This window comes from Cebidichthys violaceus, unplaced genomic scaffold (assembly GCF_023349555.1).
Source record: "Cebidichthys violaceus isolate CVI_PGR_0920_01 unplaced genomic scaffold, fCebVio1.0.p SCAF_22, whole genome shotgun sequence".
NCBI classification, from domain to species: domain Eukaryota; kingdom Metazoa; phylum Chordata; class Actinopteri; order Perciformes; family Stichaeidae; genus Cebidichthys; species Cebidichthys violaceus.
Genome location: NW_027176395.1, coordinates 582,614 through 868,804, shown reverse-complemented (window position 1 = coordinate 868,804; position 286,191 = coordinate 582,614). Strand labels below are relative to the sequence as shown.

At 43.7% G+C, this 286,191-nt stretch overlaps 11 protein-coding genes and 1 long non-coding RNA gene across 17 annotated transcripts in view; 9 read left to right on the top strand and 3 right to left on the bottom strand.

Annotated features, from left to right (window-relative positions):
* The window catches only part of klc1a (kinesin light chain 1a), a 35,464-nt gene extending 10,745 nt beyond the window's left edge, over positions 1 to 24,719 (top strand). The window contains exons 6-16 of one of the 3 annotated variants that reach the window (XM_068717556.1): positions 298 to 385; positions 2,828 to 2,929; positions 5,755 to 5,928; positions 7,046 to 7,145; positions 7,485 to 7,537; positions 8,139 to 8,206; positions 8,748 to 8,856; positions 9,716 to 9,877; positions 16,606 to 16,739; positions 19,137 to 19,197; positions 20,208 to 24,719. In XM_068717556.1, the coding sequence (XP_068573657.1) occupies positions 298 to 385; positions 2,828 to 2,929; positions 5,755 to 5,928; positions 7,046 to 7,145; positions 7,485 to 7,537; positions 8,139 to 8,206; positions 8,748 to 8,856; positions 9,716 to 9,877; positions 16,606 to 16,739; positions 19,137 to 19,197; positions 20,208 to 20,273 (1,117 nt within the window). In that variant the 3' untranslated portion in view covers positions 20,274 to 24,719. Of the gene's footprint in view, positions 1 to 297; positions 386 to 2,827; positions 2,930 to 5,754; positions 5,929 to 7,045; positions 7,146 to 7,484; positions 7,538 to 8,138; positions 8,207 to 8,747; positions 8,857 to 9,715; positions 9,878 to 13,270; positions 15,006 to 16,605; positions 16,740 to 19,136; positions 19,198 to 20,207 lie in introns of those variants that run through there. The other 2 variants (XM_068717557.1, XM_068717558.1) reach the window with 2 other exon arrangements.
* Positions 24,720 to 25,325: 606 nt separating this feature from the next.
* On the top strand, positions 25,326 to 36,965 carry zfyve21 (zinc finger, FYVE domain containing 21). Of its 2 annotated transcripts, XM_068717699.1 has the most exons (8): positions 25,326 to 25,499; positions 27,276 to 27,326; positions 28,239 to 28,407; positions 30,808 to 30,883; positions 31,410 to 31,501; positions 31,754 to 31,807; positions 32,836 to 32,966; positions 33,419 to 36,965. In XM_068717699.1, exons 1-8 carry the CDS (start codon positions 25,374 to 25,376, stop codon positions 33,452 to 33,454), a joined length of 735 nt encoding a protein of 244 aa, XP_068573800.1. In that variant the 5' UTR covers positions 25,326 to 25,373; the 3' UTR covers positions 33,455 to 36,965. The 2 variants fall into 2 exon arrangements, with proteins under 2 accessions (XP_068573800.1, XP_068573801.1); XM_068717700.1 differs by lacking the exon at positions 31,754 to 31,807.
* Positions 36,966 to 44,115: 7,150 nt separating this feature from the next.
* On the bottom strand, positions 44,116 to 57,183 carry LOC137877576 (zinc finger protein ZFP2-like). Of its 2 annotated transcripts, none has more exons than XR_011103558.1 (3): positions 56,856 to 57,183; positions 51,708 to 53,191; positions 44,116 to 47,284 (listed from the first exon to the last, which is right to left on the bottom strand). XR_011103558.1 is itself a non-coding variant. In XM_068717554.1 (3 exons), exons 1-3 carry the CDS (start codon positions 56,947 to 56,949, stop codon positions 47,282 to 47,284), a joined length of 1,368 nt encoding a protein of 455 aa, XP_068573655.1. In that variant the 5' UTR covers positions 56,950 to 57,183; the 3' UTR covers positions 44,116 to 47,281. The 2 variants fall into 2 exon arrangements, 1 of the variants encoding a protein (XP_068573655.1); XM_068717554.1 differs by having other exon boundaries at positions 51,921 to 53,191.
* Positions 57,184 to 57,464: 281 nt separating this feature from the next.
* On the bottom strand, positions 57,465 to 70,283 carry LOC137877575 (gastrula zinc finger protein XlCGF57.1-like). 2 transcript variants are annotated; one of them, XM_068717552.1, is made up of 2 exons: positions 69,765 to 70,283; positions 57,465 to 59,843 (listed from the first exon to the last, which is right to left on the bottom strand). In XM_068717552.1, exons 1-2 carry the CDS (start codon positions 69,955 to 69,957, stop codon positions 58,300 to 58,302), a joined length of 1,737 nt encoding a protein of 578 aa, XP_068573653.1. In that variant the 5' UTR covers positions 69,958 to 70,283; the 3' UTR covers positions 57,465 to 58,299. The 2 variants fall into 2 exon arrangements, with proteins under 2 accessions (XP_068573653.1, XP_068573654.1); XM_068717553.1 differs by lacking the exon at positions 69,765 to 70,283 and adding an exon at positions 60,780 to 61,107.
* Positions 70,284 to 74,041: 3,758 nt separating this feature from the next.
* LOC137877936 (zinc finger protein 853-like) lies at positions 74,042 to 79,674 on the top strand. The gene is made up of 4 exons (XM_068718125.1): positions 74,042 to 74,131; positions 78,323 to 78,425; positions 78,645 to 78,746; positions 79,236 to 79,674. Exons 2-4 carry the CDS (start codon positions 78,346 to 78,348, stop codon positions 79,672 to 79,674), a joined length of 621 nt encoding a protein of 206 aa, XP_068574226.1. The 5' UTR covers positions 74,042 to 74,131; positions 78,323 to 78,345.
* A 4,693-nt stretch (positions 79,675 to 84,367) lies between these two features.
* LOC137877683 (uncharacterized) lies at positions 84,368 to 87,042 on the top strand. Its single transcript, XR_011103566.1, has 4 exons — positions 84,368 to 84,476; positions 85,242 to 85,311; positions 85,676 to 85,773; positions 86,106 to 87,042. It is a non-coding gene; the product is annotated as an uncharacterized lncRNA (long non-coding RNA).
* A 912-nt stretch (positions 87,043 to 87,954) lies between these two features.
* On the top strand, positions 87,955 to 94,423 carry LOC137877577 (clumping factor A-like). The gene is made up of 7 exons (XM_068717555.1): positions 87,955 to 88,052; positions 89,487 to 89,585; positions 91,079 to 91,195; positions 91,415 to 91,513; positions 91,771 to 91,845; positions 91,990 to 92,091; positions 92,581 to 94,423. Exons 2-7 carry the CDS (start codon positions 89,500 to 89,502, stop codon positions 92,756 to 92,758), a joined length of 657 nt encoding a protein of 218 aa, XP_068573656.1. The 5' UTR covers positions 87,955 to 88,052; positions 89,487 to 89,499; the 3' UTR covers positions 92,759 to 94,423.
* A 326-nt stretch (positions 94,424 to 94,749) lies between these two features.
* Positions 94,750 to 171,631, top strand: LOC137877584 (transcription factor IIIB 90 kDa subunit-like). Its single transcript, XM_068717564.1, has 19 exons — positions 94,750 to 94,966; positions 96,221 to 96,454; positions 98,321 to 98,401; positions 100,636 to 100,809; positions 103,748 to 103,779; positions 108,862 to 108,934; positions 117,263 to 117,412; positions 119,300 to 119,393; positions 119,605 to 119,731; positions 120,636 to 120,675; positions 120,790 to 120,882; positions 121,776 to 122,099; positions 137,647 to 137,708; positions 137,982 to 138,063; positions 138,175 to 138,230; positions 139,657 to 139,922; positions 159,768 to 159,819; positions 166,479 to 166,648; positions 168,054 to 171,631. The coding sequence occupies exons 2-18, from the start codon at positions 96,271 to 96,273 to the stop codon at positions 166,569 to 166,571; spliced, it is 1,983 nt and encodes a 660-aa protein (XP_068573665.1). The 5' UTR covers positions 94,750 to 94,966; positions 96,221 to 96,270; the 3' UTR covers positions 166,572 to 166,648; positions 168,054 to 171,631.
* LOC137877585 (BTB/POZ domain-containing protein 6-B-like) lies at positions 109,076 to 114,074 on the bottom strand. The gene is made up of 4 exons (XM_068717565.1): positions 113,079 to 114,074; positions 112,335 to 112,425; positions 111,995 to 112,113; positions 109,076 to 111,421 (listed from the first exon to the last, which is right to left on the bottom strand). Exons 1-4 carry the CDS (start codon positions 113,492 to 113,494, stop codon positions 110,389 to 110,391), a joined length of 1,659 nt encoding a protein of 552 aa, XP_068573666.1. The 5' UTR covers positions 113,495 to 114,074; the 3' UTR covers positions 109,076 to 110,388.
* A 78,625-nt stretch (positions 171,632 to 250,256) lies between the features above and the next one.
* LOC137877734 (E3 ubiquitin-protein ligase TRIM21-like) lies at positions 250,257 to 253,148 on the top strand. Its single transcript, XM_068717798.1, has 2 exons — positions 250,257 to 250,385; positions 250,660 to 253,148. The coding sequence occupies exon 2, from the start codon at positions 250,662 to 250,664 to the stop codon at positions 252,300 to 252,302; it is 1,641 nt and encodes a 546-aa protein (XP_068573899.1). The 5' UTR covers positions 250,257 to 250,385; positions 250,660 to 250,661; the 3' UTR covers positions 252,303 to 253,148.
* Positions 253,149 to 254,386: 1,238 nt separating this feature from the next.
* LOC137877770 (E3 ubiquitin-protein ligase TRIM21-like) lies at positions 254,387 to 257,277 on the top strand. Its single transcript, XM_068717868.1, has 2 exons — positions 254,387 to 254,477; positions 254,749 to 257,277. The coding sequence occupies exon 2, from the start codon at positions 254,751 to 254,753 to the stop codon at positions 256,398 to 256,400; it is 1,650 nt and encodes a 549-aa protein (XP_068573969.1). The 5' UTR covers positions 254,387 to 254,477; positions 254,749 to 254,750; the 3' UTR covers positions 256,401 to 257,277.
* Positions 257,278 to 280,715: 23,438 nt separating this feature from the next.
* LOC137877935 (protein jagged-2-like) overlaps positions 280,716 to 286,191 on the top strand; it is a 16,136-nt gene continuing 10,660 nt past the window's right edge. The window contains exons 1-2 of the mRNA XM_068718124.1: positions 280,716 to 281,048; positions 281,837 to 282,160. Coding sequence (XP_068574225.1) covers positions 280,980 to 281,048; positions 281,837 to 282,160 — 393 coding nt within the window. The 5' untranslated portion in view covers positions 280,716 to 280,979. The remainder of the gene's footprint in view (positions 281,049 to 281,836; positions 282,161 to 286,191) is intronic.

The following is a 286,191-nucleotide window of genomic DNA, read 5'->3' as shown; positions in this document are numbered from 1 at the left end:
GCGTGACACACAAGGCTGTCGGACCCGTGTTTCTTACTCCCACAAATCTTACCCGGTGAATAGTCGGTGCAGTGAAGAGTCAGGAATGAGAGACTGGGTCGACTCGTTGTCTGCAGACCGTTGCATTGACTGTGGGAACTGCTGCAAAGCTGTTTGGACCACGTCGCCTGGAAAATAATGGACTGTTGGTTGAAAGTGTTAGCTTAGTTTTATGTTTCTTTTCTTTTGTGTGCTTGTCCGTCCGTCTGTGTCTGCCGTGTTTCTGCCTGACTCTGTTTCTGCTTCTGTCCGTTTCAGGGATCAGAACAAATACAAGGAGGCAGCCAACCTGCTGAACGACGCCCTGGCCATCAGGGAGAAGACTCTCGGCAGGGACCATCCAGCTGTGAGTACATCTGGCTCTGCGTAGCGCCAACGTTATTCAGCTGTGCCCTGTGTTTTCTGCACAGGACCTTTTGTGACATTGCTTTAATCAGATTTATCTGAATATTAGAGATTCATCATGTATCTCGCTTTAACATAATGGGCTGTAAGGCAGATAGTCTTTGCAGTCAGGTGCAGAAAAACTGTAATATTTTAGCAACTTCTCCCCTCTGAACAACATTAAACAGATTCTTTAACGTTTATTCTTTAACGTTTGTTCTTTTGCTGGGAGTTAGGTGAGAAGATGTTTACCTCTCTGTATGGTAAATATGAAGCTACAGCAATTAGATGGTTAGCGTAGCTTAGCATTAAGACTAGGAACAGCTAGCTTTACTCAATCAAAGGTCACAAAACCCGGCGCTTCTAAAGATCACTAATTAACATGTTATTCCTCATTTATTTAATTGAAACAAACCAAACATTAAAAATGACAAATTGTGGTGTCATGAGAATTCATGTGCAGCTGAATACGTTTTTACTAAAGCCAGGCTAGCCGTTTCCCCCCATGTTTTTATGCTAAGCTAAGCTAACCGGTTGTTGGCGGTAGCTTCATATTTACAGTACAGACTCAAGGGTGGTATTGATCCTCTCAGCAAGAAAGCCAATAAGTGTATTTCACTAAAAGTCAAATGTTTCCTTTAATATAAAGAGCTCTACCAATGGATTCCCGGCTGTAGTACAATAAACACTTTGCCCTGCAGTTCATTCATTTAAAGGAAAAGGAGTTCTTTATCTTGTTAGACTCCCTCTACTCTTTGATCTACACCTATTTTTGGCTGCTGCAGTGTCCCGGTTTCCCCCTCAGGCGATCAATAATAGGTGACCCTGCTCCCCTGCAGGTAACGCATATAACAACACTGACAGCCGTAAGAACAGCGCAGCCAAAGTCGTGCTTGAGTCACAGTTTTGAGGCGTTTATCATTATTAAAGAGCCTGGGAAGCTTCCAGGGAGTTTCAGAGCTGCTAAGTGCTGCTCGTAGATGCAATGAACTCCTAAAGAAAAAGTGTTATCTCTTCTAAATAACAGGAGCTTCAACTGGTTTATAGTCAGGTAAAACTGTTGTGCTCGGTATTTGTTGACATTAAAACACCAGCTTTCTGCATTTCCTCTTTATAAGAACATGAATTTGACTTCTTAGATACAAAAAGAAGAAGAATTTCTCCATTTTAGGATATTGTTTGTCAAGGAACAAAACAACAAGTTCTGAATTACTGATACAGGAGTACGAGTTGCCCTGAAGCCTCTTGGGAAGTGTTAGCTGTGTTCAGGCCACATTTCTAACTACACCTCTCCTAATTAACATTTCTCCAAACCCATCTGTGACTGCAGTCCAGAGCGATCACAGTGAACACGGTAGAGTTCATAAATAATTGACCCACTCCTGCTCTCAGACCGTAAACATACTGTGTTAACCCCGGCAGGCCTGTGTCTCCACTGTCTGGATCTCCATCACTCTCCAGTTTGTGAAGCTGAGGTTAGCCCTCCATCATCTCATCCTGCCACCAGGCCCTGATGGTTCTTTATATAAAGAAGTGATTTCAGTGATTTATAATCAAAAAAAATCATAGTTTTGTCAACAATATAGATCGTTATCTCACCCGGATTCCTCTCACCGTGTGGTTTCTTCCTTCTACAGTATTTCCGATCTTCGTAATCTCTCGATCTTTTCTTTTTGCTTTTCTTTTCGCCCTTTTTTGAATGTTGGCCATCGTGTTTACATGGGAGCTGGTTGGGTGGTCTGTAGCTTTGCCAGTTAGACTGCAGGTAACCCCCCTCCTGCTATAGAGTCAAGGACCTCTGGTTAAGAAACCGTGAAGGAGTTCATAGGAACACTTTGATTTGCAGTCGTTTGTCTTCTCTGATATCTGAGTCTGTGAGGAATGATCTTCATCTTCTAGAGTTCGTTCTTAAGACTGTGAAGGAAAAATAAAAAGTTAAGGAATAAATTTACTGATAAAGTGAGAAAATGAGTTTTGTAAGTGTAGCTTTTTCTGTTTGCGCTGTCGTTTTTTATTTATCTCCCTCCTCTCTTCCTGTTACACTCCCTTCCCCTCCTCCAGTCCCCTCTGCCCTCCCTCCTTCCTTCCCTCCTTCCTTCCTTTCCTCCCACTCTGCCCACATGGCCACCAGAGCCTGTCTGAATCAGAGATCAGAGGTGACCTCCCGGCACCTCGGTAGTCTCTCTCCTCCCCAGTGCACAAGATTCATTGTACATCTGATTGGGATCAAATTACAGCCCACCATAATCACTTCCTGTTTCCGCTTCCTCCTCGATGATTACTCCCTCACCAGATCAATGGCACTTTGCTGCTGCGGCGTGGAGTCTTGGGGTTTGAAAAGGATTTAGGCTCACCACCAAGAGTGAATGAAATTAAGTAATGGATGTGTTTGTGTTCCTGTCAGGTCGCCGCCACCCTCAACAACCTGGCCGTCCTGTATGGGAAGAGAGGGAAGTACAAGGAGGCGGAGCCTCTGTGCAAGAGAGCGCTGGAGATCAGAGAAAAGGTAGGTATTCAAACACCACGACTAAACAGATTCAGTTACACAAACGATAGGAAAGCGTCACTAAGCAGCTGTTTTATGCTTCTTCTCTTCTTCGCCAGACTTAAAGCTTTCACTTTCAAACTAAAGTTAACTTTCACTTCACTTTCAGACAAACTCTGTGTCCTAGAACAGTCAAACACTGAATATTTCGCTCTCCATGAGTCACCAGCAAAAGACAAACGCTTAAGTCCCTTTTTAAACTTGCAGTCTATCCATGAAATGCTCCGGAACATTTCCTGCGTGGGGAGATGTGTGGATGGGAGCAGGGATCAATGTTCAGGCAAATGTGTTCCCGCCAATTCTCCCGCCTCAAGACCTCGAAACATTTCCGGGAAAGTGCCGATACGGCCGTGTTGTGAATGAACGCTGTAAAATTGCCGGGACGCGCACGTCTCAGGGTTACGTCTGTCTGACGAAAGACGCTTTAAGGCACAAAAAAAAAGAAGAAATTAAACTTCATAGAAATGAAAAACAAAAAGCCTTAAATATTTGTGCTCTGTTTTAAATGTGTCTCTCAGGGGAGATCGTCATTATTTTGTCTGACCTCTAGTTTGGTGCTTACCGCTCAGCAATCCTGAAGAACATCTGATCCACTTCTCTGTATCTGTCCTCTGAGAATGAGACGTCCGCTTTGGTTAAGCCTGAGCATTTTCTTTTTGTTTTGTTGTGCTACTTAAACTCAGAAGATTACGCTCTCGCTTGAGCTGAAAGATTTGAGTTTTTCCTGCACAGGCGAGGTGGCTGCTGCAGAGCTGCTGAATAATAAGGATTCCTTTTTTTCCTGCATTTCTTCTTTTATTTATAGAAGCTCGGGAAAAGCTCAGCTCCTAAGTGAGTTTGGTTGTCGGGGAGAAAAGAGGGATGAAGCTTATGAACTGGTTTGGAAGCTTTTTTGAGAGGAAATGAAAACATTGTGATGCTGAATCCAGTTTGATTCTGTTGCTTTATTGTTGAACAGGAACGTCCAGATCTGATGCTGATCTCAGTGATCACATTCAGTACTTGTCAATATGAATAGTGACTTTATGTTTTTGTAATTAAACAATTATCTGCGTTGAATATATTTGCCATATTGTCCTTCATGCAATCCATGAACGCTGCAGCAGTGAATGAAAGACAAAGTGTTTCATTTAACCACTAAAGCCTCTAAAGTTTTCTTTTCTGCTCGAATGTCCTCGAATAAGAAACTGAAGCCCTACCTGCTGCTAGCTGTGTCTTTGCACAGACGTCTTTATTGAAATATGTCTCAGAGGGACAGAAACGGATCTCAGAATTTCTCCAAAGAAAAAAAAAAATCCCTTTATTCAGTAAATATTTGGATAAAACATGGATTCAGTCTGTGCCCTGTAAGTAGAGGCCCTTCAGCCTAAATTTAGAGGAAGCTAGTGTTTCTCAGAGCTTCCCAGAAACCGCCTCAGACTGCTGCACTTCTGGCATTTGAAGACGCGGCATCATCGATAAACACGATCAATTGCTCAGTGACCCAGACCTCGTAGTCGCACGCGGCTTATGGCAATCCTCCTCCAGCTAATGATGTTTACAGGAAAGCTGTCAGATGTGCTATGTGGAGGAGGAGGAGGAGGAGGAGGAGGAGGAGGAGGAGGAGATAGATGGTCCTGTGAGGGATTGATCTCAGACCTCCTACAGATTTATACTTTAATAATCTGAACAACAAGCTGCTTGATTTCCGTCTTATCTCTGATACTCTTTCATTTTTCACACCAGGTGCTTTTTCCTCTGATCATGTCTCCCATTCCTCAGTGTTGTTACTGCAGCGTTTCTCTAACCAGCAGAGAGTTCTAGCTTTCTCTTGCTTCATGTCCTTTTTTCTCTTTTGCATTCTGTCCTCCTTCATCCTCTTTTTGAAAAAGAAGTGCCAGGAAGGAAAAAGAGATTGAAAGTCCCCCTCTCTGTTCTGCTCAGTCAGACTCAGATGAAACCCTGACTGCAGTGTTTCCTCGTTCTGGTCACCTTTAGTCTCTCCTGGTCCTTTCGCGTCTCTTTCACGCTCGCTTCACTCGCCTTTCATGACGTTAAGCCGCCTCGGCACGCAGGAGAAGCTGATAGCGCTCTCACATCCACATTAATGCAAAGCTTTATTTTTCATGCCGGTTCTGATTCTATTGGCTGCGTTTCGACGGCAGGGTATCGTTTTCTGTGTTAAAGGCTGTTTGTTGCTGTGTTTGTACTCCTGCTTTTATTTAATCAAGCAGGTCGATAGTCCACAGGTCGAAGTCTTTTAAGAGATGCCTCCGTAGGGTTAGACACCAGTTACAGATTTATTTTCCATTATGGCGTCCTGATTTTGAAATAGCTCATGATATGCAGGCGATGCTGCTGTCGAGGGAAACGTTGCCGGCGAGTAATGTTAGACTCAAACTTCGAGATCAGCGACGTTACAAATGAGCAGCGAAAAGGTCAACGCAACCTGGCAAGAGATGTAACAAATGTTGCCGACGGACAACATATTGGCAGACGGCTTTGTGTTCCAGGAAATCCAAAATGACAAAACCAGACAAGAGGATTCAAACTGAGGGAAATTCAGAGATGGAAGCGAAATGTATTGCTGACCAGTTACTAGTGAATTCCAAAGTTGTATAGCCACTTAAAGAGAGCAACCGATTTGAGTAGCAGCTACGGCACCTGGCCCCAGCCTGGTGGTAGTTTAAAAGAGCTGTTGACCAAATGGCCCCATGTGAGACACAGTTTGTCCTCTAAAACTCATTTAGTTTGACGTAACGACTGTTGTTTTAACCCCTTTTACTCGCTTCTTGCTTCCGTCCCAGGTGCTGGGGAAGGACCACCCAGATGTGGCCAAGCAGCTGAACAACCTGGCCCTGCTGTGTCAGAACCAGGGCAAGTACGAGGAGGTGGAGTACTACTACATGAGAGCCCTGGAGATCTACCAGACCAAACTGGGCCCCGACGACCCCAACGTGGCCAAGACCAAGAACAACCTGGTGAGAGGAAGCCGCTCGTCAGCCAGTGACGCGTGTGTTGTCATTCCTTTGGTCTAATCAAGCGCCACAGAGGCTAGATTTTAGTTTGAGGGTTAACTCACTAAATAAGAAAAACACTACAGGACTGAAGCCTCCACTTATCGCAGCTGTTCCATCAGAAATGAATCCCTTTAGCAATGAATGCCAATGCATTTAGAGAAGAATAATTTATTTTGTATTTGGCCGGAATATTAATTAATTTCGGCCCAAATTTTCTGACGTCAGATACTGTACTTTGCTACAGAGGTATCTACTGAAATGAGCACGCTAACCAGCTAGCCCCGGCCCTTCCTGCCCTGTAATACCAACTCGAGAGGCGACAGTGAGACACTGCAACGTCCGGTCTGTCCTCAGACAAACATGAGAGGACGAAGTAGTGGAGCTAAAGCAGAGCACTAATTGATCAAAGTGGCAGAAACGGAAAAAAAAGCTAGTCGGACCCTCGCCTCATCGTCCCCGTTGTTGGGAGAGTGCTTTGCCAGGAGGAGGGCCGGTTAGCGGTTAGCTGTGTCAACTGGCATTCTGGGTTCTAACCCGTGTAACAGGGAGTCAGGGCTAGTCTCTTCAGTCTCTTGCTTGATGGAGTCGCTACAGCTAACTGTTAACTGAAGATCCGTCCCCGAGCAATGCTGCAAACTCTCCTCCCAGCAACTTAGTCTCCTGGTGGCGGGAGGGACGAAAAAGAAAATACGAGTTGTTCTCTGGTTTAATCCATTTAACAAACTATCAAAATGTCGAAGAAGCGTACAGCCCGGGTTACTGTCACAGATGGCTCACGTAAACGACGGGCCGACGCCACACGAGAAGATGATAATGAGAATTTTGCGTATTCTTTCCCTGTTGTTAGTAGGTCGTTCTTCATGACTGTAAATTCTGTTTTCATGGAGCCAGTATTAGAGGTGAAATGCTGGCTCCTATATTTTTGGAGCGTGTGGACATATATCTTACACATTGCACCTTTTTTTAAATTGTACTTGTGGAAAATAAACCTAAAATATTTCATATTTATAAAAACATGTAATATGTAGGACGGCCTCTCATGCTGACTCTTAACGTTTGCTTCTCTCGTGTCCTTCAGGCGTCCTGCTACCTGAAACAGGGCAAGTTCAAGCAGGCTGAAACGCTGTACAAAGAAATCCTCACCCGCGCTCACGAGAGGGAGTTCGGCTCCGTTGACGGTACGACATGTGACCGGTCGATGAACACACACACGCGCACACACACACACACACACACACACACACACACACACACACTTCTCATTCAGTATCCTCTAAACCAACACACACAAACAGATCTGTGCTTCTTCTTCATCTCCCGCTGTTCTCTTCTTCTAGTATAAAGGTTAAGATTTTCAGACATTTTGGTTGCTGTAAACAAAAATGACCTTTGAGCTGAAAAGCTAACGCACTTCTTCAGAACCAGAGTGACTTGTTAGAGCTCGTCCTCCCTGCTGCTGTTTATCTGAGTGAATGTTTCATCAGCACTGATTCACTTCACTGCGTGTTCCTCTGCAGATGAGAACAAACCGATATGGATGCATGCTGAGGAGAGAGAGGAGCAAAGCAAGGTGAGCAAAGTCTGTCCATCTTTTGGTCAACCTGTGAAGTATAATTCTAGTTATTTGTTTGTCATATATATATATATATATATATATATATATATATATATATATATATATACACACACTCATATTTTGTGGGTCTAGTGTTTGTCCCCAAGCTCTTATGATTACTTTAAAAAGTCACTTGTGACGGTAGAAAAATCAAACACGAGTCGAGACAAACAAGAACAAACTGAGTCACACTGACGGCCGCATTAAACTCCTGTTATTATCGTATTTAAGATGAAATAGGAAGGATTGGCTTCACAAAGAGTTGGATTAGCAGATTAAGCCGCTGTAATAACCATCCAGAGCTGACGGTGCGAGTCCCCGACTGGAGGAGTTTATTTTGGTCATGGTTTTAAAAGGAAACCTGACTCCACTGTAATCCCACCACTAAATATCCTCTTCATGTTATCGCTGACGGGATTTAAAAAAAAAAAAGAAGAAGCCTCTAGTTTTAAAATGGTTTAACTTTCATCCGTTTAATGCACGAGTCACTTCAGGCTTTAGTCCGTGGGTCCGCAGATGAAGACGTTTCGTGGTGAACTGAGTTTTTGTCTCGTAGGGGAAGCAGAAGGACGGCTCACCGTTTGGAGAGTATGGAGGCTGGTACAAAGCCTGCAAAGTGGACAGGTCAGTTTGTTTGATGGGTTCAGTGTTTGAGTGAAGAGGGCCGACGTTAAAAATGTTGTTATCGTTAAGTTAATGTTTCCTTTCAACAAGGTTCTTCAGTGATCCTGTGACCCTTTAGAACTAAGTGAACAACACGCAGGCTATATAGATTCATTTATATTTCTTTTTCCCCCTTTTTCCTATTAAATATTATAATTTGTAATTTAAGTTATTGTGGTTTGCGTCGCACCAACAAAATATTATTCACAAAAACATTTGAACCACATATCCTGCAGATTCATTTATTATGGATTTGTTTTTTTTTACAAAACAAGACATATTTGAGTTAATTAAGAGAAAACACTCAGCCTCTATGTTATTAGTTTGGTACGATATCAAAAGACATTTGAAGAACAAAAGAGCTTAATTGAAATGTAGTTATTAATCAGTGTATTCTCAGAGTAAATGAGTAATATTGATATCTCTAAATCAGTGGATTTACTCCTCCTTCACCAGACTGATTCTCCGTGATGAAATATTCCTCCTCCTTGTTTTTCTGCAGCCCCACAGTGACCACCACCCTGAAGAACCTCGGCGCCCTCTACAGGCGGCAGGGCAAGTTCGAGGCGGCCGAGACTCTGGAGGAAGCGGCCATGCGCTCCAGAAAGCAGGTGTGGGCTCCGGATCACGCGACTAATGACGCAAGATTCCTCTCCGCGGTTCAGACGCCGCGGTCGGTGTTTAAACTGCAGAGACGGAGGCGGATGAGATGGGTCGGCTCGACGTTTACCGCTGATTAAAAAAGGGGCAAAACGGGATCAATCTGGTGTAAAATTAGGACTGAGATGGTGAAGCGTGGAGTGCAGCTTTTCTACGCTCTTATGAGATCTAACGGGGTTTCCTGTGGAGATGAGAAGCGGTGAAGCCCCGCAGCTTTTATCATGAATTAGGATTTCCTTTTAGGATTTAATGTTCTTCGTGTCTCTCGGTTGGGAAGTTACACAAGATGCTCAAATTAAACTGGATTCCTGCTGCAGAGACTATCATTTAGGCAAATTATAAATACTTAGAATTAGAATTTAATTATATGAAATTATATACTTACTTACTAACTGATTATTATAATAAATCAAGTCAATATTTAGGGCTTCATTATAGTTCTGAGGAGCTGAGAAAATATATAGATTTTACAAACAAAATTGCACATTTTTTTTGTAAAATGTTTTACAGTGTACAGTGGACAAATTTAATTCATATGGTCATGGTTTAAGGAAAGCGAGTCGCTTTTACAGACATGTGTGCTCTTTGTAAATGGAAGAGTTTAAAACAATCCATGTCCGAAGTTAGATTTTAATTTGAAATATTCAGTTCAGTTTCAAACTGTTAAATGTTAAAAGGGAGGAGCATGGTGGCACTGAAGAATCAGTAGAAGTCTGTAGCTTTAACATGAATTGATTGGATTAGTGGAATTGGCATTTATTGCTGCCTTGTGTGTGTGTGTGTGTGTGTGTGTGTGTGTGTGTGTATCAGGGTCTGGACACTGTGCACAAGCAGCGCGTGGCGGAGGTCCTGAGCGAGCCGGAGGCCCGCGAGAAGCAGCGGAGCCGCGAGAGCTTGACCTCCGACACGGTGAAGTACGAGAGCGGGCCGGACGGTGGCGAGGAAGTGAGTATGAGCGTGGAGTGGAACGGGGTAAGTACAGTACACAGCCCTCGACACGCTACTGAGAGTCTCCAGACATGTTCGTATAACGAGCGCCGCGCTTCTTTCAGGACAGAAGCCACACAGAACAAGATCAAGTCTGAGAAATATGAGCCGTATCTACATGTATGTATACTGTTAATACAGAGAGATTAACAGCAGCACAGTACCCACCATGCAGATTATTTGACCTCTGGAGCATCAAACTGCTCTACTTATCTTTTGAGGTTGATGCTATTAAAATAATATAAACAGAATTATAGAATATATGCGGCAAGTCTCGGGAGAATCCTTGACGAGTAAGAATGCAATTTGAAACATCAGGAAACAGCTGCAATGTGACAAACCACAAATGTCTCCATAACCGTTGTGGTCCATGTAAAGAGCTCTGTGGTTTGGAGTCGGCGTGTTCCTCTTTTCATGCATGCCGACGTCAGCTACGGTACATCTAATGTGCACATCACTGGATTTGATAGACTGTCGTTACAGTACAGTTCTTCATGTGTTTCTGATTTCTGTCTCAAGATGACAGAACATATCAAAACTCTGCTCAGTAAAAACGTCCGCATGAAGAATAAACCCTCCGTGTTTTATCTGCTGGGTACTAAAACGTCGACTTTAAAGGATGTAGCTGTTTGAGGGTTCCAGTGGTTTCTGTCCAGAAAGACACCGCGACGTTGTTACTTTACTCCGTTAATCATTAGAAAGACCTCGCACCTCTTTAAAACGACGGTGAAAAGACGGTCTGCTCTCCACTGATCATGCTGATTGACTGTCACAACTACCCTCCTGTAGCAGCTTTTGCTTGTACTTCACTGTTACACTTTGATTAATAAGTGAAAAGCTGCCTAAATCTCTGACCTATTTACATACTGTAGCACTTTGTTCACAATAAACCACTAAACTCTCTTTCTGTAGAGCTTTTTCCCCCACTAACTGCGACTCTTAAAAAGCTGCCTTCACATCTCACATTAACACATGCAGACGACACCCAGCTGAGCGGGTACATTTCTTTTTTTTTTCTTCAGCCTCTAGCGACTGAGAGACATCAGCGTGTAGATGGTAGAGTCTCTGTAGGCCGCTGCTCCTCATCCTATTCTCTGCCGCCTGCTCACACAGCAACAGTAGTCATAGCGCCCCGGACAACCAATCAGCATCTCCTCCTGCACCTCTGGTTGTGGCTGTGGGGGGAAGGTTCGGTTTTGAGACGCACTGTTATTAGGCTCACGTCACCAGCTGATGTCTGCACATATTCACATCGTCTTATCTGGAAAGAGCTTCAGCTGGAAGTACGTTTTAATATTGCTGTTCCTGTTTGGAACCTCTTTCACCTGACGGTAAACAAAGATATGACTGAAATGTCTCCATAACGTCCACAAGTATAACGAACTTAAAAACACGACACGATTTGATTTAAGATTAAAAATGTAACTTTATTGATTCAGCATCACAGCAGCGACCGGAGAGGTAGAAATGTAAAAACAAAAAGTGATTATGTTACCCTAACTAGTGTGCATTCATGTATACATTAACATAGATCAGTATGTATGTATAATGAATATAATTCAAACATCTATTAGGGCTGGACCCAGTGTATTTTATTTTTTACATTCAAAGCTTCTATTGAGGTTTTCTAATGAAGCCTCATATATTATGACATCATCAGCCCCCCCCCCCCCAAAAAAAGGGGGAAAAAAAGGTTGATTTTGCGTTGTTGTGGTTCTATAAATGTCATCATGGTGCTGTTAGATTGCTGCTTAATACAGGCGTGCCTCTCTTTGTCTGCAGCCAACGGAGTTTAAAAAGCAGATATGAACTGTAGCTGAATATTTTGTCAAGTAAACACACGTATTAAATAATATTAGTGCAGCCTGACACTGTGCTGAAACACACGCTTTAAACAATGTGCAAAAAAAAATAAATACAGATGCGCAGCATTCAAATGTTTGAATGTGAACGTTATGAATGAAGCTTCGGTCTGTTCGCTACAGCTCGACTGTACGTCGCCGTTTTCTAATATTACAGACTCTAACTTATGTTGGGTAAGAACATGGTGTTCATGGTATTTTTCACCCTCCACTACTTCCCTGCAGCTGTCAAAAAACCAAGTCTTTGCCTTCCAACAAGTCCTCGCTTCCTCTCCAGCTCTCTCCTCCAGGTGTTAAAACGGTCACTTGACTTTTAGACCAGTCCTCTGAGGATCAGTGTGACTCGTCGGTGTGTTCGTCTGACTCAACACGGGCTCTGTACTGTACTCTTTGTGTGACGGTTGTGTTTACATGTACCCCTCCTTTTTGCATCTGTGTGACGCGCTGCTGCCGGAGAATGTAAAGTGTGTTTTTTTTATTTTATTTTCCTTTGCTTGCTTTGTCGCCATGTTGGCAGCCAGAGAGGAGGAGAATGTTGTTGAATGGATGTCTAGGAAGCTGAAAACACAGAACGTGTGGATTATCTTTAGGTTGGCTTGTGTTAAACATCCTGTAACCAGGCTCCAAAGCTCTGTACGCTCTCATAAGGTTATTCTTATCATCACTAATGTGCTGTTTTTATTACAGCCACATTTTAGTTTGTTTTATCCATTCAAAAGCAGAGCGAAAATGTAGTTGTTTTTGCAAAAATTGCCCAAAATACAGTTTCTAGCTCCTCAAATGAGGATATTTTCCAGTTGTCTTAATTTCTCTGTGATAATATATTGAATATATTTGCATTTTGCACCGTTGGTGAGGCAAAAACACCCAATTTTAATAAGTGAGTTTGGGAATTTTCTTTTTCACTGTCTTCTGAAATCTGAAATCATAACAGCACAGAATAATAAGTTCCCTTTTTAGCCAAAATATACAAGCAACCTACAGACAGGAATGGACTCGTATGTCGTCATGACGTCGTCATCAGAGTATCTAACTGGCTGCTCTCATGCGTTGCTCCTGCCTGCTTCCCCTCTTTTCGTCTCTTATCCTGTGGCGCTCTAACAAAGTTTAACCTCGTTCCACTTGATCTTAAGTGTGCTAACAAATGCTCCAGATATACAGACGCAGCATCTCTCCATCACATTGAGCTGTGCAAAGGCTCCACCTGGTGGCAAACCCTGTAAACTACGTCACGGAGGAACGAAGTGATTCTGCGTAGACGGTTAAAGAAATGAAGTGAAATGGTCGCTGCATTTTGACATTTTCGAGGTTCAGAGGCTCAGATGTGTCTGAAGCTGAAGCTACACGCCGGTGGAGAAGTGCTGTGTCTGTATCTGGGAACTGGATAACCGTGTCCGCCTCTTTAATCCACTGTTTCTCTTCTTCCTCTCTTCTTTTTCAATCTGTCTCATCTCTCATCTCTCTTTCACTTGTTCGTATTTCCTTCTTTCTTCTCTCTGCTCCGTCTGTCCGGCAGGCGTAACTCCAGATGCCTTGTAACGGTTCTAAAAAAAAAAAACTTGTCTTCTGCATGACGGACGCCTCGCCTGGCTTCACTTCGCCTCAACCCCTCCAGCTTTGCAGTTTTCTTCAGCTCTGACTCCCCCCTTCTCTCTCTCTCTCTCCTCCACCCTCCACCTCCGGGTGTTCTGGTGGGGATTCTTCACGCCGGGTCGAACCACAGCGTTAATGTTGCTTTTAAAAGCTCCTCTCTGTTGGGTTTGTCTTTTGAAGCGTTGTACTCGACTGTGTGCACCAGAGAGATGTTTCTTCTGCTGTCCTCTAGCACTCTGCTTCTCTACCTCCTCTCTCTCTGTCTTTGAACTGTACCTCCATGTTGGCTGTAGATTTAATAGGTTGGTTTTGGGGGGATATTGTGTGGGGAGATTGACGGTTATACTTTGTCCTTTTAAAGCAGAACTCTCTCCATTTTAACCTGGACTCTCGACTTTTCAAATCTCACACAAACGTCATCATTTTAACCAGAACAACAGCTTAAAGAACTGATTAGAAGTCAGGCCGTTTTTTAAAAGCACGCTAGAATAACGTACCAAACAAACGCTGACGTGACGCATGTAGAAATGAAAAGATGAGTCGATCAACTCATAATCATATCAAGCAAAAATCCACTTACTTCTAGTTTCTCACATGTGAGGATTTAATGCTTTGGATGACGGTAAACTGAATATTCAAGATAAAATCAACAATTTGAATATGTCATCTTGGATTTCGGTAAATCATAATTTGTAATATTTGTCACTGTATTCGGGCATTGTCAGACAAAACAATACATCTGTTAATCAAGAAGAAAGAACAGCAGATGAGTAATTAATTGCAGCCCTAATATGGATTAAAGTTCGTAACATCATAACAATAAGTTCAACGTTAGCAATCATTTTATGTGTGGTTTGATACATTTAAGGAACAAACAAACGTGATGAAAACGAGCGACATTTTTTAAGATCTGTCTGATTAGAACAGCAAATAGAAATATCAATTTTACAGCCTGTTGTAAAATGACTATATATATTATATTATAATATACATAAACAGAGGTTGTGTGCACATTCAGTCCTTTATTTATCCACACGCTCACAACCTTCTCAAAACCTCACCTTCCAGCTATGAAATGGTCCGAGTTGAGGCTTCTGAACACTCTATCCTCCCACCTCTCCGTCTTTCTCTCTGTTCTCCTGGACTCCATTAGTGGTGACTCAAAAGCTCATCGTCATTCTTATCGCGCTGTAAATAACGTCAGCGTAAACTCGGCAGCATGATCGAGAAGCACCGTTCGGCTGCGGCTCTGCTAGAGTTTAGTCATTCGTTGTTCTGTCGCTCCGTGTCATCTGTCATCTGTGACGTCAGACTGAGCCGATGTGGGACGCGGTAACGGTAACGGTAACGGTAACGGGATTCACGCACGCCGTCTTTAAAACGTCGACAGGATAGAGTTCATCTGGTAAAGTGACGAGGGAATGAATCGTTAGGCCTGAACACGTGACCTTCTGTATGTCTCTGTATGTAGATGTCACCACGGGTGAAGGGAGTGTTTGTTGTTCAATGGAAGTTTGGGAATTTGAAACCGTCTCCTCGTCGCTGCGCTCGGCTCCTTGCTAATAACCTCTCTGCGTGTCCTTCCTGTCCTGTTTGTGCATCTGACAGTTTGTCTTTCTTAACTTCTAATAAAACCTAAACTCTTTGCTCACCTGAAACCTGTGGCTGTCGCCTCTTTGTGTGTCCCCTCTCTTTTCTCTGTGTGTGTGTGTGTGTGTGTGTGTGTGTGTGTGTGTGTGTGTGTGAGAGAGAGCTCTTAACATCAGTAACACCTCTCAGCAGCAGCACTCTCGGTCCAAAGCAGTTGTTTAAAAATACTTTTAAGCTAACTTAACGATGTCTCATTGAAGGGAGATCTCTGCATCGCCAGGTCCTTGTGAGCTTCAACATAACACATATTAATAACTATCCATCAGTCGAATATTAGACATGATCCGGCACAAGTTCAGCACTAGATGATCGTGACATGCGGGGAGGATTTTATTGCTCCGTTAACCATCAACACTGACTGGACGTCCACACAAAACGTTCCCTTTAATTGATCACAGAGGGGAAATTGGTTAATTGACTTTAAATTTAAAGGATTTTATTAGGATTGAAAGTTAATCCTTAGATTTAGTTTACTTACTAGAAATGTACTGACGTGTATTATTTCTGTGTTCATCATCATGAAGACTGAACCAAAGTAATCACCGTGTTTAATGATGCTTATAATCCTTCAATGTAATATTCTGATATCCATTCATAAAGAGCACTTCTTCTTTTGGTACTTGAAGTGTTATGACGCTAACACCTTTATACCTTTTTTTTTTTACACTGTGGTATTACTAGTTTTACTGAAGTAAAAGTACTTCTTCCACCACTGTTTTTTGGGATGAAATCAGATTCTAGAAGTATGGCTGAATACTATTTCTCAGTACCCAGCATGCTCTGCTTCATTATCAGCATCTTCCTCTTCCGTTCTTTGACCGTCTCACCAGACTAACATTAGACACACTGGTTCTTTGACTCTAGTCATGGAGGTTCAGATGAATAACTAAAAACTCCACTGTGTCTGTGTTGAGGCTCTGAATCTCTCCGGTCCAACACGGGTCCAGGTTCAGTAGACGGGCTGGAACAGGACACATTCAATTAAAGCTTTTGCACAACCACACAGCTGTTTTTAGTTATTTAGTCTTCTGGGTCACGTAGGACTCCATGTAGCGATAGATGAAGGTGCAACTCCATAAGTGGACTCACCTGTGTGCAGCATGGGAGTACAACGCAACTCTACAGAACCTCACAAACCTGCATCGTTTTCAAGGTTTTGCATGGACGATCATGCACTTCTGTGTGTGTGTGTGTGTGTGTGTGTGTGTGTGTGTGTGTGTGTGTTCATGTTCACGTTTAAAGACTGCTCCACTTAAACTGTTTGATTTAATCCAGAATGACAAGAATGTTTTTGACGTATGGTCCCAAAAAAAAAAATCCAAATTCATAAGACTAAATTGTATAAAAATGTCGTTTCAGCCTCTGAACGCCGTGTTTTAAATAATGTGCTCGATACTCAACGTCTTCAGGTTTCATTGCAGGTTTTACAGACGAGAAAAAGTCTGAATTCTGTTGATTAAATTGAAAAGAAACACCCCAGTCTTACGCTAATGTTCACACATATTATGCACTCCTTGTTTGTGTGTGTGTGTGCAGCTGTTAGTGTGTGAGTGTGTGTGTGTGTGAGTGTGTTGTGAAAGAGTGTAACGCTGTGACGTCTCCCATCAGGACGGCTCCGGCTCTCTGAAGAGGAGCGGCTCCTTCAGTAAACTGAGGGCGTCGATCCGTCGCAGCAGCGAGAAACTCGTCCGCAAGCTGAAAGGCGGCGGCTCGTCCCGAGACAGCGAGCCCAAAAACCCCGGGTAACTATCCCATCAGACACCTGGCCCACCCAGGTGCCTGTGACTGTGACTTTATGCACCGGAGGCCCGGAGGACTAACCAAAAAGTAAAGGGATTGGCTCTGCTTTGCTGGCGGTGAAGTAACTCTAAAGCTGTTTGCACATGAAATGATGGAGCGCTTACCGGCACACTTTGGTCCTTTTTCCATCGCATTGGTTTCCTCTGTCCTCACTGCGTCTGTACAGCTCTTCTTCTTCATGCTTCGGTTTGGTTGTCAGTAAGTAGAAGAGCCGACGTTTGGAGAAAAAACTACTTTACGTAATGTCTTGTGAGGAAAAATGTAAAAAAAAAACGGGACATTATGTCAAGAAAAAAAGTTGCATTATTTTAAGAAAAATGGTTAATATTTGAACTTTAAAGAAATACAATATTTTAATAAATAAAGTGCAGTATTTTGAAGGGAAAAAAATGCAATTTTTGAGGAAAAGCTGTAATGTAACAATCTAAAAGTAGTTATACTTTTTAGGAAAAAAGAGGTAATATTCCCCAAAGAAAGTTTTAATAACGGCGCTTCCTTCTTTATTCTCAAAACTCTACAACTTGATTCCTGAAATATTACAACCTTTTTCACGTAAACCGTATTTGTATTACTTTCTACTCTAAATATTACAACTTGAAATCTCTCAGCTTCAAACCAAACCTGAACATGACGAATAGAAAAGCGTACAACAAGCAGCTGGTGAACAGAACTGAACCGATGACGTGTGAGAATGATGCGACTCTTTGGACTTGACGGCATGCTGTGGCGGGCGACCTGTAGAATCTGATGTCTGCTTCTTCTGACATGCTTTTATTCTTGTGATGCCTGTGGAACTCTTTTACCTTTTTTTATTATTATTTTAACAACTAATAGTGAAACCTATTTATTGCATTTTGTGGCTTTTGGGCTTATTATTTCAATTTGTTTTGAAATATAGTTCACTTTTACTTTCTTTGGATTTTATTATTTTCTTTTTTTCTTTGTGGATTTTACTCTGAAAAACAAACTTGTCTGCATGACTGTTTCTTTTTGTTGTTGTTGTTGAATTTTTTTATTTATGAATAAATTTGTTCATTTGAATGTTGGAACTTGCATGCCTCATCTGTGTGCTCACTGGTTTCCATTTCCCTCTCTGTGCTCTTCCTCTCTGATGGACATGATGATGTCACTGCCTTCATCATCATCATCATCATCATCATCAGGACCAATCAGTGACGTCAAATCACTGCAGAAATGTCCGTTTTAACAAGTCTGTAAGAATCCACCATCTGCTATACCTAGACATTATTCTTCTTTAATTAAAGTTTCCTCTAGAATGGAAGTTGAATCTTCTGTCTGTTTTAGACGCTATTATTGATATCTGATGAATAAAATACCTTTTTCCAGATCAACATTAAGATATGAATCAGGTGAGTCACCAAAATATCCTCCGAAAGGTTTCCAGGTCGCTTCTCTTCACGTGTAGAACTTAAAGATCACTCTGAACCCACTCCTGTCTGACCAAAGACAGACGATGTTAATGCCTCTTTATCTGATCCTGATATTGATAGGAAACAAGGGAATAGGAAACAAGGGAATAGAGTCATAATAAAGTCATATTATTAGTTATGTAACATTGTTATTATGATTATTATATAATGAGCTGGATCTGGACGGTGTTTCTGCAGTTTGACTTTACTGAACTGACGTTTTTGTTGCATGAATGTCGGTGTGTGCACGGACTTTACTGATGTGTGTGTGTATATGTATATATGTATATGTTTGTGTATATGTATATATGTATATGTTTGTGTATATATATATATATATATATATATATATATATATATATATATTAGTTCACAGCTGATCAATAAAAAGATTGTTTCAGATTAACTAGAATGTTGGTACCACTTTCTAAGAAGGAACCTTTTATTTAGATGTAACTAACGGCTTTATTAATAATTAATAAGTAATTTATTGACGCTTTAAAGATCAGTTTAGTTAATAATTGTCACGTTTTCCTCTTGTATAATAATCAAAAGTTAGTAAATCATCTGATTATAAATGTGACAAAGTGTTTTTACAACAAACTGCAGAAGTGAAAGCAGCACTTTTCCACTCGATGGTGGTTTGAATTAAAGCAGCAAAAAGTTAAAAAGCCTAAATTATTATTATGATATTAGAAACTGGTGCCAAAAGTTTTATAAATCTCATAAACAGGAAGTGTTTTTTTTAAACTAACCTTTGTGTGAAAAATAATCATGGATGTTATTAACGAACATAACCATCTCCATTGAGCTAAAATCCTCACAGCTGACTCTCCACCCCCCCACCACCTTTGACCCCTCCCCCCCACCTCTGATCTCCCCCCCCCCCTGCATGTGGTGCTGGTGCAGCATGAAGCGGGCCAGCTCTCTGGGGGTTCTTAACGTGGTGGACAAGGCTGCGACCGACCAAGTAAGACGTCCAGCAGTAGAACTGATTCTATTGAGGGACAAAGTCTCTCATGAACGCTGTTATTGGGCTTTATTTAAAATGATCAAATCTGTTAATTAAACGGATTAATGTCTTCCGTAACACTGAAGAACTTTGTTAATTAAAACAAAGATTTACATTATTTTTTAAATGTAACAATCTACAGGATGTTGATAACCACATTTATATTTAGTTCATTGTAATTCATCTGGAAAAAATGCAAAATAACTTCTCATTCCAGCTTCTCAATTATGATCAATTATTGTAAAATAATCTTAAATATCTTTTTTAAGTTTTTATGCCATTGGTCAAAGAAAAATCAACTTGAAGACGACAGCTTTAAATCTGAGAGACTGTGAGCTTTAAGTATTTTAAAAAGTCAACATAACGTAACTAAAAAGTGAAACTTAAAAGTTGAATTATCACATCAACAGATGTCTGAGTGTTCAGAACATTAGAAACCACAGACACAGCAGATCAGAAACAACAAAACTATAACGTTCATCTACAAATACATCCCAAATGCTCTTGATAGGACTCAAAAATACACATTTAAATAAGAATACTACCGAGACTGTTGAAACAAACCACTGAAGAACTTTTACTCTCCTCAGTCTCGCTGGTGTCTTCGGTCTTAAAGGTACTTCTGTGGTCAGATCGCAGTATTTGTCCTCTTCGTCACTGATAACACGACGTGACTGAGACTCTCACTCTAACTTCTCACATCGTTATGTTTGACTAATCAACACAAAGTCTTAACACGGAGAATGTTTCTATTTGACACTTTAATCACAGAGATAACCGAGCAATACGTGTCTTCATGTGTCGTATCCAGTGGTGGGAAGTACATTTTAACAAATTCTTAAAGTCATGTTTGTTGAGCTGAAACTAAATCTCTTAAAAAGTTCACGTCATACTCTAATATCTGTCTTCTTCTTCTTCTTCTTCTTCTTCTTCTTCTTCTTCTTCTTCTTCTTTTTCTTTTCCTCCAGGAACGAAATAATCGTCTGAGAAAAAGTCGCGACCTGAGTGCCAGCCACACCGACCTGGCGCGTTGAAGGTTGATTGGACACTGGAGGAGTTCAGGGGCGGAGCCTGCGAGGTCACTTCCTGTCCAGACCCTCCTAATTCAGCATCACGTGCTCACTGTACAGGTTCCTATGTGTCTCTGCACCTTTTGGGAAGCTTTGTGGTGTTTTGTCTCTTAACTCGAGACGCAACAAGAGGAGCATACAGAGAGCTGCTGTGTGTGTGTGTGTGTGTGTGTGTGTGTGTACTGTATGTACTGTTACATGTGTGCTGGTCCTTCTTATATATTTAATGCTAGCGCTTGAATGCAGAGTGGAGCTTTAGTTTATTTTTTGTACAAACGTTTCTCTCTCGGCTCGTTGGTCCAGTTAACCAGTCGGTGAAGACGAAGATGAGCTCAGCTGTAGAGTAAACTCTTCATCTCGATAATCTAGTGCTCCGTTTTAATCACATTACGGTAATTAATGGAAAACAAACTGTACTTCTTGTACAGATTTTCTAGACGTTCGGTTAAAATCCACGTGACATTTGGACGTAAACACGACTGATTGTTCGTCGATGACAGACTCCTGTTCTTCGTCTTTAGAATCGAAGAGCTCTCTGTCTTCTTGTTGGTTAAAAGACCGTAAACGATGTTAAATATTCATCACTACGTAGTTCACGTGTATTTATTTCAATGTTGGCCCCGGAGACATCCATCAAGTAAAATGTTCTTCAAATTCTAAATCAAATTCATTCTGTTACAAACCCACACTTCGGCTTCACCCTCTGAACTTTGACTGAAGCAGCGAGAGACTGAAGCTGCAGAGAAGTCGTCCAGCGATGACGTCTCTTCAGGAGGCCGACCCGGACGTTAGCTTAGCTCTTAGCGCTCACCCTTTTTACATGAATTAAGAAAACAAAGATCTGTAGCGAAGAAATGGAAGCCACATCTCTTCCCTAAAACCTTCCGTCCTGTGTTCATTTTGCTTTTTCTGGATGAAGCTCTATGTTTACATTTGTGGGTTGTTTTTTGTTGTAAATTATGTTTTATTAGTTTCTGTCCTCGCGCTGCTCTGAAGAGTTTATCTTCATATCTTCCTGAAGATCAGCGCCGTCTTCTTAGACGTTGAAGTGCGGAGGCGGGACTCTCTCAGGGTGGATCGCTGTACGGTCACTAAAGCCACGTTAACGGAGGAACGTTACAGCGCCGTGAACTCACGACAACGCTTTACCTGCCTGAGTAAAGTCGAAACAAATCCAACCAAAAAGTGCAAATTATGAAATATTTAAAAACACTTATCATCGTGCAAGAATTATTCCAGAGATTTAAGTTGCAAATGTAAAAAATATATATTTGCTTTAACCAAAATAAGAGGGTCTGTTCCTCCTGTAGCTCGTTATATTAGATGTAATATAACAAATATATTTATCACTGCGTATCAGCGGTTCACTTTGTAATCCAAAGTGTTATTTAACACTAGAATGAATCTACTCACGAGTAAGAAGGATGGAAACATCTGTTTGAGCAGCAGCTGGATCCAAAACACAAATATCAAAGACTGCAAAACAGAAACGATGTGCAAAACTCCAAAAATATTCAATTTACTGGCGTGGAAGAGAAAGAAAAGCTGCGAAGCGTCACAGCAGAAACGCTGAAACTGGGAGGAGTTTCATGTGTGTGAACGTGTTCCTCATAAAGGAGACATCTGCACTGCAGACGTTCATCTTTGTATTGATTATTGTACTGACAGATCAGGTCATGTGATCATTTTAAATGATGCGTTTGTGTGAGAGAGTACATGAACTCTTTAGTCGTGTTGCAGGGAAGTGCAATAAGCGTTTGTTTGACTTTACCCTCCTGTGTTTGAAACAAACTCTTCTGATTCTGATTTGATGAAGATGAATTAATATCCGGAGCGAAGTAGAGAACTTAAATGAAGACTTTCAGTCCAAAACATCATTTTATATAAATCCCCTTTTTCCCTCCATTAAAAGAACAAAGATGAAATGTAAATATCTCAGCTGAATAGATTTGACTTGAATAATATTCATGGTTATTTCTCCTTCTGTGCCGGCAATAATGTAGTCAAAGAGATTTTTAAAATGAGCTTCTTATTGATTTCCTGGTGATTTTATTGGCGTTACAGAGTCGAGTGTGTTGAAGCTTCTTGTTGACTGTTGATCGGTCTTTTTTTAAATCCTTGTTGTCTTATTGTTCCACAAAGTAACCAGGCACATAACTTCTGATGAACCGGGCAACATTTAGGGCAACGTGTCAGACGGGCAACACCTTCAGCAACTGGCAACAAAGAGATGAAGTGTTGTAAAGATGTAATTTAATGTTCTGAATGTAGTTTACGCAAGAATAAAACGAGTTTCATATGAAAGACCGAAATAATTCAAATGTGAAAAATAAAAGTCTGAATTTATGTGGTTTGAAGGAAACTTATAAATATATATGTAAAAATAAATAAATAAAAATAAAACATCTTTAAATGCTATAATTTCAGTTATATTAAAATTCCCACAATAAATATTCTACATTAAGTTGCTTTTAAGATTTAAATTCTTTTGACTTTCTTTTGCTTCCGTACTTATTGGATGAAATTCATATTCAGAGTCAAAAATAGGCACATTTTCTACATTTTAAAGATTTTACAATTTGCTCTCAAAAGGAAACAAAATGATCAAATCCATCATCAAGTTTTTCTTCTTTAATATTTCTTGTGTTTGTGTGTATATACTGTACTGTACTATAAGAACTTAAAATTACTTTTAGTCATTTTTCACTAAACAAACAAGTCTTTTTCGGAGTGATTTTGATGACGTGAATGTAAATTGAACGGTTTTGTTAGAAGAAGAAGCCACAGTGAAGAGTTGATGAGACTTCATGTGTGAAGCAGTGAAGCTGAAATCCTCTCAGTCCGTCCTTTTGTTGACCTTTTTATTTCTTCTTGTTGATTCTCATGATGCGTTTCTTGTCTGTGGAGCGTGTTGTTGTGTGGAGCGTTTCGTGGACGAGGGTTTAAATTAAAGGGCAACGCATCACCCTAATAATCACCTTCTAGCAGTCTGGGGAAAATGCAGCAATATCATATTTCATGTTATGATATATTTAGTTATAGAAGACAAAATGAGCCGGCGGTTGAGTATGTTACTATTTTCTGCTCTTGAATAAATACATTTTACAGACGTTTTTCTACAGGAAATCCTCACGTTGGTTGGAGAAACTAAAACAAGTAAACTATATAAATTAATATTAGTATTTTTGCTAAAGAAAAAAACTAGTTTTCAACTAATTGTCAGCAGCGCTAAAAGTATAATCATATTTTACTATATAACACTACAAATGTAATATTGTTCTGACGTCCTGCCACAGAGCGCTCTCAGTTATTAGCAGTATAGCTAAGATATAAGAGATTAAAGTAACGAATACAAACGTGACACCAGCTCCCACTGCTCTGTGTTGAGTTGTTTTATTAAAGTCACTCAGAGGAAGTCTGGAGAAATGTAAAACTGTGTCTCAACATCGTTTATGTCTGATCCGCAGCAGCTTCCTTCAAGTGAGATGAGCTCACGTTATTTAATCTCACCGCTTCAGACATCAACTTCAATTCATGAACCAAAACAACACGACTGCAACGTGTTTGATTTAAGTCCAGGAAATAGTCCTCACCCCAATGATGTAAAAAAACAAACAAAACACTTCATGCCTTTATCTTTGGTGCTTTTTGTTTCTTAACTGATGAAACCATCTGCAACATGTTTGAGGTTTTGTGAATCAAAAGCGATTTGTTTGTTTGTTTGTTTTTTTACCATTTCTTTTCCTGAAGCTCTTCTGGGGAAACAACTTAACTCAACCTTAAACTTGAATGAAGTTATTCGATGACATTCAAACAAACAGACCCTCAGGACGCTTTTATTTTTAAAGGAAACTTTACGAAAACATTTCCTTCAGGCGTCCAAACTTTGAGCTGAGGTCGTGGTTGAATGACATCAGAGAGGTCACGTGACACATCCTCTGAGGTGTCTCGACAGAGTGGATGCTGCTCCGTCCTCATGCACCGCTCCACACGGCGACGCTCACACAAGATTGAATGTCAAGTTGTCCTGTGTTATTTTGTTTTGTTTTTGTTTTGTGTGAATCATGAACTCATTTTAAGGATGTGTTGCTTCCTGTAGAGCAGCATTGTAGCCGTCCGTGTTAAACATCTCGTACGTAGAGAATGTTCCTGGATGAAAACTGGCGTTCATGACTCGTCCATGCGGGCTGACTGCACAGTCCTCTTGTTGTGGCGTCGTAAGACGGTAATAACAAGAGTAATAACAGTGTAATAGAGCATCAGCGTGACAGCAGGTCTCACCAGAAATATGTAAACCTGTTCAGAACTGTGTTCTTTACTCTCTGACTTCACTGGAGTTGTGAGGACGTTTGTCTGCAAACTGATGTTCTTTTAGGTTTCCTCTGTGTTTAAATAAAACGCTCAAATCTGTGACCTGTCTGCTGTGATGTTTAATATCTGATGTGACGTGAAACATATTCTGAGTTAATTCTATTTTAGCAATTTGTTCTTCTTATTTATTTCAGAAGCAGATATTGTAATTGTTCTGACAGCTACATATGGAATAGAGTATCAGATATAACAGTATATATAATAGTATTAATACGTGTGTATATATATATATATATACTTCTTAATTATTATTTTTCTTATTCTATTCATCTGTACAACAGCTGTCTTTGTGCTGCTGTAATAATCAATTGTCTCTTTCTTTGTGCATCAATAAAGGTTTATCGTATTTTATATGATATTTCCATTGCAGACAGGGACGTTTAACACATTCATCAAATAAAACAAACACGTGAGCAGCAGCAGTTTAATACAAAGTCTAAAATTAGCATGAATAATAATAAATAACTCGTAATGCTCTCCTCTCGCGTCAGTGTGTTTATTTTGGGTGGAGTTATAAAAAAAAACCATAACACTCCACTTAACCCGAAGGAACCACGTGACATCAACTCTGTGCTCTGATTCGTCCAGCCCCCTGTCAATCATTCGTCAGAGGGCGTGTCCAGACGTGAGTTCGTGGCTGACGGAGAGTCGCTACTGTAACCGAGAAGAGAGACAGCTGCTAACGGGGGGAAAATGTCCGCGGTGCCCGATGGGAAGAAGCTCGTCCGGAGCCCCAGCGGTCTCCGCATGGTGCCGGAGAACGGAGCCTTCAACAGCCCGTTCTCCTTGGACGAGCCGCAGTGGGTCCCGGATAAAGAGGTGAGGCAACGGGGGAGGGAGATTTGTGTTGACAGTGAGAAGCTATCGAAGCTGCGGACACTTGAGACAAGCTAGCGAGGACGTTAAACAGAGCTTATTCCGGTTGAGATTTTCAAAATAAACGCGCTGTTTGTGAACTTTAATGTTTTTTCTTGTATAAAATGACACTTCTCACACTTATTCTACAATTTCCTAGTTTTAGCCATATCATGTTTAATACTACTACTACTACTACTACTACTAATAATAATAATAATAATTATAATAATAATAATAATACAAGTATTTTGCATATGTTAGTAACAGTAGAACTTTTTAAACCTGATCCTTAAATTAATTAAACTGAATGAAATGGTGAAAAGTTACTAAATTAATTTACTGAGGTACTGTACTTAAGGAAAAGATGTGAAAACCAGTGGTGGAAGAATTACTCAGGTCTATTATTTATATAAGTAAAAGTACAAATATCACAGTGTAAAAATACTCAGTCATGCATTTTAAACTATTCATACGAGTACAAGTACAAACGTATCAGCATCAAAATATACTTAAAGCACCAAAAGTAAAAGTGCTCATTTTGCAGAATAATTTATATATTTGATTTTCAAAAGTATTGATGCATTTCTGTGTTTATCGCTTTAATATTGCATCTGGTGAATATGCCTCTTATTTAAGTTATATACTGCTGGGGAGTATTATATTTATAAATATAATATTATATTTTTGTATCGATAACTTTAATCTTCAAAATAACCCAAACAAAAATCTGTGTTGTCCAGTAAAAAGTATAATATCTATCAGAGCAGAAAATGGAAGTACTCAAGTAAAGTGTAAGCACCTCAATCGTTCAGTACTTGAGTAAATGTACTTTACATCACAATGTGACTACTCATGCGTATGTTGTGGACGAAGCGCTTTTATTTTTGAGGGAAAGCCTCCTAACATCCGGTTCCCTCCGTGCTAACTGTGGCTAACTTGACGCGCCGCTGGACATCGCAGGCCCCAGGACTGGGCGTTGCACAGCTAGCTGCGTTGCTAGTAGCTGCTATGCTAGTAGCTTTCTGTGTGTTTGTGTCAGTAAAGCTACAGGAGGAGGCTCAGAGAGACCGTGGCTGCTCTCAGAGGCACTTTGACCACACAGACGCTGAACTACAGCCAACAAAAGTTAATAATCTCTCTGCTGCTGGTTCCTCTGCTCAATATTAACATGTAAACGGTGTATAAAAGCAACAGGCACGATTGTGACAGGTTGTAAAGTGGTAGAATAAATACTCACAGGCTTTAATGAAGTAAAAGTAGCAAAACCAGAATGGAAAACGACACCATGCAAGTGAAAGTCCTGCATTCAGAATTATAGTTTAGTGAAAAAGGCTGAAACACAACTAGAAAAGGCTGTAAACGCTTTTCCTACACTTTATGTTTCTGATCTAGAAGTGAGGTGTTGTGTATATTATTTGTGTATTTTTAAGGACATGTGTCTTGCAGCATTTTAAACAGACTATGTTTTACTTCTCGAATGTGAATATTTGTTCTTTTAGTATATTGAAAGTCTTTAAGGTTGTGGGCCATTTTAAGATAAGACATCAATAATCTGACAGCAACAATACCAACATGTCAGTAAGAGACTGTTTTGTTTTATAGATGACTTAATGGTAGAAAGCTAAATCTGAAGTATCTCTCTGACCATTCTTTGTTTCTGAGCTGCTGTTGAACTTGAATTCGCCCTGACTCAGCATGTTGTGTGACTTCCTGTTTGTCCTCTTTCCTGTCTTCCAGTGCCCGAGGTGTATGCAGTGTGACACCAAGTTCGACTTCATCAGAAGAAAGGTCTGTTTCCTTTTTTGGCAACGCGACACGGCGACGACAAATCACAACTTTATCCGACTAAGAGAAAACAAACAAACAAACAGACGAGGGACACAAGGTCACCTGAAGAGTTTGAGGCTTTTATTTAGTCAATTTGCAACGTGAGGTGATTTATTTCCCCTCTCGGCGTCTGTTCATTTGTTTTGGCCTGAAGTGACGCTGAGGACTCTGTGGTGACACTTCTGACATAATGACACTGTTCATCAGTTCCTCTGCTCACTCTCAATGTCTTTAAACTTCCTGTTTAAATCAGCACAGGAAATGGTGTTCTGGAATCTGTTTAAAACTCACCTTGCGCCTTTTATTACTGTGTATTTTAAACTAAACTTAAAATAATACGTCTAAATGACAGATTTTTGCATTCAATGTAGTTTTGTTAATCCACTAAATGTCAATGTTTTTCTCATGATTCACATTGTTCTGGACAAATGATCAAATGTTTTATTTCCTGGCTTCTTTTAAAAAGTGCTGAACTCAACGTGTTCTCCTTCACCAAATGACGTCAGTAGAACTGATGAGCGTCAGTGATTCAGATTCTCTGAATTTATTTTGGTCAAATCAACACTTTCTGCCCAAACTGGAACAAAAGTTAGACACTCTGAAGTCTGTATGAACAGGATGTATTATTGTTTTATGTGTTATTGTTAACGTTATGCTTAAAATGAGTCTGACTGAAACTCAAACGCTCTCCTGAGGACTTGTTCAAGAAATGATTAACCTTTTTATTCATAAGTGATGAGGCAGCACAAGAGCTTCTTTTCACGCTTCTTATGAAACAGATGTATTCCTTTAATAATATGCTTTGTGTTGTATTTAACGTGACAACATTGTATTATTATTACAGTAAATGTGACTAGCTGTTGTTTCCTGCAGCATCACTGCCGGCGGTGCGGCCGGTGTTTCTGTGATAAGTGCTGCAGTAAGAAGGTGGCGCTGCCCCGCATGTGTTTCGTGGATCCGGTGCGTCAGTGTGCCGAGTGCAGCCTGGCCTCCCAGAAAGAGACGGAGTTCTACGACAAGCAGATCAAAATGCTCCTGGGAGGTGAGCAGCTCCAGTCTCAGCTTGTAGTAGTAGTAGTAGTAGGAATAGTAGTAGTAGTAGAAGTGGTAGTTGTACTATATATATTAGTAGTAGTAAAAGTATTAGTAGCATTAGAAGAAGTAGTAGTAGTAGTAGTAATACTAGTAGTAGCAGAATGGGTAGTAGAAGTGGTAGTTGCAGTAGTAGTAATAGCAGTTGTAGTAGTAGTAGTATAGTATAAGTGGTAGTTGTAGTATAAATATTATTAGTAGTAAAAGTATTAGTAGCATTAGAAGAAGAAGTAGTAGTAATAGTAGTAGTAGCAGAATGGGTAGTAGTAGTAGAAGTGGTAGTTGCAGTAGTAGTAATAGCAGTTGTAGTAGTAGTATAGTATAAGTGGTAGTTGTAGTATAAATATTATTAGTAGTAAAAGTATTAGAAGAAATAGTAGTAGTAGTAATACTAGTAGTAGCAGAATGGGTAGTAGTAGAAGAAGTGGTAGTTACAGTAGTAGTAATAGCAGTTGTAGTAGTAGTACAACAGTATAAGTGGTAGTTGTAGTATAAATATTATTAGTAAATGTATTAGTAGCATTCAGAAGAAGTAGAAGTAGTAGTAATACTAGTAGTAGCAGTAGAGGTAGTTGTAGTTGTAGTAGTAGTAGAAGTGGTAGTTGTAGAAGTATTATTAGTAGTATAAGTATAAGTAGCATTAGAAGAAGAAGTAGTAGTATTAGTAGTCATAGTAATAGCTGTAGCAGTGTTCGTAGTAGTTGAAATAACAGTAGTAGAAGAAGTAGTCTTAGTAATAGTACTATTTGAAGCAGCAGCAGTAGTAGTAGTACTAGTAGTAGTCGTACTAATAGCTTTAGTAGTATTAGTAGTAGTATTGGTAGTAGCATGAATAGCAGTAGTAGTAATGTGTAATAACTTAATATGCGTTGCGTCTCGTCATCTCAGTGCTAAAAGAAAAAGAGTTCTTTTGATCTGAAGGTTATTTTCTCAATTAGTCGCTTAAATGTTTTGGCTAAAAATGTTCAGAAGATACATTTTAAATTGCTTCTTTTAGGCATAACTGTGCAACACTTAAAAAGATCCTGTTAACTGTCTTATAAGACAAAGAAAAGCAAAAACTAAAAGCTGTAAATGAAGTGACTGAAACACTGAATCCTTAATCATAATATTTGTTGATTCATTTTAAATCGTCTGATTAATCCACTAATCACATCAGATGTAATGTGCAGACTCTTTGACAGTAACTTTACAGCCAGCACTCTGAGTCAGTATGTAAAATGTCTTGTTTTTACAGCCGACCTGCTGGTTTCTATTTCAGTATATGACTTTATGACTTTTATGACCCGACACACATCACGTGACGCGCTGCTCCCCGTCTGTCTGGAAGCAGGAAGCAGAAATACAATCAAATCATCTGTGAAATGATCCGGCAGAGCCCCGATAATCCGCTGCGTCGTCGTTGAGTGTGGGTCATTGTGCAGCTATAAATACGCAGCAGCAGGAAGCTCTTCATAATAAATCCATCAGCAGCAGGAAGCTGCAGCACGATGACGGCCTCCTGCTTCATCGATGAGGGAGTTATCGATAGATCAGCAGGAAACAAGACGGACAAATGAAGCAATAAATCTGTCCAAGACATTTCTTTATCAGTATCTGTCTGTTGATATCCAGGAAACTCTTATTTTATGGTTCAAAAAGCTTCGGCTGAATCCTAAACTAAAGACAGATCATATTTTTGTTGCTCTATATCTTAACTTTAAGAGACATAAATTAATATTTGATCATTCAAAAGCTGAATCAACTATTGGTTTCTCTAATAAATCATATTTAACAGCCTGGAAGAAGTTTTTTTTTTTTTTAATTAAAAATTTGTAGAAATCACTTTTTTATTTATAAAAAGAAGACAAACTTCTCAAATGTTGAATGTAGTCGACACACAAGCAGCTGTAGAATACTTTTGACTAAATAAAATATGGATTGAAACGTGAAGAATGTGTGTTTTTATATCAGGAAGTGTTGGATCAAAGAACGTGAAGAATACAGGAGCAACAACTAGTAACGAATAATCTGTTCACCTCAGAAAATCACCTAATTGCGATTATTTTGACTGATATTGAAGTTGCAATATGATTTATTTTACATGATTATTCTCATTCTGTACCAAACAAATATGTTTTCTTAAGTCTGTAGAATTTGACGTGTGGTCCAGGACATCATCTACAGCTTCACAATAACTAATCTAAAATGGTGTTTCAACAACATTTTGCCGTTTATTGCGCCTCCTGCGATTTTTGAATATTGCAGCAAAAAGAAATTCTCTGTGCAGCCGTACTCCAGATGTGAACACGGTTGGATGTTCCCGTCTCCTCTCTTCACCACATGTGGACTCGTGTTCTTGTGTTTCCAGGAGGAACCTTCGTCGTCACTTTGGGAACGTCGGAGAAGTCTGAAACCATGACGTGTCGCCTCTCCAACAACCACAGGTGAGCTTTGAGAAGACAAACGGAGGCTCTGTTGCTCCTGATGGACAGTGGTCCTACACACTGAGCATCACGTAACAAGTTGTCCAGAGTCATTTTGTGTGCAATTTATTTTGAAAAGGCTCTGAGCTTCCTGAGTCTATTCATGGAACAGACAGCATTTATATCTTTAGTTTTTAAAGTCACTGTGATCTATTGTGTATCTATTGAGTTCATTTGTTTAGTTTAGAATGACTAAATGTTACCTTTTGCTTTTGTGTGTTTTATATTATTGCAATCAGTCGACAGAACTCAATAGATTAAAAACTCTGTGATCTAATAAGGACAACATTTGCCACACATCCTCTATTAGCGCTCTGGACTGGAGCAGATCCTGAGATTAGCACCTTCATGTTCAAAACCGAGAATCAGTCCGTGAATCGAGTCACGAGAACCCAAAAGACTCACAGCATTGTTGTTCGTCAACCTGCTTTGATTTGTTTTTAATCGTATTCATCTTCTTTTTTGACTTTAATAATCCACTCATCAGGTATCTGTTCCTGGACGGTGAAAGTCACTTCGAGGTGGAGTTGTCTCGGATCTCCAGCATGCAGATTTTGACGGACGGTTCGAGTCCAGGAGGTGAGAAACATCAGAATTTAATTTACGTTTGTGACTCTTTTGTTAAACTAACAAAAATAAAGCATTTTGCTTCTTTTTCTATTGTTTAAATTGCTGGAAGTTGTCGTGTCTCCATGTTTAGTTTCCTTTGAGATGGATCCACTAACCGGCTGAGAGATGTCCTGATTTAACGTTTTCCACTAACAAACTCTTTGTCCTCTGCTGCTCTGTCTCTGGTGGCTCTTCCTCTTCCTCGTCTTCCTCTGGGCTCAGAGAATGACATTCACACTTACACCAGTCTGCTGGACACTCAGTATATCTCTGAAGGTTAGCTTTGGTTCACTCCGGTGTTTCCTCGCTCATCACCATCATCAGCATCGTTGTCACTTCCTCTTTGTTTCCAGATGTTTTCTTCATCTTTGTGTGCATGCCTGAAATTTAAACCAAATGTTTTTACGCTTCATTCAGTCCCAAAAGCATCTCGGTGGACAATAGAACGACACAAATGTCAATACGTTTTCCCCGTAGTGCATGGTTTGACCAGTAACTCTTCCTCTCTGTGTTTTCTCACAACACGGTGGCAAATCATCCGATTTCTTTCGAGTCTCATCTACGCTTTGTAATTTACTCTCATCGTTCTTTTGGTGCGGCGTTTTATTTTGGAAAAACGTCACGTTTTCTCTCATCCTTCATTTCATTTTTATTTACCCGACGTCTCTTTGTTGTTGCACGTGTTGTGTTTGTGCATTAATCATTTCTTAAGGCAACGCAAGTTTGTTCATGCAACACATTTCAGCAACAAGCGCTTAAATCAACAAAACATAAAAACACATTCATTTAAATACAATTTAAAAACAAGCTCAAATAGAATAAGACATGTTTTAGGGTCAGCGTTCTCTATTAATATTGTTGAGGGAACAATAAAGTTTTGATTCTTTTTGTTCACTAGACATGAAACTGTAACACACTCATCTCTTTTTCTTTCGTTTATTATTCATTAAATAACCTGAATAATGTTTCTATTGAGCCAGAAGAGAGACACGTTGTTGTCAAACCTTTGTTTGTGGAGAATTAACAAATTTAAAATGTCGACATAACTTTCTACAAAACTTCATCCAGTCTGAGCTGAAGACTTAAATCTTCTTCTTTGCTGCCTGAAAGACAAAAGACACAAAATAAATGTTCTTTGACAAATAGGCTCATTTAGTTAAATCCATCGGTCTTTTTTATATGTGTGTGTCCATGTCTAACTGAAGGTGTGTGTGTGTGTGTGTGTGTGTGTGTGTGTGTGTGTGTGTGTGTGTGTGTGTGTGTGTGTGTGTGTGTGTGTGTGTGTGTGTGTTGTGTGCGCGCAGGAGGGACGTCGCGCGCTAACGGCATGCTGCTCCACTTCAAGCCCGTGGGCTCTCAGGACGCCCAGCAGCTCCGCATGGAGGCCACGGACGACAAGAAGGCGGCCTCGTTCTGGTTGGCCGCGATGCACAAGGTACGCTGCCGCTGCACCGCGTGCACGTCTTTTTTATTATTGTTCGTTAAAGTCATCGCTGACGTTGTGTAAACGCAGCATCACATAATTCATAACCTGAAGTTAGAATCTCCAAGATGTCTGTTTCGTTTTCTTTGGCGACACCTGTGGCGATCCGTGGTAACTGCAGGTTTTTGGGTCTAACTTCTCTCACAGATTTTGTGATTTTATTTGTAAAAAAATTCTGGAATTATTGCCACAGACACCCAGTTCCTAATACTGAAGAGCTTTCATTAGCTCTGCCCCCCCCCCCCCCCCCCCTCTTCTTAGATAATGATCTAAGAAGTTGTTGTAGCATTTTATTCAATGTTTTCTTGTCATTTTTCATCCAAACATTCATTTTTCTGACCCGTAGTGAGCTGATGTTCATGTCTAACATGTTGTTTCTTTATCATCGCTGTGTCTCCTCACAGGCGGCTAAACTGCTGTATGAAGCTCGGGACCAGTGACGCGCAGGCGGCCTGCAAGACTGAACCTCCGGGCAGCACACACCCAAGTGTTTTTGTACCCGGTCCCACCGGGGGTTTGGTATCGTTTGGATTTTTATTAACGCCAGTTCTGATTCTGCTTATCCGTCTGATTCCTCATCGGTTCCTTGATACCAGTTCTTATCATGGTGATTTATATACAGAAGGAAACACTTTATTACCTCTATAACCAGTACTTTGTACGTCTTGTTTACCACAAATAGGCTGATACTTCTTCTTATTTTCAGAGTTCTTTAAATCCTTTTTGATTTAACACATAAATCAGGGCATGCAGCATTAATGTTTCTACATAAATATGGAACAAACTTTTGTTAGCCACACGATCCTTTGATACCGTTGAACGTTTCACTGGATAACAAATGTTAAATGTGTTGTTACACCTTTTCATAACTTCAGAGAGATGCAGTAAAACTTCAGATAGAGGCACAGTTGTTTTATTCATTTTATATGCTGCAGTTCTTTTGTGTCATCTGGGATTTTATTTCCTAGAAGAGGTGATGAGACACTTAACGGATCCCTGTCGGGATATTTATTTTTATTTCACCGACGCTCCACAGAGGGTCAGCTGAGCACCAAGTAGAGGCTGATGGATACGTGACGCTTGAACCAGTTTGAAAACAGATCTTCCAGATGAAGAATTGTCTCACGCAGGTTAAAGAACATAGAGTTTACCAGGAGTTCTGAGCAGGAGTGAAAGGCATTCTGGGAAATGTAGGATTCTCTAACAGCAGAAAGTTCAGGTGACACGTTTCTGTAAATTGTTTTATTATTAACTCTCCTCTCTGCAACAATTACTCACAGATTTAAATCTTTAGGCCTCGGCGTCTGAGGAAACGAGTGAAGCTTAAACACATAAGTAAATGCTTTAAATGTAGTTTCATGTATTGAAGTTTTGTATGAGCTATTTTGTCAACTATTCCTACTTTTAACACGAGGTACGACGTACTCACATCGTTTTTACCGCTGACGCATAGTTTTTGTAACATTTGTAAACAGTAATCATGTCCCAAACAGAGTTTTCCCTCTTTTTGTCAGTTTGGGAGCTACGTTGTGCTTCAGAGAAACTTTGGTTCTGACTGAGACGGTGAAAATGTTGAGAGAACTTTAGAAAAAAGTCATCTCTACCCCGATAGACGAATACGATTTCTAAAAGTCGACCCTGGTTTGTTCCTCTTGTGTATTATTATAACATTTGACTCATTCATCCACACATCGCTTTATTTCTTAACTATAAGTACGCCCTCAAAAAAATCTTTTGAAGTTTTGACATTTAATGTAGTAACAGTCTGTAATTACCTCTCTGTCTTATAAATAGACTTTATAGAGAGGCCAAGTCCCGCCCATTCCGGTGGACCACCATGGGACCTTTTTTTGGGGGGGGAAATATTTACGGTAGTCCAACGATGAGAGACAAATAATTATTTCATCATGTTTGAATTGTGCCATAAATTACACAGATGATATTTGTCAATTTAAAAGATAATTTTGCAAGTCAAGGAAGTGGCATTCTGTCGTAAAACTGTTGAAGTATAAGACGTATAAAGAAGGAAATACGTAATTAAAAAGACTAGACGCTGGATGAAAACGCTTCCGGTAACACAACGTTACATTTGTGCGTGGAACACCGCTAAGCTAGCTAGCTAACTAGCTAGCAAGCCAAGCTAACGGCCACGTTGGTGTTGCACAGTGAGCGAGACGGGAGATGTAGTTCAGTGAGCGGTTTCACACAAAACTAAAAACAAATGCATCTTTCTTTTCTTGCATAATTATCTTTTAAATTGACAAACATCAGTTGTGTATTTCATGGAAAAATTCAAACAGGATAAAGAAACTTAATATCTGTACATCTCCATTAATAAGGTGGGGCGCCGGATGGAGAGGGACTTCCTCTCTCTATAGGAGATCTCATCAGCTCGTTCGTTTGTGGCGGAGTCCGCCGTTAGCTGTTACTTGTAACGTTAAAATTTTTCTGACTGCTGCTGCTTCACGTTAAAAGCATTCAGCTGGTGAAACATGGCGTAACTCTGTGATGCGAATGTAACGGTGCTACATGAGAGGCACAAACGAAAAGTCAGAGTTCAACTTCTCACAAAATGGAAAATGCCGAATGGACCTTTAAGTCGACATTCAAACATTTCTTAACCCAAACTATCCCTTCATGCAAGGTTGCTCTTTAAGTTTGTAAACTGACAACTTTTTGGAATTTTGGACCACACTCAAGATTTAGTTTTTTAACACGTTTATAATGTTGAAAATATGCTTAAGCATGAAGTGTGTTTGTATTGAGATCAATATTGTAAGAACTAAGTGTCGTAACACAAAACATCTTAACTCTGCATCCTCTTACTAGATTTTTTTCGGGCCGAGGAAGACCGTGAGATGTGGATGAAAGCCCCTGAAAAAAGCTAATAAGTGGACCTTGATAAAACTTTTTGTTGTCAAAAACAGTTAACACTTCAATTTTAAATGCACGGTTGCATTTCAGTTGCTAACACTATGCGATGTATTTAGCAGATTACCAAGTATCATCGGCTTCACCATAATTAGCTTTTTTTTATTTAAATCTTGCTGCCGTTCGTGTGTCTTCCCTGTTTTTCTCTATAAGCTTGAAGAAACAACTTAAAAGTAGTTTAATGAAGAACAGAATTGGATTTGTTGGCATTTTACCTTTTTGTGTCATTGACACCCAATTAAACAACATTCAGCACCTCCACTTTGTAACATAAAGTTTATTTTTATACGCTGCTCACCTAAGAAATAAAATCACTAGTTGTCCTTTAGTTTGAGGCTCCGTGAGGTTTTTCTTGATGGTTATCCAGTTGAGTTCTTCCATTACAGAGCTGTTTGTTATGAAGACGCATGTGATGGCTGCACAGTTGGGAACACTAATGATCATATTGTCCTCTGTAACTGAAGTCTAAAGTAATCCCCTTCTTTAATTCCTCCATTTGTCTTCTGGCTGCCTGCTGCACAGTTTTTCTGGCACTAATGAGATGCATCATCGTTCAGGTTTTAACATCTAAATCCGGTGATATTGGCAGTTATGTTCATTTAAAAGAAATTCAAATTTGCCCCTTTTCAATCACAATCAAAATCATCAAAAACACACAAGCTTACATGGATTTCTACAGTTTAATTCAATATAATTAAATGTTTTATTTCCATTTAAAGCACATTTGTGCGATGCAGCTTTAAACATCTCAAGATCACTGTTATGCCAACATGTGTAGTTATTTATTAGTAATAGTTCATGAACTGAATGAATCTGACGTGTATGATCATACTGTGATGTTCTCTGTGCAGCTCTCATTTATTAGTGGATGAAGAGTTTTGGACTCAGCCAGTGTTTGTACCTGCACTTTAAAGCCCAACCTGATTACTGTCCTTTTAATCCCAGCGCTTCGTTAATTACAACGCTTCTGCTCACTTTGTTGGATTATTCTCTTGGGAATAAAAATCAAGTCTTTGTACATTTGTTGTGTCGACTGTGTCTTTTGTAAAAGTGGATTTCAACAGATAAACAGAAGAGAAACATCGACCGATATAAAAGTCTATGATTCCTGAGAAACCTTTGACTTTTTTCATCAAACATTAATATGTCTTTTTAATGACTTTCTTTCGACATGTGATACTATGACTACAATCCAGAACGTGTACTTAAAGTATTACAATAATTCAGTGGAGGAAACTGTCCCTGTGGCTGTTATGTGCTACATAATAAGATTGTTATTATTACTACTGATGCATCAGTGTGAAAGAAGCATATTAATATCGTAGAAACAGATGCATTATCCAAAATAAAACTCACAAGCACACAGAAAACAAGAAATATGCCTCAACATCACATTTTAGAAGCTGACAACATAAAACGTTTGCGATTTGTTTTCCTCGATTATCAAAATATTTGCCATTTCTATTTTATGGAAGGAACTTTTAACTGGTTATGAAACGGTCTCAGTAGCACTGATCTTCTATCTGACCTGCATCAGTAAACAGACCATTTGTTGTTTGTTTCCTGGACCACTGGCCGAGTGCCGTAAAGGCTAAAAAAGCTGCGCTGGTTAAAATATAGGCGCTCCGTCAAAATGTAATAATTCTCAATTATCTATCGGTTTTAGGTCCAGGGTCCGGATACAATGGCGTCTGGGTCCGGATCCGGACTGCGGTCCGCTTATTAGTGACCCCTGGTATAGCATGTTGAAAAAAGTCATAGTATAGCATGTCGAAAAAAGTCATAGTATAGCATGTCGAAAAAAGTCATGGTATAGCATGTTGAAAAGTCATAGTATAGCATGTCGAAAAAAGTCATAGTATAGCATGTCGAAAAAAGTCATGGTATAGCATGTTGAAAAGTCATAGTATAGCATGTCGAAAAAAGTCATAGTATAGCATGTCGAAAAGTCATAGTATAGCATGTCGAAAAAAGTCATAGTATAGTATGTTGAAAAAAGTCATAGTATAGCATGTCGAAAAAAAATCATAGTGTAGTATGTTGAAAAAAGTCATAGTATAGCATGTCGAAAAAAGTCATAGTATAGCATGTCGAAAAAAGTCATAGTATAGCATGTCGAAAAAAGTCATAGTATAGCATGTCGAAAAAAGTCATAGTATAGCATGTCGAAAAAAGTCATAGTATAGCATGTCGAAAAATGTCATAATATAGCATGTCAAAAAAAGTCATAGTATAGCATGTCAAAAAAAGTCATAGTATAGCATGTCGAAAAAAGTCATAGTATAGCATGTCGAAAAAAGTCATGGTATAGCATGTTGAAAAGTCATAGTATAGCATGTTGAAAAAAGTCATAGTATAGCATGTCGAAAAAAGTCATGGTATAGCATGTTGAAAAGTCATAGTATAGCATGTCGAAAAAAGTCATGGTATAGCATGTCGAAAAAAGTCGTGGTATAGCATGTTGAAAAGTCATAGTATAGCATGTCGAAAAAAGTCATAGTATAGCATGTCGAAAAGTCATAGTATAGCATGTCGAAAAATGTCATAGTATAGCATGTCGAAAAATGTCATAGTATAGCATGTCGAAAAAAGTCGTGGTATAGCATGTTGAAAAGTCATAGTATAGCATGTCGAAAAAAGTCATAGTATAGCATGTCGAAAAGTCATAGTATAGCATGTCGAAAAATGTCATAGTATAGCATGTCGAAAAATGTCATAGTATAGCATGTCGAAAAATGTCATAGTATAGCATGTCGAAAAAAGTCATAGTATAGCATGTCGAAAAGTCATAGTATAGCATGTCGAAAAAAGTCATAGTATAGCATGTCGAAAAAAGTCATAGTATAGCATGTCGAAAAAAGTCATGGTATAGCATGTTGAAAAGTCATAGTATAGCATGTCGAAAAAAGTCATAGTATAGCATGTCGAAAAGTCATAGTATAGGATGTCGAAAAAAGTCATAGTATAGCATGTCGAAAAAAGTCATAGTATAGCATGTCGAAAAAAGTCATAGTATAGCATGTCGAAAAGTCATAGTATAGCATGTCGAAAAAAGTCATAGTATAGCATTTCGAAAAATGTCATAGTATAGCATGTCGAAAAATGTCATAGTATAGCATGTCGAAAAAAGTCATAGTATAGCATGTCGAAAAAAGTCATAGTATAGCATGTCGAAAAAAGTCATGGTATAGCATGTCGAAAAAAGTCATAGTATAGCATGTCGAAAAAAGTCATAGTATAGTATGTTGAAAAAAGTCATAGTATAGCATGTCGAAAAAAGTCATAGTGTAGTATATTGAAAAAAGTCATAGTATCGTATGTCAAAAATTGTCATAGTATAGCATGTCAAAAATTGTCATAGTATAGCATGTTGAAAAGTCATAGTATAGTATGTCAAAAATTGTCATAGTATAGCATGTTGAAAGAAGTCATAGTATAGTATGTCGAAAAGTCATAGTATAGCATGTCGAAAAAAGTCATAGTATAGCATGTCGAAAAAAGTCATAGTATAGCATGTTGAAAAATTTCATAGTATAGCATGTCGAAAAAAGTCATAGTATAGCATGTCGAAAAATTTCATAGTTTAGCATGTCGAAAAAAGTCATAGTATAGCATGTCGAAAAAAGTCATAGTATAGCATGTCGAAAAGTCATAGTATAGCATGTCGAAAAAAGTCATAGTATAGCATTTCGAAAAATGTCATAGTATAGCATGTCGAAAAGTCATAGTATAGCGTGTCGAAAAAAGTCATAGTATAGCATGTCGAAAAAAGTCATGGTATAGCATGTTGAAAAGTCATAGTATAGCATGTCGAAAAAAGTCATAGTATAGCATGTCGAAAAGTCATAGTATAGCATGTCGAAAAGTCATAGTATAGCATGTCGAAAAAAGTCATAGTATAGCATGTCGAAAAAAGTCATAGTATAGTATGTTGAAAAAAGTCATAGTATAGCATGTCGAAAAAAGTCATAGTGTAGTATGTTGAAAAAAGTCATAGTATCGTATGTCAAAAATTGTCATAGTAAAGCATGTCAAAAATTGTCATAGTATAGCATGTTGAAAAAAGTCATAGTATAGTATGTTGAAAAAAGTCATAGTATAGCATGTCGAAAAAAGTCATAGTATAGCATGTCGAAAAAAGTCATAGTATAGCATGTCGAAAAAAGTCATAGTATAGCATGTCGAAAAATTTCATAGTATAGCATGTCGAAAAAAGTCATAGTATAGCATGTCGAAAAATTTCATAGTTTAGCATGTCGAAAAAAGTCATAGTATAGCATGTCGAAAAAAGTCATGGTATAGCATGTTGAAAAGTCATAGTATAGCATGTCGAAAAAAGTCATAGTATAGCATGTCGAAAAAAGTCATGGTATAGCATGTTGAAAAGTCATAGTATAGCATGTCGAAAAGTCATAGTATAGCATGTCGAAAAAAGTCGTGGTATAGCATGTTGAAAAGTCATAGTATAGCATGTTGAAAAAAGTCATAGTATAGCATGTCGAAAAAAGTCATGGTATAGCATGTTGAAAAGTCATAGTATAGCATGTTGAAAAAAGTCATAGTATAGCATGTCGAAAAGTCATAGTATAGCATGTCGAAAAATGTCATAGTATAGCATGTCGAAAAAAGTCATAGTATAGCATGTCGAAAAAAGTCATAGTATAGCATGTCGAAATGTCATAGTATAGCATGTCGAAAAAAGTCATACTATAGCATTTCGAAAAATGTCATGGTATAGCATGTTGAAAAGTCATAGTATAGCATGTCGAAAAAAGTCATAGTATAGCATGTCGAAAAAAGTCATGGTATAGCATGTTGAAAAGTCATAGTATAGCATGTCGAAAAAAGTCATAGTATAGCATGTCGAAAAGTCATAGTATAGCATGTCGAAAAAAGTCATAGTATAGCATGTCGAAAAAAGTCATAGTATAGCATGTCGAAAAAAGTCATAGTATAGTATGTTGAAAAAAGTCATAGTATAGCATGTCGAAAAAAGTCATAGTGTAGTATGTTGAAAAAAGTCATAGTATCGTATGTCAAAAATTGTCATAGTATAGCATGTCAAAAATTGTCATAGTATAGCATGTTGAAAAAAGTCATAGTATAGTATGTCAAAAATTGTCATAGTATAGTATGTCGAAAAAAGTCATAGTATAGCATGTCGAAAAATGTCATAGTATAGCATGTCGAAAAAAGTCACAGTATAGCATGTCGAAAAAAGTCATAGTATAGCATGTCGAAAAAAGTCATAGTATAGCATGTCGAAAAATTTCATAGTATAGCATGTCGAAAAAAGTCATGGTATAGCATGTTGAAAAGTCATAGTATAGCATGTCGAAAAAAGTCATAGTATAGCATGTCGAAAAAAGTCATGGTATAGCATGTTGAAAAGTCATAGTATAGCATGTCGAAAAAAGTCATAGTATAGCATGTTGAAAAATGTCATAGTATAGCATGTCGAAAAAAGTCATAGTATAGCATGTCGAAAAATTTCATAGTATAGCATGTCGAAAAAAGTCATAGTATAGCATGTCGAAAAAAGTCATGGTATAGCATGTTGAAAAGTCATAGTATAGCATGTCGAAAAAAGTCATAGTATAGCATGTCGAAAAAAGTCATGGTATAACATGTTGAAAAGTCATAGTATAGCATGTCGAAAAAAGTCATAGTATAGCATGTTGAAAAAAGTCATTGTATAGCATGTCGAAAAAAGTCATAGTATAGCATGTCGAAAAGTCATAGTATAGCATGTCGAAAAAAGTCATGGTATAGCATGTCGAAAAAAGTCGTGGTATAGCATGTTGAAAAGTCATAGTATAGCATGTCGAAAAAGTCATAGTATAGCATGTCGAAAAAAGTCATAGTATAGCATGTCGAAAAATGTCATAGTATAGCATGTCGAAAAATGTCATAGTATAGCATGTCGAAAAAAGTCATAGTATAGCATGTCGAAAAGTCATAGTATAGCATGTCGAAAAAAGTCATAGTATAGCATGTCGAAAAAAGTCATAGTATAGCATGTCGAAAAGTCATAGTATAGCATGTCGAAAAAAGTCATAGTATAGCATGTTGAAAAGTCATAGTATAGCATGTCGAAAAAAGTCATAGTATAGCATGTTGAAAAAAGTCATAGTATAGCATGTTGAAAAAAGTTATGGTATAGCATGTTGAAAAGTCATAGTATAGCATGTCGAAAAATGTCATAGTATAGCATGTCGAAAAAAGTCATAGTATAGTATGTCGAAAAGTCATAGTATAGCATGTCGAAAAAAGTCATAGTATAGCTTGTCGAAAAAAGTCATAGTATAGCATGTCGAAAAGTCATAGTATAGCATGTCGAAAAAAGTCATAGTATAGTATGTTGAAAAGTCATAGTATAGCATGTCGAAAAAAGTCATAGTGTAGTATGTTGAAAAAAGTCATAGTATCGCATGTCGAAAAAAGTCATGGTATAGCATGTCGAAAAGTCATAGTATAGCATGTCGAAAAAAGTCATAGTATAGCATGTCGAAAAAGTCATAGTATAGCATGTCGTAAAAAGTCATAGTATAGCATTTCGAAAAATGTCATAGTATAGCATGTCGAAAAAAGTCATGGTATAGCATGTTGAAAAGTCATAGTATAGCATGTCGAAAAAAGTCATAATATAGCATGTCGAAAAGTCATAGTATAGCATGTCGAAAAAAGTCATAGTATAGCATGTCGAAAAAAGTCATAGTGTAGTATGTTGAAAAAAGTCATAGTATAGTATGTCAAAAATTGTCATAGTATAGCATGTCAAAAATTGTCATAGTATAGCATGTTGAAAAAAGTCATAGTATAGTATGTTGAAAAAAGTCATAGTATAGCATGTCGAAAAATGTCATAGTATAGCATGTCGAAAAAAGTCATAGTATAGCATGTTGGAATTATTCATTTCAAGATCTTATGCCTCAAACACACATACATATACTCATCTGTATGCCAATACACTTGTCTCCATATTTACCTTTCAATCAATCATTTGTACAATGAAAGAAAAACCAACATTTTGCTGCTGGTGAGGGTCTGGTTTCTGGGACATGAGACATATGCTTCGACCAGGAACAACCCGAAAAATCTACCTTGAGCTGCCGCCCTATGGGCCCACCGCTCGAAGGGATATGTGGAGGGGTGATTGGGTAAAAGGACTAAAGGGGATTCTTTCCTGTGAGTTTTGATGTGTACCTTTAGATCTGTGTTGAACCTAAATCTTTTATCACAAACTGAGCAGCTGTAAGGTTTCTCCCCTGTGTGGATTCTCATGTGTGTCTTCAGAGTTCCTCTGGTGCTAAATGTTTTCTCACACTCAGAACATCTCAGTAGTTTCTCTCCAGCACTACATCTTGAATCACTGACAAGGACTTCATCAGGTTTCACAGAGTTTAAACCTGACTGAGGTTCTCTGGTCTCCTTCCAATCAACACTGTCATCAGTGTCAGAAGAGTCTCCAGTCTTGTCATCAGTATCTTGTCCTTGATGTCTATCTGGATCTGAGTTCCTGTCTGGTTCTGGTCCTCCACAGTCTTCTCCATCAGCTTCTGTTTCCAACTGTTCAGTTTGTCTTTGATGAAGCTGTGAGGACTGAGCTTCCTCTTCATCATCTTCACTCTTCACAGGAGTGAATGAGAACTTGACATCAGCCTCCTCCAGACCTTGAAGCTGCTCTCCCTCCTGACAGGTCCAGAGGTGCTCTGGACTATTATATATGGATAATGTAATATCCATATATTATAGTAAGACACTGTCAGGGATCATGTTTCTGCAAAATGAGTACTTTTATTACTATTGTTTGTAGTCCAATTACCTAATTTTCTGTTCAGTGAACGATGAACTGAAGTCAGGTTGAATGTGTGAGGTGAGATGTGAAGGACAGCTGACAAGTGATCGTCGGTGAGAGAGGATCTGGATCTGGATTTATTAAACTTCATCACAGAGAATGTTTGTTCACATATGGAGGTCGATCCAAAGAGAACCAACCTCTTCTGAGCGATAGATAAATAAACACAATAAAAACAATGCAGCTGTATTCTGGCATGATGTACACTTATTTTCGTGTTATTCCTAATTTCCCATTGACGTCCCGTGGGCCGTACAATGCCCAGGTCTGCGATACACAAATATTGGTATCGGTGCATCCCTGCATTAGAACACAAGTAAATCTGAGCTATCAATGTGGTCTGATGTGATGAAATGTTTAAACACAATATATGGAACAAAAGACATTACTATGTATTATATTATCTGGTTCCAGTGTATCAATGGAACCAGATAATATAACAATTTAATCAACTCTTATGTGACCATGAACATATGAACCATTTTAGAATTCAACAAGCTGCAAAATCCAACTGTGTTCAGCAGTAAGTCAGGTAATATTCATTTTAATATATTTCCATCAACCCTCAAATCAAAGAATAAAGACACTTCATGGAGAATTCAGGTGTATTTTCCCTTTAACTCACGAGATGCAGGTAACATGTTTTGTACTTGTATGAATATAATTCATTTAATCTTATTTGCAATTTGTATATACACTGTGTTGGCATCTTATTTTGAAAACCGGATGTTCATATGAAACCGGATGTTCTCTCACGTTAATCTTTCCGCTAACTTTGCAAAATCCTTCGCTCGCTCCCGATCTGTGCGTGGGGAGCCTGCAGGATCGCTGAACGGACTTTGTCGTCCCACGCAGGAGGAGATGAAGGTTCCGGCCGGACCTCCGCTCCAAAAACCCCCTAAAGGATTTATTACTTCTTCAATCCAGCTCCACCGAGCCCCGGCACCGGAAAAAATGAGTATATAAAGACCCATATAACCTAAAAAGAAATTGTAACTAATCAAATCAAGAATAGTTTTATTTTGTGTGAGCTGTTGCTGTGTCCCTGCTAAACTATCCTGCAATAAATATCAAATCTGCATTTAAAGTAAATTTCTCAGAAAATTCATTACCTGGTAGTAAATGTTCCTCATTACATTTACTTTAGTCATTTAGCAGACGCTTTTATCCAAAGCGACTTATCTTTTTACACACCGTAGACGCAGCTACAGGAGCAATTAGGGGGTTAAGTGTCTTGCTCAAGGAATAGAAGGTGAGTAGGTAGGAGCGGGGGATCAAACCGCAGACCCTCTGATTGAAAGGCGGCCATGCTCTCCACTTAGCCACGGTCACTCACGGATCTAATGTGTGGCTTGATTTGTCCAGAGGTGATTTATTATAAAGTCTTATTGCAGTGGGCAGGAATGTTCTCCTGTATCTGTATCTGTATTTTACTCGCCTGTGGTGGAAAAAAGGGAGGGGGAAGTCCTTCGGTGCGCACACACATACACCTATACACACATACATACACACACACACACACACACACACACACACACATACTAATGCACACAATTAACTACAGACAGGAAATTGGTCACTTAACTGTGACTTCAAATCTAACACAGCCACTTCAATGCATGTGATTTTGAAGGGCTTTCATTTTGAAATGCTATATCAGAATGTCCTGGTTCTCTCTGAGTGACACCTTGAGATGGTCTGCTATTAACCTGAAGTGAAATGATTTTGTAACTATGCACCATTTCCTTTAAAATCCCATGCTATACTATGACTTTTTTTGACATGCTATACCATGACTTTTTTTCCACATGCTATACCATGACTTCTTTTTTTCCACATGCTATACCATGACTTTTTTTCCACATGCTATACCGTGACCTTTTTTCCACATGCTATACCGTGACCTTTTTTCCACATTCTATACCGTGACCTTTTTTCGACATGCTATACCGTGACTTTTTTTCGACATGCTATACCGTGACTTTTTTTCCACATGCTATACCGTGACTTTTTTTCCACATGCTATACCGTGACTTTTTTTCCACATGCTATACCAGGGGTCACTAATAGGCGGACCGCGGTCCGGATCCGGACCCAGACACCGTTGTATCCGGACCCTGGACCTAAAACCGAATTGAGAATTATTAAATTTTGATGGAGCGCCTATATTTTAACCGGCGCAGATTTTCTAGCCTTTACGACACTCTGTCTGTGGTCCAGGAAACAAACCGACCAATTACATGTGTTGTAAATCACATCACGTGATGCAGCTCAGTCAATCAAATATGGGTATTCCGACACGTTTCCTGACTCGAGTGAGTAATTTACAGACACGGGGCTGAGACGAGGAAAGAGAACGAAGAGCAGGAGCATTATTACGTGAGTCAGAGAAGTTGTTTCACATGACGTTCTCCAAAAAGAGAAAAGTGGTCAGAGAGACCAGAGAGACTAGAGTCTTTAACCAAGAATGAACAGACTCTTATAGGTTAATTCTTCCCACGGACAGTTTAAAAACAGTGTGTCTCATTATGTTCATTACATTACAGTCATTTAGCAGACACTTTTATCCAAAGCAACTTACAATAAATGCATTCAACATTGGTAATCAAAAGAACTACTAGTCACCAGAAGTCAGAAGTACATCTCCTTTTCCAAACAAGCATCTAAGAGCATAACTCAGAGCCAAAGTACAGTGCAGAAACAAACAAAAACAGTAAGTGCAAAACAAAGTAATACGAATACAATAAGTGCAACAAGCTAGTATGAATACAATAAGTGCTAAGTGGAAGGCTCAGGGTAGCACTTCCTGAAGAGGTGGGTCTTCAGCCTGATGAAAGATGGGCAGCGACTCCGCTGTCCTGACGTCAGTGGGAAGTTCATTCCACCACTGTGGGGCCAGGACAGAAAACAGCCGTGACCGGGTCCATCGGCCGCAGGGACCTCTGAGCGACGGGGGGACCGATCGCCCCGAGGCAGCAGAGCGAAGTGGTCGGGCGGGGGTGTAAGGCTTGACCGTGGCCTGGAGATAGGAAGGAGCTGTTCCTTTCACTGCCCTGTAGGCTAGCACCAGAGTCTTAAACTGGATGCGAGCTCTCAGAGGTCTGATGGCCGACGCCGGGGCTCCGGCGAGTAGAGAGTTGCAGTAGTCCAGGCGGGAGATGACAAGAGCCTGGATGAGAACCTGCGCCGTCTCGTCAGTGAGGAAGGGACGAATCCTCCTGATGTTGTAGAGCAGGAATCTGCAGGAGCGTGTAACGGATGAAATGTTTGCTGAGAATGACAGTTGGTCATCCAGGGTCACACCCAGGTTCCTCGCAGTCCGAGTCGGCGTCACCACGGTATCATTTATGGTGATGGACAGGTCCCGGTGCGGGCAACCCTTCCCCGGGAGGAACAGTAGCTCGGTTTTGTCTAGGTTGAGGTGGTGTGTCGTCATCCACTTCGAGATGTCAGCCTCGAGTGTCTCTCCACTTGGGTGTCACTGGGGGGAAATGACAAGACAAGCTGGGTGTCATCGGCATAAATGTTCAGAGACCGTGACGATTATTAGGAGGAAATGGTGCATAGTTACAAAATCATTTCACCTCAGCTTGATAGCAGACCACCTCAAGGTGTCACTCAGCGAGAACCAGGACATTCTGATGTAGCATTTCAAAACTAAAGTCCTTCGAAATCGCATGCATGAGCTAACGTCAAATCACAAATTGTCTCATGCATGAGATTTTGAAAGGCTTTAATTTTGAAATGCTACATCAGAATGTCCTGGTTCTCACTGAGTGACACCTTGAGGTGGTGTGCTTTCAACCTGAGGTGAAATTGGTTTGTGACTATGCACAGTTTCCTTTAAAATCCCATACTATACTATGACTTTTTTCGACACGCTATACTATGACTTTTTTCGACATGCTATACTATGACTTTTTTCAACATGCTATACTATGTTTTATTTCGACATGCTATACTATGTTTTATTTCGACATGCTATACTATGACTTTTTTCGACATGCTATACTATGTTTTATTTCGACATGCTATACTATGACTTTTTTCGACATACTATACTATGACTTTTCGACATGCTATACTATGACTTTTTTCGACATGCTATACTATGACTTTTCAACATGCTATACCATGACTTTTTTCGACATGCTATACCATGACTTTTTTCGACATGCTATACTATGTTTTATTTCGACATGCTATACTATGACTTTTTTCGACATGCTATACTATGTTTTATTTCGACATGCTATACTATGACTTTTTTCAACATACTATACTATGACTTTTTTCGACATGCTATACTATGACTTTTCAACATGCTATACTATGTTTTATTTCGACATGCTATACTATGACTTTTTTCGACATGCTATACTATGTTTTATTTCGACATGCTATACTATGACTTTTTTCAACATGCTATACTATGACTTTTCGACATGCTATACTATGACTTTTTTCGACATGCTATACTATGACTTTTCAACATACTATACTATGACTTTTTTCGACATGCTATACTATGACTTTTTTCGACATGCTATACTATGACTTTTCGACATGCTATACTATGACATTTTTCGACATGCTATACTATGACTTTTCAACATGCTATACTATGACTTTTTTCGACATGCAATACTATGACATTTTTCGACATGCTATACTATGACATTTTTCGACATGCTATACTATGACTTTTCAACATGCTATACTATGACTTTTTTCGACATGCTATACTATGACTTTTTTCGACATGCTATACTATGACATTTTTCGACATGCTATACTATGACTTTTTTCGACATGCTATACTATGACTTTTTTCGACATGCTATACTATGACTTTTCAACATGCTATACCACGACTTTTCAACATGCTATACCACGACTTTTTTCGACATGCTATACTATGACTTTTTTTCGACATGCTATACTATGACTTTTCAACATGCTATACCATGACTTTTTTCAACATGCTATACTATGACTTTTTTCGACATGCTATACTATGACTTTTCAACATGCTATACCATGACTTTTCAACATGCTATACCATGACTTTTTTCGACATGCTATACCATGACTTTTTTCGACATGCTATACTATGTTTTATTTCGACATGCTATACTATGACTTTTTTCAACATACTATACTATGACTTTTTTCAACATGCTATACTATGACAATTTTTGACATACTATACTAGGACTTTTTTCAACATGCTATACTATGACAATTTTTGACATGCTATACTATGACAATTTTTGACATACGATACTATGACTTTTTTCAACATACTACACTATGACTTTTTTCGACATGCTATACTATGACTTTTTTCAACATACTATACTATGACTTTTTTCAACATGCTATACTATGACTTTTTTCGACATGCTATACTATGACTTTTTTCGACATGCTATACTATGACTTTTCGACATGCTATACTATGACTTTTCGACATGCTATACTATGACTTTTTTCGACATGCTATACTATGACTTTTTCGACATGCTATACTATGACTTTTCGACATGCTATACTATGACTTTTTTCGACATGCTATACTATGACATTTTTCGACATGCTATACTATGACATTTTTCGACATGCTATACTATGACTTTTCAACATGCTATACTATGACTTTTTTCGACATGCTATACTATGACTTTTTTCGACATGCTATACTATGACTTTTTTCGACATGCTATACTATGACTTTTTTCGACATGCTATACTATGACTTTTCAACATGCTATACCACGACTTTTTTCGACATGCTATACTATGACTTTTTTCGACATGCTATACTATGACTTTTCGACATGCTATACTATGACTTTTTTCGACATGCTATACTATGACTTTTTTCGACATGCTATACTATGACTTTTCAACATGCTATACTATGACTTTTTTCGACATGCTATACTATGACTTTTCAACATGCTATACTATGACATTTTTCGACATGCTATACTATGACTTTTTTCAACATACTATACCATGACTTTTTTCGACATGCTATACCATGACTTTTTTCGACATGCTATACTATGTTTTATTTCGACATGCTATACTATGACTTTTTTCGACATGCTATACTATGACTTTTTTCGACATGCTATACTATGACATTTTTCGACATGCTATACTATGACTTTTTTCAACATGCTATACTATGACAATTTTTGACATACTATACTAGGACTTTTTTCAACATGCTATACTATGACAATTTTTGACATGCTATACTATGACAATTTTTGACATACGATACTATGACTTTTTTCAACATACTACACTATGACTTTTTTCGACATGCTATACTATGACTTTTTTCAACATACTATACTATGACTTTTTTCGACATGCTATACTATGACTTTTTTCGACATGCTATACTATGACTTTTTTCGACATGCTATACTATGACTTTTCGACATGCTATACTATGACTTTTTTCGACATGCTATACTATGACTTTTCGACATGCTATACTATGACATTTTTCGAAATGCTATACTATGACTTTTTTCAACATGCTATACTATGACTTTTCGACATGCTATACTATGACTTTTTTCAACATGCTATACTATGACTTTTTTCGACATGCTATACTATGACTTTTCGACATGCTATACTATGACTTTTTTCGATATGCTATACTATGACTTTTTTCGACATGCTATACTATGACTTTTTTCGACATGCTATACTATGAGACTTTTCGACATGCTATACTATGACTTTTTTCGACATGCTGTACTATGACTTTTCAACATGCTATACCACGAATTTTTTCGACATGCTATACCACGACTTTTTTCAACATGCTATACTATGACTTTTTTCAACATGCTATACTATGACAATTTTTGACATATTATACTATGACTTTTTTCAACATGCTATACTATGACAATTTTCGACATACTATACTATGACTTTTTTCGACATGCTATACTATGACTTTTCAACATGCTATACCATGACTTTTTTCAACATGCTATACCATGACTTTTTTCAACATGCTATACTATGACTTTTTTCAACATGCTATACTATGTTTTATTTCGACATGCTATACCATGACTTTTTTCAACATGCTATACTATGACTTTTCGACATGCTATACTATGACTTTTCGACATGCTATACTATGACTTTTCGACATGCTATACTATGACTTTTTTCGTCATGCTCTACTATGACATTTTTCGACATGCTATACTATGATATTTTTTGACATGCTATACTATGACTTTTTTCGACATGCTATACTATGACAATTTTCGACGTGCTATATTATGACTTTTTTCGACATGCTCTACTATGACATTTTTCGACATGCTATACTATATTTTTCAACATACTATGACTTTTTTCGACATACTATACTATGACTTTTTTCGACATACTATACTATGACTTTTTTCGACATGCTATACTACGACTTTTTTTAGACCTTTGCACCTTTATAATAATCTAATAATAATAATTAAAGTGAGGAGGACAGGGAAACTACTTTAAAGAATTAACTCCAATCTTATCATTTAGATTAAATGAAAAAAAGAAGAAGCAGCATATTGCTATTGGTGAGGGTCTGGTTTCCGGGACATGAGACATATGGTTCGACCAAGAACAACCTGAAAAATCTACATTGAGCCGCCGCCCTATGGGCCCACCGCTCCAAGGGATATGTGATGGGGTGATTGGGTAAAAGGGCTAAAGGGGATTCTTTCCTGTGTGAGTTTCCATGTGTACCTTTAGAGATGCATTGCGCTTAAATCTTTTATTACAAACTGAGGAGCTGAAAGGTTTCTCTCCTGTGTGGATTCTCATGTGTCTCTGTAAATGTGCAGATTAGTAAAAAGATTTCTTACAAATTGAGCAGCTGAAAGGTTTCTCTCCTGTGTGGCTTCTCATGTGTCTCTTCAGATTTCCACTGGTGCCAAATGTTTTCTCACACTCAGAGCATCTAAAAAGTCTATAATGATCCACCGCCCTATGGGCCCAACGCTAGAAGGGATGTGCGGAGGGGTGATTGGGTAAAAGGGCTAAAGGGGATTCTTTCCTGTGTGAGTTTTCATGTGTACCTTTAAAGCTCCGTTGCGCTTAAATCTTTTAGCACAAACTGAGCAGCAGTAAGGTTTCTCTCCTGTGTGGATTCTCATGTGTCTGTTCAGATCTCCACTTCCAATGAAACCTTGATCACAAACTGAGCAGCTGTAAGGTTTCTCTCCCGTGTGGGTTCTCATGTGTTGCTTCAGATCTCCACTTCTAGTGAAATTTTTCTCACAAACTGAGCAGCTGAAAGGTTTCTCTCCTGTGTGGATTCTCATGTGTCTCTGTAAAACCTGTTTCTGTGCAAAAGATTTCTCACAAACTGAGCAGCTGAATGGTTTCTCTCCTGTGTGGATTCTCATGTGTTTCTGTAAATGTGAACAATCGTTAAAAGATTTCTGACAAACTGAGCAGCTGTAAGGTTTCTCTCCCGTATGGATTATCATGTGTTTCTGTAAATTTGCACGCTGGTTAAAAGATTTCGTGCAAACTGAACAGCTGTAAGGTTTCTCTCCTGTGTGGATTCTCATGTGTTTCTTCAGATTTCCACTGGTGCCAAAAGTTTTCTCACACTCAGAACATCTAAATAGTTTCTCTCCAGCACTACATCTTGAATCACTGACAAGGACTTCATCAGGTTTCACAGAGTTTAAACCTGACTGAGGTTCTCTGGTCTCCTTCCAATCATTACTGTCATCAGTGTCAGAAGAGTCTCCGGTCTTGTCATCAGTATCTGGTTCTGGATGTCTGTCTGGATCTGGTCCTCCACAGTCCTCTCCATCAGCTTCTGTTTCCATCTGTTCAGTTCGTCTTTGATGGAGCTCTGAGGACTGAGCTTCCTCTTCATCATCTTCACTCTTCACAAGAGTGAATGAGAACTTGACATCAGCCTCCTCCAGCCCTTGAAGCTGCTCTCCCTCCTGACTGGTCCAGAGTTCCTCCTGTTCCTCTTTAATGTGTGGGGGCTCTGGGTCCTCCTGTTCCTCTTTAATGTGTGGGGGCTCTGGGTCCTCCTGTTCCTCTTTAATGTGTGGGGGCTCTGGGTCCTCCTGCTCCTCTTTAATGTGTGGGGGCTCTGGGTCCTCCTGTTCCTCTTTAATGTGTGGGGGCTCTGGGTCCTCCTGTTCCTCTTTAATGTGTGAGGGCTCTGGGTCCTCCTGTTCCTCTTTAATGTGTGGGGACTCTGGGTCCTCCGGTTCCTCTTTAATGTGTGGGGGCTCTGGGTCCTCCTGTTCCAGACTGGAGCTCCACTCCTGCTGCTCAGGAGGAACCTCTTCTTTAACCACCAACAGCTGCTGGACGTCTGCAGGAAAACAGTAAACACACACAGAGACGTTACAAAGAAATATTAGTATTGAGCAAACAGTCTCCTGTAGATACACTTGTTTTCCTGCCATCATTCCCTCTTACACTCCCTGTGCACAGCTACCAAACAGACATGCCGACACAAATTGTAAAGACACAACGCACCAGCAGCAATGAGGTCATCAATAGTTTACGTGGTAAGAAAGTGTGGTACTACCAAACATTGTTAAGTATTCAAAGAACCTGCATCCTGCATACAGTCCGGCTGAGATGTGATCATGTGGGCAGTTATAGTTGACTAATGTACGTAAACCTGCCACCGTAGAAACAGTGGACAGAACCTTCAGAAGCAGCCACAACGTAACCGTGGACGTGCATCATAGCTGCGCTCCGTTTCTGAACCAATAGCGCTCCACCTTGGTAGTCAGCCGTAGAGAACATCCATGTGAAGATGATGAAACTGAAATGTGACAATAACAACAACGACACAATCTGAACTAATAAACTTCATCTAGAGACTGCTCTCAGGAAGCTATAGGCCAACCCCCTCCTACACAAACACAAAGTTATTGAATATTTTTTCAAATAAAACAAAAAATCTACATTACACAAAAGCACATTTTTCTATAACTGTTGTAGTATAACCAGGAGGAAGCCTTTGATGTATGAAATAATTTTGATCATGCTACACTTTGTAACACTGAAGTTATTGAATATTTATCTCAATAAAAAATTGCCAAAATTATGCAGAAGTATTTATTTATTTACTAAAATAATCATGGTAGTATAACCAAGAAGAGCCTATTGATGTATGAAGTGTATTTGGTTACAGTTCAGGTGAAATGTCGACTAAACGTGAACGTTTAATAAACTTCAAATAGTCGTTGAAAAAAAACTTTCACTTTAAAACGTATTTTCAACCTCACCGTGTTTTAACGTTGAAATGCTCACAGTAAAAATGTGTAGCAACTAAATAGTCATAATAACACATCAGTTTCCACTTACAGGACGAAGAAGACCAAGTGACACAGGAAACAATAATTTGTATTTATTAAACAATATAAATATAACAAACAATGTTCTTTAATTACAACCATAATCTCCCTTTCCTTCTTTAAATGTCGCTGTCAAAGCCACACAGGAGCTGGATTCAGATGGTCTGCTATATTAACTAGGTGGACAAATGTAAATATAACAAGATTTATTCAAAAAGTTTTCCCTTTTGAACCAGTTTTAAACGTCTTTTCATCGGAAATATTCTCACTTGGATATTAAACGGTATAATACTTTATATTGTTTGTATATTGCTGTAAGCCAAACAATGTATTTACCGTCTTCTTGTTAGTACATCACTTTGTTTTACTCACTTCCTCCACATTTAAACTGTGTACAGCCCCACTCTCTGTCTGTCGTGTCTGTTAAATGTCCTAAAAATTATATTTTTGATTACGTTTTAGGTGCTGAAGCATCACCGCGGTTCTCCCGTGCCATGCTGCTTTTGCATATCTTGCAATTAACACACCCTTTCGATTTATTTAGTGTGAAATGCTCCCACACCTTGGATGACTCAGGTCGTACTGATTTCTCTGCCTCCGCCGTGTGTTTCAGAACAACGTTAAAGGTTTCTCCGATGGTCTTTCCTCTACCTCCGCTCTGCGCTCAACCAACTTTTTTTTTTATACTCAAACATCTCCGCGACTTATTGAGTGGCGTAAGAATCGCGCGACACAACGAATTGATAATGAAATTCGTTGCCAACGCTTTTAATAATAGACGTCATTCAAAACGGTACAATGCATCTTATCCATATTTACAATTACATTACAGTCATTTAGCAGACGCTTTTATCCAAAGCGTCTTACAATAAGTGTATTCATCATAGGTATTCAAGAGAACTACTAGTCACCAGAAGTCATAAGTGAGAGACAGCGGCACCTCAGCGGCAAGCGTCAGTCAGGCGTCAGTCAGGCGCCACAACTGTGGCAAGCGAGCGGCACTCGTTCGGCACCCGTCAAGAAGCTGCAGAGCCGAGCGGGTGGAGCCACATTTCCTAAGAACACGTTGTTGTCACGATAGGATTTTGATTAAACCCCATTACGAACTGTATTGCATCAAACAATCCACAGATTAATCGAAAAGTTGATTATTGCCGTGTACATGGATAAATTAATATTAAATCGCATGTAGTCAACTATTGTTGCTAACATACTCCCATCGGCCCACGTTTATTTATTTTTCTTCTAATGTTACCCTGGTATGTGCTCGCACCATAGACTAACAGCTGACTTGCATACGGTCATTCTATTGCCTTGATTTATATTTTGACATTTGTTTACTTCCGGACTACCTGTCTTACTTTGCGTCGCTCTTCAAAAGAAAAAAAACAAATAATCCATAAAACAGACTATCAAAACGTACACGGACCAGGGGGGCACACCCCTCTGACTACTGTTGGCACTGGCAGCTTGTGGCATCTACTGACACCTTCATATAAGCAGAGGAAGAGTGAAGATATTACATATTTAAAAAAAAATGTATTCGAACATCTAGGCATAAGCACTTGTCAGGGTCATTTGGCACTCTGTAGATGCTTGGATGTCACGAAAAAGTGAAAAACGTATTAGTTATTGATTATTGCAGCTGATAATCTTTGACTATTAAGGCCTAATAATCAGTAAAGATTGTATTTTTGTTTCAAAACGGCCTAAATCATGACGTTGATGGCGGAAGTATTTCAATAAGTAAAAGTCGAACCTGGTTGCTCACAGGCACACCGTTTTAAACCAGCTACATAGATTGACTTATTCGGACCGTTACTGAGTTACATTTCCCATCCGATTTCAATGGGTTTATATTCAGGGGTTTACGATCTACGCGTTAGAAAACAAGTTAATCAGAATCTACTATGATGATAAAACTGATTTATGGCAGCTGACCTCTCGTAACAACAATGGGTGTTCTCAGGAAATGTGGCTCCGCCCGCTCAGCTCGGCAGCTTCTTGACGGGTTTCGAACGAGTGTCGCTCGCTTGACTGACGCCTGACTGCCGCTTGCCGCTGAAGTGCCACTGCGGTTCCAGTGCCACAAGGAAGATCTCGGCCTTGCACTCATAAGTGCATCTCCTTGTTTACACAAACATCTAAGAGCATGAAACCAGCGCAAAAGTACAGCGCAGAAACAAACGAATACAATGAGTGCAACAAACTAGTATGAATACAATGAGTGCTGAGTGGAAGGCTCAGGGTAGCACTTCCTGAATTTGCATCAATTCATTCAGTCCGCTGCGTGGAACTGACGTTAGCCTATATTAGCTTAGTTTAATGAAAAAAAGAGTAGCCATACTATTACAAATCTGCATGTTTTTACTAAACCAATTACAACTACCAACATTCAAACCTTCAAGGACCTTAATGTATTGTCACATATTGTAAAATTACGAATAATAAAAGGCTAAACTGTCGCGGCACCTCTCTCCAAACTGTGGCAGCTGAGCTTGCTGTAGCTATAAGTTAACGCTACAAGCTAACATGCTAACGCTACAAGCTAACATGCTAACGCTACAAGCTAGCAGCCTCGCTCGCACAGTGAGCATACAATGATACTAATGGTCTTAATGTAACGTTAGGTTTGCAGTATTGTAATCCAGTAGTTCAAGTACTTACAACGTGTGTCGTTATCGTGAAGCCTCACGTTTATTCCGTCAGCTCGTTCACTTCGCTCCTCAAGTCTCGTGCCGAGTTTCCAGAAACGGTTCATGTTTCAACGTTTTAGAAGATCTCTGAGCCTAAGTTCCTGTAACCGAGTCTCACTCCAAACTACATCAAAGTTATCAGCCGGAGCATGAACACTGTTTAAAGACTGAGGGAAGAAATGAAGAGAACACACGAGCTCTTAGGCTCCGGACTTCAGGGTTGAAAACAGCGTCCAGTAGTTTCCGTTTTTCTTCTTCTTCTTCTGGTTATACGGCGGTTGGTCTCCATCTTATTGGTGCATTACCGCCACCTACTGCTCCGGAGTGTGGATCAGTATTTACCCCAAAACAATAAAAACAACCAAACCAAATAATAATAAAATAATAAAATAATTTAAAAAAAAGAATGTTAACAGTACCGTAGATAGATAGATAGATAGATAGATAGAATGCCTATTAAAAGTATTCACCACCTTGGATGTTTTCCCCTTTTGTTGCTTTCATACATGAAATCACAAGGACCTGAGAAGAGTAATGATTGTTCTTCAGTGAATTTTATTTTAGTATTCGTCCAAACACAGCAACACCATACACACATACAAAAACGAGGTCTGTCAGACAGCAAAATATAAAATACAGCAGAACAAATTCAAAATAAATAATAAATAAAAATAATACATTAATCACTGAACTGAGCTGAGTCAGTACAATCTACGTCCTTTTCTGGAAGATCAAAACAACTATTAAATGTTTGGACCTTTGCACCTTTATAATAATCTAATAATAATAATTAAAGTGAGGAGGACGGGGACACTACTTTAAAGTAGTAACTTTTCCTGAACTTCTCTGATATGTCTGCTTGGTAGTTTGTGTATCCAACGGTTGCTGTGAGTGGATATCTTTTGTTTTATTATTCTCTTTTCATTGAGATGGAAAAGCAAAACATTTTATCGTCTCCAATGGATTGATTTTTTAGAAGATAACAATCAAACAATTATCAATATTAAGTAAAATACAAGGATTTGTTTCAAGATACCAAGCCTCAAACACATACTGTACATACACTCATCTGTATGCCAATACACTTGTCTACATATTTACCCTTCATTCAATCATTTAGATCAGGGGTCTTCAATGTTTTTCAGGCCAAAGACCCCAAAACTGATAGAGAGATGGAGCAGGGATCCCCTACTATATATATTGTATAAAATTGTGTTTTGGTCTAATCAACCAAAAATTCCGCGGACCCCCTGTTGAAGACCTCTGATTTAGATTAAACAATGAAAGAAAAAAAAGCATATTGCTGCTGGTGAGGGTCTGGTTTCCGGGACATGAGACATACGGTTCGACCAGGAACAACCCGAAAAATCTCCACCGACCGAAGGGATGTGTGGAGGGGTGATTGGGTAAAAGGACTAAAGGGGATTCTTTCCTGTGTGAGTTTTTATGTGTACCTTTAGATCTCTGTTGCGCATAAACCTTTTATCACAAACTGAACAGCTGAAAGGTTTCTCTCCAGTGTGGGTTCTCATGTGTGTCTGTAAAACCTGTTTGTGTGCAAAAGACTTATTGCAGACTGAGCAGCTGAAAGGTTTCTCTCCTGTGTGGGTTCTCATGTGTTTCTTTAAATCTCCACTCTGTGCAAAAGACTTATTGCAGACTGAGCAGCAGAAAGGTGTTTCTCCTGTGTGGATTCTCATGTGTGTCTGTAAAACCTGTTTGTGTGTAAAAGACTTATTACAAACTGAGCAGCAGAAAGGCGTTTCTCCTGTGTGGGTTCTCATGTGTACCTTTAAAACCTGTTTGTGCCCAAAAGATTTCTTACAAACTGAGCAGCTGAAAGGTGTTTCTCCTGTGTGGGTTCTCATGTGTTTCTTTAAATCTCCACTCTGTGCAAAAGACTTATTACAGACTGAGCAGCTGAAAGGTGTTTCTCCCGTGTGGATTCTCATGTGTACCTGTAAAACCTGTTTCTGTGCAAAAGACTTATTACAAACTGAGCAGCTGAAAGGTTTCTCTCCTGTGTGGATTTTCATGTGCGTGTGTAAATGTGAAGACGTGTAAAAAGATTTATTACAGACTGAGCAGCTGAAAGGTGTTTCTCCCGTGTGGATTCTCATGTGTTTCTTTAAATCTCCACGCTGTGCAAAAGACTTATTACAAAATGAGCAGCTGTAAGGTTTCTCTCCTGTGTGGATTCTCATGTGTGTCTTCAGATTTCCTCTCTTGCCAAATGTTTTCTCACACTCGGAGCATCTAAATAGTTTCTCACTAGCACTATATCTTGAATCACTGACAAGGACTTCATCAGGTTTCACATAGTTTAAACCTGACTGAGGTTCTCTGGTCTCCTTCCAATCAACACTGTCATCAGTGTCAGAAGAGTCTCCAAACTTGATATCAATATCTAGTTGTAGATATCTATCTGGATCTGAGTTCCTGTCTGCCTCTGGTCCTCCACAGTCCTCTCCATCAGCTTCTGTTTCCATCTGTTCAGTTTGTCTTTGATGAAGCTGTGAGGACTGAGCTTCCTCTTCATCATCTTCACTCTTCACAGGAGTGAATGAGAACTTGACATCAGCCTCCTCCAGCCCTTGAAGCTGCTCTCCCTCCTGACTGGTCCAGAGTTCCTCCTGCTCCTCTTTAATGTGTGGGGGCTCTGGGTCCTCCTGGTCCTCTTTAATGTGTGGGGGCTCTGGGTCCTCCTGTTCCTCTTTAATGTGTGGGGGCTCTGGGTCCTCCTGTTCCTCTTTAATGTGTGGGGGCTCTGGGTCCTCCTGCTCCTCTTTAATGTGTGGGGGCTCTGGGTCCTCCTGTTCCTCTTTAATGTGTGGGGGCTCTGGGTCCTCCTGTTCCTCTTTAATGTGTGGGGGCTCTGGGTCCTCCTGGTCCAGACTGGCGCTCCACTCCTGCTGCTCAGGAGGAACCTCTTCTTTAACCACCAACAGCTGCTGGATGTCTGCAGGAAAACAGTAAACACACACAGATACGTTACAAAGAAATATTAGTATTGAGCAAACAGTCTCCTGTAGATACACTTGTTTTCCTGCCATCATTCTGAGAGCTGGCTGATGTGGCCCGGGAAAGGGAAGTTTGGGGTCCCCTGCTGGAGCTGTTGCCCCCGAGACCCGATCCCGGATAAGAGGTTGAAGATGAGATGAGATTCCCTCTTACACTCCCTGTGCACAGTTACCAAACAGACATGCCGACACACATTGTAAAGACACAACGCACCAGCAGCAATGAGGTCATCAATAGTTTACGTGGTAAGAAAGTGTGGTACTACCAAACATTGTTAAGTATTCAAAGAACCTGCATCCTGCATAAAGTCTGGCTGAGATGTGATCATGTGGGCCGTTATAGTTGACTAATGTACGTAAACCTGCCACCGTAGAAACAGTGGACAGAACCTTCAGAAGCAGCCACAACGTAACCGTGGACGTGCATCATAGCTGCGCTCCGTTTCTGAACCAATAGCGCTCCACCTTGGTAGTCAGCCGTAGAGAACATCCATGTGAAGATGATGAAACTGAAATGTGACAATAACAACAACGACACAATCTGAACTAATAAACTTCATCTAGAGACTGCTCTCAGGAACCTAGAGGGCACCCCCCTCCTACACACACACACACACACACACACACACACACACACACACACACACACACACACACACACACACACACACACACGTTATGTTCACTGTTGGCCCATGCTGCTGTAGCTACAAGCTAACATGCTAACGCTACAAGCTAACATGCTAACGCTACAAGCTAACATGCTAACGCTACAAGCTAGCAGCCTCGCTCGCACAGTGAGCATACAATGATACTAATGGTCTTAATGTAACGTTAGGTTTGCAGTATTGTAATCCAGTAGTTCAAGTACTTACAACGTGTGTCGTTATCGTGAAGCCTCACGTTTATTCCGTCAGCTCGTTCACTTCGCTCCTCAAGTCTCGTGCCGAGTTTCCAGAAACGGTTCATGTTTCAACGTTTTAGAAGATCTCTGAGCCTAAGTTCCTGTAACCGAGTCTCACTCCAAACTACATCAAAGTTATCAGCCGGAGCATGAACACTGTTTAAAGACTGAGGGAAGAAATGAAGAGAACACACGAGCTCTTAGGCTCCGGACTTCAGGGTTGAAAACAGCGTCCAGTAGTTTCCGTTTTTCTTCTTCTTCTTCTGGTTATACGGCGGTTGGTCTCCATCTTATTGGTGCATTACCGCCACCTACTGCTCCGGAGTGTGGATCAGTATTTACCCCAAAACAATAAAAACAACCAAACCAAATAATAATAAAATAATAAAATAATTTAAAAAAAGAATGTTAACAGTACCGTAGATAGATAGATAGATAGATAGATAGATAGATAGATAGATAGATAGATAGATAGATAGATAGATAGATAGATAGATAGATAAATAGATAGAATGCCTATTGAATTGAAGTATTCACCCCTTGGATGTTTTCCCCTTTTGTTGCTTTCATACATGAAATCATGGTCAATATAATTTGGCTTTTTTTAAAGAATTAAAAAAATCTTTCATGTCAAGGTGAAAACAGACTTTTGCAAACTAATGTCAATTAATTAAAAATATGTTGTTTAAAATAAGTGTTTGCATAAATATTCAACCCCTTTAAAGTGACTAACATAATTCAACAGAGGTCCAGCTAGTTGATGCCAGCAGTGTCACAAACACTGTTTTCACTTTGATATTAAAGAGGTTTTTTTTTTTCAAATTATATTAACCAAGATATCATATATAAAAGCAACAGAAGGGTGAAACATCCAAGGGGGTGAATACTTTCTATAGGCATTGTAGATGGATAGCTAGATATTGTAAATTCATCAGTTATACTCTACTTGTATCGCAACACAAAGAAGCATCAAAACACATCAACACATCGTCACCTCACATACTTTATTTGACAATCAATCACCTGAAAAAAAGTTGTCTGGCCCTTTTTCAATATAGTTCATCTTAAATATGGAATATGCATTTCCATCAACATATAAATTATTTAAAACACAATGGAGCAGAAAATCAATCAGAAAATATAACATTTAATACATTGTTTATAACACACCATAATGTAGCTTTTTGCAGACAAAAGGACGTTTTAAGCATTTTGTAATGTCCAGTATTTGTTATTCAATTTTAACATCTCCTATGAAGACATATTTTATACTATCATATCTTTATTTTACTTCATTGTATTTCTTTATGTTCATATTTATGGGTGCCTGCAGCAGGAGTTACATTAATACACACTTCTATCTGCTTACAGCTGCATTATGGTGTGTTATAAACATTTATTAAATGTTTAAATATTGCTTATAAATGCTAGATTGGTGGACTTTCTTATCAATCGATTGGGATTTGAAAATATCAGTCACTAAAAATGACTTCAAGATCAAAGAAGAGGCTATTGATGGTATTACACCCGTTCTTGAGTCTTTATTGAAGTATAAATATTATGATTCACCGGTGTGCACACCAATTTTTCCGGTATAAAGAAAATTTGAGACCTGGGGAGAACCGACTGAGTGACGATTTGTTTAAGATTTACAAGCAGTTAATGCTTCGGTGCATCCGTGAGCACTTAACATTTCTAATCCACACACCATTGTGTCACTCATCCCTCCAGACGCAACACATTTTTTTCATCGTCGACTTGGCCAATGCATTATTTTTTTCTGTACCTGTGCACAAAGACAGTCAATTCTGATTTGCTTTTTCATTTAAAGGAAGAAGCTCTACCTGGACTCGATGTCCCCAGGGACATTCAGAAAGCCCTGGTGTTTTTAACAGTGCCTTGAGAGACAATCTGGCTAATTTACAATTACCAAATGGTTCTGCCTTGTTACAATATGTTGATGACATCATGATTTGCAGCCCCACTGAAGAAGCATGCAAATTAGAGTAATTTACAATTACAGTTATCCTACTTAAATTTTGGCTGCAAATGGTCACAAGGCTATCCGTCCAATGAACATTTTTCTTCCTCCAAAGAGGGGCGTGACAGAAAAAGTTTGAGAACCACTGGATTAGATTAATACATTACATTTGCCTAACAATACTGTGAAACTCACACTTTCAGGTTATTTTGATGTATGATGTTCAAGAATTGCAGACATTGGCTATCCCTAAAGAGCAAAAGTGTTTGGCCTCATCTAATCCAGTTTACACAATGATGTGTGGATGGACCCAGACAATTGCCACGTGATCTCTTACTTTGTTACGCTAAAGCTCACAGCAGAGATAACTTGGCAAAAGGGACTGTCATTTTATTATTAATATTTATTTAGATTAAATCTACATACTTTCACTTTGGAAACTGTCCCATGCAGGGTGTAATCCTTTTCTTCAACTGTCTCATCAAAGCGAATAAGAACACCACTTAGATACAGCTAGTATAAATGTTTAAGAACATTTTACCTCTTTTATACTAAATCAAATTCTATTTCTTGTTCTGTTGGAGACCAAGATGGCGTTACTGTTTCAACAGCCAATCAAAGTGTGCATTGCAATGAGACATGTGTTTGAGCTCACACTCGGAGAAAATAATCACTATGGAAATCAAGTAATCTACTTTTTTTAACTCTGTCATCACAGATCTCACATAACTTCCCACAATCCTCAGCTCAGGAAATGAATGCACTTGAAATGCTATCTCTGCCCTTTTCTACACACTTTGTGCACAAGTTAAATAAATATAGGATATATATGATAAATGATATCTGCATCTCATCTGATTCAGTCAGGAGACAAACAGAGACTGAAAGTGTCTCTCTGCAAACCAAAAATCAGATATAACTATCGTCTATTAACATGAAAGCTATCTGAAGAGTGAAATGAAGTGATTTTCCTGCTTCTATTACAGCTTTGGGAGGAACATGAACCAATTCAGAAAGGGAAGTTGTTAGTGTATTGGATTATTTCAGCAAGAAAACTGCACATTAATCAGATGATTTATAGATTATTAACAATATTGTGTTTCAGTTTTATTTTACATGAGTAGCTGAGACATGAAGGTGTAGTTTGCCGTCTTATTTTGAAGGAGTTTATTTCCTGTAGAGTCCAACAGTGTTCAATGTGTCAAGTGCCTCAGGTAAGACGTTTGTAGACACACACACACCAAATGTCACTTCAATAAAAGTAGCTACAGTGGCTTGCAAAAGTATTCCTACCCCTTGAACTTTTCCACATTTTGTCACATTACACGCCACAAACATAAATATATTTTATTGGAATTTTATGTGAAAGACCAACACAAAGTGTCATACAATTGTGAAGTACAGAGAAAATTATACATGATTTTAAATTTTTTTCACAAATAAAAAACTGAAAAGTGCAGTGTGCAAAATTATCCAGCCCCCTTTTCTTTGAGTGCAACCAATTGCCTTCAGAAGTTGCCTGATGACTGCTGAATGATTGAATGTTAACCTAATGACTAAATAGAGTCCACCTGTGTGTAATCTAATCTCAGCACAAATACAGCTGTTCTGTGACGGCCTCAGAGGTTTGTTAAGAGAACATTGGGGAGCAAACAGGACCATGAAGTCCAAGGAACACACCAGACAGGTCAGAGATAAAGTTGTGGAGAAGTTTAAAGCAGGGTTAGGCTATAAAAAGTTTTCCCAAGCTTTGAACATCTCACGGAGCGCTGTTCAATCCATTATCCGGAAATGGAAAGAGTATGGCACAACTGCAAACCTACCAAGACACGGCCGTCCACCTAAACTTACAGGTCGAACAAGGAGAGCACTGACGAGAGGTGCAGCCAAGAGGCCCATGGTGACTCTGGACGAACTGCAGAGATCCACAGCTCAGGTGGGGGAATCTGTCCACAGGACAACTATTGGGCGTGCACTCCACAAATCTGGCCTTTATGGAAGAGTGGCAAGAAGAAAGCCATTGTTAGAAGAAAACCATAAGAAGTCCCGTTTGCAGTTTGCTAGAAACCATGTGGAAGAAGGTGCTCTGGTCAGATGAGACCAAAATTGAACTTTTTGGCCTAAATGCAAAACGTTATGTGTGGCGGAAACCTAACACTGCACATCACCCTGAACACACCATCCCCACTGTCAAACATGGTGGTGGTAGCATTATGCTCTGGGGGTGCTTCTCTTCAGCAGGGACAGGGAAGTTGGTCAGAGTTGATGGGAAGATGGATGGAGCCAAATACAGGGCAATCTTGGAAGAAAACCTGTTGGAGTCTGCAAAAGACTTGAGACTGGGGTGGAGGTTCACCTTCCAGCAGGACAACGACCCTAAACATAAAGCCAGGGCTACAATGGAATGGTTTAAAACAAAACATATTCATGTGTTAGAATGGCCCAGTCAAAGTCCAGACCTAAATCCCATCGAGAATCTGTGGCAAGATCTGAAAACCGCCGTTCACAAACGCTCTCCATCTAATCTGACTGAGTTTGAGCTGTTTTGAAAAGAAGAATGGGCAAAAATCTCAGTCTCTAGATGTGCAAAGCTGGTAGAGACATACCCCAAAAGACTTGCAGCTGTAATTGCAGCAAAAGGTGGTTCCACAAAGTATTGACTCAGGGGGGCTGAATACTTTTGCACACTGCACTTTTCAGTTTTTTATTTGTGAAAAAAATTTAAAATCATGTATAATTTTCTTTGTACTTCACAATTGCGTGACACTTTGTGTTGGTCTTTCACATACAATTCCAATAAAATATATTTATGTTTGTGGCGTGTAATGTGACAAAATGTGGAGAAGTTCAAGGGGTATGAATACTTTTGCAAGCCACTGTAGCTACTATTATTAAAAAAAGTTCTTGAAGTCACAAAAGTAACGTTACTCACAATTAAAAAACAACCAGTGAGTGCTAGCCAAGTGTCAACGTCAATGTTTTTAATGTATAATCTTAATCTGTGAGCGTGACAATTAGCTGTCATTTAAACAGTCAAACAAACAGAGAGCTAGTTTCTCTTTTCACAGGCAGCATAGCGGCCCACTGTGACCCTACAGAGTCCAAAGCAGCAGCATCTGGTCTGAGAGCCTGGACGTTCACAAGGACCTGAGAAGAGTAATGATTGTTCCTCAGTGAATTTTGTATTCGTACAAACACAGCAACACCATACACAGATACAAAAACGAGGCCCGTCAGACAGCAAAAATACAAATAAAAAAAATAAGTAAATAAAAAAAACAGAACATTCATTCATTCATTCATCTTCGTCCGCTTATCCGGGATCGGGTCGCGGGGGCAACAGCTCGAGCAGGGGACCCCAAACTTCCCTTTCCCGGGCCACATCAGCCAGCTCTGACTGGGGGATCCCGAGGCGCTCCCAGGCCAGTTTGGAGATATAGTCCCTCCACCTGGTCCTGGGCCTCCCTCGGGGTCTCCTCCCAGCTGGTCGTGGTTATAAATAAAAATAATTTAAGAAAATACAATAATCACTGAATTGAGCTGAGTCAGTAAAATCAACGTCCTTTTCTGGAAGATCAAAACAACTATTAAATGTTTGGACCTTTGCACCTTTATAATAATCTAATAATAATTAAAATGAGGACGGGGAAACTACTTTAAAGAATTAACTTCAATCTTATCATTTAGATTAAATGAATAAAAGGAAGAAGAAGCATATTGCTATTTGTGAGGGTCTGGTTTCCGGAACATGAGACATATGGTTCGACCAAGAACAACCTGAAAAATCTACAATGATCCACCGCCCTATGGGCCCACCGCTCGAGGGGATATGTGGAGGGGTGATTGAGTAAAAGGGCTAAAGGGGATTCTTTCCTGTGTGAGTTTCCATGTGTACCTTTAGAGCTGCGTTGCACTTAAATCTTTTATTACAAACTAAACAGCTGAAAGGTTTCTCTCCTGTGTGGATTCTCATGTGTTCCTGTAAAACATGTTTATGTGCAAAATATTTCTCACATACTGAGCAGCTGAAAGGTTTCTCTCCTGTGTGGATTCTCATGTGTCTCTGTAAAACATGTTTACTTGCAAAAGATTTCTTACAAACTGAGCAGCTGAAAGGTTTCTCTCCTGTGTGGATTCTCATGTGTTCCTGTAAAACATGTCTATGTGTAAAAGATTTCGTGCAAACTGAGCAGCTGAAAGGTTTCTCTCCTGTGTGGCTTCTCATGTGTCTCTGTAAAACATGTCTATGTGCAAAAGATTTCGTGCAAACTGAGCAGCTGAAAGGTTTCTCTCCTGTGTGGACTCTCATGTGTCTCTGTAAATGGGAAGACGTGTAAAAAGATTTATCACAAACTGAGCAGCTGAAAGGTTTCTCTCCTGTGTGGCTTTTCATGTGTTCCTGTAAAACATGTTTACGTGCAAAAGATTTCTTACAAACTGAGCAATTGTAAGACTTTTCTCCTGTGTGGGTTTTCATGTGTCTCTTCAGATCTCCACTTCCAATGAAACCTCGGTCACAAACTGAGCAGCAGTACGGTTTCTCTCCTGTGTGGATATTCATGTGTCTCTTCAGATCTCCCCTTCCAATGAAACCTCGATCACAAATTGAGCAGCTGAAAGGTTTCTCTCCTGTGTGACTTTTCATGTGTACCTGTAAAACCTGTTTCTTTGCAAAAGATTTCTTGCAAACTGAGCAGCTGTAAGGTTTCTCTCCTGTGTGGATTATCATGTGTGTCTTCAGATTTCCTCTGGTGCCAAATGTTTTCTCACACTCAGAGCATCTAAATAGTTTCTCACCAGCACTACGTCTTGAATCACTGACAAGGACTTCATCAGGTTTCACAGAGTTTAAACCTGACTGAGATTCTCTGGTCTCCTTCCAATCATCAGTGTCAGAAGAGTCTCCAGTCTTGTCGTCAATATCTGGTTCTGGATGGATATCTGGATCTGAGTTCCTGTCTGCCTCTGGTCCTCCACAGTCCTCTCCATCAGCTTCTGTTTCCATCTGTTCAGTTTGTCTTTGATGAAGCTCTGACGACTGAGCTTCCTCTTCATCATCTTCACTCTTCACAGGAGTGAATGAGAACTTGACATCAGCCTCCTCCAGCCCTTGAAGCTGCTCTCCCTCCTGACTGGTCCAGAGTTCCTCCTGTTCCTCTTTAATGTGTGGGGGCTCTGGGTCCTCCTGTTCCTCTTTAATGTGTGGGGGCTCTGGGTCCTCCTGGTCCAGACTGGAGCTCCACTCCTGCTGCTCAGGGGGAACCTCTTCTTTAACCACCAACAGCTGCTGGACGTCTGCAGGAAAACAGTAAACACACACAGAGACGTTACAAAGAAATATTAGTATTGAGCAAATAGTCTCCTGTTTGAATCCTACTTGAAGGACAGAGAATACTTTGTGTCTGTAGCTAATTACACATCAGAGCTGACTGAAATGACATGTGGTGTTCCCCAAGGTTCAATACTGGGGCCTCTTCTGTTTAACATCTACATGCTTCCACTAGCTCAGATTATGGAAAACAACAAAGTGTGTTATCATAATTATGCAGACGATACACACACATCTACATAACTATATCAACAGGGGACTATAATCCCATACAAGGGCTGGCTAAATGCATTGAACAAATCAACAACTGGATGTGCCAGAATTTTCTTCAATTAAACAAAAGATAAAACAGAAGTAATTGTTTTTGGTACCGAGGACGAACGATTGAAAGTCAGCGCTCAGCTTCAATCACTGACGTTAAAAACCACAAACCAAGCCAGAAATCTAGGTGTAGTTATGGATTCAGACCTCAACCTGAACAGCCATATCAAGACAATCACAAAATCAGCCTACTATCACCTGAAGAATATATCAAGGATTAGAGGACTTATGTCTCAACAGGATTTGGAAAAACTTGTCCATCATTTATGTTCAGTAGACTGGACTACTGTAACGGTGTGTTCACAGGTCTCTGTAAAAAGTCAATCAGAAAGCTGCAGCCGATTCAGAACGCTGCAGCTCGAGTCCTCACTAAGACCAGGAAAGTGGATCACATCACTCCAGTTCTGAGGTCTTCACTGGCTTCCTGTCCAACAAAGAACTGACTTTAAAATCCTGCTGTTGGTTTATAAAGCACTGAATGGTTTAGAGCCAAAATACATCTCTGATCTGCTGCTACCTCATGAACCATCCCGACCCCTCAGGTGGTCTGGGACCGGTCTACTTTCTGTTCCCAGAGTCAGAACTAAACATGGAGGAGCAGCGTTCGGTTCTTCTGCTCCACATATCTGGAACAAAGTCCCAGAAAGCTGCAGGTCTGCAGAGACCCTCAGCTCCTTTAAATCCAGACTGAAGACTTCTCTGTTTGCTGCTGCCTTTAATTGAACCAGATTCAAGGATATTAATCAATTTCTGCATTTTACTACTGTATTTTAATTCTTACACTGCTTTTTAGTGTTTTAATGACTGTTTTTAATGTTTCAATTAATGTTCTTAAATCTCCTTTTCTTTTGCATGATGTTTTGATGCTTTAAATGGTTTTATGTGAAGCACTTTGAATTACCTTGTTGTTGAAATGTGCTATACAAATAAACTTGCCTATCTATGTTGTATGATTGTTTAATTAATTCTATCATTGATCAGGTTGTATTCATGGATTTATATCCAACCGTTTGGTACCGTTCTGCAGCTGAGATAGTCGAGATTTAAAATATGGAAGAATTAAATAGACTATGTAAGTAACTAGTATTCATTCTGTAAATTGGTTAAATGTTTTAATCAACTCTTATGTGACCATGAACATATCATAGAGAACAAACTTGTACTTTACGTTTAAATATTTTCTGTCATATAGAAGCTGAGAGAACAGATCAGAAGAAGAAACAGATTCATTGAATCAACCGAGTCTCACTCCAAACTACATTAAAGTTATCAACCGGAGCATGAACAGAGTTTGAGAACTGAGAGAAGAAATAAAGAGAACCCACGTGCTCTTTGTATCCGGACTTCAGGGTTGAAAACAGCGTCCAGTAGTTTCTGTTGTCGCTCGTTCTGCTCTTTAGAACGAGAGAGTTCCTCCTCGTGCTCTGCTATCGTTCTTTCAAACAGACCAAATATCTCTTCAGCAGCCGCAGTTAGTCGCTGGTTGACTAAACATCTCAGCATTTGGACTTTAGACATTTTCACTAAACCACAGAAACGTTTCCTCCAGACAAACTAACCGTTAAAAACGTTTTTCTCACTCTAACCTGCGCTGTGTTACTGGGTTACGTTCGGGTCCGTCTACTTCCTGCTAGCATGCTAACTTCATTAGCTCCGTAGGACACCAGGAAACAATCCACCAGCGACAGAAACGTTTCCTCCAGACAAACTCCGTTAAAAACACCGTTTACTCTCATTAAACTCTGACTAGCGCTGTGTTGATAACTTCCGTCCCCGTCCGTCTGTTTCCAGCTAGCATGCTAAGCTAACTTCAATAGCTTTGAAGTCTACCGGGAGATGATGAGTCTTCTTCTTCTTCTTCTTCTTCTTCTTCTTCTTCTTCTTCTTCTTTCAGTATAATGGCGGAATACAAACCAATGTTTAAGGTGCATGCCGCCACCTACTGGACCGGAGTGTGTAACAACATGACATTATGACAGTTATTTAAACACAATAATAATGTTATTTATAAATTAAATAAAATAAGAAAAAAATTAAAATTATAATAATCTTCATATATAAGTTATATTGTGGATATTAAAGTCGTTCCATTCATAAATTAAATGAAGCCCTTTTAAGATGAACTTGTTTGTCCCCTATCTCTAACAGTCCTTTGATGCTCCACTCCCTTCCTAAATCTATCACTCTGCCCTTCAGTCTTTCTCTTTCCACACTGAACTTCCTCCACTCTATCAGCACATGTTCAACACTTTCTTTACAGTTTCATATCTCACATTTATCCCACTCTGTCTCTTTCATGATGTATAAGGTGTCATTGAGTCCTGTATGTCCGAACCTTAATCTACTGAAAGTAACGTCTTCTTTTCTACTTTTACTTCTATCACTTCTCACTCTGACTGACGTCTGAATTTTGTTATAGTTATAATATAACTTATTGTCATTATTCCAAATTTCCTGCCAAGATGTAATAATTCTTCGCTGTATAACTGATTTTGCTTCTGACCTCCCAAAACAAATCTCTAAAATACCATTTTTGTTAAATGCTCTTTTAGCAACTTTATCTACAACCTCATTACCGAACACAATATGTGATAAACTATGCTGCATTATGTGATTTTAATCCTGAACACAATACGTTATGAGTAAACATGTTATATTTGCAATAATTACGCATAATTCTACTGCCAAAATATTGAATGAGACCACTATGAACTGTGGTGCCTGCCTAAATGTTATATTTGTCAAATATGGGGAAATTATGAAAATTAAAACATAGTATACATCATATACTATATTACATTTATATGATGTGTCATTATGTAATCACATATATTATTCTGGTGTACATTGTATATCTAGACTTGTCTAGTCTTTATTATTAAGTTGTTATTTGACTTGTTGTATAAACCTCTTTTTTATTTTAACATTTTCATACAAAAACAACAGCATAACTTTTGAAGAAACAACCTTGGTTTGACTAACTCACTCTGCTGAAGCCTCGTAATAACTTCACATCAATAAATAAATATGTATTTTTTTAATTTAAAAGTATAAAGTAGCACAAAATGGACAAAACATGAAGTACACTTCCTTCCTGAAGGGTGAGTTTAGGGGGTTTGTAAAGGACTCTTAAAAGGTTCTGTTCGTGTAAGGTGAATATTTCCAACAAACCCTTTTCTTTGTTACCTAAGTTAATCACTTCCTGCTAGCTTTTATTTTGTACGTGCCCTTTCTATTTTTTGGGTCCTTTTATTTTGAAGTTCTTCTGGCGAAACCGGAAGCAGATCCCACTCGTCAGAGTATAGTAGTTTGACTTTGGATTTGGATAAAAGATTGACGGTGCAGACGAAAGGTGTTATAAATATTCCTCTGCAATATTAGTTTATTAATTAACGATCAAGCACCTAGCTGGAACGGGAACAAGGTATTGTGTGTTTATTGTGTTTTATTCTAGTTCTGTTTCAACTAGATGCTAATGTTAGCTTAAGAGGGTTAGCTAAATGACTAAGCTGTAATTTTAAGCTAATGCTATAGTTCGGTTTTTACATGTGCTTTTGAAATGTATATATTAGAGAAAATGTTTAATTAAAGGCTCCCATGTATATTGAAATGTGTAAGTAATGTTTAAACTCGTAAGAGCTCATTTATGTTGTATCTGTTCCGTAGCTCTTACGGTGTTTTCTGGAGATTGGTTTAAATGAGAAACATAAATAAAGGCTTCTGGAAACATCAGTACGCTTCACCATTGTCCGGCTGGGGTCCGCTACAGGGTTGGTTCTCATTAGTAAGCATACTTCATGAGGTTCCCCCTCTTTCAATATTCCTTAACTCTTTATGTTTGTTTGTTTATTAAGATATTTTGTTGTTTTTCTGAGTGAAGGAGCCCTCTGACTTTCTGTGTCTGGGGCTTTTATTGTGAAGGCTAGAACGGAAAAAGTAAAACACGGAAATACGCTACTTTTGACTATATCGGTGGAATAAAGTTGTTTTCGTTGTCAGTGTCCGATACGTTCCAGCTGCCTGGTTCGTTTCTACGGGAACAAAAACGTGAGCAGCCGTGACTGAGTCGCTCCTCCCGGGTCCGTCTAGTTCGAAGCGCCGGTTAGCATCATAGCTAGGCTAATGTTAGCGCTTAACAGGCTGTAGCCAATCAGAGGCAGAGGAGCGGGTCTTCCCTCGAGGCGCACATGCGCAGAACATATTGGACGTTCGTCTTGGTGCAGACTACGGGGCCTCCGCATGATTATTTTAATATATCCATAAGGTATATGTGCATCATAAGTCTCGGCTACTTTAATTCATCTTCTCATTAGTTTGTTTCTCTGATATGTAGACGTTGTTTCTTATTTGTCTCGTTTATCTCTACATGTTTTTCTGTTTTTTGGTTAAAGTAGTTTAGTTTCACTTTTGATTCTCTTGTGACGCAGTTATTTTTCACCCTCTAAAGCTGTTGTAACTGGTTATTTTACATGTTTTTATTAATATCACAACAACAAAACTAAACAGAATAAAACTGATCAGAATTTAGTTTTTTGAAGGCGTTAACAATGTTTTGTTTTTATTATTTTTTTCACTCGACAGTGGACAAAAGCTGAAACTCGACCTGTATTTGTCTTTCTCTATTTTCTGAGTTCATGAAGCTTCACAATGGAACAAGTAGACCGTTACTCAAATGCACATAGAACAGATCTAGAGTATGGGACTCCTGCAGATGTTGCATTGACTTGATCAAACTACAGTCAGATCCATGAGCGCAGCTCGGGTTAAAGGCTGTTATTCTAGCGCTGATTGTGGAGTTAATGTGATTAAATGATGGAAATGAACTCAGTTGTGGACATTTAGAAAGCAGAGAGTCACATCACCCGCTTCTTATTGGAAGATAACGGTCCAGTTCTACTGCTCATGTTGTGCTTTATAGCTCCATTCTGACTGGATTCACTTCTGTAGAGAAGGTCCTGTTAACTCCAAGTCATACTGTGTGTGTGTGTGTGTGTGTGTGTGTGTGTGTGTGTGTGTGTGTGTGTGTGTTACAGCTCAGAGCTGCAGCAGAGACCAGACTGTCCAGAACACAGAGGGATCATGGAGAAAGACTTAAAGCGGTTGTAAGTCATTTCATATTGTGTTCCTTCATAGAGTCAGTGTCTCTGTCAGTCATGTGCTGCTCCAGTATTACTACCTGTAACTTAACTTCATCTGGATCCACGCTGACGGACACTGAAGTCAGGAAATATCAACGGTCACTTCTGATTCCTACTTGGTAGTTTCTGTGCATCCAGCAGTTGTTGTGGCTGAATGTCTGATAATCTTAATCATCTCATTCACCACCTGGTGGTCGTTCTCTCTCTATGAACATTAAAGTGTCTCTGCATTGATTAACAGGGTCAGAGACACTACTTGGTTCAGGTTTGGTGAACATCTTGCTCATGCTTAATAGAAGCGTGTTGATGTTTGTATGAAACAGGAAACAAACAGCGACCTCCTTCCTACTTTTAAACCTCCTCAACAAAGTCACACTACTCAGGAGTGATGCTTCCTGAACACTTGAAGAGACAAACATGAGATGTTGACGTGTGTGGGATTCTCTTTCTTCTAGAGACCCTCTGAAGAAAGCACTTGCACTGTTCAAGAGGAATGATTCGTCACAAGGTCGCACTGAGGATTTCAAAGAAACACTCTCTGAACCTTTCAAGAAGTAAGTTTTTAGTGACGTCATTAAGAACATCAGTCACACTTCACATGTTTAACCTCTGAGGTCTTGTTCCACTCACTGTTATCATATCTGAAGTCATGTTGCTTTGAATGTATATTTAATACTAATGAAGTAGCATCATCACATCATCACTGTGCTTGTTATTTGCTGCAGGCTGAACGTCAAACGTTCCTCAGATGAGGAAGATGAAGATGAAGATGTGGATCTTTGTTCAGACTCTGGTGTGTCCATGAAGAGTGACAGCTCAAAGGGTCGCCTCAATAATATCCTCATGTAAGCTTGATGAACATTCAAGTGTATCTGCATTGATTAACAGGGTCAGAGACACTACTTGGTTCAGGTTTGGTGAACATCTTGCTCATGTTTAACCAGCGACCTCCTGTGAGATCTGTGAGTCAGAAACATTCTTTCACACGCTTTAATATGTATCCATGAAGCTGTGAACATCAATGATTATTGCTCTCTTTTTGCAACATATCGGTGACGATGTGACCATTATTTAAACTCTCATGTTTTATCATACTTCCATGAGTTTTTTCTGCTGCTTGTGTTCGTACTGACGGACACTAAAGTCGGTCAAATCAACTTGAAAATCCAAACGCCTGTAAATGTTCCTATTGTTGTAGAATGATCCCTCATGATGGAGCAGAGTTCATGTTACAGTGAGAAGTAATACCCAGAATCAGCTTTGGATTCAACAGTTGTGAATAATCTTATCTTTATTGATTGATTATAAGTTATTGATAACATTTTATCCAAAAGGAGGAGGAGAGAGGAGAAGCTCTGTTCCTCCTTTCTACTCCTGGAGGAGGAGAAGAAGCTCTGCTGCTGGAAGCTGAGCTCTTCTCCTCCCTCCGGAGCCTGCAGGTGAAGCTGGATCTGGTCTGTCCACAGTGGACCGGTCTCTGCTGGAGTCTGAGCTGAAGGAGGTTCTGGTGAACCTGCATGAGTTCATCTGGTTTCACCAGAATCCGACCCGGTGGCTCCGATGACATCATGAAGAATAACTCTATAGAAACAGACCATCTTCTCTCTGATGGTCTCTGTACTGATGGAGGTCTGATAGAGGACCAGGACTACACTGAGACTGGTTCATATAGAGGACCAGGACTGGTTCATAAAAGTTAAAAGTCTTTCTTTTGTTTCCTCTTGTGTGTGTGTGTGTGTGTGTGTGTGTGTGTGTGTGTGTGTGTTACAGCTCAGAGCTGCAGCAGAGACCAGACTGTCCAGAACACAGAGGGATCATGGAGAAAGACTTAAAGCGGTTGTAAGTCATTTCATATTGTGTTCCTTCATAGAGTCAGTGTCTCTGTCAGTCATGTGCTGCTCCAGTATTACTACCTGTAACTTAACTTCATCTGGATCCACGCTGACGGACACTGAAGTCAGGAAATATCAACGGTCACTTCTGATTCCTACTTGGTAGTTTCTGTGCATCCAGCAGTTGTTGTGGCTGAATGTCTGATAATCTTAATCATCTCATTCACCACCTGGTGGTCGTTCTCTCTCTATGAACATTAAAGTGTATCTGCATTGATTAACAGGGTCAGAGACACTACTTGGTTCAGGTTTGGTGAACATCTTGCTCATGCTTAATAGAAGCGTGTTGATGTTTGTATGAAACAGGAAACAAACAGCGACCTCCTTCCTACTTTTAAACCTCCTCAACAAAGTCACACTACTCAGGAGTGATGCTTCCTGAACACTTGAAGAGACAAACATGAGATGTTGACATGTGTGGGATTCTCTTTCTTCTAGAGACCCTCTGGAGAGACACCGTGCACTACTCAACAGGATTGATGCGTTACGATTAGACTCTGTGAATTTCAAAGAAACACTCTCTGATCCTTTAAAGAAGTAAGTTTTTAGTGACGTCATTAAGAACATCTGTCACACTTCACATGTTTAACCTCTGAGGTTTTGTTCCACTCACTGTTATCATATCTGAAGTCATGTTGCTTTGAATGTATATTTAATACTAATGAAGTAGCATCATCACATCATCACTGTGGTGTCACAGATCAGTAAATCCTCTCTGGTGAGACTCTCAAGTCTTTCTAGTGTTTAACAATCAAAGGTCGTGTTTGATACTTAAGATCTTCTCTAAAATCTTCCTCTATGAACTCAAACAGACACATTTCATGGAAAGTTTTATTTTTCAGACTTAGTTACAGCGCTGCGGGTTTCTCTCTCTCTCTCACCTCATATTTACTTTAATATTAACACTCACACATAAAGGTTTACTAGGTTATGATCCATAAATGTGGTCAACACTCGTCTCTCATCGGTCCCTCGGTGTCGTTGTTTCTCTTCTCACTCGTAGCTCTGCTGGAGGCTGAAGTCTCTGTCTACTGGAGAACAATCCATGTTTTGTTCCTTTATAGTTTGTGTGTGTTAACTTGTTGTACAGAACAAAATGAGCATTAATAAGAAAAGGAAAGGGAAGTCCTCCGATTTGTGTCCGTCCTCCGTAAAGCCGCTAACGTGACTTCAGACGTCTCCGTAGGTCTGATACCTCCGCTCACTGATCGCTCCATTAACATAATAATTAACATATTTTATTTTTCAAAATAAATGTAATATTATTCAAAGGTATTGTTCGGTTCGTAATGCGTACCGAACCGTGAGCCCCGAACCGAACGGTTCAACATGAATACGTGTCTCTTTACACCTCTAATGATAACTGCTTGTTATTTGCAGAAAGCTGAACGTCAATCCTTCCTCAGATGAAGATCTTCGTTCAGACTCTGGTGTGTCCATGAAGAGTGACAGCTCAAAGGATCACATCAATAATAGCCTCAGGTAAGCTTGATGAACATTAAAGTGTATCTGCATTGATGAACAGGGTCAGAGACACTACTTGGTTCAGGTTTGGTGAACATCTTGCTCATGCTTAATAGAAGCGTGTTGATGTTTGTATGAAACAGGAAACAAACAGCGACCTCCTTCCTACTTTTAAACCTCCTCAACAAAGTCACACTACTCAGGAGTGATGCTTCCTGAACACTTGAAGAGACAAACATGAGATGTTGACATGTGTGGGATTCTCTTTCTTCTAGAGACCCTCTGGAGAGACACCGTAAATCTGAACACGATGATTGTTTCAGAGGGCAAACTGACTCTTCAAAAGATGAGTAAGTTTTTAGTGACGTCATTAAGAACATCAGTCACACTTCACATGTTTAACCTCTGAGGTCTTGTTCCACTCACTGTTATCATATCTGAAGTCATGTTGCTTTTAATTAAGCAATAAGGTACGAGAGGCAGTACTGTATCGTCAATGATGTACAGTTCAAGGGTGTTGTTAGGCCAGACGCGTAGCAGAGGGCCGGCAAACCCTTGAACTATACATTATTGTATGTGTGTCTGTTGCTATGCAACATACAAACAGCATTGGGAACATCACGTTTGTTGGCCTAGCTAGATCTCGCACCATCTCATTCATTCACATTGCTCATTTTATCAAAGTTGCCATTAAAATAAATAAAAAAAGACAATGGGACACTTTCAATAAAATAATATTTCATTTAAACATTAGGCCTAAACATTCTAAATCAATCATAAATGCTTCGTAGGCACTGGGTGTATATATAACGTTATGCTGTTTAAACTTAATAAAGTAGAGTTACGAGTGACTTGGGACTCGATGGACTAACATTAGGCTGTTGTTAACGTTTGCTTATGTTGATTTGGAGATCTCCATTAATTGTGCGTCCGTGGAAAACGTGTCTCACGTCCCCTTCGTCTCTGACGATATCGCTTCAGACCACTCCTGCTCTCTTTGCCGGTGGCTCGGTGTTGGGAGTTTCTTCTCCAGCGAGGATATTACTCCAACGCTGTCTTTCATTGAGATTTGGTGCCCAGTAGCTTTGAAGGGAGCTTTTCGGATGTATGTCCACTCTCTGACATGACACGAGACATGTTTGGTAACTGTCAAGCTTGAAATGACAACAGGTAGACACAATCTACCCGTTGTTTTGAGTGTGCACTGATATGGAACACTCTGGTAAATGTAAACAGGTTGTACAGTACTTTATGGCTCAATAAAGTACATCCTGTGACTCACTCTCAACCAATCAGAATGCTTGATTTCATCTACCCGTATTATAATGTATATTTAATACTAATGAAGTAGCATCATCACATCATCACTGTGCTTGTTATTTGCTGCAGGCTGAACCTCAATCCTTCCTCAGATGAAGATCTTTGTTCAAACTCTGGTTGTGTCCATCAAGAGTGACAGCTCAAACAGTCACATCATTGATTTCTCCATCAGGTAAGCTTTATGAACATTAAAGTGTATCTGCATTGATTAACAGGGTCAGAGACACTACTTGGTTAAGAACATTCTGCACAGTCACACTTCACATGTATAACCTCTGTGGTCTTGTTCCACTCACTGTTATCATATCTGAAGTCATGTTGCTTTGAATGTATATTTAATACTAATGAAGTAGCATCATCACATCATCACTGTGCTTGTTATTTGCTGCAGGCTGAACCTCAATCCTTCATCAGATGTGGATCTTTGTTCAGACTCTGGTGTGTCAGAGATGAGTGACAGCTCAAACGGTCGCCTCATTAATTTCCCCCTCAGGTGAGCTTGATGAACATTAAAGTGTATCTGCATTGATTAACAGGGTCAGAGACACTACTTGGTTCAGGTTTGGTGAACATCTTGCTCATGTTTAACCAGCGACCTCCTGTGAGATCTGTGAGTCAGAAACATTCTTTCACACGCTTTAATATGTATCCATGAAGCTGTGAACATCAGTGATTATTGCTCTCTTTTTGCAACATATCGGTGACGATGTGACCATTATTTAAACTCTCATGTTTTATCATACTTCCATGAGTTTTTTCTGCTGCTTGTGTTCGTACTGACGGACACTAAAGTCGGTCAAATCAACTTGAAAATCCAAACGCCTGTAAATGTTCCTATTGTTGTAGAATGATCCCTCATGATGGAGCAGAGTTCATGTTACAGTGAGAAGTAATACCCAGAATCAGCTTTGGATTCAACAGTTGTGAATAATCTTACTTTTATTGATTGATTATAAGTTATTGATAACATTTTATCCAATAGGAGGAGGAGACACTGCTGCTACCAGGAGCTGAGCTCTCCTCCCTCTGGAGCCCAACAGATGGCCCAGCTGCAGACCCAGCAGGCCCAGCTGCAGACCCAGCTGCAGACCCAGCAGGCCCAGCTGCAGACCCAGCTACAGACTCAACAGGCCCAACTGCAGGCCCAGCTGCAGACCCAGCAGCAGGCCCAGCTGCAGACCCAGCAGCAGGCCCAGCTGCAGGCCCAGCTGCAGACCCAGCAGCAGGCCCAGCTGCAGACCCAGCTGCAGACTCAACAGGCCCAACTGCAGGCCCAGCTGCAGACCCAGCAGCAGGCCCAGCTGCAGGCCCAGCAGGCCCAGTTGCAGGCCCAGCAGGCCCAGCTGCAGGCCCAGCAGGCCCAGCTGCAGGCCCTGCAGGCCCAGCTGCAGGCCCTGCAGGCCCAGCAGGACCAGCTATAGGCCCAGCTGCAACAGACCCAGCAGCTGGGCCTATAGCTGGTCCCACAGCTGGGCCAGTTAAAGAGGTGAGACGAGTCTCCTTACCATTGGTTTTAGTGTCTGAAGTGGGATGGAAACAACGTTGAGGCTGTGGTGGAAAAACGATATAATAGTACAGAGTGAGTCCTATAATACTAACATAATGAACATTGCCTTTGGATCATTTATTCTCTGTGCAGAGAAGGTTCAATCATCACACTGAGTGTGCATTCTGAGGGATGAAGAGCCCCGTGTGCAGGGTTTGTTCATCTTATAAAGATGGGATGAGTCCACACTAAGGGTACATCCCAAGTCTCTTAATTACATCCTTGTTTGCCTCACTTGCATCCTTTCCTTGCGTCTTAGTCCCTCCCACCAGGGATGCACGGAGAGATGCAAGGAAACCATGCGAGGAGAGAGGAAACGAGGAAATGTGTTTTACGATAAATGAGACGTCCTTTCCTTCGTATCGTCACGTGAAGCGACGTCTGTTTCTGATCACAGCTGTCAGTCGGCTTTAACAGCTGGAGAGACTTTTGTGTCTGTTCACATGATCACTGTACTGAATAATAGTAACTAATCACTAATAAATACGTTTCATCCCTGTCAGAGTCGAGGCGTTTCCTCTCTAAATGATCAAACTCATCAAAGCCGACAGGAGTGATCAGCGTCACGTGACTGAATGAAAGGATGATCAATAATCTAAAAGGGGTTTCGTCTCTCAGCGCTCTCTGGCTGTAATTGTGTCCATAATAAAAGTTATTGAGGGACATTTTCTGCATTAATGTAGATTCAACAGTTCGGGTGTATTTAGCTTTTGAACAGATTAATAATCTATGTTTTGGAAAAATTTCTAATGATAAATCGGGAGAAGAGTTTTGTTCACAAATCCAAAGAAAATAATAAAGTCTTCAAATGATTCAAAGTTGTCTTGTTCTGTTTATTTTCCTGCAAGCGGAAGAGTGTTCACCGTCACGTATCACAGTGATCTGTGGAAGAAGCTTCTACGAGACGCAATATTCAAGATCCTTTATTCAGATGTTACCTTTGAAGGGACTCAAACCCCCACCAGGACTTGTCCTTTGTCTTCTGCTGAGTTCCCACAGTTCTGATGCCTTTCAGGAAAAAGGAGGACAAGCTCCTCATTATTGCATAGTTTCAACTTCCTTGACTCCAGATAAGGTCAAAAATAATAAGGTACAGTTATTATTCCCAGTTTCGGGTTCACAGCAAGGACACACAATTATTAATGTACATTTTTCCCATTACATCTATCATAGGCTGAGCTTGTTTTTGTTATTTTTACTGATGCTTCTTGTTATTGAGAACAAAAGTTTGTTCATTGACAGTTTGCTATATTTACATGTTTGAAGTAGATAAATACATATAAAATGAAATGTATGGTCACTGTCTGTTCATATTCATCATCATGAGTCCCATTACTTTATGACTATGAGTAGAACTGTTCAACCTGTGTGAGACGAGGATATCGTCTGTTTTCATGGCTGAATGCTGCGTCACTTTAAATCATCTTTCCTTTCTCAAAGGAAGGTCCAGTGTTTCCTATGCTTAAGGAGCTAATAAAGGAAGCATTGAAGCACCTTTCCTTAGCATTTAGAGAATTCAAACGGCTCTTATCATGGCGGAAGCTTCCTGAACAAAAAGGACTGTTTGACCACAGTCCCTCTCTTTGTGGACTTCCCTCCTTTTTGTCTGTGCAGCACCTGAGATTGACAGAATGTCCTCAGTTATTAGTGGATGAAGAGTTTTGGACTCAGCCAGTGTTTGTACCTGCACTTTAAAGCCCAGCCTGATTACTGTCCTTTTAATCCCAGCGCTTCATTTACTACAACGCTTCTGCTCACTTTGTTGGATTATTCTCTTGGGAATAAAAATCAAGTGTTTGTACATTTGTTGTGTCGACTGTGTCTTTTGTAAAAGTGGATTTCAAGAGATAAACAGAAGAGAAACATCGACCGATATAAAAGTCTATGATTCCTGAGAAACCTTTGACTTTTTTCATCAAACTTTAATATGACTTTTTCATGACGTTCTTTCGACATGTGATACTATGACTACAATCCACAACGTGTACTTAAAGTATTACAATAATTCAGTGGAGGAAACTGTCTCCGTGGCTGTTATGTGCTCCATAATAAGATTATTATTATTATTACTGATGCATCAGTGTGAAAGAAGCATATTAATGGTGTCGAAACAGATGCATTATCCAAAATAAAACTCACAAGCACACAGAAAACAAGAAATATGCCTCAACATCACATTTTAGAAGCTGACAACATAAAACATTTGCGTTCGATTTTCTATTTCCTGGAAGGAACTTTTAACTGATTATGAAACGGTCTCAATACCACTGATCCTCTATCTGACCTGCATCAGTAAACAGACCATCACAGAGAAGATGGTCTGTTTCTATTTACTCAGTGAGCATTTTTTTCCAGTTGTAAAATGATCATCAGAGGAAAAAAAACGTTGAAAAGTGAACGTTTTTTCATCGGCTGATTGAAGACGTTGGTTGACATTTACAGTTTATTTCACAGATGTTTTGTAATAGTGAGACAGACTGCTGCAGTAAAATGAGGTTTTCTTCTGAAGGGACTCTGGTGCTCTGAAACACTTCCACCTTTGTCCACAAGGGGCGCCAGAATCAACACAAGATAAAAGCTCCTTGGAGTAACTTTACTGAAAACAACAAACATTGTGAGTCACGATAATGAGAAACTGTCAAAGATAATGAGTTGTGTCATTACTTTGAGGTACTAAGTCATAATATGAGGTGGAAAGATCGAAGATAGTTTTAAAATAAGAAAGTTATGAATTAATTACCATATAAATGTGTTTACTTGAGCATACTTCTTGTGTTCATATTACATTTAAAACTACATATATTTTGAACTTCCTCTGGTCATGTCTACTAAGTCAAAATATTGAGACACTTTCTCATTAATATTACTGACAGGATCTTTATTTTTCATCACAGTCGGGGAAATTGGATTCCATATTCAGCACTCCATCTGCATTAAAACCTGTGTGTGTGTGTGTGTGTGTGTGTGTGTGTGTGTGTGTGTGTGTGTGTGTGTGTGTGTGTTACAGCTCTGGACTTGGTAACAAGGAGTAAGTCTTAATTACGTGACTTTATAACTTTAGTATCAGTGTTAGCTGACGTGCTGCTATGATGTGTGACCTGTAGACTTTAGAAGAGTAATTATTGTTCCTCAGTGCATTTCTGGGTTTAAAATCATGTTTTCTTAGCTGAGTCAGAAAAATCAACGTCCTTTTCTGGAATTATTCATTTCAAGATCTGATTCCTCAAACACACATACATATACTCATCTGTATGCCAACACACTTGTCTCCATATTTACCCTTCAATCAATCATTTAGATTAAACAATGAAAGAAACAAAAGGGATAAAAAGCACATTGAAAGAGTCTTTATGTTGTTTTATAATCAAATGTCTCTCTCTCTCGTCTACCAGACAGAGGATGGACGGTGAACATTCCTCTCCATCCGGTTTGTTGCCTGAGAAGAAGTCAAGCGATCTCATCTTGACTTCAGGAAGTCTTCGTCACAAAAGTAAGCTATAAGATGTAACTTCATCCATCAGCATTTCTACACACACACACACACACACACACACACACACACACACACACACACACACACACACACACACACACACACACACACACACACACACACACACACACACATTGTTTTGAACTATTGAACACTTGAGCTGAGGACACAGCCTCTTCCTGATGAGGTGAAGCATCAGCTTCCAGATTTGAGACTAAACCTTCAGAAATAAGACAGAAAGAAACCGTCTAACCCGCAAAGGGTGGAATGTACTCAAATATAATATTAATACGTTTTCTTTAGTGTAGAATCACTAAGAATCATCGTGTTTCTGTTACCTTAGAATAACATATTTATATCTACATAGGGAAGAACTCCATGGATTTGGATTGGCTACATTTGTAGCGGCCCAGAATGGATGAACCCCCCCCGGCTCCAGAGAGGTCTCCGGTCTCCTCAAGATGTCTGAATTAGGACGGAGACATCTTTTATTTATTTATTCCCTTTGTGTTCCCTGAATATTGACTGTTTAGTTTGAGGGGTTGGGTTTCAGCAGTTTGTTAGTTTTTGCTCCTCGTTCATAAAGAAGCATTAAAATAAAACACTCAAGAAAAGAACAGTACAAGTACCTCAAACTAGTACTTAATTACATACTTCAGCTGAAGTACACTTCCTTCCTGTAAGGTGAGTTTAGGGGGTTGGTTCTCATTAGTAAGCATACTTCATGAGGTTCCCCCTCTTTCAATATTCCTTAACTTTTTATGTTTGTTTATTAAGATATTTGATGATTTTCTTAGTAAAGGAGCCCTCTGACTTTCTGTGTCCGGGGCTTTTATTGTGAAGGCTAGAACGGAAAAAGTAAAAAACGGAAATGCGCTACTTTTGACTATATCGGTGGAATAAAGTTGTTTTCGTTGTCAGTGTCAGATACGTTCCAGCTGTCTGGTTCGTTTCTACGGGAACAAAAACGTGAGCAGCCGTGACTGAGTCGCTCCTCCCGGGTCCGTCTAGTTCGAAGCGCCGGTTAGCATCATAGCTAGGCTAACGTTAGCGCTTGGGGCTGTAGCCAATCAGAGGCAGAGGGGCGGGTTTTCCCTTGAGGCGCACATGCGCAGAACATATTGGACGTTCGTCTTGGTGCAGACTACGGAGCCTCCGCATGATTATTTTAATACATTCATAAGGTATATGTGCATCATAAGTCTCGGCTACTTTAATTCATCTTCTCATTAGTTTCTTTCTCTGATATGTAGACGTTGTTTCTTATTTGTCTCGTTTATCTCTACATGTTTTTCTGTTTTTTGGTTAAAGTAGTTTAGTTTCACTTTTGATTCTCTTGTGACGCAGTTATTTTTCACCCTCTAAAGCTGTTGTAACTGGGTCTTTTAAATGTTTTTATTAATATCACAACAACAAAACTAAACAGAATAAAACTGATCAGAATTTAGTTTTTTGAAGGCGTTAACAATGTTTTGTTTTTATTATTTTTTTCACTCGACAGTGGACAAAAGCTGAAACTCGACCTGTATTTGTCTTTCTCTATTTTCTGAGTTCATGAAGCTTCACAATGGAACAAGTAGACCGTTACTCAAATGCACATAGAACAGATCTAGAGTATGGGACTCCTGCAGATGTTGCATTGACTTGATCAAACTACAGTCAGATCCATGAGCGCAGCTCGGGTTAAAGGCTGTTATTCTAGCGCTGATTGTGGAGTTAATGTGATTAAATGATGGAAATGAACTCAGTTGTGGACATTTTGAAAGCAGAGAGTCACATCACCCGCTTCTTATTGGAAGATAACGGTCCAGTTCTACTGCTCGTGTTGTGCTTTATAGCTCCATTCTGACTGGATTCACTTCTGTAGAGAAGGACCTGTTAACTCCAAGTCATACTGTGTGTGTGTGTGTGTGTGTGTGTGTGTGTGTGTGTGTGTGTGTGTGTTACAGATTGACCAGTACTCACTATGTCTGAGAAGAACAACTCCTCTACAGACAACTCTGGACTTGTTAACAAGGAGTAAGTCTTAATTACGTGACTTTATAACTTTAGTATCAGTGTTAGCTGACGTGCTGCTATGATGTGTGACCTGTAGACTTTAGAAGAGTAATTATTGTTCCTCAGTGCATTTCTGGGTTTAAAATCATGTTTTCTTAGCTGAGTCAGAAAAATCAACGTCCTTTTCTGGAATTATTCATTTCAAGATCTGATTCCTCAAACACACATACATATACTCATCTGTATGCCAACACACTTGTCTCCATATTTACCCTTCAATCAATCATTTAGATTAAACAATGAAAGAAACAAAAGGGATAAAAAGCACATTGAAAGAGTCTTTATGTTGTTTTATAATCAAATGTCTCTCTCTCTCGTCTACCAGACAGAGGATGGACGGTGAACATTCCTCTCCATCCGGTTTGTTGCCTGAGAAGAAGTCAAGCGATCTCATCTTGACTTCAGGAAGTCTTCGTCACAAAAGTAAGCTATAAGATGTAACTTCATCCATCAGCATTTCTACACACACACACACACACACACACACACACACACACACACACACACACACACACACACACATTGTTTTGAACTATTGAACACTTGAGCTGAGGACACAGCCTCTTCCTGATGAGGTGAAGCATCAGCTTCCAGATTTGAGACTAAACCTTCAGAAATAAGACAGAAAGAAACCGTCTAACCCGCAAAGGGTGGAATGTACTCAAATATAATATTAATACGTTTTCTTTAGTGTAGAATCACTAAGAATCATCGTGTTTCTGTTACCTTAGAATAACATATTTATATCTACATAGGGAAGAACTCCATGGATTTGGATTGGCTACATTTGTAGCGGCCCAGAGCGGATGAACCCCCCCCGGCTCCAGAGAGGTCTCCGGTCTCCTCAAGATGTCTGAATTAGGACGGAGACGTCTCCGAGGCCTCCGTCAGCAGCTGACTCTACTGGTCTCTTTGCCGCATGGTGTCTGCTGCTGCTTCCGCTCATCCTAATCCTGCACCGCCGCCTGTTGAGAAATAATCTCTTTCAACAAATATAATCAAGTTAAACACCAATAATGATTTCTATTGTTATGAAACCTGCTTCAAGTTTAGCAGACGATACAGTTTGGTCTACACACGTGTACATAAAATAGTACATATTCTATTCCTTTCATAAACAATTAATAGAATAAAGAAAAAATACAAAGCTCTACATGAGAATATGGAGACGGAAATTACAACATTTTAAATCATAAACTATATTACCTTGATATTATGTATCATTACGTAACCACATATGTTGTTCTGGTGTTCACTGTTATCTAGACTACACTTGTTGGCTCACGTTGTTTCATAACTTTGTCTTTAATTGCTATTGTTACGTTTTTATCTGACTTGTAGTATAAACCTCTTTTATGTATATATATATATATATATATATATATATATATATATATTTTCATTTTCAACTTTTTTTACCAACTTGGGTTGACTGACTCGCTCTGCTGAAGCCTCATATTTACTTCAAATAAACCTTTAATTATTTTAATTTGAATTTAGAAATATAAAGTAGCACAAAATGGAAAAAAGTAAAGTACAAATACTTCAAATTTGTTATGAGTAAATGTGGGTCCTACTTAGAGTCCACCTCTGGTTTGATACACAATGTATAAATCAACATGTACTGAAACATGAAATATGACGTAAACATGGTGAATGTAAAATGGTAATAAAGAAACAAACTTTATCTTATTTTCTATCTTCTACTTTGTTGTGTTTTCTTCCTCATGAAACATAACGGTCTATTTCACAGCAGGGACATAAGAAGTTCATTTACATAAGTAGGCGTTAGCTCTTTATATGCTAACTGTTTTGCTAATTTTACAATCACTTAATCTAATTTAACTTTTGTTTATTGCATTTCAATCTGATATGATGCACTGTAGATCATATCAGTACTTTAAAAAAGCAACTAAATCTTTATTCCTCTTTGATTAATCCTTAAACTTTTAATATTTTGAATGCATCTTTTATTTATTTATTCCCTTTGTGTTCCCTGAATATTGACTGTTTAGTTTGAGGGGTTGGGTTTCAGCAGTTTGTTAGTTTTTGCTCCTCGTTCATAAAGAAGCATTAAAATAAAACACTCAAGAAAAGAACAGTACAAGTACCTCAAACTAGTACTTAATTACATACTTCAGCTGAAGTACACTTCCTTCCTGTAAGGTGAGTTTAGGGGTTTTGTTCTCATTAGTAAGCATACTTCATGAGGTTCCCCCTCTTTCAATATTCCTTAACTCTTTATGTTTGTTTATTCAGATATTTTGTTGTTTTTCTGAGTGAAGGAGCCCTCTGACTTTCTGTGTCCGGGGCTTTTATTGTGAAGGCTAGAACGGAAAAAGTAAAAAACGGAAATGCACTATTGTTGACTATATCAGTAGAATAAAGTTGTTTTCGTTGTCAGTGTCTGATACGTTCCAGCTGCCTGGTTCGTTTCTACGGGAACAAAAACGTGAGCAGCCGTGACTGAGTCGCTCCTCCCGGGTCCGTCAAGTTCGAAGCGCCGGTTAGCATCTAAGCTAGGCTAACGTTAGCGTTTAGCAGGCTGTAGCCAATCAGAGGCAGAGGGGCGGTTCTTCCCTCGAGGCGCTCCCACACATGCGCAGAACGGATTCGGCGTCTGGAACAGTTCGAGACAAGACTGCCCCAAGACGATGCAGACCACGGAGACTCTGTGTTTATTATTATAATACTATCATAAGGTATATGTACATCATAAGTATCATATTTTTATTAATATTTTCATACGTTTTTTTCTTTACCCATTGTTTCTTGTCTTGTTTATCTTTAAATGTGTTTTGGTTAAAGTACTTAAATAGTTTCACTTTTTGATGGTGTTCATCTGTGACGCAGGTAACAGGTGAACACCATCACAAAGTATTATAACTACGTCTTTCAAATGCTTTATATAATTTCATTGTATCATCTGTTTATTCTTTATTTCATTTAATCTGCACAACAACAACAACAACAACAAACTAAAACTAAAAGACAACAGAAAATGGTAGTGGACTAAAATAACATTATTTCCTTCATAATTATATAAGAAGTATAAAGTAGCATGAAAAGAAAACACTCAAGAAAAGTAAATTACAAGTACCTCAAACTTCTGCTGAAGTACATTTCCTCCTTGTTTAAGTTTAGAGGGTTGGTTCTCATGATAAGACCACTTCACTAGGATGCTCCCTCTTTGAATATTCTTTAACTTTTTATGTTTGTTTATCTTCTTATTAGTTTCTTTCTCTGATATGTAGACGTTGTTTATTATTTGTCTCGTTTATCTCTACATGTTTTTCTGTTTTTGGTTAAAGTAGTTTAGTTTCACTTTTGATTCTCTTGTGACGCAGTTATTTTTCACCCTCTAAAGCTGTTGTAACTGGGTCTTTTAAATGTTTTTATTAATATCACAACAACAAAACTAAACAGAATAAAACTGATCAGAATTTAGTTTTTTGAAGGCGTTAACAATGTTTTGTTTTTATTATTTTTTTCACTCGACAGTGGACAAAAGCTGAAACTCGACCTGTATTTGTCTTTCTCTATTTTCTGAGTTCATGAAGCTTCACAATGGAACAAGTAGACCGTTACTCAAATGCACATAGAACAGATCTAGAGTATGGGACTCCTGCAGATGTTGCATTGACTTGATCAAACTACAGTCAGATCCATGAGCTCAGCTCGGGTTAAAGGCTGTTATTCTAGCGCTGATTGTGGAGTTAATGTGATTAAATGATGGAAATGAACTCAGTTGTGGACATTTTGAAAGCAGAGAGTCACATCACCCGCTTCTTATTGGAAGATAACGGTCCAGTTCTACTGCTCATGTTGTGCTTTATAGCTCCATTCTGACTGGATTCACTTCTGTAGAGAAGGTCGGGTGATAATCACAGCCATAAAACCTCTTCCTCTTTTTCTGTGCGCTCGCTGATCCTCCCAACACTTCCAGAGAGTCCTCTTGCATTTAAAAGTGCATCAAGCTGTTTCTTTTCCTGTTATTGACTTTCATCAACTTGATGCACAGTTTGACTTCTCTGTGACAACTGAAGGAGTAGAAAAGGATTTTGCTAACCTGAAAAGTACCAACGTCATTATCACCAGCTGTCTACTCATGAATGGGGCTTCTGTTTGCTGTGCAGGTGCCCGCTTGCAATGGGTCAGCGTGCGGGGACACAGAGGGTCCCCTCTTCTGATACCCCTCCAGTTGGACAACATGACATTCAGATCAAAGATCAGAGGTGAGATCAGGATCTCTTCCTGACAGTTGACAATGTCTTTTGTCCGTGAGATTTTTACCTGTTAACTCCAGAGTCATACTTGTGTCTAATAATCTTAATCATCTAATTCACCACCTGGTGGTCGTTCTCTCTCTATGAACATTAAAGTGTATCTGCATTGATTAACAGGGTCAGAGACACTACTTGGTTCAGGTTTGGTGAACATCTTGCTCATGCTTAATAGAAGCGTGTTGATGTTTGTATGAAACAGGAAACAAACAGCGACCTCCTTCCTACTTTTAAACCTCCTCAACAAAGTCACACTACTCAGGAGTGATGCTTCCTGAACACTTGAAGAGACAAACATGAGATGTTGACGTGTGTGGGATTCTCTTTCTTCTGGAGAACGTCTGGTGAAACAACATAAATCTGAACACGATGATTGTTTCAGAGGGCAAACTGACTCTTCAAAAGATGAGTAAGTTTTTAGTGACGTCATTAAGAACATCAGTCACACTTCACATGTTTAACCTCTGAGGTCTTGTTCCACTCACTGTTATCATATCTGAAGTCATGTTGCTTTTAATTAAGCAATAAGGTACGAGAGGCAGTACTGTATCGTCAATGATGTACAGTTCAAGGGTGTTGTTAGGCCAGACGCGTAGCAGAGGGCCGGCAAACCCTTGAACTGTACATTATTGTATGTGTGTCTGTTGCTATGCAACATACAGACAGCATTGGGAACATCACGTTTGTTGGCCTAGCTAGATCTCGCACCATCTCATTCATTCACATTGCTCATTTTATCAAAGTTGCCATTAAAATAAATAAAAAAAGACAATGGGACACTTTCAATAAAATAATATTTCATTTAAACATTAGGCCTAAACATTCTAAATCAATCATAAATGCTTCGTAGGCACTGGGTGTATATATAACGTTATGCTGTTTAAACTTAATAAAGTAGAGTTACGAGTGACTTGGGACTCGATGGACTAACATTAGGCTGTTGTTAACGTTTGCTTATGTTGATTTGGAGATCTCCATTAATTGTGCGTCCGTGGAAAACGTGTCTCACGTCCCCTTCGTCTCTGACGATATCGCTTCAGACCACTCCTGCTCTCTTTGCCGGTGGCTCGGTGTTGGGAGTTTCTTCTCCAGCGAGGATATTACTCCAACGCTGTCTTTCATTGAGATTTGGTGCCCAGTAGCTTTGAAGGGAGCTTTTCGGATGTATGTCCACTCTCTGACATGACACGAGACATGTTTGGTAACTGTCAAGCTTGAAATGACAACAGGTAGACACAATCTACCCGTTGTTTTGAGTGTGCACTGATATGGAACACTCTGGTAAATGTAAACAGGTTGTACAGTACTTTATGGCTCAATAAAGTACATCCTGTGACTCACTCTCAACCAATCAGAATGCTTGATTTCATCTACCCGTATTATAATGTATATTTAATACTAATGAAGTAGCATCATCACATCATCACTGTGCTTGTTATTTGCAGAAAGCTGAACCTCAATCCTTCCTCAGATGAGAAGGAAGATGTGGATCTTTGTTCAGACTCTGATGTGTCAGAGAAGAGTGACAGCTCAACCAATCGCCTCATTGATTTCCCCCTCAGGTAAGCTTGATGAACATTAAAGTGTATCTGCATTGATTAACAGGGTCAGAGACACTACTTGGTTATGAACATTCTGCACAGTCACACTTCACATGTTTAACCTCTGAGGTCTTGTTCCACTCACTGTTATCATATCTGAAGTCATGTTGCTTTGAATGTATATTTAATACTAATGAAGTAGCATCATCACATCATCACTGTGCTTGTTATTTACTGCAGGCTGAACCTCAATCCTTCCTCAGATGAAGATCTTTGTTCAGACTCTGGTGTGTCCATGAAGAGTGACAGCTCAAACGATTGCCTCAATAATATCATCAGGTAAGCTTGATGAACATTAAAGTGTATCTGCATTGATTAACAGGGTCAGAGACACTACTTGGTTCAGGTTTGGTGAACATCTTGCTCATGCTTAATAGAAGCGTGTTGATGTTTGTATGAAACAGGAAACAAACAGCGACCTCCTTCCTACTTTTAAACCTCCTCAACAAAGTCACACTACTCAGGAGTGATGCTTCCTGAACACTTGAAGAGACAAACATGAGATGTTGACATGTGTGGGATTCTCTTTCTTCTAGAGAACGTCTGGTGAGACAACATCCATCTGAACACGATGATTGTTTCAGAGGGCAAACTGACTCTTCAAAAGATGAGTACGTTTTTAGTGACGTCATTAAGAACATGAGGTCTTGTTCCACTCACTGTTATCATATTTGAAGTCATGTTGCTTTGAATGTATATTTAATACTAATGAAGTAGCATCATCACATCATAACTGTGCTTGTTATTTGCTGCAGGCTGAACCTCAATCCTTCCTCAGATGAAGATCTTTTTTCAGACTCTGGTGTGTCAGAGATGAGTGACATGTCAAACGATCGCTTCATTAATTTCCCCCTCAGGTGAGCTTGATGAACATTAAAGTGTATCTGCATTGATTAACAGGGTCAGAGACACTACTTGGTTCAGGTTTGGTGAACATCTTGCTCATGTTTAACCAGCGACCTCCTGTGAGATCTGTGAGTCAGAAACATTCTTTCACACGCTTTAATATGTATCCATGAAGCTGTGAACATCAGTGATTATTGCTCTCTTTTTGCAACATATCGGTGACGATGTGACCATTATTTAAACTCTCATGTTTTATCATACTTCCATGAGTTTTTTCTGCTGCTTGTGTTCGTACTGACGGACACTAAAGTCGATCAAATCAACTTGAAAATCCAAACGCCTGTAAATGTTCCTATTGTTGTAGAATGATCCCTCATGATGGAGCAGAGTTCATGTTACAGTGAGAAGTAATACCCAGAATCAGCTTTGGATTCAACAGCTGTGAATAATCTTATTTGTATTGATTGATTATAAGTTATTGATAACATTTTATCCAATAGGAGGAGGAGACACCCGGAGCTGAGCTCTCAGGACAGGTCTCAGTCCCTGGTGGGGGCCCTGGTGGGGGTTGTGATGGGGGGCCTGATGGGGAGCCTGATGGGGGGCCAATTGGGGACCCTGGTGGGGGCCCTGGTGGGGGCCCTGGTGGGGGGCCTGGTGGGGCGCCCGGTGAAGTAGATCTCTGACCTGAAAAATGAGTTTCATGATTTCATCTGATTTCACCAGAACCCGACCCGGTGGCACCGATGACGAGCTACTCTATAGAAATGACGTAATCACGTATATTATTCTGGTTTACACTGTTATCTAGACCAGTGGGTCTCAACTAGTCTGGCTGCGGGACCCACCTTCACCCCTTGATGTCAAGCCGCGACCCGAATCGAGGACAATTTTCAACTATTTAGTGAAAAGATGGAGCAGTCTGAACCTGATCTGAAGATGTCCTCTGCAGTCGTAGTAGTAGGAGCTCTCTTGTTCCTGTCAGTCCCCGTCCCACACGTTTCACTTAGACGAGTAAATCTGATTTGTTTGTTACGTCAGTAGATTTGTCCATATGTAATGCAAAATGACCGCTTGCCTACATTGGAGCTGTGGTCTGTTGTTTGATGTCATCCGACACGTCTTCATTCACTACTTATAGTGTCATTTGACAGAGGAATAGTTTTCAGTTTATCCGCTGCTGATCTTAGCATTACAGGGCATTAATGCTAAATATTCTTAAGGAGTGTGAATAGACTGCACTCCGCTGCATAAAAAATCCCCTTCAAAATAAAAGGCCTGAAGGACTGGAAGGCCCACCAGTTGAGAATCACTGATCTAGACTACACTTGTTGGCTCACGTTGTCTCATAACTTTGTCTTTAATTGCTATTGTTAAGTTTTTATCAGACTTGTAGTATAAACCTCTTTTATATATTTTTATATATATAAATATATAACTATATATATATATAAATATGAGGTCAGTGGAGGCTCATCATGAAAAGTAAAAAAACAATAATGCTTAAATAAATATTAATATTTCTCTACTGATCTGTGCTATAAATGTATTTTCTGTATGATTCCAATCATTTTTATAATCAGAACCTCTGAATGATGTCATGTCCTGTTCAAACAGAGGAGACAGTGAGGTGAGACAGAGACCAGCTGTTCCTCACCTCACTGTGAACCCTCACTAACTGTTGAGTCTTTTTCTGTCTCATTGTTTGTCACCACTGTGATATCTGTAGACTCTTTTATTATATGTCCTTTCTTTACATAGAATAATGTATTTCACATGTGTGTAGAACATGTTTAGTGTTGCTGATCTGACATTAAACCGCAGTGAAAAAGCACAGAGAGGCAAACAGTACCTCTGACTCACTGAAGGGGACGAGCGAGAGCCCACGGGTCGGTTCATGCTTGTTCTGTCGAGCGCTCCGCTTCTGAAACGCTCCCGGTGGAATCAAATATGTACCTTAATGTGTGTGTAAAGAATGCTGATATGAAATATGAAAAACAACAGTAGTCAATATGCAAGCTGCCAGTTGAATGGTGATTTAAGCTTCTCTATTGGGTTCATATATTTGTAAATCTGATTTATGTAGTGTCAGTGCCTCACCAGACACCAACCTCACCGCACGTCACTATATATATATTTATTTATATATTTTTTTATTTATATATATATATTGATTTTCAACTTTTGTTACGAACTTGGGTTGACTAACTCACTCTGTGAAGCCTCATATTTACTTCTAATAAAGCTTTGATTAATTAACACAATGTATAAATCAACAAGCAAAGAATAAATGTGACGTAAACATGGTGAATGTAAAATGTGAATAAAGAAATAGACATGTGATTTATTTTATCTTCTATTTTATTTTGTTGTGTTTTCTTCCTCATTAAACATAACGGTATATTTCACAGCAGGGACATAAGAAGTGCATTTACATAAGTAGGGGATTCCGTTGCCGGTGTTAACTCTTAATATGCTATCTGTGTTGCTAATTTTACATTTCAATAACTTTAAACATAAAGCCTATTATACGATTCTGCTTCACGTTTCTAAAAATGTCTCCACTTTTGCTATTATTGTTTAAATGAAACATGTAGTCACCGCGCCACCCCCTCCCGGCCCGAGTTGGTCTCGTCCGTGACTCGACAGCATTAAACGCACATGTTGGGTGTGTTGTGTTGAGGATTGCAGCGATATTACAGCATTTAGCGAACCTCCGCGCGCTGTCACGTCACCGGTCACACTTTAATCACAACAGCGACAAAAAGGGACAAGTGTCTCAGTCAATGAGAAACACTGTCACGAGCAGAGTAACGGCGGAAAACACTCGAGGTGTGGAGGGGTGACACGCGTGGTAGCAGACGGTTACCGTTCACCGGACTGAAGGTACGTTAACACCGACACACGTTATGTGTGTTTGTAACTTCCCCGCGAGGCTGCTGTGATTATTTAAACACTCATTACATCATCTGCCTGTCTGTCAAAGTGTCTGCTCGAGTCCGTTTCGCGGGCTAGCCCCGTTAGCTTCCAGTCGTCAGCTGTCAACGTGTGTTCACGGCTCGTTTTTAACCGTTACCGGTTAAATGACAATTAATATAAATCACGACCGATGCAAGGTGTTCACACGTGACACACTTCGCGGCTGTGGTTGGTAACTTTAGCCCGCAGAGGACTCGCAGTTCAGCTAAAAGAGAAAAACGCTGAGCTAGCCGTACCGGTGTGCAGTGCCACGTAGCTAAAGCCGGCTAATGAGAGCAGACGAGCCGGTGAAGTTCTGCAGAATCACTGCGAACGATTCGTGAGATGAACCGGAGCAACGACTGTGGTACTTTAAAGAAGTAGCAATACCACACTCTAGAAGTACTCGGTCACAAGTAAAAGACATGCATTTTATATTCTACTTTAGTTTAAATGTACTAGCATCACAATATACTGAAAGTACCAGTAAAAGTAGCGATAATACACTGTAGAAGTACTATGATGCAAGTAAAAGTCATGCATTATGAATTCTACTTCAGTATAAAAGTACTAGCGTCACAATATACTTAAAAGTACCAGTAAAATTAGCAACAATACACTGTATAAATACTATGTTGCAAGTACAAGACATGTATTTTGAAGTTTACTTTCACAATATACTTCATGTAGTAAAAGTAGCAATAATACACTGTAGAAGTACTTTTTACTCCAATATATTTGTCTGCCGGCTTTAGTTACTTTCTGTCCAGATAAAACCTGGATTCATATCATCATATCCAGATGTGTTGTTTCCTTCTTCTTCTTCTTCTTCTTCTTCTTCTTCTTCTTCAGATAAATAAAGTCTTTTAGATCATCTTTAGTACTTTAATACTTCTACTTCAGTAAGGTTTACTTTGTAGAGAAGTATTTTCACAGCGTTGTATTAGTACTTAACTTGCATAAAACTTTATGTAAGTAACTACAGCTGTCAGATCAATGAAACTATGAAGTACAATATTTGAAGTTTAAAGCCTCATGAAATGGAAATACTCAAATAAAGTACGGATACTTCACTTTTAATACATATTCTGAGGTACATTCAACCTCTGGAACAGATAGAAATCCATAAAATATCTACAAAATAAATAAATCTGAGGATTTAAAGTTCTCTTTTCCCATCAGGCTTTGAGGCTTTGAGGCTTTGAGTCTTTGAGGCTCGCCCGAGTGACACCATGAGCTCCAAGGTGTGCAAGAACTGCGGCAGCTCGGACATCGACGTGGACCAGGCCCGCGGAGATGCCGTCTGCATGACCTGCGGCTCCGTGCTGGAGGACAACATCATCGTGTCCGAGGTGGAGTTCGTGGAAACGGGAGGCGGAGGGTCGTCGGCCGTCGGACAGTTCGTCTCCGCTGACGGTGAGAGACACACGAACAAATGTCTCGTACTGTTTCCTATCAGTTACTCAGGAACTGAACTCAAGTACACTCTGTACTTCACTTCTGTCCGACAGCTTTACTTACTTTAAAAAGGAACATTTCACATAAAAAAACACAAAGAACTTTTAAAATACGCTGCTAATCTATAAGTCAATTAATCAATTAGTTAATTAGTGAATCGTCACTCCAGACTTGGTGGTTTCAGCTTCTCAGAAGTGACGATTTGTTGCTTTTTCCTCGTCTTAAATGACGTTAAACTGATGAACGTTGAGGTTTGAACTGTTGGTCAGAAGGAACAGAGTTTAACAACAAGCTGAAGATGACCTGATCAGCTGAACCCTTCTACCTTTATTGAGTTATGGATTATCTGTTATAGATATATGTTACTGGTGTTTGTTCCTCTGCGGGGGTTGATTGCGTTCGACGGACTTTCTTCCTAAAGGAATACTTCAGTAACGTCAGTTATTAATTCTAAATAAATGATGTAACTGTTTATCTTGATGGCCGTCATCAAACCCCTGAATGTAACTTCAGCGATGGTTTGATGTGAAGCGTCCTGAGAGGAAACACACGAGGTAAAGATGAGACGCACGCTTTATTCAAGCTTCATGAATCCTTTGTTTTGTTTTTGGGGAAGAAGTACTACCAGTACGACAATGTGAAAGTACTCCCATTACAAGTACAAACCACAGAAATATTATCAGCTAAATGTACTTAAAGCGACAATCTCAACTCGAGGTCCACTTACTAATTTGTTTGGCGAGCTTTCAACCTGATCACATGGTTTTCGTCGTGTGGAGTTTTTCTCCGTTGTGACTTTTTAGGACTTTTTGTTCTTGTTTTGTAAAAGTTTAAACATCCAATGACAACAGAGCGAAGCCCAATTAGCTGATGAAGACCATGTGACTGATGTGAATCATTCTGATATTTGAGTTAATGCAACGTAGAATCATTGTGAATGATAAATATAACTTCCTGTCTGTTCTAAACTCGTCCTGTTGAATTGGACTTTCAGTTAAGTGTTTTTATATTCTCAGAAAAAGATAAAACTGCAAAAACAAATAATATCACTGCTTTCCTTAATTGAGTCCGCCTCAAAGCGATGAAGTCCTGCAGCTCTGAACTGATTCTAACCCTAAAAAACAAGTTTCTACTTGTGTTTGATGTTGAGGCTTTTATCTTAACGTGTGTGTGTGTGTGTGTGTGTGTGTGTGTGTGTGTGTGTGTGTGTGTGTGTGTGTGTGTGTGTGTGTGTGTGTGTGTGGCTGCTTATCAGTGTGTAACATTTACCTCCAGATTATCGTTCACCTTCAGCCTGCAGGACGTCTCTCTCCTGCTGAGTCTGTGTTGTAGTTCTCTCTGTCGTCCACTAGAGGGTGCTGTCTGACAACACCACAATGCTGAGGTCTTTAATGGCAGTCGATAGAATATTATTTGGGTATTATTGTGGACTCAAACAACTGTTTGTTTTAGTTTTAATACATTTTATAGACGAATGATGATTCATGGAAGAAAAGAAAACAGATTATTAACTTTTGTTTGAATGTGTTCCAGTAAGAAGCACTTTATTGTCCGGATCTGCTTTTAAATATTGTCGTCATTAGTTATTGTCATTATCAATTTGACCTGCATCTGTAAAACAAAAAAATATGAAAAAGAGTCCGAGGTTACGTCTGCAAAATGCAAATTTTATTTTTAATACAGAATTTCTGCTGAATGGATAGAAATGTTTAGATATCTAGACTGGCCCAAACCAAGTTATTCCGGTCCAGTCCAGAAGAATCAGATCAGAGTTTTTGAAGTTCTGATGAGAGTCTGTCCGTCTCTTTGTCTCTTTGTCTCCAGCTGGAGGGATCAACCCGTCTTTTGGGGACAACCACTTCTCAGGTGTGGGGAGGGAGTCCAGAGCTCAGACGCTGCAGAGAGGTGAGTGACCAGCAGAGGGCGCAGCACGTCTTCATATCACATATATTCATACTGCTATAATGATACAATTTTTATATATATATATGTATTATCCACTTTAAAACGGGTCGTCACAGTCTGAATATTACATTTTGTTTTCCCCACGTTTGAGCTAAGTTGAGCCTCGTACAGATCTCTCTTTTAAGACGTTGACAGCTGGACAATGAGACGACGCTCTTAACGAGACATTTAAGTGAATAAATGAGGAGACTTACTACTTTACTTACTCCTCTCTTTATCTCTTTATTTTGTATTTTTCTGTGTCTGCGTTAATAAGCCAGTGTGAGCTGCTGACATCGTCCATAAATGTTCCTCGTTCTTCTTGGGGTGGGTGTGTGTGTGTGTGTGTGTGTGTGTGTGTGTGTGTGTGTGTGTGTGTGTGTGGACTTTATATCTCAGCAGCTGTTGTTGTTTGTGTAGAAACACAAACAACAACAACTCTGTAGAAAGAGAGAAAGACGCTCGTCCTGAGTTTCTGAAGACGCCGAGTCACAGAGCTGTCAGACTGCAGCAGACGCTGAGTAATGAGAGAGAGTGTGTGTGTGTGTGTGTGTGTGTGTGTGTGTGTGTGTGTGTGTGTGTGTGTGTGTGTGTGTGTGTGTGTGTGTGTGTGTGTGTGTGTGTGTGTGTGTGTGTGTGTGTGTGTGTGTGTGTGTGTGTGTGTGTGTGTGTGTGTGAGAGTGAGTGAGTGAGGATAGGGGATTGGTTGACTCACTGTGTGTGAAAGATAGGGAGATGGGGATTGGGAAATACTTTGTCATATAGTGTGTGTGTCTTTGTGTGTCTTTCATGCTGTTTGCAGAATGTGACGGTGATTTTATTCAAACATACAATCAGATAAATGTTCACTACTGCAGCCTTCTTGCTGAGAATTGAGATGAGAATTCTTCTCATGTACGTCTGTATGGTGATATGGGAGGCTGGAGACACTGTGTGTGTGTGTGTGTGTGTGTGTGTGTGTGTGTGTGTGTGTGTGTGTGTGTGTGTGTGTGTGTGTGTGTGTGTGTGCCAGTGGGAATAGCCTTGTCATGCTGTTTCTCTGTGTGGGTAGATTTATTACGGTGTGTGTGAGTCTGCAGGCGTCTCAAAGGGAGGAACAGCTCTTCTTCTTCTTTCTTTCTTTCTTTCTGTCCTCCATAAACTTTCCCCAGCGGCCGTCTGCACCTCCTCCTCCTCCTCCGTCTCACCGCCGACTGATTCATATCAGGGAGCACCGACCCCACCTCTTCCTGTGTTTGTGTTGGACAATAACGTATCACCAGTCCCTCATGTATCGGTGCACACAGTGTTTTGGACGCCATGACTGGAATTTTAAGTGTAGCTTAAGATTTACACTTTGTCTGCATCACAAAGTGGAGCTGCAGTAACAGCAGAGTGTCAGATTCCCATAAATCTAGACGTAGAGCTGGAAGGTGTTTTTGAATATACTGCTAGATGAAGGAAAGATGGCCTCTGTGACTCTCGTCATTTTAATGTTAGCAGTGACTCTGTGACGTCAGAAGAGTTGCTCTTAATGCACCTGTTGTCTAATCCAGGTGTGCGGTGAATGAATATCTACCTGTGTGGACGCTTCCTACTGATCAGCTGTGACCCAAACATAGAAGTCAGGGGAGCGGTGAACCTGTTCATGGAGCCAGTTATCGCTTGCTGTCGGCTCAGCTGTCGCCATGTTGAGAGCCGCGCGGAAACAATCCCTCGCTCCTAGATTTAGCACCTTTTTTTTTTTTTTTTAAATTGGAAATGGAATTGTAGTTTTGTGAACATCTGCATTTCTGTGGCAACTGGGCACTTTTCATCGTGTGTGTGTGTGTGTGTGTGTGTGTGTGTGTGTGTGTGTGTGTGTGTGTGTGTGTGTGTGTGTGTGTGTGTGTGTGTGTGTGTGTGTGTGATGAACCCCTCGTGTCTTGACATGTTCAGAGCCTCGTTGGCGTCCGCTGATGTTCACATACTCGTGTGATGACGTCTGTGTGTTCTGGTCTCTGCATCAAGAACAGGTTCATGTTGGCATTGGACCACATTTCTGTCACATTAGATGTTTTCGTGAAACTTACTGAGTGTTTTCATGCACCCAGAGGATGAACCTCAAACCCTTTTTGAACGTCTCTCTGCTCGTTCTTCCTCTCTTCTACAGTGTGAATGCATTTGTCTATGGCGTTTCTGTGAACCGACCCGCTCTCTGTCATGTGTCTCTGCAGCGAGACTGAACATCAACACTCTGGGTCACCAGCTGCAGATGAACAAGCACTGTCTGGACACGGCCTTGAACTTCTACAAGATGGCGCTCATGAAGCACCTGACCAGCGGACGCAAGAACTCCCACGTGGTCGCCGCCTGCCTCTACCTGGTCTGCCGCACCGAGGGAACGCCGCGTATCCTTCCTGATCGTAGACTCGATGACCTAGAAAGCACATTCAACCTTATTGTGTGTGTGTGTGTGTGTGTGTGTGTGTGTGTGTGTGTGTGTGTGTGTGTGTGTGTGTGTGTGTGTGTGTGAGAACGTGCGTCATAATAATCAGCAGCGGGACGAGTATCTATTTAGCGCTGCACTCTTATTTTTCTGGTTGATAAGAGTTGAAAAAAGCTGCACTCGTCACTTTTTACCCAGCCGTCCAATCACAAGGCCCGAGGGGCGGGACAATCACACGTGTACAAAGCGCTGAACAACAACATCGGAGGAGAAATGGATACTCGTAGATCAGCGGGTCCGTCCTCTGTCGTTACGCGTGTCGTCATTTTTCACTCCTGCGGACATTTCGTATCCTGTCAATCATGTATCCATGTGCAATAAAGACGAAAAATCCCCTCAAACAAACAAACGATGGAGTCCTCGGTCTAATTAGATACCGTATTTAAAAACTCACCTCTGAAAGCTCATCAAGGAGAAGTGTTTCCTGCATGCACCAGGAGACGCTTTTAACAGCTGAGGACACGTTTCACATCCTGAAGTTTGTTGAAGCGATGGAGGGCGGCACATCAGAGAGGGCAGGTTACTCTGGATGTGAGCCAGAGGAGGCCTCCTTTTCTCTCTCCATGTTTCACAATCTGCTAACGGCAGCTTGGTGAAGTCGAGAGCGTTGCTTCATCCTTTATGTCATAAGCAGGGCGGCTCTTTTGTGTCGGTTTACTCCTGACTCACTTCGCCTCAGAGGAGGAGGAGGAGGAGGAGGAGGAGGAGGAGGAGGAGGAGGAGGAGGAGGAGGAGGAGGAGGAGGAGGGTTGTTGTGTAACGGCAGCGCGGGGCGACCGGGATGGGTTTACCTAATGAAAGCAGGGCGCAGAGGGTGTAATGCCTTCCTGCTGCATTGGTGTGTGTGTGTGTGTGTGTGTGTGTGTGTGTGTGTGTGTGTGTGTGTGTGTGTGTGTGTGTGTGTGTGTGTGTGTGTGTGTGTGTGTGTGTGTGTGTGTGTGTGTGTGTGTGTGTGTGTGTGTGTGTTGCCGGGATAAAAATAGCTCTGCTCACTTCCTTTTCCACGGCTGAGTGAGTCTGTAATGTTTTCGCAGAGTGTAAAAGGAAACATCCGTTTAAATGTGGAGTTTAATTTAAGGAGGACCGGCCGGACTGTCAGGGTGTCATCTCCCCGATCAGGCTGCATCCTAACGTCTTTGCTTCCTTCTTCCCTTCTTCCCTTTCCTTCCTGCTTTTTCATCTCTTTATTTGCCCATTCGTCTTTTCTTCTGAGGAGGAAATTATCTCTTCTTCTTCTTCTTCTTCTTCTTCTTCTTCTTCTTCTTCTTCGTTGTCGTTCTTCTTCTTCATGGTGTTATATTTACCTTTGGGTCTTTTTATAATTGGACAGACGGCGTTTAATTCAGGACTGTTTTTATATTGTGATTCTGGACGGTGGTGAAAAAAGTTTCAACAAAACAAACGCAGTTAATGTTGAATAGAAGCACGCTTTGTCACACAAACTCAAACAAAGATTGTGTGGTTCAGCATGAGTAAGAAAGTCCAGTTTATCCATGTAGTCCAGGAGACGCTGGGGTCAACATTTAGACGTTCGTCAGAGACGCAGATCCAAGCGCAGCATGAGAGCTGCTTCGGTTGTGACATCCGTCTCTCTGGGTATTTAAATAAGTGAGCAGCAAATGAAGGTGTAGACGTTGGTCCCCCCCCTCAGTGGACCCAGATGTGTTGAAGGACCCGCCGTCGTTAGTTTTCCTGATTAAGGGAGTCGGCCTGTAATCTCCAGACGGCGTGCGCCGGGATTATCTTTTCCATTTCATCAGCACCATCGCCGCCGCCGCCGCTAATTCCATTGTGAGGCCCTTTTCATTTTATTTCAGAGGAGCCCCGCTAATCCGCGCTCGCAGCCCGGAGACAGGTGCACCCGTCCGAGCGTGGGGGGGGTTGGTCATTGTGAGGGGGGGGGGGCAGGCGTGTGAATGTGAGAGCCGTCTGGTCAGAGGTGAAGCTCCAGCGTCTCGTTAGCTTTTCTCTCACAGCTGCTTTTATTTCAGCGTCGACGTCAAACCGCTATATCATTAATAGTCTGAGCCTGTGTGAGGGTGGGGGGGGGGGGAAATGCATGCACACACACACACACACACACACACACACACACACACACACACACACACACACACACACACACACACACACTGTAGATGAATGTGTGGAAAAACAAATCTGACGCATTCAAATTTGTGAATGTGTCATGACGTTTTGCAGCTGTAGAGATATCGTGTGTGTGTGTGTGTGTGTGTGTGTGTGTGTGTGTGTGTGTGTGTGTGTGTGTGTGTGTGTGTGTGTGTGTGTGGAGAACGTGTTTGTCACAGATGTAGTTTGCTCGTGTGAGTTTTATTTTTAATCGGTTGAATTTCTGACTCAAATGTTTGTCAGACGCGATGTGTTCAAGGACCGTCGGATAATGTTTGGCGAGCGTTTAAAGAAAACGGACAGAACAATTAACGATGGTTATTTGTTCTTCTTTGCATGAAGTTTTCAGTTTATTTGGAAGCATGTGAGAATTCCCACAGGCCTTGAAAGCAGCTGCTCTCATTCATCCATCAGGTTTATTGATCCGATGGAGTGAAACTGGATTAATGTCTCTTTATCTATTCGTACAGAAGCGATTTGAATCCTTCTAATCCTAAAATCAGTCTTTTAATACAAAGGCTCTGGTTCAGTTCTCACAGGTGAGTAAAGTGCTCTGCAGACTCATTTAAATATACTTAAAGTTTAGTCTTATCTTAGACTGGAGTCTGAAAACTAAATGGACTTCATATGTTCTCTCTCTCTCTCTTCTGTCCCAAATGTGCAAAAAAGCTGATTCTTGTGGTTTAGTTTCCTGAACCGGTTTCTGTCAGACATGCTGCTGGACCTCAGTGATATCCTGCAGGTAAGTCTTAGAAACCACAGCGACTCATAAAGCACAGCTAGTGTCTTGATTTATCAGGAAACAGTGAAGAAATGTGATCTTGGTGGTGAACGAATGTCTCGTTTGGTCCGACCCACGGTTCAAAAAACCCCCAAAATATTCCATTTAGTGTCGTGACAGACGAGGAGGAGTCATCACACTTTAGAAATGTTAGTTTAAAAAGTGACTTAAGTGATGAATCGATGATCAAAGAAGCTTCAGAGTCATTTCTGTGTTCAGATCCATCAACACAGCTGTTTTTTTTTAATTGGCTGAGCATTTATTTTGTGTAAACAATGAAAGCTTTGCATTTTAAATAATGAATCTGTTATAAAAACAGTTGCAGACTGATTCATTTTTTGGGAATAATCGACTGTAATTTAAACGCTGCTGAGTTTTACTCATGATTTATTCAACAAAGGTTGTAAAAAGCTAAACTTAAAATAACTTTTCCAGACTTTGAACTCTTTAATTAACTTCTTTTTTTAGTGTGTGGTGAAGCCCACCCTGTTACAGCAGCCGCTTATAAGTACACACTCCCGCCCCACAAGTCCCACAATGCACCTCTGCCGCCTAACCGCTCGGCCCCTGCAGCCGTCTTGCGTCCAGACTTTTGCTCCGTGTGATTTAAACCGAGTCGTGTGTTTGTCTTTAAATTTAGAAAGCCGTCTCCGTCCTCCTCCGGCATATTTAATGGCAGCCGATTCACGGTGAGTCAGGGGTGTGGCGGCACATTTCTCACTCACAGCTGGTCGGGGGGGGGGGTATTTTTATACACCCAGCTGTCTGCCCCCCCGTATTCGTCCACACCCCGGCATGAGGAGGCTGGGAGTGGATTTGGAGTGGATTTGGGGTGGGTGGGGCTGCCGTGGATCCACCACCAATCACTTGTTGTTATGGATCCACACCCCGGGGCTGCTTTGCATTGTTTGGATGAATGGAGAGCTTTCTGCAACGCTGATGACGTAGATGATGAGCATATTGGTCAGGGGGGGGAATCAATGCTGGAGGAGGATATCAGCTGTTTGTCATGCTGCTAATGTGATGAGCTTTTATTCACATGCTCTGAATGCGCACACACACACACACACACACACACACACACACACACACACACACACACACACACACACACACACACACACACACACACACACACACACACGATGCATATCTCTGCACACATGCAGGTTTATTTTGAGCAACAGGTGCATGCAGATGATGAACTGCACATTCAGACTCTGTTTCAGTCCGGGGGGGGGGGGGGGGGGGGGGGGGGTGTGGTGTCTCCTCAGGCCACTGAGAGCCTTTGATGTGAATAAGATGTAGAATTTAAACTCTCCTCCAAAATAAAAGCCCTCGCTTCTTCATTTTAACATTCGATAACCGTCCTAATGTTGTCACATTGTGTTGAGATGATCTCATTTTGGATCCGGTTCCAGGCGGGTAGAACCCTGTGATTTTGTGAAGTTTAGACTTTAATCTCAAAGCACATTGTTTTTGTTCATTTGAGGGAAAAGATGCTCATTGATTTTTACAGAGGAGAATCTGTAGGCGAGGCCATTTTAAAGATGGCTGCATATAAAGCTCCACATGAAAGACGTGAAACTGAAAGTTTATTGTTTTTCCCCATGAAGTGCTTCATCGAGGATGTCTTCCTTGTCGTGTGCTGGACAGATTGTAAAAACCCTCTGAGGCAAATATTTGTGATTTTTATATTGGGCTATAAAAACTGAAAAGTTCCACTTAAAAGAAAACCAGAAACGGACTCCAAACAAACTGCTAATTCACCAGTTGATGCAATTTTTGCTGCGTTCAGTAACAGAACATGTCTCTAATGATCCTTAATCCTGTTTTCAGAACGTTCCACGCTGAGAGAAATAATCAAGTTTTAAGATGAGCGAGCAGAAACTTAACTAACTGAAGGTCCCTCTCTTCCACCTGTTGAGACTCGGCCGTGAAGTGTCGAGTGTTTTTTGACCCCTTCGACCCGGAAAGTTTCACTTAAGAGACGGAGGATCGCGCTCCAACTCTGGCTCTCGATTCCACCTGCAGGCAGCTCAAAGTGATTCAATTAAACGTAGACTTTAAAGCTCAGCGTCCCTCACGTCACACCGGTCCTCACGTCACACCGGTCCTCACGTCACACCGGTCCTCACGTCACACCGGTCCTCACGTCACACCGGTCCTCACGTCACACCGGTCCTCACGTCACACCGGTCCTCACGTCACACCGGTCCAGTCACACCGGTCCTCACGTCACACCGGTCCTCACGTCACACCGGTCCTCACGTCACACCGGTCCAGTCACACCGGTCCTCACGTCACACCGGTCCTCACGTCACACCGGTCCTCACGTCACACCGGTCCAGTCACACCGGTCCTCACGTCACACCGGTCCTCACGTCACACCGGTCCAGTCACACCAGTCCAGTCACACCGGTCCTCACGTCACACCGGTCCTCACGTCACACCGGTCCTCACGTCACACCGGTCCTCACGTCACACCGGTCCAGTCACACCGGTCCTCACGTCACACCGGTCCTCACGTCACACCGGTCCAGTCACACCAGTCCAGTCACACCGGTCCTCACGTCACACCGGTCCAGTCACACCGGTCCTCACGTCACACCGGTCCTCACGTCACACCGGTCCAGTCACACCGGTCCTCACGTCACACCGGTCCTCACGTCACACCGGTCCAGTCACACCGGTCCTCACGTTACACCGGTCCTCACGTCACACCGGTCCAGTCACACCGGTCCTCACGTCACACCGGTCCTCACGTCACACCGGTCCAGTCACACCGGTCCTCACGTCACACCGGTCCTCACGTCACACCGGTCCTCACGTCACACCGGTCCTCACGTCACACCGGTCCAGTCACACCGGTCCTCACGTCACACCGGTCCTCACGTCACACCGGTCCTCACGTCACACCGGTCCTCATGTCACCGAAGGAAACGGTGTCAAATTCAGCACTTTGTGCACATTTAACCGAACTGAGCCGCGCTGCGAGACATCAGAGCTGTGAATTCGATACTTTACAATGTAAAGTGAGACGTTTTTAGTGATAAATGCATAAATAACCATGCGCAAGATTGTATTAAATCACTCGTGGCGGCTCCTGGGAGAGGTTAGCTTAGCTGCAATAGCATTAGGACGGGAGAGAACCTCTTCATTGAAAGAAGAGCAAAGAACGACACTGACTCGCTTCGGCAAGAGTTTGATTGACAGATGGTTCCTCCAATCACCGGCACACGTATTTTCTTTCCCTTTTTATGATAACGTTGTCGTCTCCAAAGGAAACGCTGAGATCTGGGAACACGATAACATCCTCTTTAACAAGCGTTTTTGCAATAACTTACACCATAAATAGTATTTTTGTAAACTCTGGATGTCCGTCTCTAGCTGCTCAATGCTCCGCTGTGTTCACCAGCTAGTCTCTAGTCGCTGCACAACGGAGTGAATGCAGCTTTTTATTGCTGAGGACAGCTGCTGTGTCTGAACAAGCGGCGTCCAGTTACATCTGTAACGCATAGTGTGTGCGTGTGCGTGTGCGTGTGTGTGTGTGTGTGTGCGTGTGTGTGTGTGCGTACATTTTGTTCAGCATCACTTTGATTCAATTAGATTTTGCGTCTTTCAGACATCCTGCAGTTGGCCTTACAGAGTACACACTGTTTCATGCTGTATGCTTTCAATTTGGACACAGTACTTCCTTATAACGTTTGAACTTTGACTCTTGCTGATATCTATATCTGCTACGCAGAGGATTGTGGGTCAGAAGAGGATGCAGTAGAACATCCTGGTACTACTAGGTCTTTCTCATGCATACTAGGTAGTCTGGTAGTGTGGGTACTGGGATGTTCTGGGCTTGTACACAAAGAACCGTGGTGCTGAATGGCGCCGTAGTGCAGCTTTAAGACTCTGTAAAGGTGCTCATTTGGTTCCTGGTTATCGTCTTTTTATTTTTAGCAGTAATTTTCACCGTTCTGCTTGAAAGCGTCGGCTCTTTATCCACTACTTCCTCCTCCTCCTCCGCCTCCGTTTCTGCCTTTGTGTATGAATTCCTTGCTGGAATCCACTTCCCAGAATAGCAGAGGAGGCATCTGGCCGACTCCAGAGGGGTCCGAGAGCGAGAGTCCATCCGTCTGCTCCGGACCCCCCCCATCCCTAAACCCTCGGAGGTCTGGAGAGTCGGTCTGAAGGAATGGCAGACATCTGACCCGAGTTCACGACCTGATCCTGAACCAGCTTTCACTGCCCTTCTGCTTTTCTGCACCCAAACCTTGATTGCGGGCTGTAATGCTGATCATTAGTGCTGAACTGATGGATGTGAGCCGTGTGGTCTTTGTTATTCATCAGGAGATCCTTTCAGATAGAGGATTTACTGCCAGGCCTTCTGGAGGTGTTGAGGGCAAAACACAATGAAACATCTGTGAGGGGAGGTACCAGTCTGATAACCCCCCCCACCCCCGCCCCCCCGGATGACACACTCTGCCTCCAACATCCTGCAACACACCAGGTCTCCAGGTCCTGAACCAGGACGTTTGAAGTGGAAACGTTCCTCTTCTTCTATCTGCCTCGGAGGGTTTTCTTTAATTTAATTCACAAGTCTGTAATATTTAAATCTGTGCTGCAGAAGTCATCGGTCACATCTGTAGTCTAGATACAAGAAAAGTTTCTGCAGGAGGAGACGGAGTGCAGATATTTAGATCAGATTAATATAAAGAGCTATTTGAGTTTGAGGGGGGGGGGGACATCCCTTCAGATGTCCCACAGCTCGGCTTTAATCAGGCATATTGAGCAGAACATCCTTCACCCTGCAGGTCGGTGATGTAACCAGAACACTTGACCTCGTTTCATATCCTAACACCTTGTGAGGTCCTGACGGCGGCCTGGTGCTCCAGCTGTAGCTCTATAAGTGGCTCTGAATGAGTCTAATGGCTCCTGGAGTCACTTGGGATGTTACGGGATCATGTGAACACCCAAATCCAGTTAGAGGAAAACCTTGTGCTGCCAGTTACATCTGATTTTAAAAACAACCCCTGCTGTCCTCCACAGGTGAACGTCTACATGCTGGGAAGAACCTTCCTGGTGCTGTCCAGAGAGCTGTGCATCAACGCCCCGGCTATAGGTACGCACCCACACTCCTGCTGGATTCACTGGCCTTAAACGTCTGGAAGTCTTTCATGTGGATAAGTTAGAGTTCATAGATACGGCTGCAACTGCAGAACATCGGCGACTAATCTCTCAATCATTTGACTAATTATCGAGGAATCGTTTAGTCTGTTTATTGGCAGAAAATTGAGAAACTCATTTTTCACTGAGTTCAAAGCGACGTCTTAAAATTACATAACTCTTTTAAAGAAGCTGTGAATCCAGAGAACACACGACTCAGCATATTTCTGTAATAAATGGCTTAAAGGTACTCCTATACCTTGATTGACACTACAGACCTCCTGAAAGCCTGGATGGCAAAATGTTGGGTCTTTAAAATCATAAGACGATTATTTGTCACCACAGTGTCTTGTATAAGCTTACTAATGCACCACACTGTAGAGCACGTATTCACATGAATGAATAGGGAGTGTGAGAGGTGGTCTTCCTCTTAAAGGACCTGATTGGACCCCCTTTGGACAAATTTAGGGTGGCTGGTTTGAGGTTTCATCGCGTCATGGAGACGAGAAGAGGCCGTTTGAATCATATTCAGACTCCTCCCTCCAGGCATCGTACTAAAAATAATCACATACTAAATATTACAGCAGCCTGTAAAGCAGGCTCCTCTCCTGTCGGGCACATTTAAGTCCCTCTCACTTCTTTGAGTGCAGCTTTTTAGATCAGAATCAGAACGATGCTCGATATGAACGTCTCGGTGAGAAGCCGTCCACAGAAGCTCAGGTGTAGTTCCCGCTGCAGTGACCAGAGGGCGCTGCAGTCCCTCAAATCAAGACATGTGTACCCGCGATCACATTAGAACCTTTTTTATGTTTCATCATCAGGTGTATACGCATTCTTGTACAGAACACATCTGGTCATCTTTGACAGCATCGAGCTGCTGACGGGTTTCTTTTACAAAAGACACAACGCTTGTGAGGCCGTCCTCTGAAGTGCAAAACAACTCTGCTCTCTGACAACATCTCTACTGTGTCTTTTCTCTTTTTTTTTGCATTTAGAATCATAACACTACAGAAAAGGTTGCTCCTGGTGTAATGTTGCTGCTTAGACTATAGTAACAACATTGCATATAGACTTGCAATTACACAATTGTGAAGCGGTCCCTACTAGTTCCAGTGGCGGAGCTCAGCGAGATTACATAACCACAAATCACCGTATTAATGTTGTTCCTACAGCAGCCGCAGCCCTGCACACAGGCGTCAGAGCAAATAACGTTAACCCGGTATTTAAATAAAAAGAATAACATTAAATTAAATAAGATCAAACCACAGCTCCTTGGCTTTTAAAATAGTCTCTCACTGGACTAACCAGGCCGTTTAGTGTGAGTCAAGAGTCTTTAATGCTACATTACTCTGAAGGCTGGGAGGCCAGAGGACGAGCCTCGCTCTGTTCCCGTCAGCAGCGCGGAGCGGCTCACGCGTAGAACACCAGCTCTGGGATCTGTCCTCCCTGTACTCCGGTCCCGTTGGTGCTGTCGGAGGAGCACTGGAATTGAAACGTCACCTTCCCGCACTGCACCTCTGTCATGCCCTCCTGGCCGAAATAGCTGAGTTCATTCCCGTCCAGCACGACGCTCACCGTGTAGAAGGCGTCCTGCTCCACCTGGACCGGGTGCTCGAACCCCACCGGGAAGGTGCCGCTCGACCCGTCCGACACGAACTTTGTCATGTTCTGCGCCAGCGTCACCCCTTGTCTCTTCAGTTCGATCTTGGCGCTGTACTCGGCCTTGCCGCCGCTCGACCCGTACAGCCCCAGACCGGCGATAAAGATCCTCTTGTCCACCGCGAACTGAATGCTGTCGCAGCGGCCGCGGTAGCGCCACTGGTTGCTCCGGTAGGCCGAGGACTGGAAGCGGTGGCACCTCTGCGGCACCAAACCCTGCCTGGCAGCCAGAGGGAAGTCCAGGTGGGGCTTTTTAGCCGCGGTGTACCACAGGAACACGTTGTGCGTCTCCTCCAGCGTCAGGATGTCGCATTGCGCCGCCCCGTCGGCGAACTCCTCCAGGCTCATGGAGGGGATGCGCACCAAGAACAGCGCCTTGCCGAGCACCTCTCTTCTGTTGCGGGTCGTCGGCCCCAAACACTGCCGCTTGCACTCCGCGGCGGCCCAGTTCATGACGGCCTCGAACACCACCACCTCCTTGGTGTTGAGCGTCTCCCGCCGCAGGATGATCTCCAGCGTCTGCAGGTCGATTTCGCAGAAGCCCTCGGAGCACAGCGCCAGCTCGGCCTGGGCGTCGATCACCTCCCAGCAGCGCTGCGTCAGCTCGGGCTCCTCGAACAGGCGGCTCTGGGAGAGCAGCACGCAGGCGTTCTTGGCCTCCAGGCTCGTCTCCAGGAAGGTGACGCAGGCCTTGGCCAGCGCGGGGACGATGTACTTCTTGGCAGCGTACAGGGTGGCCAGCACCGTGTCCGCCTCCAGGTCGATCTCATCGCTGTACATGTACCTGCGAGGCGGAAAACAACCCTTTAAACCGCTGCACATGTACGGAAATCAACTATTACTGATGATAAGACATGTTATGGGGAACGTTAACAACCACATTTAGTCACTTTGGATCTTTTAAAAACTCATTTCCTCTTTTCTCATCTTTAATTTCCAAAAATAAATCTCTGATATGTTTTTTTTTTTTTTTTTCTTTTCTTCCCAAAGAGGATCGTGTTGACTTCACAAAAGGCCCAACATGCAGCAGTCCGTGGTGCTGGCTCAGCCAATGCTACTGCATGAGCAACAAAAGGCAGGATATTTATAACTACTAGTCTGCATACATTCCCCCCTCAAAGAAAATTGTCAGGCTGTGGACGACGGGGGAAAGAAATGTTTGCAGTTGGACAAAGAGCGCTGAGAAAACCGGCAATTAGAGCGCCGCTGCCCTGCTCTCCAGCGCTCCCAGCATTTTGGCACGGGCCTCTGCTGCTTAGCTCTGGATGAGTAATAACGCGCTCTGAAGTGACACTGACTGCGCTTGTCATCTCTCCCCTTCTGGTTTTGGCCGCGTGAGCGACGGCGAGTGGCTTACTTCAGCAGAATTAGAAAAGCAGCAGGTTCCACATCTGGGATATGGATCGCCGACTCCTCCTCCGCCAGATCGCCGTAAAACATGGCACAGAAGACCGAGCTTCCCACGGCAAGCACATACTGGGAGGGGAAGGAAGGGAGGGAGGGAGGAGAGGAGGGGAGGAGACATATGCGTCAGAGACACAGAATCACTCTCAAGTTCAATAAAGGAGCAGGAGGAGCTCTTTTCCTTCTTTTCAGCAGCGCCATGCTGCAGACACACAACTTCTCCACTCGCCTCACAGATTAATGATCAATGGTACGGATCTGCCTTTTAGTCGTAACATGTAACGCGTCCTTACCTTGTGTGCTGGGACCTTCTGAGACCCCCCCGAGGGGCCCACAATGAAGTGGACGTCGGCCATCAGCTCGTTGTTAAACATCAAGGCATTCCTAAAAGCAGGAGCAGGATTCACCAATAAGCCTCCATCAAGTATTGTATAACATCGAGTCCTCCCACACTGCTTTACCCAGAGACACTGGTTAGAGGAGGATTTACTGTAGTAGCGCTGCAACTAATCATTACTGACACTATCAATCTACTGACTTATTGGTCTTTAGATGAATGCTGCACTGAAACCCCACAGATACTCTATCTACAGTCACAATTAAGCGGTGAATTTGGCCATTTTTGTTTAAAACCTCCCTTTTTAAACGATGAATCAATTCACCCAAAACCATATTAATCTGTGTTATTACAGCTCTGTGGAGTAAAGTGTTTTCCTCGCATGCACATTTTTTTAAAACATTAAAAAGTAGACGCTGCAGGAAAAGTTTCAAAAATAAAACCCCCACAATAGAGTGAGACTGCTGAGCGTACAGCGCTCTTTTAATCTTTGATTTTTATCACCGTCATATTAACACAGTGGCCTGTCGTTACTTCATAATGACGGTTAATGCACTTTTATGGTCTTTTATAGCTCCTCTATCAATCCTTGCAGCGACTTGTAAAGCCACTGCGCACGCACACATAGCTAGATAGCTGTATAGCTGTGATATTTACGACAGTTGGAGACATTTCATTTCTTTACATTCTCTCCACTTACCTCTCTCTCAGTGTCGGGTGGCTGCACTGCCAGCTCGGCGGGTCTACGTTGTTGTTGTTGATGTTCTGCTGGGTGGTCGGTGTGGTCGCCACGCTGCTCCCGCCACCACCGCCGACCACCTGGCTCACCTGCACCTCCTTGGTCTTCTCGGTGTCCGCCACCGTGGTGCCGTTGGACAGGTTGGTGTTGTTGGGGCTAGCGGCGGGGTACAACTCCGCAGCCATCTTCTCCTCCACCTCCTCCTCCTCTTGCTGCTTCTTCTTCTTGCTCGTCAGGGACAGAGTCAGGATCTCATAACATACCGGCAGCTTGGCCACCTTCTTGGACTTTTTCAGTGTTTCTGGAAGTAGGAGCAGATAAGTCAAACACCTCATGATCCGGCCATGATGGAGCAACCTGCAGTCTGCCGTTGGCATCGGCACAAGCGTTAATATCCGGTGGAATCGCTCGGTTCGCTGTAAATGAACCAACTGTACGGAGAGAGAGAGAGAGAGGGAGAGGGAGAGAGGGGTTTTTTCCGGGCTCCTACAGCGCCGCTTTAAATCGGCATCGACGGCGAAGTTTACACGACAACATGTAAAATATCCGTTAGTCCCGTTTTCTTCCTCCGCTTCCAACTTCCGTCCGCGAGCACTTTCCCCCCTCGTTTCCTGACGGTCACTTAACGGTCACCTAACGGTCACCACATCCCCTCGTAACCGGAGAAATGTCCACGAAGCGTCGCTTGTTTTCCCTTTTTTCTCTCCAGTGAGTGGGTAATCCGGATAGTCGCAGCTGGTATTCAAGTCCTTCCTATTTTTTTTTCCCACACCCGCCTCTCCGTTAATCCTCACCGATGTGTCTCCGTCTTTACACCGAAACCGACGGTCGACCGTCACGGAGCAGCTACGGTGTCGCGTTCCGTTCTCGCCCGAAGTAAACACTGATTTGTCGGAGAGTTTTTAATGTCCGCTTCATTTTCTTCTGCTTTTTTTTTTCTCTCGTCGTGATCCTCTCGGACGCCCAGGGCGAGCAGAGGACCAATCAGAGAGGAGTCAAGCGGTGACGTCAGGAGAGCCGAAGCACCTCCCCCCCCATCGGCAGCTCCGCAGAGTGCGTCACCGGGCTCAACCGCTCCGCCTCTGTGCCCGCTGATTAGACCCGGTGGAAAGATAAAAAATAAATAAAAATAGCAACGTTTAAATATGACCGTACAGGACAGTAATGAGGAGAAGTTAACCCAGAAACGTGAAGTTCAAAAAACAAAATAGTGGTGAAAGAAGTAGTCCCTTCTTTTATTCAAGTAAAAGTAGTAATACCACAGTGTACAAACAAGTCCTGCATTCAAAATCGTACTAAAAAGTAAAAGCATCAAAATATACTTATAGACCCGAAAGCAAAAGTACTCATTATGCATGATTTATTTCAGAATTATATATATATATATATATATATATATATATATTTATATTTATTACATGTGTGTATATATAAACGGCACCAACAACTTTATTCTCTAAAATAACCATGACGTTGAATCAACACCTAAAACAGTAAAGTAAAAGAATAGGAATAAAAAAAACTAACAGCCAACACATACAAACGTTTAATCATCTTATAAACATAAAAATCAATTCATTTTGGCTTGTTTTTACCACTGTATAAAACCCAATGAAGCTTTATTTGTGCAGCACATTTCAGACACAAAGGCAGTTAAATGGGATTATTTTAAAGCATGAAACACATGGCAGAGTATAGAGTGGATTTAAGAGTTAAACACATTGAAGTGCTCTATTTAAAGGAGCTGCTGCGTATATAAATGTATCTTTATTACTTGTGTGGATAACTGACTAAAGAAACGCGACGCATCCAAACATGTCCGACAGCTCCAGCTTGACATCAATGATCTCAAACGTCGTCAGGATTCAGTCTCGTTTTGACTGTCGGCTCTCGCTAGCAGTCCGTCAGAGAAAAAGGAAACTCTGAGACTAATTTATAGACCCAAAGCACCAAGACCAGAATGCATTGCAGTAGAAGTTTGGGTTTCTGAGGGAAGGGCGCAGCTTCCCCACAGCTGAACGCCAACACTTTTAAAGCTGTTCATGCGTCCCTGCTCTGATTGAAAGGAGCGAGTTCACGACCCCCCCTTTTTCTCCGGAGGTGGTCGGAGTAATTTTTTGGGGGGAATGTGTGGAGCAGAAGTAGGCGAGGCAGGTCGAGGGGGAAGTGGGTACACGGAGTAAACTACAGCGCTCCGTCACAGAATGACTCCTGGGCCGTCTGAGCGTCACAGATTGATTCTATTCCACAGTGAAGGTGGGTTTTATTCTCCTTAAACAGCCTCTTTCTCCTCTCTGTGGGGATCTGGCCTGGTCCAGTATTTGCAGACTCTCCAGTTAAACGTGGAGCAGTGATGGCGAGCTCTGCAGACGTATCATTACATGGTGGAGGAGGAAGGGGGGGGGGGTGGCCTGGATCTTATTACCAGCTGGCTCTACCAGCTCTCCACTGGACCGCTCTTTAAACACAGCCACTGACTTCAAAGATGTCTCAGTGCGCTGTCAGAACCGGGGCACGGAACTCTACTTTTTCTTCTTGTCTCCCGGCTACAGTGGAAAGACGATTCCTCCTAATTTCAGTATTAAATTAGATTTCTTAGCATGGTGAAATAATTTTTAGAATAATAAAAAAGAGAACCTGCCGTGCGGTTTGCTTTCAGAAGCAGGTGGTTCTGATAGATTTCCTCTCTTCCGCCGCAGTATTTTCCATAAAGTTTACGAGACGACACACTCGGAGACATTCGAGAGGCAGAAGGACTCTCGACTGGAAGGTTGCCCGTTCAAATCCTTTCGCCAGCTGCAAAACTCTGGACGGAGAAACGAGCCGCTCTCCAGGTGCACTTGAGCTAAAAAAAAACCCGGTAATCTTCAAGTTCTCCAGTTGGAGCCAGTTAGCAGCCGGCAGTAGGAGGGACGCTCACAGGCGCTAGTAGGTTTTGATCTGTCTGTTTGGACGGATTGTGGGCTCAGACATGTTAGGGGCCCCTCACCCGTCCTACACCAGAACAGGAGCCACAGCTTCTAGGAGACACAGTTTTGGTCTTCTTGGGGTTTCTGTTTTTGGTTAGTTTGGCGTCTTTTTTTTTTTTGAGTTTTCTTTGCCGTTTTGCATCTTTACCCAAATACCCACATTTCTGTGCATCTTCTTTGGTCTGAACCAGAGAAAAAAAAGATGACTTGGCTGCAATTTATCTTTTTGGTTTTGTTTCCTGCTCCGACAGGAAGCAGGACGTGTAGACGGCGGTCACATGGACGCGCACACGCCGGCTGTTTATTGGACAGAGTTTTGGTCAAAGTGCCGTCCTGAGAGAGTTTTGGCAGCAGAGCCGAACAGATCTGATATCGGTCTCTGAAACCGCTTCACGATGGGAGTGTCTCTCTCTCTCTGCTGTGATTTATCCTCTCCAGTTAATCACACAGCAGAATATATGATACTAAACGCCATGAAACCAGGTCGTTTACCGCCTGTGCTTCAGATTACATGATGCCGTTTTCTCTCACTGTATCACCGATAAATAACGTTCTCTTTAGGGAGCCGGGAAAGTCAGATTTGAGCCAAATTATCATTCAATCATCGGTGACTTTGTGTTTTTTCTCTCACTGGATGAATTCACACACAGAACGTCGGACACATAAATAAAACGGTGACGGTTCACTTCAGTCCTCATGATTTGTCTGAGATGAGGATGAACTTCTCCTGGAACAACCCTTTAAATTTGGGCTTTTGATGACATGAGGTGTGTGTGTGTGTGTGTGTGTGTGTGTGTGTGTGTGTGTGTGTGTGTGTGTGTGTGTGGTATACAGTGTATTTAATGGTGTGTTGTGTAGTGGATGTACCTTTTTGTACGTGGGAGAAGCCAGAGACACATTTCCACAGAGGTGGATGATAAAGTCAACTTGTCTTTCTAAGATACTGTGGATTATCTTGACATTTTCTCTCTCTTCCTCTGCATCCAGACAGCCCATCATCACTTCTTCTCCCTGCCATTGCTTTCCTTTCCACCCATTTAATTAGATTTTAAAGAACAGTTTTTGATGTTATCCTTCTAAATTTAGACTAAACAAATGCTCCAGACTTTGAGCGAATGAAGATCACGCGTCCGTCCGATTCGACTAACAAACCCAACGTGTTCCCGTCTCCTCCAGACCCGTGCCTCTACATCCCCCGCTTCGCCCAGCTGCTGGAGTTTGGGGAGAAGAACCACGACGTGTCCATGACGGCCATGAGGCTGGTGCAGAGGATGAAGAGGGACTGGATGCACACGGGACGAAGGCCGTCGGGACTCTGCGGGGCAGGTAACCGTCAGACGGTGGCGGCGTTAGACGTCCGTCTGGAGATTTATTTTCCAGAAGCCCGGCGGCTCCGAGCTGCAGGTCCGTCATTAGAGGATTCCTGGTTTCTGGTCCTCTGAGGACAGAAAGTGATTAACGCTCTCTGCTCTGCTGGCGTCCGACATCAAGGTGCCCTTAATCAGGATTCTGCCACCTCAGATCCTCTGACCATCAGTGTTAGTAACTCAGCCTGACTCCTCTTAGTCCAAACCCTCAGTCCCACACGCTCACTCCCTTTAACGGGTGAGAATAGGTTCTACTTTGCATCTGGTGATCGTATCGGTGAGATGAAAGAGTCAATACGATACAATGCAGCAGTTCTTATTTATAAAGGGCTTTCATAAATACGACTTCAACAGTTATATGAAAAGTTGCATCTTTTAATATCTGTGTGAGCCTTTCAGTACGTAAACATTAAACATTAAAGCTAAACCTAAATCTTCCTGCATTCAGATGTTCACACAGCAGCTGTCAGACGCTTCCTGAACGTCTCCGTCACTTTACGCTGCACGACGTAGCTTGGCGGCCGGCAGACGTTTCCTCACTCGTAGCTCTTCTTCTCTTACTCGTGTTTCAGTCACTTCCGTCTCCCATCGGGGGTTAAAGACACCGCTGGTGACTTTCAGCCCAACGTTGTTGAAAACAGAGCAGCTAACGTTGGCGGCGAAAAAAAAGCAACAAGTGGAAAAGCAGAAATCAGAGGAGAGACACGAAAAAAATCAGTTTGTCATCCCTTCTGAGCTTGTAATGGATGATCTTCTGGATAAATTAAATTCTTTTTAAATCCGACTTCTGCACAGAGGAATGTGTTCCTCTCTGTCACACCAGCTGGATCATCACTAAAACATGTAGAAGAGAGAGAGAGAGAGAGAGAGAGAGGGGACCCTGATGAATGTAACACGCGAACCAGGAGGCCCGCTATCTCTGTGACACGGCGATCGCAGAGAGTTCTGGCGAATCCTCCATCTCTCGCGGCTTCTTCTGCCAACTAGGTCACCGTATGCATTTGGGCCTTTTTGTTGATTATCTGCCAAAAGAGACGAGTGATTGAGGCAAAAACCCGCCAGCACCTGCCTGAACTCGAGGCCGTTGATCCTCCGTTGATTTTCCTCCCGCTCGTCATTGTCTTCCTTTTTCTTTTTCTTTTTTGTCTTCTGTGAAACGGCTGATCTCTTACCGGTGTCGACCCGAATGCACTCTGCTCTGATGCATTAGCGGCTAAGACGTCCTGGAATGGAATCAAAGGGGCTTCCTGCATGTTTACGCTCACGGTTTTCAATTTTAGTTTTTTTTTTTTTTTTCCCCTCTCTCTCTGTTCCTCTGCTGCATCGCCTGAATAATTAATCCCTCATCATAAATCATTGAGAAGGGATATCGTCAGATGGAAGACGTTTCCTCCTAAATATGATGCAAAATAAACATCGCCGTCGATGAACCGCAAACGTGTTTCGGCACAAAGAAGTCCGTGAACGTGACGTAAGAAATCAAGAGTTGATGCTGCTTTTAAAAGAAAAGAAGTCGAGCGACTTTGAAGTGGGTTTCTAGGTAACGGCAGTAAAAAAAAAAATGTTTGAGCTAAAAGCCATCACTTCAGTCCTAACGGCTGTTAGAAGTGTGCATGTAGAAGTCTGCATCTATCTTTCAGCAGCTCTCGAGCGAGGCGACCGTAATGACGGTTATGTAACTGTTCAAGGCTCGCGCTGCGATTCCTTGCATAATATCCGTGTTCCCGTTGCTCCTTCTTAACACCGTTTGTGTTGAGGCCTTTCAGCTCCAACACCAAACCTAATATTTGATCACGTGTGTACGTTTGTCACGCATCAACGGGTTTTTATTTCTCTCTGTTTTTAGCTCTTCTTGTCGCTGCTCGCATGCACGACTTCCGCCGCACCATCAAAGAAATCATCAGCGTCGTGAAAGTGTGCGAAACCACGCTGAGGAAAAGGTGGGTGTGTTTGACTTGGACGTTTCTCATGGATGACGGAGGAAGTTTGATAGTTGTAGAAAAGTACTGAAGATGGAGGCTTTCTTGCACCGTCGTGCGATAGGGAGACACAGATTCATTCTGTTTTTAAATGATCGGTGGTGTTGACCCGACTTTGCGTCTCATCTTAATTAGTTTGATTTGATGATTTTAACTCGTCGCCCTGCATTAGACTGACGGAGTTCGAGGACACGCCCACCAGTCAGCTGACCATCGATGAGTTCATGAAGATGGACCTGGAGGAGGAGTGTGACCCGCCCTCCTTCACTGACGGACTGAGGAAGAAAAAAATCAACAAGGTTTGAATTCTAACGACAAGCTAGCGTGTGTCGATTTAAGGGATGGCCGTTCTATTCATCTGTGCTCTCTTTAAAGTCACCAGACTCCATTGACAGAAACGGTTATTTGACCTCGCAGAACACAGGAGTTGCTGGTCCACCGCTGCCTCGATCTGTCAGTGTGTTTGTGTTGTTGTTGTTGTTGTGTGACTTTGGTGAATCAGAACAAACCCTTTAAAACACCAAAGTCACACAATATCACCTGATAAATACCGCTGTGATGTAAAATGACTGTTTTTGTCAAAGGAGTCTGGTGACTTTGATGAGAGCACAGATGAATATAACGGCTTCAGTGATCCGTCTCCGTTGTGTAATACACTAATACCTACCTCCACTACACTTCAAAACCTCCAAATTATCTCTTTAATGTGTCAATATCAGAGCAACATGTTCAGTTTTTCATCTGTTTTTATCAATTTTGATAATTGCTTCAGAGATTACCCATTTCCCCCTGAGGGAATATTAAAATTTCATCTTATACTGTATTTTCTTGATGACTACATGCTGCCTTCAGGCTGTCTCCAATAATTAATGAAGAGTATTAACCTCTGAAGTGGAACCGTTCTCTACGTCCTCTCACTGAGCAGAGGGGAGCTTTTCATCACATCGCTGGAGGATCGAGGTTCAAACGACGATCTCTCATTTTTACTCTTTGACCTTTTGAGCAGTTTAAACAAACACCACACCGTGTGTTGAGCTTTAAACGTGGTTTTGTGAATTCCGTTTGCTGGAGGTTTCTAGAAGAGTTTAGTTTTTACTGGACAGAAGCAAATGAAACTCATCGTGGACCACCTGTCAGACTGTTTCTCTGTGAGACAAGCGTCTCTCTGGTTCAACTCCTCTCCTTTTGTCTCCGTCCCTCTAGCTGGAGGTCGAGCTGAAGAAAAAGATGAATGACGTGGAAGGTATGAATACGATGTCCTCGTCTGTTCTCCGTTCATTTCTTTTCATGGACATGAGAACTTTCTACTTTTTATTGATGCTTGTAACTCAGGTAGTTCTGTTGTTGTCCTCGACAGATGAGATTCAGATCTACCAGGATGAAATAGACGCGGAGCTTCAGAGCTGTCGACCCAAACTGAGAGGAGTCTACGCCGCCTACGCCAAAGAAGGTACGGAGCAGAACGCCTCGTTTCCTTCATTTCTATTATTGAACATTATGAGGAGAGTATGACGGTATTCTCTGACATTCTTCTTCTGAATTAAAGAAGAGTTCTTACGGAATTGACAGTTTGAAACACAATATATGTGCCTTAAAAACATACCCACAACTCAACAGATACAGTGTCCATAGTGGACACACACACACACACACACACACACACACACACACACACACACACACACACACACACACACACACACACACACACACACACACACACACACCCCTACCCCTGTCTCCACACACTGGGTGGGGGTGGGGGGGGGCGTCTCAGGCTGTCACTGATTTCAGGCGCGTTGCTCTTCCAGCTGCTGCTGCGATGCGTTCAAAGATCCGGCGGCTCTTCTTCTTCTTCTTCTTCTTCTTCTCCTGATTATCGAGTTGCTTTTTCTGACTTGCGTGCTGAAGTCTGTGTGAGGACATTTTAATTGAGGCTGATTAAAGGACACATTTTTAATTGGACCCCGGGACCCGAGTGAGGACGGACTACATCATGGTCCCGTTTAGAGTGTCTGGATGTGATTATTTAGCACCAGTGACTTTAAGGAACGAGATCATCTCGCTGCGTTTGTGTCGTTTTTCTACTACAGTGGTTCTAAATGTAAATCTGATGTATAATTCTACAAAGTGACCAGATACTGTAGCAACATCTTGTTTGTTTAACTTGTAAAACAAACAGTAAAGTTTATTCATTTTATTTTATGCTAGCTGCAGAAAGTACTGGGTTGTTGGTCTTCAGTTCCAGTTCCAGGCTTGCTGCTCTGATCCTGACCCCTGGTGCCCCCTTTAAAGACATGAATTAAACATGTCCGACTCACTCTCCGCCTCTCCTTCTTCCAGGCATCGACAAAGACGACGACGACGACGTCCGCTCCACGTCTCCTCTGACGCTCGACTGCGAGGAAGCGGAAGCGGAAGACGAGGACGTGCTTCAGGCCGTGGCCAAGCACTTCGGCAAAGAGCTCGGCGAGCTCACGCTGGAGGCCCTGATGAAACTGGAGCAGAAGAGACCGGACCAGGAGGAGGAGGAGGAGAACCAGGACCAGGACCAGGAGGGGGACGTCCCAAAGAGAAAAGCCCCGTCGCTGCAGTCCATCCTGGGCGCCATGCCCACGGCGGCCACTCTCGGCCTCCCCGAGGCCATCGGAGACGGGAAGGGGAGCGGTGAGTGCCGCCTGGTTTTTAATCTCGGGTTTAATCATTTTCAGGCAGAAACAAATCTAATCTGGTATCGCTTCACCGGAGATGAACTCTACTGAAGGTTTCTCACAGGTTTCTCATCTCTGGGTATAACATTCCTGTTTGTTGGCGAGCTTTGTTTTTAGATTTGTTGTTCCGAGACGTCATCTGTCGGTGCTTTGTAATACTTTTCTCCTTCTTGCACTTTGATGTGTCATCGGTGTGATCCAAGCAGAGACTCGGCTTTACGCTCGGCGGTTGGAGGACTTTAAAAACAACGTCTCAGGCTTCATATTGTTTGACTCAGCAGACGTCTTTTCTCTCCCTGAAAGCAGCAGAGCCCTCGAGGACGATCTGATTATGAACGCTGCGGCGCTGCCGTTCATCCTCGACTGTGTCTGGTACCTACTGTATCCCTCATAATAACCCATAATCAAGTTAAAGAATGCTCTCCCAGGTTTAATTGTCGTAATTAACTCTGCTCCAGGATGAAATTGGCTGAGCTGCGTGTGAAATTTGTCATCCCTCATTATGTCTCACCCTTTTTAGAGCGCCGCAGTCGGATAGGGAACGTGTGGGAGACGAGGTAGCAGACTCTCTTAACCCTCGAGGTGGTTGACGTCTGGATCTGTGCCAAAATACTCCAAGTTGTTGTTGTTGTTGTTGTTGTTGTTTTGCAGCACATTCAAGTGCGTCTCTCTGGAGGGGTTGTCAGGCAGTTCTGTTTTGAGCAGAAGCAGAATGGTGACGTTTAAACTCGGATGAAGAAAATTACTCCACCAAGACGGGGAAAAATAAGGCGCTGTTGTGGAGTCTGATGGTCGTCGGCGGGAAGAGGAGTACAGGTCCAAGTGTAGCAAAACAACTCGGTCTGTCATTTATCTAAAGGGTCAGTTCAGATTCACCAACGTCACACAACAACAACAACAACAACACAAACAAGCGGAGCGATGGAGGCGGCGGTTCCGCGAGGTGAAATGACTGCTTTTGTCAACGGAGTCCGGCGGAAGAGAGCGGAGATAACCGCTTCAGTTCCTCGACTAAAAGGGCCGAAACGAAGCGGTGGAAACGTTTTAGCGCAGTGAACGCTTAGAGTGGTTTCTGGAGGCGCGTCGGATGAATGGCGAGAGGTCTGGTGGTCGTCAGCGACGGCGAGGAAGAGTAGAGGACGAAGGACGGAGTGTTTCTTTAGAGGAAGAAGATGTTAAACACAATACTTAAATATGTTGTTGTCGTGGGAAACAACGTATTGACACACTTCTCCTTTATGTTGGTGCGACTGTTGAACCTAAATGATCTGCTGAAGTAGAATGAGCTGTGGGAGGGATCACCGCCGTCAATGTGACTTATTAACGGCTGCAAAAATAAACCAACTACAGGGATCCATCATGCGTTTCCTATAATTACCTAATTACTGGAGTAGGATGCCCCCCCCCCCCACCACTCCTCTATCTGGGTGTGCAGAGGCGTTGATGGATGTGAGGTAATGGTGCCACACAGCTACATCTGTCCTGATGGGGAAAGCTGTGTTTTTATGGCCGTTAGTGGATGAGGGGGGTGTGGGGTGGGTGGGGGGGTGGGAGGTGTGTGTTTTGATGGATGGATGTTGTGAGGGCGGAGGCGGTGAAGTGGTCTAATGTTTGGAGAACACCCTGAAACTTAAAGGTCACGGGGTCGGGAGCCTCTTTGTGTCCATAAACAGATCTGATGCTGAAGTTATAATGCCTCCTGGAACCGTTTACTGTGTTTACCATCAATAACACATTTTATTTACTCTCGTCACACTTTGTATTGAAACTGCTTCAGATAAATACAGTTGTATCTTATTTTTACCTCAATGATCACCTGTAGAGGTTTCCTACAAACGTCGTCAAATATTAGAAATAATAAGAAGACAGGAGGAGGAGGAGGAGGAGGAGGAGGAGGAGGAGGGTTAATGGTCTCTAATTTAAAGCTCATTTCACATCGAGCGTCCCTTTAACAGAGAGCGTCATGATGAAATATATTGACCTAGAAATGAACTACAATATGGATTTGTTCATCTATAATCCTTTCTTTGTGAAACACATCTTGTGTTTAATAGTGTGTGGATGAGGTTCTCCTCCACAGTCAGTGTTCTACTACACTTTATAGAAACGGACCGGAGAACCACAACAGGAGCACAGTAATGTTCTGCTGTGGACGCATTTAAAACATCAGTTTAACTGTACGTTATATTTAGATTATTTTGACCTTGATGTCAGACCTTTTCATCTTTGCTCTCTTCAAAGACACCAGACTCCATTCACTAAAACACTGATTTAACCGTGTGGAACGTGGCTGCTGCTGGTCTACCACCAACCCTGATCGGTTAGTTTCTTAGTTCACCAAAGTCACAAATTAACTAACCCTTTAATACACCAAAGTTGCAGAAATAACACTTTATAGCTAACCGGTGGAGGCAGCGATAGACCAGCAAGTGTGAGGTAAAATAAATGATTCTGTCAATGGAGTCTGGTGGTGAGAGCAGAGATGACGGCTTCAGTTCCCCGTCACTGACTGCAGCATGAAGAGGTGAAGACGGTGTGAATACAGCGTTCACTTCAACTGATGGAGATCCTGTTAGAAACACGTCCACAGCAGAACATTACTCCACTCTCTGTCTGCTGTAGTAATAAAGTAATACACCGACTATGGAGAAGTACCTCATACAATCCAAACTATCCCCTTTTTAAGCTGCCTCATAAAAATTAATTTCATGATATTAGATTCCTGTTCATCTTTACGATAGAGAATAAAGCTTTTTGGAAACCGGTCCCCGTGTCCTAAAGAAAGCCGCTGATCCATTTACTTTACGACACTTTCCCGTTCCACATGGAAGGTTATAAACCGGCCTCGGCTCGAACCACACGGGGTCAACGCGCCCATTAACCTGACCAACATGTCCCCCTAGTAACGCCGCCGACCTCGTATCGTCGGGGGGACGATCCGGCGCGTTAAGAGCGAGAGGAGCCACGACGACCAAGCTGCCATGAATCACCGCGCTCTGAATCACCGCGCTCTTATGTCAGTTGTAAACGTGTCTCCTCTTCATATATAAAACATGTTGCAGAGGGACGTTGGATTGAGTCATCCTCTTCCAGTCGGCGTATCGTGAAGGCCGTCGCCCGGGACCATGAATGACAGACCAGGCATTAAAAAGATGAAGCGCTGCTGTGATTAAAGGGTTAACCGTTGGCCGGTGGGACTCGAGGCTGATCTCACCAGGGCGCCGCGTGATTAGAGGCTCTTTATTCGGCGTCTGCGGCGTGTGCGTCGGTTCTCTTTGCTCCCTTCATACCGAGTAAAGGAGTAGCCGCGATGGACCGACCCGGAGAGGAAATGTAACGGAAAGCGCTGCTTTTCTGGAGCGTCGACGCGCAAATGAATTGGAGGCGCTCCATGTCGCCGGTTTAATCGCATGTTTTCACGGGAGAACCAGAACCAGAACCAGGACTGAGAGGAGCAGACTGTCAGACACCTGCTGCAGTAAAATGAGACACTACCTCAGAGGCACTACCACTTTAGTCCACAGGGGGCGCCAGAATCAACACAACGTGAAAGTCCCTCTTAGTAGCTTTAAATTCTGCTCAACAGTAAAACAAACAAAAAAACACAGAATAACAAGATGGATTCAACCTCCATGTTTTAGTCTGTGTGTAATTTTTGACGTTATTGAGAGGCGGTGAAAAGACAAACAGAACCTCCCGGGTCACTTCTTTATTCCCGAGTCATGTTCAGTTGTGTGTTTTCCATGTTTGGTTCTCTGGTTGCGATGCAGTGCGATGCTGCTGTGCTTTTGTTTGGAGGATGTTCTGTGGATTCATGCTGGTCCTGGTTTGGGTTCAGTTCTTTCGGCTAATTGTGGTGGATTTGGGAAGAGCGGGGAGGAGAGAGAGAGGGGGGGGGGGGCTCAATCTTTGAAGTATTAAGTGGACCGGGTACCTTGTCATTAGGGCCAAGCCTTTCATCTGTGTGTGTGTGTGTGTGTGTGTGTGTGTGTGTGTGTGTGAGTGTGTGACACACATTGTTGGTAGACGGCAGGGCACTGGAGGAAGAGAGGAGCTGTAATTTAGGATTCTAACAGGAAAAGAGAGCGAGAAAGGAAACAAAGACAACAGTTTAGAATAAAATATGAGTTTGTAATATATTCTAGTAAATATTGAGTGTATTTTAGGTGGTCTTAGAAGAGTCACGGTTTGGCATCTCTTATACCGTGAGCGTCTTACAATGCAAGTTTTGATTCATCGAGCTAGCTGCCGTTAGCTCCAACGTTGATTCATAGCATGCTAGGCAGCTAGCTTTAGCCTGTAGCACACGTGAGGAGCAACAGCTGAGACAGAATATGTTGATATGTAATTAAGACGTGTGCATTCATCGCAGAAGAAAGTTAATATTTGTCCATCAGCCCAAAATAATCCCTTTTTTTCTCAGAGTAATGAATAAAATTAGCATTTTCTTCCCTTATTTACTCACAGGAGAAAGTAAAATGTCATCCCAAAGTACCCAATTATCAATTAATGATGTTTTTAATCGGTACAAGTAGTAATTGGAGTTGCGTCATATTGTCCTCTGTTCGTTCCTCTTAGATTAAGAAGTGTTTATGAGCTGAAGCAGCCGTTTCTAACCCGCTCCCTCACTGACGGCCTGTCTGGAGGCGTTTTCGTCAACTCCTGCCGTCGGGAGGAGAAAGCGAGAGCGGCGGCACCGGCACCTTCCGGATGACTTCGTCGCCTCGGCCTTCTGGGAGCTCGGCCCCCGCACCATTAGAGCCGCCATTGATTGAGGCGCACAGTTTTTTTTTTTCGCGCGGAGCACTTAGTTCAATCAATGACGTTTGCCCTGACCTTAACTACCTCGGTGAGCACAGCTCCTCCGGCTCTTGTCAAACCACTCTGCCGGTTTTTATTGCCAGAAAACGTGGAGGGGGGGGGGGGCGTTTGATGTGATGTGAGCCTCTAGATTTCAGCCTGTGAAGAATCCATTTCATGTTCCACGCTCTAAATTGGTTTCGCGGGCCGTTTTTGTAGCCGCTCTGCAGGTGTTTCGCCGTGTTTAAGGAAGCCGGCATTGCTCCCCAGACATGAAGTTGTTGTCCGAGAACATTTCTCCGTCCGTCCTCCTCGCTAACAGCAATCACTGCAGCGAGTCGTAGCTCTCGGCGATTCGGGGGGGCGTGGCATCAGCTCTCTGACAGATCTGCCTCGGCTCTGCTGAGTCAATTATAGTCTCTTTTTTTTAAATGAGCAGCATCTGTCTCGTCTCTCTCTGTGTGTCCACAGAGGAGGCGTTCAGGGATGAAAGGAAATTCAAAGTCTCATCTCGTGCTTCAGCAGCAGCACGGCTTCACGTCCTCGGCAGTCAGATGTGGGGAGAGAAGAGAGCCGCGAGCTCCTTCTTGTGTCGTCTCTTTGGGTTCTGCTGATGAGGAACCAGGAGGTCGCTGGTTCGATCCCAGCACCTCCCGTCTCTCTGTGACGGATTACAAACCAGTTGAATCTTCTTGATGCGAGTGCAACAATCTGTTGAGACTGGAGACATTTTTTTATTATCTCACCACATTTTATGCATTTTATTTTTTTTTCTGCTGGCGGCTGAGTGTGTGTGACCAAATGTCTTGTGAAGGACGTGTGTGTGTGTGTGTGTGTGTGTGTGTGTGTGTGTGTGTGTGTGTGTGTGTGTGTGTGTGTGTGTGTGTGTGTGTGTGTGTGTGTGTGTGTGTGTGTGTGTGTGTGTGTGTGTGTGTGTGTGTGAAGAAATGAAGCTAAGCTACACACATCTATCCGTTTGTCCTCCTCCACTTTAAGGGACGTTTAATGATCTGTCTGTCACCACACAGTAGTTATGCTGCGTTGCCATTTGCCTTTTTGACGAGCCATAAACCACAGTAGCTTCCTTTTTAGTCCTGACATCTAGTTAACATGAAATAATCCGGCACACAACACCCAAAACCCCCCACAGAATGTCATTGTTCCACCTCCGTTTTGGTACGGATTGGGTGGGTGTGTGTGTGTGTGTGTGTGGGTGGTGTTGGAGGGGAGTTGAAAGACATGAATCTCAGCACCTGTCAGATAAATATTTGATTTGTGGTTTTGTTCAATCAGCAACAAACCTGTGGCCATCCTCTGGAAAAAACAAACGAATGCGTCGTTAATTAATAATGACTCGTTACTAATCCACGACAAACTCACTCATTTCCTCTCTGACAGCTGGGCAGGCCTGAGTGTTAGGAGCCCGGGGCGGAACAGTAGAGCGTGATGGACATATGGCTGGATGGACAGGAGGGAGACAGACAGACAGACAGACAGACAGACAGACAGACAGGCGACAGACAGGCAGTGACGGCACAGGGAGACGGGCGGTGGTGGAGCAGGGAGACGGGTGGTGATGGAGCAGGGAGACGGGCGTTGGTGGAGCAGGGAGACGGGCGGTGGTGGCGCAGGGAGACGGGCGGTGATGGAGCAGGGAGACGGGCGTCACTGATAACACACGGCAGAAACACCAGAGGAAGAAGAACAAAAAGTCTAATGTTTATTTCAGGCTCTCTGTGGACGGCCGATCATATGCTTTCAGTGAGTCGGTACAAGCTAAGCTGCCTCAGCAGCAGTGTGTGTGTGTGTGTGTGTGTGTGTGAGTGTGTGTGTGTGTGTGTGTGTGTGTGTGTGTGTGTGAGAGCAGCAGTTTGCAGTCAGTCTCTCTGGTGAGGCGGTTTCAGCGGCCCGTCACAGCAGCCGACTGTGATTGGAGATGATGTGCGTCTTCTGGCCCGGGGGGGGAAGAAAAAAAAAAAAAACAGGACGCCGTCTCGTCTGCCGCCGCCAGCCTGACGGGAGACGACAGCGACCGTTTAGCGGGCAGGCAAAGGCGGGAAACCGCTCGCCGCTGGCTGCTACGTCACACAGCAGATCTCACCCTCCCTCCTCCTCCTTCCATCTCTACGCAGCAGGACTGGGGATGTTAGCGGGGGGGTCCCTCACAGGACAGGGACTCCACATGTCTGAATATTAGATTAGCTGAAGAATAATCCTCTCGTACTGAAAACGTGAGAATATAGTGCTGCTGCTTTTCTGATATTCCTCTCTTTGGGTCGAGGTTTGAGTGGACATCATTTGGAGTCCTTCTTGGGTCTCTCACATTGACATTCCTTAAAGTTTTAAGCCGGTTCGTTCTCGACCCTGGAAACGGGCCTTGTCAAAACAAACTCTCCTCAGGGTCCAATCGCAGCTCCTCTGTGTAATTCCCCGACAGCTGGACAAACTGCATTCTTTTTTTACATTATTAAATTATTATTCTTTTTCTCAGCATTTTAAGGACTTCTGGTCCATGCTGTCTTCTCATCTGTCACCGTCAATATAAATCCTTCAGGCTGTATAGACGGTATATAAACATGTTTACATGGACTGGAGGATTGTGGACATTCAGTCTTGTATATGCAACATGCAACTTGTATATAGACTTTTTATTTTTATCTAATTTTATTGTTGGTCTTTGGTGTTTTTTTATATATATTTATTTTTATATTAAGTATATTTATTTATATATTAACTATATTTATATATATATATGTATATAAAATATTTATATGAATTATATATATATATATATATATATATATATATATATATATATATATATATATATATATATATATATATATATATATAATTTGTATTTATTTTTTTCTTAGGACCAGCTGAAACATTTCAACAGTAACTGTCAGAGTTTGTTTAGCGTGTGCGTTCCGCCCCATACACACACGAATCCATCAGAGAAGATGCGTAGAGCCACAGCTGCTAAGAATATAACCAGAATGCATTGCAGCTCCTCGTCAGGGCTGTGACTCCACATGTACGCTGCCGCTTCTCATCACAACATCGTTGTTTGGTGCGTGTGAGGCACAGAGCGCTGATTCATCAGCGTGGTAACAGCAACATTTGGTTAAACATTCTTGTGGCAGTCCTCTGACATTTCAGATGTTTTGATTTCTCGTGAACAACGCTCACATTTAACGGATCTCCGTTGTTTTTTTTTTGTCACGGCATTCTTGAAATTCCTCCTCCATCAAAGAGTCTTTCTGTTCATCTCTGGATATCGTAGACTCACTCAGCGCCGATGATTAATTCATCCTCCTGCGACATTACAGAACGTCCTGGAGGGGGAAAAAAAGGAGAAATAGGCCGAATATTGAAGCGGGACAAAATGACAGGACGCGTCTTTGATGTGAGACGTTTACTCAGAACGTGGAAAACTTTACTCGCACTGTTGCAGAGATCCGTCACTCTCGGTGCAAACACTCGTCTGAGAGGACGGCCGCAGATGACAAGAGAGAGGGAGCTGAACAACAACATGGCTGCTCATAACAATGGAAACACAAGTGATGCAATGTGTGCTGATCCCGTCTGAAGCCGGACTGAACCGGGAGTGTGTTTACAGGACGACGGCTCCGTTTAATCTGGACTCCAAATGCGTCTTTACTCGTCTGTTGAAATGCTCCAAACAGCCTTTTGTTTCACTGCCCACTAACCAAAAGACCTTCATGTGTGTTCAGACCACAGACCATGTGGAAGACGTGGACGTAGTCATCGTGACGCCACCCGTCGGTTTATGTACTGCCGATTTGGAACTTCAATTTTGGAGAATTCACCGTCGCCATTTTGTTGTTTTTTTGTCAACCAAAGATCAGAAGTTCCCATATTTAGAGTCCGGAGGAGTGACGTAAAGATGCCGTAGCCCCGCCCCTAAATCATCCCCTGCTTTATGGTCTGTTTGACTCTAAATGGACCATAATGTACTAAATGAACATCATGCTGTGTTGAAGAAGACTGTAAACTAGAGAAAAGCAAAGTTAATTTTTCCTTTTTGGGACCAGATCTGCGTCTCCTCTCCTTCCAACAGTCGACGTTGGTTTGATTTAAATCACAGACAATATTTTCCTTAAACACTTGAACAAAGCCGTCACTTCACAGGTATCAGAGCTACAGGTCAGTTAGTTTGTGCATCAAAAACAGAGCAAACAAGTTCAGAAAGTATTAAAAAAAAAAAAAAAAGGCCTAAATTTAGCATAAAAGTTTTCCGCTTTGGAAAGGTGGAAGAGTTGCTCATTATATTCATGTTCATGTTGCCTCGTCTCCTCCAGGTGCGTCCAGGTGACCCTGTGGTCCGGGAGTCACGGTAACCACGGCGTCCTCTGACATTCGTTGCACGTGTTCACAAATGGAGACAAATCAATTCATTAAAATATCACAAACGCCCTCTCAGGTACGACATGGCAATGAAATGTCACGACGGACCGCTGGCCCTGATGCTCGTCTATTGATCTAGTGCAGTCGCTCCACGCAAGCTGATTCTGAAGTCCAACCCAGTTTAATCAACCAGCTTCTTCTATTCCTACCTAAAACTTTGCTCGTTTGGACGGAAAGGAAAGTGTTAACGGTTCAGTGTTGGTGCTTCTGCCCCGAGGGTCATGTTTACTGTCTGGTTTGTCTTTTAATTAGGATATCTCAAAAATATTAAGATTATTTTTCAAGCGAAAGTTGGTGGAAAGTACAGCTTGGTGACGATATGCAAAATCCTTCACTTCTTAGTGTTTTCTAATAAACTGCTGCGTTTTGTTTTGTAACTTTTGGAATCACTTGCGGACTTTATTACTCGGTCTGTAGCGCCGCAAGCTCCTCCTGAAGACGTGGATCTTTAAGCTCTTTAACAGCTTCTCACGGCTCAGGAAGTGCAGCTGCTCTTTGTCGTTTCTAATCAAACAGGAGGAAACGGAGCATTTGTTTGGGACTATTTTCAGCGGCGGAGTAATCCACATTTGGTGCTCCTGTCAGTCGATACATTTACTGTTTTCATGCGACTTGTTGACAATTGAGAGGCCAAGTCCCGCCCCTGTCCGGTGGACCAATGGGACGTTATTTTGTCCTTTTTTAAACTTTTTGACTTATAAGACGACGCGATGCCTCGTGTGGCGCGTACCAACATTGTACTCTCACGTTGTCTTCCTCTTCCTCGCTGGTTAAACGCGTTGCGTAAGAAAACGATACAGTTGTTTATGGATATAGCTGAGTTAGCTTGGCTAGCTAGCCAGCTTGCTAACGTCCAAGTTTCTTGACTTGCAAAATTACCTTTTTAAACTGACAAACATCATATGTGTAATTCATGTCACAATTCTAATGAGATAAAAATATTCATCTTCCTCCGTTGACTACTGTACGTATTTGAAATAAGGTCCCATGGGGGACACTGGAAAGGGGCGGGGCTTCTCCTCTCTGTAAGGTAATTACTGTAAAAACAAAAAGTCTAATCGTCCACCAGCTCCTACATGCATCTCCCCGCTCCCCTTTCTGCTTCTAGAGGAGCAGGAGGAGGAGGAGCAGCAGGAGGAGCAGGAGGAGGAGGAGGAGGAGCAGGTGGTTGAGTGGGCGTTCTCTGTCTGGGCTCCTCTGAGGTCTGGGAGGTGAGGCTGTAATGGGCTCTCCCGTGTCGAGAGAATCCAGCACTCTATTTATTGCCTCGGCCGGCTGGTTATTTCTCCGGGGCAGAGCTGGCACCGAGCCTTATTACCTCATGCTGCTGCAGGGGAGGACTTCTACACGGGGGGGGGGGCATTTAAAGCACTTTACTGAAAATCTGATAGATGTCTTGGCACGAGTGCAGCAGTGGAACAGGAGGTGAAGAGTGAACGCTGCGGATGAAACATGGCTTCACCGTTAACGTCCGCTTGTTCTAGAATGAAGAGGAAAGTGATCAGTTCTCTCTGAATAAGTCCTTTAATGAATGACATCTTTATCATTTAGTTATGTCTTTAATAATCCATTAACGGGAGAACATGATACAAATATCATCAGGAAACTTCTCCTGTTGATCACCAGCGGTGAGGCAAATCTTTTCCTGAAATGTTATGTTTAAATATGCAAATGAGGCATTATCTAATGGTAACTTTTAATGAAGTTAAACAGACAAAGTGGTAAAATCAAACATTAAATGTGTTATAGCTTGCAGAGCGTATTTCTCTCTAAGTCCACGAATAGTTTGTTTGACTACAAATAAAACGAAAGAAACTTTTTTATTTTTATAAATTTTATTTTGTCCGCTTCAGAAGCTTTTGTACTGTTTTTTTTGTCACTTTGGACGGAGCCAGGCTAGCTGTTTCCCTCTGTTTCCAGTCTTTATGCTAAGCTAAGCTAACCTCCACTCGTACGAGAAGCACAGATGAGATATCAATCCTCTGAACTATCTGAACTATTTCCCATTGAAAGCAAATAAGGACGTTAAACTAGACCTTTATGTTCACAGCTGTTTTTGTGGAACTAGACGTCAGTGTTTGTATCTGATTTAAAACACTCTGTTCTCTTTCTAAAACTGGTGTACTTTTATAAAACTGGTGTACTTTATAAAGTACTCTGCAGTATTCCTGCGAACTATCGTCCGTTTGATCTCTTTGCAGAAGCTCATTCTGCTGCAGTCGCTTTCACTTTCACCTTTTTCGACAGTCCACCATCTAAAAGAGTCCTGACAAATTGAAACGTCTCCCTTCATGTCTCCCTCTCCTCCCTGTGGCGGGGGGGGGGGGGCATGTAGGAGAGGATCTGGATTGTTGCTGACATCAAGCACTGTGAGTCCGGATAATGTGGGCTCCTTTTTGAAGTGTGGATGATGGGTGATCCTGCACACAGCTCCATTCATCCTCCACATCACACACACACACACACACACACACACACACACACACACACACACGGTCTTTGTTTTTTGTAAAGGAGGCGGTGGAGAGCTGGAGGGAGAGGACAGGAGGTGTGGAGCAGTCAGCAGACTCCTTTTTAATTTAGCCAGCATGACTTTTTTTATTCCTCCTTTTCTGTCTCCTCAGATCTCAAATGAAGCGGGATTAGAAGGAGATCAGTGAGCCTCCCTCCTCCTCTTTTCTGTTTTTATCTTCTTCCTCTCGTCCTTTCGTGTCTCCTCCTCTCTGCTCCGCTCGTTGCTCCGTGTCTTCCCTCCTGCTGGTCGTCTCTTTGTCTCCTTCTTCTCTCTTAACCTTTGTCTCTCTACTTCTTCCTCATTCTCTCTCTTCTGTTCTCTCTTTGGCCTTTTTCTTCTGCAGGTTTCCCTCCATTCTTCTTCCTGTCTCTTAAAGGACACAGCTGGTGATATTTGTGTTTTTCGTGTCGTCTCGTTAGCCTGACGGCGTCACAAAAGTCACCTTCAACAGAAGAGAGAAGTTTAAGTCCCCCGAAAAGTCCAAAACCAAGTATGAATTGATCTGCTATCGAGTACCGTCTGTATCCGAAGCATTGATACCATTTCAGTATTTTAAGCTCAACTTAATTCTTGTAAACTGGGACCAACAGCGTTTTAAAGTAGACGCTCATCAGAAGTGTTTTATCTGCAGGTTGTGAACATCAGTCGACCACTAACAGCTGCGGTGCTTTAGTCTATTATTATTATTATTATTATTATTATTATTATTATTATTATTATTATTATTTATTATTAGTTATCTACTCTCTGCTTCAGCAGACTTTAATTCAGATGAAGCTACATATTTGCAATAAGTTTTTAAGAGTTTCGGGTTGAGAGCCACAGACAGGAAATCAGATCCGACTGAGATTTGTTGACTCCAGCACAAAGAACACCTCCAGCCTTTCTCACTCTCTATGTTTAGCTCGATCTCTCGCCCTCCCCCTCTCGCTCTTTTTAAATCCCTTGTTCTCTCCTTCCCTCGCCTCCTTCACCTGTTAGCGTTCGTTCCTGCAGGCCACAGTCTCTCTGTTTTCTTTTGTGTTTTCTTCTTTGGTATTGGAGAGGTCGTCTGCGGTGAAGCATCTTATTCTCCTGACCACATCAGACAGGCCAGCCGCCGCCTGGGACACAGCGATGTGTGGGAGGGGGGGAGGAGGGGGGGTAGGGTGTTTTTTTCGGGGTATTTGTGAAGCGGTATACGGGGGAGGGTTTAGAGATGTTCACCTGGGGTCAGGTTACCTGTCTGCGAGCACCAGGAGAGAACAAGCCGGCCGTCCTCCGTTTGTCTTCAGGCCCAAAATACATTCGACTTGCCGTCTCCTCAGACCGCCGCTGAGCTCTCCGGTGTCGGCGAGCGCCAGTGTTCTCGCAGCGACGCCACGGCGGAGGAGCTTCCAAGTCGCCACAAAGTCACCGGGTCGCCCAGACAAACCCGTCGTCTCAGTCGCCATTCAACGCCCTGTGAAGGAGTTTAATATCTTAAAGGTCTCACGGCAGTTTGTCTTCATTATCAATTCATGCGAGGACTATTTTCTGAATGTTTCATCTATAAAAGTGAAAAAACACCCGCTCTGATTTCCCAATTCCTACCATCTTATACCAGCGGTTCCCTTCGTCTCTTGTATGAAGTGCTCTCCTTCTCTCCTCTGGCCTCGGTACGAGCTCAGAGATGCGTTCCAGATGGATTTACTGACACGAAAAAGAGATGTTTGGGGAATCCTGTGTGTGTTTTTGTTCTGTATTGATATGCAGGCAGAGCTGGATCTCTGCTGCCAGAAGACCTCCGGGCTTCTTCTGTCAGCCCGGACAGCGAAAGGAAACTAGTTTCTCCCCTCGCGCTCATCAGGGAGCTGCTTCCTGTTCTTCAGGATTCAGAAGTTTTGGCGAACGAGCTGCGAGTCTTGGCTACTTTTATTTTGGGTCTCTAACGAGATGATGTAATCCACTTCTTTTTATCGTTATTGATCAGTTAACAGCTAGTTACCTCTGGGTCTGTTTGTACCAGGAATAACCTCCGCTTCTGAAAAGTGAAGTCAATTCTGTAGTGCCTGTAAACTTGCATTCTCTCTAATGTCCATCAGGGGGCGATACCTCTGATGGACCCCCGCCCCTAAAGCAGGGGATGCATTAGGGGCGGGGCTACCTCGTGATTGACAGGTCTCTACCAGAAATGTATACGGCGTCTCTACGTCACGCCTCCTCAGTCCAAACATGGTCACTTCCCGTTCACTGGTTGCAAAAAAAACAAGATGGCGACGGGCAAAATGCTGAACGAGAGGCTTCAAAACCGAACAAATGGGTGACGTCCCGACGACTACGTCCACTTCTTATAAAAGATCTATGCTTTGTGCGTGTTTCGTGTTTCTTTGGTGAGATGGGGCATTTGTGTTGCATTTAAGTGGAGTTCAAATAATCGGAAAAATGTGTTCAAGACGGAACAACAACTGAAAAACAGTTGTTTTAAGCAACGAAATGCAATGAAACACTGTAGCATGCATTTTGATTTGAGGACTAAAATGCAGAAAAATGAAATAAAAATAACTTTTCCATCCTTTTCTATACCTTACCTTACCTACACCCGATATAAAATTCAGACCCTGAGGTCTGCAGAGTCTTCTTTTGCGCTCACCAAGAACAATTTCTCTGGGTTTGATGAAATTAGCGAGTGTAGATATATCAAAGCCAGACTGAATAATGACTCCCTCTCTCTCCGGGGTGGGACCGGTGTTATCAGCTCTCTGTCTCGCTGCCTCGCTGCCTCCCGGAGCTGCCAATCTCTCCCAGGGCTTGTCTCCATCTTATCTCCCCCCCCCCCCCCACCACACTTCACGGAGAGGAAGCTCTTAGAGGGCTGGGCCCGACAGATAGCGGCTGACCTGTCTCTTCCCTCCGGAGCGGTTTTCCATTTTTAAACCGCTAACTGAACTCAACCGGCTGACTGGATTACCTCCCCGGCTGCGTCCCTCCTAACTGTCTGTGCACCTGTCTCTCCGGTGACTCCGGTATCACGTCTTTGAAGATGCCGCCCTGTTCCGGTTTGGGGGGGTTTGAACTCGAGGGGAGGAGGGCCCCCTGTGAACGTGCCAAAGGCAGGAAAGTTGAAGGACTCCCGTAAAGCTGCCGTTTGCCACCTCGTGAAAACATCTGTCTCCGTCTTTGCTGCTTGTGATCGACCGTCTGTCTGCAGACCAGTTTCACTTTGTTCCTAAAAACAAACACCTAATCAAAGTGGAGGATCTCTGGAGTGAAAGCTGTTGAATTTCATCGTGATGGTTTTCTTCCACTCGCTCCCTCCTTCTTTTTGTTTCCTTTCATCAAAGTCAATCACGTTTCCTTTGAACCTTTTCCTTCCCCCCCTCGGTGGAATTCAAATGCCTCTTTCTTTACTTTTATCAACACATTGAGAATGTCTGTGTCACTCTCACAATCGGCTCCATCGCGTCAGGAGACGCAGGGGAAGAACGGGAAAAAATGCAAATTTTTGCCGTTTCAGCATCTCCTGAAAATAAAAAGGCGCTGCCGCAATCTGGGAGGCGTATCGTAATTGAAAAGGAAGCGCGTTTCAGGTAGATCGGCTTTAACGCGAGTTAAGCCTATTAACGTCTTATCGGGAGTCGCGGTGCGTTTATTAACCCTCGATGGAAAAGATGCTCCACGAGGAGGAAGATGCACCGGCTGCCGCTTCCTGTTTGGTTCCCTCTGGGACGTCGAAAGCTACCGTGAAACTGTGCGTTTCGAGCAAAGGTTCTAAATGTGTGCGTTGTGTCGGTGACAGATGGTGACGCTGACGGCGGGGAGCTGGACCTGAGCGGGATAGACGACGGTGAGATAGAGCTGGTAGGTACCTCAGGTCCTCAGGGCTTCTGCTTCCTGAAGGTGCTTTAAACGGCCCCCAATTTACAATGTGACAGAAAACTGACAAACAAAAAGATTGTATGCATGTGCATTTTCATGTATATTCTCTAGATATATTTATTGACGATGCATTTAGGAGATTATGGGGCCTCCACAACAGGCTACACGTTGTATTGGATTGCATTACGGCCCTTGTCCATACAGACGTCTTGGATAAAGAGAGTATTTGTCATGTGATTGTTCTCCTCGCTGCAGTATCTGCTGAGTGCCGATGAAATCCAGGTGAAGACGGCGCTGTGGATGGCAGAAAACTCCGACTACCTCAAAGAGCAGAAAGGTACTTTTCGTTTGCCTCAGTCGCGTCAAAACGCACCTCTCGTCTCTCGGCGTTTGATCAGCCGAGCTACCGGAGTCCTGTGTTCACGACGTTGTGTTCTTCTGCTTTCAGAGAAGGAAGCAAAGATAGCGAAGGAGAAGGAGCTCGGGATCTACAAAGAAAAGAAGGTAACGGCGCTCAGCGTTCAAATGGTCTTTGAGCTTCTGTTCGTCAGAGAGGTGGAGTCCTGCATGTAGAGCGTTGATCAGTTTGTTAGCAGAGAAAGAAACCGTCAACACAAAGGTGTCCAACCTCCGAAACCTGTAATCAAAATCTGCACCCCGTCGTAAAAGCAGTATTCTTTCTTACTCTACTCTTTTATTCCTGGATCTAAACCAGTGAATCCCAACCAACTTTTATTTGGATGACGTGTAATAAAGGAAACCACTGGAACCGGGACCATCCCGATGACTCTGTCTGCATCCTGAACCCCTTTTTTTTTTTTTTTTTTTTTTTTTTTTTTGGCAACAAGAACCACATGTTTTCATATTTATTTGACACATTTTGATTTTAATCTCTGAGTTGCACATTGTGCTGCCGGCCCCTTTTTTTTTTTAATCTTATTTAAGCAGTCGACCTATAGTTAATCTACAGGGCCGCACGGATTAAGATTCAGCCGACTCGGCGCTATTGATCGGCTTTAATCTACTCAGAAGGAATGCCTCCGGGGGTCCTGACTAAAGATTCATTTCATTATTGATCTCTCTGTCGATTGTTTTTCTACCCGACGACAGAAAACTGTAAAAACGTGCCCGTCACAACTCCCCAGAACTCAAGACGATGTCTTCCTGTTGTTTTAATATTCAAATTATGTAACATGTCAAAATGAGAAAAGCTGCAACCAGACGAGCTTTGATTCATTTCCTTTGACACATGATTCATAGATGATCATGACGAGTCGCTTCGTTGACGATTCGCTTCATTGACGAGTCGTCAGAGACTCGCAGACGTCCGTCAGGTGGGCAGACAGACGCGTATTTAGTCTTCTGGAGACCGTGAGACAGACGGATAATGAGATGGACACAGTGAGTCCTGTCACACTGGTTCCCTCTCGTATCCCATTACTGGTTTTGGCACCGGTCCTGTGTTGGACCCAGCATCTGTTCACTGGTTTTAACTGGCTGGATCAACTGCAGCCGTGATGAGACGTGAGGCCTCCTGACGAACCACTGAATGGATGAATAAAATGGAGGAGGTTCTCGAAAGTTGTGAGATTTAAAACCACGTCGTTTGTTGTGCGTCTGATCTGAAGCGGTGGTTTGTGTGGAGGTCGAGGTGAATGTGGAATAGCCGAATGAGGTGATGACCCCAATCTGAGGTCTTAATTGAGATAAATGGCTGATTACACAAATGTGTTCAGCTGTACGTTTGCATGCAGATGATGTTCCTCTGAAAAAAAATCTCTCCCATCTGCCGCCTAATCGTTCTAATGAGAAGACAAAATATGTCCAGAGAGCCTTTCGACCCTCGTCTGCCGAGTGGGATCGGAGTAAATTGAGTGACGATGTATAAATATATGAATTATTGATCATTTAATTGATGGTTCATCGACAGCCCAGAGGACCCTCGAGGAAGCACCCTCCGATCCGAGCCAACACCGCGGACGAGGCCATCGGGAAGATGCTGGAGCAGAAGAAGATCTCCACCAAGATCAACTACGACGTCCTGAAGGACCTGAACATCAAGCCCCCCGCCGGCCCGGCCCGCAAGGCCGAGTCCCCGAAGAGGGAGCCGTCCGCCGCCAGACTGACGGGGCGCAACCGCAAACCCCCCCGAGCTCCACTCAGCCTCAGCACGCCGCTCAGCAGCCTGGGGAAGAGGTGGGTGGACGACACTTCTTGTATACCTTTCTATACGCGTTTGATCGCGTGTTTGTACCTGGTTTCTTTACGATTAACCACCAAAATATGTTCCGGTTTATCAAAACATCTCGGCTTCAATTGACCGAGAGATTCAGACACTTTTTCCTCAACTGAGAAAAGTTCTCTCCGTCTCTCTGTCTTTGATGATAAAGTCACTAAAGACAAAAAAACGGCCTCACACCGTTTCTCAGAGGATCCAGAAGGCATTCTGGGAAATGAAGAAATAATGAGGACAAATCAGGGTTCAGGGAAAGACAAATCACAGCACTTAGTGTTATAGTGTAAATGGTGACATTTTAACTGTGTGTGTGTGTGTGTGTGTGTGTGTGTGTGTGTGTGTGTGTGTGTGTGTGTGTGTGTGTGTGTGTGTGTGTGTGTGTGTGTGTGTGTGTGTGTGTGTGTGTGTGTGTGAGATATTAAAGTTTAAGGTGAAGCCAAAAACCAAGATGGCTGGCTCACTCTACGCTTTTTGACTGTTGGCTGAACGTATCCAGCGGTTCGGCTTCTGGAGTTTTGTTTTGGGCTTTTTTTCTTGCACCAGATTTTGGCATTTTACAGACTTACAGATTGATTAAATGAATCATTACTTGAACTGAACATAACTGTGTGTGTGTGTGTGTGTGTGTGTGTGTGTGTGTGTGTGTGTGTGTGCTGCAGTGGGGAGTTACCATCGACTGACTCATGGCTGTCTAGCCAGTCAATCGGCTCACGTTGCTGTGGACATGAAGTCCATATTACAAAGAGGATCAAATAGATGAAACCTGAAGGAAAACGTTTAAAAACCGATTTCTGAAACGTGGATTCATCCTGTTATTAAAGAGAAAACTCTTATGAGGATCTCCTGTACAGTCTGATGCACCTTTTTTAAAGTGGCGTTCCCCTTTAAGAACAAGTCCTCGCTGTGCTCATTCATCTATGTACGTTGAGTAAACAGGACCTCGTGACGATGGCAGCTGTTGTGCTGTCGTCTTCAAGATGCCCGTCATGTTAAATACTCCAGACTGTAGTCAGATAATCACTCTGTTAAACACTGTTACCTGCTAAGTCAACCAGCAGCTCCTTCCCTACGCGAGGAGACGACGCCTGGAGTAGACCAATCCATGTTTAATTAGGTTTGCTCAGTCCCTCACACCGCTGAATAATCCTCGGAGCGAACGGGCAGATGCTCCACCGAACGGAAGGCGAGGCGGACGGAGAGCGTTTTCGCCTCGCGTCTGATTGCAACGCCGGCCGCTCCTCGTCTGCCAAGCGGCAGGTTTCAGTTTCTGCCGCGTGACGGCGGCTCCGTGACGATGAGGCGGCAGAATGATCACCTGCGACAGGAGGACAGATGCTCGGTTTACTGTGTGCGTTTTCGGTTTCTCTCTCAACTCTTGTGGGGATTTTGTCTCCGTCCAGCTTCTCTGCCAGGATTTGTCTCTGGTTTGCCCCCCCCCTCTCAGGACATGCATTCACAGCCTGATCCGCGGCCTTTCAGACCACTTTAATGGGTTTTCTGCAGCGAGGAGAAAAGCTGCAGTTTGTTTGGCGTAGGTGGAAATTGGTTTCCTATGGTTCTGTTTTGAAAGCCCTCTCAGTTAGTGTTGGTTTTAGGGACCATCTTGAAGCTTTATAGGAGTCCTGTAGAGGCAGCTGTTTAGTGATTAAGCCCCCCCCCCATCCTCCATATCCTCCATCGTGGTTCGTCATCTGGTTGCAGTTTGCTAGACCTCCCTAAACCCTGTCCTGAGCTCTGTGATAATTCACTGGATGTGGTCTCAGACCCACCGAGCAGTTTGATAAGTCGGCTTATTTTTTTGTGTTTCATTGCAGTCAGAAGTGTTTTTAGCGCCAGCTTCTCTTAAAGTGAAATAAATGTATTTATGAAATGCTCTTTGTCTGACGTCACGCGGCTCTCCACAGTGTAAACGAATACAAACAAGAAGAAAAAGAGTGTCAAACGGGTCAAATATGGAACATTTTAAGCACTTCTCTAACTAAGAAGTTTAATAAGTTGTGCTGATGATGATTTATTTGGAGGGCTGTGGCTCAAGAGTGAGTCCGTCTTTATTCTGAGGGTTTGTGGTTCAATCTCCAGCTCCTCCCTCCTCTCCACGTGTCCTTCAGCAGGACTCTGAACCCCAAACGCCTCGACCCACCACTGCTGTGGTTTCCTTTTATTTGCCTTTTTTAACCAACGATTCGATGGAAGTTTCTGTGATTACAGACTGAAAAACAGAGAAATGGCACCGAAAAAAAAGAAGAAACACGGAAAACAACGGAAAATAAAACAAATACTTATCGATACTACAAACACTGAAAATACAAAAAGATTTACGAAAGAATGCAAAATACAGCAGCAGAAAAATGCACGAAAAAAAACGAAGAGAAAAACTGAAAAGAACTAAAGAAACGGAGGAAACAGAAAATAAGCTTGAGAAAGCTCCAATTTTGGAGCGAAGCCAATAGAGAGCCTCGTCTCAGGGGACAGAAATCACCCCGACAAGATGATTGATGACTCAGATTATGACACATTACAGCTCTCCCCGTTTAGAAGGTGGTAATGTGACGCTCCATTGATCGGCGCGTTCGCGGGGAGGTCAGAGGTCGGCGGAGCGGCGTCTTGCTCGAGGACACTCCGGCAGAGCCTCATCTGTCTGATGAGGCTTTAATCTGCGTCCTGCTGCTCGAGTGTCTCATTCATCCTCGTGACGACGCTGAAGGACGGACAGCAAAGTGAAAACCCTTTTATTTTGAAGGGGGATCCTCGACGTCTCAAATGCGATGGATCATGATGGAGCTGCACTGTGAATCATCTGAAGATCACAATCTCATCTTCAAGTAGGGAATCTGACACTTTATGCATCAGTGGAGAGATCCAAGGCATCGAACGGACGAGTTCCACTTCCTGCTCTTTAGAGAAAAACAACACAAGCTACTGTTGTTCTCTCTGTCAATAAGGTCTATTTTAACAAAAACAGGATCATTTAGACGATAAATGTCACTTTTGAAATTGTTTTGACCCCAAAAGAAATACTGAATATAGAAATTTCCTGCTTTTTCTGACATTTTACAGACTAAACGATTCATAATCGGCAGATTAAAGGGCCAGTGTGTAGCAACTCAGGGCACCTATTGGCAGAAACGGAACATAATATTCATAACTATGTTTTCATTGGTGTGTAATCACCTGAAACTAGGAATCCTCTTGTGTTTCTGTGATCTTACAATGAGCCCTTCATATCTACACAGGGAGTCCACCATGTTTCCTACGGTAGCCCAGAACGGACAAACTGAACACTGAGGCCACCGTAGTGAGACCGTAGTTACCGTGAGCTGTACACTGAGCCGTTGATCGACGACGGAAAGAGTCGTTCGTCCCCCAAAGAGTTTCATAAAGGAGAGAACTCTGGTGAACTCTGGTGCTGAGTGTGTTTTTCCGGTCCAGAGAGCGGCTGAACTCTGACCTCTGACCCGTGTTGTGTTCAGCCGACGCTCCGGCAGCGCTAACCCTCCGTTTCTATCGTGAACCGTGAGGAGGCGCTTTGCCACTAAACCACGCCAACAACAACAAGCGACGGACGCCAGCGGAGCCGAGAGGCTGCTGGATTTGAGCCGCTCCAGTTGGCTAATGGCCGCTGCGGCTCCTCCGTGAATGAAGGAGCGTCTCCGGGTTCATTGTCTCGGCTTTGATCCGTCTGAAGGACCCGTCTGCCGTTGTGTTTTTAAGAATGGACGCTCTCTCTCTCTCCCGAAGTGTTTCGACCCGTTTGAATTTTTAAACAACGCGCTCCCGTCTCTCTCATCAATGAATCATTCATGGCCGTCGCTGTTGTGAATCATTCATTCTGCACTTTCTTTCATTTTTTTTTTTTTTACTTCCTGAATGGAGAAAAAAACGAACTCTCCGCATCCATTTATCACCAAAATCGCTGCACTCTGCACTTTGTGGCGTTGGAGGCACAACAGTGTTTTCAGACGTTTGTGTTTGTTCTTCAGCAGCTCTGCCCTCGAGCCGTCGGGAGAAGGGGACAAATGCCCCGCGGGGCAACAAGATGGTGATAATGGACCCGTTCTCTCGTCGCTCGTAGCGCTCGGAATGAGAAACGGACAAAAAAAAGAAGCATCTGAAACGGGCGACCGTTGGGCGACAGAATGGTTCTCTTTCAGGCCCCGGTGGTGGAGGAGCAGACCGTTGCTCCAGGCCCCTGAAAAGGTTGTTGTGCTGGTTATTGAAAAAAAAAAAAAAAAAAAAAAAAGAGACCTATGGACGTGCAGGAGAAGGCCTGCTGACAAGTGTGGGCATTGTGCCTTGTTCTGAGGCCTCGCTGAGGGGGCTACACTGAGGCATTGTGGTCCGGCCTCCCTCCTCTCCGCTCCGGGGTGGTGGATGCTCGGCGCTGAAGATCGGCCCGGAGTCTTTCTCTTCTTCCCCCCCCTCGTCTGCTGCGCTTCATATCTTCTCTTCTTCCGTCTCTTTTTTAAAATGCAACTCATTAATCGCCTCATGTTTAACTTCAGCTTTTTGTTTTCCACGTCGCACTCCTGAAGGACCTGATGTTTCAGCTTTATGTCACTGTAGCGTGTTTGTGCTCTGCACCGCGTCATTGACACATAATCCGTCATTAAGTGTGCTTGACCTGCAGAAGGTCCCCCCACTCTTTGTAAGTCCTTCTGATTTTCAAATTAGTTCTCACGAAGATTTATTTAAAAAACACAGCAGCTCTGAGAATCAGGCCTGTTGAGATCACACAGCATGACGTGATTCTAACGTCGCGTCATGAGGACTTGTGCAGGAATGTGTTGATGTGAGAGTCTGAGTCTCCGGGGGGTCCTGGTCTTAGTTGATGAGCTCGACTGCTCATCAAAGACGTGAGGTGTAGGTGTCTCACACAGCTAACCCGTCTTTTAAAGGACACTTAGCGTGATTTTTGTAAACGTCCTCTACTGATGTTCCCTGTGACGCCGTCGGTCGTCGAGCGTCTGCTCCTTTCTGCCCGTCGAGACGTCAGAAGCTCCGTGAGCGTTTGCTGGAAGTCGTCCTTTGAAGAGAAAATGTCAAGCGTTCGTATCTTTCAGTAATCTCCAGATCTGTTGTCGGCTTCAGGCGACCACCTGAAAAAGCAATTCCTAGAAACAATCCTGCTGCCGTCATTTCTTCTCCTCTCAAAGTGCTCTCTCTCTCTCTCTCTCTCTCTCTCTCTCTCTCTCTCTCTCTCTCTCTCTCTCTCTCTCTCTCTCTCTCTCTCTCTCTCTCTCTCTCTCTCTCTCTCTCTCTCTCTCTCTCTCTCCTCCACTTACCTCCCTCTTTCCTTCTCCGTCCTCTTTCAGGGTCTCTTATTGCTTTCTTGTTCTTTCCCCTCCATTTCCTCTCACTTTAGTCCCCATCTTCTCTCTGTCTCTCTCTGCTCTACTTTCGTCCCGGTCTTCTCCACACTTTCTTTATCTTGACTTTTTTTGGGGGGGGGTTTTGTTCTCCCGACCTCCTCCTCCTCCTCTCCTCTCCTCCATCCTCCTCCTTCTCTAATCCTCGGCGTGTCGCTCAGTTTAAAGCCCTCAGCAGCAGCTCTGGGCTCGTTGTATCTGCACCATCAGGTCCGCTCTCGCTTTGGGCTTTTTTTTTTTTTTTTGCAACTAACGAGTTCTTTGCCTTTTCTTCTCTTCTTCTTCTTCTTCTTCTTCTTCTTCTTCTTTTGTGTCTTTCATCTCTTCTCTTGATCTCTTTCCGCTCAAGTGTTTGCACTTTACAAAAAAAAAAAAACATGGTGCAAATTAGCCTCACTTGACTGGGACAAGTCTGATCACAGGACTCTGAGGAGGAGCTGCAGCATCGCTGTGACGGAGGTCCACCAGAGCAGTTTGAGTGAACGGGAAGACGCCGCGTCTTTGGCGGACATCTTGCTTTACTTGTAGTTAAAGGTCTGACAGGATTTCATTTAGTGGATTACATGAAGTGGAGGCTTGACGTGATGGAGAGGATGATTTACAGGCTGTTTACTGGAACCACTGTTCCAAGTTAAGAAGTCTGCTGAGCTGATGTGAGAAACAGAATATTTGATTCAGGGATCGTTAGTTTTCATTTGGCAGCACAGGGTTGCGCAACAGAAGGCAGATGTAACACAAAGAACAAGACTTCAACAGCGATCAGGTCCGTCCCTGATGGGAACGTCTTCACAAACGTCCTCCTAAACTCACAAGACAAGTTCATTGATGAAGCACCTTTCAGAATTCGGTTGACATATTTCACAGGTCAGAGGTCAGAGGTCACAGCTACGGGAGCAATTTTGGTGTCTTGCTCGTTACCTCGACGTGCGACTAGCGGAGCCGGGGATCGAACCGCCGATCGCCCACAGACTTGAATGTGAACTGTGACCGTGTTGATGGGAGCTGCCATCAGTGTTCTCTATGCAGTCTGTCTTCAGATGGAAGGAGCAGCTGCTCATTTACATCTCTTTCCTCCTCTGGTCTGGTTCCTTTCAGCCCTGAGAGACAGATGCACTTAGATTTTTAGAGTCTCGTCTTCACCAGAAGGAGTGACTTTTATCGTCTCTGAGAGGTCCAGTATTTCTTCTTCAGCTGTTTCTATAATGCTCTCTGGACCTCTCCTCCTCCTCAGGAGATCTACTTCTCACTTCATTGTCGCTTATTCTCACCTAGTTCCTGTTTGAACTCTGATCTGCTTCATCCTCTCTTTGTCAATTTGTCTTTTTTTTCCCTCAACTTAGTGTCTTTACTTGCTGACAACCAGCCTTCAAAGCTCAGGCCTGCAGCTCTTCTCTCTGTTATCTTGTCCTTACGTCACATTTCACCTCCTTCCCTTCCTCCCTTCCCTTCCTCCCCTTGTCTTCATCTTTCACTCCTGACTCGGCCCTTCACACCTCTGCTGGACTCACTGTGCTGGACGGTCTTTTAGTTTTCAAACGTCCCGTTCACTTCTCCTTCTTTCTGTTTCTACCCCCCCTCCTCCTCCTCCTCCTCCTGTCTCTCCTCCCTCCACCTCCTCCAGCCAGCTGCCAAACAGACCCTCCCTGTTCCCTCCATCCCTACTGGAGGATGGAAAAGCAGTCTTCCAGAAATAGCCCAGATAATTGCCCTCCAGTGATATTTTTTTCTCCTCTGCTTCTTCATCTGTTCTTCGCCCATTCAAAGCCCCCCCCCCCCCCATCTGTTTTTAGAGACTAAAAAGAGAATTCCTCACTGCATGAGAGAGGAGGAGTCGTGGGGGGGGAGGGGGCAACCTCTTTGGTCTGTGTTGACTTTTCCAGAAATGTAGGATCGGACCCACAGCCTGAGCTCAAACTGGAGCGCTCAGCAGTTTTCTGGCCAGATGTTGACGCCGCTTCTCCACGGCCGAGGGGAGAAAAAAAAAAAAAAGTGAATACTTCCCATTTGGAGTTTTTCTGCCTGTCAGAGCAGGTGTCATGAGAAAGTCAAAAAGTCATCCGAGCGTTGGAAAAAAAACTTTACAGAAACAGGAAAAACGGAGCTGAATCTCCAGCCGCAGTGAAGGGAAAGGGGGGGGGGGGGGTCGATGGAGGAGGATGTTGCTCCTTGTTATGCGACCAGCTGTGGGAGGGGAGGGTGTGTAATTTGTCTGTGGTTTGCAGCCCCTCCCTGTAAGCCTCTGATCCCCCCCCCCTTCCTTCTCCTCCCCTTTGCAAACTGTGACCAATGACCCGTTGGATGCTGGTGGAGGTTAGCAGACAAACAGACGGACAGAGACTCTCTCTCACACACACACACACACACACACACACACACACACACACACACACACACACACACACACACACACACACACACACACACACACACACACACTCTCTCCCTCCAGCAGCCATGTGACGAACCACGTAGTGCTGATGAGATTAAAAGCTTGTTTCTGCAAAAGCAAGAGCTTTTCAGGAATTACGTGTTCGCCGGTTGTTCGTTTTAAAAAAGCTGACTTGGCAATTTTTGAGACCAAACGAGTTCCTACTTGTGGTCAAGGTTATTTGTAAAGCTCACATCTTTACTTAAAGGAATACTTTTAGCCACACAATGGCCTCGTGTTACCTTCACTTCTTGAAGATTTAGTTTTTGTCCATTCATTGGTTTGTCGTTTTGAAGCCTCGATTTTGACATTTTGGCCGTCGTCGTCTAGCTTTTTCCCAACCAGTGAACAGGAAGTGACCACATCTGGACTGAGGAGGAATGACATAGAGACCTGTCAATCACTGTGTAGCCCCGCCCCTAAAGCATCCCCTGCTTTATGGTCTGTTTGACTCTAAATGTTCCATAATGTACTAAATGAACATCATGCTGTATTGAAGAAGACTGTAAACTAGAGATTGAGACCATAAACTCATGTTTACAATGTTTACTGAGGGAATAAATCAAGAGAGAAGTAGAGTCATTTTAGACTAGACTTCTATACAACCAGAGGAGTCGCCCCCTGGTGGACACTAGAGAGAATGCAGCTTTAACACATGAAGCTTTAGCTTCACTCTTCAGAACCGGAGCTTGTCGTCTGCTTGTTCCCTCCTCTTCTGCTGGGGTTGGTGCCTACAAACCAGAACACGTCCGATTACCGAAATCTTCCCCCGTTGGCCTCAGATTCTGCATTCATATGCAGGAATGTGTTTAAAGAGCCGGAGAGAGAGAGAGAGAGAGAGAGGAGAAAGCGTGGCGTCGGGTCTTGAATGTTAACACGAGCTCCGCTCCACAGTGATTTGGGTACTTTTTAGTATTTCGCCTCACAAATCTGTCCAGTAATGCCGTGACATGCTCGTCGGTACATGCCAGAGGCTCCTGCAGGAATCCCACTGCTGCTCGCACGTTAAATGAAGCACATTTACATCCTGGTCTTTCAGCCTCCACTCTCATCCGGAGAGATGCTCGCACATTTAATCCCCCCCCCCCCACCTCCCCAAACGACGAACCCATTCCTCATGAAAACAGAGGAATGAGAGCGCCTCTTTGATTCTGGACATCCGGCTCTGCTCGCTTCGCAGCGACGGCAGCTTTTCCCTTCTGCAGCCTTCTTTTTTTTTTTCTTTTTTTTTTTTTTATCCAAACAGCTTTTCAACGGCCAAACCTTTGTTCTCCAGCGCGGCTCACACTGTAACTAATGGGACAGCCAGGGCTGGGACTTTTTTCCGAAAGGAGGGGAAACTCTTAAGAAACTGGGCCATTTGGAAAACATCCCGGTTTTTATCCACGGCTTATCCACGGAGAGAGAGAGAGAGAGAGAGAGAAACGGCCCAGCCAGCGACCAAAAATGTTGACACCATAAGAGTTGATGCTATTGTGGTAGTTCATGGCCTCACGGAGCCACGGCTCAGCAGCTGAACACTTTAACACCCAGATACTTCCTCTTTTGTCCCGCCCTATCTTCACTCTCAAGTCGGGCTCCACTCTCTTTAAAAAACCCAAGATGATGTATTAGTTTCATTTAAAAAAAAAATTTTTATTCCCCTTCCCGCTAAGTTTTATTGACACCATCCCCCCGGCTATTGCCAGTTGTCAGCCAGTGGCTAAACTGCCTCCCTCAATCGCCTTTTCAGCTCAGGCTTAGTCTCATTGGCAGTAAGCTGATTAGGAACGAGCCGCTAAGCCCGGCAGAGACTGATAGCCTAACAGAGGGAGTCGCGGCGGAGTGGATGAGGGAGGGAGGGTGAGACAGACGGGAGTGAAAGGATGGAAAGTGAGACAGGATGGGGAGGCTGAGATTAATAGATGGGAGACGGGTGTGAAGTCTCTGTAAGATAAAAACACACCAGCTGAGGAGGACGTGATGGAGCAGCAGCTCCTCCACATCTGTCCCAGTCTGACCCCCGTGACGGCAGAGCAGGAAGTCCGGATCGGCCAACGAGAGAGTCGTGAAGCGCCGCCGAAGCCTGAAGGGGCAGCGCAGACGAAGGAGAGATAAAAGTGAACGCCGGGCGCTTCGGTTGTGGTGAAAGTGCGTCGAGTAGATGAGTGATTGTGTTCAAGAGGGAAGAGATGAAAGCGGAATGTGTCCTTAAATGTAGACGGAGGAGAGGAACTAGTAGAGACAAAGGAATCTGTCTTTGCTAGTTATTGTTGGCAGGAAGGAAAGCCTCCGCTCTGGATGCAGTCGAATACTTTCATTTGCTCTTAAGGAGGATTTACATTAGACAACAAAGTGGTGTTATTGTCGCTGTCGCAAAGACAACCGGATCCCTTTCCTATTTCCTCAGAGCCCCAAAAAAAACATGCAGCGGCTTATTCAGACCATCAGGCAAAAAGCAAGAAAAGTCGTCAAAGACATTATATTGTAATTCATTCATGTAATCACAGCCGACAGCGGGAGGTCTCTCCGGCGCCGCGACCGCCAAGCTTAATGTTGATGTATTCGCAAAGACGGGCGCCGATATGCAAATGAGCGCGTGACGTCATCCGCCGACTTTTTGTAGCTTCTTTCATTTGTTCATTTGGACACTAGAGAGAATGCAGCTTTAAGACGTGAAGCTTCGGCTTCACTGTTCAGAACCGGAGGTCGGCGCCGGGTCGTCCGTCATCTCGGGGGGGAATCGGGAGCGCTCTCCTCCTCCTCACTGCCTTTGTCCTGGAGATCAGTGAAAACGAGGCTCATTGGAAACCGATCTTAACGGCGGTGATGCCGTTACTGAGTAAACCTTTGTGTCACGATGTAAAGCCTGTAGAATAATGACACGGTGTGGGATCGCTCACGTTTCTGATGCCGGTGAAGGTTGTTCACAGTCGAGCGAATTTTTGCAATAACGTGCGTCTAATGTTGCGACTGCAGATTAGTCATCATCGTCAGTGAACACAACGACGTTAACATGGCGTTCGTATGGAAATGAGGATTTACAGATGAGATCTGTTGAAAGAGCGGCGTTCACCTCCTCTGGTGGAGGTCAGGAGACGCGTTGTTACGGACGTGGCTCAGGTCAGGTCGTCCTGTAACCGGAGGGTCAGTCTCCTCCTGTCCGACCAAACTAGAGTCTCTTTATTAATGCGTGTCTCTTCACCGTCTGTGCTTCCCCCTGTATGTACAGTATGTGCTCAAAGAGTTGGTGTTAATTCATAAACACATTAATTCCACAAGTCAACAGACATTTCATATGCAGAGAGAGACCTTGATGTGTCTTTATAGTGAAGGTGACCCAACAGACAGTTTTAGTCCTTTTACTACAAATAACGTTTTTCTACCGTTTTATTGTTTATTTTTTACCATCCGAGGCAGCCAGTACCTTTAATGTACTCCGTGTGATATAAAGAAGCTGTTGATCCACGTGTACATATCATCAACAGAAGGGTTTAAAACTTCATAGTACATGTGTTAGTTGTTCACATGCATTTATTACATTAGTGTTAAATAGAGTGTGATAAGAATAATTTGTAACTAAAGTGAAAAGTTTTGCACAAAAAGGAACCTTGAGGAGGAGGAGGAGCTAAAAGAGAAACATGAGGAGCTATTTTTATAGGAAGGTAAGAGAGGAGAGGACGGACAGAAAGAGGAAGATGTGACCTCCTCGAGGAGGTGAAGGAGGCAGAGAGAGACGAACAGAAGAGCTTTTTATACTTTTAACAAGGTGAAGAAGTGAGGAGGCCAGGCAGACCGAGAGCTTTGAGAGAAAACAGGGAAAGTTCAACCTGAACTCTTAAAGCACTCTTGAAAGCCGGTTATTGATGATGCAGCTTGTACTTGAACCGGACCTCTGCGACATGTGACCAGAATCTTCTGTAACAGTCGATGTCACTAGTTCTTCCAGCCTCCTTTAAATGCATCGCGACACCATTTAAAAACCCAACTGAAGGGCAAATCTTTACAGAACATTAAGGTCACAAAAAAAGCCAAGACATCCGGACAAACGATACGGACTTGATGTTCAAAGGCTGACCAGTCACCGTGTGACACCGTAACAACACGATGGAGGACGAGCAGGAGCTGAGGAGGCAGGGGGCTGAGGAGGCAGGGAGCTGAGGAGGCAGGGAGCTGAGGAGGCAGGGAGCTGAGGAGGCAGGGAGCTGAGGAGGCAGGGAGCTGAGGAGGCAGGGAGCTGAGGAGGCAGGGGGCTGAGAGGATGTTTCAGTGAGCAGATGAGGAGGAGGAGGAGATGTGATTCAGCGAAACGAGGAGGAAGTTCAGAACACGAGGTTCCTCTTCTCGCCTACAGTGAACTACTTTGAAGTACAGTTTGATGCAAATACTTGCTTTTATACTTGTACTTCAGTAGAAATATGTTGTTTACCTTCATTATCATTATTGCACGAGATAAAAACGAGCAAAACAAAACCCAAACATTTAGAAAAATGTAGACAAAAACAACAAGAAGAGGATTTTTATGGAGCTTTTTTTTTTCTGCAACTGAGGCTGCAGGAGAAACTCAACCAGCTTCATCTCGTGTGTGTGTGTGTGTGTGTGTGTGTGTGTCTGTGTGTGTGTGTGTGTGTGTGTGTGTGTGTGTGTGTGTGTGTGTCTGTGTGTCTGTGTGTCTGTGTGTGTGTGTGTGTGTGTGTGTGTGTGTGTGTGTGTGTGTGTGTGTGTTCCTCGGGGAGTGATTTATTGGCGGCGGCCGTGTCGTGCGGTGAGCTCTGACTGCGCGTCCGGAGCCACTCCCCGCTGCTGTGAGCGGTCTCCGTGGAGACAGAGGTCTGCCGCCGTCGGGCTCAGTTGACGGCCGGTTGACCTCCGACCTCCCCCGGTGACTTGACTCCTCCCACTGAGCTCAGATTAATCGCTGCTGTCACGCAGGAGGCCGTGAACGGTAGCTCCTAACAACACCAACATTTGAAGACATCTTGACCTTTGGGACGCTGACGACCGTTTAAAAAAACACATGTTTTACCATATTTATATCTCTAATAATTAAAAGATTAGTCAAGAAAATAAAAGGGCAGATTCATTAGCAACGCAAATATTCATTATATAAAATGTTCTACCAGTTAATACTGAAGAACTCTTATAATGAGATGATTTGGGAACCTTTTTTGCTTCACATTAATCTTGTGTGGTTATATCAACAAAACAAATCCTCACAGCGGCGATCAATTAACTTCATTTAATGCCATCAAATGTCACTCAGAAACTACAATAAACTGCTCATTTGTTTCTGCACTTCCAGTGACAGCTCTGACGGTCAAATCAAACTGTTTAGGTTGCTCTAAATCTAAACTGAGGAGACCTGAATGACGACGAACAGGAGAAAAACCATCTGCCTTTACTAGGAAATCATTAACACTCCCACCGTGTTGACAAAGGGCTCTGAAGACACGGGGCTGAAGTGCTTTACGGAGGACAAAGGACGCATGTGATCATGCAGACAGTAGCCCGGGTCACTCGGGGAGACGACGCGAGTACGAGTCTGCGGGGGAAGTGAAGCGAGGAGCAAAAGAACATCTGACGAAGTGAGCCTGAGCCGAGTGAGGGCTCGAATACTAAGACGATGCGACTTCCCGCCGATGGTGGGAAGCGGGTCCCACAGGGAGGGATTACAAGTTCTAAACGCTCACCTCCTTTTTGACAAAGTTTGAAGAATGTCTGCATAATTAAAGCAAAGTTTTTCCTGACCGAAATGTCAATAAATCCCCAAACTACTGCTGCCGTTTCCTACCGTAATATTTAAAAAAGCGTTTTTCTAAGGTGGAGACCAAAAGCGGAGCTAAAAGAGAGAGAACATTGGACTCGTATTCATCTCTCGGTGGAGGCTTCAAAGTAACGACGTGTCACATTGAACAGATATTTTAAAGTTTACACACTAGCTACTGTTTTGATCTCTGCCAGGCATAAGCCTGTAGGGAAACCGTGTGTGTGTGTGTGTGTGTGTGTGTGTGTCTCTCTGTCTGTCCACAGCTAGTCTCACACACTGATGGACCCACTAACTTAATATTTTATGACTGTATGCTCGAGGACCTCTTGCGGCAATTCGCTCTTTTGAAGGAAAAAAAAAACGTTTTATTGACTGTTTTATAGCATTGCTGACTCCTCACTTCTCTTAAAGGGCCGGTAGGGGCCCGGCTGGATAAAAACAACATCTTCGTAGACTGTTGCAGGCCACGTTATGGCCTTTTGTCGTGGCTCATCTATAGAAGAGTTTGGTCTCATTTCAAACGGGAGCAGCTGCCGATTTAACTCCGTACCCGATAGGTAGTGATCCACTAAAGTGAACCACGATACCATGTGAAAGAAAAGTGTTTTTGTTATCTGTGCCACCGGTTTCCCTGGAGGGATTGTTTTTATAGCATCATCGACTGCCGACTCCTCGATCCTCTTAACTTGCTGTTTTGGAGCCGCAAGTGATCAACAACTTTATTTTCCGGCAATCTGCGAGGCTGAAGGCGAGCCTCGTCCCGTCAGTTCTAGGTCACATCGTGGCCTTTGTCGTGGCGCGAAAGCTGCCGTCCATTGAAACGTTTGGTTTCAGAAATCTGCAGAGTAAATCACAGTTTTGTTTAGCGTCGGCCGCCATCTTGACTGTAAAGGGAGGATGGAGGGAGGTAAAGGTGTGAACTCTACTGAGTGAACTTATCTTCTGATCAGATTGGATGAGCGACGGCAGAGGACTGTTGTGGTTCCAGTGATCAGTGTAACGGACGTGAACCTGTGATGGAGTATGTTACAGTAGAAGTGTGGAAGTTCCATTTATTTCCATGGTACCTGAAGAGATGGAGGTGTTTTAGTGCGTTCCCCACCGGGCACCTCTTCTTTTTAAAAGCAGCACTTAACAGATGCTCGTGGGAAGTCGCCGGTAATGGTTACTGCTGTTGCTATGGAGCACCAGAATGAAAAGATGAATTACTGCCTCCGTCCTCCCCGGATACACACGTTATGTATTTAAATACACGTGACGATGGAGATTAAGGAGTGTAGTAACAGGCGTGTCCACATACTTTTGACCAAATAGTGTATTTATATCTGTCAGCATCTATTCTTTTCATATTTTAAAGCAGTATTTTATTTGTATGCTAATTGGTTTTGTATTCTTTAATTTGTAACGCATGTTATTCTTTAAATCGTGTTCTTATTTCTCTACATTTGGAGTCCTTTCATCTCTTCAGCCCTCCTGTGAAGAAGCTGCATGTTCTGTTCAGTTCCATTGTGTTCTATGTGTAGAACACAGATATCATTGTACTTCAAAGAACACAAAAGGGTTGAGGGAACCTTCTCCTAATTTACGGCTCATGAAGTTGGAAACATCAAAGCCTTCAGTTATCTGCTTTTTGGTTTTATTCTCTTTTAAATGTTTTTTTTCCTCTTTAACGTCATTTGTTTTAAGGCCTAAGTTCAGTGTGTGTGTGTGTGTGTGTGTTTTAATAGCGTGTGATCCTCCCCATTTGTGTGATTAGTGGTGTGTAACACTGTGATCCTCCCCTCTGGTCATGCCACCGGCCTGTGACGACACACACACACACACACACACACACACACACACACACACACACACACACACACACACACACACACACACACACAGTCAACTCTGCCTCTTAACACTGCAATACTTTATGAAACGCTCTTTCTGTCTCAAGCTTTCGTTTCCCTCCATCAGAAAGCTGCACTGCACGCCCTCCTTGTCACACTATCTCCCATTAATTAGTGTGTGTGTGTGTGTGTGTGTGTGTTTAGCACAGCCGTTTAGAGCCTCCCAGTCTCAATGAATGGTTAATCTCTGTTCACAAGACCGGTCACGGTCCCCAAAAATATCTTGCGGAGGAGAACGCAGCGCTGCAGTGCGCAGCCGGGCGCTAAATGACCCAGAAATCCCATCCATCTGGAGAAATGTCACAGCTCCCATCAAACGGCCACGGACGGGTTAGTGGGTTATTAAATATGGCCGTGTGTGTGTGTGTGTGTGTGTGTGTGTGTGTGTGTGTGTGTGAGTGAACCAAATCTTCTCATCAGCATAACTAAAGTGATGGAAACCCCCTCCAGGTTGTTGGGAGTTAAAATTAAAGCGGTGATTTTCTTAACGAGCCTCTTAGACGTTAACGATAGAAGTCCTTTAACGGGAGACGTCTGAGCGCCTGTCGTTACACTTGTTGGGTTGTTGCCGTCGTGACGGGGCGGAGCTTGTAGGTGGGAGATTTGCTGAGTCTGTGCGTTAAGTATTGGGGGCGGCTAGCTTAGCTTAGCATAAAGGCTGGAGGCGGGGGGGGGAAACGGCTCCCTAGTCGGATCCCTTCAGTGACTTTATATAGTCCAGCTTTTCACAAGCACTTCATGTTGTGTTGTGCTACTTTTTTTAATAGTTTTTAGCAATTAATGTCTGTCCGTGGTGGAACCGGTCCTCCAGTAACCGCCGGGTCAACGGTGCTTCCTCTACTTCAGATGACGAGGACCGAGTGATGCAATGCGACAAGGTCGTCCATAGAAAGTCCTCATAAGTATAGTAGAAGAGTGTGTGTGTGTGTGTGTGTGTGTGTGTGTGTGTGTGTGTGTGTGTGTGTGTGTGTGTGTGTGTGTGTGTGTGTGTGTGTGTGTGTGTGTTAAATGGGGTCAGTGCTGTGTGTGGACCGGCCAGAGGAGAAGAAAACACAATCGGTTCTTTTGGCTGAATGTGCGTCTCCTGCTGCCAAGCTGCACATCAGGCCCACAATGCACTGCAGCCTGAATGGACACAACTCTCATTTGTGAGAGTGTGTGTGTGTGTGTGTGTGTGTGTGTCTGCATTGTGTGTGTAACTCTGTATGCTTGTGTGTGTGCTTTTGTGTCTGGGAAACTATGAGTGGGCACCACAGTTGCGTGTGTGTGTGTGGGTTTATTGTGATTATGCCTGATTTAATTGCAATGAAGGAAGGTGTGTGTGTGTGTGTGTGTGTGTGTGTGTGTGTGTGTGTGTGTGTGTGTGTGTGTGTGTGTGTGTGTGTGTGTGTGTGTGTGTGTGTGTGTGTGTGTGTGTGTGTGTGCGTCTCGGAGGATCCAGTCCCCAGCTGGAAAATCGAGTTGGGCGCTCAGATTATTATCATCATTTATTTACGTCCGAGCTCATCGCAGCACTAATTTCATTCAAACCCCAGTTTGGAGATAATTCCTCTTCCTCCTCTTCCTCCTCGTCACGTTATTGATCGGATTATTGCATGAATAATCAAATGATTCCCTCTTGACTTTGGTTTGTCTCAGTCTATTTGAAACACAGAGGCCGTGATGGGAAGTAGAACTCACCTCGATGCTAACGAGCTAAACCGCATCACAACGTCAGGAAGACACACGAACAACCAGCTGTAAGAGGACAATGATGTGAAACGGGAAATGAAACGTCTAATGTGGAAATGGAGAGAATCTGTATGTGAGGAGGAGAGTGTGTTTGTGTGCAGCATAAACACACTACTTCACGTTGAGGATCATTCCTACTGACTTCATGAAATATGACAATATCTATAGAAGAGTTTTCAGAGCTGAAGAAGCCTCCATTCTTCAGTCCGCTGAGGTTGACTCACTCGAACCAGATGTCAAACCCTCTACGTGATGAATGGAACCCAAACTGAGCTACGTGCTAACGTCAGCATGCTAACGATGCTACAGCATGATGAGGAGGATATCTCCTTCATCCGCAGAGCTTCACGACTCTTCTTCTAATCTCAGAACCCTCCTCACTATTCACCAAAGATAGATTATTCTGCCGAACCCCCATTTCACAGCGCTTTGTCGTCAACAACAACAACAACAACAACAGAATGAAAAACCATCGAAACCTCCTAATTATTAATTATTGATCCTCATGTGATCGACGGCCTTTTGATGAGATTTAACCCCGAATGTACTCCTCCTATCCTTTCTTCTTCCACACTTTCCTCTTCCTCTCCTCCTCCCTTTCCCCATCACTTCCGTGTAACCTCCTTCCTTGCCTCCTCCTCTGCTTCCTTGAACCCTCCGCCCCCCTTTACACGGTGCCAGCCCACCTCATTATTTGTTCACTTGGCTCCTTGGTGCTTCCTTCTCCTCCTCACCCTTTTCCTCACCTCTCTGCTTGTTTGCTTACCTTCCTCTAATCCCTCCCTCCCTTTCCTCCCTTCCTCCGGGGTCAGGGCCCAGGGGAGCGAGTATAGTCCAGCACATGTACTAGGGCCCTGAATAGTTCTCTCAGCGGGGGAGTGTTTCGCCAGCCTGGCAGGGATTTTCTAATGAGCTTTGAGGAAAAGGAGGGGAGGGGGGTGAAGATGGCATGTTACCCATCCTCCCCCTCTTTCCTTACCCTCTCTTTCCCCCTGGTTAAAGCAGATTAATTAAAAGCTCACTCGCGTTCTCTCTCTTATCAGCGAGAGTTGTGCATTTACTGTAAGCCTCCAGGGAGGGCTCAGTACCGGGCCGGGTGGGCGGGGGGGGGGCCTCTGGGAACGATGCTAATTCCAGCCGGTGGGACGGAAGGGACGGCTGCTGAGGAATTATCGGCGGTGGTACGTTCATCGCTGATTATCTCTGTGGCGGTCTAGAGGAAGAGATCGTGCTCACAGACAGTCAGTCTGCCTGTCAGTCACAGCTCTGGTCTCATTTCACATTCACACCATTCTCCTTTTTTTTTTTTTTTTTCTTGCTCTCTTTTGTTATTCGAGCCGGTCGCCTGAAGCCGAGAGCGACTCAAAGAGCAGCCGTAGTAATGGAAATGAAATCCTCAACCTTTATTGTGTCAACAGTGAAGCCTGTAATGAATATATATATATATCTATATATATCTATATATAGATATATATAGATAGATATATATATCTATATATATCTATATATATATATATATATATATATATAGATATATATATATATCTATATATATAGATATATATATCTATATATATATATATATATATCTATATATATATATATATATATATATATATATCATCATACTGGCTGCAAGGAGCCCTCATAACACACAGCTGTGCTCCTCATGCAGGGGGCAAGAGTAATTGTACTTAATGACTAATAATATTACAAGGATTATTAATATGTGTTATAATGTCACTGAGCCGTCTGAGGGATTGGAGACTCCTCCGGTCAGGTTTCCCTAAAACACATCCGACGTGCGTCCTTGTTTGAAGATGAGACCCTCGATGAGTCAGCCTGGCAGACGTATCGACCAAACATCCCAGAGAAGAACGGCGTTGATGACGTCACCGACGGTACGGGACTGATCTTCAGAACCGGCGTCGCCCAGGCTCTACTCTCCACAACGCGAGGGATCATTGCGTTCGTGATGACAGGGTTCTGTTCTGTTTAGATCACGACGCTCTGTGTTCCTCTGTGCTCCTCTGTCTTTAGCCGTCGTCGGTCTCGTACTGTGCGGCTGCCTCCAGTGCTGCGAACTCCACAAAACAAGAAAATGGAAAATGAAGGAACGAGGACAAGAAAACGTAATCTGAAGTGTTCTCACTGTGGAAGATTTTATGTTCCTCTGATGTCTGTAGAAACATGAACATCATCATAAAATCTACACGTTCATAAACTGCTTCCTGCTGAATAACGCTCTTCATTTTCTGCAGCCGTCGGCGATGTAGCCGGGCCGTTATTTAGCGCAGCGACGAAGGGATTTACGAATACCCAGACCTGGTTTGGTTCAGAGTATCAACACTGCTGTGAGCAGCTCTAAAGAGCATCATTCAAACTGTCCTCCTGTGTTTAACGCCTGTGATATTTAGGAGGAGCTGAACGATGCAGCGCACAACGACATGATGGTAGTGTTGGAATGCTGGTCCTGGTATTACTGGGATTGTCCAACCTGTGCTGATGGCAACAAGTTGCTGCTAAAAGCATTGCTGCATTAGCAATGTGACTTTACATGTGGAATGAAGGCAATAACCGTGTGTGTGTGTGTGTGTGTGTGTGTGTGTGTGTTGCGGTTTGTGTTGCGGTTTGTGTTGCAGGTTGCAGCCGTTCATCACCGGACAGCCCAGCAAGAAGCTTGCTGTGGAGCAGGTGAGCCGCCGCTCGTCTTCACCACATCTGCTCTTCGTCTCCCGTCACTCTGCTTCACCCTCCTGCACTTAACACACACACACACACACACACACACACACACACACACACACACACACACACACACACACACACACACACACACTCTCTCTGTCACACAGTCCATCACTCGGACAGATAACTTGCCTCCTCTCTAAAACACTCGCTCACTTATTCTCTCACTGTGTTGTCTTCTCTGTCTCGCCGTCCTCTAACAGAGACAGTTTTTATAAAGCAGCTCCAACAATGTCTTACGTCAACAAACAATAACTTGTATTATTAGGAGATACAGAAGTATTTACCGCGTGAACAAATTAAAAATGATAAATGAAATGTGGAGCAGGTCAGATAACGCAAGCGTGATGAAATGCACTTACAGTAGAGACAAATGCTGTCAGACATTTATCAGACGTGCTTACAGGAGGCCATTTTGATTATGTATTATTATTATTATTATTATTATTATTACTACGACTGCCCACATTGTTTTCAGACTCTATTTCTGTCACTTTGGGGGCAAAACTTCAGTATCTTTGTCTTTAATTGAAGAACAGTGCAGAGAGCCTGAATCAAGTTCTAAGGCACAGAGGAATAAAACACACACACACACACACACACACACACACACACACACACACACACAGTACTTGTTAATATATGACGATAAGAAAAAGAAATGGAGTGTCTGTCTGCTTTAAGAGGGATCCAGACCCAGAGGCTCCCTGTCTCCGGCTAACAGAGCCGTGGCTGTAACGGAGCAGGAGACGGGCCGTAATTCCCCGTCGGTCTCTCCGCGGCGGCCATTAAAACCTAATTGCTGATTGCTCAGATCTCCTGCAGAGCAGACGGGGAAGAATAAATGTGTGAGAGGTGAAGCTCACTTCGTCTTTGTTTGCCCTTCCATTATTACTCCTCCTCCTCCTCCTCCTCCTCTCCCTTCCTCCCTCCAGGGCGTTCACTGCTCCTAAAAAACTCTGACAGGGTCTTAAAATAAATACGGTCTTAAACTTGGACATAAAAATGTCTTAAACAGCACTTTTAGAGGTCTTTTTTTTTTTTTTGTTGGCCCACCGTCAGCCTGTAGATGAATCCAGAGTGTGAGTCCTATCTGCTCTAAAGCCGGTCCGACCACACGTCTTTGAACAGGAAGTCCTCCTCCTCCGTTTATAGCTCCACATCTTCAGGCCACTTTCTTTCCAGCTTTGTTTCTTAATTTGATTTTAAATTGGACCCAAATTCTAAGCGCAGGTAGCTTCACATCATCTTCAAAAGTGTCTTCCTGGACTTTATATTCGCTCTGCTCTTTTTTTATTCCCCTCATATCTCACTTCACACATTCTAACTGTCACGTCTTCCCTTTCTGCTTCACGCTGCTTCAGTCTTATTTCTCACGATTCCCGTTTCACCACTCCTGTCGTGTTCCTCTTCAGTTACGCTTTGTTAGACGTAAAACTCTAACAAAAGATTAGAACAAGTTACAAGTTACAAGCCTGTGGACAGTAAACCTGAAGGACAGAAGTCAACTACAACTCCCAAGGTGCATTTCAGTAAGAAACATCCAATCACAGAGCTTAAAAGTCTGCTTTATGATGCAGAGCTGAAACTAAATATTTAGTTGTAGAAACCCAATAAAACGTCCATCAGATTAAATCTATTTCAGGAATCAGGAACAATTTAATATTGATTTCACCGTCACACGCGTGTTTTTATTCAATCGGCAAACAGAAATCTAAGCGAACTTTTGAAATTTGAAAAGAGAAATGCTAATTTCTCGGTCAGCTGGTTTGGAGCGAATAAACTCGTCTGCAGCGTCGTTCGGTCAACGGTTGGCGCTAAAGGCTACGTGTCTGCCAGTAAAGAGTAGTAGAAGAAGAAGAAGAAGAATGCTCCAATGAGGAAGTTTCTTTGTATTCAGATTTCTATCTGCGACACTTTAAAGTTGAATATGGAGGTGAACCAAGTCTCCCTCTCTTTTCCTTCTTTCCTCATCATTTCACTTCACGCTTCATTCCCTCGCCGCCTCCTCCTCCTCCTCTTTTTCCCGTTAACGCTTCGCTCCGCTGCTCTCCTTCTCTCCTCCACCTTTTTATATATTTCCTCTCTCCTTCCCCACATTCCTTCCTCCCCCCCCCCCCCTCCCCTCCATCACCCTGCTGCTGGCAGCTCTGAATGGAGGAGCTCTGGGAGCTCGGGCTCCGTCAACCAGGAAGAAAACACTACCACGAGGGGCCGGGTCAACAAGGCTTGTTACTTAGCAACACCCCCCCCCCCCCTTAAACCTCCTCCTGGGAACTGGAAGCAAGCGGCCGTCGCCATTGGCCGAGGCTGCTCCTCGCTCGCGGCTCCTGTTATGTAATGCTGCAGCAACGGGGGCCACGTTGAAAAGAGAGGTTTGCCAGCGCTCAACAACACACTGATTGTTGTTTCTTCCTCTTCAGCGTCGCGGTAATTAGTCTGTACGTTTCTCAAACGAGCCGAGGAGGAAACCATCACTTTACAAGCAAGAAAAACAGGCTGATTTCTGCCCAGCTGTTCTCCGCTGCCCTCTTCTTCTTCTTCTTCTTCTTCTCCTGCTCCCTTGAACCACATTCAGGCTGAAGCTCCGGTGGAGGCAGCAGCGAGAGACGTTGGGGATTTTTCGGAGAGGCTTAGAAATCTGAAAGGGTTGACGAGGTCACGGGAGAGCGGGCTTTGAACTGCCGACGGTCGCTCTGGCGTTTGCAGCTACAGTCTGCTTATGCAAGGATAGTCTCACTCAATTGATGCCTGAGTCTATTTGAAGTAAGTCTCTCAGAGGAGCTGTCGGGCCGCGCCGGCGGTAAACCGCATGACGCGTAGTGTTTTCAGCTCGGCCTGTAGAGGCTCTGACCCCCCCCCCCCCCCCCCCCCCCCGATAGAGCCGTGCTGCAGAGGGACGAACAAGCTCCGGTCGTAAAACACGTTAATACACAAAGTTAGAGACACGTCAGTAACGTTATCAGAGACTTAAAGGTCTTGCCAGTTGCATAAGATGGTTCTTCTTAAGAATAAACGTTTCAACAACGAGGTAATTAAAGTGCTTTAAAGGCATTAAGACGTGATGTAAAAGAAACGTTAAATAAGCTCAAATACGACTGGAAAGGTGCAGATCTCCGCCAGGTGTGTCTGCACCAACCACTGCTGCAATGATTGGTTGAATACAAACAATCGTCTAATTGTCGATTGTGTATCAGACGTGTTTTTCATTGTAGTCGATGCAGCTCCGTCTCACGGCCGTTTCAGCGACTTGGAGCTTTTATTTAGGCTTCAAGCTAACTGTTTGAAATGTAAATGTGTCACTTTATTAAGTTTAATATGTTTCCAAGGGAGAAAGTAACCATGTAGATCCTCAGCGTGTGTTCAGTTTATCCAAACAACGCACGTTTGGAAGTAATTGGAGGTTTGACGGAGATGCTGGCGGCCATCGCTAGAGCATACTTTAGTGAGAACGGTCTGCTGGTAAAATCACACCTAATCTTTCCGAAAATACCGATTTGAATATCAGAATCAGAGGGAAATTGGCAAGTTACAGTTACTCTTCAATATGAACAGGAAGAAATGTGAGTTTATATACACAATCCTACAATATATAACACAATATGTGCAGAGAATACAAGTAGATAACCAAAACAAGGGAATGAGAAATGCAAGAATTCAAAACAACATTCAGCCACGGTGTAAATAAGGGATTGTTATGATCTGATAAGTGTGTTCAATATAAAGGCAAGAACCTTCAGCATGAAGCCATAAATGAGCCATAAATATTTAGCAGTTCGGTGCAGCAGCGTGCAAGATTAGCTGTGGACAGACTCGGAGACGCACACGTTTAAGCACACACACACACACAACCGATCTCATTATCCCCTGGCTGAGATACTAATAAGACGGATTAAACGGTAAAAATGATTTTTAGAAAATGACATGACTAGATATGAATAAATAGTCCCAAATTAAACTTAATAATTGCTATTTGATAGTTTACATTTGCATCGTGGAAACTTGTTTAAAGCTGATTAATCCTTTGACTCCATTAATGATGCAAATCATGTCCGGAACAAAGCGTGCTGCTTGTGATTTATTAATTTCATACAACGGGGGGGACGTGATGTAGATCTTTCTGTAATTCATACTGTCTGGTTGTCGTGCCGTTTAACAACACTGTGAGAAACGGCTGAACGAGAGCATTAATTAATCCACACTGCGGTTTTTGCTCACTGTTCATTTAGTTCTGCCAGTCGTTCCGCGCATGAGTGAACCGCAGGCGATCAGATGTCAACGTCCCATAAAAGACCCGGTGAGCGAGCGGTAAACACTCCGGAGTTAGTCTCCTCTAACACGATGTTCGTAGTGCGGCGTGATCTCTGTGAGAACATGGACGCCGATGTCTCACGGCAACACTAACATCTCGCTCCGTCTCCTCTCCGTCTAGCGGCTCTCACCTCCTAATTAGTCCGCAGCACCGTGTTCGTGTTTTCTTTTTAATTATTCTTTTCCACGTCTGTCTTCTCATTGCTGCCCGTGTTCAACGGCAGCTAATGAGGCGTCCAGCGGCTGTGATGAGGAGCCCGGTGAGGTTAAAGTCTCAGAGGAAAGCACTGCGGTGTTTTTGTGTTGGTTGTATTTTATGCTTTTTTTTTTATTTTTGTATTGTTTGATCGTTGGGCACAAAAAGATAAAAATCTAAGGACATTAAAAAAGCAGAAGAAGTAAAGAACGAGCCCACAAAAAGAGAATGGATGTGCAGAGGAAGGAGAGAAGGATGTGGGTGGAATAAAAGAGGCACACTAGAGGAAACATAAAATAAGAGAAAGGTGGGAGGAAAGGAAGGAGGCAAATTGGATGAAGAGATGGCAGAAAGGAAGGGCCTCAGCAGGGACTCCAACAGCCTGTTGCTGAGGAGAACAGAAATATCTCTCCGTCACACTGTGGACCCTCCACCTGCTTCTCCTCCGGCTTTATAATTAGCCCCGGCTGAAAGGAAGGCGATAACGTGCGGGTTTCCTTTTTAGTCGCTGTGGAAAAAACCCCGACTTTGACGGGTTTTTTTTCCTAGTAAGTAGATTTGTTTCATTCCTGAAGCTGAACCAATGCGCGAAAACAAAAGACTTGTTTTTAGATATTTTATTAGTTTCTCTCGCCTGAAGGCGGGTAGAAATGAAATCCTCCACGCCTGTTCCTCTCTGGTGTCACGGGTTGTTTGTCTTTTGATATCTGTACAGTTCATCGCTAAGCAAAATAAACACGGCTCACATGGAAGCAGCTCTCTCAGAACCACATCGGAGCAGATGAGTTTCCCTTTTTAAAAACAGAACGTATTGAATCGGTCGTCATACGTAGACTTGGTGTTGCTGCAGCGGAGCAGTGTTGATGTGTTATACGCCGTCTTATTCCGTGGACCACCTACGGCCATTCTGATTGGCTGGCAGGTGTCTGCTATTGTATTCTCGCCGGACCCAAGAGAAGAGGGGACATTCCCATAGAAATCAATGGACAGAGCGGCCATTTTTACGTGTAATGTTCTCACTGAGGTCTACAACTTCATGCTAGTAATGCTAACTCTTGTTACAGCGTGGGGAAGCAGATTGCTGTCGCCAGATGAACTTTGTTTCGGCTCATTGTTGCGTTTTTAAGTATCGTGAAATTAGCACGCTAGCTAGCTAGCTAACTGGTGGACAGCTGGATAGTTAGCTCGCTTGCTAATTCCACCGTGCTACTGCTACATCGGTAACGGAAAATGGGCCGAACATTTGCTGTGTCCTCCGTTACCTCGCTCCCTTTCTCCCTGGAGAAGGAAAAGTGACCTCGCTAACTAGCATTAGCATTCTTTTGTACTCGAAAAACAGTTCAGTTCTACTCCTATTCCATTTCTATGACCCGGTCTCATTCAGAGATCGTATTTTACTTAGTTTGGTTCAGTTTTTCCTCTTCATCTTTGTGGGAATGGAACATTTATACCTCCTCATCGTTTCCACTGCTGGAAATATTCTTTATTCTACCCGTTGTTTGTTTTCTCTTACTGGTGCCAACATGTCCTCCCCGTGTCGGGCTTGTTTTCTGTTTTAAAAAAAAAACAGCTCTATTTCTGTCTCCCAGCATGCAACTGGAAAGACTCTCCTGGTTGCCCACTGGGGGGGTAAAAAGGGCTTTCTAATTACATTTTCCCTTCACACTCACCCCTTCTCTTTTAATCCTCTATCTCTCTCTGAAGGGTATCTTCCCCCCGAGGCTCTGCTTGGTTTCTGACCCTCCTGTGCTAAACAAAGCACACGGTGCACATTTTAAACAGTGGAATCCTGCGTGAGGCGATAATGTGGTGCGAGATAATAAAGGTCGTGGTCACGCTCTGGTGCTGTGTTTAGTCATATGTGGGGGGGGGGGGGGGGGATGCTGCAGCAGATGAAATACCTCCACCTGCCCTGAAGCTCACCCCCTCCCTCCAGTACTGTTTATTATTTTTATCATTTTAAAGGAAGTGGGCTAGATGAGATCAGATCTGGATTAGATTTCCCCTGGGGGGGGGGAGGGGAGGACTCTGGTGTCACGCAGAGGAAAATATTAAAAAGTCGTCTGCTTGCGACCAACAATATTTCCTGTTTGCCCAGATTGCCACCTCCAGCCTGCTGCCGGTGCCCGCGGGAGCCCCCCCCCCCCGCCAGCGGGGTGGTGGTGGAGAGCGGGCCGGTGGTCTACGATGACGCCGCCGCCGGCGAAGAGGAGGACGACGAGGAAGAGGAGGCTTGTGTCAGCGCCATGGACCTGATGGGCAGCAACGGTCAGACACACACACACACACACACACACACACACACAGTCACACAGTCAGTCTACAGACTTCCATCCATCACTTGTTTATCCTCATATATTGAGATTAATGTTAAACCAACACAAGCACAGACTGAAAGGGTGTTTAATTATTCTCTCTGATGATTGGCAGATCAATTATCGGTTGTTTATCGTAAGGAGACAGAATCAGAAAGACATGCTGAACAAAGTCAGGAAATGTGAGTTCTTCAGATTCTTGGACATGAAGAGAGTCTTCTCAGTGACGGTTCAGTGCTGCTTCCTGCAGCACATTTAAATCTCGTTAACACAAACGGTGTCAGACGGTTTTCTCACTTCTCAGTCGGACGCCGAGTGTCTGCGCTCAGAAATAGTTTGAGTGACTTTTTTTAATGAATCGTCGTCCGCGGGTCACGGCTCAGACTCCCGGAGTGTTTTAATGAGCCCCTCGAAAAGATTAAATTTCTTCACTTTTTACGTCTCTGCCCGTTAAGATTTAAGGTCCCCGACTCCGCCGCAGTAAAAAGCTCTTAATTGATTCCTGTAGGGGAGCTCTTTGTTTGTGCTCCACAGTGAGGTCAGAGGTCACGGCCCTCCTCAGAGCTGCCCCTCTGGAGGACGCTGGAGCCGGACGGAGACTAAAACCAGAGTCCCTGTTTTTACATTTCACCAGTCTGAACTCAAACCAAACACAGCGTCTCTGTGGACGCTGTGTTTTCAGAAACCTGAGGAAGCGGAGCGTGTTTTTTGTTTTTCTTCCTGCGACACCTCGTTTCTTTTACATGCACTTCCACTCACAGTGACGGGGGGGGGGGGGGGGGGAGGCGGCCATTAAAATCTAAGTTTCTGTCTGGCGTTTGAGTGAAACTGGTGAACAATCCAAAGTGTTTCGTATAAGGCTTTAAAATATATTACAGTAAGAAGGACAACAAAGGAAAATCAAGACAGAAGTAGAAGAAAAAATCTAAAGTACAGCAGTAATAGTGCTGCATTCATTTAAGGAAATAAAGTGCGGTAGAGAAAAGTAATTAAAGGCTCTGAAAAACAAGACATTTAGATCAGAAAGTGGCTGATTTTGACTCTAAATGGAGCATAATGTACTAAATGAACATCATGCTGTATTGAAGAAGACTGTAAACTAGAGATTGAGACCATAAACTCATGTTTACAATGTTTACTGAGGGAATAAATCAAGAGAGAAGTAGAGTCATTTTAGACTAGACTTCTATACAACCAGAGGAGTCGCCCCCTGGTGGACACTAGAGAGAATGCAGCTTTAACACATGAAGTATTGGCTTCACTCTTCAGAACACACATTAATGCAGCGGTGATATTAATCCACAGACATTGTACAGAGAACGCGTGTCTCTGATCCCTCTGTGTCTTTCTCCCTCCAGATTACGGCAGTGACGTCGATTACGACGAGTGATCGCCGCGGCGGTCTTCTCCGGGTTTTTTAATCCCCATCTAGTACGGAACCATTCTGAATCCTTAAGTGCATCAAACGTTAACCACCAGGAACACAAAATGGCAGCAGCCTCAGACCGAAGCGGTGACGGGTAAGAGCGATGAGGAAAGTCCCATCAGGGACGGAAACAAAAGCCGGACACAAACCCTCACTCCTCGTACCATTTGGCATCCCAGCTGGACCGAACTGGGAGGACGCACCGCTTGGATGCTGACGGAGCGGTTCGAGTGGAAATGAGGGATGTGGTTATGTTATGTTGGTCATCGTGGGTCACAAGCCGCCCGTAGTGATGATACCGTAAAATCAAACATATGGAATATTCCAGTAAACATTGGTTCGTTGACACGCAGGTCCGACGACGTTTAGGTTAAAACTGGATGACTAGGATCTAAATAAGTGTTTAAAGAAATGCTTCTCCCACAAAATGACCATTTCTATATTAATTACTCGCCTCTTTGATTCTTGAAGAAAACGTTCTTTTTCCCCGCATCCCTCCACCGTAAACGGAGAATAACAAAAACGGTGAAAAGTCAGTAAAACTACATCAAAACATCCGTTTACAAAGATTATTGTTTAACGGGCCTCTAAATGTTATTAAGTTAAAATGCACGAGTCATGTGAGAGTTTGCAAACGGATGTTTTGATATAGTTTCAAATGTAGCCTCCATTGTCTTCTATTCAATTCCTCTGTTGAGGTTCAATAGTTCAAAGTAGCACAGGGTGAGTCATTCATACACAAATGCTTATTTTACGGGCGAAGTCCGTTAAATGACGATATTTCAATGTGAAGTAAGAAGCTGCTTCTCATAGAAATAAAGTGATTTAAATGCCGCTGAAACATTTATAGACGTCAACGTTTAAATTGAACTCAATTTAAGCTGCAGAACGCCGAGTCAGTGTTTACTGAGTCGAACCAAATGCAACAACGTAGGATCCTTAAACTGTCTCTCTGCGTTCACGACACTCGAGAACTTCCTGATAACTGATCCCGCCTCACAGCTGGAGCCCTGAGCTGTGTCTCTGCTGAGCTGTGTCTCTGCTGGGCTGTGTCTCTGCTGGGCTGTGTCTCTGCTGGGCTGTGTCTCTGCTGGGCTGTGTCTCTGCTGGGCTGTGTCTCTCCTGGGCTGTGTCTCTCCTGGGCTGTGTCTCTGTCCTCATGAAACGGTCGGGTAACGTGAGATCACACACTATGATGTCGCCTTCTGAACAATTCATAAATCAAATGTTTTAGTGTTAGTTGTAGGAATCAGATGGTTTGATTAGTTTTTAAGTTACTATTGATTTGGTTTTTCTTAATAGTTTTTCTGTTGATGGATTTAATTTATGAGATTGTGTCAGTTGTGTTCAATATTCTTCACCCGAGCCGGGGTTGTAAATACATTCTCTGCAATATTATATTTTCCACGTGAGTGAAATGGACCCCGATCAGAGAAGAGATCTATATTTTGTATTTATGCTTTTATGATTTTTTTTTGTGTTGGACGCACACACACACACACACACACACACACACACTAACACACGCACACACACGCGGTGTGTCTGGTGAGATCTGCATATTGTTGTGTGCGTTCGCTGCTACAGTAAAGACTTCACATGAGGGGAAACCACACGTTTGTTTGTTTTTATTGACGTTTAAAGCCTCGTGGACTCGTGTTCACTGCTGATTCGTGTGTGAGATCGACGTGTCCGTCTCAGGTCAACATTATCTTTTGATGCCGGTTCCATTTTTACATATTTCACGATGATCAAAGAAACGTTAAGCTTTGCTCATACTCAAGATTTGTCTTCTTGGTACTTTTTTATTTCCGTTCACCTGTTTCCATCAACTTTCAGCTGTGTTTTTTAAGGAGCCCTTTGGGGGAGTTTCTTTGTCTCAGCCGCACAGTTTTGTAATCACTTTTTCCTCCCTCTTCCTTCCATCATCTCTGCGTAGAGATGAACTCAGGCTGAACTCTAATCGGCATCGTGTCCGTCCGTGACCCGACACCTCCCACCGTCACCGGAGACGCTTTTGATCAGACGAGACGCTTGGTAGCGCCGGGACACCGTCTCTCAGTCCGTCTGAAGGTATTGTTGTTTCCAGAGATATCGGGCGTCTCCGGGTGCGAGTGAGGAGATTCAATAGAAAGATGAGTCACTTCTCAAGAGTGGGAGGAAATCTGAAACGGAGGAGGCTCTCGCGTCAGACGAATTATGTCGAGTCTTTACACGCGAGGGCTTTTTCTCTCAGCGTGTGACCAAGATAGTGTTGTTGTCTCAGCGTCAGCCAGGAGACGCAATGTGACCTCGTGTGGAAGCGCGTTTCAGGCCTTTGTTGAAGTCCTTTTTATGGGCTGTTTATGTGATATAGTCTGTTGGTGCAGGTTGTTTGTACACAGAAGAAATGAGACGGAGGAAGCTCTTTGTGTTGCTTTCAGCCCGTTTATGTCGGTGTCCTCGGCTTGTATTGCTTTATTTTTTATTTTTTTATTGCTGTAAATTTATTTTGTCAAACTAGAAGTTACCAATGTCCGAAATGTAAAGTCCTTGACGTAGGAGGTGGATTGACGTCATAATATCTGTCCGAGACAAAATGCATTTAAAAAGTGCTGCAGGATGAGTCTTAAAACACAGAAGTGTTTCCTCGTCTACAAGTCTACCTGTGTTTTTGATGGTTTTTCGGTTAGATGTCTGAAATCAGGTCTTTGTTTAACACCAGCTGAAGAGATTTATACGTTTAAGTTCTCTGATTATAAAACAGGTCAGTGAACGCCTCTCTGGTGTCTTAAAAAGAGTCTAAATGAGGCGACTAAAGAACTCACTAGAACACTATCCTCCTTCAGCTTAGTGGAGGAGACGTGAAGTCATGTGGTGAGAAAACATATTGACGATTTATTTAAATTATTACTCTGAATAGAATACCGATAAACACATTTAACAAAAATGAAAATGTAGGCGTTACATGTGTTGACCAAAAGCTACAGCACCGGTGTTGGATAATAAATTGACAAGTCATGTCCAATTTAAAACCACGTCTCAAGCTTTACCTCAAAGTGCCTCACCATTGACTTTCAGCTTTTAAAGGACCTCGTTTCAACACGCATAGAAACAAGAAATCCCCAGATTCGGTTACCGTGACCGGTTCATCTGAAGTGCGGCTAAATCCGTCCTATTAACAGATTATTAGACGGCGTGAAAATGTCAGGCGTGAGCCTCGAGCCGTCTCGGGGAATTTTCCGTCCCTTCACACCCGCCGACATCTGAACCCCGACTTGAAACACGCCGACGCTCCGGGCCCTTCTGAAACAGACCCCTCCGCCAGTGTCCCCTCTCTCCTCACACGGCCCGTAAAACCATTTCATGGTTTGTGATGCTGTGTAATTGTGCTGTCAGGTCAGCCCCCACCCCCCCACCATCTCAGTTTTCCACCCACTTCTTTCTCTCCTGCACGCTCTTCTCTCCCTCGAGGGCCGACTGTACCTACGCAGAGTTTTACTGAAACTTCATCTTCCTCCGACACCAAACTTCTACAGTAACCTTTACAGTGCAGCCGAGGGAGGGAGGGAGGGAGGGATGAAAAACTAAAGTTGAGCTGTTTAGTTTTGTTTGTGACCTCGCTGCCCTTCCTCGGAGAGAGAGAGAGAGAGAGAGAGAGAGAGAGAGAGAGAGAGAGAGAGAGAGAGAGAGAGAGAGAGAGAGAGAGAGAGAGAGAGAGAGAGAGAGAGAGAGAGGATTCCCTCCGATGTCCTTTTATGCGAGTCACAGGGTTTCTTTTTTTCGAGCTGAGACAGATTTGTCTTTGGCTTCGAGCGTGATGATCTTAAAAAGAGAAGGCTCCTCTTCCTCCTTCCCCCTTAACTTCCCCTCTTCTCCTCCTTCCTGTTTCCGTCCTCACACAGAAACAAGAACAAGCTCTTTTTTTTTCTTCTTTTCCTCCCGAGGTGTTTTCTCTTCGTTCTCTCCTCTTCGTCTCAATCCACCCAAATGTCCTCCATCTTTTTTGTCCCTCCCTCTTCTTGTCCCATCAGCTTCTGTCTTTTGACTCTCTCTCCTCCTCTGTCCCTCATTAAAGCTTCTGTCCCTCCTCCATCTTTCTCCCTCCCTCCAATAAGCTTCCTCTCTTTCTCCACATTTGCTCCTTCAACACCGTCCTTTTACTTTTCTTTCCTCTCCTTTTGTTTTGTCCCTTGTTCTTCTACTAACATCACCTTGTTTACTCTCCTATGTCTTTTTTGTTCCCTCTTAAAACTCCCTCCCATCTTTTATTTCCTCCCCCCTCCTCCCTCTGACAGCTGCAGTTTAGCCACAGAGCTAACTTCTCCCCGGAGGCGGTTTGTGTGTTTCTGTGTGTGTCGGAGTTTGAACCAAAGGCACCTTTGCTGGGTGAACACACCTCCCTCTCACACACACACACACACACACACACACACACACACACACACACAGCGTTACACTTCCGTACTTGTGAGGACTCCTCATTAACATAATGCATTCGCTGTTTCCTGACAATCAATCATCAGAACAACACGCCTCGCCTCACAACCAAGAGCTTTAAAGAAGCCTGGACCAATAAACTGTTCTCACTTTCTACATCTGCCCGTGTTTTTACAAACCGCTTCTCTCTTCAAACATGTCCTCTGAAGACAAATGGTCTCACTTTTCAAAGCTGCCATGGCTTCCCACAAGTGTCCACATTCTCCAAAATGTTCACAAAGTCCTCATCAGTTCCAAATGTCCTCTGTTTCCAATCCTGGGTTTCTTTAAATAGGAAACAGAAAGAAATTGTCCTCATATTCATGTCTTCACTTTTCACAAACATTTTTGCTTTTCACACATGTTCATGTTTCCTGAAACGACAGAATCTCATGTCTGCTCGTCATATTTTTTTATACTTTTGCGTACGTCTCGACGCAGACGGTTCACGTGTTGAGGTTGACAAACTGAGGCGTTGAGGTTTAGGCAATAAAGATAGAGTGACTCTGTGACCTAGCATCACATGACGTAACGTCGTTAGTAAAAATATCACTCAACTGAGTGAAAATCCTGAATTAAATTTGTTACATAGAATAACTACGTTTGCTACGTACGGAAGTTAAACATTAACAAAACTATTAACTACTTATAAATAAGCTGACCTGGGTTCACTGAGGACACTAACAGTGGTCTCCTGGGTGAAAGTCCTCCGTTTGTTTGACCCGTCCATCCTCTCCTCCGACCCGCTATGAATGGACTTTCTCCCTCTTCCTGCTACCTCCATCGCGCTGATATTATAGTTAATATCTTAACTTTCTAAAAGTGTCCTCACTTGCTTTATACAAGCGTCCGCACTCTCAAGGTCTCGAACTGAAAGTGGTCCTCACAAAGACAGAATTACAGGAACACACACACACACACACACTTTTCTTTTTCCCAGGCCCTGACCACGCTGCCTCGTTTCTTGCCAGAGCAATTTTCCTAATAATCCCCCCCCACCCCCTTCGTCTGCCCTCAAACTCTCCTCCCCCTCTTCCTTCTCCGCACTGCGTTTTCCTGCATCAGCATATCAAATCAAACTCACCCCGCCCAGATCCCCCCCCCCCCCAAACACCACAGCCTCCCTCCCAGTTGCCTTCCTCACCCCAATTATTTCCCGGGACCTTAGCTTAGAGGGATTCTCTCACCCCCCCCGCGCTCTGTTTCGTAGGCGCTAACCTTCCCTTCAGTGCAGGCGGAGGCGTCCATTGTGTCTCACACACAGGGAGGCGTTGGTGTCGTCGGGACGAACGCTCCCGACAGGTAGATTAAGACGGTGACGAGAGTCCAGCGGGAGCTTCTGAAGGACACGACCGCCGTCGGCTTTTACAGACGGTTTCCTCAGCATTCCCTCTCATGCTGAGGTCTGCTGTTAGCGCTGACCGCTCCACCTCGCATCCTCACGTTACTACAGCTTCACGAGCGCTGAGAGAACTACGGTGGCCTTCAGGTGACGTTCAAAACGTGAACGCCTCTCTCCAGAGCCGGTGGTTTGTCCGTTCTGGGCTACTGTAGAAAACATGGCGGACTCCATGAAGAAGACCTGCTCCCTGTGTAGATATGAAGGGCTCATTGTAAGCTAACGATTCTTAGTTTCAGGTGATTATACACTAATGAAAACATAGTTATGAATATTATATTCTGTTTCTGCTAACGCACTGGCTCCTTTAAGTCTTCTTTTTCCTCCTAACCTGCATTCTTCAGGTCAAACAGCTCAGATGTTTCCACGTTTCCTAAAAGCAGCCGAGACTTTCTGCTGCTCAGAGAAGCGCTTCGGTAACGGTCTGATCATTTGGTGTGACGATATGTCCGCTTGGCAGTTGTATCGGAGCGAGAACGGACCACCGAAAAATAAAGTAGACACATAATGTGGAAGTGGCCACTGCAGACGACATTTACGTCTTCTCAGAAAATGGAGCTGGGAAAATGAGAGAGAGAGAGAGAGAGAGAGAGAGAGAGAGAGAGAGAATTAGTCTTGGCTGTGACGCCGTCCAGCCTCTTGGCTCCACGGCCGAGCTGCCCCCCCCCCCCCCCCCCCCACTAACATAAATCCTCTCTTGGCTCGGTGCGTCACGTCGTAAACCGACTGCGGCAACAGATGAGTTCGGTGTTCTCTGTTTTTGATATATGGTGCCGTCTCCGTAATTGAATTCATTAAGGGATAACTCCCATGATGCACAGGGACACGTTCACATGTACAGACGGGACCTGTGGATCTGTCCCACAACCTCACACACACACACACACACACTCGGAGACATGTCTAGTATACACACATCAGACAGTGTGTGCTGCAGCAACGTCGATGAGACTCGGGATCTAATATGTGCACAGACGCCTCGTTAACGTTCGACAGACTGTATCCAAGCGTTGAGTTTGTTACTGGAAGAATATTCAACATACAAGCTCAGTGAATGGACTCGGTGCACAATGCAACACACTTAATTAGGTCAAAGGTGGCTCTTTGTGGCACCATTGAATTAGACCTTCCTTCTTCTCGCCTTCACTTCTTCTTCTTCTCCTTCTTCTTCTTCTACTTCTTCTCCTTGTTTTAATAATGGGGCATACAGCGATCTGAATCAGGCAGTCAGGATGTGTGACTGGGTTCGTCAGAGATGCAGATACGTTGCGTACAAATGAAAGCGTGTGTGTGTGTGTGTGTGTGTGTGTGTGTGTGTGTGTGGGGGGGGGGGGGGGGGGGGGGGGGGGATTCTCTCTGGATGTGATGAAGTGAGATTCAGGAATAACAGGACCTCACATAGAAAGAGCAGCGGGGCGGTGAAACGCATGACAGGCAGCAGATTTACAGTGAGACCCTGATAGGAAACACAGAGCAGCGTGACGTCAGTCCCCTGTTGTGTTCATTTGTGTGTGTGTGTGTGTGTGTGTGTGTGTGTGTGTGTGTGTGTGTGTGTGTGTGTGTGTGTGTGTGTGTGTGTGTGTGTGTGTGTGTGTGTGTGAGAGAGAGAGAGACGGCCCCATGGTGTTGCTTTGCAGCAGGTGTGTGTCTGCATCTGAGAGGGTGCGTTTTCCCTTTTTTGTGGTGTCTCATAAGAGGTTTGTGTGTGTGTGTGTGTGTGTGTGTGTGTGTGTGTGTGTGTGTGTGTGTGTGTGTGCACCCCCTCTGTTGTTTTGTTCCTTTGCAGCCCTGTAATTACCTTGAGTTGGATCTGCTTCTGTAACACAGGTGGGAGACACAATTTAATTACAGGGTGGGAGCCGTGCTGCAGCCCACCTGTGTGTGTGTGTGTGTTATTTGTGTGTGTGTGTTTCATTTGTGTGTATGTTTTAGTGTATAAATGAGTGTCTGCATGTGTGTCTCTTATGCAAACTGTATGCTGAAGTTCTGCGTTTTAGTTTTTGTGTGTGTGTGTGTGTGTGTGTGTGTGTGTGTGTGTGTGTGTGTGTGTGACCATGGTGAGTGAGATTGAAAGAGACAGAGGGAGACAAAGGGAGGGAGAGAGGGCAGGTTGAACACCTGGCGCCTGATCTGAGGCAACATGATGGAGATTAAAAAGATCATGAGGGGGAATTTTCTCTCCCTCTCATCTCCACTCTCTTCTTCTCTCCTCTCCCCTTCCCTTGTCTCCTCTCCTCTCCCCCTCCCTTGTCGTCCCTTCACTCCTCTCCTCTCATCATCCCTTCTCTCCCATCCTCTTCCCTCCCATTTTCTCCTCTTTTCTTCTTTCCTCTTCCCATTTCTTCTCCTCTCTCCTCTTCCCTTAACTTCTCTCATCTCCTCTCTCCTCTCCTCTCATCATCCCTTCTCTTCTATCATCTTCCCTCCCCATCTCTCCTCTTCCCATTTCTTCTCTCATCCTCTCCTCCTATCTCCTCTCTTCTCCTCTCCTGGCCGTGAGTGTCAGCTGTCAGAGACCTTAAAGGGCTCAAGGTGTGCTTCGTCGTCCTTGTTGCTAAGCGACTCAAAGTTTGACGACCTTTCTGGATCTCTCTAATGAGCTTCTGCGGACGAGTCCGTCTGTTGCTGGTTCCAGCGGCAAGACGTCGACTTGAAACCGGCGGCTGCTTCCGGTGAATTTAAGCTGCTGCCTGGCGATGACGCAACGTGATGCAGCAGAAAGTTGAGCTCATTTTGTTGCGTTGCCGACTATGTTGCCGTGACTCAAACGCCCCGGCGTCACAATAAAACAATTGTCACACGTCTGAGCGAGTGATGCAGCAGTGAATGAAAATCAGCATCGATGTGCGTTCCTAAGCAGAGGGGGCGGAAGTCACCGTCGCTGGAGGATGCAGCTGGAAGTGAATCTCCGTCTCCGAGGACAGCGAGGCTTTGTCCCCCCGCTCACTCGAGGTGCTTCGTCTGAAGAAGACGAGCACACGGAGACGGCTTTTAAAAAAAATGGATTCAAGAAGACACCACGGCCTCGGACTAAGATGAGACGCCTGCCTTCGGATCAAAAAGAGGAAAAAAAAGCGGTGTTCTGGAGCTCGGCTCTCTGCTGTAGGCTGAACAATAATAGATATAAGTTTTCTCACACTTTGGCTCTGTTGGCTAGCAGTGATCGCTACATTTGGTGTATCATGCTCGTGCTCAGTACCCCTCAAACAATGAGACTGTCGGACCACCCAGCGGCGTCTGTAACTTGTTTTTATGACTAATCAGCGAGGGACAATTTTGGTCCGTCCGTTATCTTCTTCTTATCCGGTCCCGTGTTGCGGGGGCAGCAGGCTTAGCAAGGTTTTCCAGACGTCCCTCTCTTCACCGGGTTTCCACCCCGAGGCGTTCTCGGTCCAGACGTTTACCCAGGAGCCTCTTGCCAGTTGGCGGTGCCCAGAAAACCTCAAAAGGGAGGCGTTAAGGAGGCGTCCTGATCAGATGTTGAACAACCTCAGCTCAGGACCAAAACACCGAACCCGAGGCTTCAAAACGTCCACAAACCAACGAGTGACGTCACGATGACTACGCATGTTCTTAGGTCCCGAACTAGACGCCCTCCTCTTCCTCAGCTTTCCAAAACTAGACAATCTAACAACCACGCCCACTTTATGCAGCCATAGGTTTTGGTGCAAGCTCTCATTTTTCATTCTTCACAGACCTACTTGAACATCAGGGACTGGTTGCATCTAGTTTGAGTTCTTTCTTGACAGACTTGAAACTGTCAACTGTCTGCTTCCCCACACACTCCGCTCTTCTCACTAAATTTCATGTCGTTTGTGACGCTCATAAAAATGTGTTCACCGTTTTACGGCCGCTCATTTCCCAGTGATTGCGTCGAGGGGGAAAAATTGCTCATGGATCTCGTGTTGCAAATCGGAGCTTACATGTTGCACATTTGGTGAAACGGACTCCTGGACAGGTGCTACCAGAATGCACAACAGTTCTCACACTTTCCCACGTTTCACTGTACGGATTCATCAATACAGCAGCGCGACGTTATAGATGACAAAACTCTGTGATCTGTTCATCGAACTGCATCCCTTGTCCAACCAGAGTTCTGTCTCTCATTTAGCTTTAACTCTTCCTCAGAGACCAAAGCCCAACTGGACCAGGACCAGTACAGATACAACACATTCTCACTCCCAACTTGTCAAATAGACGCTTGGTCATTGGCTGTATGCTTCAAACTATGACGCTCTAGGTTCACAGGAAACGGTTTCTGCTCGTTACATGCGTGATGTCTTTTCAAAATAAACTTCCATGTTCACAGGAAACAGTGTCTGCTCGTTCCATGTGTGATGTCTTTTCAAAATAAACTTCCATGTTCACAGGAAACAGCTTCTGCTCATTCCATGCGTGATGTCTTTTCAAAATAAACTTCCATGTTCACAGGAAACAGCTTATGCTCGTTACATGCGTGATGTCTTTTCAAAATAAACTTCCACGTTCACAGGAAACAGTTTCTGCTCGTTACATGCGTGATGTCTTTTCAAAATAAACTTCCATGTTCACAGGAAACAGTGTCTGCTCGTTCCATGTGTGATGTCTTTTCAAAATAAACTTCCATGTTCACAGGAAACAGCTTCTGCTCATTCCATGCGTGATGTCTTTTCAAAATAAACTTCCACGTTCACAGGAAACAGCTTATGCTCGTTACATGCGTGATGTCTTTTCAAAATAAACTTCCACGTTCACAGGAAACAGTTTCTGCTCGTTACATGCGTGATGTCTTTTCAAAATAAACTTCAATGTTCACAGGAAACAGTTTCTGCTCGTTCCATGCGTGATGTCTTTTCAAAATAAACTTCCATGTTCACAGGAAACAGCTTCTGCTCATTCCATGCGTGATGTCTTTTCAAAATAAACTTCCATGTTCACAGGAAACTTAGTTTCTACTCGTTACATGCATGATGTCTTTTCAAAATAAACTTCCATGTTCACAGGAAACTTAGTTTCTACTTGTTACATGCATGATGTCTTTTCAAAATAAACTTCCATGTTCACAGGAAACTTAGTTTCTACTTGTTACATGCATAACATCCTCAAGATAAATTTCCAACGTAGATTTACTTGTCTTTACATAATTGTTTACTTACACAACAAAACTACTCGGTTTTAGGAAGAGATTGTTGTTTTAAATGGAGTTAAAATCAGAATGCTTGTTAGGTAACTGCTGTTACTTAAATATGTAAGTTATATAACAAAACCTCTGGTGAAATAAGTCAACATTGACTCACACGGGACATGAACAGTGGTCTCCTGGGTTTGTTTGACCCGTCACTCTTTAAGCTACGCCATGTTGCTGTGAGTGATGGATCGGAGGAGCTTGTCTCTCAGACTGGTGCTTCAGCATCAGACGCTGAGGGAGGTGAACCGTTTCACAAACTGCTTCTAAAAGTTCCGCCTGTAAAAGTATGATTATTGAATCTTTAAACATTTAGTCTGTAGAAGTTTTTAGAGGATGTACTGTACCTTTTATCGTCACTATTTAATTTTGTGTCTCTCCATATATTTTCACGACAGCCTACTTTTGTTTTACCTTTCAAAGCCCTCTCTGTCAGCCAAACTCATTTTGAGCTTCAGTCACCTCTCTCTCTCTCTCTCTCTCTCTCTCTCTCTCTCTCTCTCTCTCTCTCTCTCTCTCTCTCTCTCTCTCTCTCTGTCTCTCTCTCTCTCTCTCTCTCTCTCTCTCTCTCTCTCGCTCTCTCTCTCATATGATTGCCAACCTCATGGCCTGGAAACTCTGCCAGCACACCGCGGCCCATTATTTCTCCCCCGGTCAGCGATGTCTCCGATTCGGGGAGAGGATTTGGTGGGTTGTGCACGATCAGCACAAAGCCCAGGTGCTCCATCCCAATAACGTAATGTCTTACAGAGACGAGAGGCGCGGATTTAAACCGGCAACCTCAGTGCAGCAGGAGGAGATTTTCAGAAACCGATTGACTGCAGTCTCTTTTCAGTGAACACAAACTGACTTCATGTTTTCGGAGATGCTGGCAGCGTAGTCACGTTTTGGGATTAGCTCCTCGTCGTCGCAGACGGCGGATCCACGGTCGTCATATTGCACTTTTAATACGGCTGAAGCTCCTCCAAATGTCCAGATCTGTAAACATTTAGCTCCGGCGTTGTGCCCGGTGATGGTGACGAAGCCAAATTCACTTATTTACACTGTGTCAGAGAGAAGTATTTGGTAAACACCGCTTCTATTTCTTGTTCAGTTTAGAATCAGAATTATCTCCAGTACAAGGCCTGTGACTTGGTGATTGGTGCCTGACAGTAAATACGGTGCAATAGTGTGAAGACCTAATAAATAAAGAAATGTTCACCGTCTGAAGAAACAAAGAATATGATTGGCAGCACTTAAACTCACACAGAGGTGTTGGTAACGGTGTATAAAACAGAGGAATGAATGTGTTTGATTTTTGGGTGGACTGTCCCTTTAATTTACAAAATAATCCTTTTATATTTTGTATCATTTTGATGTTTTTAAAGTTTATATTTTCTGTTAATGTTATAAAATGTCCTGCTTATTGTTATTTTAAATGTTTACAGTAAAAAAATAAATATTGTCTGATAGAGTTTTATTATTAGCGATTGTCGTCAAACCTACAATTCAAAATTAAATAAAAAATGTTTAAAATATTGAAAATTCTGCATGTATTACGTATGCTGTATTTAAATCATTTTTCTCTTCTACAGTTCAGTTTATTAACCTCAGTGACCGAGTGGAGAGCAGAGGGAAGTTCATCCAAGAGGCTTTGGCTCATTGAGCTGCAGTGTGACTCCCTCCCTTCCTCCCTCCCTCCCTCCTCCCTCTCTCCTCTCCCCCGCTGCCCTCTCCTCTCCTCCATCACTCATGGCCGCTCCTGTCACTGGCGCCCTTTTCAGAACAAAGCTTGTAAAACCTCAGCACCACACAGCTGTGTGTGTGTGTGTCTGTCTGTCTGTCTGTCTGTCTGTCTGTCTGTCTGTCTGTCCACAAGTTCTGCATTGTTCTGTTATTTGATCAACAGCGTTGTTGCTAAGCGCTAGCGGCTGCTTCTGCTCTGCGTTTCCATGAGATCACAGTCGGTCAAACAGTGTGGTTGGAACGCGTGTGTGTGTGTGTGTGTGTGTGTGTGTGTGTGTGTGTGTGTGTGTGTGTGTGTGTCCGTGGGTTTGTCTGTCACTGCTGACGCTAACTACCCGCTTCTTTGTTGTCTTTACGTCACTGAAAACAAACCGTCTGCTGCTGTAACAAGGCTCAGCTGGATGCTAACATTAGCCTCCAACAGTCGCTCAGCCAGCGACGATGAGGTCATGAACCGAGGGGTTCGACCTCAGGGGACCATGAATCCCTCCACACATTTTCACGGTAACCCATCTGATTGTGTTGTATGTTTTTACACAACATGAGAGACACGTCGAACACGTACCAGAACTCTGTCCCGGTGAACCTGCTCCTGACGTCACGCTAAGAGTAACGCCTCACTTCCTGTCGGGGAGGGAGCGTCCGCATGCTGTTTGTAACTGACTTAGTTTTAGTTTAGTTTATTTTTGCACAGTTTACAAAAATGCACGGAGGTAAATATGATCACGGTTCGACTAATCGATTGGTTGTTGCACATTGATTATTACTTTAGCACAAAGTCTGTTGGTTCTGGTTTAGATAAGCATACAAAACACACGTGCATATGCACACAACCCTGCAGACACACACACACGCACACACACACACACACACACACACACACACACACACACACACACACACACACACACAACAACGAAGAAGAAGAAGTGAGAGTCTCCTTCTGTTGGAGCTTCTTGTCTCCGTCTGCCTGTCTTTCCTCCCCTCCTCTCCTCCTCCCTCCTCCCCTCCTCCCTCCTCTGCAGCTGTACATCCAGCTCCATTAGCTGCCTGCGTGCCTCCCTCTCAGCAGAGAGATCAATCATCCCCGGGCGGCTGCAGACTCCCCCGTTGGCTGTGGGAGCGCTGCGTTATGAGCTCCATCCTCATGACCTTGCGTTGACGCTCTGCGGTGAACGGCGGCCTGTCGGCGAGCCTCGTCGCTCCGCCTCCCTTCCTCTTGTGCCACGTTCGCATGGATTGTTCGCATGGATTGTTTTCCAGACGATGGACCGCGGAGGCTCACGCACACCCACCAACAGGATGCGGTGTCATCTGTTAATGATTCCAGTCTCACCTGAGCGTCTGTAGCGAGCTGTTATCAGGGACGTTGTGTTCAGGAGGGTGGGGGTGGGGGTGGTGGGGGTGTTCAACACAACAGTGAAAGTGTCGGCTGTTTATTGGAGAGTGGAGGTGATGATTCATCACTGCTGACAGCGCGGATGTTGAACCTTTATAATGCCGGGGAGCACGCTGTTACTTCACTAAGGAGCTCGGTTACTTTCACACTCTTTGATGGCCGACGTCTCTCTAAACAGATCATGAATACAGAGTCTGTAGGAGGCGGGGCGTCGTGTTGACCGATGGAGCGTTAGCTTTAGCTCAGTCACTGACAGAGAGAAGTGGACGTAGTCATAGCGACGTCACTCATCGGTTTGAGGACTTCCTGTTCTGATTTCGATTACGGCCGTCGCCATGTTTTCATTAATAACCTGAAACTAAGAGTCGTTTTCGTTTGAACGAGTCCTTCATATCTACATAGGGAGCGGGTCCTCTTCATTGACATATAATATAATTTAAATTGTACATCAAATTCTTACTTATAGACTTATCTGAGAAGTGTCACTCCCTCTGTAGCTCTAAAGAGCTTTTTAACCCTTTCAAGCTCCTGCTTTTGGTTTTCTATAGTAATATATAATATTATCATAGAGCATGAGAGTGATTCATGAGACGGCGGTGGAGACATTCAGCTGAGATGGACCGACATCACTTATGATTAAACGAGTAAATAATAATAATCAAACCAGTTGAACAAAAACGCTTGTTGCAGCAGCCTCATTCTGTGCCATTAAAGAGCCAAGCTCAACGAAAACAACAGAAGTGTGATTGAAATGACCTGGTGACAGCTGACCCGTCTTTTCACCGACCAAAACAGCAGCAAGAGCTTTAAAAGCCGTCATTCCCTCGGCGCTGGAATTCATTTTCTGTCCATGAATTAATCGGTTAACTGAAAAACAGTTGCAGCTGTACTCTCATTATTATCTGTTTCCAGCAAAACAAGATCTGATGAGATCTGAACGTTACCTGCTCAGCAGCAGACAGCCTCAGTTTGAGACCAGCAGGTGAATCGGGAGGTGGTGGAGACCAAACACGGAGCTAAAAGAGGGAGAATATCAGATGTTAATATCAGGTGGACTGAAACATAACTCCACATGAATGATAAAGGTGTCTGTGTGTTAATGTGACAGGATGATGTCTGCAGCATCAGCGTGCTCATAACTGGGAAGCTGAAGGTAAACAACATGAACGACTTCGGTGTCGATTTGACAGTAAACGGTAAATGTGTGTAAAAACAAAGACTGATATGAAAACAACAACTCTTCTGTCGACGGAGTCGGAACATCACCCCGAGATGAGATGAAACCCCGCCCCCGCTCCTGCAGGTCCTCAGCAGGCCTCCCTGTGGGGAGCAACATGTTCCCCCTCATGCACCATACATCAAACCTCCATCATCTCACCCCCACCCCCCCCACCTTTTAAAGTCCTTTCTTCCCTGATTCACGGAGCTCGTGGTGTTTGTTGTGCTCGTGCGGTTCTCTCTTTGTAGGAGCAAGGGTTTGTTGTGCTGCCTCCCTGCTGGGTTCAGCAGATAAAGACTCGGCGCCTTCAACCATCCTGCATGTGAGAGGAGGAGGAGGAGGAGGAGGAGGAGGTGGTGACGAGGAGGAAGGGCTTGATTGATCGAGGAACTATTTTTAGACACAGTTTAGAGGGGTCCAGACCCGCCGGAGGAGTCGATTAGTCTGAAGTTCTTCCACTAATGGACTGTTTGTTTCATTACTTAGAATCAATTTTGAGTTTGAAAAGGATCCAAAAGAAATACGCTTCATAATTACGTTGACATCATGCTGCTTGATTTATAGGCTAATTCTAAACTGTTCATATAAGCTCACAGTTTTAAATTGGCTGTTGGTGCCATCGTACAACACCACAATATCAATATGAACACTGCAATTATTTACCCCCCCCCCCCTCCTGTTGCAGTCATCGGTACATTTTTATTGAAGCGTTTCTTCTTCATTTCAGTGACGGTACGACTCTCTAGTGACGTTAACGGCTCTTCTTATTTGTTCCTTCATTCTGCTGCTGACACTCTTGACCGCTTCATTATAGGACATACGGGGCAGGACGCGTAGCCTTATGTGGTGCTAGTGGAGCGCTAATTATGCTAATTTATCAATTGTCTCATGAACTCGCGCCGACGGTCATCTGAAGTTAGGAGTGTTTGCTGAATCTGACGAGGAACGAGAGTTATGATGAGAATACAGAAACGTTGTCGCACGAGGTCCAGTGATCTTGTCTTGTTGTCTCTGTTCCAGTGTAATTGTGAAGTGTGAGGAGCCACGATGTACGCCATGAGGAACGCCATGAGGAACAGCATGAGGAACGCCATGAGGAACAGCACGAGGGACGCCACGAGGAACGCCACGAGGAACGCCACGAGGAACGCCACGAGGGACACCACGAGGAACACCAAGAGGAACGCCATGAGGAACGCCACGAGGAACGCCACGAGGAACGCCACGAGGAACACCATGAGGAACGCCATGAGGAACACCATGAGGAACAACACGAGGAACGCCATGAGGAATGCCATGAGGAACGCCATGAGGAACAACACGAGGAACGCCATGAGGGACACCATGAGGAACACCATGAGGAACACCATGAGGAACACCATGAGGCTTGAATCGGATCACATTAGTCCGGCTGGTTACTGTTGATTTATGATCCTAAATAAACCTTTAAACCCTGAAACGGACTTCAGACGAAGAAAGATCTCATTATTGCTTTACTGGAATTGAACTCAGTAGATATTGGAGGTGTCACCCTCCCAAATATTTACACTAAAACTTTCTGAAAATATGCCTCATAATGTAATATTTGATGTAATTTCCTCTGCAGCCGTCTTCACTTCTGGTCTTCAGCGTCTGAAGCCTCATCAGTCAGATTGAGGTCGTGTGACTGACTCGCCATAAAGAATCTTTTCTGTATTTTTAGGGTCATTTTTCTTGCTTTGGAAATACTGTGTATCAAAAAGTAAACATTGACTTCTTGTTTCACGCGAGGCACAAACAGTGAAGGACCCATCCACCCTGTGCAGGCTTCACAGCTCCTGGTTCACCATTACGTGGATTACATACAAATGTCTTTCGTGGGATAATTGCTGTGCAATCATTTGTGTGGGTTTATCTACGAGCGCTGTACGAGAAGAGTCTAAAGACTTTCAAATGAAAGGTTTTCCTAATCCTGTCTGACTGCATGAGAGACCGAATGAAGATAAAACAAGTGACACGACACCGTCTGAGCCCTGGACGTCTCTCTCGGTCCTGCGTGATGGACAAGCGGGAGGTTGAGAGTGGACAGCGGATGAGTTACGGGTCCCTTCTTCTCGTCCTCGGTCGGTGATGTACAGCGTCGACCCTGCAGAAAGCTGCCGGAGGATGAAGTTGTTCCATCGAAGAACGAGCTGATGACACCACTTTGGCAGACTGGAAAGATAAACGTCGCCATGAACGTTTAGCAGCCGGCTCTGACCATCAAATAACAATGACAGGGGGGGGGGGGACATAGATATAAGAGCTGCACAGACGGGTCGGGGTGTAGCCGGGGATCAGCAGAGGCCGACAAACACTTGAACGCAAACTCTGCCCGAGCTACTGCTGATGTTGCTTCTCTCTTATGTCTCATATCTGTGTGATGTTGTTCTGGTATGTTCTTCATGGGACAGGGGTCCCTCCTCTGCTGCTCTCCCTGAGGTTTCTTCTTTTTACCCGTAGGAGGTGGTTTTTTTATTGGGGGGGAGTGTTTCCTTCTCTGATGCGAGGGTCCAAGGACGGAGGATGTTGTGCGGACTGTAAAGCCCTCTGAGTGATACTGGGCTGCATGAATAAAACAGGAAGTGCAGAAACATGACGCTCTGGTTGTGTGTCTCCTGTTTCTGCCTCAGGAACCTGCAGGACTTGTTGGTATGCGTATGGTCCCACTTCTTCTGAGAGGTTCATTTATTCAGAAGATAAATAACAACAACAACACACCATAACAGCACATATGATTCAGATAACACAGTGAGGTTTAAACGGGTTATAAGCACCCAGGAGCCGTGAAACACACAGCGTATAAATGACTGTAAACTTTCAGTGGAGGAGAGAGAGAGAGAGGGAGAGAGAGAGAGAGAGAGAGAGAGAGAGAGAGAGAGAGAGAGAGAGAAAAAGAGAGAGAGAGAGAGAGAGAGAGAGAGATTCTTGCTTATTTGTCAGCAGGGAGATGTTACTCTGCAGCTTCAGTAGAATCCCCCGCTGCTCTTTTCCCCCTCCTCACACACACACAGACACACACACACACACACACACACACACACACACACACTCTGCTCCCCTGGGGAACATCCAGCAGGTTCAGTGCACATTTCCATGATAAGAGTTGAGATGACAGCCGTGGGCACGTAAACGGCTTCTGTTTGCAGAGAAACATCAATCACACACAATGGCCGCCTCCCAGGTGGCAGTGACTTCTGGTGACCCCGCAGCTCTACCACACTTCCTCCGAGAAGACTTCCTGTGTGTGTGTGTGTGTGTGTGTGTGTGTGTGTGTGTGGTAACTACTCAGAAAAGCACAAGTCTGAATGTTTTTTGTGTTTAATCTGAACGGCCAGATTTACTCCTGGCGTTAGAGGAGCGACGCTGACAATAGATGCTTATAGAAAATATGAAACGACTTCCAGCCACAGTTCTGTTCAAGTCTCTCTGTCACTGTGGCAGGCAATCAACCAGCCTCCTTTATTTTCTTGTTGAGGCTTTTATTGTGAAGTTTTGCCTGTTGATGGCCCAAAAGTGCAGCAAAAGAGCATCTGCCAAAATAAAAGTGAAGATACTCAGCAGAGAAGGTGATCGGGAGTACGGCCGTTAACGGTGTGACGCTTAAAATGACAATAAACGGTAACTGAGTGTTTCTGCTTACAGCTCATGCAGGACCTTTGCTCATTTCTCACAACCATTGAGGAGGTCAAGAACAAAGAGTTCTACTAGAACAACCCGTTCTAGTAGGTTCTGAAGGTTCACTGGTAGAACATGAGAAGTATTCAGATCCTTTCCTCTCGTAATAATAACATCTAGCATAATAAGAGAGAGAGAGAGGGTGAAGTAAAAAGTACAATATATTAGCCTTAAAATGTACCAGAGAGTACTTGTGTTACTCTGACCTAACAACTACACTACTGCTCTTTCTTTACGTCGCTCTATACCGTCAATCAATCATCTGCTTTTGATAAAACAAAGAGCCCTGATTGGTTTATTGATTGAAAAGGGGGCGTCGGCTAAAAACCCCAAAACAGCTGAGTTTGTTTTCGTGTGGAGTCTTTTTGATTTAGCGACCAACAATCAGGACGACGCTGTTGCTCCTGAGCCGGACCACGTCTGAGCAGATGAGGACCAGAGGAAAGGACTTCTGAAGGTAGGAATCCATGTCCGCCTTGTGTGGATCTCATGATCTCATGATGTCATGGTGTCATGATGTCATGATGTTAAAGGCCGGCTAATGAAAGCCAGGTGTGACGTCACTGTGCTCGTGCAGCTCTGCTCCTCGTTCTTGTACTAATGAGCTGCAGTGATGTCGACGGTGTTCAGTCACTACATTTGTTTACGGATGTTGTTGCAGAGCTGCAGTTATTCAGGACTTTGTGGAGGTTTGAATATTTCAGTGCTCTAAACATCTGTTGATATGGTTTTTGCCTCATTAAAATGTCATTTGTTTGGGTAAACCTGGTGGTCTAAGGGTTAAAGTGTCTACTTCTATTTCTCCATCTTTGTTCTAGTCTCAAACACAGCTGAGCAAAACTGCGTCTTTTAAAGAGAGTGATCTGTAGTTTGAATATGAATGTAACTGGAGCCGACGTGTAGAGCTCCGCTGTAAATCTCTGACTTTATGGCAAAACGTCGTTTCACTCGTCAGTTTGTGAGCAGCTGCTGTCAAAACCTTTTACTGCAGTCTTACTTTGCATGGCGGTTGGCAGGAACAATCCGGAAGGTTTCCACACTCTGGGCTCCGCTGAACGTGTGGGACCTTATATCCGTCTCCACAGAGACCTTATCTCCTTGTTGTTGTTGTTGTTGTCCGAAACACTGAAAGGAACACCTGCAGGAATGTGATGTTTGTCGTCATGTCAGCAGGAGAAGAGGGAAGCTGAGTGAGGATGTGAGAGGAGGAAAGCTGTTGAAACGGATTCAGAACTCCCCTGGAACTCTGAGAGACAATGACGGGGGATTTGGGAAGTAGCTTCACCTGGCGTGGGGTACCCTGCCAGGGTGCAGATCGTCATCGCTTCCCCTGCTGACAGGAAGTCATTCCCGTCCTCAGGAAGTTCTCGGATCAGACGTCCTGAGGAAGTCTTGAGAAACACTTTGGTCCTCGGCTTCCCGTCGGCTCGTCCACTCATGACGCAGGACACGTTAAAGCTACTAAGTATTTACTGATGTGTTTTATATCGTAGAAAAAAAAAGGTCAAATCTCTCCAGCTCGTGTTAAACACCGAAAACCAAAAACACTTGGAGACGAGGGAACAGGAAGTGTAAAAGTGCTGACTCGGGGTTTCGGGGCTCATCCCTGCAGCGCTCTGTGAAGAGAAACACGGCACAACATCGTCGTCGTAATTCATAAGCTCAAGTTTAACGGAGAAACATGTCAGAAAAGAGCAGTTGTGATAACAAAAGTTATTAATTGTACGCTTGTCCTTGGAAACAGCAGGTGATAAAAAGGTCCACACCACCGTGAGATAATGGACTCACCAGCAGAGGAATTAAATAAATCACATAAATATCTCTCTGTACGGGCCTCCAACTTCATTTACCGGTCCAGTGAAATAACACGACTCAAGAAATCCACTGTAATGAGATTATGAACACACACACACACACACACACACACTAATACAACAGGAGAGAGAGAGAGAGAGAGAGAGAGAGAGAGAGAGAGAGAGAGAGAGAGAGAGAGAGAGAGAGAGAGAGAGAGAGAGAGAGAGAGAGAGAGAGAGAGAGAGAGAGAGAGAGAGAGAGAGAGAGAGACCCTGAACTCTTAACTTTGTGTTTTGTCTGTAAAATCACCAGGAGACAAACGTTGAATAATCTCTGGAGTTTATCCGGAGGCGTTGGAAAGAGAAGCTTTTGTTTTCCAGCTGTAATGAAGGAGGATTTACAACACGGCCTTTTTCTTCCAAATATGCATGAGATGAATATTTCATGTTTCACTATGAGGGCAGGGAGACGGGAGGCTTTGTGTGGCTGCAAATGTCTCAATGAGCTTCTTCCTCCGTCATCCGCACCGTTCACCGACACCACCTCGTCAAGTCGCGCTCTACTTAGCGTCACAGCCGGCTAGAAGGAGCGGGGACCGGTCAACGGGGACCGGTCAACGGGGACCGGTCAACAGGTCTCTGTCCGAGATACTACTGCACTAGACTGAAGAGGGGCGTGGAGCAGGAGGGGGAGTACGTGTTGTAGATGAGGTCGGAGGTCATTCCGATGTGACACAAGCTGTTCATTTCTTTTCTTTTTAGATTTATAATGGTGCATTAAGGGCTGAGAGAGCCGGGAAGGACTCCGCTCTGATCCCAGTCGGATCCGCTGCAGCAGACTTGAATATAAATCACGCTGGAGAGGAGGAAGGACGACGCTCTGAGCATCAGAAACAGACGCCAGCGTGTGTCCCGCGTCCCTGCAGCTCCTCTTACTTTGCCATTTATTCATAGAAAACAACCCAACAGAGAGAAGCTGCGCAGAGAGAAAGAGACCGAAGATGTGGATGCAGTCCGGATGTGAGAAACGTTTACTTAGTTTCTTCAGAGCGGTGAGTCTCGCACCTCTTCTTCTTTTCTCCTCCTCTCTCAAATGAACCTGAAATGAACTGAAAGGAAGCCAACGCACACTAGAGTACCCATAATTCCACAGCACCAGGCGGGTGGCGTTGTTGCAGAGGAGGCCGACCTGACCCAGATGTCCCGACGTGCCATTTACCAGCCGCCGGCGCTGACAGACGGCCCACATGCTCCGGCTAATTCTAAGCCATTAGTCTCCCACGCGGGCCGACGGCGCTCGCTTGGCACCGAGCGCCGTCGTATTTACGGAGCGGTGTAACCGGTAATTTGGCTTCCCGAACAACACTTCATCCTCTGAGCCGCCATCTGGACGATCATCCTTCACTACGGAGAGAATCCACCTCAACGGACACTTTGCCTGCGATCTTCTCACCTGTTTGTGAGCTCCTGAAGAGAAAGAAGTGACTCGAACGTCTCACTCCCTCTCTCATTTGATGTGAGCAGACATGAACACATCCTCCCTCTTTCATTCCTTTAACTACGTCATTGAAAAAGGGCAACATTGTGATATGTGTGCATATCCAAACACCTGTTGAGTCTTTCATGATGTGTCTTCTTCTTCTTCTTCTTCTTCTTCTTCTTCTGCATATGTGGGGTTTATTTTGGGCATGCATCTCTGCAAACTGTTGGTAGTTGGTTTGTGTGCAGCTAGTGTTCAATGCACAGTGTGTACTGTAACAAGGCAAGTTTAATGATCCATATCACGTTCTGAATATTGTCATATTTGGTTTTGGAGTTATTTAACGGGACTTATCTTTGCTCCACTTTAAAGTGTTTTAGTGCGTCTGAAGTCATTCTGCGTGACTCTAAACTAGAGACGAACCCTTTCCGGGGGAAACTCTGTGCCACGGTGAGGCAGGCTTCCTCTCCTCTCACCCGGGAGGTTATCTCAGCGGAGCGGCTTAAAATAGAGCCAAGTGGAGCTGAAGCTCTGTGACGCTTCAGGGAGCCAGACGCCGTTTCAAAACGCTGAATTTACACCGCTCAAATCTGCCTTTTCTGCGTCTGTGACACAGTTTGGATCTTTTGAAATGTTGTCCAAACAAATGGAAGAAATCCGACTCCGTGTGTGTTTCCATATTTAGTCGGCAGTACTGGAGCTAAAGTTAGACTTTAATGGCTGCTGCCTGATGAGGTGACTGCAAACTTTATCAGGTTGTTGGAGCGGCACCGTTAATGATGCAGTCTGGGAAACTTTTTGTGATTGTATGGTATATTCATAATGCATTTTTTACATGCATAAATACACAGGTAGATACAGTTCACTTCTGTATTTAATACAATGTTAAATTCAATGCACCTTATTTCTCTAACCCTGTTACTAAACCAACTAGCTGGTTTCTCTTTGTCCTCTTTGTAACGATGCTGTTTGTTTATAGCTATGAGGAACTTTCATGTTGGTTCTGTTGGTCCCTGTGGACTAAAGCTGTAGTGTCTCTGAGCACCAGAGTCCCTTCAGAAAACCTCTTATTCTACTGCAGCAGGGTCTGACAGTCTGACCCGCTCAGTCCTGGTTCTGGTTCTCCCGTTGCCTCCCTTCCCTCCAGCGGGTCCAGCAACACGTCCTGGTTCTCCAGCAGCGCGGTGTTGGTGTTTGGCTCCCTGAGAGGAGAAGCTCTGCTCCTGGAGGAAGAGGAGGCAGCAGCGTCTCCTCCTCCTCCTCCTCCTCCCTCAGCAGGTCCAAGGCTGCAGGTAAAGCCGGATCTGGGTCTGTCCACGGTGGACTGGTTTCTGGTAAACCTGCATGATTTCATCAGATGACGAGCATTAAGAAGAACTCTATAGAAATAGAAAACATTGACAGCTTCATGTTTTGAAGACACCAGAAGTGAGGCTGTTGGATCGGCTCCTGTGGTGTGAATCCGCCTGCGGGGCTCTCAGCCGCGCTGTCAGAAATCAGCCCTAATTACAAGAAAGGTAAATCCCCCCCCCGTAGAAACGGCTTAAATCAATTAGCCCACACTCTGGACGGCTGGGCTCAATCCTCGCCGCCTTTCTCACGATCCTGCAGAACTGTGGGAAGCCGGTCTGATCACCCCCCCCCCCCCCCGAGGCCTCATTTCCCCTTCCTCCCTTCCTCCTTGCCTCCTCTTTCTCATCCCTCTGTCCTTGCCGGCTCTGGCAGACGTCCGCTACCGATCCAAACGCTGAAACAAACGGTCCACCTGCTGAAGTCTTCTTCTGTGGAACTGCGTGACGATGATTTCTCTGATCACACGCATCTTTTCATATTCTCTCTGAATCGACCCGTTCACTGCGGCCAACTTCTCCTCACGATTTATGAAGCCACTTTTCACACTCGCCAGCTTAGTTCCTCCAAAGTGAACGATGACAAATGGGGTCAGACCGTAATGTCCGCTCACACATATATCAGGCATATTTCTATATTGGATATTAGCCTGATGGCTCTGGAGCCAAGTCTCCCTGCTGATGCTGATGTTCCCTCACAACCGCCACGTACAGAAGACTTTACTTCATTATGGATTTCCTGCTTTTTACATTTTATTTAATCATTCTAATTATGTCTTTTGCCAAGTCATTATTATGTTATGAATCTGGGGAAGTTCATCTGTCTGGAGCTGGAACTCTCTCTGAACAGTATTCACATTTTTAGTGCAGAAATATCCATAATCTGTTCGTCGTCTCGTGGTGTTCTAACAATCTGACGGATGGTTTTACAGTAATTCAGTTTAAGTTGTATTTCAGCGTTTCTTTGACATTTCAAAGAGTTTTTCATGAAGTAATACACAACAGTGGATCAGAAGTCACTGCACTGAATACTGGGTTGTAGCGCTGCAACGATTAGTCGGCGTAATCGATGACGGTGATGCTTCGACATCCATAGTTTAATTCAGAAATCTTTCGTCGTTGTAGTTCTGAGATGCACTTAAGGGAAACTTCATCATCTGGTTAGTACAGATGAACCACACCGGACCAGAACACACCGGACCAGAGAACACCGGACCAGAGAACACCGGACCAGAGAACACACCGGACCAGAACACACCGGACCAGAGAACACACCGGACCAGAACACACCGGACCAGAGAACACCGGACCAGAACACACCGGACCAGAGAACACACCGGACCAGAGAACACACCGGACCAGAGAACACCGGACCAGAACACACCGGACCAGAGAACACACCGGACCAGAACACACCGGACCAGAGAACACCGGACCAGAACACACCGGACCAGAACACACCGGACCAGAACACACCGGACCAGAGAACACACCGGACCAGAACACACCGGACCAGAGAACACCGGACCAGAACACACCGGACCAGAACACACCGGACCAGAGAACACCGGACCAGAGGACACCGGACCAGAGGACACCGGACCAGATGACACCGGACCAGAGAACACCGGACCAGAGGACACCGGACCAGAGGACACCGGACCAGATGACACCGGACCAGAACACACCGGACCAGAACACACTGGACCACAGAACACATGCCTCACAGCATTGTTTAAGATCCGGTCCAATGCGTTTTAACAAAGAGCCAAACCAACAGACAAAGTGAAAATGGTCAAATGTTAAATTCATGCACCTTTTGTATTTTGAGGAATCCGTTCCTCTTCTCAGCAAAGTGTTTTTTCAGAAGCTTGTCTCAGGACTCAAATGTCACATCAGGGTCACATGTCGCAGCGCTTACCCTCCACTCGACACCTGTCCCGGTGCCGGCAACTTATTGTGATTATTAGATTAGAGATTAAACTTTGTGTGAGGAAAGAGACGTCGTCGTCGCCGCAGAAGAACAAGGATTCAACCGGCAGAGGAAGCGAGGATCGCAGCACCCAGACAGAACGTGAAGTGAGCAGGAGGCTCATGTAAACACCTTCTGCTGAGACTGTCGGTATGTTAAGCAGGCTGCAGCAGTGGGAGAGGATATGCACTACTAATATTTATGGATTTACCTGCAGCTGTTCCCGCTCACTTCTACCTGTGAAAGATGAAGCCAAAGGGCACGTTGGCAGGAACGGTGAGCTCCGTGTTTTCGGTTATTAGTCGGCTTCTCTGCCCTCGGGCCAAACTAAACCCTCCAGCCGCTGGGATGGCGCTGCCCTTGTTAGCACCGATTTTTTTTATTTTTTTTTAAACGTAAGCTCCTGTTAACCCTTAATTGCAGGAGAGAAAATGAAAGAAACCCATCAACCCCCTCCCCAACACGAGAGGAGGAAGCTTGGGAGAGAATGAAGCGTGCAAAAGAAAAGAGGAAAAGGCTGTTTTTTAGGTTTTTAAAGGTTTGAGATGAAGATGCATCTCCGCTGCATAAAGACCGTAGCTGTGCTGGAGGAGTTTTAATTTAGTTCGTCGTCGTTCTGCTCGATGCTGAATCTTAACTGCGATCCAAAAAAAGAAAAAAACACACAACCCAAAACTAATAGATGTTTAGCAGCAGGATTTCTTGGGGGAGAGTCATTCATCTGCTTCATCAGAGCTTCTCCCTCCAGTTTAGAAGTAACTCAAGCCCAGACAGACAACAATGGAGCGATTCAATTCATATTAGAGCAGCCGTGGAAACATGTCGGAGCGTCTGTTGATTATTTCAGCTCTGGCTTCACAGAGATGCAAATGGCCCCAAAGGAAGACATCGTGCTGAAACTTTGTCCAGTCGACACGTTGACGTTCACGTGTTAGCACCTGAAACACACCAGTAACCTTTTTGCTTCCGCATTGATTTTGTTAATTTTTTTTGTCCGTTTTCCTACTAAAGTCCAGCAACGCGTGTCAATCTCCCGTGACCCCCACTGCTGTGGCACGAATACAGGAACCGTTGCAGCCCAGCTGAGAGGAAAACCTCATGTTCACCCTCATAGAGGTAGACTGAGTGTAACAACAACATGAGCATCAGGCATCAGTCTTCTGAGCTTGAGCTTCTCGCTATCAGTGTGAGCTGGGAAGCATCGCTGGGGTTGGAGAGCGGCTCCTTCCGGGCATGGGTGTCTCTGTGTGAACCCTCCTGTTCTGGAGCTGCTGGTTCAAACACCAGACGCACTTGGCACCGAGGATGTTTGCAGACATCCTGGCTGGAAGCTAATTCTCATCCCTCGTTAAAAATCCTGTTCCTGCTATTCTCGTATTTTACTACGCCTCTTGCCGATGTGTGTTTTACAAACCTCCGGGGCGGAAACGGAGAAGCTTCCCTTTTCGTCCAGACAAACGGCGTTGGAGGGGAGCGGGGGGGGGGGGGGATGTGGGCGTTGGGCTCACCAGTCTGGGGGTCCCGTCTGCAGGGAGACAGATTGTTCGCTATCTACCCATCAGAGCCCCCGGCATGTTCTATGTACGGCAACACACTGGAGACATCCAGGTTGATCCGCTCTCCTTGAATCTGAAGGCTACAGGAGGAGGAGGAGGAGGAGGAGGAGATGTTCTGACCAGACTCTTGAGCATCCTGGCGTCGCTGGTCCACGTTTCCCTTCACCTCTTGTTTGTGTAGCGGGTTAGAAAGCTGGTTGGTGGGACGTATTGTGAACGGACTTGCAGCAGTGCTGTGTCTGTATCAAGGATTCCAAATGTTGTTTATTTACTGAGAAAAATAATACACAGGCCCTCAAGACTTAAGTGAGCTCTCGGTCTCTCTGCCCCCCCCCCCCCCCCCCCCCTCCCCCCTGCAGCCTGTGCAGCTGTGCACACACAGAATAACATCCAACCGGCCAAATCCATCCTGCTCTGATTAATGAGAGCATCCAGCTCGGTACCTGAGTGTTTGCAGCGATGGACCGCAAACAGCTGCGGTTCCTCTCCGCTCGACTGTAGTAATAACAGGCTACGGTTCCGTTTAGGCAACTAAACCACGCGTTGATTGTGTAGAAGATGGTCGTTTGGGTGAGAATAACCTCGCAACTGAGTCAACGAAGCGAGGGAGTGACGTGAGAAAAAATACCGCCGACCCCTCCCTGAACGACGGCCTGGACTCTCTGGACTCTGTGGACTCTCTGGACGCTGTGGACTCTCTGGACTCTGTGGACTCTGTGGACTCTCTGGACTCTGTAGACTCTCTGGACTCTGTGGACTCTGTGGACTCTCTGGACTCTGTAGACTCTCTGGACTCTGTGGACTCTCTGGACTGTGTGGACTCTCTGGACTCTGTGGACTCTGTGGACCGGTCTCCAGACTATCGAGACAGACGGACGACCGATCACGCTCACATTTACAGCTGCGGACGATTTGGACTAATCATTTAACGAGGCCCACGCCACCGCACAGCCAAAATGCTCTTTATGGTGATTATAAATGAGCTTTTAAGTGGTGATTAAAAAAAATGGAAGAGATCCGTCCCGACAGAGTGATGACAGTTTACACACTGGTGGTCCAAGAGGCCACAGAGACGGGAGTCCTGTTGATACTTATGTTATGCTCTTGAGAGATGGGTTGTTTTCTCTGTTATATACCTAAAATTGTCAGGAAATAGAAGAAGAAAATGTTCATCATACCGTCCTGCTCTTTCTACTAGTGACGTCTGACGTCTTTCATTTATATGAAACACATTTGAGAGGCTGGAGACGTCAGATGTGTCATTTTCTTTGTTTTTCGAGGGACAATTATAAGTTTAAAGTTCGATGGTTCGCAGCTAAACTACAGTGATTCATGTCGTATTACTTTAATCAGTGTTTCCCACCGTTAACGCGTCATTTCTTTCTTTTCATCACACCCTGGATGTCCTACCAGTGTCCATCAACGACCAATACTTATGGTGTCATAAGCACAGGTCTATCTGGTGAGATCAGCTCATCCACACACACACACACACACACACACACACACACACACACACACACACACACACACACACACACACACGTGAACAGAACAGCCGTCGCTCTAACCTCCCGTTATGCTTGTTGGCAAATCACAAATATGAATTATTCCTATTTTCCAGACGGTTAACAGTGAAGACGGCTAATTATGTCAAAGCAAACATTGCCTGGATCACGAAACCGTGAAGCAGATGTTTAGATTTGACTCGTATGAAGAGCAGTTTTGGGTGGAAAGCTCCTCATCAACATGTTCTTATTTGTTCTGTGTGTCTGAGGGCTCCACAGACAGACAGACAGACAGACAGACAGACGGGTAACACCAGTCGTAAAGACGAGCAGATGGATTCAGACGTGAGCGCACAGATGATGCAGCTCTCCTGCTCTGCTCTTTGGCACGTTTCCTTCCTCCTCGTTCACATTTTTAACCCCTGAACCTCCGTTCTCTTTCTTTCTCTCGCTGTCCTCGCTACACTGGTCCGGAATTTGAAAATGTTCTCGTTTTGTCGAAGCCAAGAAAACCGTCACTGCTTTGCCAATTATTTTTTTTTAATGATCTAACCGGATTATTTTCACCTCATTATTCATGTGTTGTGTTCAGAAGTGGCTGATTGTTGTTGGTAGGAACTAGTGGTCGCCAGGATCTAATGACATTTGTCATTTTGCAGATGTTAAAGAACATACAGACAGAATGTATCGTCTTTAACGTAACGTTAGGCCCATAATCTGTATATATATGAAATGGATGTAGTCATCGTGATGTCACTCGTCGGTTTGTGGACTAATGTTTTGAAGCCTCGAGTTCGACCTTTTGGTCGTCGCCATCTTGTTTTTTTTTGCAACCAGTGAACAGGAAGTGACCATATCTGGACTGAGGAGGAGTGACGTAGAGACGCTTATACGTCTCTGGTAGAGACCTGTCAATCAGCGTGTAGCTGAGAAGAGAGAAGTAGAGTCATTTTAGACTAGACTTCTATACAACCAGAGGAGTCGCCCCCTGGTGGACACTAGAGAGAATGCAGCTTTAACACACGAAGCTTTTGCTTCTCTCGTTGGAACCAGAGGTTGCGGCCTGGTTAAGACGCATTAGCATTCACGCTACAGAAGACACAGTATGTGGTCAGTATGTCTCGGTGGTTTGATACCAGTCGTCTGTAACCAGTCGAGGTTGACTCTCTTTAACCGTCTCTTGGTGTCGTTGGTGTTGATGATGCAGACGTATATCGTCATCGTTTGGTTTTATCAGGCAGTAAAAAAACTTTTTATTTTCATTTCCCTTTTTTATGTTTTGTTTATCCGCCGTGCACATTCCTCCCCGCAGTCATTTGGTTGTTGGAAGCCGTTCTGGTTTCCCATAATTCAGTGTTGGCACCAGTGTTCCTATATTGTTTGATTGTTGCAGGACATTTTTAATTGTATGTTACATAAAAATCAAATTGGGGGAAAAAACAAAACAAACCGATTTTGATCACGTCCTGTATTTTTAATCTCTACAAGCTCAGAAGTTGCTGCCCCCCCCCCCCACACTCTTTCCTCCCGGTCCCTAGCTTCCTTTCATCTCATTTCCTCCCTTTCTTCCCTCCTCTCTCTCTCTCTCTCTCTCTCTCTCTCTCTCTCTGTCTCTCGCCGCCTTCCTCTCGATCTCTTCCAGCCAAGTCTGCCAACTCTCCTGCGGATCTGAGCTCGGACAGATGGCGGCGAGCAAAAAGTGTTTACTCGCACACGGCTCCTAACAAAACGAGCAGATGCCTGCAGAGCCTCCGATCACCGTGAGACGGAAACACGGCCGTCAGGAGGAGGAGAGCCGCTTTTAGCTTTCCTCAGTCGGTACGGAACCCGGCTTCATCTGGTTTCTGCTGCCTTCTCACCTGAGTCCGTGGGAGCGAGACGTTTTTATGGCTTTCTGGATTCACTTTTCCTTTTCTCAACTGTCTCACTTTTGTGTTTGTTTTGTTTCTTCATGATTTGCATGTGCAGAAACCAAACCCAGACTTAAGAGAAATAAAAAGCAAACGTTGTGGATGATCTATATTCAGAGCTCAATTCAAATCTCTGCTAATAAACAAACTCGACACGAATCGCTCAGACGCTCACACCGGCCTCCCAGTAGACGCTGATTTGTTGGTAGATCAAAAGATAGTCTCGATCTCTCGGTTCCACTAATTACAACAGAAACTCAAGCCTGGTTCTAAAATCTCAGAGTATCAGAAGAACCCTTACTGGTTACAGCAGCTAGTCTGACAGACAGAAGGTTGAGGATGCACTACATCGAGTCGTCGTGAGGCCGGTGGAGATTCACACTCCTCCACGCGCTCCGTGCGGCCGGCATCCCAGCATCCTTTGCTGCGGTGATCCTAACCAGTTCCTCTCTGTAATCACGTTGATTGGCAGCCACAGGCAGCGCCTTTTGATTAACACTACAAATCCTCATTAGTGGTGCAGGAGCTGCATGTTCAAAACGCCAACATTCAAATTCAATCGAGCCCTCCTCACTTCACTACACCCCCCCCCCCCCCCCCCCCCCCCCCCCCAATTACTCCGGTCTGAATGTTGGTGTGGTACTCGGCGTATAGATGTGGCTTTAATGAACCGCTAAAAATAGATTTCGCGTGCTGGGATTAATTTGCTCCAGAGAGGAGGAGGAGTCTTGATCAGATTTCGTCCTTGAGAAAACGTCCACATCCGCAAGTTTATGAGGATGAATCGAACCACTTCATGGATTATTTGCGTCTGCTGCTGAGAAGCTTCGTCATTAACATGAGATCCGTTTTGGCAACTTCTCTCTCCGTCATCGGCTGACATGGATTGAGGGATTCCGCCAGATGTTTCATGGAGAAATGATCCAGTTTCAGCTCGTTCCTTCACTTTGTTTTTCCGGGGCTGTCGGCATAAACTACAGCAATAAAAAGTCCTCTTCAAAAAAAGCAGAGTGGGTTGGTTTTAGCTCTCTGTTGTTGCCCTGAGAGAAAGCACCCAGTGGCTATCCAACTCCCTCCGCTCGCCTAATTTGCGAAGCCGACTTGCGCGCGGAATATTCATTAGCATCCATAAATATCTTCTTTCTGAATATTCATGACTGCGGGGAAAACATAAAGGAAAAAACAGACGAGACAAAACACACGGCGGACCGAGGTAAACCGTCGAAGTCTACTTTTCACATAACAATAAAGGCTCAGTATGATTTGTGACACACACACACACACACACACACACACACACACACACACACACACACACACACACACTTACTGACTTGTGTTGTGGAGTAAAGCAGAATAACTTTCATTGAACAGAGACGTAGTATTTAGGAGACCTCAGAGAACTCACGTAAAAGACATCACAGATTTTAGAATTTGGAGAGAGAACTTTAGTGTCTGTGTTGCTTCTCTATATAGAACCATCTTCCTTCCTTTCAACTGTAGTTAAATGTAAACTAGATTTGTAGGTAATCTGGATTAACTGCGTCTATGTCTGATGATTGTATGCGTGATTAATCCATTGGTCTAGTTGTTGTTTTGCAACTTAACCCCCAAAGTAGCCGAATGTGACTTCTTGAGTCAAACACATCTGTGACTCATCACAGGTTGTACAGATCCTGTGTTTGCTGTATTCAGCTCTCCTCCGGTGTGATCAGCAAACGTACAGCCAGCAGCAGACCGACGTTAACGTTGTTAATTAACGGACCGAGCCGGGTCTCGGCGTCCTTCCTCCACGAGCTGCCGCTGTCAATTAAGCGAGCAGGAAAGTGCTGAGCGCAGGTCTGGAGGAAGGGGAGATATCAAAACAAGGAGCCCGTAGCGAGAACCCCTCTCCACGGGACCGCCGGCCAATCGGAGAGCTCCCCAGGTACGCGTCGAAATGATGTCAACCGGGCCCCCTGTCCACCGAAGGGGGCTGAGCCGCAACCTGATAACGTACCGGTTTCCCGCGATGAAGCGGATCCAGCTGTCTGCGTCAGGCCAGCTTCATCACCAACGAGCAGAAACGGAGCGATGGGGAGTCCACTAATGACTAATAATGACTAATAATACACGATGCGGTTTGTGTACAAGTATGTATGTTTAACAGCGTTTCATGGCAGTGTGTGTGTGTGTGTGTGTGTGTGTGTGTGTGTGTGTGTGTCTGTGTTTTCTGCTGATTGGTAAATGCTAGCATGCTAACAGGCTAAACAAAAGGGGGTGACCATGATAAACATCATACCTGCTGAATCAGCTTGTTGGCATGATCCCTGTTAGCATTTAGCTCATAGCACCAGGTGGATGTTGCACCTTTTTACAGTCCCAATTTTTAGATTTCAGAAATATTAATTTAATGCATCGTCCATAAAAAATCTCACGTAAATCAGCTTTAAAGGAAACAAAAGGCCAAAGGTTATATAAACCCGAACATCCTTCTTCTTCTTCTTCTTCTTCTTCCTCTCGGCTCTGGATAACGGGACTACTTTATCACGCCGCCTGGAAGCTGCTGCGGGTCCGTGACTGAAACGTAAACTCCGGGTCACCGTGCGAGAAGTGAAGGTAGAAATATTTTCCGTTTTTCGCGGGATCCTCTGCGCGTAAGCGAGGAGGGAGTCGCTCCATCACTTCGTACAATCGCACTGCACTCGAAGCGCGCGCTTCACGACTAATTGCTCGGTAAATAACGTGAACCCAAACAGAGGCAGCTGGGAGTCTAGTGGGCTCATTAGGATGAGTGGCGTCGCTGAACGAGGCGGACAAACACAACCTGTGATTACTCAAATCAGGACGCCGGCGCTCCAATCACAAGGAGAGCAGACCTCATTTACATTTTGACGATTTTTAACACGTTTGAGAGGGAGAGAGAAACCAAAAATATGACTTTTAAATAATTTGAAGCGTTGAAAATCACCGTTTTTACTAAATTATCTCAGCTCGTGCGCACACACACACACACACACACACACACACACACACACACACACACACACACACACACACACACACTCCTTGTATACATGTGGAGCTTAAAAGTTTATTCTTGACCTTTTTGGAAACAGCAGTTAACTGCAGCATAGCGTCACACATCCAGCCTGCTGCACACTTAAAGCAGGACTCTGAATGGAAATGTAAAGTTCATTTGCATACTTTAGCGTCTTTCCACCACATTTGCTCCTATGAAGGTGAAACTCAAATGTTCATTAAGTGCAGTAAAGTGTTTTTTAAGGGCAACCAAGAATTTCAGTTTTTATTAAACGGTTAAGTTCTGCCTTCATGCCAGCCAACATATTCCTCGTCTGGCTTCAGCAGCAGAAAAAAACAAACACACAACAAGCATCATGAAATATTCTAGAAGAAGGGTGAAAATAGCGGTTTGGATTTCAACTCGTTTTTCCCTTTCGACGCCGCTCCATTTCTTCGGAGGAGCATCGACTTGCTAAATTCCCATTCAACTTATGCAAATCCTCTCCACAATGGCTGCCGTCTCGAAAGGTCTCGCATACACTGTAAGCCGGCACGCCCGAGCCCAACGCAGCGCTCCCTTCAGGTTCCACAGCGCCGGAGCTGCACGGGGTCGCTCGACACCGGGGGGGGGGGGGGGGTGTGAATAATAGATGCGTGTTACTTCACCCAAGCGGGTGAATAATTCAGGAAGGGGGGGGGGAGACAGAGACGCACAGAGATGACCGAGCTCGACGTGTCGCTGCACGCTGGCTGGGTTTCATCTAAAAAAGAAAAAACAGACTCAACATGTGCCGTGACGATGCATCGGGCCACGTCCACGACGGACACACTCACCGCAGGGAGACGAGGGACAGACTCACCGCAGGGAGACGAGGGACACACCGAGACGTGCGGATACACTCCTGCACAGCCAGAGTACAACGCACAGACCAGGTCCCTCGGCGAGGCCTGCAGTAAACTGCGTGAACGGAGAGACAGAACACAGTCTGGTGGAGGAGTGTTTCTGAGCTGTCAGCATGTGTGTGTGTGTGTGTGTGTGTGTGTGTGTGTGTGTGTGTGTGTGTGAGATATGGCCAGGTTTAACACATTCAAGAAATGAACTCGTCCATCGTGTGTAGTAGGCGTCACAGTCCTGTCGTCCTGCTGGTGTGGCTGCAGGTTTTTCGACTACAGCCACAATAATTAAACGTTTTTCACATGCCTGAAAACGAATATTGCATAATCCTGATTGACTTTAAAATGAACACTTACAAGACAAAGTTTTATTAGATTATAAGTGGATGAACGTGGTCGACACACGTCTCACTCCTCCCTGTCGTACTGAAGAGCATTTATGCTTTTTGTTCGTTTACAGTTTCTTTGTGGACAAAAGTCCTCCATCTTGTGACCATCGTCCTCCTGGACGCGCCGCTCGCTCATCGCTCCAATAACGTCCCGCTTCCTCCGCGCGTCGGCAATAGTATAATTATAAAATGTTTAAAAACTTCACAACAGCTGCTAGCATCTAAGGTCAGCAACGCCTGTAATCCCTTATCCATGTGGTATTGACCTCTGGTAGTCGATCAGTAATTGATGTTTGTTTACTTCCGGCGGCGTGACGAACCGGGGGAAGGACACATCGTGAGTGATGCGACCCAGTCAAGTAGCGAGCGCGGGGCGTCCGCGTCATCGTTTTCAAACCCTGGAGTTTTCAAACTGAAACGTCTCCGTTTTTTTGCGGTTGTAAAACTCCAGAGCAGTGTGGACGCTAGGCATGAACGTAACAAAAAGATGTGTGTTTGAACGTAAACGTAGTGGTGTGGATGTAGCCTCACTACTACCTCTAAGAATAATACTACGTTGTGTTAATTAAGGATTTGAAATATGTATTCAGGATGCTCACAGATGCTTACTGGTAACAAACGAGTGCCAAATAAAAACCCAGAAGCTAACACCTCCCCTCAGCTGGCTCTGGTGTTTCGGTGTCGCCGGCTGGAGGAAGCACACGGAGCTCTTCACCTTGGCTGTTTTCTGGTGCCGTCGTCGCTGTGATTCGCTCCGCTGGCTGTTTTCTCCGCAGAGTTGTTTTTGTTGCGACTCATCCGTCTTCTGTCAGCAGTGACGGGGAGAGAAATTTCATCTCCGTAAGAAAAACCCATCGTTCAAAGCTGTCAGCAGAACCGCTCATCAGCACATCCTCGTCTCACACCTTTTCCCCGTCCTTCCTCGTGTCCTTTCCTTTTCCTCTTTTCTGTTCTTTTCCTTTCCATCACGTTTTTATGATTTTGTATCTTTACATTTCTTTATTTCTTTTCCTACATTTCCTCTTCCTTCCTTTTCTGTTTAATTCCTGTCCTATTTCCTTTCCTTTCCCACATCACCTTTTAGTTTCCCCTTTCCTCATTTGATTCCTTGTCATTTCCTTACCTTTGCTTCTATCTTTAAATTCCTGTCCTATATTTCCTTTACGTTCATGGTGTTTCTAATCCTTTTATCCTTCCTCTCCTTAAGCTTCATCTTTCTTTCCTTTCCATTAAATTACATTTTTGAATTGTTTACTTTCCTCTCATTGTCTTTCCATTTCCTTTCCTATATCTCCTTTTCCTTTCCTTTTCTGTTTCCTTTCTTTCACTTCCTGTTTGTGTAGGCTTCATTTCCTTTTCTTTTCAAAACGACACGCACTAATTACAGCATTTTACTCAATTCATTATTGTCACGTTAAGTGAATAATTACCATGAATAAATGATACAATGATGGATAACGTCGGCCTCTAGTTCATGCTCTTATTTTCACAAACATCGGATGATGTTGTTGTTTTGTTCCATCTTTCCTTTCACTCTCTCCAGCATCAGCTGTTCTCAGAAACCTTGGAACGATCACAGATGCTGGTTGTTTACGGTATAATCATGAACCTCTTGTGGCGTTTTAAGCACTTTTAACCTCAAAGGTTCCTCGTGCCTCTTGGTACATATTAGCCCATGTTAGCATGCCCCGCTAGCTAGCTGATCGCTGCCGCTCTGCACCGTGCACATGTGCCGGTTACAGCTGATAACACCGGGCCCTCAGTAATACCCCCCCCCCCCCCTCAGGCTATCACTGTTAGCTCTACCAGCACTGTTGCTCTGTTAGCACCGTTAGCACCGTTAGCTGCAGGCTCAGCCGTTAAGGAGACTGTAGAAAAGCTCTCTTCGTGTTTAGCTCCTTTTTAATAATATCTTCTTCTTCTTTTTTTTACTGTAATATTAGCGTGGCGTTGTTCTTCTTCTCTGGTGGTGGAATAGTGAGCGGAGGATGACATTTGAGAAAGGTCACAGGCAGGATTTGAACCGACGTTATCTTGTTACGCACCTTTTGGCCCGAGTGCCACCAAAGCCGAACGGAGTCCTCCTCGTCTCCGACCCGACTCGACCGAGCGGTCCTCTGAAGGTCAGCGGAGGATTAATGAGCCGATCGCTGACAGAAGAAATGTGTCCGACGCCGCGGCCTGCCTGCCTCCCTCCTCCTGTAATGATCATCATTTTCTCTTATCTACACAGCCGCCGACTCTCTCACAGCAGGTAATTCAGAGTCAGTCTAGAGGACGTACCCCCCCCCCCAGCCCCGCTGTGTCTCGCCCCCGTCGAGAGGTGAAAACCTCATTATTCTACATTTGGTTACCACCGGGGCTTTGGGGATGCTGCCCAGTCTGCTGGTGGGCTGAGGTGATCATTGGTAGTTTTCAGTCTCTACAGACTCTCATTGAATAAAATCACGGTTTTCTTTAAAAGCGACCCGTCGGTTCAAACCTATTTAACCCGGAGGTGATGCCTGCACAGATCCAAAAGATGCTGATTCCCTGTTCTCTACAGTAAAACGGACCACAGCCCAGAACCACTCTTCCAGTGATAGAAAGCACAGTTATAATGGGAGGAAATGCAGATGAGAGTCTGAATGATGATTATCCTGGCTGGATGGAAGCCTGCCGGTGCTCAGGACATTAGAGTTGATGGATTTGTGTCGTTCTTATTGTTTTAATCATTGTCCGCCCCGTGCAATAATGCAAAATGTTATCCTTCGGCATTATGTCGTCTTCTGTCCTTTCTATAAAAACATGTGTGATCTCTCTCGTCAATAACCGAGCCTGAGCCTAATAGAATAAAGTCTGACGCGTGTCATTAGTGACACGGCGTCGTGCGCTACGACACACGGGGGCGTGTCCCAGCGCACGACGTCTCCACAGTCGAGGACAGACGTCTTCAACTGATGAAGGAGAAGCGTGAGGACGAACGGCAGGAAGCCTTAAACGTTCGATTGCTGCCAGCTGAGTGACACTAAAAACACTTCAAATCATTCCACGCGTTTCATGACCTAAAGGCTACTTTGACAGACGGATGCTGAACTAATATTTATTGACATAAAAGTGTCACAAATTATTAAGGAAATGACACCTGGTGACATGTTTATTTGCCTATCGCAGTGTTGTTCATGTCATTTTTACAAATTATACCTCGCACTACAAAAATAACCGGTTAGAAGCTCCTCTTCCTGACAGCTGGATGCGGCTCTGATCCTCTTTCTCCTCCCGGTTTCTCTCGGCGCCTCAGGTTTCTCCTCGCTGGCTCGTTAATTAGCCGTTCTCCTTTTGAATTACACTTAAAACGGAGTCAGTGCTGTGGCTCTGGGTCAGGGCTGCTCTGAGCTAATTACCACTTAGCTCCAAGTGCCACTCTGTGTTGTTTGGCCGGATTGGGGGGATAAGTGAGTGTGTGTGTGTGTGTGTGTGTGTGTGTGTGTGTGTGTGTGTGTGTGTGTGTGTGTGTGTGAGGGTGTGTGTGTGAGTGTGTGTGTGTGTGAGGGTGTGAGTGTGTGTGTAAGTGTGTGTGAGGGTGTGAGTGTGTGTGCTGGCTCTCTAAAAAGTCAAACGTTGTTTTTCTTTCATGTGTGTTTTCTTTTCTTTGTTCTTCAAATGTGTCATTCACAAAGAATCACGATCACACATACGAAGAAGACTTCTCTTTGGGCAGATGGAGGAAAGACTGTGTGTGTGTGTGTGTGTGTGTGTGTGTGTGTGTGTGTGTGTGGAAGACCATCAAATGATTTAAAAAACAACAAAGAGACGCAAAATGACAATGAAGAGACACAAAACAACCACAAAGAGATGCAAACGTTCCACCAGTAGACCTGTGTTCAACACCAGGTTGTGGTTTCATTGAAGCGGTTTTGTTGCCTCAACCTAAGTTATGTGCGACACAAATAAAACACACAATTTGTGTCCCAGTACACAAAAACCAATAGATTACATTTTGTGACTATTTCACTAAATTTAATTATTGATACAAACAGAAAACGAAGGAGGTATTCTGCCATTTAGCCGGTTGCTTCTCTTGTATTCTGCCTGTGTGTGTGTGTGTGTGTGTGTGAGAGAGAGAGACACACAAGTGTGTGTTGTGTTGTGTTGGTGTAAAGTTGGAGTGTGAAGTTTTCTTTGAGGGGTTTTCTTACTTCTGTTCTCCAGATGTCACACTTGACTGGATAAGTGATGAACACACACACTCTCACACACACACACACTCTCACACACACACACACACACACACACACACACACTCACACACACACACAGTCAGTGACATTCACTGAGGCACACGTCACACTGTCTTTACAGTAAGTCATTAGTGAGTTTGCATCACACACGGTTATCATGTGAGAATCCTCCCATCTGCTCCTCTCCTGCCCGGCCTCATTACCGGGGCTCCCGTTGATAACAGACTCCTGCTTCTTTTCTCTTTTTATAAAAAGACTCCTTCAATTATTCAGTAATTAAGAGGTTGGTGCTGTTGGGTTTATTCTGGAAACCTGCCCGTCTTCCTCCTCCTCCTCCTCCTCCTCCTCCTCCTCCTCCTCCTGACAGCTCAGCAGGAGGAGACTCGACTAGAGGAAACTCCTCACGGAGCACGAGTGAACTTTTCTTCTTCTCTTCATCTCGGCGGTCGTAATGAACAGGGAGTCGTTGACCTTTTTCACTTGCGGAATTTTGTTGACTGCAACTGGGGAAATCTAGATTAATACTGGGAGGTGAACGTGGACGTATTGCCCGGGACATTTTGTCCCTGTAATGATATCACTTCTGCCAAAGAAGGTCGGGTTTTTACTCAGCGGAATATATTCAAAAACACAACTTGTCAACAGATTCTAATGAACTTTGGGCCCAAAATACGAAGGTTCAGAACGTCGCCTGGTTTACCACAGCTGTACCGAACCAAAATAAACGATGTCGCTGTGATGTGATGGCAATAAAAAGGACGCCGACATAACTACGTAATGATGCCGATTTGAAGAAAGTCTGAATTCATGTTTTGTTAGTTTTAACAACTTTTAAAACGCTTGTTTTCTGAACGCAGCTCGGGTCCATCGCTGCTAGGCTAAGCTAGCATTGTAGCTGCTCCATCAACACTCAACATAACATCATGTAGGTGTAAATACAGCGGTGTGGTTATCGTTTGAACTATGATTTATGCAACATTTATAGACAGTTTTGTCTGGTCGCTCTACTAATATGAGGAATCGTAGAACTCTGGGGACACAATGTTTTTATCCATTCCTGATTCAACAGTGATGACAGGAGGAGAATCTCCACCCTGATCAGCTTTAGCTTGAGTGTAAATTAATTACTACTTCCCTCTTCTACCTTCCTCATCCCTCCATCCTTCCTCACGTCTCTCCACCCCCCCCCCCCCCCCCCCCCCATGCAGCTGATGACCAGTGTTGACAGTGATATTGTAGTTGGGTTGTGAGGTCTGCTCCCTCATGCTTGGCTAAGTGTGTGTGTGTGTGTGTGTGTGTGTGTGTGTGTGTGTGTGTTCAGAGTTTAACCCCCGGCGGTGCTGCTGTGGACTCGGGTCAGTGCAGGTCAGAGCGGGGGCGACCGATACCTCCGCTCCCTCTCCCTCTCCACCTCCACCTCTTTTTTCCTGTGTTTTCATTTTTTCTCCTCTCTCTCTCTCTCTCTCTCTCTCTCTCTCTCTCTCTCTCTGTCTCTCTCTCTGTTTATCTCCCTCCCCCTTTTCTCTCTCCTTTCTCTTTTTTCTTATCTTCTCATAATCTGTTCATCTCTCTCACTGTCCATCCTTCTCTCCCATGTCGTTCCTTCCACTCTTCTTTTTATTCAACATGTCTATCTATCTATCTATCCACTTTCTTTCCCTTCTTTCTCTCTCCACATGTTTATCTTCCTGTCTTCTTTCTTGCTCTTATTTCCCCCCTCACTTCCTTGTCTCCTTCTTTCTTTCTTCCATCCTTTACTTTCCTAACCCATTGTCCTCCATCTCTCTTTGTTGTTTCTCTTCTTTTTCCTGCTAGGTCTTGTGTTCCATCTATTTGTTCTTCCCATTCCTTTCTTTCTCTCTCTCTCTCCACCTCTTTGTCTTTCTGTCTCCCTCTTGATTCATTATTTTCCACTGCTTTATACCTTCCTCCCTTCTCTCTCCGTTACTTTATTCAAATCTCCTGTTTCACTGCCTCTCTCCCTCCATTTGCATCCTCCTCTCCTCTCCTCCTCTGTCCTCTCTCTGGTCTACATTGTTTTAATTGATGATGTGACAGTGATCTGGTGTCTCCTAGATCAACAAAAGGAATTTGACAACCAAAAAAACCTTCTCTGTTCTCTCTCCCTCCATTGCACCCTCTCTTCTTCCTCTTCTCTTTTCCTTTCCTCTCCTCTTCCTCTCCTCTCTTTTACTTTCCTGTCCTCTCTCCCTCCTCTCCTCTTCCTCTCCTCTCTTTTCCTTTTCTCTCCTCTCTCCCTCCATCCTCTCTTTTCTTTTCCTCTTCTCTCTCTTCTTCCTCTTCTCTTTTCCTTTCCTCTCCTCTCTCCTCTTCCTCTCCTCTCTTTTACTTTCCTGTCCTCTCTCCCTCCATCCTCTGCTCTTCCTCTGCTCTTCCTCTCCTCTCCTCTCCTCTCTGGTCTAGGTCATGGATGCAGAGCTCCCCAGGGTGCTGTTATGTAAGAGCTTAGCGTGCTGATGTGATGCAAGGGGAAGTGTTTAGGCGGCCGAGCTGCTCAGACCCCCACCGCCTAACACACACACATATGTGTACACACACACACACACACACACACACACACACACACACACACACACACACACTCCTGCAAGCAAGAGCTGCATGCAAGCTGGCATTTCAGCGTGAGCATCTTCTTCTGCTCAGACTTCTTGTGATCTGTGATGTGGAAGCAGAATATCAGAGCAGAGCAAACTCTCACACATTACATGAAACTGTAATACATTAATATCAAAAATCTAATGCATCGCCATCATGGTGGTTGATTCTAGTCCATGTTTAGGGTGTGTTTAGATGTAAACAGGATGTCGTCTTTGCTTGTCATTTGTTCTGACAAAGGAACCGTTTACTCAGCAGATACATGTATTTAAATGAAGATATTGCAGGCTGTTGCTTTCAGTATAGCTATGAATTAAGTGATTATAATAGCTTCCGGCGTAAATTCAGCCTCTCTTCTGATCCGTGGGTCCTCTGCACCAGTCAAACCGTTCCACACACACTCCCTTTTTAAATCACACAAACGAGACATGTGTGGACGGAAGGAAGCGAAATACTGGAAACCACGACGGAGGCTGCCTGGTGACCATACGGCCTCCATCCCTCTCTAATGGACCAATTAGTCACAGGAACAGACTGAGAGTGATTATGAGCAATCAGGCTGTACAGAGAAGGACCACAGAGGGGAACGGTGGGGGGGGGCAGGAAAGGGAGACCGGGGGATGAAGAGAGACAGAGGGACGAGTCGAAGACGAGGAGGAGGAAGAGCCGAGGGTCCTTTCAGCGGCTGTTATCACTCTGCACAAAACAAGTGGATTAAGTCATTCGAGGACCAGGATGGACGTTCTGCAGCCTCCCAGCATGCATCAGACAAATCAAATGAAACGGGCAAGACGCTCGTATTCAAAGGAGGACAATAGGTCGCGCAGCTAAAGACCCTCATTTGTCAACATCAGCGTGGCAGGGCAATATAGATCCATCTTTGTGTGTGTGTGTGTGTGTGTGTGTGTGTGTGTGTGTGTGCGTGCAATATGGCTGTGGTCTCCATGGCTACGGCGAACGCAGCTCCGGGGCTGGTTCTAATTAAGGAGTTAATTACCTGCTGTGGAAATATTTATCACCTTCGGCTGACGAGGTCGTCGTCGGGAGACGGCAGAGCGGCTGTTCTCACCGTCAAAGAGCGAGAACGTTTAGTACCGTCACCTGAACTCAACGAAGGAGTTCAGAATCACAACACGTGATGTGAAAGAGTGATTTTTATCAGCATGTAATGTCTACAACTTTGTTCGCTCGCCGGTATTTATAGATTAATTCATTAGTTGTATATTGAGTACTTTTAAAAAAATGTTTACTTGCATTTACAGTGCGTGTTTATTAACACACATTTGTATTTATGCATGCGTTTCATTTAGTTGAGCAGCAGGGTCTGACAGTGTTCCCCGCTCAGTCCTGGTTCTGGTTCTCCCGTTGCCTCCCTTCCCTCCAGCAATACGTCCTGGTTCTCCAGCAGCGTGGCGTCGGTGTTGACTCCCAGAGAGGAGAAGCTCTGCTCCTGGAGGAGGTGGAAGAGGAGGAGACACTGCCGTACTGCAGGCCCGAGGCTGCAGAGAAGCCGGATCTGGGTCTGTCCGCGGTGGACCAGGTCTCTGCTGGAGGGTCTGTCCACAGTGGACCGGTCTCTGCTGGAGTCTGAGCTGTAGGAGTTTCTGGTGAACCTGCATGAGTTCATCTGGTTTCACCAGAATCCGACCCGGTGGCTCCGATGACGAGCGTTAAGAACAACTCTATAGAAACAGACCATCTTCTCTCTGATGGTCTCTGTACTGATGGAGGTCTGATAGAGGATCAGGACTACACTGAGACCGGTTAAAAGTTCTTCCAGACAAACGAGCTTGTAGAACAATCAACCTGACTTCAGCCCGGTCAAAGTGAGAACCCACCGATGAGACGTTGATTCTCTCTTTGTCCTGTAACGTTCCCGTTGCTAACAGCTCGGTGTTTATTGCGTTGCCCTAAATTTACAGCACCTCCCTCCTGAGTTGTGCTGCATCGCGGTGAGGCAACGAATAATCACTGTAAACATGATCACAATAATAATGATAGTAATTGCCTCTGCTAGCGCTGCCAGCAGCTCTCCAAAGCCCTGTTTGTTTTCTGATCCCTCTTCACAGGAGTCATTTTGGTCTAATGGTCCGTTTAATCTCCCTCTTTCTCTCTCCCCCCCCCCCCCCCTCTCTCTCTCCATCTCTGTTCCCTCCTTCTCTTTGTCTGAAACGGAGCGTGCGACACACTAAATGGAGATAATAGAGGCTCCATTTTGCAGCTAAGAGGGTAATTTGCTAACTCTTTGAAAACATAATTCTCATAACGGCCGATTGTTCCTTTTGTCTAATTCAATCTGCCTTTGCTGCTGTTTCTACGATTTTCAAAGGCTGTTTTTGCTCTTTTAAAAAGTTCCTCAGTGAGTCTTAAAGCGTCTTGAACCACGAACACCTCAAAACAGTGACACTGAGGACGAGGAAAATATAGAGAATATGTACCCTGGATAAACAAACTAATACTGATGGGATCCTCTATACTGTTCATACATGGGATGATGAACACGCTGTCTTGTTTTTCAAAAAGATATGGATAAATAAAGCTCTTTAATTTGTCAGATATGAAGAGTCCAACCCAGAAACTAGTTTGAAACAGCGGTGATGTATTTCGTCTTTGGTGCACGAGGCTCAGGTGAGCTCCTGGTGAATCCGCCTCTCTAATGAACGACGGGGGAGGTGGTAAAAGATTTGAAAGCCCCGATGATGTTCGTGAATTAAGACTGGCATTAGACAGACGCTTAATCGCCTGTGAAGAGCGATAATGTTTGTTTTACCGTGCTGCTGCGTTTACACTCCGCGTAATGCGACTGATTAGATAATTGATGATCTACCGTTAACGGCAGCGGTTTGACTGACACATGGACTGACCTTTCATTTACAAGTCACCACTAGAATTATTAATCCACCAACAACAACAACAACGACCGGACTCAGGCTCAATATGAATCAGACTAAACTAAAGCCACAGCTGCAGCCCCGTGAGGCCGCGATGATCTTTATCCACCAGAAAACAAAAACAGTTCGATTGGATCTTAAATAAAGGGACGACGGTTCCAAAGGTTGCCAAATAAACTTGAATTATGTCGAGTGCTTCTCGAGTCTGACTTAAAGTAGACACATATTAGCCCTCTGGATTAGCATTTGTTGCTAACGGTATGGAGGTCTTCTTCTGGGGCAGCTTGCTAGCTCAGAAGATAAGATCCATACAGTACGTGGTTTGTAATAAAACAGGTTTTACTGCAGTCTGCACTAACAGAATCTCTACAGCGAAGGTGGTGTGTTGTTATCTAAACCACGAAGGGTTTATCTCGTGTGTCAACGAATGTTGAGCTGAATCTGACAGTGTAGAGTTTAGACTAAGCTGGACTTTGTTAGCCTTAGCTGGACTTGGGCTCAGCTCTGTTTTGACCTTTAAGGGAGACTTTGCTGACTCCCAGCCGGCTTTGGATCGTTGCTATGTGGGTGGTATGAGCAATCCTTTTACGTCTGACATAGAATATGCTAGCTCTATTAGCATTATGCTCTAAGTGCACGGGAGCACGTAAACAAGCGAATGCTATCGTTTGCGTGCTAACACGCAAATGCAGTAAGCTGCTAGCAAGTCTAAAAATGCACCACATGCTACTATAGTTTGATGCGGCTCAACGTCATATTCAGAATGTTCACAGCTCATTCTGAATATGCATATATTCTGGTTTTGAAACCAGTATATACTGACCCTACTTTGAAACATCATGGAGGACTTGGACGTCAACAGGTTTTTGGTTATGAACAACTATCTCAACGGCGAACTTTTAGAGAATGTGTTTGAAGGAGTGGAAGAGGGAGGCTGAGTTCACGCGGTCCAACAGGTCCTCCACCGCTGGAACACTTTGAAAGAAACACATTTTGACACAAAGACGCAAAATGGCACCAGCGGCTCCTGCTCTTCTCCACATTGAGACGTGTTAAACGACGTGTTTGGACATTCTGACGAGAACGACGTCGACGTGGGATTCAGTGACTCCGGTGGTGAGGCATGGGGTCGTTTTACGTTCATCTGAATATGCACAGCTGCATGCAAATATAGTCATTGGTGTAATGAAGCTTTTAGATGGATTTCAGGAAACCACCAAAATGCAAGATTAGTTTGTTTTTAAGTGTCTTATTCGTCCCTATCACCCTGCCCACACCTTCAGGCCATCCACACACGGGTCTGACTCTACGTTAACGGAGCTGACACAGGAACTTTGAGGTTGAAGCCCAGTTTTTTTTTTTTTTTTTTTAGCGAGCACTTTCTAACAGTGTGCAGACACACCGCATCATCTCAGAGGCGTTGGAGCGGAGCTACAGGGCGACTGACAGACTGGCAGGCTGGTTTCTGTTTTTTTCCCCCCCAGGAGGAAACTTGTCCCTAAGTCAAATTAGATCCGCTGACATCTCCTCAGCCCCCCCCCCCCCCTCTCCTGTAGCTGAGCGCCGCAGTACATCTGAGGCCTCAGAAGACGAGTCGTGGGAACGGCAGAGCCGAGGAAAGCGTGCCGCGCCTCCGTCACAGATGGCGCCGCCGAATGCATCTGAGAGCATCATGCTCTGCTGGGGGAGCGTCAAATTGAATTTGTTGGAGGAAAACAGGTGTGCTGAGTTAGATGCTGTCGTTTTAATGTGGCTTTCTGTCTCACACACACACACACACACACACACACACACACACACACACACGCGCACACACACACACACACACACACACACACACACATGCAATCTTATACTCACGTATGATGCAGTTACCTCTGCCTTTTCAATATTTCATGGCTTATGAATGGCTTGGTTTATTGAACCCAAAGTCTCTTCATTGTTTACCACCAACAACTTAAAACATCATTATGTTGGCTACACTTGTGAGGACAAACTGGGCCGATGGATGTCGACTGAATCAGTTGGTCGGAAACCAGAATCGGCCAAACAAAATTGCAATCGGTGCTTCTCAAACAGTACCGTTACATATCAGCCGAAATTTAAAAGTCTTTCTTTCGGAGTCGTACAGAGTCATACATTGTGATTTAGGAGTCTGGCGTTTAATGTGAACAAAACAATGATACATTTCATAAAAGCTTCCAACGCCAATGTTGGCATGCTAACATTACTAGCATTCATATTGTCCAGCCACAGCTAATGCTTAACTTTTCGCCTCTTTTTCACCGATATCTGAAGAAGACATCGTGATGCATTTGAAAACGTCAAACTGATGGTTTTTTTTGTTCTGGATGCATCTGCTGATGATGACCATGCGATGTGGTAGAAAGCTCTGATTTCAGCTTGAAAGCAGACCTTGAGTTGGGATGGTTTTGTCATTCGTAAGAGTTCACATTTAGTAGTAGCATTCCGTGTCTTTTGTAGCTCCATCTACAGAAACCGAAGCAGTTCTTCCATTTGAGCCTCAGATGCATCTGTGTGTGATTAATAGATAACTGTACTCGACCAATTAGGAGAAGGAAACTCCAGCAGTGTACCGTAATGAAACCACCACACCTTGTTGGTATTCAGGAGCTCCAGCAGCCGGTTCAGTACGTGTCAAGATTAGCACGCTCCCGGGAGTCGGCCGATCACGGTTCATGGTGCAGTTCTTGCCAAACCGAATCACCCAATCCTGAACGAGAGACGGGCCTGAATGATGAAGCAGTTGTGTGTGTGTGTGTGTGTGTGTGTGTGTGTGTGTGTATTTTGCTTCCTGATGTTTTATTTTGCTTAAAATTTGCATTTATTTCCGTTCATTTCTTGTATGAGTTTGAATATTTTGTGTATTCTAGTGTGCGGTTCCTGCTTTATTTTTGTACACGTGTGTTAACGTGTGAACGCAGTGTGTGTGTGTGTGTGTGTGTGTGTGTGTGTGTGTGTATAGCCTTTATCTGCCCCGCTGTCTGCCTACAGATGGGATGTGTCACATGCTGAGCTGACAGGCGTAGTGAGGCGGGGGAGGGGATGGATTGGTGGGGGGAGTGAGGTGTGTGTGTGTGTGTGAGTGTGAGTGTGTGTGTGTGTGTGTGTGTGTGTGTGTGTGTGTGTGTGTGTGTGTGTGAGGGGGGTCATTTTAACGTGAGTCAGCTTTCCTCTGACCTTCACCATACGACTGATGTCCGACGTAGCCGGAGGAGGTCCGCTTCAAAAGGCGTTATGAATATTCAACGCTTCCTCTCTCCTCCCTCCAACAGGCGATCCATCATTCATAAACATGCCTTCACAGCCGGGCGGACCGGTGTGAGACCCTTCTCTCTGTGTGCAGCTCCTACTTCTGCCAAACGTTCTCATCCTCAGTCGTGTGAAGTATTTCCTGGCAGGGTTAGTGAAGTATTAGGTCATTTACTTTAAAGGGTAATTCTGGTTCTATACATGTCGTGTTTCTGTGGTTTTTGTTCATTTGGAGGAGATATTATATAGAAATATTGATCAGAGTGGCTTTAATGCCTCGTGAACTTGTACACGACGCTCTCCCGGTTCCATTCGTTCGGTAATCATGCTCATATATGGATCCATAACGGTGTTTGCCTGGATTTCAACACCGTCGGGCTCGTTGTTTACCTTTAATCATAAGAACGTGGGTAACGGGGGATCTCCTCACACAACCTCTCTTCAAAACAAGCATCCACTTCATCTTCTTCTTCCTCTTCTTATTGGATAACCAGCCAGGTGCGTAAGCCACCCACTGGACTGGAGAGTGGAGCCGAACCGGGTCACACGCTTTGGGCCGCACCCTGTACGCAGACTTGACCAAAAGTACGATTATTGATGCATCTTTTCAAGGAGTGTTTATTGTCATCATGCAACACAGCGATGCACAAACGCCAAACAAAAACGGTGGTACATTGTTGTGCATTTTGAAGTTGCTTCATAAGAAATGTAAACAGCAAACAAAAATAACGCGCAGATAAAATGGCCGACATCTTCACATTAACAATCCAACCTGTGGGAAACGTTGTCCCTCGGCCGTGACGGTGTTTGAGCACCGGCAGTCCGGCTCCTCTCGTCCCACCGGAGTCCTGGGGGGTCACCGTGGCTGAGTGGAGAGCAGCGTCCTTGAGCAAGACACTTAACCCCATGCTCCCGTAGCTGTGTCTGCGGTGTGTAGACGGATACTGAATTGTCGGTGCATTAGCCTTCACCATTGAAATGTGTGCGGGGTTCCGTGCGAAGGGTGCGATTACTGCACAGTTGCGTAGATAAATGGCAGAAAAATGCATCATCAAATGCTGTTATTGTGTTATTGTGTCCACCTTGAGAGAGTCTGTGTGTGTGTGTGTGTGTGTGTGTGTGTGTGTGTGTGTGTGTGTGTGTGTGTGTCATCGCGGCACAACGTGGTCTAAAGGAACTAAAGCTAAAACTAGCTTTTCAGCACTCTGTCCGTCCGTCTGTGGAAGGTGGAGTCCAAGAACCGCTGCAGGTGTCTGCATGAGATGAAAGTGAAGCTTGACCTTGAAGATGGGTGTGGGCCGAGCAAGGGAGCAGGAAGTAAGGGGGTAGGAAGTAAGGGAGCAGGAAGAGGGGATGTTTATTAGCTGTTTTCCATGTTTTGAAAGTGTCATAGTTGAAATGTAGTTGTATGGGAAAAGAACACAGTCAGTCGACATGTAGAGTGAAGTGAAGCCACTTATCCACAGTGTAGGAACGTGACGTTATGTTCTGAATAAAGTAGGACACAGTGTGTACCGTTTAAAGTCACACAGAGAATTAGTTACTTTTTGTAGATAACAGAGAACACTTGATCTGAATACTGACACTTAATTGTTTCTTCTACTTGTTCTTCTTTTAAAATCCACAGGAAGCCGAAGATAAAAACCATCCCAGCATGCACTGTGACTTCAGGGAATGTGCATTAAATATCTCATTACGTCTAGAACTCTGTGGTAAAATAAGTGAACAGGAGTAAAATATAAGTGTGCAAACTGTCTTCAGGGGTTTATTTGTCTGCAGAATAACTACATGTGCTTCCAAGAGTACCTGTGTGTGTGTGTGTGTGTGTGTGTGTGTGTGTGTGTGTGTGTGTGTGTGTGTGTGTGTGTGCTGTATTTGCATTCTCCAGCGCTGCTGCAGCTGATATATTAGCTCAGTAAATCTTTGTTCACACACTGACTAAAAGGAACAGCGGCGCTCTCATCACGGTAAACAGAACAGCAGGAGGTGAAACATGCAGCTGCTGCTATCTTTGGTTGTCCAAGACGGAATAATAACCCCAATTCAAACACAACAACACCGCTCTGCACTCGGGAGATAAACAGCCTCTGCTTTTCCACCTCACCTGTTATTTTCAGCTGCACTTGACACAGAACACGCAGGCTGGAGGTACATTTCTGCCATTCGTACCAATGCTCAGCCGGCATTCACCTCCAGGCGCGGCTGGTAACGGCTCACGCTGTGCTTTCACGTCTTTACATGAAGGACAGTTCGTTCGGCGTATCTTGGAGGATGCTGTCGGACGTGTGCTCTTCCTCTGAGGCGCTGTTCTTCAAGGAGGAGAGCAAGATGTGACGTTCGGTCAGAAAAGGTTTGTGACGCGATCGCGGCCTAAACGTCGTGCTCAAAAGGCTCCGATAGGCGCTTGGCTGTGCGCCTATCGACGCCATTTTTCAGATGTGACAAATAGTTCACTTTCAACATGTCGGAGGATTTTACAAAGAAGGAGAATTAGAATACAGGATATGCAACCTTTTGTTTCTTCATAGTGAATGTTACACCTGACTTCTTTCTTTACAGCGCTTGTATAAAGGCAATAAAGTAGTCCATGAATATGAGATGTGAGTTTACACATAATTACAATTCCTCTTCGGTTTACGTTGGTTTATGGCGTTTTGCTCTTCACCTTCTCGCATTCGTTCGTGCTCGTGGCTTGTGCGCCCACTGTGGAGGCTGCATTCTCTCTAGTGTCCACCAGGGGGCGACTCCTCTGGTTGTATAGAAGTCTAGTCTAAAATGACTCTACTTCTCTCTTGATTTATTCCCTCAGTAAACATTGTAAACATGAGTTTATGGTCTCAATCTCTAGTTTACAGTCTTCTTCAATACAGCATGATGTTCATTTAGTACATGATGCTCCATTTAGAGTCAAAGCAGGGGATGCTTTAGGGGCGGGGCTTACTGTGATTGACGTCACTCCTCCTAGTGGCTGTGATAAACGGTGCAGTTTTGTCCCTCTGGCGGGTTTTGGGGTTCAGAGGGTTAAAGGACTTATGAACAGATTTTCAGTATGAATTCTTTAATTGGCATCAACACAAACACACGGCGACAGCGAAGCGTCTTTACTCTTGATTTCAAATGAAGCAGAATTCAGCGTGGAGGCAGCTTCAGTGGACAAACGGAAGCATCTGAGTCACGTTCCTGGTCCTGTGTGACGAGAGCCGACACGACTCTCAGGGCTCATCTGTGTTACACTTTTGGAGGGTGGGTGGTGTGCTTTTTTTTTTTTTTTGCATGCATGCATGCATGCACACATGTGGTCTGGAAGAATCTGTACAGAGTGTGTGTTTTCGTAGCTGTGTGTGACAGGAGATGAGTGTGTTGTCTGTGATGTTTATGCATGTGTCTGTAAATGTGACATGGAAATGAGTCCGTGTCTGAGAATGTGTTTTTTATTACAGCGCCTGTGCATCTGTTTTTGTAGTGTGTGTGTGTGTGTGTGTGTGTGTGTGTGTGTGTGTGTGTGTGTGAGAGAGAGACAGATATGTCCTGACAGCATGCAGAGAGCTGGCACACGGCTGTCCTCTCCTCCACCCACAGTCCTGTCTGACACGGTAAACGTATCCTCACTTTATGTCTGTATTCCCCAATGAGAATCAGGACGAGTGCTCACACACACACACACACACACACACACACACACACACACACACACACACACACACACACACAGTTCAGATGGTTACAGAGCCAAACGGGGACCCTGCAACGAAGTGACAGAGTGTGGACTGTTGACTGTCCTGTTCCATTCCCACATCACCATCACGGTGAGAGCATTGCTTTAATGGAGACCGGCATCTCTGGTGAAAAAACAACCCCCCCCCCCCAAAAAAAAACAAAAACCCAGCTCCCAACGGTCCAAAAAAAGTTCTTCTTGATTCTGGATGGCAGAGAGAGATGGGTCGGCAGTGTGAATAACGGGCAACCTGTTCACTCGCAGTGAAGGGCCAAAGTTTAATTTGGGTTTTTAGGTCACACTAGAGTCACGGCCCAGGTCCCAATGCTTCCAAAGGGTTTGAGTATTCAGAACGTTTCCCCTTTAGCACACATGATGTAACACACAAGGTGTTTACTTTAAACTACATGTCGTCTCTGGCCTACACTATTAGATATTCCCCTCAAACAGTTGCTGTTTGGTGGACGTAGTCGTCGTGGAATGATGTTTTGAAGCCTCGAGTTTGGTAATTTCGCCGTCGCCATCTTGGATTTTTGCAAGCAGTGAACGAAACCATGTCTGGACTGAGTAGGAGTGACGTAGAGACCTGTCAATCACTGTGTAGCCCCGCCCCTAAAGCGTCCCCTGCTTTACACTGTTTACTGAGGTAATAAAGAAGGAAGTAGAGTCATTGTCTCATAAACTAAACGTAGTTTATCAATTCTTGTTTATGGGTGTGACTTTTTTGCAGCATCGTCACCATTCATACCTATACAACCAATGTGTTTATGATCAAATTGTATACTAGAGCTTCTTGATGTTGCAGATGAACACGTTTTTATTCACAATATATATATATATTGCAGAAAAAAACGATTATTACAAGCTTCGCTCCGAGCACTCACGGGACAATTTAGTTGAAAAGGATGTCAATAAGTTGTTGTTCATTTGCTCAGATCGTCAGTAAAATGTTTCCATGGACGCGTAACGGCTGAAAATGTGCTTTTGCAACGTGCTAATGGAGGGGCTCGGCTCCTGGGTCTAATCTCGGGCTGCCAGAACCACAGCCGCTAGAAAACATGCGGCAGTGAAAAGCGCTGAGAACTCACAAAACCCGACGCTCCGTATTGTTTCTGAGAAGTAATTATGTCTCGTTTTAGTCGATGACGCCCACACACACACACACACACACACACACACACAGTCACAGCCACCAAATATTACACAATAATAAGAATCCAGACTGACCTCAGAGCAGCCGCTCACATCTGTGTTTCATAACGTTTGTTGTAACATGTGAACGGTAAAAACACAGAGAGAGGGTCTTTGAAACATTTTACAGAATATACTGCAGATGAGCAGCACCGCCTGTGTGTGTGTGTGTGTGTGTGTGTGTTTATCACGCAGAGAAACATTATCGATCATTAATGTCTCATTAAATGGTGTTATTGCAGCAGGCTGAGTACATCACAGGACGCAGCACTCGCGTTGGATATTGATGGTGACTGAACATGTTCATTTGAGAGACACTAAATCAACAAAATTATATTATGACTGAAGGTAATGACAAAAATGTAATGACTTCTAATCGACTGAAATGTTTTAATTACAACTCTGAAGGACAAAAATTACTAAAAATGTGATAAAGAGTAAGACTATATCTGAAATAACGAAATAAGCAAACTGCTCCCAAACTGGGTTATTATTACGTCTTTGTTGAGTAATTAAGGTGCTGTGCAGTTATATGTCAGCTTGATTATGAAAACGTGACATGAAAGAATAAAAGCTTGTGTTTTATCTGATATTTTCCCCAAACAAAATGAATAGAGAGGAGCGTTCCAAATGGCCACTGAAAACAAACCCCTGCTGCTGCTGCTGCTGCTGCAGTTTAATACAACGAATGCTTCAGTGGACCGATTCTGATCAGAGGGAAGCTGGACTTCAGCGCCTCCTGTTGTGAAACGGGTTGATAACCGGCTGATCGACGGCATTAACTTGAAGCGGGACCCCGATATGCAGAGCGTGGTTATGAGCTCGGCTATAGTCGCAGCTGCTCGTGTTCATTTTCCATTCCTTCAGACATGCTGTTCCAATCATGAGAACTGAAGGCCTCCGTGGAATCTATTAAATCCTCTCAATGGGTTTTCTGCAGAAACCAGAATGACAAGTCGTTAAAAACCCCCCCCAAAAAAACCAGCCCGGTGAATTTTATTATTCTAATATCAGGCGATGTATTCTGGCAAGTAAATCTCATCCCATTCAATGCTTTGTTTGGGGAGCGGTCCACGAGTCTCATACGCTTCAAGAGCATTTTCTATATAATGCTGGACTGTCCTACGGCACATTTAATCTGCTCTACCGGAGAACGTCGGGATCTGTCGGTTGTGTGTTGGGTAGCTTGTAACGTGTCAGCAGTGATTAGCCGAGTGCGTTTCTGCATGCAGCCTTTGTACTTGCTGATTAAAGCGATTCTTCCGCTGATCAAAGAGGAGAACGATCAGGCAGGAAGAGGTCCTTCCTTTAATCTCCTAAAACTTTCGCTGTTCAAACTTCCCGTGACATCTGTGGCTGTTGAACGATGTGGAAGATAGAAAGCTCTTCTGGCTGCAACCACGACTCAAATCAACACTTTTTGATAAAACGGCATTTGATTAAAACTTCGCTGAGCGGTTGAACGGATTACTCGGATGACGGATGTCATTAGTATCGGCTTAAACGTGAAACGTTGCTCATGATTGTGGTTCCCGAAGAGTTTACTCCCAAAATGATGAGTTCTATTTCTTGTAATTGTCATTCAGCAGCTTGTAACTTTAAGGAAATGATCTCAAAAGTATTTATTTCATAATTAGAGCCAATATGCCAAAACTGTCTGGTGAAAGAAACCCAGATTGTTTCATTTTAATATCAAAATGATAAGGAAACGTATTAAAGTGTCTATAAAGTTAATTCTCGTAAAGTAACCAATCAGAACTGCACTTGTATTTCATTTGCTTTCCTACATTATTCACTCATGACATCTAAAGAATGACTTCATGTTCTATAGTCGTCAACTCGAAGCAAATGGTTGAGTTTAAGGATCCTGCTGTTGGTTAAATATCAAACGATAATCAGTGACAAGTTTCCAAGATTTCTTCTTAGTGCATCTAAACCAAAAACAGACCTAAAAGTCTTCTTAGTTAAATGACAGCATGTGGTTTTATAATTGCCCTCCAGAAAAACACACCAAGTGTTTTCTGATCTGATGCAGCCTTGGTTAAGGTTTGGTTAAGTGAAGAGTATAAACAGTGGCTTGGTTAATGTTGGGGACCGGTGTTCAGTGTTGTGCATGAAGAAGCTCGTGGTTTAGGTGAACTGAGCGTATCCTCGTGCAGATTAATGAACATAAACGTTTTTGTCGTAAACGTGTTTAACGGCACCTTGCATGCCGGCGTAACTCTGAACTGAAACTGATTAAAAGCCAAAGCATCCAAACGGTAAAAAACACCCAAAGAAACAAAACAGCTGAAGAAATGAACACAATGTAGTCCATGTTCTGGGACTTTTAATTTGGATAAAAATTGCAAACTATGAACATGAAATAGTTCATTTCAAGCTGTGTGAACCTGGACTCTGAACTACATCGTGCTACTGTATAATTACCAAATACCAAATCAAAAAAGGCTGATAAGGGAAAACCAAATAGTCTTTCATCTTTGCTGACGGAGGTAAGAACGTGTTTATTGTAGTTATTTTCATCTTCCATCAATCACTACCAGCTTGTTCATTTTCTCCTGAGAGGAGGGCGGGGGGGGGGGGGGGGGGGGGGGTGGAGGGCGGAGGGGGGGGGTTCCCCCGCAGAGAGGCGGAGAATTAACATACTAACACTGCAGCAGGGAAAGAGATGAAGAGTAAAAGTGGAGATGAAAGGTTTCTTTAGGACGAGGTGACGTCGAGCGATCAAACGTCGCTCGCGTGGTTTTCGGCTCACGTGACGTTTGCCGACTGAGCGTTCTGACAGGCTGCTGGAAACATCCGCAGAGAAATGCTTTTCTTCGCTCTGTTATTTCTGACTTCAGACGTGGTTACAGCACTGATGTTCTGCACAGCTGCTTATTAGCTACCGGGCGCTGCTTTTTGACAGCCTAATCCCACAGATGAAAACCGATCACTCACCTTTATAAAGACTTGGCTGAGTGATCGCCTCTAATTTGCTGGGGGGGGGGGGGCGTTTGGGACGTGCACCGACCTGCTCGTCCCGGGAGTTTACAGAGGAATCACACCTGCCCGGGCCTGAGGATGACGAGGCTCATGAAAGCAGACCTTTGGTTCAGAGGAAGACATGAACACACAGATTCACTTTTTGGATCACAAGCCAAAAGCAGCGGCTGGATTCTTTTCGTTTTAATAAACCAGATTAGGAGTCACTGTCACGTCGGCCGACGACACCCTTCTGTGTGTCCAGTTCCATTCAGCGTTTTATCCATTTAAGTGAAACTTTCAAAGCTCTTTACATACATTTTGAAAGTATTTTATTATATATATTAGATTTATTTCCCTAGCATTTAAACAGAAGTTTAAACTTAGACTAGTCGACTCATCTAAAAGTAAGAAAACCGTTGAACTAAGAGACAAAAGTAAGAAGCACAATAAACCTTATTAATTATTCATCTAAATTGTGGGTAAACAAAGAGCTATCGGAACAGATGAGACGAGAATAATCAACGTAATCAAGACAGGAAGAAATCATAAATCCGTAGAGCAAACAGGAGGAAGACTGTGAGGTTAATAGTGAGCCGGATTATTAAAGCAACTCTTTGAAAGTGTTTAAAAAGGACAGTTTTAGAACGACTCGGCAGATATAATCTCATCCAAGCGACACTTTTGTTCCTTTGTATCAAACAGAGCTGACTCTGATACCTCAGGATTCCTGCTGCCTCCAATGAGAGACAAGAACACAGAGCTAGCCTGGGTATTTCCCCATGTCCGGCAGTAAATATTGTTTTTATTACCCAATTAGGGAACATTTCAGTAAATTAGATTTGTAGTGGCGCTCCTGTCAGCTCACATGCACCACGGTTTTACTTTACAACAACGGTCTCAGCCAAGAAACCCGATTGCTTTATCAGTGGCAGTCATGCAGAGGCAGTCACGGAGGTCGAGGGTTCAGCTGCTACAACGTGTTTGAGCAAGGCACTGAACACCCAGTGTGCCTCTGTGCAGGTTTAAAGGAACAGTTTAGTCCAGAACAATATGGATTGTAAAAACCTCTCTATGGTCACTAGAAAGAGTTTTCTATGGAATGGGGTAGAGCTACGGAAGCTGAGAACAGTTACCTCAGGTTCTCAACTTGTTACCTTGAGAAAACAAAAAGGTTCTTTCCTCTTCATTAATCAGAGATCATGAATACAACGTCGGCCACATAGAGAGAACTATTGTTAATTAACTTGTTATCTCGAGATAACGGCATTAAAATAAATGATTGCGAGCGCGGCCGTTCTGGGAGAGCAGAGCGCACAACAGATTTGAAAGCACATCGGTATGAACGGACTCCGATGGAGAGCGAACGAAAGACGGCAAAAAAAAGGTACAAATAACGTCCGGAATACTAATGCAGCATCATCCAAACGTCTCTTATCCGTTCCTGGGCTCAAATCCAAACACAACAACTTTTGGGAAACCATTGCTAAGCAAAGCCTGAGCCACGGCAGGATAATCTGAAAGTACTAAATGTAGGTTTTTTTGGGGCATTTTGTAGCCTCCTTTGCTGTCTTTCGTTCGCTCTCCATCGAAGTCTGTTCATACTGACGTGCTTTAATTCTTTTGTGTGCTCTGCTCTCCTTGAGAAAACAGCCCCGGGAGGTGAGTACTATACGATTTAAAGTGTTTTTGAGGTTAATTACTCCCTTTAACGACGGTAACACGAGCCTCCATGTACAGTCAGTCACAGATATAATACAAGTAGACATCTTTCATTAACTGGCAGTTAGTACAGGTCAAACTGTTTTATTATATTTACAGTATCAGCCCGTCTGCTGTGTGTGTGTGTGTGTGTTTGTGATATTATCCCACTTGAATCATGTCTCGTATTGACAGAGAGGGACCGTAGTGGCTGTGGGTTTGTGAGGAAACACAGAATTGGAGAATTACTCGGTTTCTAGGCAGCAGTGGACTAACGCTGAGTCAGTTATGAGGTGTTTGCTTGTTGTTTTGCTGCGTTACAGATGAGCTAATTGAGTGTAAGAGGAAATGTTGTGTGCGCCGAGCAGCGTGTGTTGTATTAGAGAGCCGTTTACAGAGCAGCTGACGGGGATTAAAGTGAAGAGGGGAGGTTATCTGAGGATGTGGTTTGGCATTTGGTCGCCACAAAAATGTGCCTTTGTCATGTACGAAACCACATCCTGTCCGTGAAGATGAGAGGAACATACATTGACATTGACGTGTCTTTGAGGCCATGAAGTGTTGATTTTATTAATTTTTTACATATCTAACCGAGGTGGTTTGACTCAACAACACTCGACTCAACAAATGACGTGCAAATACATTCACTCTGAACATTCTGTGGTTGTATTGTGAAAAACCTTAATTGGCGCAGCATGACAGTGCACTTCCTCCAAATATGGAGGCGACAGCTGTGAGCAAGTCTTCTTCAATGAATGCTCCAAATAAACAAAGACAAAACTAACGTTATTGTCTCGTCTTAAACTTTGATTTTTGACAGATGCCTCTTTGCAGGTTATTCGAAAATAAACAAAAAATAAATCTTGATGTTTAAATCATCTTGATTTGGACATTTCTCAATTGACAATTGACGTTTAAATAGATTTGGACTTGAGTCACTTTGAGACTGTGTCCGGATTGACTTGGTCTTGAGACTAAACTGGGACTTACGCTCGTGGACTTTAGACTTGACTTAAGGCTATAAAAGACTAAATAACCTGAATGCATCTTGAATTAATATATTGAATTACAAGACTTGAGTTTGGACTTGGATCTGTCTCAAATATTTTGACGCTTGACTTTAACACATTTGGTTAAACTTAGCTTGGACTTGTCGCCATGGAGTGTGACTTTTGCCTTGGACTTGTCTCTAAAGGACTTGAACTTGTCCTGCTTGCCTTTGCCTGGTGACTTGGCTTTAACTTTTCTTAAATGACTTGAACTCGTTTTGAGTTTGACTTTTGTCTTTTTCTTCTTAAATGACTTGATCGTGGACTTGGACTTGTCTTAGTCGACTTTGATTTAAAAGTGTTACATTCTGAATTCAGCGTGTATCTAGGATTGTGGCATTGCCTCCACATGGCTCTCAACATGGAGGCGGCTAGCAGCTAACAGTGCTAACAGTGCTAACAATGTTTCTGAAATGACTTGAGACCTGACTTGTCTATTTCTTTAGTGGGTTTACTTGATATGGATTTTTCCCGAAGACTTTTACGTTTTAATTGTCCTAAAGTAATTTGGACTTGTCCTAACTATTTCTTTAAATATGTGTCCTGATCCAAAGTTAAACAAGGCAAACAGAATACATTACAGCCCTCAGAGTCCTTTAACATCAGGAGTGTGTTTGTCTGATGAGGAGAGAGTCACTGTGTGAAAGTCGGTCTTTGTTTATTTTTACTTTAAAGGTGTGAGTGTGTGTGTGAATGAGTGTGTGAGTATGCACGTGTGTGTGAGTATGCACGTGTGTGTGTGTGTGTGTGAGTGTCTGTCTGACTGCGAGGGACTCAGAGCGAGCGAGTCAATCTGCGTCTACTTTCCTGTCGAAGTGACGACTCTCTCCACAACGTCTTCGCCTTATCTCATGTTGACTCACAGTACAACCACAAGGTGTTTCCACCTGGGCTACACACACACACACACACACACACACACACACACACACACACACACACGCCTCCTCGACACCCCTCAGACATAACACAATCACCTCAGCACTTGCCTCATCGAGGGAGGGAGAGGAGAAAATGAGAAAGAGATAAAAGAAGTCAGACATTTGAGGACAGAGTCATCAGAGAGGAATGAATGGAAAATATTCTGTGTGTGTGTGTGTGTGTGTGTGTGTGTGCGTGTGTGTGTGTGTGTGCATGTGTGTGTGCTTGCTGGTCCTCGTCCCTGGTTACTTGCATGATAATTACCTGAGCAGCTCTGTGATTAGACTCACATCAGAGCAGAGCGAATGACGAGCGACCGGGACTCGTAAAAGCACCAACGCGCACACACACACACACACACACACACACACACACACACACACACACACACACACACACACACACACTCAATCTAAAATGCACAGACTGGCACACAGTGGACTTTGTGTCCTATACTCAACTTGCCGTCAGCAAGAGCAAACAAGCAGCCACTTGATAGCTATAGAGCTATAGAGCTATAGAGCTTACTCGCTAGCTTGCAGTGCTGCCTAATATAACGACTCTCAAAAACAAAGCCTTCGCATGGCGAAGAAACACGCTCTCACAGAGAATTAAGGCATCAACATGGGCTGAAACAGATCGAGGTCCACCTTTTATCTATAAACCACACAAAGGTACGGTAGTCGGAACCCAGATGGAACACTTTACTGCTCTTTTCTACCTTGACTATGTCATTCTGGGCAGTTAGGAGTCCAGTATTCTCTCTCTTTTTGGTCTCCACCTCCTCCTGAGAGAAACGCATCATGTCCCTGTAGCTGCTAAACGCTCCGCTGTGTTCACCAGCCGGTTGCTAACTTTGTCTCTCGTTTGGTGCCGGGAAAGTTGTCGTGTCATTAGCTGCATGACTGCAACGGACGTGCTTGAAGACGTAACATGAAACGCGCTGAAACGTTATTAGAAATGCTCGATAAACGCACAAACCTTTTGAACAACTCTCCTTTATTGTACATCTGTATGGAGACACATTGTTGGAGATCATTTCCATGGTCTGTTTTCAGTTATCCTGTTTGTTGTGACCTCTGACAACAGGTATCTTGACTATTGTCACAATAGATACTCCGTCATGTTCACAGTTACAGATTACTCCTCTTTAAAGGAGCAAAGAGCCAACATGTCCTCCTGCTTGTTACAAAAACAAACATTTTTACCCCAAAGATGTGAATCCAAAGCTGGTTCCCACGAGAACAGAAGCACAAGGCAACACACACACACACACACACACACACACACACACACACACACACACACACGTGGAGCAGTTTTTAGTGTGCAGTTTAATTAGAAGGGGGACGTCCTCCGTGTCCTCAGTGTCCTATTGTGCCTCCGCTCAGTGAAGTTAAACAGAGTCAGAGCCCACAGCATCTGTCTCCTGTGTTTATGGTAAACAAAGGTTACAATGAGCACAGCGCGACCTGCACACACACACACACACACACACACACACACACACACACACACACACACACACACAGGTCGGTCTCCCACCTACAGACAGATGTGCTCCGGATGAGTCACACTGAGAGCTAATTCTCTCCTACATTTCCCACAACTGCTGTGTGTTGTATATTGAAGACGCATATTACATTACACTGCTGCTGCTGGGGTGTGTGTGTGTGTGTGTGTGTGTGTGTGTGTGTGTGTGCGCGCGCACCAGTTCAACCTTGTCTTCCATGCATTTCACAAACATGCAGCTATTTATTGCTGAAACCTCCGTCATCACAGGTGATCATGACTCATCATCTGATTTTACATGATTGATGACTCACCCTATAAGTCAGTCTATCCATCACAAGCGGACTCAGAGGTTGAGAAGGTGGACGTGTTGTGTCGTGTGTGTGTGTGTGTGTGTGTGTGTGTGTGTTACTGTGGTTGTAAAGTAGTGTAAGTAGAAACACACACTTCAAATGTACTAATATTTTGTAGTTGCCGCTCGTTGTTCGACAGTAAAGTGAGCTTTTACAGTGCGAGCGTCTGTCTCTGCTGACGGGAAAATGCAAAACGGATAACTGTAGATGTGATATCTTTTTAATGCTAACAAGCATCAAGAGACCACTAGCTTGTTAGCTGCAGGCCTGAAGCAGCCGCTGGGGGTACCGTGTGTGTGTGTGTGTGTGTGTGTGTGTGGGTGGTGAAGTAAGATAGAATGAGATATGATTAACTTTATTGATCCCTGAAGGAAGATTCAGTCATAGCAGCAGCAGACAGTAGACGAGTAGATTGGTCTACTGAGACCAAGAAGCTAATAAGGACTGAAATATAAAAGTTAATAATCCCTCAGAATCATGTTCATAATGACGGTGTCTCTGTGATGCTGGTATTATGCTCCACCCTAATGAGCAAAATGGGATTTGTTTTTATGATCGCAAACAACAGATTACATTGATAGTCGGGTTGTTCTGCTCTCAAACATCTCTAGATGTATAGACTATGGAAGCTGAAAGCTTTCAAGAGTCTTCTCAAGATAAGAAGTGGCGCATGCTGCGTAGCCACCTCAAAGGAATGAAGCCATGGTTATTATGATGAACACCAGGACTAACTATCCATTCACTCCTACTCCTATTCTTTGTGATCAATCGGTGGTCTGCAGGGTTTTTAACTCCACCTTCTAGTATCGTCTCAGCTCGCCAAAAAAGTAATACCAGTAGTAGTAGTAGTAGTAGTAGTAGTAGTAGTAGTAGTAGTAGTAGTAGTGGTGCAGGTACTATATCCACTTTTGCTTTTGGTACCCAAAAACCCCCAAAAACAGCGAGTTGACGTGAATAGAGCCGTGTTGCACCATGCAGTGTGAATGTGACATTAAGACGTTTTATTTTTTTATGACTGCACCATTATGTCAGACTGATTGAATTATGTTTTGTCTATATTTGACCTGGGCTTTCTAAAAGTCCTCGGCATCAGAAGTCAATTAACCCAAATAGAAGTCACATTAAATATTGACGCCGTCCAAATCAGATCATTTGGTTCCGCTCTCATTGCGCCTTATGTTTCCTTAATAAATGTTTATTGACAGTTTGACCCTCTAATGCTGAGCCTCGTTCCTCGGGGAACACCGGGAGCAGCTCTCTGATTGGCTGGAGGTTTGTCAGCGACACAGTCGGGGTGTTTCCATTGAGCCCACATAAGAAGTGTGTATGTCTATAGCTGAGGTCAGAGGTCAGCAAGTGACTCCGCCTCCTCCTCCCGCCTCCTCCTCCCGCCTCCTCCTCCCGCCTCCTTTTTTGTCTCCTCGTCCTCTGGTGTTAAACTGACACATCTGTCGGGCCCCCGGCCGAGCCTCCTCTTTACTGGAGCAGAAGGGAGGAGGAGGAGGAGGAGGAGGAGGAGGAGGAGGAAGAATGGAGCTCGTGCCTTCACACAAGACTCCTGACACACACTCCATCTGGCCCGTGTCTCAACAGATGCTCCTGACACAGACTTCACACACACACACACACACACACACACACACACACACACACACACAGATCCTCATACAACGGTTCGTATGACATCCTACTAAATGTTACTCCTCTTTTTTTCATATTTAGGCTCGTTACATGCATACGGTCTTTTCAAAATAAACTTCTGTCTTCACAGGAAGCTCAGTTGGGTTTAGACAACAAAACTACTGAGCTAGGTTTGGGAAAAGATGGTGGTTTGGGTTCAAATAACCACGGAAGTGCTGCTACCGAAGTTCACAAGTTAGTGCGACCGCTGTTTGTTGGACTCGGCCACCTCTCCTGCTTCAGAATGTTTACACTTCCTCCTGTAAGAATACGTGGATAACATGCAAAGACTGATTGTGGGACATCTAGTGCATTATTGCTACGAGTGCTGGTTGAGACCAGTCTGCAGACGACACGCGTGCACTGTGAATACAAACTGAGACACACACACACACACACACACACACACACACACACACACACACACACACACACACACACACACACACACACACAGCCCTTGTGGCAGCAGGTTTGTCCTTTTCATGCCTCCATAAGTCAATCAGTCCCTCCCACTCACCCAAGAGAAGCAATTATAGCAATTCAAAGTCAGCTCTTGCTCCTCCCCCGCCTCTCACTATTACCCCCCCCCCCCCCCCCCCCCAGATTGCAGGCATTATTAGAAACCGACAAAAAGGTCGCTGGGCAAAGCCTCGCCTCTTTGCTTTGTCTGGATTCCTCCACATTCCTGCACACTTGAATGTGAATTCTCTCTGACTTTTACAAACACGATGCAGACGTTAGCGTTGAAGGGTTCAGACGCCTCTTTTAACTATCGGCTGGATAATTTCACTGCAAACTGGACATTGTTTTTGGCTTATTCTTCTCTCTCCTCAACTGACATGAACACTTCTCGTTGTGAGCAGAAAAGACAACTACGAACATGGAGAGCCCGAAGCAGAGAGTCAATACAGTGCAAGATGAACGGACCTCCATCTTTGCAGTTTGTTATAAAGAAGTCTAACGTTATTTGGATTTTTTTCAAAAGTTAAAAGCTGTAAAAAAGGACGCTTGTCGAGCAGTATCTACTTTGCTTCATGGTGATGATGTGAGGGCTTTGACAAACGCATGTTCACACAACCACAGAAATTGCATTTGAAACGAGCAATAACGAAACCGCGTGTTTTCTGGCTCGTTGCTGCCGATCATAAAAAAATGTTGATTTGCTCTACTTGTTCCCGGCCTTTTCCCCGAAATGTGAGAACGCAGAGGCGTTCGTCACGTCACCCGGCAGACGTTCATCATCTCGTCAAAGACGTCGCCGACACAGCGGCCGCTCCGAGCTCCATTTCAGCCTGACGTAGTGAAGCCGAGGATGCTGACAGTGATTTACAAAAATGATCCAGAAGAGCGAGGTCCTGTGTGGTTGTCACCTTTAAGAGTTGGACTCCCTCGGTGTAGCGCTGAGTTTTGTGTTAATGTTGTGTTGCTACCCACGCTGGAAAATGCATGCGCTGACACCAGGGAAGAGTTGATGTTATTCAATGTCAGCGTGGGAGAGGAAATGTAGGAACAAAGAAAAGCCCGATTTATAGCAAGAGAGAATCACTGCTGTGGGTTTTTTTCTCAATTAGCATGCTGCAGCAGGGTCAGAGGGAGGCTGCTCCACGCTGAGCATCTAAATGTAGGAAACGGAAGCTTTGGAAGTTTTAATGGAGTGAGTGTGTTTGTGTGTGAGAGAGGGAGCTTAGGGAAAGTGGGGGGGGAGGCTCGGAGAGATGAGCGATAATGCTGAGTCATATTGTACCGAGTCGCTCTGACCCAGTTCTCACTCGCATCCTATTTGCCATCACAATTTATTCATTCGACACAGCGCCGGTACTTTCTCAGAGATGCGGCTCTTAATAATGCATGTCGAGCCAAAGTGGAATTGGGAAAACGAAGCCCAAAAAAAAAAAAAAAAGGCTGAGAGATATTGAAAGCGCATCCATTTCCCTGTTGCTCTACACTCCATGTGCACTTTTAATGAAATCGCAGAACAACGCGTCAGTCTGGGGAAATGTTTTATTCTGTGACTTAAAATTGAGTCTGACTTGTGATGCCTCCACACCGTGGATGCTGGCATTATGGTTTCAATTTGTCCGTCAGTCCGTACAAAGCGGCGACCTCCAGGGCCCAAAGTGGATCAAATGTCCACTTGAGCCTCCAAAAGTGAGTCAATCTCAGGCGTCTTAAAGCGTCTTCACGCTGCATTCTCTCTAGTGTCCACCAGGGGGCGACTCCTCTGGTTGTATAGAAGTCTAGTCTAAAATGACTCTACTTCTCTCTTGATTTATTCCCTCAGTAAACATTGTAAACATGAGTTTATGGTCTCAATCTCTAGTTTACAGTCTTCTTCAATACAGCATGATGTTCATTTAGTACATTATGGAACATTTAGAGTCAAACAGACCATAAAGCAGGGGATGATTTAGGGGCGGGGCTACACAGTGATTGACAGGTGTCTTACCAGAGACGTATAAGCGTCTCTACGTCACTCCTCCTCAGTCCAAATACGGTAACTTCTGTTTACTGGTTGCAAAAACAACATATTCCAAGATGGCGACGGCAAAATTGCCGAACTCGAGGCTTCACATTACGGAGTCCACAAACCATCACCGACTTTACTGCAGAAATAATCATGTTTACAGCTTGGTACAAAAAACGGTTTTGGTCTCTATAGCTTACTTCCTCGTTCACGACGGCTGTACGGTGAGTAGATCTTTGATAACTCATGAGCTTGAATTATATTAAGGCTTGAATTTAGGCACGATTGAGGGCGTGGCCGCTTTGAGTGACAGGTGGGTGTGGTCTCATGTCCGCTAGCTTTCTAGCTGTCGTCATTGCTGCCTCAACCGGGCCGCCTCGGCTCCATCGACGATGACTGACAGGAGGGTGACGGGCGTAGAGACGCCCACTTTGAGCTTCACAACGGCTCTTCAGAAAGCTTTCTGAGAATATGTCCATATTTTATACAGTCTGTGGTCTTATGGTATAATCAGGAAAATGTGGACGAGCAAATGTGTACATTAAAATATAATATAAGGAATAGCAGCAACATTTGAGAACCTTAACATGTCATTTTTGCACAAAAAATGACTTCAAAGGAGTAATTGGCAATTAATTGTGTGTCAATTGATGAACTGTTTCTCATTATATATACTGTCGGTTAGTTCAATAAAACATATATAAGCTCTTCATACGGTTTCTATGCAAACATCTACTAAGGCTGTCGGATAAAGTGGAAAAAAATGGAAGTACCTCTTACTTAAGTAGTTAGAGTAAATGTACATATATTGTTACCAGCTAGAACAAAGACACAGTGAAGTTTTACTTAAAAATCCTCTTTCTTTGTCTCATTCTCTTATCTGATGCTTTACTAACTAGAATACACATGTTCATCAGAGGCTGCTCACGCTGTTCCAGGATTCACATCTTATTTGGATTTTCACACAGCACAAGGCACTCTGGGTAAATGTGTTAGTTAAATGACTACAGTGCAAAATGAACGGGGACTTGGGCCTCTCTTATCTGAATCTCACGGTGAAGAAAATCAAGCTGACGCATAAAGAAGCCGCTGAGGAAACGAGACGGGCGCATCACATCGCCGCTTTATCCTCGCCGGGTTCACAGGCGGGTCTGGAAAGTCTGCGAGAAACCAGGTTGACGACTTGAAGGGTTTGAAAACTTTTGGCATCTCACAATAGAGTCGATCTCATCCTCTGTCTGCAGACGAGGCGGGCTCTTCAAACTCCAGTCAACGGATGCAAGTAGGAAGAATAAAATAAATATTTCGACAACTGTCAAATGGATTATAATGAAATGAGATGCAAACATTCAAGATCCTCAGAGGTCATCGGGTCAAAATTTTAATTTCTGCGTTGCTTTGGTTGATAGACGCGACGTCACCTATTGGTTTGTGGACTGACGTTTTGAAGCCTCCAGTTTGCGTTTTTGGCCGGCGCCATCTTGACTTTTTGCTCTGGTATTTAGGTATTTAGTTCTAGTAGGCTATAGTTAGCATGCTAACAGGCTAGACTAAGATGATATACATGGTCAAAATGAAACCAGCTGAACATGATCAGCATGTTAGCGATGTCATACAGAGCATGTTGGTGATGTTAGCATGTAGCTCAAAGCTAGCTGTGCCTTAGCACAGCTTCACAGAGCTGCTAGCGTGACAGTAGACCAGAGACTGTGTAGAAGAAGTGGACGTACTCGTCCTGACGTCCCTCGTTGGTTTTTGGACTGCCGTGTTGAAGCCATAGGCTCGGCGTATTGGCTGTCGTCATCTTGGTTTTTGCAACCAGTGAACAGAAGTGACAATAGTTGGAATGAGTGACGTAGAGACGCCGTATATGTCTCTGGTAGAGACCTGTCAATCGCAAGGTAGCCCCGCCCCTAAAGCATCCCCTGCTTTATGGTCTGTTAGACTATAAGTTACTAAATGAACATCATGCTGTATTGAAGACTTGGAACTAGAGATTGAGACCATAAACTCTTTATGGTTTACTGAGTTAACAATCTTTTTAAACTACTGAACATTTTTCGATCTGTGCCCGAACATCAAAACAAAGAACAATCTGTGGCGGACATGAAGAATATCCTGTAAGTTAAAAAGGCTCTGATCTCTCCACTCGTCTCTTTTTGTGTGTCCATCAGCAGCTCTCCTCAGCTTCACAAAGGCCCTGAAGCAACACTTTGAATCCCTCACCTGCCTACTTTGGATAACAGCGTCAGCCAAATGCTTAAAATGTAAATGTGGCTCCAAATTCATTTTTTTTTCTACTCCCACCAGTGTATTTTATATTCATCACCTTCCAGCTGTCTCCTCCAGGCCGGAGGGACGCCTCGGAGGAATTGGCCGAGTAAATCATAGTTTTGGGGCCTTTGGGAACAAGTGATTTTCTTATGACGAAAGGCCATCTGGAGCTTTGATCTATACCATATTGTGCCATATTAACTTAGTAATGTAGAAGGCGTGCTGTCTACGCACACAACTACATATTACACATATTTTCAAACTGTGAGAAAGCTCTGGAAGGATTCAGCAGAGTCAAAAAATCCTGCTTTTATATTTTTTTAAATGTCTCACGGTCCCAAGAGTCTCAAGTGGGAGTTAACCACGGATAGTGTGTATTTATAAATTTCACAGTAAAAATAAAAGGATCCTCACTAACTAAAGACCACAGAGAGGAAAGTGTGACGGCTTGGGGTTCAGATACTACCAGGTGTGAATGGGTCGTAGTGACAATCTGTGAAGCTAAATGTTGATTCTGATCCAGGCATTGCTTGAACATTGTTGCTATATGCAAATAGCAATCTCCTTCTTTCTTCTCTCCTGGATGACTGGAGTGGATTTAACCTCTGAAAATCAACCGTGAGTCAGTGGGACTCCCCCAGTCAAGAGGCAGGTGTTCTTTGTGTTTTCTGTTCTTGGAGCCGACGTCTTTTATCTGCTTTAACGCCTCATCAAACGCCGCCTACTTCTTGACTTCATGTCTTTGTTTTGTTTTTTGTTTTTTTCTCTTGTGTTGCAAAGCAGATCACAGGACAAAACCTGCCACACAAATACAGTTTGACTGATTGATTATCAAAAGTTTTTGGCAGGCGCCAGCCCCCCCCCCCATCGGGTTTCAGCCAATCGGTATTCAGCTCTGGATCTGACCTGTCTGCACGCTCTCAGTGGAGGCGTCGGACATTTGATCTGCCTACACGGCCACTGAACATTCAGGCATACTGAAGCATGTTTGGGTGGGTTTGGGATCCTCCTGTGTGTGTGTGTGTGTGTGTGTGTGTGTGTGTGTGTGCGTGTGGGAGTAAGTGCACTGTTGTGCTTCTCACAATGGGTCATAAATTCAGGAGACTCCCCCTCAGGCCTTGCTCATGATGGCACACTTGGTACACACACACACACACACACACACACACACACACACACACACACCAGATGACCTCAGAAAGAAAGAGTTCAGGCTGCAGATGTCTGTTTGCCGGAGGTGGTGAATATGTGTGTTTGTATGTGTGTGTGTGTGTGTCGCCCCCTGACCCCAGCACACACCCGGCAAACACACACACTTTCACCTCCCGTAACCCCGACTAACCTCAGCGACACACACTCCTCTCCCCCGGCAAAGCTGCGAGGGCTTTGTGTTCTCGTCTAACTCCCCAACAGGACTGTAGCTGAAGGTTGAACTGTTTTGATTTCACAGAGTTCAAGTCATTTATTTTTAGACCTCATTTGCCAGTTGCTTAATTGAGCATTTTTTTTTTTTTTTTTTTTACAGTACAATTCGATTTAGTCAAACTAAGTCTGTCAGAATAAGTTTAGTTGCTAAAATGTCCATCATGCGCCAAAATAAAATAAAATATAAAGCGTCCCCTGCTTTATGGTGTGTTTGACTCTAAATGGAGCATAATGTACTAAATGAACATCATGCTGTATTGAAGAAGACTGTAGACTAGAGATTGAGACCATAAACTCATGTTTACAATGTTTACTGAGGGAATAAATCAAGAGAGAAGTAGAGTCATTTTAGACTAGACTTCTATACAACCAGAGGAGTCGCCCCCTGGTGGACACTAGAGAGAATGCAGCTTTAAAGACTTCAGCATCGGCTTCACTCATCAGAACAAGAGGTTGCCGCCTGCTGCAGGCGCTGTCCATAAAAACTTGACCAGAAGGGAAATATACTGTAAATATATATATATATATATATTATATCCAATGTGATGGATTATTGCTTTAAACAAGAAAACAACTACTTCAAGTAAATTTCTCAGGTGAACATTTCAGATATGCAGAGAGGATCCATTTCTTCTGCATGCATATCACACTGTATGCTGCACATGTGCATGCCTTTCTTTTTTCATCATTATTCTCTTTGTCACACACACACACACACACACACACACACACACACACACACATACATACACACATGTGAAGAAGTACTCACCTCACACCGAAGAGTACTCATAAATACTACAGCAGAAATACCCACGTACACGTATTGCCTATAAATATGCAGAGCATCGCTGCGGGGGAATACGCAGGGTCACAGTGCAAGTGATGGTGTGGGTTAGATAAGAGTGTGTGTGTGTGTGTGTGTGTGTGTGTGTGTGTGTGTGTGTGTGTGTGTGTGTGTGCGTGTGCGTGTGTGTGTGTGTGTGGTGATACTCATCTTGTGGGAACACCACAAGGCAAAACATCTCTACCACTGTAATCATGACATACAAATTGCGGATCAGAATCATTAATGTTTTATTTTCTTGAAATAACTTCCTGTAAGTGAAACGATAAACTAACTAATTCATCTGTAAGAATTAAAAAACAAACTGGTTCACACATATAATTCATTATGTTTTAGATTTCACATACATTAGATTATACACTAACATTATTTGTGGAACAATAATTTCTCCTTCAGGTTCCCCACTGCTGGTCCATTTAGAGTCAAACAGACCATAAAGCAGGGCATGCTTTAGGGGCGGGGCTACACGGTGATTGACAGGTCTCTACCAGAGTCGTATCCGGGCATCACTACGTCATTCCTCCGCATTCCAAATATGGTCACTTCCGTTCATCGGTTGCAAAAAAACCCAAAATGGCGACGGCCGTAATCCAAGATGGCGACGGCCGTAATCCAAGATGGCGACGGCAAAATCACCGAACTCGAGGCTTCAAAACATCAGTCCACAAACCAATGTGTGATGTCACGATGACCACGCCCACTGTTTGAATGGCGGTCAAGGGCGATGGACGGGTCAAACAAACACAGGACTTCATGGAGACAACAAAAGTCAACACTGACTGATTTACTTTTATACTTATTTTAGGCCCAAATAACGATCTTTTCCTAAACCTAACCAGGTAGTGTTGTTACCTAAACCGTAAGTTGTTTTGTTTCAATTCACAGCATCAGGTTTCTCTCTGTCTCATGACATGGTGTGTGCAGTTTGGCCAACCCGTTCACACAGAAATACGTCAAATGGCCACGACCTGCTAACCGTGTATTTAGGTGGTGGTGGTGGCGGCACGTCATGTGTTAGAAGGACCTGCTGTGTGCCTTCTGTAATTGTCAAACATGGCGTCATTCATTAGCCCGGTTGCTCGCTGCATACTTCTACACACTCCGGACGACCGGTCTCGGCTGCTGCGGCTGATTATGCGGCTGTGTTGTGAACCGGCGGCGGGTCTGTCTTTTGTTAGCCGCCGGTCCTCCGGGGGTTAATGACCTAGAAGCCGTCATCTCCTTATCCTGCTGAGATGAAAAGAGACATTGTTTACACACATCTGCCTTCAAAGGGGACGGCGCCCAAATTAGAAGCAGCAAGTCAAACAGTATGCAGATGAGGCAGCTGAATGGGGTGAATAGACGCCTCCCGACTGGAGGAGCGCACGCCTTCGCCCTCCTTCGCCTCCTTCGCCTCCTTCGCCTCCTGTGGGTGAGGATAGAGGAGGGAGGGAGCAGAGGCAGGTGCTGTCTCCCTCCCTGCAGAGCTCCTTCATTGTGGTTCCTCTTAAAAAAGGACAGCTGTTGTGTCTCGCTCCCCCTCCAGTGTTAGCTGTTGTGTGTGTGTGTGTGTGTGTGTGTGTGGATGTTTATCAGAGTGTGTGTTTGGTTTCAGCAGGCTGTTAAAGAACCGAGGTGCAGATGTGTTTCTTTCTCAGCTGTTTCGCTGCTGTTCTGGTTCTCTCACCTGGAATAATTCTAACATTTTCTGTCCGTCTTTAACTGTTTTTTAAAATGTAAATTGTAGATTCGGTTCATCTAAAACTTTATCTCAGAGGCAGAGCTGCTTTGGAGCCAGAAGTAATCTCAATGGACAAGTTAAACTGCAGTTTTACCATCAGTACTCCTGTATCGCCTGAGTTAGGGCTGGGCAATATGTCAGTAATGTATTGGAAACGTGATATGAGACTAGATATCATCTTACATTTTGATATCGTAATTTGACAGTCTGTTCCTCGTTTTAAGGGCTGCCTTCCAGTAAAGTGATGGTCTAGCTAATCTATAGGCCTTTACCCACTCAGTGATTACATCCACGTTAGGGTTGTTTATAATAAATCTCATTGTGCAACTATTTTGTGAAAGCAATGATAGTCAACCTTACATTATTGTTTTCAATATTGAAGTATATGTGGACAAAAGCATTGTGATATTTGATTTTCTACACATCGGTCAGCATTGCACTGACCGTAGCTATTTTGGTTAGCTGCTAAGAAATGATTGGTGGCACCTTGCATGGTAGCCTCTGCCATCAGTGCATGAATGGGTGTGAACGGGTGAATGATGACATGAATTACCAAAACTTCCCAAAAAGATGATTAAAAGTCCATAGATACGTTTATTTTGTCACCAGAGCGGATTCACTACCACCCGCCGTTTTGGTGCTTGTTTCGCCGTTGGTTTGTCCGTGTTGCATTTTGAAACGCAACTGATTTTACACATAACAAACTGTTACAGTCAGTTTACATATCCAGCTGTTACAGAGCAACAACTTTAGTCCAATATTCACTTTTCTTTTTGCTCTGTTTTGGTCTCCACCAGCTGCTGAGAACAATATCTGGCCGTAAAACCAAAACTATGACCTGAAAGAGTTGATGATAATAGGTTCGTCACAATAAGCAACCCCTTCTCACATTACACATTCATTTGATCCATTGCTTTTCTGAAAACATATTGATTAGTGTTGCTTAAATAGTCATTGGCTTCGCTCAATCTGTCTCTTCCTTCTCACTCTGCTCTACCCCCCGAAACCTCATTATACTTTCCTCTGTCTGCTTTATTCCATCTCTCTCTCTCTTCTCCCATCTCCTCTTTAAAAAGCTTTAGGGGTAACAAGCGTGTCTGGGGTTAAGATGAGCCCCCGGTGGGCCGACAGTCTGCCCCTTTGTCTCCTCCCAGAGCCCAGATGCCTCCATTCGCCCCTCCGGTGTGTTGGAATGACCACATCGGCATCGGTGGAATGGCACCAGGAATTTCTATTGTGTTTGCCCTGCTTAGCCTCCCCCCATGCTGGCAGCCACCGTCCTCACCCCTCCACCCTCCACCCTCCACCCCGCTAATTTAATCAGCTCAGGCTAGGAAAACACACAGGGCATCGGTAGGAACGTCATTGTTTGTCCCAAATGTGAGCAGGCAGCTGATGGGGTAATGGTCTGTGGGAATGTGTCCAGAATGTTTTGGGTGACACAAACTTTTAGGCATTGCGGTATTCTAATTATGTGGGCCAAACAGGAAACTCATTCATTGGAAAGTGTCCAAATTCCATATCATGTAGAAGTTATTTTTCAGATGACCAAATCAAGTTCCGCTTGCTCAAAATGTCAGTTTAGATATTAAAGATTTTTAGTTTTTAACCTAAAGAGTTTTTCGAATGAATCCTCATGACACGGCAATCCAGTTAATAGTTGTTGGGAAGCTTCCGTTTGGACCAAAGTGTTGGATCTGCTGATCAACATTCCGAGAGCCAGGATGCCAGCGCAGCTAAAAAAAACCATACAAAGAATTACAGGGCTCCACGGTAAGGGTTGCCAGTTTGCTATTGGCAACCATTTTGAGAAGTTGGCAAACCGATTCTTGGCCACTTTTTAACGTATAAAAATAGGGACAGCAAACAGCACGATGTGCTGCCTAACGAACACGAATGTTGGTGTCACTTGAGGGACCAACAATCGAAGGCTTCAATGCTGTCTGGCCATCAGGGCCTGGAGAGAGGATGCATAAATGTTTGGACAAAAGCAATAAAGCAATATATACAATAAGCAATATTCCATCCAATCGTTGTTCTCTGCATCGTTTTCTGCCACTTGAGGTTTGACTAGAGATCTTTTAAAAACGCAATTTTGTTAATTTATTGTATCCGACCAGGCGGCAGCCTCCAGTTCTGAAAAGTGAAGTCAAAGCTTCATGTGTTAAAGCTGCATTCTCTCTAGTGTCCACCAGGGGGCGACTCCTCTGGTTGTATAGAAGTCTAGTCTAAAATGACTCTACTTCTCTCTTGATTTATTCCCTCAGTAAACATTGTAAACATGAGTTTATGATCTCAATCTCTAGTTTACAGTCTTCTTCAATACAGCATGATGTTCATTTAGTACATTATGCTCCATTTAGAGTCAAACAGAACCATAAAGCAGGGGATGATTTAGGGGCGGGGCTACACGCTGATTGACAGGTCTCTACCACCTCTGTGTAGTTCTGTAAATTATCAGTTAAAACACAAACTAGAAGAATGTTATTCGGTTATTGTATTAAAGCTTTAATTCCTTTACGTCCCATTTTTATTATTAAGCTGGTGAATAATTGTATAGTATCTTAATTACTCAAAATATAGAATACTTTCAGTTTCGGCAACCAGGCCTGACACAGCAGAGACTCTGAGAATCAGACCTCCCTGTGGTTTTCCTATCGCTTCATTCTGTTCAGATTTAGCTTTCCAAAATAAGCTTCAGTAGATTCACTGAATGCCAATGCAACATACTTTATATTCATTCAACAATGGGGATTTAAAAGCCTTAGTCTTGGTGTACCGAGGGGGGGGATTTATTACATTAAGTTGATTAAGACAGTAATGGATGTCAATTGCCATTACCGTCATGGTTCATTACATTATTATGACTTTATTACATTAACAGCTGTAACAAAGCTTTACAGTCGCTCTGCATGGGAGCGTGAGGCTCTAATGTAGAAGTCCTCACACACACGATCACTACATCATGTTGTGACACAGAAAACGGTCACATCTCCATCTAAATTACAGCACAAAGCAGCCTGGCAGCACAGCGTCGCTGTGTTAAGTGTTGTGTCGTTTTGAGGACTTCAGTCTTCATTTGTCAAAGAAAAACAAACATCCGCCTTCCAGCCACACGACCACGCCAGCCTCCATCCGCCGCCGTCCCTCCCGACCGTCTCTGACAGCCTGACGGCTGATGTGTCAGCGAGCTCACAGCCCAACAATGGCTCTAAAAGAAACGGCCTCACATGCAGTCAGACACCAGAACAAAGTAAGACGTGTGTGTGTGTGTGTGTGTGTGTGTGTGTGTGTGTGTGTCGGAGCCAATGCTCCTTTTCTTTTTCTCTCGATGAATTGATTGTTTTCGCCAGACGTCAGCCTCCACCGTGCGAAGTGATGAACGGGTGATTAATGTGGCCGGGATACGGAGCAAATCAATTTCTGGTGACCCTCCTTGTAGCGGTGTGACCCAGAAGGTAAAGCGCGTGGGAGTCGTGCACGTCGGGGGGGTGGGGGGGTGATGTGTAGGCCAGGCACCCACCGGGAGCTGCACCTGCGTTATAGCACCATTTACATTTTATTTCAACATGTATTGTTTTTATCGATTGGAGGTTCTGTGTCTGTTATAGTCTCCTGGAAGCCTTCTTTCATTTTCTCCCTCCCACGCTCTCGTCGGGTCGATCCTGGCTCTGCCATCATCGGTGTGTGGAAGTGCTCCAATGTTCCGATCCTGGCGGGCAGGTGGCGCCTCAGTATGAACGTGTCCACTGGCCGTTTCCCTCTGCGCTGTGTTGAGACAGCGTTGACCTTTGTGCAGGGCAGCACTGAGTTAACTCTTTTATTTACCTTTTCTTGTTTTTGTCCGACCCTCTGAGTCAGCATCCAAACGGCTCCAACACAGAGGTTCCTATCCTCTATGTTGTTCATGCTTTTCTACATCCAGCTTCCCTTTGTTGTTGCATTGCATTGTTGTTGACTTCCCGGCACAGCTTCGCTTCAGCAGGATAGTAGATCAAGGTCACGCATCACATTGAACAGCGCGGATCAATTTGGCCAGAAAACCATTTTTTTCAGGTTGAAAAAGCTGAATTTTAAAGGTTTTCTGTCTGAATCTGCAGACTGAGCCCCACAAAGGGACGCTGAAGCATCCCCCCCCCCTTCATTAACCAGCATCAAGGTGCCCTTGAGCAAGGTGCTTCACCCCCCCCCCACACTGCTGCAGTGCATCTGCTCAGTGGTCAACCGCACATGACTTTGGCTGAACAGGGCAGATCCCAGTCGTGTGTGTGTGTGTGTGTGTGTGTGTGTGTGTGAATGACTCTAATGAGCAACAACATCACAGAAATCATGTGCCGCTACAGGCTGTAAACAAGCTCACCAGCTGCACTGAAGCAACTTTTAGTCGATGCTTACAGACATTTTACTCTCAGTTTGCCTCGTTTTGCATCAATGCAGGAGTTCCTCCTCTCTCTCTGATTTACCATCTCTCTCATACCTGCATACTTCCACATGTAGATAACTGTTGTTCAACGTTTCAACGTTCTTACGGAAAGTTACTCCTTTTTTTTGGTGCGTTTTCCTACAAAAGCCAGCAACACGTGTCCACTTCCGCTTGTTACGTGCGCACGGTCTTTTCAAAATAAACTTCCGTCTTCGCAAAACAAACAACTCAGTTCAGGAAACAAAGCTACTAAGTTAGGGTCAGTAAAAGGTCGTGAAATGCTTAAGTAGGTTTAGGCAACAAAGCTACTAGCTAGGCTAAGGAAAGCGTTGTTGTTTGGGTTTAAATGGAAGTGCTGTTGACTTCTCACAAATCATAAATTTGCCTCAGAGGGCTTTTACAGTCCTCTGTCCCGGAACCCTCACAGCTGAACCCGCTGCATGAACCCAGCCCGTCTCTGTCCCGTCTCTGTCCCGTCAAGACCTGGATTCAACCCGTCCTCGGTGTGTCCTCTCTTTCCGCTCCGCCGCTCCTGCTGACGCAAACCAAGACGAATCGGCGCCGTGGGAGACGATTAATGGGGTTCAGGTGCCGTCCGTCTCCCCTCTTGACTCTCGCGAGCAGAACTCCGCCCCCTGCCCGACCACCGCCACCAGGGAACAATACGGACACGAGCTGCTTCATCAGAATCACTTCGCTTTAGGGTCAGCAAAGGTGAAACGCAGCGAGTCTGTGAATCAAATCACTGAAATGAAGGTAAAATCACGTGAAGTCAGTATCCTGTTTGTACAAGTGTGTCGTGTTTCATGGTTAATTTACTATAAAATAAATGTTCTATCGAAAAAGATTCAAGTTTATTTATGTTGAAAATAATAACTACATTTTAACTAATTGATTTTCTGACGTTTAAAGAAAAGTAAATTATAAAATGTGCAGCAGAAAGACCTTCTCTCTTTCCTACTTCTCTTCTTTCCTCTTCTCCTTCCTCCTTAACCTCTACCTCCTAATGCCTTGTTTTAATATCTCTCTATTCACCAGCCAATCTCCCTCCTCCTCCTCCTCCTCCTCCTCTCCCCCCCCCCACCCACCGTCCTCCATCATAAATTCAAGAAGATTAATATTTCATCCACCACTTCTCTGGCAGCTTTGGGGAGGAAGTGAGGTGGGGTACCTTATTGGTCACATGGTGCCATGTGCAGATCCAATCATCGCTCACGTCTTTTGTTATGCTTTCAGCTAAAGAGACATTCTGATACTTTATTATGCTCCTGAGGGTTTCAGAGAGGAACGCTGTATGAAAGGGTTTACTCAATTATTCATTTCAACTACAAATGGACTGATTGTGTTTTCCATTTTCCAATGTGTTGGTTAGAAAGAAAAAGAACATTTTAAAATGACCAAACACCAAAGGATTTCTTCAATTAACTTTATTGACTGAAACAAACCCTTCTGACTACTGTGGATAAACATTGAGGTAAAACACAAACGGCTGAGAAATTAACGGCAAAATCTGATTAAATGAGTGTAAAACGTGTCGAGTGCAGATACTTCAAAGTGTAGTACGTGATAGCAACCGAGCAATTATCCTCTTGTTCTGTGTGGCTTGTATAACAATGCTAAGAAGGCCCAGATGTGAGCCCTGCTGAACACCGTTTGGAGACTTTGGACCGAGTGTTTTAGGCAAAGAGGCCCTTTTTCCTGTGACATGTCCCAGTAGGAAAAGCACTGGTGTGAATAAAACCACCCGGTCCTGGTACTGTGCACGCTGACTCAAAGGTCAAGTTTCCATCCAAGTTTAGCACAAACTTGGCAAACAAACGAAATGCACCAACCTCTACTGTTGTGTGACTATTGTGGGTCGTATCAAGAAAAACAGCGGCTGGTAATAATAATTCTCCAGTCGGATACAGAACGTAGTCACTGTGACGGCACACATTGGTTTGGTGCCATATTGGTTTTTGGCCTTCACCATCTTGATTTTTAAGAACAACCGAACGCTGAAGAAGACATTCTTAGGTGACCACGAAGGTTGCAATTAGCTTTCATGAACTGAAAACACCGTGAAAGGGTTAAAGCTCTGAGACGCAAACACGGACAACTCCCACACCAAACAACGCCGTGGTAGAGACCTGTCAATCACAGTAAGCCCCGCCCTAAAGCATACGTCTATATGACTCTAAATGGAGCATAATGTACTAAATGAACATCATGCTGTATTGAAGAAGACTGTAAACTAGAGATTGAGACCATAAACTCATGTTTACAATGTTTACTGAGGGAATAAATCAAGAGAGAAGTAGAGTCATTTTAGACTAGACTTCTATACAACCAGAGGAGTCGCCCCCTGGTGGACACTAGAGAGAATGCAGCTTTAAAGCGTTTCAGCGTTGGCTTCATTTTTCAGATATGTAGAGCATGGAGAACCCTTCAGTTTATGTAAAAACGTAGCAGGTTACAGAGTGGACTTCCAGTGTTTTCTTTTTATAGCGGCAGTGATTTCAGAAACGCTGCTCACATGTGCGGCGCCGGGAAGCGGCGGATTATTCTGTGTAATTGAGTTAACCTGGAACATGAGAGTGAGGTGTTGAGATGGAGAGACCAGGAGGAGGAGGAGGAGGAGGAGGAGAAGGAGGAGGAGGGTGTGAAGGGCTACATTAAGGCTTTTTGTATCCCAGAGAATCAATCTCTCCTCTTTGAGACAACAACAAAGGAGGAAATAGTCACTTATTTCATCATTATGCTTCTGACCGAGCGCCCAAGAGTCAACTCCACGCTGATAATATTTCTCGTGATAATGTCGGGCCTGTAATTACATTCTTAGCCCCGCCCCGATGTTAAAATCGCATTATGCTTTGTTACTGTGGAAACGCAGATTCCAGGAGGCGCATTAACTGTTACATCACAGTGTTCATCACTCTTATTTTTTAATGATGGCGAGGCGGTCTCATAATTAGCAAGCAGTGATGAACAGCTCACTTCACGGGGTTATGTTTGTATGTTTCAGAGGAAGGAACAACAGATTCATTGAAAAGCATATATATATATATACGTATATATATATATATATATATATATATATATATATATATATATACGTATATATATACGTATATATATACGTATATATATATACGTATACGTGTTTATATATATATATATATATATATATATATATATATATATATATATATATGTGTATACGTGTTTATATATACATATATATATATGTATATATATATATATATGTATATATAAACACGTATATATATATATATATATATATATATATACGTGTTTATATATACATATATATATGTATATATATATATATATAAACACGTGTATATATATATATATATATATACCTGTTTATATATATATATATCTGAGTCTGCTCAGTCCCCACAGAACCCTCAAACAAAACTATAATCACACATTTGACCTCTTTTTGATTTCCTCTGGTCATTATTTTTACTATAAAATACCATCGTGTGCATGTTTTTAATTGCGGAGTACAATTTAACTCGTCTTATTTTGTTTGTTTGTTTTTTAAATTGACGTTTGAATTAGCAGTTTTGGCGAAATTCAATCAGCAGCAGCTGAAATCGGCTTGTTACCGGAGACATTTGCACATTCAGGGCTCGTTAGATGAGGGCTGCCGAGGGCCCTAAAGATGCTCTGGATGGGCCCTGCAGCAAAAGCGGAAGCAGCAGAGGGAGTAGTAATAGTAGTTGTCGTTGTGTACTTTTTGGCAGTAGTACCTGGAGCAGATGTAACGGTATAAAGGCAGAGGGTTGTCCTGGGTACTTTCTGTCCACGATGCCCTCTTTCATATTCATGAGCCTTTTTTAGAAGTCAGTTTATGAGAGCAAACCCTGAAGACATGAAGCTTTATGATATGATTTGCAATGGAAACTTTGAATTTCACTAAAACTGAACAGCAACACAAAATGTTTTCTACGACCAGAACTAACTGTTCAAAGCCGAGCCGCTTCGTCCTGAAATACCTGATAAACTGGGACAAATCGCTCCGCAGTGAATTCATTATGTATGAGCGATAAGTCCTCTGTGCCTCTTTGTGAGTAAATGTGAGGAGCGGCAGGGAGACGGGTGACCCCAGCGACCCCGCTGTGACGGGACAGGGACGGTCATCCAGCGCCACCCAGTGGTGGAAACACAGCACTGCATCCTCAGTCAACGTAGACCAATCAGTGCTGTTGATCGTCTTTTTCTTTGCTTCACCCTCACTCCCTAACCAATCATGTCAACAACGTGGTTACACAGGAAGACAGACGACACAATGTATGTTTAAAAAGACGTAGATGTAGTCTAGTCACTCTAGATTCCTGTCTCCCGCTCTCCTTCCCCTTTCTTTCCTCACCCCCTCCTCTCCTTTTCTTTCTCTATTGTCTTCATCCCTCACTCTGATTCTGTTTGTTCCTCTCCGTCCTTACACCCGCCTCCAATTCTGTCCTTTTACGACTTGACCTTCCCAGCCTCCTCCTCTTTTTCCTCCTCTTTTTCCACCCCTCTGTGTGTGTGTGTGTGTATATATATATATATATACGTATATATATATATATATATATATATATATATATATATACATATATATATATATATATATATTTTATATATATATATATATATATATATATATATATATATATGTATATATATATAAAATCTCAGAAGCACTCGAGCACCTCCTCGGGCTAAAGAAAGACCAATTAATTAAAAACACTAATAACCCTTTCTCTACTCAGAGAGAGCATTTTCCTCCTCATACATTATTAATATGGCTCTTCATGATCATTTGCAGGTAGTGTGTGTGTGTGTGTGTGTGTGTGTGTGTTCTTAGCTTAACAAGCGCTACTTTGAAAGCTGTGTGTGTGTGTGTGTGTGTGTGTGTGTGTGTGTGATTTCCACTCCGAGGTGCTCATTAAGAGCTGACCAGCTGAGAGTGATTGAGACGGTCTCGGCGTATATAGTAGGTCATGTCATTTGCATGGCAAGCACTGGCCAAAGAGAGAGTGTGTGTGAGTGTGTGTGTGTGTGTGTGTGTGTGTTAGCTCATTTGCAGCCCTTGTTTTTCGAGGTGGCTGAGCGGACCCCGGGGCCACTCGGATGCGGTGAGGAGGGAATATCAAGTTAAAGGAGGTTAATGAAAAGGTTTTGTGATCCTGATCTTTTCCCTGCAGTGTTTCTCTATCGTACTTCATACAACGCATGATACAAACGGTCTAAAGTACAATCATCACATACTGGTGTCTAAAATGAAAATGCAGCTGCAAGAAGTCAAGACAGCAACAAAGAAAATAAGTGAGACATCAAGACATCAGTCAGCGTCGCACAATGAGAATAGTTCAGTTGACAATTTGCAACCAGTGCACGCAGTTAGCTTAAGTTAGCATGCTGTGTAGACATGTAGCTAGAGACACATGACTAAAGCGGAGCTCAATACAAAATTCTGAGCAAGTCTATGATTGTGGGATTGTCTCCACATGGCTCTCAACATGGCGACGGCTGAGCCGGTGGCTAGCAGCTAACAGTGCAAAAAAAACCAGTAACAGTGTTGGCAGAGCAAACAGTCGCTCTGAATGTTGAATAGAGAACCTTCAACGTTATTTATTGCACCTTTGCTTTTCCAACTATAACATATGAAAATGTTTGCTGTGAAAAAGACCTATTGAAGAACACAGTATTGAGTTGCATGTCTTAGACTAAATGTGTGTTTTATTTAATGCTATAGACCCTCATTTAAAAACAAAGAAGACATTAAAAAAGTGAAAAGTCTCCTTAGTGACCACAGGTTGGCTGTATGCTTTACTTCCTATTAGATGTATTGTATGTCAGAGGTATGTCGCAATAACTGAGCTGCAGAGAGGGGAAAAAAAGTCACCAGTGGAGCTGAAACAAGAGGCGGAGCAACAGCAAGACATTTGAGCTTCAACGTCAGACTCCTGAAAGGAAACTGCAAGTTAGTAAACGCGACCGGAGGACTTCAGCTGAAACACGTCTTATTATTTCTCTCTTAAGAAATATCACAAGAAAGAAAGTTCACAGGATCTTTTCTAAACTACACAGTGGAGACTCTGCACGCTGGTGAGTACAGCTGGTGATCTTGATTGTGTTCAAACCACCAACATCAACACATTCTGAGCTTGAGCTGAGCTCAGAGACAGGGTGTGACACTTTAGTCTTTTCACAACAAGTCTTGTGTAATGAGACGTTGGCGTATGTGCATTGTAGCTCTATAAACAGAATTGCGTATTAACTTTGTTATAATCATATTTCATACATTTTTAAACAAATAATCAAGAATCTTGTGATTTTAGTTTAGCTTTTTCACACTTTCACTTTTGTTTTTATTGTGTAGAGATGTCTGCTGCTGACAGTTCGCTCTCTGAAAACCAGTTTCTGTGCTCCATCTGTCAAGATGTGTTCACTGATCCAGTCAGCACACCATGTGGACACAACTTCTGCAAAACCTGCATCACTCAACACTGGGATAGTAATGTGCTTTTCAAGTGTCCCAACTGTAATAAGATGTTCTCCACCAGACCTGAGCTGCAGGTGAATACTCTTGTCTCTGAGATGATTGCTCACTTCAGACAACAGAGAGCCAGAAGCAACAGCTCAGAGCAACAAGCTGCTGAACCAGGAGACGTTCCCTGTGACGTCTGCACTGGAACCAAACTGAAGGCCCTGAAGTCCTGCCTGGTGTGTCTGGTCACCTACTGTGAGACTCACCTGGAGCCTCACCTGACAAGATCAGGTCTGAAAAGACATCAGCTGATTGACCCTGTGGAGAACCTGGAAGGCAGGATGTGTATGAAGCACGATAAACCTCTGGAGCTGTTCTGTAAGACCGACCAGATGTGTGTCTGCTTGCTCTGCACTGTTTTAGACCACAAGACCCATGAGTTTGTTCCTCTGGAAGAAGAATATACGAGAAAGAAGGCCGAGGTTGAGAAGACAGAAGCTGAAATTCAGCAGACAATCCAGGAGAGACGACTTAAGATCCAAGAGTTCAAACGTTCAGTCAAGGTCAGCAGGGAAAATACAAACAGAGACATAGAAGACAGAAACTCTGTCTTCACCAAACTGAAGGAGGCTATTGAGAGAAACCAGACCAAAGTCATCAAGACGATTGAAGAGAACCACAAAGTGACAGAGAAACGGGCCGAAGGCTTCATCAAAGAGCTGAAACGGGAAATCTCTGAGCTGAACAAGAAGAGTGCTGAGCTGCAGCAGCTCTCACACTCAGGAGACCACCTTGACCTCGTCCAGAACTTCAAGTCCTCGGATGCTGCTCCACCCACAAAGAACTGGACAGAAGTCAGAGTCGGTCCACCTTCACGTGAGGGGAATGAGAGGAGGACAACTGTAGCTCAGTTACTGGAGATGCTCAAAAATGAGATGAATAAGGTGTTCAGAGAGACCGAGCTGAAGAGGGTCCAGCAGTTTGCAGTGGACGTCACACTCGATCCTGATACAGCAAATCCAGAACTCATCCTGTCTGAAGATGGGAAACAAGTACATCACGGTCTTGTAAGGAAGAATCTACCAGATAACCCAAAGAGATTTTCCAGTTGTATCAATGTTTTAGGGAATCAGTCTGTTTCTACAGGAAGATCTTACTTTGACGTTCAGGTTAAAGGGAAGACTAGTTGGGTTTTAGGAGTTGCCAGAGAGTCAGCCAATAGAAGGGGGATAATCAATTTGAGCCCTGAGAATGGTTACTGGACATTACGGTTGAAGAGTGAAAATGTCTACTTTGCTCAGACTGAGACTCGTGTCCCTCTCTCTGTGGAGTCGAAGCTTGAGAAGGTCGGGGTGTTTGTAGATTATGAGGAGGGTCTGGTCTCCTTTTATGATGTTGATGCTGGAAGTCTCATCTACACCTTTACTGGCTGCTCCTTCACTGGAAAACTCCTCCCATTCTTTTGTCCCTGTCCTAACCAGGATGGTATAAACTCTGCCCCTCTCATCATCTGTCCTGTTAACCATGCTGAGTAGAATAAACACTGAATTTATTTTAGGTGAAGACAGGAATGGATGTTTTCAAATGTCAAAAGTTGAATTTGATATCTGTATCTGATCTTTATTTTGATTTTATGATCACTGTATCACAAGTGGACACGCAGGTTCATAGATACAAAGATGGATGTATTTTGGTAAAAACACTGAAGAAAAGATTATTCTTTAAATCTCCGCCTCATAGTCACAAGCTTAGTCTGTTTGTTTTCATCCAGCTGAGTTGTTGTTTGATTAATTTGATATACAAGTTGATTTATTGTTGTTATTTTCATTTTCCTATATTTGCCTTTCTGCCAGAATTACATCTTCTCTGATCTGTTGAGAATAATAATTAAAATCATACATTATGTATATTTTAATTATTATTATTATCAGTAGTAGTAGAAGTGTGTACTTTTTCTTTAGTGTACATACATAAATGTTGACTTCAACGACAACAAAGTTATGTGACGTATGTGAAAGTGTGTGTATATATATATATATATATATATATATATATATACACTACTATAATATCAGACTAAATTTAACATGTTTATGTATTTCATAATCCATTGTACACTTTTATATTTTTATTTTGAATTTTTTCTTATACTATTGCACTGTGTTTATGTTCATGCACCAATCATCAAGCCACATTCCTTATATGTACAAACATACTTGGCAGTAAACCGTGTCTGATTCTACATATTATACTGTAATACTGTGTGGTAGTGTAAAGAATGATGGAAAACATATTGTACACTGTGATTATAATAAGATAATATTTCCTGTCTGGGGATCAATAACGGATTGTTCTATTTTAATTTTTACTTTAATCAAATTATGTTTATGAAGTGTTGCATTGTCAACACAATATATTGTAAATATTTGACTTAAATAAAATTTGGAAGGAAAAACAAAGGTCAGTTGTTTCCGTATCATCTCTTCTTCATGTGAACACTATCTTTTATTGAGTTTCCTCAGGTGAGTGAAACAGCGCCCCCCCTGGTAACAACTGGTAAATCTCATCCAGCCTGTGAGGTCAAACGTGGCTTTACACCCATGAAGAAGTCCACCGATGAAAGCTCAGGTGGATCCTTTGATCGTTAAATAGTACCGTTACGTACATGTGGTCAGTGTGAAACTGCTGAGAAACTGAGAATAGACATGTCTCTGTGAAATAAGCCCTGAAGTGAATTAAGAAGTCATTCTCTGGCCTCACTGCCAACAAAAGAAAGTCAAAAACAGGATTTAAATGACACAAACAGGAGAGTTCGCTTGTTCCCAGTGTTGCTGATTACTGTAACAGCAGATGGAGAGGAGAGGAGAGGAGGACCATCACAGTCACACATTCATCTTCATGATCGAGAGGAGAGAACGGGCTGCAACATCTAATAACGTGAGTTAAATACATCTTTCTACTGTTTCTGTCTCTTTCTCTCTGGTTTCTGCTGAAATGTCTCAGTGGTTCTTCTACAGTTCCTTTGGATCTATTTACACAAACAGAGTTTAAATTTGCGCGACTGATTATCAGAACATTGTACAAAATACAAGTTGTTTCACTTTCAATGCAAAAAATGCAATTTTTGCAGAAGTCAATATTTGATATGAAGGGAACTTATAATTTCTTGATATATGAATATTTGCAGATGCTCTGCTAGTGCTCAGGAACACAACTTCATTCATGTATTCATTTTAAATTTTGCTGTATAATGCATCATAAGCACTAATAAATGTCAAAATGTTTGTTGTGAAAAATACCTATTTACAAAAAAACAGTCTTCTCTTGCATGCTTGAGACTGGCCTATTTTGTTGTCCTTGTGTAAATGTATGTTTTATTTAATGCTATAGACCCTCATTTAAAAACAAAGAAGACATTAAAGTGAAAAGTCTCCTTAGTGACCACAGGTTGGCTGTATGCTTTACTTCCTATTAGATCTATTGCATGTCAGAGGTATGTCACAATAACTGAACTACAGAGGGCAAATTAAAATGTCACCAGAGGAGTTGAAACAAGAGGCGGAGCAACAGCAAGACATTTGAGCTTCAACGTCAGACTCCTGAAAGGAAACAGCTGAAACACGTCTTATTATTTCTCTCTTAAGAAATATCACAAGAAAGAAAGTTCACAGGATCTTTTCTAAACTACACAGTGGAGACTCTGCACGCTGGTGAGTACAGCTGGTGATCTTGATTGTGTTCAAACCACCAACATCAACACATTCTGAGCTTGAGCTGAGCTCAGAGACAGGGTGTGACACTTTAGTCTTTTCACAACAAATCTTGTGTAATGAGACGTTGACGTATGTGCATTGTAGTTTTATTAAACAGAATTGCGTGTTAACTTTGTAATATTCATAGTTTCATATTTTTAAACTAATCAAGAATCTTGTGATTCTGGTTTTGCTTTTTCACACTTTCACTTTTGTTTTTATTGTGTAGAGATGTCTGCTGCTGACAGTTCGCTCTCTGAAAACCAGTTTCTGTGCTCCATCTGTCAAGATGTGTTCACTGATCCAGTCAGCACACCATGTGGACACAACTTCTGCAAAACCTGCATCACTCAACACTGGGATAGTAATGTGCTTTACAAGTGTCCCAACTGTAATAAGATGTTCTCCACCAGACCTGAGCTGCAGGTGAATACTCTTGTCTCTGAGATGGTTGCTCACTTCAGACAGTCGGCTCAACAGAAAGCCAGAAGCAGCAGCTCAGAGCAACAAGCTGCTGAACCAGGAGACGTTCCCTGTGACGTCTGCACTGGAACCAAACTGAAGGCCTTGAAGTCCTGCCTGGTGTGTCTGGTCTCCTACTGTGAGACTCACCTGGAGCCTCACCTAACAAGATCAGGTCTGAAAAGACATCAGCTGATCGACCCTGTGGAGAACCTGGAAGGCAGGATGTGTATGAAGCACGATAAACCTCTGGAGCTGTTCTGTAAGACCGACCAGATGTGTGTCTGCATGTTCTGCACTGTTTTAGACCACAAGACCCATGAAGTTGTTCCTCTGGAAGAAGAATATACGAGAAAGAAGGCCGAGGTTGAGAAGACAGAAGCTGAAATTCAGCAGATGATCCAGAAGAGACGGCTTAAGATCCAAAAGTTCAAACGTTCAGTCAAGGTCAGCAGGGAAAATACAAACAGAGACATAGAAGACAGAAACACTGTCTTCACCAAACTGAAGGAGGCTATTGAGAGAAACCAGACCAAAGTCATCAAGACGATTGAAGAGAACCACAAAGCAACAGAGAAACGGGCCGAAGGCTTCATCAAAGAGCTGAAACGGGAAATCTCTGAGCTGAACAAGAGGGGTGCTGAGCTGCAGCAGCTCTCACACTCAGGAGACCACCTTGACCTCGTCCAGAACTTCAAGTCCTCGGATGCTGCTCCACCCACAAAGAACTGGACAGAAGTCAGAGTCGGTCCACCTTCACGTGAGGGAAATGAGAGGAGGACAACTGTAGCTCAGAAGCTTGAGATGCTCAAAAATGAGGTCAAGAAGCTGCTCACAGAGATCGAGCTGAAGAGGGTCCAGCAGTTTGCAGTGGACGTCACACTCAATCCTGATACAGCACATCCCTTGCTCATCCTGTCTGAAGATGGGAAACAAGTACATTGCGGTCTTGTAAGGAAGAATCTACCAGATAACCCAAAGAGATTTTCTACATCTATCTATGTTTTAGGGAATCAGTCTGTTTCTACAGGAAGATCTTACTTTGAGGTTCAGGTTAAAGGGAAGACTAGTTGGGTTTTAGGAGTTGCCAGAGAGTCAGCCAATAGAAGGGGGATAATCAATTTCAGCCCTAGGAATGGTTACTGGACATTACGGTTGAAGAGTGAAAATGTCTACTTTGCTCAGACTGAGACTCGTGTCCCTCTCTCTGTGGAGTCGAAGCCTGAGAAGGTCGGGGTGTTTGTAGATTATGAGGAGGGTCTGGTCTCCTTTTATGATGTTGATTCTGGAAGTCTCATCCACACCTTTACTGGCTGCTCCTTCACTGAAAAACTCCTCCCATTCTTTTGTCCCTGTCCTAACCAGGATGGTATAAACTCTGCCCCTCTCATCATCTGTCCTGTTAACCATGCTGAGTAGAATAAACACTGAATTTATTTTAGGTGAAGACAGGAATGGATGTTTTCAAATGTCAAAAGTTGAATTTGATATCTGTATCTGATCTTTATTTTGATTTTATGATCACTGTATCACAAGTGGACACGCAGGTTCATAGATACAAAGAGGGATGTATTTTGGTAAAAACACTGAAGAAAAGATTATTCTTTAAATCTCCGCCTCATAGTCACAAGCTTAGTCTGTTTGTTTTCATCCAGCTGAGTTGTTGTTTGATTAATTTGATATACAAGTTGATTTATTGTTGTTATTTTTTTTCATTTTCCTATATTTGCCTTTCTGCCAGAATTACATCTTCTCTGATCTGTTGAGAATAATAATGAAAATCATTCATTATGTATATTTAAATTATTAATATTATTAGTAGTAGTAGAAGTGTGTACTTTTTCTTTATTGTACATACATACATAAATGTTGACTTCAACGACAGCAAAGGTATGTGAAAGTGTGTATATATTATATATATACTCTACTGTAAATTAAATTGAACATGTTTGTATGTATTTCATAATCCATTGTACATTTATATTTTTTTATTTGGAATTATTTCTTATACTATTGCACTGTTTATGTTCATGCACCAATCATCAAGCCACATTCCTTATATGTACAAACATACTTGGCAGTAAACCGTGTCTGATTCTACATATTATACTGTAATACTGTGTGGTAGTGTAAAGAATAATGGAAAACATATTGTACACTGTGATTATAATAAGATAATATTTCCTGTCTGGGGATCAATAACGGATTGTTCTATTTTAATTTTTACTTTAATCAAATTATGTTTATGAAGTGTTGCATTGTCAACACAATATATTGTAAATATTTGACTTAAATAAAATTTGGAAGGAAAAACAAAGGTCAGTTGTTTCCGTATCATCTCTTCTTCATGTGAACACTATCTTTTATTGAGTTTCCTCAGGTGAGTGAAACAGCGCCCCCCCTGGTAACAACTGGTAAATCTCATCCAGCCTGTGAGGTCAAACGTGGCTTTACACCCATGAAGAAGTCCACCGATGAAAGCTCAGGTGGATCCTTTGATCGTTAAATAGTACCGTTACGTACATGTGGTCAGTGTGAAACTGCTGAGAAACTGAGAATAGACATGTCTCTGTGAAATAAGCCCTGAAGTGAATTAAGAAGTCATTCTCTGGCCTCACTGCCAACAAAAGAAAGTCAAAAACAGGATTTAAATGACACAAACAGGAGAGTTCGCTTGTTCCCAGTGTTGCTGATTACTGTAACAGCAGATGGAGAGGAGAGGAGAGGAGGACCATCACAGTCACACATTCATCTTCATGATCGAGAGGAGAGAACGGGCTGCAACATCTAATAACGTGAGTTAAATACATCTTTCTACTGTTTCTGTCTCTTTCTCTCTGGTTTCTGCTGAAATGTCTCAGTGGTTCTTCTACAGTTCCTTTGGATCTATTTACACAAACAGAGTTCTGCCAGACGGTTCTATCAGAACACTCTACATCTTAACAGTGGATTTTAAATATGAAAGAGAAATGCATTTTTATTTTGCAGGAGTCAGTGTTTACAATGATATAAACTCAGGATGAGAGCTCATAATTTGTGTGAATTATGAATATTTTTCTGCTAGTGCTTGGGAACATTCATGTCTTGCTTTTAGGTTTAGCTGCATAATGAATCATAAGTATTAATAAGTAACAGGTTTACTGTATGTTAGGCCTTGTTGGTAAACGTTTGTACACCAATCATACAGACAGGATTAACATAAACGTTGATATGTCTTTAAACGCCTCTGCTAATAGTTTAATAGTTAATTTTTCTGCATATTGTAGCATTTGTATCATGTGAAAACCTGTAAAGTTCTGTCTGCAGACATTTTTTAATTTAACTGATAGATAACAGCATGAACTGTTATGGTTAAATATGCAAATGGGACATTATCTAGTAGTATTTTTTGGTGAATTGTGAAGAAAACTTCAGATGCAAATAGACAAATAAAACAAGCTAAATGTGTGTTTTGGATGTTTTTTTCCCCACTGGTCTGAAAGCAAAATAGACCGAAATCGATGAGAGCATGAAAACGATGTTTCAGTCTCTTTCTTTTTACGTTTGCATCGTGCTTTTATTTTTATGATCGCACGATACCAAAGAAACGTGCAATCAGTCAAATGGCCACAAAGTAAGGGCCCCTCAGACGATCTGGGGTGTTTTTTGGCCCCTAATGGTCTGGAGCTCCGGGGCCACTTTGCCCTGTTTGTCATCACCACCAGCGATTAGGAAACTTTTAATTTCCCCACCAGGCACATTTATGTCGAGGAAGAGAGATTAACGCTCACCCCTTCACAATAATTCACAAACTACATCCCAGGTTTAATTACGGATCTCCCTGATGGAGTGGTTGCACTGCTCAGTGTGGGGCGACTTCCCCTTCTTCACTCGTCTCACCGCTCCTCAGAGAGAGAAAATCGTCAACACCCCCCCCCCCCCAAAGACTCCAGGCTGGGCTTCACGAGGACGTTGAGGGGCCCTGAAGGAGGCTCGTCTCTGCTCCTTCGGAGTCGGACTAATCCAATATGGCTGCTAATGAGATCGTCCCAGTGTCCTCTAACGCATTACAGTACCTGCCTTAACTGCTCGGATGAAGGCAGAAACAGAAGAGGAGACAGGAAACAGAAGAGAGGACTGCTTTCCTTGAGGCTGCAGAAGAGGAAGAGGAAGGAGGAAGGAGGAAGAGGACGCTCCGAGTCACATGACGGCTGAGAGTTTTGAGCTCTGAATCTATTCCTCTTTCTCTTTGACATCCAGGAAGAGCTTTTGCTGAGTGTGCACGCTCTCCCTCCTGCACTGATCTGCTTCTTAAATGATTCCTCTGACGAAGCTTTAAGGTTCGACCAATCAGCTTCGTCCACTGACGGCCTGATCATCAGCTCGCTCCAACGCTACGTTAAAGCTAACAATACAAATACAAAAACGGCCATGTTTTTTTAAAGAGGCAGAATCATCGTATCGTGTCTTTGATCCTGCTTATGGATCGGTGCGCCGTTAATAGGCATGAAGCAAAAAACAGAAAGGAATTAAATTAGAGTTTTGCTTCGTTTATTCTCCATGAGAGTGAAATTATAAAGGAAATATTGCAATTACCTGAACGTTGTTCTCCTGCACATCAAGTTTATTTATGCTTTTAGTCCTGTGATCTCTCTTTGTGCCAGCAGGTGGCACTGGTGTTTAAGTAAAGCTCCTCAGGTCACACGGACACCCACACACACACACACACACACACACACACACACACACACACACACACCCCTAGCTTGTTGTCAGGTGTCGGGTGTCAAACTACCAACCACACACACTTGAGGGAGTGTCGCCAAAACACCTGAGAAGCTGAGAAACCCCCTCAGAGCTCCGAGAGGAGAGCAGGACGGACGATAATACTGATTATGTATCTAGATAAGGATAACGATGATAATGTTAAACCAGCAGAGGAGGAGGTCAGCTCTGGTGTTAAGACTCTTTGTTCTGTTGTCCTTCCTTTACTGTTAAAACAGAGATGTTTGAAAGTGAAGTCAGTTACAGTAACTATCAAGATAAACGGATGTTTGGTGACCGTTTTATTTTGAAATGTCTCCCTGAACGTTTGTAGACGTACATCAAATGTTGAGGGTTTTTCCTGAAAGACGTGGAACTAACTCTCTCTAGTTTCCTGTACTTTATTTTGATATTCGTCTGTTCATGATCTGTGTGTGTGTGTGTGTGTGTGCGTGCGTGCGTGCGTGTGTGTGTGTGTGTGTACACAGTACACACAGGTGCATGAGATTCCTCGTTGGTACAAACACTCTGACCAGCTCATGAAAAGCAGAATTTCCGTTCCCGTGTGATTAAAAAGGACAAAACAGAAGTTAATCTCAGGCCTACCTGCTGTCGCCGGGCGAACGCCACAGCGAACGTACTGATTGGCTGTCGGCCTCCGGCCCCATTGTTTGCGGCCGCGCTTCTGTTGTCTCATACCTCAACAGCTGTAATGAGAGAGGGGAGGCAGGGAGGTGGATGGGGGGGGGGGGGGGAGGCAGGGAGGTGGATGGGGGGGGGGAGGCAGGGAGGGGGGAAAGCTGTAGGGAAGCTGTTGAGCTTAATGTTTAATAAGCCACTGGACACAGAAGGAAACCTGATCCTCTCCGGAGAGGCTGGCGTGTGTGTGTGTGTGTGTGTGTGTGTGTGTGTGTGTGTGTGTATGTGTGTGTGTATGTGTGTGTGTGTGTGTGTGCGTGTGTGCATGTGTGTGTGTGTGCATTTGTTGTGTGAGTATCCAAGCGTGCTGCATTATTCTCTGGTCGATGTGTGAATCGGATGCTCTGTTGTAATGGACTCTGTGTTCAGCTCCAGGTCGGCTCGAGTTCCTCCTCAGAACACAAGACTCCTTTTTTTTCCCTTTTTTTTTTTTAGTGTTTCGTATCGACATCAAATCAGACGACCTGGTGTGAGCTGCAGAAGCAGGAAATGATCACCGGCTGATTCTTTTTCTTTCCCTGAGCTCGTTGTTTTTTGGTTTTTACTGCACACGTCGACCTCGTTCACACCAGGTTTTAACTCGCCGTCTTTATCTGGATTAGAAAATATGCAAAAACATGCGATGAGATCTGTGAACGCAGAAAGCGACGCTGGAGGCGAGGTGGCGTACACCTACAGTTTGATCCACAGACTGTAGGGGGCGCAGTCATCGTGACGTCACTCGTTTTTGGTTTGTGGACTGATGTCATTTTCACTGTAATAAAGTCGTCCATGAATATGAGATACTCGTCATGGTGGAGGTTACACCTACAGGCTATGGGCCTATCTGTGAGCTACACTCGTTATATAATAGTGTTAGCGAGGCTGTAGTTCTCCTGCGCCCCCTAGTGGCCAGACATTCCTAATTGCACCTTTGAGGTGACATGTTTTTATGTCTGGCTTGTTTGTAGTAGCACCATCTGTCTTCTGATATTAAAAATAAGGGAGCCTGAAAGTTCTGCAGGTTTTCTCAGATGTCCAATAGAAACACGTTTATTGTGTCCTTTTGTTAATGTGGAATAAAACATAGAGGACGTCACTCTGCTTGACTTTGATCTTGTTTATTAGGACTTTATGACTTTTATCCTGTTATGGAAAAAAGTAGGAATGCATGTTTTTTTCCCCCAGCAGCTGCAGGTTGACTCACTTTATACTTCTCTGGAACCTTTCTTATTGTTTCTTCTTCAACCCTCTCACTCCAGTTGACAGACATTAGCTTCCCCCAGAGGATGAAACCTAATTGTCGTGCTTCTCATATCCCCTGAATCACATCCTCTCCATCCTTCACCTCCTTCTATACACCCGCAGTTTAACGGCTGCAAACGATTCTTTACCCTGCTTCAGTTTCTCAGCCTTTAGCGACAGCATGACGGCCTCCACCAGTACAGAGAGCATCAGAGAGAAGATGGTCTGTTTCTACAGAGTGATACATCATGTATAACAGGTTCACCATTACTAAAATGTTGCACTGCACCTTTTCCATGCCTTTTTGACAGTCATGTGTTTGTTTCTTATGGATAATGACCTACAAAAGTTAAGGAACATGAAGTTCATTCTTGTCCTTTTTCAGAGGCTTCCAGTCGCATCTCATGGTCTTCATCAGCGGATTGATTTTGCATCACGTGACCTTAATATGGATCTTTAGTCACGTGTCTTTGGTGTCCAGCCTCTGTCTCTATCTGTGGTTGAAAAAGCTCCAAAAAGGAGACAGTAAGAGGATCTTGGACGTCACATTCAGTCTGAACTCAGCCAGCGGACCTCACACACTCACACACACACACACACACACACACACACACACACACACACACACACACACACACACACACGTCACTCTGCCTCCACAGCTGTGTGCAGCAGAGCAGCTGGATGCACAGCGAGGCTTCGGTCGTGGGCACCGGCCGGTTAAGCGTTTCGCATCAACCACATGCTGTTTGACTGGCAGCAACAGTTCAGGCTTTTTACTCTTCAGCAGTCGCACTGAATGGCCGCTCTGCTGCCGTCACGTGTCCCCCCCCCCCCCCCCCCCCCCCCCCCCCCGCTGGCTGCAGCCGCCGGCCTGCCTCCTGTCCCGGGACTCGGCTAGAGTTACGGGGCGGCTAAAGCCTCTGATGTATTATTCATCTACTCATGTCAGATATTACAGGGCGACGGGGTGACCTGGGGAGAGAGAGAGGGGGGGGGGGGCATGCACTGCTGCACCACGAGGTCAGGACGTGGACACAAACAGAGCGACGAGCAGGCCGGTCCAGGCAGGGACTGTAAGGGTCCCTCATAATGCATCTGTCCCCGGAAACACCGTCGTCCCTCTTCTACTAACGTCCCATCTGTTATCTCAGTCCAAATAACCAGAGCCTAAACACATCAGAGACTAGTGGCATTTCTCAGAGCTAGAGGTCTGACGGGTCAACTCGACCCTGAACTCAGAGTCCAAGTTGCATTCAGTCTAAAGGGGTTGGATGGGATCCCAATTTAGTGCAAGTCTCAAGTCTGCACGTCTAATTGAAATGTATCTAATACCTGAATGGATCATGATCTCAGAGAGACACTCCAAAGTTTTGAAGCGTACTTCCCCAGTAGACCTGAGGAGAGACGGACCGGGTCACGGTACTGGCGGGCTGTTCAGCAACCAGACGTCCTCCTGTGTTCCCAGTGAGACCTGGAATTAGCAGAGCGCCGGTTGAGATCCGTTACTCTGACACGCACAACATGTGGTGGAGGGGGAGCGGAAGAAAAAAAGTAAAAAGAAAAAGTAAAAAAAAAAAAAAAAAGTTAAAACCTGACCCTGTCCCGGCACACAAAGCCTCGGGGTATGTGAGGGGCAATAATAGCCCTGCCTAAAAATAAAAGGGGCAAAATGACAGTGGAGGATACCGTTACAAAGAGCTCCAGTGGACAAATAGGAGGGCCAGCGCTTTGAAGAGTTTCTCACAAAAGATGGACCACACACTCCCCCCCCCCCTCCTCACACACACACACACACACACACACACACACCTCCACCGCCCGCTCTGCTCTCCCTCCGATCAGGTTCCCATTATCGGCGAGGCCACACGGTGGAGAGGGCAGGAGGGGTTTGAAATGCCTGTCAGAAGCCGCTCGCCCGTGTCCGGCCTCCGTGGCTCATGTGAGGCAGCCGAAAAAAACACACACACACACACACACACACACACACACACACACACACACACACACACACACACACACACACACACACACAAATGCATGCCTCTTGATACTTTTATAGTTGTATACTTTGTGTACTTTCATTGACAATTCATTCTAAACCTGGTCCAGATTTTTAGCTGCATGATTTTTAAGGGATGGCAATGTCCGTTTGTCTGCTCGTGAACAACTTTGATTGCGACTGAAACAACTGATGAAACTGTTGGATGGCTTGACGTAACATTTTGCACAGACCTTCAGACTTTCCGTCCTTGTGGAGACATTTAGGTCCTCTCAAGTACCTCCCAGGTCCGGAGCAGTTGTACTCAAAGAATAAAACTTCTTGTGCTCCGTTTTTAGAGTTCTGTTAGACCAAATTACCAGCAACTGACCCGACCAGAGCCGCTGTGGATCGCTTTAACGCCGAGTTTCAGAATGTAGCTTCGGACCAGATTGGTGGGAGTTTTAAGGCCCTGTTCACACATATACAGATGTAGTTTTATTATAAAAAAATTTGGTTCACACAACCTTCGTTTTACAAAATATCTCCGACCGTTCTAGTAGGTGGCGATAAAGGCTACGTCAGCGACACGTCAAATACCAGAGAAGAAGAATCTGATTGCTAACAAAACATAAACGATCCGGTAGTCCGCCATCTTTGTTACTGTTTCTGAAGCACGCTACACAAAGCAACAATTGGGGAGATGACGTCATCGCTTCATAAAAGATCTGTTTTACATAAAAATCGAGATCTTAAAGAACGTTTTCAAAAACATCCATTTTAGTGTTTGCGTGTGGACGAGAGGTCAAACCCGGAGGAAAATATCCGTTTAAAAAGTGTTTAAGGCGAGTTATCACTCTCAGGAAGGTAAACTGAACGAACTGAAACAATATTTTCCTGTGATTGAACACTTCACTGCTCATTGTATTCTCTCGTGTGGTAAACCACACCCATGTAGCAACTCTAAAGGATTAAATAAACCATGAAGTGTTTTTCATACTCAAAGACGGAGCGACCGACTAACTGCAGCGACTGAGGCTCAGTTACAGGTGTGTGTGTGTGTGTGTGTGTGTGTGTGTGTGTGTGTGTGTCCCTAAAGGGGCCCAAGTGTTGGACCAGGTCCACATGTCCAGACATGTCTCCCTCTCTCTGTGCCCCATGGTTGGCCTCTGTAATTAGGATCTGAGAGGGTAACGGCCCTGAGCTCGACCGCCCAACACTCAACACCACCAACTTCTTCTCCTTCAGTCGTTTCAATTTGTTCAGTTCAACAGCAATTCATCATTTTTTAAAAAGGCAACAGGTCAACGGCGATTGAGTTTAACTCAATTTTCGTGAGTGCTATTTGAAGGCAGCATTATAACACATAATATAATTTCCACACATATATATATATATATCCAGCACTGACTGTGGCTGCTTTAGGGTTTAACATTGTGTGAATGTTTAAACTACCATAAATGTTTTCTGACATGATATTTTGTCTACTTCCATATTATAGAAGAGCTATTCTCCGTTAGTATCACCGATTAGATGTTTAAAAAGTTGCATAATGGTAATGTAAATAACTTTACATATAGAGATAGAGCGGCATACTCTGAAGACCACGACCACCAGAGGGCGCCACAGGGCTGAGACGCTAACGACATGCCTAGCTAGCTGAAAACATTAGATTCCAGCATGTCAAAAGATTATGATAGCAGCTAGCTGTTAGCGAGCTTATGTGTTTAGCACGCTACTGTAGTTAGCAAAGGCACTTGCAAACATTCAAGGATTTAAAGACAATTTATTGTCATTATGCAACACAGTTGTAGCCCATTTGCTACACAAGAAACATGACAAACTCTCTAAATGGAGCATAATGTACTAAATGAACATCATGCTGTAGTGAAGAAGACTGTAAACTAGAGATTGAGACCATAAACTCATGTTTACAATGTTTACTGAGGGAATAAATCAAGAGAGAAGTGGTCATTTTAGACTAGACTTCTATACAACCAGAGGAGTCGCCCCCTGGTGGACACTAGAGAGAATGCAGCTTTAAAGACACTTCAGCATCGGTTTCAGCCTGTTTGTAGCGTTTGGCCCGTCAGATCTTGCTGGGTGGTCGGCTGCGGACGGTGATCGACCTCAAGGTCCGTTCTCCCTGCTGATGCCTCACTTTCTGTTTTCTTAAAGCCTGAGTGTTGAAGTTTATACAAACCTAGTTCTGAGTACTTTGGTCTGTTCGTGGTGCATCCCACCACACAGCAGCTTTAAAGTGACCTAGTTGTCTCTATAACATGAGTCCACAGTAAGAGTTCATCTCTGTCTGTTGATGAAGAAGAGCTTATTAAGAACCTGAACCATGGTTAGTTTTAGTATCAGACATTTGGCTTCTTGTGTGTTCATCTGAAAGGATGCAGTGAGAGTTATAGCTTGTCTCCTTTGTTTTCTGATCTCCTTTTCCTCCCTGTCGTCTTCCTCCTAATTTCCAGAGTAACTTCTCACGCACCGCACCTTCAACATGAATCACTCCTGGATTATTTGGCGGTGGGTGACATCATGCTCGTGTCACCGAGGGTGTTAATCAGAGCCGCGGCTCTCCCACCTCTCCTCCTCACGGCCTTCGTGGCTGGTGCTTATCGGGCCCGCCAGCCGGGCCGCTCCTTTCGGCTCGGAGCCGGGCCTGGCCCGGGGAGAGGCTAACGCGGCTCACTCCCAATTTTCAACACGGCATTGTTGTGCCTGGCAGCGCGCTCCGCCAGATTGATATCTCGCTGGAGAAAGTATCATTTCCTCGAGCTAAACCCACCCGAGAGCGGCGCGCTGCCACCTCCCGAAGAAAGCCCGGGAACGCACATTTACAGCCCGTCTGTCACTCAGTGCAGCACGAAATGACCCGCGTATTAACAATCGCTGCTGCACCCTCTTGAGATCCTGACCGGCGATAACACACATCCACACACCCATGAACACTTGTAGTCACACGGCTTTGGCTTTTTGACCTTCAGCTCCCACGTTCTCTCTAATCCTGACTGCTGCATCTGTGTTGTGTTGTAGTCCTCAGTGACAATGACTTTTGTTTGGGGAGTTTCCTGTTGGAGCGTAAGAGACCCTGAACACAGGTGGAAGAGAACCAGGTAGATCGTAGATGCAATGTAGAAGAGGAAGAAATGGAGTCGAGCTGAGCGTCGGACATAGAGTGCATATGAGGAGTGCACATAGTTGTCATGACCGCATTGGTGTGTGCGATTCTTGAAGCCTCAAGTTTGGGCATTTTCGCCTCCACCATCTTGTTTTTTTGCAACCAGTCAACAGAAGTCAACAGTGGTAGCGACGCCGTTCACGTCTCTTTTAGCTTGTTTATCACCTTTGACTCTAAATGGAGCATAATGTACAAAATGAACATCATGCTGTATTGAAGAAGACTGTAAACTAGAGATTGAGACCATAAACTCATGTTTACAATGTTTACTGAGGGAATAAATCAAGAGAGAAGTAGAGTCATTTTAGACTAGACTTCTATACAACCAGAGGAGTCGCCCCCTGGTGGTCACTAGAGAGAATGCAAGTTTTAAGGCAACATTGGCTTCAGTTTTCAGAACCGGTGGTTGCTGCCTGGTGTCGGCACACTCGGCTGAATTCTGGACTAATATGGACGCATTGAGGACCAAATGTGAGCCGGCTTAGGCCCACTTAGGGCTATTGGATCTGTTGAGGTTAGTTAGTAACAAGTAGTCAAAGTTAATAACACCAACAGAACGCAACCAGTGCACTTGGTGTCATTTATCTTTTGTTTTGTTGCTTTTGTTTTTACGATTGGAGTAACAACTTGGCAATATCCGAACTGCACCGATGCTGTGATCCCACACAAACTATGCTTCCTTTAAACGTTAAAATATCATGTTTTACATGTAGAACCAGTGAAACCAGAGAAATTTAATAAAACATCAGTGCTCAATCAAATTGAAGGTCCTCTTAGTTTCCAGAGTCACAATAGGTTGATAAAGACCTTTATGTGGGGGTCCCCTCCCTCTGAAGAGACATATTAACAGCCTTCTGTGACTAATGGATGTAGTGGGATCTCATTTAAAGCAGGGAGGGTATCAAATCCACACGCGCACAAAGACATTAAAGGAAGTCCTCCGGGAGGCCGCAGAGTTTTGATCCCCGCCGCCCCTCGTGGGACGTCTAGCCGCTCATTATGTCGGTTTAAAAAAAGAAGAAAATACAGTATCCTGTGCCTCTAATGTCCCTGTAATTTATCGAACGATACCCGGCGTTTCTAGTCTAGATCGTCATCTCGTATCATGTCACAGAGGAGAAGTGAAGTGTTGTTTCAGAGAGAGGAGCGCTTAATAAAAAAACCTGTTCCACATAATGGTGCCATTTTCAGCTTTCTTTTTGAGCGCTTATTCATTGTCGCTGGTAATCTGAGAGGTTTCCAGCGTGTTCTACAGTAGCATTGCATCTAAATAACTGCACACAAGTGTTAGCTTGGGGGCTAATTTCACACAAAAAAAAATCACTGTTCTGCATTAATAGGATATTGAATAGATTAAACATATATATATATATATATATATATATATATATATATATATATATATATATATTCCCAGATGAAAGGTGTTTAGTCGACTCATTTACACTCTTTCTAAGATTCACCAGAGGGGCGTTCACTGACCTGTTTTATATCGGAGAACTAAGCGTTGTGATAAGACACAGACCGTATTTCAGACATCTAATCAAAGACACATTCCAAACACATTTAGACTTTGAGACGAGGGAGCAGGAAGTGGAAGACAATAGGCTTGTTATTGCATGTCAAATAAAGAAAAACATTTTATGAATGACTGAAATCTTTCCATCAAATTGCTGTGATACATTGCATGACGGTACTGGATCAGGGCTACATGTACTGCACTTAGCCCAGCATCATGGCAGGTTGTGAAATAGTCACTAAATGCAATCTAATGGTTTTCGTGTGAAGGGACACAAATTGTCAGGTTTTTTGTGTCGTTAGGACTATTTATAAAGTCAATTAGGATCCTTATTTGTGGTGCACACACACACACACACACACACACACACACACACACACGTACACACTTTATAATATCCAAAAAGCCGGACTATTTCCCTCTGGGGTATGAAGTCATGTATTTACTCTTCCCACTGATGGCGACTGTGTTTGCACATATAGTACAGGACAGTCGTGGTGATTTGCCTGCGGTAGCCTCATTGTCTTCCACGTGTTTCTTTGCGTTCAGTACAGTTGAGACTTTATGGTGTAATTGCTCCTCTGCTGCCCCTGTGGACACGCCCCTCTCTTCCCTCTGCAGGAGGATATTTTCACAGGAGGTGGGCACCTGCCTCGGCTTCCTCGCTGATTGTTTCCAGGACGGGGGGGGGGGCTCCGTGGTCCTGACATTTTTTGCACTGAGGTAACGTTTCCTTGCATTATGGTCGCAGAATAGCTCCCCTTGTCTATTGTGCTGCATGTTAAAACTCCTCATGGATTCAAGAACAGTGATGGGGGGGGGAGGAAAGTGGTGGGGGGGATTCCGGGGAATTCCAGCAGCATTCCTATCAGATTGCCTTCCTTCGTTTTTTCTTTCGGCATAATCAGTGCAGCTCTGTGGTGTCAAGGCCGTGTCACAGCTCCGGGCTTGACTCATGGTATTAACAAGAACTTTTGCAGCTTGATTGGCATCTAAATAATCAGTGATTGGAAATTAATATGTGAGAAGAATTTTTAACAATTAAGCAAAAATGATTCAAGAACATTTCTAAACTAGTTCAATAAAAAAAAAGAAGGGAGTGATCTCATCAAAGTGGAACATTTTCTTCAATTGGTTTCAAATTAAATCTCATTATTCAATTAAAGTAGCGCCACAGGCGCTGGCACTGACAGAACTCCTTAGACGAACACACAAACACTAAACACTTTCCCTCTCTCTGAGAGAAGTGGCTGTGAGAGGACCTGCTGCATCGAGTTTCAGAGCGATTAAACCAGGAATCCTCAAAATAACGCCGCTTCTCTCCGCTGGAGATCCTATCGGCCAAAGAGAACAAAAGGGAAAAGACAAATAAACCAAATCAGCGTTTGAAGCGGCGTCTTATCCGTGTTGACGGTAAACAGAACGGAGAGGCGTTCGGGTAGGAGAGCAGCGGAGATGGGAGGTGGGTCTGAGGGCCGTCGGTGTGATGATGGAGCCGCTCTGAGCGGGTCGCTGTGTTTGACCCCGCCGGCTGCTTGGTTTCACTCAAAAGCCTCAAAGCCAAATCCTCGTCCCGGTCACTGCTTTGTGAGCGGCCAACCATCCACCGGTTTACCAATTCATCCGTCACCGCCGGAGCGGTGTTCAGTGATAACACCGCGGCTTGAGTTCAAGCTTTCAGTCAAAGTATAAGCAGCAGTGTGTCAAAGTTACGGTACTCATTATCCAGTCTTAGAAGTATGGGTTCCAAAAGGGCTGAGGTTCTATCCAGAACCATTTGCTTCTGAAGAAACCTTTTTTTAAGAAAGGGCTTTTCAAGGGTTCTTTGTGAGACTAAGGGTTCCATTAAGAACCCTTTTCATCCATAGAACCCTTTTTAGAAAACAGAGTTCTTCAGGGATTGTTGAAACCCCTTTTAAAATTGTGATTGTGAACCATGACCCTGGGTGGTTAAAAAGATTCTCGGTAGACCTTCTTTGATGGGTTCTTGTTGGCACCTTTAAGGCCTTTATGAACCGGAGCCATGACGAGAAAACAACACCAGAATGAGAACAAATTTGCATCAAAACTATTCATGCTGGCAGGAACGGCGGATTTGTGACAGATGCAACAACTTTCCAATAAAAGGTTTGAATAGATTCAGGTAGAGGACCAAGCACCAGGATCCTATCGACCCAGAGTCTATGAGAGTCTATGAGAGTCTGTGAGAGTCTATGAGAGTCTATGAGAGTCTGTGAGAGTCTATGAGAGTCTGAGAGTCTATGAGAGTCTATGAGAGTCTATGAGAGTCTGTGAGAGTCTATGAGAGTCTGAGAGTCTATGAGAGTCTGTGAGAGTCTATGAGAGTCTGTGAGCGTCTATGAGAGTCTGTGAGAGTCTATGAGAGTCTGTGAGCGTCTATGAGAGTCTGTGAGAGTCTGTGAGAGTCTGTGAGAGTCTATGAGCGTCTATGAGAGTCTGTGAGAGTCTGTGAGCGTCTATGAGCCAACTGGTCTTTAGTCAGTACAGGAAGCGTAAAACGTCTCTTCATCGGGTCGGATTCATGGTGTTGTTCTAAGCTGTTCGTACATTTCTTGAAGAACCATCCAAGGTGAAGGTTCAGCAGAAAGTTCTGGCATTCTGTTGTTAACACCCCGACCTGTCCTGAAGCACAATCACAGATGACATCAGAAACCTTCTAGTGAAGAACGCAGCCTCCTAGACGACCACCTGTCTGCTGGTGGAAGCCTCTGCAGCTCTGCTCTGTGACGTCTTGCTGTACAGTACCCCCCCCCCCCCTCCACATCTGTATTGTGTGCGTTTGTGTATTCTACGTGTGGAGCTGTTTTTCCCACTGCTCCGTGGAGCCGCCGTTCTGTTGTCGCCGAGCCGCAGCCGCGCTGCTCATTGTATTTATGTCCTGTGTGTCACTTCCTGCGTCAGATTGTGGATTGTTAGCCGAAACAATGGTGAGTTTCGCCTTGAAAGGACACCTCAATCATCTACCACTAGGCAGTAAACGCAGACGTATACGGCGCTGTTGCTCTGGGACAATATGTATTTATCCCCCCCAGCGCTGTCACTTGAATGCAGCCTGAGCCGACAGTCGACGCAATGAATCATAATTTAGATATGTGGGTTTTTTCTCTATAACATCTAAACACAATGCAACAAACTGGTGTTCCCTATTGAGAAACTAAACCCTCCCTGTTCTGTTGATAAGAGAAAGGAAGAAGCTGAGAAGGAGAGATCTTCTCCGAGATAATGCTGGTAAACAATCCAGGTCTCCAGTGAAAGAGGAGATTTACGCCTTCTTGCGGTGTCACAGAAGTTGTAAACCGGCCTTATTTCCTGTAGATTCGCCGACCGTACTTAACCAAAAGGTATTCATGTGAGGCAAAGGCAAACATTCCCACCTCCGCAAATATGCAGTCAAGCACACACTTGTTCTCTCCTGGTGGTGCTCGTGGTGATGGTGGTGAGAGTGAAGCCTCTCCCGCATCCCCGGCTCGCCTCCCACCGAGAAAATAAATCAACAGCAAAACGAAGTGAGGAAAGCCGACGTGTTTGGACCGAATGGCATTCTTCAGGTCAGGAAGTGTTTCTTTATTGGGTTCCAACATGTTGCTGCAGTTCAGAGATGGAAAGTATACAAGTATACAAGTATTTGTGTTTTTTTTAATGTCACGGCTTACGTTTAAGGTCACTTCGTAGATTCTGATTTAACGTTAATAAAGCTCATAAAATGTTGGTGTTTTCTCGGCTGGGGCTGTTTGTCATTCTGCTCTGAGGTGGGCTCCAAATGATCCTGAATTTTGGCATCAAATCCAGATCTCTGCATTTGGTCTGGATTAAACGTAGGATTACCAAATTCTGAATCTTCAGGATCAAGGATCACCACTACTGTTGTAATATAAAACACATAATAGGGATCAGTAAAAGGCGGACCGTGGTCTGGACCTGGTCTGGACCTGGTCTGGACCTGGTCTGGACCTGGTCTGGACCTGGTCTGGACCTGGTCTGGACCTGGTCTGCTCTATCCAGACCTCTGATCGCGGGTTCCAAAACCTGTCGAGTTTATTCAACATCCTAAGTTTGAACGAGCAGATTCTTCCTCACCCTGTGAGGTCACCCACACCCAGCTTCATCTTTTCATCAAAGAATGCGATGCGATCCTTCACGCTGATATAACGCCCAGAGAAAGTGGTGGTTTCCTCCACCACTAGCAGCGACACAAAGGCCGCGAGCAGATAAGAGGGAGATACGGACGACATCGAAGACTTGACACCTTCACGCTCCAGACTCGGGCCCTTTGTGTTTTTCGGTGCCGCGTCTCCTGACCTGTGGGGACCCTTTGACCCCCCCACGACACCTAAACCCCTGCTTTGAAAAGAGACGCCTCTCTTCCCTCGCCGCTCCTGTTTGTGCTCCTCTTTGTCCTCCGAGAGCTCACACGGTTACATTCTCATTACGAAGCGCTTGTGAACAGGCAAACATTCGATCCACGCGCTCGCTGCTGTGAATCCTCGGGTGTGCAGGATCCACACCTTTTAAAAAAAAGAAGCTTTCACACAGTTCACAGAAAGCCCCTCGAGCTCTCGCAGGTATTCATTTGCAGCGATTACCTGCAGCTTCACAGGACCTGCAGCAGTCTCCTCTTTTGTCCCTTCCTTTTATGGCGGAGGGCTCCCCTCCCTTCAGAGCTTAATGAGGTGTTTACATGGAGCTGGCTGTGGGAACCCGGGGCCCATATGCTGCTGTGTAAGATGACAGGGACCTGCTTTGTGTTTGTGGCCTTGTTAAAAGGTTTTAGTGCTGAAATCAGAGCCTCCGGGCCTCCATCGACCTGCAGCGAGGTGAGAGAGACGCCCGGCACATCTGCTGCCAGTCAAAGTGCTGAAGCAGAGAGGAAGACGAGTCAAGAAAGTCTCTCTCTCTCTTATTCTTTCCTCTTTGAGCTGCAGTTTCTCCTTGAGTTTCTCCATTCCGATAAGCAAACTGATACTTTTATCAAGACCTTACTTTGAGCAAACAAAGGTTCAATGGAGCCCATCTTCAGTGAGGCAAAAATTCAGATTTTTGAATTTGGATTCTGAATTCAAATTCAGAGGTGCACGACCAAGCGCTGCGACCGCTTGACGAAATTTTGAAAAAGAACTTGAGAAAAGGGACAACGCGCTGGTCGTGATTACGTCATTTTGTGTCCCTCGCGCCTTCTTCACTACACTGGATGTGCATCCCGATCAGCTGACTCCTATCAGCCTCCTCTAAGGACATGTGAGCTCCTGGTTCTCCTCCTCACCTCCTCAATGCTGCAAAAACGTTGTCTTTTTGTTTCTCTTCCTCTACTGGTCCAGAGCTTTGCATTATCGAAACAGCCTGCTGTGCAACAAGCCTGCAGAGACAGACGGACATGGAGACAGAGAGACAGACAGACAAACAGACAGGTCTAAATGTGTCCCTCTGCTGATAAAGGCAGTAAACCACGGCGGCTCCTCAGCGTTATCAGACACACACCTTTGGTTTAGAGCCGCTGCACCTGCTGCTGCTGCTGACCTCAGCTCAGAGGACATGAACACACACCTGTCCCACCTGTCCCACCTGTCCCCTCCGCCCTGCACGGCCGCCTTCCTTTGAGGTTAAACATTTGTGTTGTTCCAGAATTCTGCATAGTGATGTTGTTAACCTGGAAAAACCCCCAAAGACACACCCTCACATGTCTCATGTTTCAAACCAAACCACGGTTTGTGCAAAGTTCTACTTGTTACCAGAAACTATCTGTCCGTGACGTACAGGCTGAAGCAACATGGCGTGTGGCGAGGACGGCTGCTGTTCACACAAAACACAAACGTAGGATTTGTCTCCCATTGCCTGATGCACATTGTAATGAATGAAATGCAGAGGAGAGCGTCTGTTGACTACGATGGTTATTCATTTGTGCTTCAGAACGTAACCGGCGTGAAGCAATTTAAATAAAAATGTGTTTCTCTCATTCACAGCAGAGCACCTCCACTCGCCCATTCTCTCTCTCTCTCTCTCATTCTCTCTCTCTATTTCTCTCTCTCTCTCTCTCTCTCTCTCATTCTCTCTCTCTCATTCTCTCTCTCTATTTCTCTCTCTCTGTCTCTCTCTCTCTCATTCTCTCTCTCTATTTCTCTCTCTCTGTCTCTCTCTCTCTCTATTTCTCTCTCTCTGCCTCTCTCATTCTCTCTCTCTCTCTCTCTCTCTCTCTCTCTCTCATTTGCCTAACTTTACTTCTAATCTCATCAAACAAAGAGCGATCCTCTCCTCTCGTCCTAAAACGATCCTAATTGATAACAGAGTTCTTCCTTGTTGGTTTGAACCCATCAGCGACGGGCGTCCCTGTAAACCTCATCCCCAAAGGTCCTGCACTCTCAGAAAGTACAAACCAGGGCCTTTTTTGTGGGGGGGGGGGGATTGTCTCCTGAACTTAATTCAAGCTCCTTGAGGTTGAACCGCAACGGGTTCCTCAACCGGTTCTCCACTGCGATCACTAGAGTGTGTTTCATAGAGCGTAGCTTCATATGTATCTGACATCCTCTAATGTTCTCTGCTGTCCTGCAGTCGTTCATGGATCTGCAGAAGACGGACTGCTTGTGTTTCATCTCTTGTCTCTGGGCTTCATCCACTTATACCTGCAGTCTGCATGTCGCCTGATACCAAACTGTGGATCACAAAAACAAAACAAAACCGACACATAATCCCGGTGTAATGCAATGTGAGGAATGTTTCCACAGGCTGCATAAATGTGTGTGTGTGTGTGTGTGTGACTCAAACACACACACACACACACACACACAGGAGGAAGGTTAACGCGGTGAATAGTGCTTCGTGCGGCGGCGGTATGTGCGGAGGCGGAGGTTGGGCTTCCCGCCTGTCAGCGAGCTGTCAGGTGATCAAACGGCATTTCCTCTGGAGGTGTGAGGAGGTCAAACAAACCCTCTTTACCTGTCCTCTACCTGCAGGAGGTCACGTCACTCCGAGCTTCAGCCGCCCGCAACGCCGGCTCGGGTCGCCATTTCTGAGGAAAGTGATGACGTCGTCACCTTGAGCATCTTAAACGCTGCATATATATATATATATATATATATATATATATATATATAACAATAATATTACATAGGAAATGTAAAGTGTATAACAGAGGCTTCGTTTACACAAGATGTGAGTAATTACCAATTGCCAATTAACTTTTAGATGCTTTAGAAACAGGAGGTCATATTTTCATAATTTTGGCATCGACTTGGAGCCGAGGTTTGGTGTTTGGTGACTTCCCTACATTTCAGCAGACACACACGTACGTAGAATGTTTTCTCTCTAAAGCGTGAACAGAATACGGTTCTTTATTTGAGCAAATAGGGCCTCCTGCTCCGTCGAACGCTGCCAAAGTCTCCGTTAAGAAACAGTGAATTCAGTGAACATGTTACGTTATCATTTGAAGCTGCTCTTTTGTTTTGTGTGTGATGCGTTTCAGCAGCCGACACTCACGATGACTGGAGCTTAGCTTCCAGACGCTGATCCACATCACAGACCGTCTGATAGCTCACCTGACACAACCTGAGCCTCTAGTTCTCTGCAGCCCTTCACTCCCCCCTCCCCCCCCCGATGAGCAATGGTGATCCAGGAATGAAAGCACGTTTGAATCCCCGTTTGAACTGTAGAGTGAATCAGAAGCGACGTCGTTGGTCCTCCCCCGCCTCCCCGAGCTCTCTCACCTGAACAACAATGCATTTCCCTTCACGCTGCCGGGCTATTGAAGGATTGGAAAACTAAGACAATGCGAGAAGATGATCGTCCAACGCCGTAGTGGAAAGACCACACAGGCAAGCCGCGACAGGACCGTCTAAAGTTGACTCTTTTGTCAGATAAGAGCTCTGCTCAGGTCTGTTTGCATTCTTCAGGACGGGGCTTGTAAACGTTCCTATGGCAGCTGGCTCAGCCCTCGGCCTCTTTGTGTGCCGTTGTGAAGCACACAGAAGCTCCGGGTGAAGGCGATACTCCTTCCTGAAGACGCATACATCCTCGCAAGACGGTAGCTCCGGAGTCCTAAAGAAAGAAGGAGACGGAAGTCAGAAAGGGGGAAGTCAGGGATAAGAAAAGAATAAACGCAGCCAGTCGTAGAGAGAGGAGTAGCTTCACTCATCAGCAGAGCTTCTGTTTGATTCTGAGGCTACGAGTTCCACTGAATTCCCAGCTGAAGCTCTTGTCAGCCGGCTCGTGCGTTCGTCCCGGAGTTCGGCGCTCGTCTTTGTCCCTTCCTGATGATGAAGAAAGAATTCACTAAACACTTCACCTTTGACTCGCAAAGCCAATTTTTAAGTCCAAAATGTGGGAAACACGTCTTGCTCCAGTGTGCGCGTTCTCCCCGTTGACGTGTGCGGCGTCGTTAAAACATTATTAACAAGATACAAAGAGAAAGGCGAGGTGGAACCGGAGGGTCGGGACGGCGTCCTCAGCCGTGAGCTAACCCCGTGGGGCACGCTCACGTGCACTCACATGCACGCTCACGTGCACTCACATGCACGTGCTGTCGGCCCGGCTACGTAAACGAAGCGTAGAGGACCTCGGAGGGAGACGTTACTCCTCTACTCCTTTCATTACGAATAGATCTTTGCTGCTATATGAAAGCTCTGAGTTGTACATTCAGCTTTGACATAATAAAGAATCCCTTCACTTGCACACGGCGTACATTTGGAAAAGAACATAGCTGGAGCTGGAGCTGAAATCAGATCGGCTGTAAACGGTGGAATGAAGAGTGAAAGGGAGGCAGGCAGGCACACGCTGAGCTGCCCTCGCCTGCAGCGCTGACTCAGGACTTCTGACGATGACGCGGCGAGTCTGAATATTTCACGTCCGCTCGCATCGTGGAAAACGCAGTCGTCGGAGGCTCGGTTACTTTAATCACCAGGGAGGGAGGTTACTAATGTGCAGGAATTTGTATCAGTGGGATGGGTGCAGAGACACACGCGTCATGGAAATAAAACAAGGCTGCATCATAATAACGTTCAAAAGAGAACCCAACATGTTTCATATCTAGAGTCCTCACTTACAGTCTGGTGCCTCCTCCTTCCTCAGCTTAAATACTTTACCTTCTCATATTTTGGATGGCAGCCGGAGTGTTTGAAGTGCTCGTAAACGGCGGCATCGTATCTGCGGCACATATCAGATCCGGTTGTGTAGACTCGAGCGGGGCTCTTGTTTAGTCTGTGCTCCGCATTAGAGGCCCCAGCAATGTGAGATGGGACTTTATCTCCTGCCTGAATTTTCATAATCCTTCAAAACATTCAACTGCAGAATATGAAAACAGGTTTTAGACGTACTCATCCATCTCCAAAGGAAAAAAGTCAAACGTGTGCAGAAGAGCTACACAAACTTGTGCCGATGCACACTGGACTCCAGTGACTGCCGTGAAAGTGTGTACGGCCATTCATGATCCCCAGAGGATACGTGTGAAGTGGTCGCTTGACTTTTCCTCTAGAGCCACCATGAGGTTGACGTTTGTGTTTGAAATATCTCAACATTTACTGGATGCATTGGTTCAATATGTGGCACAGCCGTTCATGATCCCCAGAGGATGAACCCCTCTTAATTTGGTAACTATTCCAAAAGCGTCACCGTGACTTCGATTTTTGTCGTTTTCAGTGAAATACCTCAACTTTGATTGAAGTTAGCGTTTAGTACATTTAGTACATTTGGTACATTTAGTACATTTAGTACATTTGGTACATTTAGTACATTTGGTACATTTGGTACATTTAGTACATTTAGAACAGTCTAACCCGAGAGACGAGAGCATGCCGGTGGATTGTTTCCCATACTTCCTTATCGCTGCTGATAAGAGCCGTCATAAAGGGATGAACACAAGAGGGTTGTGTCTGTTTGCAGGCGTGTGAATGAATCATATGTACACAAGTATGTGCAAAGTGTGTGTGTGTGTGTGTGTGTTGGTCTGCACCTGCTTCCCTGGGAGGAAACATCTGCTGCAGGGTGTCAGAGGCCACCTGTCTGCCTCCGTCCCAACTGACCAGCCTGCAGAACCGATCTCTTGTCTGCCGCAGGCTGAAGCTGCAGCCGGACGCTGTGCGCGGAGAGAAACAGCTGTCTTGTTGGACCGTCCGCGTGGCCCGCCAACCCGAGACGTCCACTGAATGTGGAAGCAACAGGAAGTCTTTGTCTGCATGCTGGAAGTAACAGACCGACAGGGTCTTAATGCATGTTGGAGTTCTGAAATGTAACTTTCCACTCTGGAAATGGTCTGAAACGAGGCAGGATGACCCCAAAAATATCCCAAAAAGCACAACTGACTTTACATTAATTAACTCATTTCAACGTTCATCTCTTTTTTTTTAGTGGCTATCACTACTTTGGTCCTGACAGAAACATCTCAACATCCTCCAGATGTTTTGGCACTAAATCTTGCACACATGTTCATGGCCCCCAGAGGATGGATCCCACTGACTCTCGTGATCCCCTCACTTTCCCTCTAGCGCCACCATCAGGTTAACATTTCACTTTGTGCGACGAACAACATCCTCATGCTGTACGTTCATTTTACTGCCAATTGGCAAATGTTAGCTTGCTAACACCAGCTGAAGCACTTAAAGCAATGCGCCACCTACATTTTGAGTATCATGCTCAGATTGATTTACAATGTTTTGGCAAAAAAAATGTCAAAAAACCCGATGTATGCCCATAGAAACTCCTCAAATCAAGCCGTCGTCGTCCACCTTTAAGCTATGTGAGTTCCATAGCCTTATGTGTTCGTCAAAGTATGGCTAAATACATAAAGTTAAATACGGCTAAGTGTTAGTTAGGTTTCTTGTCCGACGAGCTTTTAAACGTATTACCACAGAAGCCCAAAGTATGTGGGCCAGCAGAGCGCCATCGCTCCGAGCAGCTTTCCGTCATTTCCAGGGAAATACTTGATCGACGATTGCGTTTTCCTCAAAATCTTCATTCGCTTTCAGTCCGTTCCGTTCGTATCGATGTCTTTTATTCTCTCCGTTTAGCTGCTGCTCTCACGTCTCACAACCCAGTTTATTATAAGAAAAATGAGAAGAGTCAACCTGAGAACGCTGAGCTGCTTGTTCTCATTAAAACGACCTTCCTCACACGAGACACAGGTGTCTTGAATGATGCTCATGGAGGTTGTGTTCCAGGTCGGAGACCCGTGGAACTGAGCGGTTCTGATTGATCTTCCTCCTGAGATTCCTTCAGTAATCCGTGAACATATCTGCTCCGTAGCTGTGGTTTAGATATTCATGTAACGCCTTGAAGTCATGGAAGTCCTCTTGACTGTTGAGTGTTGACAGATGTTGTTTCTTGGTGTGCGTGTGTGTGTGTGTGTGTGTGTGTGTGTGTGTGTGTGTGTGTGTGTGTGTGTGTGTGTGTGTGTGTGTGTTTATTGTGTGATATTCAAACTGTCAGACACGAACGCTCTCCGTGGAATAAATTAAGTTTTATCTGCAACAGAACATCAATCCAGTTGCTGTATGCTGTGTTTTTTTAAGTTGTAAGACCGACAAGGTGTCTTCAACACAGTGCAAAACAATAGACCCATATTCAAATGTGCAATAAAATATAAAATATAAAACATAGGTCCACAGTGGAATACAAACCATGTCAGGAGCGAGACCATTCAGTAAAGAATCTACGCATCAATTCTAAAAACTAACAGGAAGACAGTTTTCAGATCAGTTGAAAAAAGGAGGGAAAGAACTACAAATCCACCGAGATAATGTGTGTGTGTGAGTGTGTGTGTGTGTGTGTGTGTGTGTGTGTGTGTGTGAGTGTGTGCGTGTCGCTGAGTGGTCGGTAGAGGGCGCTAACAGCCGTGTTTCCTCTGCTCACAGCTCAGCTGTCCTCCACTAAAACACAAAGTGTGTGTGTGTGTGTGTGTGTGTGTGTGTGTGTGTGTGTGTGTGTGTGTGTGTGTGTTCACGGGCCACATTCATTTGTTATATTCTGTTGATTTGAATCCTCTGAATTATAATTCTGCATAAAAACCTGCATCAGAAAAACGTATTCTAACTTTGATTTATTAGATTTTGTCCTAATAAATCAAAGTCATAATAAATGTCTTTGATGTATTTCACTCATTGCAGCGTACGGAGTCACGTGTGTTTGTGTGAGTGTAATACAAACACAAATACCAGCTCCTGTGTGAGAAAACTTCCACCACAGCTCCATCAGCGGTCCTCCCCTCTCCCAGCCCCTCCTCTCGATTGGCTCTCCGCGGGACGAACGGTCCACCGTGATTGGTCCACGCCGCTGTCCTTCATCTCGTGGGGGGGGGGGGGGCGCGCCCCTTCTTTGGATTTTGGCAACAGAGACGCGCCGCTGCTCTCCTTCTCTGCTGTTTAGTGCGTCGAGCGTTGGAGGGAAGTGGAGTTCGCGCGTCTCGTAGTGCGTCCGTGGACCAGAGAGCAGCAGCAGCAGCAGCAGCAGCAGCAGCAGCAGCAGCAGCGGTGCGCTCTTCCTCCTCCAGAGCCGCAGCCATCCCGGGGAGCAGCCCGCACCGTGCACGCCTCGGACACCGGGAGGAGGGACACTGCTCTTCTTCTGCGTTCTTATTTTCCGACGGATTTGAGACATACATGTTCTTTTCATTTCCCCGATGGTAACCAAGACCGCGCAGCCGGAGACATGTGGAATAATCCGGGGACAGCGCGCCGCGCCTCTCTAGTGTGTCTGCTCCTGACGCTGTGGGCTGAGGTGAGAACTTTAATCTCAGAGGGGGTGAGGAGGTTATCGATGGTGCGTTCACGTATCAATCGACTGGAAGTTTGTTTTGGATGGGGGGGGGGGGGGTTAAGTTCCAGCTTTAATTGAATTGCCTGCTCGAATCATGTGATCTCAGGATTTCTAAATTCACGCTTCCTTCTGGGAATGAAGTAAAACGCATCTGCTGTGTGATGCGGTGTCGGTATTAAATATATCAGCTGCTGCTCAGCGACGTAAACCGTAAAGTTCTGAAGACACGGCTGGGTCAAGGTTCTGTCTTTAAAGTTACATCTCCAAATGGAGAGTGCTTTACGCGCTTTACGCACCTCATTTGGGTGAAATGGTGTTTGCAGCGCAGCTTCACCTGCATGTTGATTTTCTGTAACAGGTCGTTAGACGTCAGGTCCTGAATAGTTCGGCTCTGTTCGTCTTTCTCAGTCAGAAGTCTCCACTGGGACTCAGACTGCAGCGGGTCTCGGTCTGATATGCAGAGGGAGCTAAATTGGAGCGTAGGTCTCGTTACGCAGCCCCTGAAGTTCCGCTGTGCCAGAATGTACAGTAGTGCGGGCTGCAGAGTGTCTGCACGCTGCAAATAATACGCCCCACTTCCCCCTTACATCTTAATCAAGTGCTTGAACATTTGACCCAAACCCGTCCAGTCCCTTAAAAAGCAGCAGTAGACCCTAAAGGAAGGAACCACAAAATGTCTTTAGAAGAGCGTCTGAATGGACCCTGCAGTGTAAACACAGTCCGTCTCACTCACCGTGTCTTCTCTCCAGGTGTCTCGGTCCACCGGGTACTTCGAGCTGCAGCTGATTTCGGTGAGAAACCCCAAAGGGCAGCTCCTGAACGGCGACTGCTGCGACGCGGAGAAGAGCGCGGCGGAGGGCCACTGCGGCGCGGACGAGTGCGACACCTACTTCAGAGTGTGTTTAAAGGAATACCAAACGGAGGTCACGACCAACGGACAGTGCACCTACGGCTCGGAAACTACTAAGGTTATCGGTGGGAATACTTTTCAGTTCAAGGGCGGACAGAAAACCGGACAGAACCGGAACAATGACGCCGGGAAGATCACCATCCCCTTCCAGTTCGCCTGGCCGGTAAGTGGATCTTAGCGGCGCGTGAACAGGTGGAGAGATTCACCAGTGTCATGTAAAAGATGCTTTCATGTTCATAATCCTCCACGGTGTGTTTTAAAGAGTAGAGTTATCAGAGGGACTTTGGTTGTTAGTATTTTGGCACATTTTGGCGCAGTTGTCAGTCTGCGTGCCGCTCATTCTTGCCTCTCTCGCTACGTGATCAGACGCCTCGTGAGGGTTATCGCATTGCTCTCGTGGAGCTTTTTTTTGAGTGAATGTCTGTGCGTTTCTGATGGAGCCAAAGCCCATGAGCGCGCGTGACGCATGGCTTTTACGCACAGCGACGGTGCAGCTTGATGAGTTACTAAACAAGCTGCTGTTCGTTACAGAGTGTTTTGGGGGGGGGGGATTAAGAAATGGCAGGTAACTTATTATCTAATCCAAACAAACAGCGCAGCCAATCAGAAGCTGCGCCAGCGTGGGAAACGGGAACAGTCGTGAATGTCGGAGCTTTATGAGAGCCGCTGTTCCTCTCAGAGATCCGTATCAGCGAGCTGTGATGGTGTGTGTGTGTGTGTGGGGGGGGGGGGGGTGACGTGCCAAAGGAGGAAACGTCACAGGTTTGATTCCCACAACAGCTGAGCGAGCTGTCAAAATAAGAGTCCTACCGGAAAAGAGCAGCAGAGATGATGCTGCTCATCATCATGTAGTTATTGTAGCTCGTCAATCAAGAGAAAAGCAGTTTATGACTCTTTAGATAATCATTTACTAAAGTTACACTGCAACAGTTTCCATCCCACCAAGTCCTGTTGTTTCACTGAGATGTGAACACGTTACAGAAGCTTGTCTGAAGTATTGTCTTGCTTGCGGTGAAGCAATCTGTGTAAAGGTGATATATATATAAAAACAAGTCCAAAAGGACTTCGGACACGTGGACCTTTTGAGTGTATGAAGAACAAATACAACATAAATCCTGGTAGCTCCTCCGGTTTAAGGATCCGCTCTTATTCTCTGCTTCATATGAACGTAATATTTGATCGGATGAAATAAGCAGTTTGAGGCCTTCTGGGAATGTGTGATGTGGATGTTTGTTTGACCGCTTGTGATTTGAAAATCAGCGCCCGCACAGATCTGAACTCGTTCACCGCGGACGGCCGCACGTATCGGCTGCTTTGTGCTCGGCTGGCTGGCCTGACCCCTCCATTCATCACTCCTCATGGTCAGCTGTCAGCGGAGGGGAAGATGGAAGTAGTAAGTCGGGGGCCCCGCGGGCGGATTGGGTTACCACTAAGTTGTGTGTGACACAGGCGGCGGGTATCGGTGTCACCAACTACTCAAACAAGTGAAGATCCTCGGTCAATCTGGGCCGGGGGATGCCTTTACCTCGCCGCCTCTCAGGTTCACGCTCTATCCGTTATTGGGTCATTGTCTCGCTCGGCGTGTGTGGGGGTCAGTACTTTCCACTATGCGTGTGTGTGTGTGTGTGTGTGTGTGTGTGTGTGTGTGTGTGTGTGTGTGTGTGTGAGAGAGAGAGGGTATCAGTGTTCAGCAGCTTCTCCTGATGAGGTTGAAGCAGCTGAAGGCTTTTTAAAAGAAATGTCATCACACCTCGCGCTGTTAAATCAGTTCTCTAGACGCCTGCTAAAGGTTTCACCGGTGGTTAAATATGTGGCGTGTGGCCCTCTCTGTGCACCGCCACCACTGCACTATTATCATAATAATAATCAACTTTATTAGTGCAGCACAAAGGGCTTTGCAGTAAGGGAAGATGGACGCAGAATGAGCTCAAAAACAAACCTTCAGCCGTTGGAATATGAGACTAACTCTGAAAGTTTGGCGTCTTTGTGCACATTTTATATTCAGTACCAACGAGCACGCAGCCCGGTCTCCATTACACCGCAATCATGTTTCAGCCAATCAGAGCGTCTTCCCGATGCGTGACCTCACTGCAGCTCTTCTCTCAGAACACACGTCCAAATCCACCAACCACCGATACCAGTAACATGAATACAATAACACATGTGAAGCTGTTACCCATGTTTGCAGCAGTACAGTGCATAGGATGCTTCAAATCCTAAAAGACAACATGAATAGAATGCATAACTTCATTGAGGTAAAACTGTGAATGTGTGACAACAATCTTTAATTAGCATTGAATGAAACTGGAACCAGAGACTGTTTGGCATTCTTTTCTTGAAGGGTGACTCTGATCAGTCACTTGAATCCGGTCGTCGTCGTCGTGTTGCAGTTCAAACACTGACGTGTAGAGCATCCTGTCAACCCCGGAGGAGGGATTCCTCCTCCTCAGACAGAGCAGGTCGTCCACATAGAGGGACGTCTCCTCCTCCGTCCACACATCGATCAGAAGGCCGTGAAAGACGACGGACGTCTCACTCTGCTCAGACGTTACGAGGCCAAACGCAGACCTCCTCCTGCCACAGACAGCGCTGACAGTCACTGACGCAGTGTGTGTGTGTGTGAGTGTGTGTGTGTGTGTGTGTGTGTGTGTGTGTGTGTGTGTGTGTGTGAGTGTGTGTGAGTGTGTGGCCTGTAGCCTCTGGTGCTGCCATAGTGGACTCCTTCCATCGGCCCCAGTAATCTGGGCCACTGGTCCTGACATGAATTAGCTGCAGAGAAAAAAAAGCTAAAATAAAAGAAGAAGACATTGTTCTGCTCTGTGCTCCGCCCATCATTTCCCCTTCATGTTCAGCCCTCTGGCTGTTTGGGTCTTTAGTGACATCTTTCTTTTTCATTGAAGGGACGAGGGGGGGGGATTGACTGATGGAGTGAGGGATGATGATGGGGAGGAGAGAGAGGAAGCAGCCCCCTTTTCAAAATAGAAAAACCTCCACCCGGCCTCCTTGTGAGGGTTCTGTCACAAGGGAAGAGTATTTTTAGGATGCAGAAACTTTTTTTTTTTGACAGCAAAAAAAACAAGCATTTACTTCTTCTCCTCTTCCTCCTCTGCCTCCTCCTCCTCCTCCTCCTCCCCCATCTCACCCAAACCGTACCCTCTCTCCCTCTCTCCTTCTGGGGTATTTTTAGAGCGGCTGTCCTCCCCTCACCCCTCTTGTGAGTAAATCAAGGATCAAGGGTGTGTACTCCTTCAGTTTCATGGCCCGTTTCTTTACTCCCCCTCTGCCAGCATTCCCCCTCAGCCTGGCAGATCTGAGAGGACAGAGGTGGAACAGCTGTTGTTTGGAGACCTCCTCCTCCTCCTCCTCCTGGAATAAATGTTTTAGTGAAACAACATTAGGAGAACAGGCTATGATTACAGCGTTGACGAAGCAAAAGATCAGCTCACCCGGAGGAGTATCGGTGAGCAATCACAAAGTGCAATGTTGGATGTCTCCGTCTCCTCCCGTCCTGCCCCCGATGCCATCACTGCCGGTCGGCTCGTTTGGCTCGTTTGGCTCATTTGGCTCATTTGCAGAGTGCGTCTTTGGCGCGTACGCTCCTCCACCGGGAGCTCCTCTCGGTTTGGTGACCGCCTTTAATGGTTGATTAGTTTTGGGGGGAGGAAGGAGGAGGAGGAGAGGGTTGGGCTGTGTGTTAGGTGAGCGGAAGAGATGATGCGGTACGTTTGGTGTCTCGTGGTGATGCTGCAAAAATGGAAAAAGGACCCCATAAAAAAGTTCTATTTTTAAGGCCTACACATGTCAACCAGTTGTGCAACAACAGAACCAGATGCTGCGACTAAGTGAAACCATGATGTCTGATTTAATGAAGACCGCTCAGCAATGTCTCCGCTCCTCCCCATGATGTGCAGATGTTAGCGTTAGCTACGTGGCTACATGGCGGGTAGACGCTGACGAGTAGGATCAGTCGACTCCAGACTGGGAGTGCAAAGTAAAGATATTATGATCTCTACTTGTACAGCTACCAGCTACTCTCTGACGTTGTGTGTCAGTGAGTTTGAACAGACTTCATTGGCAGCAGGACATGGTTCTCCTGTTCTTCATGCATACGTGACTTTGGAGCTCCACAGCTTTTGTCTCGTGAAGCATGTTGGTTGACCCGGAACATGTGTCTCTCTGTAAAACAACAACAAC

Coding starts and splice junctions, on each gene's coding strand:
- LOC137877584 (XM_068717564.1), top strand. CDS start 96,271: ATGAGCTCCAAGGTGTGCAAGAACTGCGGCAGCTCGGACATCGACGTG. Junction 137,709..137,981: donor ACGACGGTGAGATAGAGCTG/GTAGGTACCTCA, acceptor TCCTCGCTGCAG/TATCTGCTGAGTGCCGATGA. Junction 159,820..166,478: donor AGAAGCTTGCTGTGGAGCAG/GTGAGCCGCCGC, acceptor CTGTTTGCCCAG/ATTGCCACCTCCAGCCTGCT.
- LOC137877585 (XM_068717565.1), bottom strand. CDS start 113,494: ATGCCAACGGCAGACTGCAGGTTGCTCCATCATGGCCGGATCATGAGG. Junction 112,114..112,334: donor AGAAGGTCCCAGCACACAAG/GTAAGGACGCGT, acceptor TTCCCCTCCCAG/TATGTGCTTGCCGTGGGAAG. Junction 111,422..111,994: donor GCTTTTCTAATTCTGCTGAA/GTAAGCCACTCG, acceptor TCCGCCTCGCAG/GTACATGTACAGCGATGAGA.
- LOC137877576 (XM_068717554.1), bottom strand. CDS start 56,949: ATGAACCGTTTCTGGAAACTCGGCACGAGACTTGAGGAGCGAAGTGAA. Junction 53,192..56,855: donor TCACGATAACGACACACGTT/GTAAGTACTTGA, acceptor GTTTTCCTGCAG/ACGTCCAGCAGCTGTTGGTG.
- LOC137877577 (XM_068717555.1), top strand. CDS start 89,500: ATGGGTCAGCGTGCGGGGACACAGAGGGTCCCCTCTTCTGATACCCCT. Junction 89,586..91,078: donor ATTCAGATCAAAGATCAGAG/GTGAGATCAGGA, acceptor TGTTATTTGCAG/AAAGCTGAACCTCAATCCTT. Junction 91,196..91,414: donor CTCATTGATTTCCCCCTCAG/GTAAGCTTGATG, acceptor TATTTACTGCAG/GCTGAACCTCAATCCTTCCT.
- LOC137877575 (XM_068717552.1), bottom strand. CDS start 69,957: ATGTCTAAAGTCCAAATGCTGAGATGTTTAGTCAACCAGCGACTAACT. Junction 59,844..69,764: donor AGTCCGGATACAAAGAGCAC/GTGGGTTCTCTT, acceptor GTTTTCCTGCAG/ACATCCAGCAGCTGTTGGTG.
- zfyve21 (XM_068717699.1), top strand. CDS start 25,374: ATGTCCGCGGTGCCCGATGGGAAGAAGCTCGTCCGGAGCCCCAGCGGT. Junction 25,500..27,275: donor AGTGGGTCCCGGATAAAGAG/GTGAGGCAACGG, acceptor CCTGTCTTCCAG/TGCCCGAGGTGTATGCAGTG. Junction 31,808..32,835: donor CACTCAGTATATCTCTGAAG/GTTAGCTTTGGT, acceptor GTGTGCGCGCAG/GAGGGACGTCGCGCGCTAAC.
- LOC137877734 (XM_068717798.1), top strand. CDS start 250,662: ATGTCTGCTGCTGACAGTTCGCTCTCTGAAAACCAGTTTCTGTGCTCC.
- LOC137877770 (XM_068717868.1), top strand. CDS start 254,751: ATGTCTGCTGCTGACAGTTCGCTCTCTGAAAACCAGTTTCTGTGCTCC.
- LOC137877936 (XM_068718125.1), top strand. CDS start 78,346: ATGAAGATCTTTGTTCAAACTCTGGTTGTGTCCATCAAGAGTGACAGC. Junction 78,426..78,644: donor ATCATTGATTTCTCCATCAG/GTAAGCTTTATG, acceptor TATTTGCTGCAG/GCTGAACCTCAATCCTTCAT. Junction 78,747..79,235: donor CTCATTAATTTCCCCCTCAG/GTGAGCTTGATG, acceptor TTTATCCAATAG/GAGGAGGAGACACTGCTGCT.